Source organism: Mauremys mutica, chromosome 3 (genome assembly GCF_020497125.1).
Source record: "Mauremys mutica isolate MM-2020 ecotype Southern chromosome 3, ASM2049712v1, whole genome shotgun sequence".
Taxonomy (NCBI): domain Eukaryota; kingdom Metazoa; phylum Chordata; order Testudines; family Geoemydidae; genus Mauremys; species Mauremys mutica.
In genome coordinates, this window is record NC_059074.1 from 83,006,099 (window position 1) to 83,273,243 (window position 267,145).

Sequence of the window (267,145 nt, forward strand, 5' to 3'; positions counted from 1 at the left end):
GGGGTACATCAACTCATCTAGATATTTGCCTAGTTTTACAACAGGCTACATTAAAAAGCACTAGCGAAGTCAGTACAAATTAAAATTTCATACAGACGATGACTTGTTTATACTGCTCTATATACTATACACTGACATGTAAATACAATATTTATATTCCAATTGATTTATTTTATATTATGTGGTAAAAATGAAAAAGTCAGCAATTTTTCAGTAACAGTGGGCTGTGACACTTTCGTATTTTTATGTCTGGTTTTGTACGCAAGTAGTTTTTAAGTGAGGTGAAACTTAGGGGTATGCATGGTAACTCAGACTCCTGAAAGAGGCACAGTAGTCTGGAAAGGTGGAAAGCCACTGCTTTAAAGCCTCTTGCACCTCAGTAGGGCAGTTTCAAGTGAAAATATGGCTCTCAGAGTAAGCATGGGGGTGTATCTAACTTAGACCGCCTTACGCTTGTGAATTTGGTCACAGCACCTAGCCCCAAAAGCAAACAGTCTAAATACTAGAGATGACAAAATGGGAGGATGACCAAAGGTAGGAAGGGGACAGGCTGAGGAAGGGCAAGCGTTACACAGCAGTGCAATCATGTGGTCACTCAATTTAGGCATAGCCACCTTGGCGTGGTGTTTTTCAGTTTCACTGTTGTTGTTTGGTTGGCGTGGATGGGAGGGTGGATTTTTTTAAACCAGACTGTCCACACTGACCTCACTCGGGCTCAATTCGGTGAGATGCTGAGCATTTCCTGAAAGGTGAGAAGTGCCCTCAACTCCAAGTATCTCAGAGGATCAGGCCTTGAAATTCTTCCCCCTCCCTCCCCCAAAAAATACTCTCTGGCTTCACTGTTAAAAGCAGAGAACAGTGGCCCTTTTGAATTTAATAGCAAGTCCTGCATTTTCAGATATTGTTTTGGTTAAAATCATCAAGATATGGGGCTGTGTCTCCTGGAGAGACCTGGACTTTGGGCCTCTAGCCATGGAAAATCCACCTAAGGATGGGGTCCAGGGAGGTTGCAGTGGTCCAAGGCATCCGCAAGCTTGGCTGGTTGGCCTGGCACCAGCTAGCACAACTCCAAATGCAGTCAGGACCCCCAGGAGAGATGCTTATTCCACATCTCTCATGGGGAAGCTCCACTAGTGGGATTCCTATGGAAGTCCAATGGTAAATTAAAGCTGCCTTCCCCTGGCAGAGCACTGGAAAACAGCCCCTGCATCCGTGAGGGGAAACCAAGCTCATGAAGTTAACATAAGCAGAGCTGTACTTTGCTCATTGAGTGACGGCTTTGCTGATGATCTCTTACAGACCAGAAATACAAACAGTTGGTTTTACAGTGTGCAATAATTCCACTGCAGAGCAGCAGTCGATTTCTTATTGTGATGCTGGCAAACCAGGTGCCAGCTCATGCCAAGGGCCCCATGTCTCAACTGAACACTGACAAATACAGAGCTAGAATTAGTCTGGCTCACCTGTGTATTATAGAAATGTGCTCGGTCTTTAGTCTGTATTGAATGCTTGTATGTTGCTGCATGCATCAATCTCACTTAACATCTGTATCTCATATTGTAAGATGAGCGTTTGCATTATCGGTTGTGTGTGACTTGATTTCGCCATGTCTGGTCGCGGTAAGGGTGGTAAAAGCTTGGGCAAGGGAGGTGCGAAGCGCCATCGTAAAGTGCTTTGGGATAATATCCAAAGTATTACCAAGCCAGCTATTTGTGCTTGGGGAGTGCTGAAGGTGTTCTTGGAGAACGTGATCCGTGATGCTGTCACTTACAGTGAACATGCCAAGCGAAAGACTGTAATGGCTATGGATGTGGTTTATGCCCTGAAGCACCAAGGTCATACTCTCTATGGTTTTGGTGGCTAAATGGGTCACTAAAATCAACAGGATAAGCCTCTGTAACTGTGTAAATCACCAGACAGGCGACAAGCATGAACTAGCATGAAACAATAGGCTCCAACAGAAGGTGTTAGATCCTGCCAGACGAAAAAGGGCCTTCGACACCAGAGAAACTATTTTGGAACATGACAGGACAAAAGACTGTTGATTGCTCTCCCCACTCTCGTCCCCCAGGAAGAGGCAATGTGCCAGTATCTGCAACTTGGAGCAGAAGTGGGGAAAGACTAAAAAGCCCTAACAAGGAGGAACTATATATTTATACCACTTGGATTGGCAAGAATTACTAAACATAAGCAAAAGATCCCCAGTGCTTAGCCTGGGTTAGCCCTAAGGGACATATAGAACTTGCTTATTATAGAAGCTATCACCTTTTGAAAATTAAGACTAACTCATTTGTGTGTACATGTTTACGTGCTTTAACCTTGTAAATAACTCTCTTGTTTCTTTTTCCTAGTTAATAAAGCTTTAGAGAGTTTATTATAGGATTGGCTACACGGATTGTCTTTGGTGTAAGATATGGCATGCAACTGAGCTGGGTTAAGTGACTGGGCTTTTGGGACTGGGAGTAATCTGAATTTATCACAAAGGCAGGTTTACCTGGGTGGTGAGATGGATCAGGGTACCCAAGAGGATTGTCTGTGACTCCATGTTAAAGTTGTTATAGTGCCTGAGGAGTTTACAGCTGGTAACATCTGAATATAGAACTTGCAACCAATTTGGAGTTTGTGCCTGAGATAGGTACGCAAGATCTTACGCCACTGCAGGGTAGCTTGACATTCATGTGTAAGATGTGAAAAGTGAAAGGAAAGAACTTGTTCTTTGTTCATCCATCAGGTGATTAGGTACTTAACCTCATATAGAGAAAAACTCTAGGAGGTCTCTAACAAGACTTCAGCAGAACAAGACTTTGAGCTGCTACTTGCTGCTGATGACAATACAATAGTATTTAAACAAATGTACTTGACAACAGAAAACTGGTTAATTACCAAGCAGTGGTTTTGTAGTTAATTCTCCCTGTACATGTGCAGTATTTTGTCCATTATTAAAAGGGTTTTTATAAACCATTATTTAAAATTTAGGACCATCCCCTCTGAACCTCACCAAAGGCTCTTACGCAAAGTAAGCTGCCCCGGGGTAAGAGGGAAGGTGCTCTCATGGATTGGTAACTGATTGAAAGATAGGAAACAAAGGGTAGGTATAAACGGCCAGTTTTCAGAATGGAGAGAGGTGAATAGTGGTGTCCCCCGGGATCTGTTCTGGGACCAGTCCTATTCAACATGTTCATAAATGATCTGGAAAAAGGAGTAAATAGTGAGGCTGCAAAATTTGCAGATGATATAAAATTACTAAAGATAGTTAAAACCCAGGCAGACTGTGAAAAGCTACAGAAGGATCTCTCAAAACTGGGTGACTGGGCAACAAAATGGCAGATGAAGTTTAATGTTGATAAATGCAAAGTAATGCACATTGGAAAACATAATCCAAACTGCACATATAATAAGACTGGGACTTTTCAGCTTGGAAAAGAGACGGCTAAGGGGAGATGTGATTGAGGTCTATAAAATCATGACTGGTGTAGAGAAAGTACATAAGGAAGTGTTGATTATCCTTTCACATAAGACAAGAACTATGGGTCATCCAATGAAATTAATAGGCAGCAGGTTTAAAACAAATAAAAGGAAGTATTTCTTCCCTCAACACACAGTCAACCTGTGGAACTCCTTGCCAGAGGATGTTGTGAAGGCCAAGACCAGGAACAGGGTTCAAAAAAAAACTAGATAAATTAATGGAGGATAAGTCCATCAATGGCTATTAGCCAGGATATGCAGGAATGGTGTCCCTAGCCTCTGTTTGCCAGAAGCTGGGACTGAGTGACAGGGGAGGGATCACTTGATGATTACCTGTTTGTTCATTCCCTCTGGGGCACCTGGCACTGGCTATTGTCAGAAGACAGGATACTGGGGTAGACGGACCCTTGGTCTGACCCAGTAGAGCCATTCTTATGTTAACCATCTTCTTAGTTGGAACAAAAAATATTTGTTATAACAAAAAACGTCATCTCCAATTTTGACTCTTTGTAACTAACTGAAAAGTAATAGCTGTATATTATAGTGCCAGGCAACTGTGCTTTCACCCTGCTAGCACTACCCCAAAGCAGAATAAATATAAAAAATGGTTAACATTAAAAATATTAATATTAATATTTATAAAAATACTCTCTACATGTATGTCACCATATTACATTAAACCATATTTATTGCCATTACAATGGCACCATCCACACTAACCCTGAGAGAATATTTAAATATACTATATATGGCCATACACAGAATCATGACACAAGAGAAAGAACTATCCCAGGATTCCCAGCACCGCTTACACTGATCTGTGTTTCAGTAGGAGAAGGCTCTCCCCCAACAAAGATGTAAAATATTTGAAGGTTCTCAGCCTTTATCACGTGGGCCACATCTTGCTAAAGACACTGTCTCATGCACCATCTTCCCTCCCATTCCCAATCACCTAGAGCTCCTTCGTTTGCATTTTTTAATCACAAAATATCCCTGCGATAGCTACTTTTCCATGTGCACAGTTTTTTGTAACATTGGGAAAGTCTTTAATATATATCTGTAGCTTCTTTTAAAGCAATTTAGCAGGTGAAATCCTAGAATGTTAGCAGCATGCAATCAGTCAACTCTCTGCAGTCCACCAGCAAGTCCTCCAGGAACCACAATTTGAGAGTCCCTGAAACAGACCACAAATACAAAGAAGCAGTGCCCAAGACTTCAGAAGAAGGCAAACCCTGCGTGACCTCATAAAGCACCCAACCAATACTGCAATGCAGTACATGGTGCTATTTTCTCCCCGGCCTTGCAGGTGATCACTTTACAGCCTGAAGTATGTGATTTGTGTTCTATGAAGTGAGTGATCACCTGTATTTTAGCTGGCGTAGCTATAAACACTGCTAATGATCACACAATTTACGCAATTGTAAAACCCTTTCTAAAATCCAGACACAGAAATTGACTTAATCAGTTCAAGCAGCCAAGAATGCCATACACTGGCTCTGTGCTTCCTAAGGGAATATTTATTTGTGTGAGTTCTAAATTCACTGCCCTAACTAGACACTTTGGGCCATATCCTAAGTTACTGTAAATAGACACAGCTCTGTTGAAATCAATGGAGCTGCACCTATTTACAACAGCTAAGGATCTGGCCCTTTGGAAGGACCTTCTCTGTTGGCATTATGCTGTGTATTCTGTGATTGCCTAAGAGATCCGATTATTAATATGGTTCTGCAGCCAACTCTGTGAAAACAGTCCACAAGACAGAAAAATCCTAGGCTAACCTATACTAAACAGGGCCATATTTGACACAACCCCCTCCCCCACCCACACCAAAAAAAAAGAACTCAGGGCTTAACCATGGTTGTTGCTTTAATGCATTTGTACAATGATTTTTGGAAAGCTGAAGTGTGGTTGCAAACCACATGGACCACTTGTAGTCAGTTATCTTTTCTTCACAGTTTAAAAGTATAGTATTTTAACTTTTCCCATATCAGAGTGCATTGGGCCAGATCCTGATCTCACACTAGTTTTACACCAGTGTAACTCCATTGACTTCAGTTGAGTGATTCCTGATTTAGGTACCAGTGCCAGATCAAAATTAGGCCCATTCTCTCCAAAGTCAACTTAACTATTAGATTACTAAAATACTTGTATTTACTTCTAACAAGTAAATCAAGATGCGAATTAGAACAGCTTTACTAGGGATTTTTGCTTCACGTTGTCCTGATGAGGTCAGGTACCAATGTGGGCATACAAGCCAAGCCTGCCACTTCCTTTTATAAAGGCATATGGGATTAATGGAGATTTTTCATTGATGCAAGTGAATTTGGGCTGAATTGCCTGTACTGCTTCATCTATGAATAAAGAGAATGAGAGAATGTTCAATGGCTAGAAAACTTTGTTAGTGTGGCCAGTCTTTTCCTAGATATCACTCCCCCACCCCTTTTATGCACAGTATATTATATATCCTCACTCACTATAAACATACACTTATAGGATATACATATAGTATATACAATGATCATACTTATATGATCATCTAATATAGTCATCAATTGATTCAACTGAGCATGCACGGTAAAGAATGATTAATTTTAATACCTTATCATTGGCACCTGCTGGAAATTGTCTCAAATATGTATAACCTTGTGTTTTGTAGCTTATTACTTGATGGCTAACCAGAGCGAAAGTGTTCACTGAAAACAAGTGAAGTAAAAGAACGACCAAAGATATTGAGATATAGTCACTGGAACCCCTAAAATGAAAAAAGTCATCAACCACAGATTGAATCAGAGAGGTATCAACAAGAACTTTGTGCCAATTATACAAATGTAATAATAAATAAGATTAGATGTTGCATATTCCGTGGGCAGGGATAGTATTTATAGGTCAACCTTAAGCAGCATGTCCACTTACCATTTTTCCATTCAGGAACTTTTGTTTTTCCTCAACTGAAGAAAACACTTGGCTTGCATCAAAAGACTTTTGGTCAGATATTCTGGACATGCCCCAGGGGTGATTAACTAAATGTGAAAAAATCAAGTTTTATTTAAGTCATGATCATCTAATCTGATTTCCCACATAGAACAGATCATAGAATTTGACCTAGCAATTCCTGTTCACATTAATAACAGTTCACTTTAACATTTTTTCTAGAAGCATGATTACTGGTCAGCAAGGAATACAGGAAGTGATGGTCACTACCAGGCTCTGCTTGAGAGAATATTTAGTGGGAGGCAGCAGATAGCCAGCTTCCCTGCCCACCAAGAATGGAGAAAGCATGACCATAGTGAGGCGGCTGCTGATGGCCTTTTGTCCCATTAAGACTCACACACCTCCACTTCGTGCTACTCCCCTGTGCACTGCCACACAGCAGAGACACCCATTCTTCCCACATTAAACATCCCACCCCATAAGTATCCATCCCTCACATGCCTGTATCTCTGACATACTCCAGCATGAGCACTCCAACATGGCTCCTTCCACTGCAAGGCATACATCCTCCCTGTGAAAAACACATCCTGTTGTACTGTCTAACTATTTGGGCTTGAGCAGGCCTAAGATTGTAGAAGGAACTCCCACAGGAATTGAGGTCCATCCTGCTCCAAGTGCAATGTTCAGCTCTTTGAATTTGCCTCCTCTAACATAAACATCCCGCAATGTGCGTATAAATTCCAAAACAGATCAGTTCATTACACACCTTTCTCCCTCTGGAGAAAGGATGAGAACACAAACACATGACAGATATCAGTCACGTTGCTTAATGCACTACTGGAAGGCATACAGATACTATAGCAATAAGAACTGTATAAGAATCTATATAGAAAGGAATAAAATAACACTTTCACATCCCAATAGCTAATTCGTCCAATCCACTCCAGCCTCTGCTCCATGAGATATCCAGCCATCTCTTGCACTCCTCTCCCTCCAGGAGACACTTGGACTTCATTTTGCCACCAACGTTCCATAATGCACCTAGTCCAGTGCCAGAGTAAGGCCCTGTCCCCCAGGCTCAGATTTCAGCCACAAAATTTGAGGTACCCTAAAAACTGATAAGAAAACCAGCAAAAATAGAAAGCAGGAAAGTAGGAGGAAGAAGTTTCCCCTGCACAACAGCACAAGCATTTTAAAATAATTTAAGAAATTCTGCAACACAAGGCAGAATTTGGGTTTGTTTTTTTTTAAAAACATCTGGCAACTTACTGGGGCTCTTCAGGGCTCTAAGCTGGCCATTGCCTAAGAGAAGCCAAAGTTTCCTCAGTAACCCACCCATAGGAGAACTTCAAGAAGGCTGAAAATGGTCACATAGGCGTGTTGCTAGGCAACACCTTGACCTCCCTAGGTGGCAGCCATATTGGATGAGATAATTTATGCTGAGTGTTGGGAAGATTAAAATAGTTATTGTTCAGTGTGAGTTACAGAGCTAGTGTATTATGCTGAACGTACAAAGTATAATCCTCCAAAATGAATATCTGTCATCATGGGGCAGGGGCTTTCAAAACAAGGGAGCAGAAAGAAGCTTTAAAACTATAATAAGGCTCATGAAAAGCATTGTTGCCACTCTACAACTAAAGCAAAATATGACTAAAGGACACAAATTGAAGACTAAGAGGGACATCAAATTCAGCCAAGTACAGAACATGGGAAGTGAACTGAGCTACAGAAGTTCTGGAGTACAATGAGGAAAGATGTCAAAGAAAGCATGTGCCTCCAAGTTGCAGAAGCTGAAGTTATAACCTCTACCAATACAACAAACACCACTCTGCTGTGTCCTGGAGGATCTGTACTTTGGCCTGCCATGATTGCTGAAGATATAAATGAACAGTCTGCTCACAAAACTCCTTATTCAGTCCAGGGTGACACTTTTGCAATGGTCACCATTCAAATCTTTACCAGCCCTTGCAAGAGCCGTTTACTACACTTAGTAAGTGACTGTGTGGAATGTTGTTTCAGGGTTGCTGCATATTTTTCCTTTGGTCCAGACTTATATTGGGGTTTTCTTGTCATCATCCACTCACCTTTGGGAAATTCTTACAAAATGCTTTGAAAGAAGTGACTGATCAAATTCCTTTCCCAGGTAGTAAAATGAATGGGGATTGTTGGTGGAGTAACTTAAGGCTGAGGTGTAAATGGAAGGGGGGCTGGTGGGTGGAAGCAGCCACAACCTTCAGAGTGGACGTAGGAATCCTGGAGACCTTACTCTAATCCCTCTAGGTACCAGCTCCCCTTTATAAGCCACTTTCCCCGCATGCACAGATCTCAGTCCTCTGGGAGATGTGGGGTAGCCCTTTCCATCTGATACCCCCAAGGAAGTAGTGAATTGGGTGTGGCTTCCCATGGGCTAATCCACTGTTAAAGAAGTTCTGGGTTTCCCCCAATGCAGAAAATGGCTCAGTCTTTTTCCTCATCACCTCCATAAAAAGGAGAAGGGATAGGTTACGTGTGCCTGATCCTGCCTATCTGCCCCAGAAAGAGAAATGAGAGCCCAACTTTCTAGTCAAGTCCACCATACACAAACACAGCCATCCAGGAAGGCAGATTCTCATGGCCTAATCATGCCCTTCCTCAATGGAAAGGAAAAGTAGAAAAAGTACCTGTTGTACCCTGAACCTCTTTCCTCCATACTCCTCTCCGCAGCAATGGAACTTTTTTCACTCCAGGTGTTTAAGACTCATTTCAAGTTAATACCTAATAAGAATAAGGTCAAGGGGGCTGGAGGAGGGCATTTGGTTTTAACATGAGTTGCTCTTAGACACCAACAGAGGAAAGAATATTGCTGACAAATAACAGAGAGCCCTGTTATAGCTCAGCAGAGTTAGAAATCACTTTTATAAGAACTATGTTATGCTGAAGGCCAATACAAATCTTAACGAAAAGTTTAACCCCAATTTCATACTATAATAGCTACTTCTTTATATTCCCCAAGCAGGGACTACAATATATGATACATATACATATAGTTCATTATTACCCATTAATAACGCCCATTACTGCAGATCTTTTCTCACAACATAAGAATGGCCATACTGGGTCAGACCAAAGGTCCAGCTAGCCCAGTATCCTGTCTTCTGACAGTGGCCAATGCCAGGTGCCCCAGAGGGAATGAACAGAACAGATAATCATCAAGTGATCCATCCCCTGTCACCCATTCCCAGTCCTATTCATTTCAATGGGACTTGACCCAAAAGTTTACAAAATTGGCCCCTCCTACAACAGCTTTTTGTGCCAAATAATATACTATATAATAATTGCACAAGAGGAATAGATTCAAGCAGTGACATGAGCATCCACAAGAATGACAATTTTATCTGATACTCAACTTTTCTTCAAATTTCTTCTTGAGTTCCCCACCCCCTCCAAGAATTATGGGACGTGATCTGAAAATGTACAGAACTTACTTATCAAAAGAGTGGTTTGCTATTAAAATATCATTCAATGTATTAATAACTCTGACCATAGATGGGGAAAAGGAATGTCATATGTTACAGAAAATTGCTTGATTCAATAAGATTTCCAGATTCTTTAATTAGCAAGTCTTTCTTCTGTGATTGCTCACAATTTTAGTGTAAGTGTCCAAGGATGCACAATTCTGCCTGTATGAATAACTAGAATTTCGGCACATTCTTCTTGTGGTTTAAAAGAACTGTTACTCATTAGGTTACATTATTTTAGATCAAGAGATTACACACAAATTTTTTTAAATCTTAAATAAAGTATACAAGTTCTCTGCTAATAGAGCAATGTAATCAAATTGAATTTATACATTTTCACATATGCAGTTACAGCCATAAACTTGCTCTAGTGAGTGCAGCTGTTTTCTATAGTAGTGACACATCTGCCACAGGTAACTTCAGCACTATCATATATAGGAAGGAATGTAGACTATTTGTTGAATATTCCTACCTAGAGGGTTGTGAAGTAATCTCGCTGTGGTCAGTTTTGTTTATCTTCCTCCTAAATAAAATATCCAGTTAAAGAAGAAGGATGAAATATATTAGTGTTTTAAGGGTTAAAGATTTAAGTGCTTTAATCCATTCCCATCTCAGTCAAAAATTCACACTATTGTCTGCAATCTTGGACAAGAGTCTTTACCTCCTGTTGGTGCAGTCAAACCAACTCTGGAGGTAAACAGAGAAATCTCACCCAGGGACTTCTATGAGGATAACTATCCAATCCTGCTCTGGCTGAAATAATTGGAGTTTGGCCTTTACCTTCAAAGCCAGCAGAATCACATCCTAAATCTTTCTGAGCACTACCCTGAAATGTATAAGAGAAATAATAAAGAGTCCTCAGAGAAACAACAGAAGAGTTAAATTATTTAATTGATATCAGCTATTGGAATTTCAAGTGACCATGACTGAAAGCACTGAGAAGTGATAGTACTTTACGGTATATCAAGGGAGCTATCTCACCCGCCCGCAGCTAAGGTACAATGGCTTGTGCATATTTTTTAAAAGGGTTAAAACTTTTTCTGTTCTTGTTGCCTGAAATTTCTGTTTTACCTTCTCATGATCACAACACGATCAAGACACCGTCAGCCCCAAAAGGCTGGGTGCTGTGAACCTGGCGAAGATGAAAAAGTTGATTTTATTGTACCTGCCAAGCAGGGTTACATAAACTGTAAGAAACCCCATTCCAAAAATGTAAATGTCTGAGTATGCATGGTTTTGGATAGGCAAAACTAGGCAAAGGCCTTTGCCCATAGTGTCAATGTTTCCAATTTAAACAAACAATGTAAGTCTGCCTGAAATGCCTTGGGTTGCATTCTAAGGAACAAGCACAATCAGTAAAGTGAAAATCCTCCTTTAATGTGCTTAACTAGGCAGGCAGGAGTGCTTATGGCCTGCTCATAATAGACCAGTATAGTGCTGATGCCCTCTGCTATTGATGTCTGAGGGAGGAAGAGTTTTGAGCTATTTCACTTCATTTGTATCTGACATCTGCAGCTACCCCAACCTTTTATGTTCCAGTCTGTAACTCCTAGATCCTCTATCTACCTTGAACTACATTCTACCCTGGTTTGCACTCAGGTAACCCCACCGGGGTCAAATGTGGGTAGAACTGGGGCCCTATATGTTTAGGCTATTTAGGCACAACACGGGTGGTTGAAACGCCTACTGCATGGAATTAATAACTATGTGCGGTTGGAATGAAAGTCTTGCTCTAAATGACTTGATCGATCTATTTGTTGCTTTGAGTCTCTCCTACTACGTTCCCCATATGATTTAATTCACTTAACATTCCCATTTGGGTGTCTCTAAATAGTACAGTGTCATTTTTGGTTTATCGCTGCTGGATGCGTCTCCCTGTTATTGACATATCAAGCACAAAAATAGAGAGCAGAAAGCGATGACTATGATTTCAGTATGCAAAACTGGGGAATAATTATTGCTAGACGTGAAGGGAGAAAATACAATGGGGTGTGTGTGTGTGTGTGTGTGTGATGTCAGGCATGGAAACAGAATACCTCGATTAGGCTTTGGGACGATTTATTCAGCTATCACATTCTGAAGACAGTCTGCTGTCAACAAATGAAATATCAATAACGGTAAGAAAACCAGGGAAAGGTACATGAACGAGAAAACAGTGTGCTGCTCAGTAACATTGCATAGATTTTAAGGGTGCTCGGCGATTTCAGAATCTGGTCTTGGATCCTACCGCACATCAAACCTAAAATCAAAAGGATTTCTGAGCGGATTCCCATGCCTAAACACACACCGTCCTCCCAACTTTTCCGGCGGATTCTTATGCCCATTTGCCGCTGTGGCGTATCTGCTTTGACCTTGATCAATAGTTTTCAGACACAGAAGGAAGGGCTTTTAAGTCACAATTTGAATCAATATATAGTTGCAAACCAAGGCAGCAGAGTTTAAACCTAGCATTTCTTAGCTTCCTCCTTTCTTCTACACTAAATCTAGGTGCCTTTCTAGGTTCCTTATCCAGGGTTGGTGCGGGTTTGTGTGTCTTCCTCTCCCGCCTCCTTTAGTCTCCTTGCTAATCTGACTCGGTTTCACAATAATAAAGCTGTGGTCCCAAGTCAAATGCAAACTATTGACACTTTAACAAAAGTAGGTTTGATCATGCTGCAATCTGGGACTTTAGCTTGTGCTTTTCAGACTGCCCACTCAACCCCACATGTAAAATCGGGCTGTGATCCCCCGAACAGCAGGTTTAGTGACTCTTCTGCACGTGTGACAATGCCAGCAGTTCTCTGGTGCTGGTTCCTTTCTACCCGTTTCTCGTGGGTTTCCCTAGACGGATCTACACAGAAAGGCGTTATCACGTGTTTGGTGTAATATAGATACCCACCGGTGGTGTAATGACCTCGGGTTTGCATTCCTGCCACTAGAACCGGCAGAAATGAAGTAACCTGAATCACTTAAGGGGTTGATCATAAACAAAACTTCCTCCTTTCAAGCAAGGGATTTGCTCCAAAGCCCGGGGAATAAACACGCCATGACCAATTTGATACAGCCAGCGACCCCTCTCGTTCTGTCGTTAGGGAACTGTCGCAAATTTAATTGAATTTGCCGACTGCTGATACACAGCCAGATCTGTGGCGCCCAGGGCTAAGAACATCCCCCTACAAGCAAGTAAAACAATGTTAGGAGCCCTTTAAATTTCCCAGCGCCGATAGGGATGAAGGATAGCCCAGGAGAAGGAATTAACTAAACCTCCAAACAAAACCACACACCTGGCAGAGGTTAACAAGATCTTGCGCAACAAACAGCTGCGAAAGCCTCCGATTTTGATTTAAACCGGTATTAATCTCGTAACAGATCAGGAAAGGCCTGAGAAGGATTCCTGCAGCCAGCCCCGCCCTCGGCCTTGGTAGGTGCGGGATGGACAGGTTCTCTGGCTTTAAAAACAGCTGGGCCTCCACCCACGCCACCAACTCACTCCTCCTTCTCGGGCCTGGCTCTTGCACATACATAAGGCCCAGTGCATAGCTGGCAAAGGATCGTCCGCTTACCTGGTGTCAGAGCCAAGTTTTATCCCCAGGGACGGGCCTTCAATTGACACCTGTATATTCAGAAGGTGATCACACCTCTGTCATCAACGCAAGCCCCCCTCACCTGAACACACACTTCACACTCCAGCCACTGGGCGGGGGCAATAAGGGGATTTTGAGAAAAGCCCGATCTCACTTGTAAAAACCCGCTTGTATTACAGGAGAGGCACAATACGCACCAAAGGGAAAATCAGCTTGGCAAGCGCCTGCGTTTTCTATGGAAGCCGCTTGGGAGTTCATTAATATCATTAGCATTTAACCCACTCCCTGCCCAGCGCAAGGCTGACGTCACAGCCCTCGAGGAGTTGGGGGGGGGGAGGCAAGGAGAAGCTACGTGGGCGAGGGGCGTCCTATTCCCCTCCCTACTGCTGCCTGTCAGAGCTTCTCGGGGGATATTACAGGGGCTTCAGCCTGGAGCTCAAAGCACAAAGTCATCCAGTGTAATGAACTTCTGGAAACCTTTCCCTTTTTGTGCCATTCACTTTGAGAGAGCCAGAGACTGCCTCCTCTGACGCTTCTCCCCCCCACCCCTTATTATTTTCCAGGCTCTGATCTCTCCTAGCTGCACTGAGGCACTCAGCACAGAATCCAGCTCACACATCCTACCTTCTCCTTTCATTGCTGCTGGTATTATTTTTCTTCTGGGACAGTAATAGCGAGCCCCCGTCTAAACCGTTTGGGTTCTCCTCGGCTCCGGGAAGGATTTTCTTGCAGGACCAACAAACCGCAGCAAACTTGTCTCTGTCTCAAGAAACCTTCCCAAGAAGCTGCCAGAGCTGGGAAGAGACGCGAGGATGTGTCGATTCCCAACGGGCAAGGACTTCTGACTGCTTGGGAAACACCTGTCACTGAGAGAGAAAACCAAGAAAGGGGAGAATAGAGATCTTCCCAAAGCAGCAAGACTTTAGCCAGAGTTAGCGATTTCCAAAGGGATTCAAGCATGAGCAAGCCGGCAGGATCAACAAGTGGGTAATATGTGGTGCAGATTGCTAACTGCCTTTAGAAGAACTGGCCCAGCCTGGGTGTTTTGCAAAAGCATGTTCTATTTCCATCTGTAGCGGCAGTTAACACACAGTCAGGCCCCAGATGGGATTTGGGGAGATTGGGACAAGTTCTCGCAAAATGCTGGGTTTGTCATTTCCAACAGCTTGTTTTGATCGTGCAGCTCTCTCATGAAATCTTGCTCCACTTTTGAGGTCGAGCATGTCTGACATGCAGTTATACGTGCAGCGAGTTAGTTATATTCCATCTGGAGGTGAGCATTTGTGTGGAGGGCTGCGTGATTTTGTGGGTGGGGAGGGTGTTTGATTTTAAAACAGCATTAAAGAGCTGAAACGTGCTGCTTCTCTCGTGGGATTCGCTCAACCTTTTCCTGCAGGACAATATTTTTATTTTAAAAAGGGGGTTTAAAACTCAGATCATTAAATTACACCGAATCGCATAAGCAACTCTGTTGAAAGAGGATTTAAATGCAATACTTTGCACACCATTTCCAGTCATACCAAATAATCCTGCAAAGAGGAAAGCAGAAACAACTTAAAAGTCACATTTCCCTTAATCCTAAATCCGTGTACCTCATAACTGGGGAATGTAAAGTATGACTAACCGCTCTTGCGAAGAGCGGCTCAATCGCTCTAATCCCAACTGGCACTTTCGGAGTTTATAATATGGATAAAGTCAGTAACAAAAGAAAAAAATACGCAATCCAATTTAATGTGTGACAAGTGACTGACTGGACATGTATATGCCTTGCTATTTAATAGCACTGTGTAGAGCAGGATCATGGTGGTGTGGTGCAATTTAAACAGGAGTCTGAAAAGTGGGTGTACACGTGAGTTTGTGACAATAAGTACATAACTGCTACCTTCACACTCCTGCATGTACATCGAACTCACACATGATGCTTATCTTTGCCTCTAGCGTCTATTATTTTGCCCCCTAATTCTCCTTTGTCCCTTGGAGGTTTGAATCCATCCAGGGAGAAGCCGCTGGTTTTGCTAGCTGCCTGGCTATTCTTGTGCGGAGTTTTGCCGTTGTTGCTTCCATTAATACTGTCTTGAATTTAGGGGCTTCTTTTGGAAAAGCGAGCGGGTGAAGTTGATTTCTATGTACAGGGAGTTGCGTTAAGTATTTTCCTACGGATAAATTAAGGCTTTTTTTTCTCCCTAAGGAACTTGATTTGTTACTAACAAAAGCCGAGCCAAAAAAAATAATGAAGATGTAAGGACTTGATCTTGCATTTCTGGCGCACCCAAAACTCCCGCTGAAGTCCACATCCCTGGGGAACTGGGTAGCAAAGGATGAGGGAGCGAAAGCAGCAAATTAAATAGTTTCCTGGCATATTTGTTTAAAGATAAGGATAAAATAAAGCGGGGGGAGGGGTGCAGGAAAAAAGCCCCGTGTCCCTAAATATGTTTGAAGGGACAGAAAACATTTTGGGGGAGGGAAAACCCAACGCATCTAGAAGCTTAGTTCTGGACCGGCTGCCCCAGCGTTCTGTGCTTTTCACATTACTTTTCTCGTTTCTGACACCGTGAAATCAATAGCGCTTTGACTTCTGGCTCCGATATTCCCTGGAGCCCATTCAAATGAAGCTTATTACTTACGGGAGTTTTCCTCCCGCGAGAGCTGGCGGCACCGATTGCCGTTTGAAATAGATTTGTTCCCAGCTGCACCCCTCCCCACCAGCTCCTTTCCCAAAATCGGGCCAGATGTTCTGTTTCCTCTTTCCGTTTTGGGGAGCAGGGAAGCAAACGACATTTTAATTACAATCTAGGGCTATTTCTGTGGCCTTGATTCGCTTCGTGAAGCGCGGGACCATTGCATGGGGAACGGATGGCTTGTTCTATATACGCACACGATGGTGGTTGTTGGTAAAGAAGGAAACGGGGGAGGGGGGGGCATCCCATGGTTTCAGGAAACCAACCATAATATTGTAACTGATGTGGTTAAAGGTTTGACAGGCGTCCACGCGGCTCCTTGGCCCTTTTTTCCAGTTGGTCTAATTTATAAGATTTTATCCAAGGGACAAGTTAGAATGTAGAGAGCTCGGGAGAGATAGTGAGAGAGCTAAAGAGAAATCTGCAAACTGTCCCCGAAGGGATGGGTGTTGGCGCCGGCTGGAGCCACTAAAGGACTACGGTCTGCGGCGGAAGACCTGAGGCAGGCTCAGACCGTGGTGACAGAATAGCCCGGGGAGCTGCAGGCACGAGGTTTGTTTTGGGGTTTTTTGTTTTCTTTTCTTTTTTTTGCGGTGGCTTTTCTTCTTGGCCTGAGTTTGCAGTGTGGATCTTGCTCCACTCCCCCTCCAGTGAGTGTATAGTTATGTCAAACGTGATCTCTGCCTGGGTGGCAACAAGACCCCATCCCGCAGTCCCTCAAACCCAGACTAACTTCTTTCAACAGCCTCTGATGGTAATTACAGTAATCGAAGCTGCCATATATCTTTAAGCAATTATGACACACAAAAAGCTGCAAAGGACCCCCTGTCGAGCGATGTTAAAAAACGGTTTCCCAGATCAACAAAATTCAATTTTCTTAGCGCTGGACTTCTGAGACCAAGCTCTGCTTCGGCAAATGGGAGCTCTTTTAAACAGGGGGAATCAGTTATCTCATGACCCCGTGGCAGGTTAACATTTCTCTCTCGCTCGCTATTTTTTTTCTTTCTTTCATATTTGTTCTGCCTAAGAATTTTCTCATAACAACAGCCACGTCTACAATAGTCTGAGGGTCTCACACTCACTAAAGATGTTGCTTAGTCGGAGGAGAGTCAGAATAATTGCAAAAGTGATCAGATGAGACGGACACAGTTGGGATTGGGAGAAGAAGAAAGTTTAGTTAGGTCTTGAATGGAGGGTGGGAGATCGACGGATAGAATTATATTTTACATGAATTACTATACATCTGGCTGCAATTTGCATCACCACACGCCTCTTTTTATAATTTACAGCGGCAAATACTGAATCTAGCATTATTTTATTAGCTCTAGGTCTAGAGGAGTTAAAATATTATTTTATCTTCTCTAGATCTGGTGAAATAAAATACAAAATAGAAACCGCACCGTAGTAAAACTACCTTTCATAGTAAATAAAAGTCCCTCTCTAATGTTATACATATACTGCTACCGATAAGAATTATTTATTTTTCAAAAAAAGAGAATAACCGCACTCCTTAATTTCACTGGTTCACTGCCTTGCTGTGGTTGAAAACAAAGTTCGGGTTTATTTGGAGCGGGAAGCGACGATTTATCTGCAAGTTCCAGCCAGGGGGGAAGAAAGTCTGGGATTTGCATAGCTAAAATCAAACTCCAAAGTGCCTGTGAACTCTGCATTTAGTTTGGCGGTGACATTACATACAAGGAGATGGTACAGATGCATGTATAATTTCACTGTCTTTTCTTCAGTGTATGTGTGTGTGTGTGTGTGAGAGAGAGAGAGAGAGAGAAAGTGTAAAAGTCTATCAGTGGATGCTGAAGCTGAAGGCGATGGGGGGAGTCGAGTGCTCGCCCCTGTTGGCATTGTGTGATATCCGAATTCCCATGCTACTCTTTTTGACGGGTCACTGGTGACCCAATAGGCAGGTGGCAAGGAGGGCTTGTAATTACACAATTCCAGAAATCATTCCTTGTCCCCAAACCCTCCTCCTACCTGCAGATCCAGAGCCACAATTTACGTTACAGGCTTTAGGGGGAGAGGTGCGGGGGGGGGGGCTTTCCTAGCTGGACTTGTTATTAATTGCGTAAAAGTTTTCTATTCTTTAACCCCTCTATCCTCCCTCCTCAGCCCCCTCCCTTCCCCAGTCCCTAACCTAATCCCCATTCCTCTAGCCGTGTTGTATATAGCAGCTGTCGAGTTTCATTTAGGGGAGAAGCTGGCAGCTTGTGCTTATTGGAGGCAGTCAAACGAGTTTCAATGGGGAAAATCATTAAGTTAACACTTTATCTAATGTCTCTATTGTCTGCCAGGAGGCATTGTTTCAGAGCCTCCGGATAAACATGTCTGAAAGCATCCCGGGCTCCTAAATTCTCTAGGGAGCAGAAGAGACTTCTCTGAATCCAGCTCCCAACCCCCTCCCCCATCCCTCTTCCACCCCAAACCCCCCACCACTCTTAAGACACTCTTACTGAGCTAATTCAAAGCAAAGCAAATAGCTATAAACCAAATCGGCCAGGTTTTTCATACCCAGGTTTTGTGAGAGAGCTGCACCTTTAGCTTGAGTTACTTCGGGGTGGAGGGGAGGAAGGAGACTTTGAACGGATGCTAACAAAAAGAAAAGAAAAGAGCTGGTCGGGGTTTTGTGGTGCGTTCATTGAAATGGGGTTTAATAAGCTCTATAAATTTCATATGACTCAGTGCATTTGCAATTACAGTAAAAGTCGCTGAAAAGTAAACATAATTCAGACAGATAGATAGATTGATAGATAGATTAGATGATAGAAACAAACCAAGCATTTCAAATATGTTTGGCAGTACATAAACTGCACTTTCCCACAGTTAATGCAGAAAGTTTTGCTTACATTTTAGGGTAATGGGAAACACATCCAAGTTAATGGCGGGAACAAACCCAACTGGAAGCTATTTTTGCGAGTTGGTTTTCTCCACTTCCAACCCACAGAACGTAGCTTTCTCCCTGTTTGAAGAACACTACAGATCCAGCAAAAACTTTTCTCTCCTAGCAGGAAGGTTTTTGCTATTGCTGCTGCTGTAATGTTTCGTTGCAAAAATGGGTCTTGGCGATTATAGAAGATTCAAATAAATGTAGCGGTGCATGAATAATTCTCATTGTAGAAAACTGACACTTGCTCAAGGAAAAGAAGGTTGCCTATAAAATCACTTCATTATTTGCTTTTATCGCAGCTCTGGTGCTAATCCCTTCAGAGGTCAGATTGCTTAGTTCTCTCTCTCCCCCTCCCCCCTCCCCCTTTGCCTCCGCTTTTTCAGGTCGTATATTAGACATCCCTTGTAAAGTGTGTGGGGACCGCAGCTCCGGCAAGCACTATGGGGTTTACGCTTGCGATGGATGCTCAGGATTTTTCAAACGGAGCATCAGGAGGAACAGGACGTACGTCTGCAAATCTGGAAATCAGGTACTAGTGACAGCACCGGCTCATTCCCCTTCCACTTCCAAAGAGTTATTTATTGTACTGTGGCTCCAGACTTCCCCTCTGTCATGTCGAAATATGGATCAAAATCTAATATGCTTCCTGCCAACTGGATGCCATCCCAGGCCCAGCCTAATACATTCTGGAAATGGGGGGAAGGGGGGAAATACTAGATTTTGTCTGTAATAGATTTAAGCAGCTCGGGACGTTTGCTAAACCTTTTAAGGATATTTACATTTTAACAGAACGTTTAATGCAAGCTTCTTCCGGACACGTATTATAATGGAATAGGAGTCAGCTTCCTGGGGGGATTTAAACAGCAAATCAAAAATCAAATCTCATGCTTCAGGACATGCGGTGGTCAGGAAGAAATGCCTTCCCCATCCACTGCATTGTGGAGGAGTTTCGCCAGATATACTGGCCACCGAACGGTCTCTGAAGCTTTAGGTATTGGATTGAGGTAGGATAACGGATTTCATGGACCGAGAGTCTGATTCCATACGTCAGATATTTCCTCTCAAAGCAAGAGGAGTTCAAAATTAGAGTAAATTGTTATGTGTCAATTAACACAATGTATATTAGCATTAGGTTGGGCAGTTTTCCAGGGCCAATGCCCCAGTCTCCACGTGTTCAGATTACTCTCCCGTTGTGCGCATATGTGGAAGTGTCTAGGTACATAACTACTCCGTTCAGCAGCACAGAGACCAAATAGATTCAAACGATAAACCAATTTACTTTAACGACAGTGACATAAATTGGTGTGGCCTTCTCTTGCTACAGGTTCTGTTTGTCCTCAGACCCACTCTGCGTACTCCTACCGAGCTTATTGAAGCAGAAAAGAGGGCAGAGACTCGCAAATATTTTAAGACAATGTTCTGACATAACCTTTGCTATTAAAATATAACCAAGTCGGAGAACAATCAACCCCCCAGCTTTTGATTTCTGTCTCCCCTACCGCTAGCCCCCCTTCATTAAAATAAAAGCGCAGTTATGGAGAGGGAGGGGGGTGAATGGAGGAGCTGATGAGTTCAAGCCAAGCCAATACCATAGTTACAGGGCAGATTTCTTGAAAACAAAACTTCCCCTCCCCTCCGCCCGCCCATCTCACTAGAAAAGACGTTTGTACAAACTTTTTGAACAAGCTTCTCTCGCTAAAGTTTCTTTTCCAGGTCACTATGAAACTTAGGACAGTAAAAATCCCAGCTCCCACCAACTATCTAATAAATACCTATTATAATAAAAGAGACAAGGTCAGTGAAGTAATATCTTTTACTGGACCGACTTCTGCTAGTGAAAGAGACACGCTTTCAAGCTCCGCAGAGCTCTTCTTCAGAACAGTGCAGCTCCAAAGCTTGTCTTTTTCACCAACAGAAGTTGGCCCAATAAAAGATATGACCTCACCCACCTTGTGATCTCTAATTTCCTGAGACCAAAAGGCTACAGCAACGCTGCAAATATATGATAATAAAGGCAACTAGTAGATTCAAGTAGAGGGTTAATTGCCTGTGTGGTAAATAGAATAAGGAGTGGTTGAAAATAATCTGACGGCATTTACTATCATACTTGAAGGATTAGCGCTAGAAAAATGAATCCAGGTTTCCCCTTTCCGGAGTATTTGAACTGTTCACTCACTGCGGAAAATAATTTTCACTTTACACCGTGCTCCTTGTCTGCTGTGTGTGTTTACAAACACGATCCTGCAGTCCTGTCTCAGGCGAATTCCCACTGATTTCACTGTGAACTCTGCCCGAGGAAGGACAGCAGTGTGGATCAACATACAACTAGATAGTGCATCCACAAGGGGGCTGTGTAACTTGTGGCACCTCCATTCACCCTCACACATTTAAAGATCGGCTAATATGTAACCGTAAAAAGAGGAAAGGCTGTCAAGTCAAAAGGCGGATGGCAAAGAGAATATTGAAGTAAATTGGTCCGACAGCATCAGCTTTTTACTGCTACCCAATGGAACCGTGCAGGGAGAGTAAATCGATTTTTCCGAAGCAGCTACCAATCATCTTTACTCATATTGATATTGCCTTAGGTGTCCTCTGCTTCTGTTCAGTGGATAGTGTCGGAAGGTGTTTTAGGTGGGAAGCTTTTTTTGTTTGAGTGCACTTTGAAGAGCTAGAGAAGAGAGAATGTCTACCCGGGCCCGAACCTAAGTAACTGAAGTCTGCGGGTATTTCGCACCCTACTGCAGATAGAGCTGGAGACCCCCCATAAGAGTCCTGAATAAGTTTCGCTTTGCAGCCTGACTTCTGTGAAAGGCGAGTTTCCATTGACCGACGAGGAATGTAAATTCTACAGGGTCTCGGCAGGTGTGAACTGGTTTCCAGCTCACACCGCAAGTCAGAACTGCAGAGTTACAGCCAAGTTGTTTTAGAACAATTAACACAACGATTTATACCAGGCCCCCACCTCTCTGAGAAGGGGGTTTCCTTCATCGTCATGTCTCACAGAGCACCGGAGGCGTGAGGGTATGGCAGTATAATCACACATGGAGTCTGGAGTTAGTACCAAAGGATAAGGGGCAGACTGGAAAAATGACCATTAGCTTTTGCTTGCATAAGTCAAGTTATCTGAGGCTCCGGGGCTAAATGAATATAGCCAATGCTAGAGTATAAAGACACACACGCACACACGCACGCACAGTGCGTCTGGTTCAGGACCTTTTTTTAGAATTCTGAGATCTGTCACCAGCATTTACATTTATTTACAAAATCCACCCACCCCTATCTTGGCCCATCTTCTTGAGGTCTCCATGTCCGCTACCTCAGTAGCGGCTGAGGTTTGACTTTGTGGCTGAATATTTCTGGCTTACTGAGCCGAGGGCTGCACGCGACTTTCTGGGACTGTGCTGTCTCTAAGTCTATACTCCGCCTCTTCGGACAGGGGCTCCTGCGGAGCTCTGTTATTCCGGGGCGCAGCTGGAGCCTCTGGGGGTGGGGAGCTGTCTCAGGTGCTGAAACAGATTTGTCCGTAACCACCTGGCCACTCATTCGTTAGGGGCCAAATCCTGTTCGTCTTACTCACTCCAGTAGCCCCATTGGGCCAGATTCTAATCTTACTTACACAGGTGGAAATCCTTGGTAACTTCATTTGGAGTCACTGTAGAGTGACTCCGGTTTTCCCTTCTATGTGACTGAGACCAGATTCTGCTTTATTGATTTCACCCGGGCTGCCTCCAGGAACGAGGCCAAGAGGATTTGGTCCCTTACACCTCGTTACACCCTACATACACACCAGTATAACCCTCGATATAGTCTCCCCAGGAAGGAACCCCTCGGTGACTAGATCGGATTCCAAGAGCATGGACTCACACCCGCCAAACGAGCCCTTTCTTCCGTTTCTCACAGGGACGCTTCGGTACATGTATAGTCTCCCCTTCATTTGTCTGTTTCTGTAGAAGTAACTCCTTTCTGAAGCGAAGAGATCCTGCAAACCCAAACGATTCTACCTCCTAGCTAGCCCTGTCCTCTCCAGCTACAGACGGCGCTGACCAAGGGTCCAAGTCTGAGCTGCTTGCTCAGGCCAAATTCCTATTTGGCGTCGCTGGGAGTTTCGCCCGAGTAAGGACCGTGCACACAGGTGACCCAGGGAAGGTTAGGCAGTGTAAATACGCAGACCATATGGTGGCATCGGGTTAAAAGCAGAACTCCCCCACTGGTTTCGAGCTGCTGTTCCGCTTGGAAAATCGTTGGCACCATACAACCCTCCGTTCACAAATCCTTCCTAGGCGGACCACAAGCAGAAAGGGCAGAAGCCACGTGCTGGGGGGGAGGAGTACTCCCTAATGCTGTGATCACTCAGCTGCCCCTCCGTTCGCTTGTCAGTTTCCCACCCCATGCCTTGTGCAAGCCCATCTCTTAACGAAAGGAGTTTCTCTGTTTTAGGGAGGTTGCCCCGTGGATAAGACACACAGGAACCAATGCAGGGCGTGTCGACTGAAGAAATGCTTGGAAGTCAACATGAACAAAGACGGTATTTGCACATCCTTTTACCCTTCTCCTTTTGGCTGAGTAGTATGAACCATGCATCGCATGTATGAAAAAAACGCATCGTAATGCAAGCGCCTGGAACCCACGGCCCGTAGTATTTCCTCCCAGCTGCCCTCCACCTATCGGCAAAATTCTCCCTTCCCTTCCCTTCCCTTCCCTTCCACCGTGCCTGGCTCAGCTCAATGACCCCTTCCTGCCAACGAGCAATTAACGCCCAGCCCCAGCACCGACCCTTCCCGGCTGACCCAAAACAACACCGCCACTGCCTTTAGCCCTCCTGCCCCCACCCCGCCCATGCACCCAATTCGGAGCCGATTCCTTCCCATCGGAACGTCTGTTATTCAGCTATGTACAAACAGACCCAAAGCCAGTGCCGGGCAAATTGTTTGCGTTGATGACAAAAGCAACTAACACAGTGAAACAAGTGCAATGAAACCACCAATTAATGTATTTCAGCCAAATCCAGCCCTTGGCGTGGATCCATTCGAGTTAGCGGAACTTTGCCAGGGATGGATTTGACCCATAGTGTCCAGAGCCAACGTTTGGTAAGGAGCTGCCGGATTTTTGTGCAGGGAACAGAAACGTCATAGAAGTCCGAGTAATAATGACCCAGTTATTCCACACCCCTAAGCGTTGATCAGGTTAGACACAATCCAGTCCCTTGTTTTAATGTCTCAATCAGATAAAATAATAATAATTCATAATAATAAAGGCCGTTCTATAACAATTGAACGAAGTGTAGGCAGTGGGTGAAACCCTCAGCATATTGAAGGCGAGGGGAGTTTTGCCACTGCCATCAGTGGAGACAGGAATCCCTTGCTTTATTCAGAGAATGAAGAACCTTGCTGTTAAAATTAGCCCTTCACCTTAGCTTTTCTGAGATGCAACTATTAATAATAGAATTAAGAATTACTTAAACTCTCAATTTAAGTCGTCACTTGGAAGCCGCGCGGCCTCGCACAGGTCAGCAAACTGTGAGCTGTAAAATTTCCCTATACAATAAACAATATGATGAGCCATAAACCGTCTTTGTGGAGGAAATAGTAGCCCGAAACAATGACGAATTTTTCAATTGATAATTCACCAGCAGTCAGCCTGGCTTGGCATCCATTCAATATACTCGTGTGCAACCGTCTACTGTCTTCTAGTGCCCAATACATCTTTTAACACATTTCGGTCCGAAACAAGGAAAGTGAAATCCTGGCTCCCGGGAAGTCCCGGACAAAGCTTCGCTTAACCTCGATGGGATCAGGATTTCACACTTGTTTTATTAGCACGTGGCCGTACACTGAAGATGCCGAGATAGAGAGATTTCCTGATACACTTGCCACAGTTATTGGCATAAATCTTCTCAACTTGAATCCGATTCCGATCCTATGGAGACCAGCAACAGAGTTTAATCGGGCAAACACTCCAAGTGATTCATTAGGTTGAAACTCTTATCGAGTCTTGACCATTTCCCATTATAATTCTGAATTAAACTTGTTTAATTTTTGGTGTTTTTTGTTTGTTTTTGTTTTTTTCTATTGGACGGGTTCTAATGCCTGACAGAGTTAGTCTGGAAAGTATTGTGCTGTCACTGCTGACTAGGGTTGCCAAACCTCCAGGATGGCCCTGGAGTCTCCAGGAATTAAAGATTAATCTTTAATTAAATATTATGTTGTGTGATGAAACCTCCAGGAATACATCCAACCAAAATTGGCAAACCTATTGCTGATGGGACAGGCAAATATTTCCTTGCAGATTCACTAGAGCTATCCCATAAAACCCCAGACAACAAAATTTAGGCAAGGCTAATGCATGGCTGAGTCCAGATTACAAAACTCAACCTGTATTTCAGACACTTCCTGGGGAATAGCACAATCAAAGTTGTGGAATATCGTGACCTAATAAAACAGGACTTTAGCGTCCTACTGATTTGCTCCTCAACATAATATGACCCAGTAACTACTTACAACACTACCCCATAAAAATCCTAAACTAGACGTCGCAGGAAAAGAAAATCAGGGCTATAAAATGCCTATTGCCACAAAATGAATAATATTGTCATGCTGAAGAGATGGCTACTACGTCTATAAATGAAATCCAGACAAACTTTCAGATAACTATTTTCATTGGTTTTTGGGGAAAAAATCTGTAGGTTCATGCTGCATTTTAAGGCCAACCATCTAATATTAGGTACTGAAAGTAATGATATGGTATGCAATATCAGGCACTTCATTCTGCATGCACCATTAAATAACCGAGGGCAATCAAGTATAGTAAGTCAGTGAGGCCCTGTTCCAAAGTCCTTTGCAGTTAATGGGAGTCTTTCCATTGATTTCAATGGGCTTTGGGATCAGACCGCAACTGGGTAATGTATTCACTCAATGAGCCCTTTATTCCCAGCTGTGCAACATGAAAGAGGTCCAAGGACATCCACAATAAGGAAGCAAGTCGCGCTGTATTTCAGAGGACACAAGGAAGAGAATGGAACTACACCTCACTTTCCCTCAGCAGCTTTACCTGCTCCGGCCTTCTTTACTGCTGTCACGCAGCTGGAACCCCACAATCTAGAGCTGGCTGCTGTATCGACGACCCCGGAGCGGCAGACGTTGGTGGGCCTGGCACAACCAACTCCAAAGGTCAGAGCTGCCTTCTGTGTTCTAATCGGGGCACTGCGAGAGTGTTCAGAGATTATGGCCAAAATATTAGGACCTGAAATCCGGGGTTGGCAAGTCTTGTTTTAGAGCTGGGGTTGTTAAGTGTCTCCAGAGGGTGTGTTTGTGTGAGATCCAGTCATTTCTATAGTAGAATACAAATCCGGACCCGCTACTTTGAAGTGTAAATGCTCCTGTTGATTTTAAGGAGAATTTTGTTTGAATAAGAACTTTATGATTGGCCCCCTCAATACTTCAAAAACTATTTTGGTGGCGAGTAAAAGAATGATTGCCTATAAGTTAAAATCATTCCGCTATATGAAGATAAATACACACCAAACCACTTTAGACAGAAGCACACCCCATTTGAGAGCTGTTATAGTATATGTATACATATGCATTCCCTGGAAAGACCTACTTACAGTGGAACAGTTCATAGACACTGCCACCTGCAGACTACCCGCCAACCTACATGTTTCAGTCATGGACACAGTATTATTAAAATAACCCAAGATTGGAGAATCATTGACTTTCTGGACAATAAAAGGCCCAGCTCCGTAATGATTGAGCCCATAATGCACTGTAATGTACTGAGCAAATTATTGCAGCCTATCCAAATATCTAGTAATGTATCTTTTTATTTCTGGACTTTGACATTTAATAAGCAGCATAGGAAATTGCTGTCATAAACTTGGCGGATGAGGCTTATCTATGAGTTATTTAAATTGATAACTCAAATATTTTCATGCTCTCCTCTCCAAAATATTTATAAGCACATTTGTATTTAGAGTAACAAATTACAGAAAAATTGTTGTAAATCAACCTGGTCTATTGCTTGGTGAAACCCACTTGCTTGTAAAAATCATATTTCTATTTTTGTAAATGTAAATTCAAAAATATTAAACCAGAAATTATTTAGAAAGAAAATGCATTTTACTCTGTGCTTTCTGCAAACCACTTAAGCACATGTTTAAATCCAATTGAACTCAATGGGACTTAAGCATCTGACTAAGGCTAAGCATGTGCTTATGTGCTTTGAGGAATAGGAATAGACTGCTGAATCTGGGTGTGAATTAAGGGTAACAATATAAAATATTGATTCAAAATATATATATATATATCTGCTCTAGAAAGCAGAGAACACTGAATAAAGTAATGAGACAGGGACTGGGAATCAATCTACATTTTTAATAGGTTTCTTCTATTGTTAGAATTTATGTCTGCCATACTATGATCTTATGCTTATATGATCCCATTCATCCCCATGGATAGCAAAGCAAATAACCTGCTTTATAAAGGGCCCACAGAAGCCAACGGAAGTTTTGCTATTAATTTCAGTGGGTGCAGGCTGGGATTGCTTCAGTTATCTATATACAGGAATGACTAGTGAAGTGCAGGCATATCTGAGGTGAAGAATAAAGAGGGCAGGGGTTAGCAGCCAGCGGTCTCACTCCTGGTTTTTGGTTTTTGTTTATGTCCCTGAAAGCTCATGTTTCAGGGTTTCAGCCAGCCACCTGCAGAGGATTCTCCCTCTCCCTTGCCCCAATGTATACTGTTGTTTGTTTAGGTGGGTTAGTTTTGTAGTTTATTTTATTTTTTGTTTTTATCTCCTTCCTCTGAAGTATCAGAGATGCTTATGGCTGGAGATGGGACATTGACTGGGGTGGATCAGGACTCAGAGGTGGCAAAGAGCATTCTCTCTCTCAGGTTCTTGACTGACTAGTTCTTGCTCACATGCTCAGGGTCTAATGGGTCACCATATGCTGGGTTAGGAAGGAATTTTTATAAATTGAGAAGGTTAGACTGGCAGTGATCTTGGGAGGGGCAGGTTACCTTCCTCTGCAACATGTGCATGTAGGTCACTTGCCAGGATTATCTGGGAATATCTCACTTAATCATTTCCCCACCACTGCAGGGGCTTCAGGCACTGTTGCATCTCAGTCCCTCCTATTCTCTGCCCATGGCACATAATAGTCTAGTCTTCTGGAGGCTGTGATATTTTGGTCTCATGTTAGTTGCTGGGTTTAGTGCATGGGTGGTGGCCTGGGATAAACAAGAGGTCAGAAAAGATGATCTGGTGGTTCCTTCCGCCCTTAAACTCTACAGATATCTCAGTCACTTTTTATTATTATTCCTTGTTTTACTTTTTATATTAGTATCCTCATGAAGTCAATGGTACACCTATGTACCTCTATGAAGTGGCCACTGAATCTGTTTGTGAATCTGCCGCCAGGCTTCTCTTTATGAGCATCAAATGGGCCAAGAGCGTTCCAGCCTTTTCCACTCTGTCATTACAAGATCAGGTAAGACTTATACAATGAGTAATTGTCCTTAGCCTCACAACAATATTAAATATGGTCCACAAAATTCAGATCTAGATCAGATTTTTCACCCCCCAAAGGAATTGGCTCCTGTAGTTTTTGATCTGGCCCATCTCTAAAATAATATATTGTTTTAACAGCAATTTTCATCAGTCTGAAATGGATATTTTATAGTGAAACTCAGATAGGAAATAGATGTTGCTATAAGACAAATATTACAAGAGGCAGCATGTTGCAGAGCACCGGGCTGGAAGTCAGGAGACCAGGGATGAAATCCTGACCCCACTGAAGTCAATGGTAAAGCTCCCACTGACTTAAATGGGGCTAAAAATTCACCTCCAAGATCTATTCCTGGATCTTCCCTTGACATTCTGTCTGAACTTTTGCAAGTCATTTAATCTGTGTGCCTCAGTTTCTCCAATTGCAAACTGAGTATACTGGTATTTATTCTCCTTTGTGAAGTGCTTTGAACTCTCTGGATGAAAAGTGCACTCTCAGTAAACATTTTTACCATTTAATCCTACTAGTGTACACTGGCCAAATGGTTCTCTGTGTCACACTGACTTCAGTGAAGTTATTCCACATTTACACTGATCTGACTCAGAGCAAAATTCAGCCTACTCTTTTTTTCCCTGCTAATTAAAATCCTCCTTAATTTGTCTTGTTTTCCTCTGTGACAACTTGCCTTTGCCTCAAGTGATTTGTGAGTGAACCAAAGCAACTAAAGCAATTTCGTAATGACTTGATTTTTGATGAGGACTTGATCTATTTAATCTAATGCCTTCGTTCTGAAAAGTAATCAGACAATAATAAAAGGAAAAAACTACACAAAGCCCCAACCACAAAAATGTATCTAATATTTTGATATCAGTGCGTTTAATTTTGTAATACAATAACTAGAAAGAAAAAAAGTCATAACTTAAATATTACAACTAATTGTATTAGTCTGTGGTATGTTAGTGTAAGGACATAAACAAATGCATATTGTGAGCAGAAAAAGATTGAGGATGACAATAGAGTTTTCTACCTAAATACTTATCACATATAGCACAAAAAGACTTTTGCTTAGATAAACTGAAATGTCCCTTTTCTAGAGCTAGTCCCAGATTTTGAGAGCCCTTTTTTTGAGGATAGATATGTGGGGCTGCATTCACCTCCCTCTATGTATTGTCACCAGCAAATCAGGTATATATAGAGTGACCAGATAGCAAGTGTGAAAAATCGGGACAGGGGGTGGAGGGTAATAGGCAACTATATAAGATAAAGTCCCAAATATCAGGACTGTCCCTATAAAATCGGGACATCTGGTCATCCTAGGTATATACATTCAGGGCCACTGGATGAGTGGGATCTTAAAGAGGTGTTAGAGCTGGCATAAGCCAAAGGCTTAACAGTCAACAGGGAACAACTGACAGGAAGATAATGGGAGTGGGCCCAGTTCATCAGTTACTCCTGTGGATTGGGAAGCTGGATCAGGCTTATGAAGGAGCTGCAGAATCAGACCTAGAGTGTACTTTATTACACAGACATCATGGGAAATGGTTTTGCTTTGAAAACTACTTCCATTTCAAAAGAAAATCTCTGTCATAATGCCACAACCACCAAATTCAGCCATGGACTATTCACATCAACAGCAGTTGCATCCATCTAGGCCAGGGCTCAATTTGGTCTAATATGTAAAAATTCCCCAAGAGATCATCCTCCCAGGAAGAATGGGGTGAAGGGACTGGGAAGGAGGAAACATCTTTCAAGAGAGAGGCCCATCAATACAGTAGAAATGGCTAACGCATATTCCATATAATTGAATGTTTCCCATTAAACTCCTCACAGAAATCAGTTTATCCGGTCATCTTAAATGAGCCAGTGGCGTAGCTTACATTTGAAATGAAAGGCAAGTGTTAGTGAATTGTAACATCAATTGAATCTGTTTTAAATTTCTAACATCATCAACTTCACCATTCTTCCCTCCAGGTTGTAAAGATGGGTCTGAGTTGTAAAGTTTAGACCTGGATCCAAATTTCAGAGAGGTTCAGATATGGAACTATGGTTTGAACCTCTCTCCAGCATGATTCCTCAGCTTCCTCTCACATTCCGGAGAATCTCAAAGGAAATAACTCTTGTTTTAATAGCCTTATTCCATTGTTAGAGAATCAGACAGATGATCCTTACAATAGTACTACTGTTCAATTTAATTTGATTGTGGCATAGATAAAAATGTCTGCATTTCCTCTGCATGTCTTTTGACATCTAGCTGAAGAGTCTAAAATCTTTTCCTAGGATCTGCTTTTGTTTTGGGCACCTCTAGAAAAATTAAAACATTACAATTCTACGACTGTCACTTTTCTGTCTTGAAAAATGTGGAACCCCATCTGTTGACAAAACACAAGTAATCAATAGCAGGTTATCCTTATAGTGCCTGATTCTGAAACAGAAGTAGGTCCTTTAGAAAACCTGGGATTTTCTAATTCCTTTGAGGAATGAAGGCCATTTATAAACCCTCACTAAGGTCAGCATGAGCTATTCCAACTGGAGGCTTTAAAGACATATTAATAGGAATGAGGAGAGCGTTAGTGGTGTTGGAGGAGAAAGTTCCTTTAATTTTTAAAGTCTTCTGACTTTAACTGCATGTTGTTGATATAAATCTAGGAACTATTGTTCATTGCCGTCTGCATGAACAAGTCACAAAAAGTTTTACAAAAGCCAATTAATGCCTAAGAATCAGTTTATTTATACCACATAGACACCCGCACATCTAAATGAAATATCAGTTCTCTAAGGCACAAGGAATGGCTGGTTAGTAGTCTTCAGTGGAATGTAAGTTCTGTTTCTCTCACCAGAAACCTGAGATGGATATGGTACTTCAAATAATTTCATATCACTGGGCAGTTTCTGTTACTATAAAAGCCAACGCAATTAATTAAAACCCATATTATGCGCAGAGACACAATTACATTTCAGTCACAATTTCTTTATTAGAGTTGAATAAAAGCTCTGCAAAGTCTAAGTATATGGTACAGAAAGGTAACTGATGTCATGATGATCATAGTTCTGGAATGCAGTGGTGGTGTAGCCATGTTGGTCCCAGGATAATAAAGGGACAAAGTGGGTGAGGTGATATCTTTTACTGGACCTAAAAGGTATTACCTCATCCACAGTGCTTAATTTGTGCCAGGGCTGAGCCCTGGCACCTCTAGGCTTGGCAGGTCATAGCCCTGGCACCTCTAGGCTTGCTGCATCAGTTATGAATGTAAAAAAATTTGCTTGAGCCCTAGTATCTCTTTCAGTACAAATTAAGTACTGCTCACCCACCTTGTCTCTCTAGTAGCGCTGTAATGACTTGACTCTGGGAGAGCTCGCTCTGAATCTAATTAAAACAATACAGCTTAAAACACTGGGTATCAAAAATTAGAACTTAGATAAGAAATTTCCAATTGTTGGATGATTTCAGTGCAACTGAAATGCATCTCTTAAAATTCAGATGTGTAAGAACAACAAAATTCTATTGAAAGGATTCTATTTTATAAAGGGACATCACTATACTCAACAGTTCCAAAATGTATTCTTCCCTTGTTCCCAGTATACCCTACATTTCCAAAATCCATGTGGTGTTTTCTCAGCAAAATCTTTGACCAACACTATAAGTCTAAGTGTGTGTTATCCTGAGTCTTGAGAATGGGACCCCTTCTCTTTTCCTGCCAACTGCATAACACCAGTGAAACTTCTTTGCAACTGCTACTGAAATCTTAGGGTGACAGTAGCAGCGACAGGCCCTTGTGTGATGCCTCCCTTCTTTGTAGGGGTTTTGGGTAATGTATCATCATAATCATAGAAGCACCAGCCAATCCTTCCTGCTCTGCTCATAAAGTCACCTCCACCTTGTTGTGGACCACAAAGAGGCATCGAGTCCCAACTGTGTGTGCTCTCTGTGGTGTGCCCCTCAAACCATGCCATGGAACTGATGAGATTCAGCTGGCTATAGGGCCCCTCTGTGTCCATGCAAAGGAGGTGGGCTAAGCCAAAATGTCACATGTGCACTTAAATTATTCTTTGCTGCCTTTACCACTGTAAATCCTAAGGACCCTAATTTTCCTCTCATGCCTACCAGTGTATTTGTACTTAAATCAATGGGATTGCCTCAGTGAAAACAGAAAAGGGAATTGGGCACACAGTCCGCTACTCAGCCCTCACAAGGAAAAAAAAAAATCTACAAAAACAAATTAGGGTGGAAAGATTATGGAGAGCAAACAATAGCACTAGCTGCAATATCTGGATCCAAATCAGAGAGGCCCCAACCTCCACACGTGTTTGGCTGTGGAGTTGGGGTTCGTCCCTTGTTGAAGAGGGACAATCCAAGATGTTTGGACCCAGATTCGAACTTCCCCAAAGTTCAGTGACATTCTAGGGTTTGGATTTGGGACTTACTCTAAAGTAACCAGATTTTTGTGTCCAGCTCTCAAGGGCTCTTTTCAGCAAAAGTAGGAAAACAAATAAGATTTTAATATACCTTGATATTGTCTTTTAACCGACCATAGATTTGTTTAACCAACAGTGGATTAAATGTAAAGAAGAAGATGCCTGTCATTGTGTAGTAGTGCTTTGAATGGACACTATCCAATGGTGCCAGTTCAGGCCATCACCTAGTAATCCACTCATTTCACAAACCACATGTTTTCAGGGTAAAAAAGTCTAATAGTACAGAAATCATTAAAAGAACTATCTGGCATCCATTCTGCTCTCAATACACATGTCTATTGCCACTAAGGAGGAGAAGAGAGCACTTATTGAGCAAGCCTGCTTTTGAAAAATATGAATAGATATTTATGAAGAGTGTAAGCTCTTTGGGGCAGGGTCTGACTCTCTCCCTCTTTATGTTTGCACAGCATCTAGTACAATGGGCCATGAGTGTGAGTAGAGACTCTAGGTTCTCCAGTAATACAAATAATTAATAGTAGTAATATTTCTTCCAGGGATATTCTTATCCATATACACGTCATCAAAAAGATAAAGGAAGAGCTAAAATATGCAGAGGGGGAAAATACAAAGGCGGACCTTTAAAGCAGTTTTTAAAATAACAGAAATTTACATATTGAAAATGTTTATAATCTATAAATTATACACCATGTTATATTGTACATCTATTGTATGGCAGCTGATGCTTTTGGAAGATGCTTGGAGAGAACTGTTTGTTCTAGGAATAGCACAATGGGCCATTCCAGTTGATGCTAACACTCTACTGGCTGTATCTGGTAAGAATTGCACAATTTAATGACTTTGTTATAGAAATTACCATAAAAATACATTACTGAAAAAAGAACAACATGTAAAGAATAACAAATTCCCACTGAACAATAGAGCATACCTGTCATTTATAAATCTATATTTAAATGCAAATAATGTTGTTTTGTTGTATTCATGACTGCTTGCATTGTCATTTAAATGCAAATTACTGTGTTTGTTATCATCCAAGAGAAGATTTTATATTAACTTTCATACAATATAGTCAGTTTACATGGAATCGGATATCTAAGAGTGACAATTGAATAGATATTGATAGAGGATTTTGTCAGAAATCGATATACATTAATGCAAATGCCTTAATAAAGAGTATTTTTTCATATGTTTCTATTCTAGGCATGAATGGTGACAATACAGATTCTCAGAAGCTGAATAAAATTATTTCAGAAATACAGGCTTTACAGGAGGTTGTGGCTAGATTTAGACAACTTCGGCTAGATGCTACTGAATTTGCCTGTCTCAAATGCATTGTCACTTTTAAAGCTGGTAAGCAGAAATAATCTCTTGTTTTTCGATAACCAGCGAAATGGCTAGTTAGCCAATTCAAAGTCTACACTGTCATTTTAAAACAGATGTGATAACATCAGCTAATTGGTTTTCTGCTGTTGAATTCTGATAGGCAGTGTTACACTTTAAATATTAAAAATTCAATGTTTAAAAATGCATTTTTATTTTTACATTAAATCAAATATTTTGACCTTCTTAAGAGTCCACCTGACTAGTTACTGATCTGCTTTCCAGTACCTACACACAGTGGTTCTGAACTGAGAAGTTTTCGAAATGCTGCCGCCATTGCAGCTCTTCAAGATGAAGCTCAGCTCACTCTGAACAGTTACATCCACACCAGGTGATCAATATTTTCTTAGAATACTTTTTTCAAACACTCTGGGTGAAATCCTGACCTCAACGAAGTCAATGGCAAAATGTCCATTGAGTTCAGTGGAGCCAGGATTTCATACCATCTTCACTGTGACTGTATGCCTATAGTAGAACTTGGGTTATCCAAATGGAATGGGGAACATGGAATGTATTCAAATCAGTGGGAAAATGAAAAAGAGGGAGTTTTTCCATGGTATGTGATACCTAAAACGGAACATAATACATTCAGAAAACTAGAGATTTTGCATGTCTTCTACTGTATTTAATAGCAACAAACATCACATACAGTGCTTTAAATTTTAGAATCTCAAAATCTTTTATTGTATTATTCCCATTTTTCAGATAAGGAAATGGAGGCAGTGACTTGTCCAAGACTGTAGTGAGAGTCATGGCAGAGCTGGAAATAGAAAAACCCAGATCTTGTGACTCCTAGCTCAGTGCCATCTTAACCAGAATGATGAGAATAATAGTTTATATGGAAAACCTCATTTCAATCTTGTTCAGTATAAAACATATGAGATACAGAAACCTTTTATACCAACTATAAAAGCTGTAGTCGCCACCTTGTGAAACTAACAAGGGTAAAACCGGGAATGTGTGAAATGTACTATGCAGAAAACCACTGTTATTCTCACTATATGAGCAGTTGTCTTAATGTGACCACACTTTAGAGCACCATGCTTTGAATACTTTTTAAAACTCTCCTCCAGCCCTGAACCAAAAGGGCTAGGAGGACTACTGCCAAAGCAACTCACTAGGCAATTGGGTGGGGAAGAAAGGAGACAGAGAGGAAGGGTGTGCTTTGCATCTCATTCAATAGTGAATCCTCCAGTCATTTCAGGAGCTATGGGTGATGAGCTCTGAAAGGCATGTTGTCCAGTCCTTAGCTAGAAATAAATTGGCTGTAATGCAAGGCCTGGAGCAGCGGGAACTTGAGTAGAGGCACAAGGGTGGGGGAGACGGGGGAATCCTCAGGATTCCATCATGGACATGGAGGTGCACCCAAAAGAAAAAAGGTCTAACCTCCAGTCTGTGCATCTCCATTTACCCATTCTTTTGTCACCTACCCTCATCTGTCCTTTCCAAAATGTCAGCTTGAAATATTAATTGAACTTTTTAGCCGGAGTGTGTCTAGTGTCATAGATCAGATGTACTTCCCTCAATATCACCAAACTGCCTCTTCTTAAATGAGTATTCTGAAAAGGGACAACACTTAGACTCACTGCTGTCAACCTGGGCCTCCTCCCACTTTTGTAACCTTGAATTTTAAATGTTGTCAATTAATGTTAAATCACTAAAGCTAAGAATATAATAAACCAAACTTAGTTTTCAGGTTCATGCCTCAAGGTCACTTACAGACAATTTAATTTTAGTAGAGGACCCTAGATGACACTTTGAACTATAGAACCAAACTTTTTTAAAGAGAAAAATGATTAGTTAAGCAAACAGGCATACAATTACTATTTACACAGTACTACAATTATACTCGCATTCAAAGATGGAATGGTGTATCAATAGACGATCAGTCCACTGACAACCAGATAAAGTACAGCCTTATAATCTTATAACCTAATAGTACCCTTTTGGTGTTAGCTGGAGCTCCATCCAATTTAAAAGGCTATTACTTATATAACCCATGATAATACTAATTAACATTAAACCTATCCATTACCATAGTCACATTTCCTCCACCTCTACATTGGCTCTTCACATTACACATTTAAATTAACATTTGCACCAATGTTCTTTCCATGCTATCAGTGTTCATAGCATTTTAGTAAAACATTCCTAATTCTCAAAAGTGCTAATTAAAAACCATTCCAAAACCAGTTCTAACCAAAACATAGCACAATATAACCCTAGGTCATGTCCTTGCTAACTTCAATTTTCCCATCTTACTGTCTCTAACTTTTACTCACAATAACAAACTCAATTTCCCATACTCCTCTATACTTAGCCTAATTAAAGCCAAAGCCTAATTTCTATTTATTTCTTGACCTAACCCATTTTATAGGCTACAACTTCCACCAACAACTTTTCTCCTCTGGCACAATGGAACTCTGTACAATAAGGGTGAAGTCTGTCTGTGTGGGAGACAGGGCTTTCTCATGGGCCAACCCAAGACCGTCCTACGAACTTTCCCAAAAACTAAAGACCATCACAAATCTCATCACCTTCCGCTCCATGCGCTAGGCACATTTCTTTGACTTTGCCTTCTCTAATAAACACATAGCAACATGTCTGTGTGTGTATGTTATGTATCATTTAAAAATAAAATCCAAAACAAAATACTCCATTGCACACACTTCTCCCCAGTGAGAAGATGAGAGAACACACACATACCATGACCGACATTAGTCATATTGCTTAACACACAAATACTATGGTGATGAGCATGGTATAAGAACCTATATAGAATAAAATAAAATCTCCAGTAGAGGATGTAATTCAGTGATCTGAGAGTTACATGTGTGAATCCAGATGACAATGTACTCCTAGGGAAACACCCCCGCATCAGCACCAAGTACTGCTATAACTAGCCTTGAAAGGATTAGGTTTTTAATCAATAAATATCGGTAAATATCCATTTCACTGTACACACACAAACCGATGAAAAAATATTTCCATTGATAATAACCAACATTTACACATAGGCAAAGTAAGAACAACGCTGCTTGAGAACTTATCAAAATTTGACTTAGGGATGTTTACTTTGTATGTTGACCCCAGCTCCCAGAATTTCGTGCAACTGTGAAAATTTAAGTATATAAAAATAAAAAATGCTTACAAATAAACATTAATATAGTCAATTGAAATTGTAGGGGAAAAATGAATTCTGCCAATCCTAGCTATAACCTATACTGAAGTTCCACCACCAACTGCATTTATTTTGCAAATCTAAGGACATATTTAAAAAATTGCCTACTCTTAAAAACAACATTCACTGGCAGAAATCTTTGATGTCCTTTGTTTAGACTATAGATAGAATCCTTCACTGCAGATGTGAGCAAACAAAAATACCAGCCAGTTCTGTCCAGTACATACTAAAAAACGAAAAAGCAGCAGCTGTGTGGCATGCTCTTCCCACCCCCATTGAAGCCCCTTCACATGAATAGTGTGCCATTGGAGCTCAATGGGAGATAGGGTTACATGGCCAGCTAGTGGGAGAAGAAGCCAGGAAGCAGCTGCTTTACATGGCATGATCCTCTTTCCAAACTTAGCTTTCCCACTGGTAAACACTCTGGAAGTCCTCTAACTTACACCAGTTTTACACCAGCGTAACTATTTACATCAGTGATTTACACTGGTGTGAAAGGAGAATACGGCCTTGTAAGAACCAACAAATGGGTTGTGAGAACAGGCATGAACTGGGGATCTACAGTCTCATGGTTCCAGAGTGATCCATGTTTCTGAGGTAAACAGAAGGCACAGAGCAGTGGAACAATATAGAGAGGCTGCCTGTCAGCACAGATGCCAAAGCAATATGTACTACAGACTAGATAGATAGTACTTTTCCACTGGTATTTGTGCAGGAGTGGAATGCTGAGTTCTGCACCACAAGGGTAAAAAGCAGTGAATGACTATACACTGTAAATAAATCTTGCAGTCTAAATAAAGGCAGCAATTAGGAACAGCATAATTCCCCCCCACAAGTTTTAGGCATATCAAAGTCTATGCTACTTTTCTGCAAAGGTGGACATGCAAAAAATATTGTTGGCCGTGTTTGATGGAGCTAGGACCCATCATATGAGGATATTTATTTTCTTTTGTCTATGCAATAGCCTTGGAATGTCTTAGAAGTTCCATTGTACGTTGATGTATTTTCATAAGAGTGTTGGAAATTTTGTAGGTGAAAGCCTAGCCCCATTGAAGTCAATGAGAAAACTCCATTGTCTTCAGAGTCAGGATTTCATCTGTATTTTTATTATGTGACATCATGTGAAGAAAGAGGCCTGATTTTGCTTTCATTCTAGTTTTACCCCAGTGCAAGTCCTTTGATTTCAATGAGGTGACTCCTGATTTACATTAGTGAAAGTGATAGAAGATCAGAGAATCGGGCTCTAAATGTTTCTGATAGTGCGCCTGATTCTCCTTTTACTTACAGCAGTGCAAAATCCAGAGTAACGCCTCCAAAGTCAGCAAAGTTACATTGGTGAAAAGTCAGCACCAGCAAGATCAGAAGCAGGCCCATATTGTTTTCATCTTTAAAAGTTGGGAAGAATTCTGTGGCTAACTAAGATGGAAAATAGCCTTTTATAGATGTATATTTTCAGGGGGAATGAAATGTTGCTTCTCACTCAGAATTTTGTATTCAAAATGTCAATTATTAAAAGTGACACTGCACTCAAACATCTGCAGCATACTGGGTATATTGAATTTCCAATCAAATAAACCCAGTTTATTTAACATGGGCCAAATTCTTCTGAGTTACACCCAATTCAAGGTTATTGTTTGAGGCATAAGTCAGGGCAGAGTTTGGCCTTCTATAAGTTATTCATCTGAGAAATCAAACAAAATGGCCAAACAACAAATGTGGAAACAGTAGCCCAAAGCCTGCTTACCTCACTCATGTCAGCATTCCCATTAAAGTCAACATATCTACTTTTATGAGAAGGCAAGTAGGATTTCACCCAGCCAGAATCAAACCCTATAATTTGCTTAATTTTGGTTTTGTTGCTCATTAAGGTAAGTGATTTTGCTGTTTGGAGAAACATATGACACCTCAGTAACATTCTTTGTCGTTTTGTATTCTAGGTACCCCACACAACCCTGCCGTTTTGGAAAACTCTTATTGCTTTTGCCAGCTTTACGTTCAATTAGTCCATCTACAATAGAAGAAGTGTTTTTCAAAAAAACTATTGGGAATGTGCCAATTACAAGACTGCTTTCAGATATGTACAAATCCAGTGATATATAAACCACCTTAAAAATAAACAAAATCAGGACGGACAGTTTGATAAGAACTTATCTATGGAGAATAAGCCTCAACTAACAAAATCTACAGGAAGCATAAGCCTGGGAATGTTTAACTTTTAAATTCATTGAGAAATTTAAAAAGTCCCATTAGATATGATTTTGCTGCCTTGAACAGAGTGATTTAGAGCATGGAGAGAGTGTTTTGCTCTACAGAAAAAGTTAATTGGATGGAATTTGGCTGCTTCTCTTTCTACAGGGTGGTGGCAATTCATTTGTCAGTCATAGTTAAGAAAGACTGTGCAATTCTATCATTTAGCTGGCAGATCTGAGATAAAAAGAAAGTACTTTAGTTCTTTCATTTGGAACATTGGGTAACCAAACATTGCATCTGTTATAATGCGTCATGAGGTGGCCTTCAGATCTGTTTTTAAAAGTAGCTTATATGGTGAATATGTTCATAATATTATAGACATCTAAAACCAGGTTACCAAAACATTGCTTCTGTTGTAATACATCATAAAGTGGCCTTCAGAACTGATTTTAAAAGTAGCTTATGCTGGCAGTTACATTTTGGATTCAACAGGCCAGGCCTTCCTGTAAAATGAACTGGTAAACTTTGATGCAAATCATCAGAATTTCAGTTTGGTTAACATCTCAAAGACAGAAGAGCTTTACACAAATAAAAAAAAGGAAAAATGAATACAAGTCAAGTAAGAAAGACTAAAACAGCAAAACCAAATAAAATGTAGATGATTGATTCAGTGAGCTGATCGCTGTCCCATTGGCATAGTGCTGAAACCAAAGGCAATGGTGGCCAAACTCTTTGTCAATGAGATGTGCAGAAAGGTGAAATAACTTACAGAAAAGACAATGGAAATAACTTAATTATGAAGAAATAAAGATGGTCAATTGATACAATGCTAATAGTCTCCAAGACTCTCCAATGCCTTTTTAGAAAACTTCGGGTTCTAATTAAAGCTTTGATCTCTCACACACACACACACATTATAAGCTGCTTATTTGATATAAGACTATACTTATTAAAAATGTAGAAAAAACATAAAAAGATAGCTGCTGTACTTTTCAAATTTTGATTTGTTATTAGGAACTAGCACTGAGAAAAATCAGCACTTGAACTATCATAGAATGAGTAAAACTTTTCTTGTACAAAGTGGATTAACTGATTTGTGAAGTTAAAAAGTTGTACTCATTGTATTTACAAAGAATAAAAATATATTGAATTTAGATTATCCTTACTTTGTTTCTTTCACTTCTCTCCCTCGGGTCCTGGATTAGTTTCCTCCAAGTAAAACTGTACACTGCTTGCCAGAGAACATAAACATTCTTCAAATATATATATCTGCCTACTGCAAGGTTTCTTTAACCTTTCTCTGAAACAGCTGGCATAGACCTCTTCTGGAGACAGCATACTGGACTCAATGGACCATGGGTCTAAGCTAGCTGGACAATTCTTATGTTCCTATGCTAAAGTGATTGTTAGTAACTAACCAGACAGCTAACAAGGCACTGTTGATGGGATGGAGGGGACCACCACTTCTCTCCCCCCCCCCCCGATTAAAATGACTTTCCTTTTAGGTGTGCAATTATATCAACAATCCAAAGATCGGAGAATGTAACTCCCAGAGGGCAAGAAAGAAACTGGCCGTGGGAACAGAAAAGGTAGAAATGAAGGAAAGGCACTGTGGCCATATGATGATCAGTGAATGAAGAGAATATACATTAGAAATGTAATAGAGGTTTACATAAATTAATGTCAAGGAATAAAGACCATGGGTGAAATCCTGGCAAAAACACCCTTAGACTGAACATCTGGGAAACAGATAAAATCCTAGCCCCACTGAAGTCAAAGTTTTTTGCATGGCAGCCTATCCAAGGCAGCCAAATCGAAATATACAAGACTAATCCCTCTTCTGTTTGGGGACGTTGAAGCTCTCTCTCTCTCTCTCTATAGTATTAGTTTTCTAGTCATTAGGGAGACACAGAGAAGCCAGCGTTCTTGATAGGATAAAAGAATCCAACATTTTGGAATTGCACTATGAATTTACAAAAAAAAATTTAAACATTAAGGTTTCTCTCATCAATAAACTAAACCATAAAAATAGGAAATAAGTTAATGATTAAAAGGTGGCAAAGTCAAGCACTCCCAAATTTGGAAATGCCAGAATTAACGTTGCCCAGTGAATTACCCAATGTCACATAGGAACTCAGGAGCAGAGGCAAGGATAGAATCCAAATTTCTAGGGTGGCATGTAAGTGCTTTAACTTTGAGACCACCCTTTTTCCTCCCTGCAGTCCCATCTCATTCACTACAAATGAGTCAATTTCTACAACAAACTAGACAATCTTATGTACACAATACAAAAATCTTGATTCATCACCAGAGCAGATTGATCCCATGCACTGACTGAACCAGTGTTCCTTTGTAAAGGAAATACTGGATCATTTAATTAGACTATCATAATGAATACAAAGGTTGTAGGGGGAGGGAGGAGAATTAAGGTTGCATGAGCAACATTCATTCTGGCATGTCCTAACTTGAGCATGCTTGACTTTGCAACCTTTAAATCCTTGACTTCAAATTTCCTAATTTATGGTATAGTTTTATTGATCAGACCAACCATAAACTAATGTTAAAATGAAGTTTTGAAAAAACTATAAGGAAATTTACAAAGTCTTCTATGCACTATTTAAATAAAGTGCCTACACATTGGTTTACTGAGTTAGGTTTCATAGTATTGGAGAAAAAAATAGGTAAGTTTTACTGCAACTTCTAAATGATATTTTTAAAATAATTGTGCAATAGAAAACTGAATAGGGAGTCATGCACAAGTACTTTTTTTTTTTAAAAAGTATTTAGAAAATTGTGCTCCTAATTTGTAAGAAGCATGAAAAGGAGCTGCAGTTCTATACCTTACTGTTCATTAACGCTTTTAGAGGAAAGCGGTAAACAATTTCCCTTTGAAAGGAAAAACAGTAACTTACCAGAGTCCAAACCCAAAGGAGCACAGCAGAAGCTTACCCAAACCCAGTCTGCTTTCGTTACAATTTCTCCTGAGATCCTTCTTTGTGAAAATGTTATGGTCATCTGAGGAAAATCAGTTGAGATTCTCCCCAAGTATTGTGCATATTTTAAGATAGCCATGGTCTCACACCTGATAATTATGTTTATATCTGCATTGCAATATTCAGAAAAGGTGTTTAGATGACAGAATGTCAGTTTCAATGCCACATTACCATATGTTTGCTCTTTAACTCAGCAACTCACCAGGTTTGGCATGCACAAATATTTAAGGGACAAATTCCATTCTCACATAAATCAGTGCAATACTATTGACAATGCAATTGTAAAGGAGAGCAGAATTTGGTCCTTGCTTATTTTTGTACATAAAACCTGGTTAACTGCAGAGTTCTGGGGCACATAAAGAAAGTGTCTTTCCTCCCACTCAAGGAGTTTTGTTCTTTCCCATCCCCAAATCAGTCAGAGCTTCCCTCTCCTCTGTTGTGGCCCTGATGCTTCTCTTGGGGACCAGGAGGCCCTTTGGCCAGGAGACACTCCATGGGAGGGCAGTGGGATCTTCACACACTGGCTGGGAGAAGTGGCAGCGGCCCCATAAGGAAGTGACTGCCTTGGGAATGATGCGGCTTCAGGCAGAGTAGATGGGAAGGTGAAGTGGTATGAGAGGTTGCAGGGGCCACAGCCAATTAAACTCAGCTCTTAGGGCAGTGTTCCTCTAAACGACTCCTCAACTTGCAGGGCAGGTAGTTGTTGCAGAGGTGCTGCCTCCAGTCACCTCTATAAGGCAATATGGGGGAGCGATAGCTCAGTGGTTTGAGCATTGGCCTGCTAAACCCAGGGTTGTGAGTTCAATCCTTGAGACCACTTAGGGATCTGGGGCAAAAATGGGTCCTGCTAGTGAAGGCAGGGGGCTGGACTTGATGACCTTTCAAGGTCACTTCCAGTTCTAGGAGATTGGTATATCTCCAGTTATTACCTAGGTTTAGCCAAAACTCAACATCAGTCACCTTCCTTATTACTCCCTGCACCCTCTCAGGCAGTAGACAAAGGGGTTCAGCTACCATACTCTTAGGCAGAGTAAAGGGGTTTTCCTCCACCCCACAAGAGCTTATGTGCCAGGAGATGGGGAGACAAGGGCTGACTTTTCCCCAGGCTATATTTGGGATTATATAGCAGAGGGAAACCCCATCCTTCTGAGCATGAAGCATGGCCAGGCCCCTCATATATAGATAGGCTTTAAATTACAGTAGGCATGGGATGGATAAAGGCCCTTCTGAATAGACCACCATCCCCCATCCTTTGGATTGGAGAGCAGTGGCCTTGGCAGATCCCAGATATGAGAGTGCAGAGAGTTAAAGCACCAGGGGGCTGGGATAGGAAGGGTAGAGATTCAATTAGCTTTTCAAGAAGATCATACAGGTCACTTTGCCTCTGCTCTTATTTCAGCTCAAGCCTCCAGCCCTTTCTTCTGGACTCAGACAAGCCAAATGCATCAATTCCATCCCAGTTTCCTTCCACATGTAAGGCAGCCAGATCCCCAATAAAATAAGAGAATAAAGACAGAGCAGAGCCTCTATATTCTAACAGGCTGGCCCCCTAAACCTCTGGGAGATAGCTGCAAAGCTTCAGGAAGATCTTTGTGCAGCAAGGAGAACGAGAGCTTTCAGCAGCTCCCTAAAGATCCCTTAGGTGGGCACAAGAATGTGTTGAGGGGCTTTTAGACATTATCCATGAACAGTCCTCTTGGGCTGAGCAACACATACTCACCTTAAAAACTGTTAAAGTGTAACACTGACATCTTAACATGCATCTTTAAGACAGATTAAGAGTAATCATTTTTACTACACTGAATAGGAGTTGAACTAAACTCCTTTGGGATCTCAACTGACCATACCTGAAAACAAGGTTTGACAGCTGCTAATAATATGTATCCAATATTAAAGACTACTAGAATAGAATCCAGTGATCTACATGTACAATCAACAACTTATAAGCAAGTAGGCAATTGATTTGAGTGACATTCTATGGATTCAGCCTCTGAAGCTTCACAAAGTCTTGTGCAATGTTGTAGAAGGGCCCCCAGCATCTTGGAAGGATGGGGAAGGGAATGAGAGACTAATGCAATTCACTCCAATAGGGGTCTCCATAATGTAGTAATGTAATAGCTACTCAAACTGCCCAACTTGTACAATGCTCTATAGACAGATGACTCTGCAGCTAAAAGAATATCCAGGAGCTTCAGAGGGGAGCATAAGGAACAGCAACCATGCAGATTTAAAAAAAAATTTTTTTTTTAAATTAAAGCCACCACACAAACCCATTCTGTGTTCTTAGAACACTGTGGTATGTTTGACTGCAGGTGTTAGAATTTGGATTGATACTGAATGTTTTCAACCAGTGTTGCAATTTGCTTGTATGTACACAAATTGGATCTTTATACTAAAAAACCCAACCAACTATGTACAGTTGTTTCAGTATTCTCATTCCCTTGAGACTGTCCAGAGAATTACTTGAAACTCAAGGCTGTTCTTGGATTTAGTCTTCAGCAAACCAAGATTAATAATTCATTTACATTAAAACAGAAGTTGTGTAACACTAAAAAAGAATGAGAACCACCAATGCCGTTCTGTCAAATGACTCACTAATAGGCAATTCTTAGTATATAAAATTCTGATTTATTCTTAGATTGTAGAAACCAGCCCCTACTCTAGCCCAAGTTGCCAAGACAGGCAAGATATTTCAGTATTTTTTAGCTTGTCAAAGATTTGCAGGGTTTACAAACCCAAGCTGATACATAGAAATAGATTTAACGGCATGTAAGCTGGTGTATCTGCAGTTATCCAGGTATACAGTTCTGTTAGTAATGTAAAAGGAACCTGTTTCAAACAAACTAAGGGAACTATTTTCTGGACAAGTCAGTTTTCAGTACAAGGAGTAAGCATGCTAGTTGTAGCCAACTATGAACTGGCTTCCATCTTCAGTTTGATCACAACTCAGCCTCCTTTTCAAGGAAAGTTCAGTGATAGTGAAAACCTTGTAGGAACATTACTCCCTCCCATCATCTTGTAAGCCGTAGGTGCAATGCAGTTAGCCCAGCTAGAGCCAGTGACCAACTCTGCGACTCAAGTTAACTGTTTTCTAGATGTGACCTTTTACTCACTTTTATACAGCTGAAGCATTCTGAGCCACAACCTTGTTACAGGTGCACTACTGTAACACAAGAACTTGTAACCTATTACTGGCTAACAGGATGGTATACCACCAGAAGTGGAGAGACTATCACATTTATACTGTATTAGAGCTGAGCTAACTTGCTCAGGAGATGAATGAATGAATGTATGTGAGGGAAGACAATATTTTTCTCCCTCCCCTACTCAATGTCAGCATCAGAGCAAGAGACTCACTGGAAGTGCATTTTCACTTTTATTTCAAAACAACTTTTGACAAATGATTTTAGTATATAAATTTGATTTTTCTTTTTACAGAATATAAAGATAATTCCCTCATTTTTCAGTATAAAGTGTTTTACAAGCTTGAAGACAATTGCAGAAGTGTCTATCTTACACATGGGGATATTTGAAACAGAGTGCCTCAGGTCTCTACACAAAAGTTAAACAGATAATATAGCAGTTATTTTAACAAGAAAAAAAGTCAAGTGATTTAATCAAATGCAAGTGAACATGTGACACTGGGACAGTGCTAGTTCAAGTAAGGCCAACTCAGTAAAATGTGTTAGGGTCATTCCAGATATCAGTAGTGTGGATGGACTCTAAATAGCTTTAATGCTAGAATAATCATAAGAGATTCATGGAGTGATTTAGCTAAAGCAAGTTAGTTCTTTACTGCCATAAAATTAATGCAAAGACTGAGCGGCGTACTCACGTTAGTATAGTGGAGGCTTATTGTGCCAGTATCTGCAGCATGCTTAACTATAAACTCTTAAACCAAGTGTATTAATCACTAACATTTATTTTGAGGTGGGTATTTAGAGCATTCAGGCATGTCTTATTTTGGATGGTGTGTAGCTTTTGTCTATTACTTCATCTTGTAAAAACATGTGAAGACAGCGTTCATTCTGTGCTAGAGGGTGGCCAGCAACTCTAGGAAGAAAAGAAAAAATTAGTTCCAGAAAAATAGTGAAATAAAAGCTTAATATGTTTCGCTAAAACCCCCTTCAGGTTCTTAACGTGAAGACACTTAAATCCCCAACCCCAGATAAGAAATGCATACACATAAAATGCAACACATTATGTAAGAATGAGACTTCAAGTGTTTCCTCAATTTCCCATCCTGACCCCTGGGAGATTTGTGTTTATACCATATATTGGAGGCACATGACAGGATGTTCTCCAGTGAGCCAGGTGTCTTAAACATTGAGGGACAGCAGTTAGATTACAGCAAGGCATGTTCATGGGTTCTTTTATTAATTATCTCCACATGACAGTGGCTGCACAGACCAGTTAATCTGGTCTAAAACATAAGGCCAAATCCGAAGTTTGTAACAAGGACTGATTCACTGGGTCAGGCAAGTCCTCAGACATACTCCAAATCAAAAAACCTTCCTACATCAGGGCAGGATGAAGTAAGTTCAGCAGCGCATGTAGGTATTCTTCTAGTCCAGTAAGGATCAGAGTCCCTGATATAGCAACCATCACCAGTGTTAAGTCTACACTGCAACAAAACACCCATGGCTGATCTGTGCCAGCTGACTTGGGCTTGGGCTGAGGGGCTATAAAATTGCAGAGTAGACATTTGGGCTCAGGCTCCAGCCTGAGTCCCTGGGAGGGGAGAGGGTTGTAGGCCCTTCTCTAGCCTACACCTGAATGATTATATTGCAATTCATTAGCCCCACAGCCCAACTCCTCTGAGCCCAAGTCAGGGGACATGGGCCAGCTGTAGGTGTTTTATTGCAGGGTAGACACATCCTAAGATTTCAGCACTCTGTCGTGGTAGCAGAGATGGATTCTTAGATGCCTTCCATAGTAGTGTCCTCCATCCCAATCATTCAGGTCAGGGAACATGTTACTCCCAGCCTGTGCAACTAGGCTGCCATTACTGAGCAGCATTGACTCCAGACCAAGATTGGTAGTTCTATTGTACTGAAAACTGGAGAGTCATCTTGTGGTCACAACGTGCATGCAGGGATCAGAAGGCTCAGATTCTCCTTTTCTCTTGGAAAGGAATGAGTCCCCAGAATGACCATCTTTAACTTTTCTTTGAATTGATAGAAATTCCCAAAATCCAGGATAAGACAGATGACCTATGGCATGACAAGGCTTGGCAGTTTTTAATATTTCAATGTTTTAAATATGTTATCTATTTACATTTTCACAGTAACAAAATTATGGTTTTAAGCATCATTGATAAAGTTTTCACTGTGGGAAATTATGGGGAGGATCAGATTTAATGATAATAGAGGTTATGAAGCTTTAACTTTTTTAATCTAACTGTTAAAACAAATTGTCAACACCACATGTCCAAATATACAAAGTAAATATTCTTATATCAAAGTAATAAGTCAGGCAGCATTTCTTACTTTGCTTATCTGTGAATTTTGATTATTATAGATGGATTTTTTTTGATCATTTGAGAGATATTATGGAGGACTTAGTCTCTCACTTCCTGCAAAACGGCCTGTACTTGTTTTTGGACATGTTGTTCTAGAATAAAATTTCCATTCAGATCCAGAAGAAGCTCTGACTAAGAGACAGACACTTGCCACCCCATGCAGCTAGGACGTACTTCTGATAACCAGCACTTTCCACTGCATGCAAGAAACTTAATGTCATGGGAGGTCAATGGCCTCAAGAGAGACCTTCCACAACTCTTTGCTCTGTAAAGATTCTCCACCAGAGCAATCCTTCCACATTTTGAAGTGACCTTTGGCTATGTAGGTCAGCTAATCTACCAGCAAAAGCTGTTATCTTTGCAGCTTCAGTTTGGCCACCGACTTTACCAGACAAGTCCTGGCATCAAGCCTTACATTTCTGGTGCACGGAATTTGACAATAGCAGTCTTAGTCACCCTGCTCTTATATGGAGGATGAGAAAGTCTTTCCACCAAGTGGGACAAGGAAGAGTTAAAGGTGTGACAGACATCTCAACACCAAATCATCCAGAAGATGCAGCAACCTGGACCAGGCACTTTCTTCTTTCCCTTGAATTTTTGTGTAGATACTAAATCAGTACAGGCTGCATTATCAATATTGATGTCTGCACTGTGCACACTGGTGAAACAAGAGACAGCTAATCCAACTGCAAGTACAGTATTGAGGCCCATAAACTTGCTGGAAAAATTAAATTAATCTTGAATAGTTAAATATAGTTTGAAATTGTAGAACAAGATAAAAATCAGATTTTTAATGCAGGTATTGATGCCTCTTGAGTACAGTTGGAACTGACAGGCCACATTTGAAAGTTAGGTAATAGGTAATAATTGGAGATATACCAATCTCCTAGAACTGGAAGGGACCTCAAAAGGTCATCGAGTCCAGCCCCCTGCCTTCACTAGCAGGACCAATTTTTGCCCCAGATCCCTAAGTAGCCTCCTCAAGGATTGAACTCACAACCCTGGGTTTAGCAGGCCAATGCTCAAACCACTGAGCTATCCCTCCCCCCATAACAGTTCCTAGCCTGAGCTGTTTAAATTCTGAAGTGGTATTCTAATCTATATAGACACAGGGGAGAAACCACATTTTGCCTCCGTGCAAACCAAGCCATTTAACCAATCTGCCATAAAGTGTCAGACATTTGTGCTAATCCCAAGCATTGAAAGTTTCATGCAGTTTAGGTCTCAATGACATTAAATGCCAATGTAATTGTTTATTGTCCTTTATAAATGCTCATCTTTCAGAATGATCACTTCTAGGATTACTTTTTTTATTTTAGTCATCACTGGTTCTGAAAACAGATGAGGTACACTATTAATTTTACAGGTCAGAGTGCTGTGGGGCTTTTGTACTCTTTTTTGAGAACACTGTGCCTGTGAAACTTTGTTTCACAGTAAATGGTATTAGAAAGCTTAGACTTACTTTAAATAGTTGTGTTTGGGTCAATACACGGACAGAAAAAAGGTAAGTTGTGCCAGGAAGCAGAGTTGGCCCAAGACTTTAGGTTATTTTAGCTTTTAGACAACTGATTCAAACTAGTAGTTTCAAATTGATATTTAGTTTAAGTAATATACCAGATTGTTGATTGCAGACATGAGGTATCAGCTCATGTCCTAGGGCACATTTCTTTTTTTGTGTTAAAATGTGGTCTTTTGAAGATGTAAAAAGACTACTTGATTGAGACGAAGTGTCTGGAAGTCCATTGCAAGCTTAAATGTTTGTCTGACGGAACGTACCTTTTTCCAAGAAGAATCATACAAGTAGAACTTCTCTGAATGCTGTAATTTGCATAAATTAACTAAGCAAAAATATATATAGAACTCTGGTCAACACACATCTGAATGGTTGAATGAGTAAGAGCTGAATATCTGACAAAATATCCATTTTTGAATATCATAACATTTTACGTTTACAAACTTGTGGTTTGAGCTTGTTTATTGTTCTAAAACATGGTGTTGCCACCTTTTAACACTAAAAGATGAAAACGAGCTAATAAAACTCAGATGTTCATAAGATGAGAAATAAACCTCAAACTTACTTGTTTATAAACTGCTCAAGACCTTGCTTCCTTTCTTCTATAAATGAATCATCAAATATTCCATCATCTCCTCTAAAAGGAAGCTGACGGAAGAGAGCTTTTCCAGGTAAGGGTGGTACTACAACCTGAAAGAATTTTTCAAAAAAAGGTAACCATAACCCCAGCATGCACATAGATTAACACACACACACCAATCCCCCGCCCCCACCCTCACCCCCTCAATAAGCAACACTACATTTAGGCTGTGAAAAAGGAATATGTTTGCCTACATTGAAGCAATGAAGAAAGTTAGCCCATATAGAAAAAGCAATTCTATACTTGAGTGTCACACAGTAAGATTACTACATTTAAATTTGGAGTTAAAACCTGAAGCCCCTTTACAGCTTTTATATGGTCTTCAGCACCCCAGTAGATAATATCAAGCTTAATATGTTGTGATAATTAAGCTTTCCCAAGTAGATTTGTATATTTACTTTTTGGCATTCGACTCACCTTGCTTTCTCTTTCGAGTTCACTTCTCAGCCATTCAAAGTCACTGTATCTTCTTCTGACTGTAGACTCTTTCAATTTAAAAATGGGAAGGTTTGTCTGAAATACAAGACAGATCACTGTAAGTGACTACACTTTCAAAGTGATCAACAACTGATCTAGTTGAGGGGAGTGAATGACAAAAATAGGTAGAAGTTTCTTGCTAAGTTCTGAGTCATGACATCCCCAGTACCCTTCCTTAAAAACAAGGAGGAAAGGAGTCAATGTTTTCACTCATCATTGCTCTGAAGTTAAACAAAAAAGTTAATACTGATGTGCGAAGTCAAAACATTCAAGTTAGAAAATGCCAGTATTAAGGTTGTGAATTTGGATGCATTGATACAGTCTATTACATGATCACATACTTTCCCTCACCTGCCACCTCTCAAGACACAAAAAAAGTCTCATTTTGTGCACAGGACAGACTGTGCTCTGGGAAAGAATCACAGTTGTGTTGTTTGTATGACCCCTGCCTCAGAAAGTTGGAAGGTGTGTAGTGAATGAGACAGGGGATTGCAGGAGCAGAATCTCATGGCTACAGCAGCTGAATACCACTGTGGTGAACAGTATTCTATCTGTGCCTCTGCAAAAGAGCTGTAATGCAATACTAGGCAAGTTACTTCAACCAAAAGCCTCACAGGTGGGTTTGGGTTTTGGGGTGTTCAAATAGATACTGTGGACCATGAGACAATAACTTTCTATTCTGCACATGTTGGATGGTGTATGGTAAATAGGACTGGGGCCACACAGTGAATGACGATTAAAATATTAAATAGCTACCCATTCAGTGGGCACAGTCAATCCTGTGCACTGAATGAGGCAACGGTCCTGTGGAAAAAATAATGTGACCAATTAGAGACTATCATAATACATACAAATTAAGATTGCAGAGGGAACCTTACATTTCAGGACATGCTAGACGTAAGTGCTTAACTTGGCAACATCAGTAGCATTCCTTAAAAAAAGGAACAGAAGAGTCTCCCTGCTCTCTGTTCTAGTGTCTGGCAACACAATGGCTCTCAACAGCCAGATGCAGCAATTACAGGGAAAGTCCTGCTCAGCTGCTCTGTGGGGATAAAGCATTTGCAGACCAGTCACATGTGGGAGCAGTGGGAGGGGGGGAGAAAAATAAGCATGTTCAGTGAAGACTGAATCTTCAGAGAATTTAGCCACCAGCTTTTAAACAAGCCTGCAAGCACTCATTGGCTGATTTTTTAGAGAGTTATACTTTCAGTGAATTAGACTTTACAGCAGGGGTTCTCAGACTTTTGTACTGGTGACCCCTTTCACACAGCAAGCCTGAGTGCAACCCCCCTTATAAATATATAAAAACATGTTTAATATAATACCTTTATAAATGCTGGCAGTAAAGCGGGGTTTTGGGTGGTGGCTGACAGCTCATAACCCCCCATGTAATAACTTTGTGGCCCCCTGAGGGGTCCTGGCCCCCAGTTTGAGAACCTCTGCTTTACAATGATGTGAAGAAGGTATCTGACTCCAGGGTGATGCCCCTGCCAAATCTGAAGTCCTTCCAGAGCATGGAGGCACTACAGCCTCCCAATAAAAAACTACTGAGATTTTTTGACATGGGCGTTTCCACTCATTCTGTCCCCCAACCTAGTTATTTAACATGGCTGGATGGAAAAAAACCCACCACACACACAGGATGTTTCAGCCTGGTATAGCTTATAAGCAATTGACAAGGTCTTGTGATACTTGTTAGACAATCTTGACTACAAGCAAAACTACAAACTCTTCCTGTAATAGGCTACATAATTATTTACGAGTTAGTATTAAAGACTGGTTTTTGGCAGCAAATATCACTTAGGTCCCACAAACTGCCTAGAGACAGAGAGAGAAGGGGAACGACCATAAATAACCTGTGATCGTTAAGGTCAGTGAAATATGAAAGACCTAGCAATGGGTCCCCATCAGTTCACATTCAGCAATATTTAATGTTGACCCTCAGTGTCACTGGAAGTGCTCACTTCCTAGGTCAAGAACTCCCATATGTCATTAAACTAAGTGAGCTCTAAGGACGGGTTCTCTGATTAGGCCTTCTCAGGAGTATGCCACAGCTACAGAACTGACTCATGAAACACTGGAATCCCCACAGATCTTTCAAAACTCAGACCCAATGCAAGATGTATTTGTTCATCAGGATTCCCACAACAGCTCTTAAGCAGAAGGGATAAGGAAGAGGTTTTCCTGTGTGCAGTTATTTTTAACCAGGAGGTGGTACTTGATTCTAAGGTTGGCAATTGGACACTTTTCCCTCTGGTACACCCCACCAAAAAACAAACAAACAAACAAAAAAGAGTCTTCACCCCACTTATAACCTTTCCCTTAGAACTTTCCATAGTTGGATCATTGTAGAGATGTTAGTCCTTGACATTCCTTCAGAGGCAGTATCCATTTTACAGATGAGGAAACAAGACACAGGTGTCTGACACTGTCTCATAGCATGTAAGTGTCAGAAAAAGGATTAGACCTCAGGAAGAGAATTCTTGACTCCCACTACCATATTAAGGCCACTTGACAGAGTGGCCATGGAGGAAAAGTTTGACAGTCACATCATGTACAAGACTAATCAGACAAACTTGCACTGAGCAACTTGCTCACAACTGACAAAGGGAAATATTACCTGGCAATGCTGGAGATCTACCAAGTCAGAGTAATTTATTAACCTACTTTCATAGTTTGAGATTCTGTATGTTTTTATGCCGAGAACTTACAAACAAGAACAGAGCCAACATTTAGATACACATGTTAAATTAAAGCTCTTTCCACTTCACTGAATCCTACTGGTGTCTTATTGTCTATAATAATCCTGGCTCACCACATTGCTGAGAACAGCAGTGCCTAGATACTAAGGTTACATACACAATAGTAACAACAAGGAGTCCAGTGGCACCTTCAAGACTAACATTTGGGCATAAGCTTTCATGATGTTTCATGATCTGAAATAGTGAGTGACATGAGTAGAGGGGCAAATGGGGAAAAAACCCTCACTTCTTCAGATGCATGGAGTGAAAAGTAACAGATGCAGGAAATACATAATGGCACATGGAGAAGGGAGTACCTCACAAGTGGAGTACCAGTGTTGACAGGGCCAATTCAATTAGGATGCCTGCATCTAACTTTCACTCCATGCATCTGAAGAAGTGAGGTTTTTTTACCCATGAAAGCTTATGCCCAAATAAATCTGTTAGTCTCTAAGGTGCCACCAGACTCCTTGTTGTTTTTGTGGATACCGGCCAACATGGCTACCTCCGATACTTGATACACAATAGTAGATACTGGACAGCTACACACTTGAGATTTTGGTCTCCCTTTTGCTATTTCACATACACCCACCATCCTGGATAAGTCACTCTGATGAATGGGTTTAGCCAACCAAAGCTAGGCTCCTACACTCAACCCGATGGCAGTCTCTTTGCCTAACATGATAACTTTTCACTACAGCATTCAATCAATTCCAAAATTTCAGGGAATGTTCTAAGTATCAGTGGGCAGAATTCTGGTGAAAAGCTAGCAAATTGGAATACCCTGATTTTACTGGTGGGTCCAGAATACTTATTTGGTGCTGAAGACAGAAGAATCTCTGGCATTCCCTGCTCCTGCCTACACTTAGCTTAATATGCTATTCTCTCATTGGGTATACAGTTCAGCCTACATAAGCAATACACCATTTTCCATTTCAGAGTGGCAGAGAGGTTTGTACCAAGAGTTCAGAATTGCACTGGGGAAGCTGTCGCAGCACACAAGTCCCTGCCCCAAGGGCTTTATGATCCATTGCAGATCCAGTCAGCAGGTCAGACCTATAGAGCACACCACGTGATGTGTGCAGGAACCTCAGAAGCTCCAGTAGGGAGGAATATGAAGGAGGAACTGAGATGTGACATATGGGAAGAGGGAGAGACACTGTTCCACACAGAAGGCAGGGGCATGAAAGGCAGCATAAAGGTGTTCGGTGAAAGAATATGAAGGCATAGTGGGAAGGGAAGCTTGGGCTGAACAAAGTGCGGGGGACCAGGAAGAACTGGGTAGGGCCTTACAGGTGAGAAGTCAGCCCTAGATGCAGAAAGCAAGGGGAGGGCTGTGCAGAGATCTGAAATAGTGAGTGACATGAGTAGAGGGGCAAATGGGGAAGACAATTTTTAACAGTGACACTTTGGCTGGGCAAGGGGCAGCAAAGGGAGATGGAGCAAGGCTGGAGAGGCAACAGTTACAAGAATCACAGGGAGAGATGACCAAGGCAAGGGACCAGGGTTTAGTGGTGATGGAAAATAGGATTCAATGGCAGTCTGGAGGTGGGGGAGTAAAAGGCAACATGGAGGTTGCAAGCCTGGGTGGTGGGAAGCTCAGGGGGCAGAGGAAACAGGAGGGGGATCAAGGCAGCAGGAACTGACTAATGAATCTTACTTTTTTGTCTTTTTGGTCAGGAGAGTGAAAAGGTGAATTCTCTCAGGGCTTGGCTACACTTACAAATTTGCAGCGCTGCAGCAGGGTGTGAAAACACACCCTCTCCAGCGCTGCAAATTGCGGCGCTGCAAAGCGCCAGTGTGGTCAAAGCCCCAGCGCTGGGAGCGCGGCTCCCAGCGCTGTCCGTTATTCCCCACAGGGAGGTGGAGTACGGACAGCGCTGGGAGAGCTTTCTCCCAGCGCTGGCGCTTTGACTACACTTAGCGCTTCAAAGTGCTGCCGCGGCAGCGCTTTGAAATGTAAGTGTAGCCAAAGCCTCAGGCTCTGATATCCTCAGGTGGATAGTGCCATAGTTGAGAGGAAGGCAGGGCATTCCACCTGAGATACCAAAACATTTAGTTCAAGGCAAGCTAAGGTGTGAATCTTTGCCTCATTAGCCTGCTGCACTCTAACTGTCCATGTGCACCCTGCTAACACACATTAACAGTTTGTTAATGACCTTTGATCTAGTCTGACTCCTTTTCAAGCACATGAGCTTTGGCCTGATGGCTTTTTATGCAACAAATCTGATTAATTCCAGAGTTTCACAGTGTTCTAGGCATCAATGGGGAAAGCCCTATGGGGGTGGGGGGCTGGGGGGGAAAAAGGGGGAGAACAGAAAAGTCAGATTTCCACTGCTAGTGGTGGGGGAAGGGGAAGGAGAATTTAAAAATCAGGCCCATGGAGTGCTTATTCTGTGCTGCAGGTAGAAGATTCTCTCTGGCAATCCCTTCTGCTGCCTACACAGACAGCACCTTAATAATTTGCTCCAATTGTATGGATAGTTCACACTACACAAGCAACTAAGTGTGTGATCCTCAGGTGTACTACACAGGAAGAGCTGAGACTCCTTAGCCTGTCATACACTGTTGTGAGCAACCTTAAAATTACAGATGAGTGGTGGGCTGATGAAACATTTTGGTTTTGAGACGTGTGTTGACAGTTACTGACTATATAAACTAGTAAGCTGTGGTCAAATTTTGGGCCCAACTCAGACAGCTTCCATTTAAGAGAGGAAGTGGGCAGTTAAGCTTGATGGCTACCCAAGAGATATTGAGGTTGAATGAAGAGTTCAACCACTCAGGACAAGTTTAATTGCCTATAATTGCACTACCTCTTATGAAACTGCTTCTATATAGAAGAGAAATAGGCTATTTAGTGGTCACTGCACACACAGATGTAACTGCCAGTCAATAAGTGCTTGTATTATGCCTAATGTAGTAAAGCAATTCTGTTTAGTATTAAGCTGAAGTGTTTGAACTTCTAGACTGCTACTTACAGCCTTGTACCTTCTACAGATGCTTGTGTGAACACTGCATGTTTCATACACTAAATCTGAGCTCACTGGACCTTTGAAAGCACTTAAGTTCTCTTTCCCAGGTAACCACAACATTGTTCATTGTACGAATGACTAAGAGCAAAAATGCAGCTAACAAGACTCTTATTATACTAAAAGTCAGGCTTATATTTAAAGATGCTGGCTTTCTGTATAGAACAGTATTCTTATCCCCAGCAGGGAATAAATTAGGTCCCCCAGAGTGCAGGATGAGGATTCCCAGAAATAAAGCACTGGATTATTTCTCTCTGATTTCACCTATTGGCTTTTTAACTGAGTTCAACCTTCCGCATTAAAATATTAAGTCTTTGTAAGTGTCTAAAGATAGAAAGGCCTTTACAATATTGAGTGTTTTCTGCAGGTGAGATTTCACATTTTAGATTCCCTCCTCTCAAGTTACTTAACAAAAGGGATTAGCTGCTCTTTTATTCAATGCTAAAATCAAGCCTATGAAAAGAGTTCCCTAAGATTTTTCATACTTCTGGGTACGGAAGTCTATAAAGTTAATCTCTAAACAACATATCAGGCTTACAGGTACAATGTTGGGGTAAAAGGGCCAGTTCAGCTCATTTTACCTTCCACATTTTCCCTTTTGAACTTTTGACACAACTGTGATTAAATCTGACTCATTAGTTTAACTATTTCAACACTTGGTTTGTTTCCTGTGCCTCTCAACTTCCATCCATTCCTCCAATTTTGAAATAACCTGTGGCTAATTGATGCAGTTTCAGTGTTTGTGAAAGTGTCTACTGGTACTGGTTAAATCTACTACACAAAGCCCAGAGAAACATAATGGGTTAGACATCCAGCAAGTATTTCATAACTAAAAGTTATTGATGAGGATAAGTCATGTGGACTGGACAGACAGTGTACTACTCAGAGGTGCACCTTTTACTATACTTCAATCCATAACCTGAAGGAAGCTATGAAAAGGGACTAGCAATGTATTAACCCCCTTTTTTCATGTAACATTCCTTCTGAAGGAAGTAGAATCACAGCAGCAGCTACAGCTATTTTAAATAGTGCTGATACAGCAGTATTCATTTCCCAGAAGTACACCTGTTTGATGCATCTGAATGGATCTCCTTTCAAGCAAGTCTGCAGACTGAAAGCACTGTTTTGCATTCCTGTTTCTCACCCACCCAGCTCTCACTTTATGGCCTCTCTGTTAACCTGGCTTGTATTCCCAGTGGAAGTGGGCTATACATGCCTCTTTACAGGAGCTGCATAGAAGGGCTCTTGAGCGACCCCAAAGTCCCGAGATGCAAAAGGTATTTTACCCCTTCCAATAAGATGCATCCCTTTCAACCTCTGCTGAAGAAACAAGAAGAGCAGGCATCAGATGATCTAGCCAGGCAGCTGCCTATTGTACCAAGAGCTTCATGCTACAGTTATACAGAAGATGTAATTTCCAACAGGCGAGGACTGGGATCCCAATTCCTCATGGAGAGGGATCCTGCTAAAACAGTGCAAGGAGGCATAATCTATGGCACCAGGTAACAATGCTAGCAAGGAAAAGATTCAAGCCAAGCCTACCAGAATCTCTGGCTAATATGAGCCGCAGCAGGGTTAACCTTTCATTCACTTACTCATTGTAACAGCCACAGGCCATCATGACCCATGAGATTAGGCAGAATTGCCATGGATTCCAGTAGCTATTGTTACAATTAACTGTTTCTGATGTACAGCACAAGTTTGCATAGTCCTGTAAGAAAAATTCACTAGATTTGATGAAGGCTGGTGAGCCAACCTATCAAATTAAGCAATAACCTCAGTCTAATAAAAGATGAAAACAGAAAGAACAGCTTTTTTGCATCAGTCTAAGATGGCACAGTAAGTGTGGCTGGCTATGGCTCATGTTAAAAAAGTGGGACCACAAAAGAGCTGAAGTACTTAGATCCCTGAAGTCTTTTTTTTAAACTATTTTATTCCCCCCCCCCCCAATCTATAATCAAAAGGGTCAACTAAATACTTATTGGGGTCCCTTTACTGCTTACAAACTGCTATCCAACGCATAGTCACCAGACTGCCCCCTCTTGAGCTTTCACCAGGCTGCTACAAGGGTGACCCACCTCACCACCCCCCATCTGTTTTATACCTCCAGAGTCTGAACAAGGTTCATGCACTATGTGACACTCTACCCAAGGGGAACAACCTGCACCCCCATGTTCATCCTTATATGATTGTGTGGTATCCAATGCAAAGTTTGTCATATATTAGGTGTCTTCGGAAGGCTCATGATGCACTGAGCATTGTTACCAGTAATGTTATATGTTGTCATTTCATGTATTTAGTTTGAGGCTGAAAATGTGTTCTCATGGCTTAAAACAAGCCCAGACAAAACTCTCCATGAGTAGAGGGGCAGTTCACACCTCATCTGGGCATATATGGAACAAACCCAGCCCAGCCTCACAGGAACCAAAGACACTGGCCTAGGCAGCAAGAAAGGATCTGTTGGAGTTACTCCCCTTCCTTTGGACAGTTTGGGGCTACCATAAGGTAATACTCACTTGACTCTGAAGGGCGGGGGGGGGGGGGGGAGAAAGAGGGCACAAAGCCAAGAGGGAAGAATGAACATTATGAAAGGGAGAGACGTTTGCCATGCTCTCTCTTCCACCTCCATCTACAAACACCACCACCAAGAGGCCGAAGCACTGATCAAAAGGAGAGAGCCTGGCTGAAGGGCAACCAGCCAACCTGTGGTGAAAAGCATCTAAGTTTGTAAGGGCACTGAAAGTGTTAAGATCAGCTCGGAATGCATTTTGCTTTTATTTCATTTGATCAAATCAGACTACTTGTGCTTTGATTTATAATCCCTTAAAAAAACCCTATCTTTTGTAGTTAATAAATTCGTTGGTTTAGTCTACCTGAAGCAATGTGTTTGGTTTGAAGCATGTCAGAGACTCCCCTTGGGAGAACAAGCCTGGTACATATCAATTTATTTGTTAAATTGATGAACTCATAAGCTTGCAGCATCCAGTGTGCATAACTGGACAATGCAAGATGGAGATTCCTAGGGCTGTGTCTGGGACTGGAGATATTGGCTAGTGTCATTCGGTTGCACAATCCAAGCAGTGGCTGGCCAAAAGTGCTCACTCACGTGCTGGGAGCAGCTTACATGCTAGAGGCTGTACAAGAACAGCCCAGGAGCAGGGGTTCTCACAGCAGAGCAGGGTAAGGCTGGCTCCCAGAGTCAAAGATTGGCATGACCTAGCAGATCACTGGCCCAGATAACACCATGGGAATGTCACACACTGCCCTTTGCTTAAGGTCCCTAAGGACATGCTCAGGAGACAGACTCCCCATCTAGGACTCTGTCTTGAGAGTTTAGACCTCAAGGTCTAGTTGCTCAGCCCCCAGAATCAGTACTGACCCCCAGACTCCTGCATAGCTTAAACATACCATCTCCCAGAACCCATCCACATGGGCATTCAGGGTCTATGGTTAACTTCAGGGAATGCGAGAGATGTCAGACTTAGTACAGGATTCTAGACCATCCTTGCTCTTAAGCATGAGAAAAATATATGAAGGGGGTATTTTTGTATAACTCAGTTTATTCACCACTCTGAAAAATTCTTTGGACTGCAGTCAGAGCCCTCTATGGACTCTACAGGGTCCTGCTACAGCGCATGGCTTTTCTTCTTAGTTATGGAACCCCTCTCTCTGCCAGCATACTTTGACCTTGGTTGATCCTGCAGCTAAACCAAGCTTCTACTGCTACAAAAGCATTCCTGCCTCTGCCCTAAGCTTCCTTTGTGGCTTTGAGAGTCTCAAAAGGACTCAGCTGTTACTGGTGGGACTTTAGTCATGCTTCTGGTAATTTTCCATTCTCCAAACCCCCGCCCTTTACAGGCAAACTGGAGGAAATGGCTTCTCCCAGCTGTACCCAGCCTCCTTAGTATAACTATTAACCCAGAGTAGTCATTAAGGGTAACTCCTCTCCACTGTATCTAGTCTGGGAGAGACACGGTTACAGGCTTGTAAGCAATGGTGGATACACATAGGTATACAGATGTTCATTATACAGCAATTTTCATAAGGAAAAAAATCACAATATAAACCAGAATTCATAAATTCTACAGATTCCCCAAAGCATCACAGTTCTCTAAAAGAAACTAAAGTTGGCATTGTGGAATACTAGAAGTGCAATCAGATGCTTCTGAGATGACAATATAGACGCAAAGTGCCAGCCCCACAAATTCAGTTTGGAATCAGAGTCCAAATGCATTCTTTCTGGATCACTCAACAAATATTCTGCAATCTGGACTTCGAGTCAGGGACGGAGTGACTAACCACAATCCAGCTCACTCTTTTAGAGCAATGTTAGCTCTGCAAGACTAACAAGAACTAAAGGTGTGTCAATAACCAGACAACACAGAGAAAAACAAAGGCATCTTTGGACTCCAAGTTACTTCAGAAAGGAATTGCATCAAGGAGTTATTCTGCTAAAGATTGTAACCCTCATGATTCCAAAGGAGTCCAGTTTATTTTGGATGGGTCCATCTACTTTGACAAAGACACCATCAGATGATCATTGTAGTGTACACAGGATATGACTGTTCAAACCAATGCTTTGTTTCCCCCCCTTCATTAGAAGAGCAGTAACGGTAAGAATTTATATTTCAATTCATGGAACAAGTTCCTTTAAAGAAACTATCACCAATAGTGTTTCAATTTGCATCCAAGTGAATCTGCAGCACTTTTGGCCTCTGGAGATCTTTCATAACCAGCTCCTTTGTAGTCCATACTCCCTCCTCTAGCCCATGTAGCTCCAAGGGCAGAGTCTGACCTCAGGGCACAAGGACTCCCCACTCTCTTGGTAGGAGCTGGAAGCGAAGACAGCTATATGATGGGGCAAAAATGTAGAGGCACCTTTGAAACTGAGGCAAAAAAGTTCCTGAAATTACCTGAGTATTTTCCTATTTGTGATCAAATTGGTATGAACATCCAATCTCACAGTCCTGCTGAACTCTAGCTCCCCCCTACCCTCTATATCCTTCACTCCTATTGATTCACCCCTCCCACCTTTGTCTTCCACTAATGTACAAAGGACCAAAAACAAGTTAGATACCTGAATTAACCAAACTGCATTCCTTCCCAAACCCTTCATCTACCTTGTATTTGGGAGTAAACTCTTCAGTCAAGGACTGTGGTATGCATCCAAAACACTGGATGCCCAGTCCCGATTGGAGCATTTGGAATATAAATAAATATTCCTTCTGCAGTTCTCTGAAGTAATAAGCCACTTACACACAATGGAAGGGCTATACAATTCAAAGCCAAGCCTAAAAAGGCATAATATGCAGTAAGTCATACCTGCTGTATTTTGTTTCAACTTAAGTATGAAGAGTGTTTACATTTTTGTTGCAAGAAGTTTTAGGGTGAGCCAGTAAATTATATTTGTACCACAAACAAAATCTGATGTTTGATATGGTTGAGCCAATACACCAGAACTTCAAGGGGAATAAATTCATTATAACCAAGAGTAGCTACCAGCTACCATCATTTAGTTTCACTCACTCAACAAGGGGTTTAATTTGTCAGATTTGCCATTGTTAGCACTTCAGTGGTCTCTCCCATTCCAATCCATTGTGCGTCAGCTATAACTCCCCTCTCCTGTTGCACTGTTCTGCTCCATTGTGCTGGCTAACAGTCAAATGGAATTTGCTAAAATCCTATCCTCTAATATATTAGATTAATTCTGCTAAGAAACATTTCCCTAGCAGCATATGGGAAGCAGGAAGAGTACAGCTATGAACCTGATTATGTTTGCTTAAGCCAATGACAGGTTTGTGTACTTGGAACAATCACTTTCTACTCTCAAAGAGGCTACACAGTGGCATGTGCACTAATCAGTGACTTATGGGCCAAATCCTACAGAGTTCCAAGTACCTCCAACTCCAAGTTCAATGAGAGTTCCAGGCCTCCTGCACATCTCAGCATTGGTTCTTGGTTATGAGAAGACAATGCCAGAAGCCTGATTTTTCAAGATGCAATTAGCTTGGTTGTAAAAAGTCACCTGGGGTAACAGGTATGCCCAGCCTAGGATTTAAGCACTTTTTAAAAAGAGCAGCACTTATGTTATGCAAATGAACAGCTGAATACTAATTTAGAAAGGCTGATCATTGAACTGAAATTTGGCCAACTATTGCCCTTGAATATGGTCTAATCTCCTTCAGGCTTAGTTTTTTTTCTAACCACGATTATACATACGGTAAATCAGGTAGGAGTTGAATTTAGAGGTTTAAAAATTTTGCCTGTAAACAGAAATTTACATTATGGAAGTAAAAGTAATCAAGCTTTAGATGCTTTTTAGAAAGTGTTTAAAGTAAGTACTCAATTGGTCTAAAGAAGCCCTTCCACAGCAGCCACCCTTGTTCCTACTACAAGTATGCATTTTGAAAACATTCGTGCAAAAGACATCAAGACAATCTGTATACTGTTTTGGTTACTTCAGAGAGGAAGGAACGCTGAAGTTGACATTCCATCTGTAAGTCATTCTGCATGCTCTGGCAGCTCACCCCCACAATTGGGCATGACTTAGATATTGAAGGAAATGTGAAATTCCTGTTTTTAGTCAAAAATAAAAATTATCTGCAAGTAGAACTCAAACATTGCAGTACTTGTCCCCCACCATACACTCTCCTCTTAACAGCCAGGAGCACTGAGCCGCCTTGTTGCCATAGCACCTCTTTGGATATGGTCTTTTGAAGTAAGCTATGGTAGGTCTTCATAAAAATGGATTTAGTTCACTTTTGCTGGCATACGCTTACATGCAATTAACTTTCAAAAAAGTTTTGAGAGTTTTATGGAAAAACTACAATTGAATCAACACTTTGAATTCAGACCTGTTAAAAAAACAAAACCACATTTTCTTCAGCAACAAAAAGCCTCCCATCATCCCCCAATAAAAGGTGCATCATCCCAGGGGAGCTCTGACACACTGTAAAGCAGTAACATTCAAGCCTGGAGTCATGATCCTCCACTACCTTCTGCCAGCCAACTTCTGGAGAATTGAGGGCTTTAACATATAGCCCATTCATTGTTATGGCAAACATCTAGTGAATATAGTGACATTACCAGAGTTCTGAAGTAGGAAGGCAAAAGCTATTAAGTTATTAAATCAAATTCAGAAGCTACAGTAAAAGGCCTCCCTGGAAAAATCAAGAGTAGATGGATTGTTACTCAAAAGCCAGGAGTTTTTCCACTGGCCAAGATGTTTAGACCTGCCCTTACACTTGAGTTACCTTACACAATATACTCCCCAGAAAAGAAAGTCTGTGTATTGGAATCCAAATGCAAATTAGATACAAGTCCAGTAAGGCCATGCAAGACTATTTAATACTTTTTGGAACACACTCTCTTGCTCTGAATATACACTTGTGTCACACAATCCTCTTTTCTTCCCCTTGTTGCCACTTAATGGGATATAAAGAGAAGAGAAGCGATAAGTCAGAAAACTTTTTTACAGTGCTGTAGTCTTACAAAGACATTCCTATATTGAAAGCATTTTGCTTTAAGTTCAAATATGGAGTTCAACTTTATAAGAATATTGTCTGTGGATACACCCACTAATGTTACTATTGAATTTCATACTTCAAGCTATGGCACACTAGACTAAGGCGTTGGTTTTCCCCGAGCCTGCTTGTCAGGATAAGTTTTCAACTTGCCATTGATGAGTTAAGCTACTTACTATCAATTTCTGCAGAATTGAGACTCCCTCAAGATAAGCTTCTAGTCCACCTGGTTGCAGAGTAAGCCTTACAAATGCACTGTTGTCTTTAAGACTGTAGATTATTTCAGTGCTCGTGGTGCTGCTCAGAGCTTTAAACACCAACAGAACACTGACTTCGGGCTAGTCTACACTGGCAACACTACATTGCTGCTGCGGCAGTGCTTTAACGTGCTCTCCAAGCACTCTAAAAAAGGTCCAACCCCACAAGGGGTGTGCTTCCCAGCACTGGTGCACTATACTGTCTATACTGACGTTTTACAGCGCTGCAACTTTCTTGCAACTTTCTTTCGGGGTATGAAAAAAAAAAACACACCTTAGATCAGAACTTTGTTGAGAGCCTATTCTGCTAAGAATTGTCAGTTTCAGTCTGCTGCTCCTAAATAAAGTTATCAGCAATAGCAGAGCCAGGCACTGACATTCATAGAGGTCAAAAAGGAGGCTCACTGAAGTAGAGTCGAGTAGAACTCTAGGGTGGCTGGTGCCAAGAGGAGGCAAACTGTTCTCATAAGTGATTTCATTTTATCCAATACCTTCTCCCCAGAAGCTGAGAGATGGAGACGGAAGCCCACCTAGAAGGTGGAAGGGATAGTCCTGTTAGAGGTCCTAGCACTTCCCTTTGACCGATGAGCATTCTGTGCAAACCTATAGCAAGTGGGTTTAGCTTCTGGAAGTTTTTCTCCAGCCCTGGATGAGTATCAAAAGTGTATAAGCTACATCGCTTCTATAGCATAGTTCAACATGATGCATCAAACCAAGAAGTCATTCTCCATATCCCGCACCCACGGACTGCAGTCTCCTCTCACAAGCTGCCTCTATTCCACATACTCAAGTTAGTGTTGCTAACTCTTGCTAAGACTTGAGTATCTAAAATAGGAACTAGATAGGTATAATATATAGTTTGTCCTCTGCTTACATCAGCTCCTCAAGTTTTAAAACAGCAAGCTTTTATAGCAACTACTTGTATATAGTTTGGTATGTTTTGGGAGCACCATTGTGTGCAGTGCTCCCAAAACACTCTAAAAATAGAGTGCTACTCTATTTTTCTGGTGTGAGTCAGTCAAACATCTGAGGGCAGAATTCAGTCCATTAACCTCTACATTTGATCTTATTGCCTCATTCTAAGTTTGTTTTGCCTCTAAAATACAAGATTGTCACCAATGCACGATTACACAAGGCAAATATAAATTGAGATAGTAAGAGCTTTCAGGAGACCCAAAGACTGAAAGGACACCATCATCACTTATGTCACAAGGGAGCAGCAGTTTTGCATCTCCAGCAGTCTAAATCAAGACAGGTTTTATGCTCAATGATCAAACAAAATATGATTTCACACAGCTGTCCATTGCTGTTAAATATAAAGCTGGAGTACTTGGTTGCAGATTATGAACTACTACAATGTTTTATACCAGTCAGACAGGCCAGAAATTTTCATATGCCTTTACTGCATTCAAGATGAGCCTACAAACATAGGAATCTGAGTGTATGAAACGTTCAGCTAACTGGAGTTAGGGAAACTATATTAGTGTACAAAAGTTACTTGGTATTGATAAATTTAGAATTTTTTTTTAAAAACTAAGCGATTCCCTTCACATCCATGTAATTATTAGAAAAACATCTTAGCCTGCCAACTGACTGACTTGAACATAAATTGATCACTCTAGAGTAAAGTGATAATCAGTTTGTTATTTCATAACTATCGTGGGATTTTACCTATTTTTGTATCAGCTATGGAATGAATTCTTTGGCACTGATTTGGTATCTTTTCCAGTAGGTTGTTCACTTAGGGCTTAAGTGCTGGGTACAGCTGGAGACCCAAAAAATGAAGTTAGTTGTTTACAGTTCCTTAATTCTGGAGCCAGTTTTTCCATTATCTTTGTCACCAACATAGTTTAGAGCAGTCTTGGGTGTCCAACGTAACCTGGAATGTGTAGTTACAAGGTAGAGCCCCATCTCTGTGTCCTCTCTGATGTAGAGATGAAAGTACCAGTTATGCCATTTGAATATTCTCCCATGCTAGGCTAATCCTCCATTGTGCAGTTAGGATTGCATTACAGGTACTTTGTATCTAAACTGTTGTGTGACGAACTCCCAAAGATTGATATCCAGGAGTTGTAATCATTGCAAGTCTTTCAAATGGCCAGACAGAGGCACAAAGTTACTTCTTGAACGTATAGGGCTTTCTGATGCTACAATGGTCACTTAGTTCAGAGAAAGTGCTTCCTTTACAATTAAGTTTTATTTCCCTTAAAATAAAGCAGTTGACAATATCAAGTCAAGTTTTCACAAGGCTGAGTAGGGGTGCAGATTTGTCCTGGTATAAAAAAAACCCACACAAACACACACGAAAATCATGGAGCAGTCTTAGTAAATTTAGTAACACTTATGGGTTTTTGATAAAAATGACAAATGAGACACGGGGACTGGGAGGGAGCAGAAAGGGGAAGGAGATGGAGAGTGAGCCTGCCCCTATACTCACCCCTGGGGGCAGCTCTTGTGTCTCCAATCCCATGAGGCTGGGCCTGGCTCACTATTCTGGGAATTGTGACCTGGCACAAGTGGTTGCAGCACCACTCACTCAAAGTAGGCCTGGCTGGGGGATGGCCAGGCTGAATTTGTGTGAACAGTGCTGTGAACCCACGTGCCAGGTGACAATGCCCAGAGTGGTGCGCCAGCTTCAGCCCCATGGGATGGGAGCTGTCCCTGCAAGGTGAGTGTGTTAAAATCACAGACAAAGACAAGACATGGACAAACAGGAAAATCATGGTATCCATGACATTTCCCTCCCAGCATCATGACACTGCTGCATTCTAGCTAGGACATCTGATATTACAAGGCTTCCTTATTTTCTATTTGATGTTGAGTTGAGTTTCGGGAAAGATAAATATGACAGTATGACGTTCAGGCTGACAAGAATGTTTTTGGCAAGCCATCTAAAACGAGGAGGTATATGAAATATTCTGGTATCACATGCCTACTCGCCCCAGCAAATGTAACTGATTAATTTTACTAAGTTCTAATCAGTATGAGACAGAACATTAGGAGTAGAAAACTGTATTTTACATACAAAGTAGAAGTATTTATATGAACACAAAACACCATTAAGACCTGCATTATCTGTGTAAACCAAATCGAAGTGTTCAGAATCAATATAATGATGGAGCAGATAGCAGGAGCATTGAAGAAATACAATTCAACTAAAGGTTTAGAGTTCCTGGATTTTATAGGATTCTGAATGTGGAGATACCACCACCGCAATATCCTGTTTTGTAATGCAGGTAATAATTTAGATATATTTTCCTAATGAAGACTTCATACTCAAATTATTCAGAAATGAACGGATGGACATATTGTCTGCTTCCCATTGTCCTGAAACAAGTTACTATTTCATAAATCTTTCCCTTGCAGAAGTTGAAATTCTAATTATTTCTCCTAAGCTAGTATCCTGTAATATATTTTCAATTCTGCACTTGCCTTTCAACAGTATGTTTCTAGCAAGTCTAGGAGAGAGTTGTGAATGCAGTTTTATTGTAAGTAAAGTAGTAAAACAATCAACTAAATAAAAATCTATAGAAGACAGGAAATAAAAGGAAGTCACATACAATTTAAAAAAAGCATCAAATTTGTTCCTCCTCTGCTAATCAGTGTTTTTTAAAAGCCTAAAAAGGGTAAAACACAACACCACCACAACGGATTGTGTTATGTTTCTGCTTTCTCTTGTCCCCTCTCCCCTCCAACACACACTAAAAGGAGGAACTGAACTAGAATTAAAGCCAACATTCTTATAGCATGCAACTTTTCTTGTACAACAGGAAGCATAGCTGAGTTCTTTATTTCTCTAAGACACACAATATCTTCCAAAGAATGTCCAGCCTTTATACAACACTACATGTTCACCACTTAGTTATGAAAGAATGCAGTAACATTACAATACTATATTTCATACTGCAGAGCCCCACAAATATTGTTCAAGCTGTTGGCAGATCACATATACCAACATATTTAACCTCCTGGCATAAAATCTACAATGTAAACTCTTCTTGCCTAAGTCATTTGCAAAAACTGAAGTACTGGAAGCTGAATCATTGTCTCAATAAGTTTAGACCATGGTCAATTTCCATTAGGTTTACTTTTCTAAAAAAAGCCTGTACATTTTTTTTGAAGCATAGATTATTATCCACCTTAAGTGCTTAAGTCAACTGACAATGAGACCTATACCCTTTCAAATATTTTACCCAAAATCAAGTGGTACTGTTCAACAGGAGTCTCAACACACACAGCTTATGAAGAAACATCCTGAGCCATTGGTTAAGCATTCACAAATTCAAAGCTAAAGTGCTCACCTAGCTGTATACATCGTATCAGCACACCCATTAAAGAATTGTGCTTCAAGTATAGTCACAATTATTATTTTCCTGTCTGGATTTCAGAGGGGAAAAAAAGATTGAAGTGCCGCAAGAATAGAACAAATATGAAATTCTACCACTTATTCGCCTCCAATGTCATGGTCAGAGCAATTGAAATGTTAAAAGCGGAAAGCTGATAGAGAGTAAGACTACTATAGAGTTCTGTCTAGTCACAAAAAAGCATGAATGAGAACTTACAAATAAAACTGTTAGTTGAGGAATTGTTTCTGGGAACACTTCTTTTTTAATTTGTAGATGCTGGAGGAATTTATTCTATGCTTTAAGAAACACAAAGGTAATACTGGCAAGTGGGGTTATTAATGCATAGTGGCTTTTAAGTATCAGAAGTTTAAGCTTGCTAGAAATAACTTGATCCTTCCAACTGAAATTCAGCCACCAACTTTTTAGCTAGTTAAGTGAGAAGCATTTTAAAACAAGAGGTGGACAGGCTGTGAACTCAAAACTTGATTCTACACAAGTAGTCATATCAAACACTGCCAATCAAAGCTTCCAAGCTCTCAGATAAAGTGTAGTTTAGGAGTAATTCTAACCTTGGATTCCAAGCTCTAAGAGTGGCCTACTGTAGATAAGCTGTAAATTCATAAAAAAACTACTGTATCAGGTCTCCTCTGCTGACTGGCAGCAAGCTCTCTTGTATGTGTATGGAGAATTAAGCCAGCAGTTTCTGCATAATTAAAGCTTTCATTTAAAGTTTCTAGTCATTGTTTGTGAAGATAGGTTTCAGAATGGTGGCAGTGTTAGTCTTGCAAGGTTGACAATGTTATCTTCTTGTGTCTAGAGACTGGTAGCTCCAGTACCATCATTGCTGCTTACCCAAACAGCAGCTGAGTAAAATTGAGAGAAATAGTTTCATTTCTACCAATTATAACCCTGTGGGTAGTAGTGAAGCCATCAAGAACAGCTTCAAGCAGCAACCTTGAGTTCTTCACAAGAGAGGATCTCTCCCCCACCCCTGGGAGGGGAGGGAGGAGACTGGGGAGGAGTACAGTAGCACAGGTTTATTCCTCTACCTCCCCAACAGTAGACAAGAGGCTATAGAGGGGAGGGACTAGACAAGGCTCCTTTTACCATCCAGCATCTAGAAGAGGTAGAGCTCCACATGACACATACTAGCCATTTACTACTCAAAAACAGTTATAGAGCAACTAAGCCCCAAAACAGTCTTGCGACAACACTCCAGTAAAAATCCTAGCATTCTCCCTTTCCCTCTCCACCAAACCTGGCAGAAGGCTGGGTTTAGGAGAACACTGCCCCTTGCTGGTGGGACCCATTCCAACCCACCCACCCTTTCCCCCACTTCCTGTAAATAATTTTAAGCAGCCAGCTAGTACTTTCTCTCCCCAGCCCTTTTCTTCTTTTTTAAGTCTTGAACTATATCAATATTGTAGGCAAAATCCACCTCCCATCAACTTCACTAGTGCCACGATTTTACAGGTGTCTATGTTAGTTAATCCAAGTAGTCAAGTGAGACCAATGTTTTAAGATAATAGTTCTGAATCAAAGGGAGTGAGGAGGGTATTCCATAAAAGAGTAAGTATCATGAGATACATCCAAACTCATAGGCATTTCAGAATTTAGGTTCTAGTACACTCTAAATTGGATTTTAAAGGTAACAAACATGCAGAATACACACTAGGTAACTGAAGTGTCAAATTCTACTTCTCCCCACCCTGTTTTGTACACACCATTCATCATTAAAGATGAACTTAAATTGCAATTCAAGTTAAAGATTCAATATTTTGCTCATATGTCAAGGTGGGCACCATTTTCAGTTAGCATATTTCTAACGGGGGTTTGTTAAGTAGTAATTCAGAAGATTAGGAAGTTTACTTCAGCCCATTATTTTGATAGTACAAGTATAGACACTTTTAGACATTTGGTTTGGTTTGATATTAGCATTATGTTGCTACTGTGCAATTCAACTGCCCCATTTACTAGAGCAACAACAAAAAAAATTTAATTAGCACCCACATACATTAACACTTTACAAGACACTACATTTTTTATTTGTAAATTGTCTCTTCGTTGTCTTAGTCAAGAGCAAAAAGACAGTTGCAGTTTTATTTACAGCATTTTATTTCCATCAATAAGACTGTATCCAGCTCAGACTCCTCTTCCCCCTCCAAAAAAAAAAAAGTTAGCTCCTTTGCTCTGCATAAGGATGGGATCCATTACCACACAGCTCTCATACACTTCTCAGGAATAGCTTATAATCTAAAAGAAGTTCCCATGCTTTTTTCTATTAGCTTAGCCCCATTACACCAATAAAATACATTCAGCATTACTATCATCCCTGGCAAACACACACCTACCAGACATATGTATGCATATGTTAGCCAGGAAGATTACTGAAGGCCTGAGCTCCAGTAGCCTGACAAACTATTGACACCCAGACATATAGGACAAGCTGCTTTTTTTAAAAGTTATAATTTTAGGTTATGCATATCTTCCTTAAAGTGAACCTGACCCATCTCACTTAGAGACAAGGTGGGTGAAGTAATACTGTTTACTGGACTAACTTCTGTTAATGAGAAATATAAGCATTGAAGCTACACAGAGCTGAAGAAGAGCTCTAGGTAAGCTCAAAAGCTTGTCTCCCTCACCAACAGAAATTGGTCCAATAAAATAATTTTTTCACATCTTAGCTCATCTTAGCTCCCCCACCAGGTCTCTTGCATATCCCGGGACCACCACAGCTACACCACCACTACAAACTTGTCACTAGCACAAATGAGACCCCTGCTAGCTGGTGTGCCCTGCAGAGGTGAGTTGGATAACCTAAACCATACAAAGGCCATCATCAAGCTTTCCCCTAGTTCCATAGGGCAGACTGGCTCACACTGGATCTAAGCCCCACTGTGGTCTCTCAGTGCCACTCCCACAAAAGGTGGAGTGGGAGGGGAGGAAGATTCCAGTTTCCCCCTTATGACATGTTTATACTATGAGCTAGGTGGAGGTTTAACACAGGAGTTCTCAAACTGGGGGTCAGGACCCCTCAGGGGGTCAACAAGGTTATTACACGGGGGGATCACAAGCTGTCAACCTCCACCCCAAATTTCCCTTTGCCTCCAGCATTTATAATGGTGTTAAATATGTAAAAAAATGTTTTTAATTTATATGGGGGGGTCTCACTCAGACTGAGGCTTGCTGTGTGAAAAGGGTCACCGGTAGACAAGTTTGAGAGCCACTGGTTTAACACCTGGGGCGAACACAGTGTAACAGCAGCGGGTTGGTGCACCCACCTAGGCAGCATCACCTCAGCTGCCCACGCAGGGCTCGTAGCCGGGCCCCGGGCCCGCCTGCCAGACCGGCCCCTCCCAGCCGCAAGATGGTGAATGAGACGCGGCGCCACCGCGGGGGATCCGCAGCCCCAGCAGGGCGCGGGGGTGGAGTCCGACTTCAGCCCCGCCGCAGTGTCACGGTCACAGCCCCGAGGGGATGGGGACAAAGTCCAGCCGGGAGTGGGAGGGGGCAGAGCAGACGTTACCCCACGCACACGGCGGGGGAGGGGAGACGCAACCCTGGGGGTCACTGGGCAGCCGCACAGGACCCCCCCCCCCAGGAGACCGACCGCCCCCCCTCACCTTGACCCTGATCTCGTAGGTGGTGAAGCGGCCCCGGCCGACCCCCACGGTCTGCGGGTTGCTCACGTCGATCTCGAGGAAGTTGCTGGGCGGCCCGTAGGCGTCGTTCAGGTTCTGCGGTTTGCTCATGAGCCGCCTGGTGTCCGCGATGGTTTCGGCCATTTCTCTACCCGCCCGCGCCGGGTCCCCGCCCCCCCCTCACAGACAGCAGGGACGTAGCGAGCCAACCCCACTCCCCTCTCGCCCTCTTATTCTCCAGCAAACAGCTGACTCCCCAGCTACGCGCAGCGACCCGGCCGCCGCCCGGCACGAGCGGATGCGCCCACCGCCCGCGCAGGGAATCCCGGGACTTGTAGTCCTTTCGCTGCCGCCGAACTCGCTCAGAGCAAGCACGGAAAGAGATGAGAAAACTACAACTCCCATGCTGCACCGGGAAAGGGCGCAACAGGCAGGACTCTGACAAAAATTATCTTCATAGGCCCGTCCGCAGAGGGAAATGAAAAGCAACGAGGGCAGGGGGAGCAGGGCCGGATCAGTAATGGGGCCCAATAATAGTTATGGGGAAACTGCCAGGAACTTCACTAGCCCTAGGACTGAGTTCATAGTCTCTGCATTTGTGGGGAAGGGGGAGTTGCAGCCCCCTCAGTCACTTCTCCTTTTTCCTTTATAGGTAGGGTTGCAGGTGTCCGGTTTTGGACTGGAATGCTGGGTCGAAAAGGGACCCGGATGGCTCTGGTGCCGCTGACCAGGGCACTAGAAGTCCAGTTGGCTGCAGCAGCCGGCTCTATGCGGCTCCCGGAAGCAGCCAGCATGCCCCGCCAGCTCTTAGGTGCAGGGGCCCAACATAAGAACCGCCATACTGGGTCAGACCAAAGGTCCATCTGTCCCTGTAGCCTGTTTTCCAACAGTGGCCACATCCCCCAGAGGGAATGAACAAAACAGGTAATCATCAAAAGCAGCAAAGAGTCCTGTGGCACCTTATAGACTAACAGACTATGGATGCATCCGACGAAGTGGGTATTCACCCACGAAAGCTCATGCTCCAAAATGTCTGTTAGTCTATAAGGTGCCACTCTTAGTCTGGATTTATAAAAGCAGCAAACACAGCTACCCTTCTGATAGGTAATCATCAAGTGATTCATCCCCTGCCACTCAGTCCCAGCTTCCTGCAAACAGAGGCTAGGTACACCATCCCTGCCCATCCTGGCTAATAGCCATTGATGGACCTATCCTCCATGAATTTATCTAGTTCTTTTTTGAACCCTGTTATAGTCTTGGCCTTCACAACAGACTCTGGCAAGTAGTTCCGCAGGTTGACTGTGCGTTGTGTGAAGAAAAAGTTCCTTTTAAAGCTGCTGCCTATTAATTTCATTTGGTGACCCCTAGTTCTTGGGTTATGAGAAGAAGTAAATAACACTTCCTTATTTACTTTCTCCACACCAGTCATGATTTTATAGACCTCTATCATATCCCCCCTTAGTCATCTCTTTTCGAAGCTGAAAAGTCCCAGTTTTATTAATCTCTCCTCATACGGAAGCTGTTCCATACCCCTAATATTTGTTGTTGCCCTTTTCTGAACCTTTTCCAATTCCAATATATCTTTTTTGAGATGGGATGACCACATCTGCATACAGTATTCAAGATGTGGGTGTACCATGGATTTATATAGAGGTAATATGATATTTTCTGCCTTATTTTCTATCCCTTTCTTAATGATTCCCAACATTCTGTTCGCTTTTTTGACTGCCACTGCACATTGAGTGGATGTTTTCATCCACAGTGACTCCAAGATCTCTTTCTTGATGGGTAACAGCGAATTTAGATCCCATCATTTTATATGTATAGTTGGGATTATGTTTTCCAATATGCATTACCTGGCATTTATCATCATTGAATTTCATCTGCCATTGTATTGGCCAGTCACCCAGTTTTGAGAGATCGTTTTGTAGCTCTTTGCTATCTTGAGTAGTTTTGTATAATTTGCAAATTTTGCCACCTCACTGTTTACCCCTTTTTCCAGATCATTTATGAATATGTTGAATAGGACTGGTCCCAGAACAGACCCCAGGGGCCACCACTATTTACCTCTCTCCAGTCTGAAAACTGACCATTTATGCCTACCCTTTGTTTCCTATCCATGCGAGGACCTTCCCTCTTATCCCATGACAGCTTACTTTGCTAAAGAACCTTTGGTGAGGAACCTTGTCAAAGGCTTTCTGAAAATCTAAGTACACTATATCCACTGGATGCCCCTTGTCCACATTCTTGTTGACGCCCTCAAAGAATTTGAGCAGATTGGTGAGGCATGATTTCCCTTTACAAAAGCCATGTTGACTCTTTCTCAACAAATTATGTTAACCTGTGCGTCTGACAATTTTGTTTTCACTATAGTTTCAACCAATTTGCCCAGTACTGAAGTCAGGCTTACCGGCCTGTAATTGCCAGGATCATCTCTGGAGCCCTTTTAAAAAATTGGCGTCATATTAGCTATCCTCCAGTTATTTGGAACAGAAGCTGATTTAAATGATAGGTTACAGACTACAATTAGTAGTTCTGCAATTTCACATTTGAGTACCTTCAGACCTCTTGGGTGAATACCATCTGGTCCTGGTGACTTATTACTATTTAGTTTATCAATTTGTTCCAAAACCACCTCAATCTGGGACAGTTCCTCAGATTTGTCACCTAAAAAGAAGGACTCAGGTTTGGGAATCTCCCTCACATCCTCAGCTGTGAAGACTGATGGAAATAATTCATTTAGTTTCTCTGCAATGACCTTATCGTCCTTGAGTGCTCCTTTAGCATCTTAATCTTCTAGTGGCCCCACTTGTTTAGCAGACTTCTTGCTTCCGATGTACTTAAAACATTTTTTGCTATTACTTTTTGAGTCTTTGGCTAGCTGTTCTTCAAATTCTTTTTTGGCCTTCCTAATTATATTTTGACACTTCATTTGTCAGAGGTTATGCTGCTTTCTAGTTTCCTCAGTAGGATTTAACTTCCACTTTTTAAAGAATGAGTTTTTGCCTCTCACTGCTTCTTTTACTTTGTTGTTTAGCCAGGGTGGCACTTCTTTGGTTCTCTTACTATGTTTTTTTAATTTGGGGTATACATTTACGTTGAGCCTCTACTATGGTGCCTTTAAAAAGTTTCCATGCAGCTTTCAGGGATTTCACTTTTGGCGCTGTACCTTTTAATTTCTGTTTAACTAACTTCCTCATTTTTGTGTAGTTCCCCTTTCTGAAATTAAATGCTAAGTGTTGGGATGCTGTGGTGTTTTTCCCACCTTAGGGATGCTAAATTTACCTCTCGGTAAAGCTATATTCACCTCTTGGACCAGATCCTGTGCTCCACTTAGGACTAAATCAAGAATTGCCTCTCTTCTTGTTGGTTCCAGGACTAGCTGCTCCAAGAAGCAGTCATTTAAGATGTCAAGAAATTTTATCTCTGCATCCTGTCCTGAGGTGACATAGGGGACTCCATGTGCTGCCCCTGCCTGTGGCACAGGCACCGTCCCGAGCACCAGCTCTGCAGCTTCCATTGGCCAGGCCACCATGTCCCCCCTGCAGCAGAAGTGGGGGGCCTAAAACTGGACATAATACTCCAGATGTGGCCTCAACAGTACCAAATAAAGGGGAATAATCACTTCCCTTGATCTGCTGGCAATGCTCCTACTAATGCAGCCCAAAATGCCGTTAGCCTTCTTGGCAACAAGGGCACACTGTTGACTCATATCCAGCTTTTTGTCCCCTGTAATCCCCAGGTCCTTTTCTGCAGAACTGCCACTTAGCCACTTGGTCTCCAGCCTCTAGCAGTGCATGAGATTCTTCTGTCCTAAGTGCAGGACTCTGCATTCTCCTTGTTGAACCTCATCAGATTTATTTTGTCCCAATACTCCAGTTTGTCTAGGTCACTCTGGACCCTATCCCTACCTTCCAGCATATCTACCTCTCCCCCGACCTTAGTGTCATCTGTGAACTTGCTAAGGGTGCAATCCATCCCATCATCCAGATCGTTAATGAAGATGTTGAACAAAACTGACCCCAGGACCAACCCCTGGGGCACTCCCCTTGATACCAGCTGCCAACTAGACATCGAACCATTGATCACTACCCATTGAACCTGACGATCTAGCCAGGTTTCTATCCATTTTATAGTCCATTCATTCCAATCCACACTAACTTGCTAACAAGAATATTGTGGGAGACTGTATCAGAAGTTTTGCTAAAGTCAAGGTATATCACATCCACCACTTTTCCCATATCCACAGAGCCAGTTATCTCATCATAGAAGGCAATCAGGTTGGTCAGGCATGACTTGTCCTTGATGAATTCATGCTGACTGTTCCTGATCACCTTCCTTTCCTCCTTGAGGACCTGCTCCATAATTTTTCCAGGGACTGAGGTGAGGCTGACTGGTCTGTAGTTCCCTGGATTCTCCTTCTTCCCTTTTTTAAAGATCTGGTTTCTCTCTCCATTCAATAAAAAAAAGTGGCATCTAATATTTTTGTGTATGATAAATCAGGAAAATAAACTGTCCCCTCTTACAATTGAATTCTGACAACAGATAAGAATTCAACAGCTTTCTTCTTTACACTTTGTCTTTGGACTGACACTCAAGTTTTCTTTTTTTCCTGCTTCTTCTGACACAGGTCTGTGGAGACAATTGGGAGGGAGTGAATGCTTCAGTACCAGTGTGTCAGTGCTTAGGGTAAGTGAGTGGTAAAAGTGATTTGCTAGGATTTCTAGTCTATAATTTTTCAGTGGATTGAATTTATCCACAAGGATGTTTTTGAATTTGATTAGGTCCATGAGCTTCTGGGGATGAACTATTTATGGTTTCTGCTTCTTGTCTGGAAACTAGAAGGGTTCTCATATCAGCTTGGAGAAAGTAATGGTCATTCCAGGAATAGAGAAATGTTTGTGTTCACAGTCTCCACATCTGGTCCACAATTCAGGTCTAGGGTATGATCAGCTGTGTTTGTAGGTACACCAGTTATCTGGGAGAAAAGAAGACTTTAGCGTGGAATCATGGAACCCTGATTTGCTACATTATTACTTACTTTACACAGAAACTAAGTTGCCTTGGCATACCTACAAGAGGAAACTTATACCATAATATCCCTAATATTATGTATTAATATATTATTAATCCCCTGAATGTGTTTTTACAGTAGTACTCTTTAAAAAAAAGTGTGTGGGGGGGTGAGAGAGACAATAATCCAGTCACATTTAATAAGAAAGGAAACCAAACTTCTTCATTAGCCACTCAGGATTCTCCAGCATTCTGACAGCTGCCCAAGATGACACATTTGGCTGAGGATTCTTCACAATCATGGAGAATGCTGACTCAGAGGAAGAAAAAAAAAAAGCATACTACACTGAATCGATTGCACAGAGTGTTGTGGAAAAATAAATTCCCAATCCCTGCACTAGACAGCTAATGCTCTGAGGCTTAAGGTTTGAATGCCCTTATCCTGTCCTCATCTTTCAAAGAAAAAGAAAGAAAAAATATGAACTAACAGACACAGGGACTATAAAATTAGAAAAAAAAAACAAAAAAACCCCACACCATTGTATTTACTCAGCCTCATCCATTCCCACAGAGATAATTCCCAAATCTACCTCTCTGTCCCTTACTTCTCTCACTTGATCCATTCTCATATCTCCACCTGTCTTTCAGACATCTCCTCCAGGATGTGATCTAGGTGCTACTTTCACCTTCTGACTCTTTGCTATGTAAATTACACCAAATTAGACTCTCTTGCACATTGATAAATTGGATTTAAGGAGGTCTAATTTGACTAGTCTATATATGTAACCCTTCTGTCAGGTGGAGCCAGCAGCAACTAGGACCGGGTTCAATATCTAGCAATTCCTTTTCAACAATAGAACATAGAACCAGCTCGAGCCCCCACCCAGTAACCTGGGAAAATTAAAACATCACCCCTGGGTGTCTCTGAGAGGCAATATTTCCCCACTTGCAAGCAGAGTCTGAGTGTAGAAAAAACAACAACAACAACAACCCCACAACTTTTAATGAAAGGAGAGAAGTCACCTGACATTAATTAGGGAAAATGCTGCAAGCAAGCTTCATAAACAAAACTGTGAGCAGGATACCCACCCCTGAGTGCATGGGGCAGAGTCTTCTGCCTCATATTCTTGAGTTCTATAATTAAAAGTTCTTTTACTGTGCATCTCTCTGCTCCCTTACCATACTCCACTCACTGTGGTTGTCCTTGTTAGTGAGAACTCTGGGTTCAAAAGTGCATGTGTGTGAGTTCACCTCCCACTAGCGGAAGAAAGCACCTGGCTTGCTTCACTATCTGAGCACTTGCTCTGGCTGGCTGCCCCTCCAGCCAGAGTTCCTCACCACCTGGCCACCCCACTGGCTGCTGTTTCTCACTGCCTGGCTGCCCTTCTAGCTGACTGCTTGCCACTTTTGCCGGCTGCCTGCAGTCACCTTTTGCTGCCACCTGTCTCTCTGCTGTGACCTCTGTAGGTCAGTCTTAATGATTTTTAGCTCTCAGCAGGCTAGGCAGAAACACAGCCCCACCACAAATGATTTCAGCTCTTATTGAGTACTTAAAATAACAAAAGGCTCCTAATGAAGCCTATTGAGCTCTATCTTTGAGCAGTGGGGAGGAATAGACCAGGGACCCTTAGGGAGAGTCCATACCTCCTGGCTGGGACACCTGTCCCCAACCCTTTACTTTCACAGGAGGCTGGCATTTGAGTCTCTGGCTCAGTGAGTTCCTTTCAGCTCAGAACAGTTCTGTTCCCCTTTACTCATACAGTGAAGATAACATTGCTAACAATATTTCACTACCCCTGCATTCAGTACTAAAGTGAGTTGTAACTCAATACCAGCCAAAGCTGATGACTTGGAGCTACACAGCTCCTGTCTGCTAGATACATATGCAGAGTAGGTGTGTTCATGTAAATAGTTTGCTTCTGAAGTCGCTCCCCCTCCCCAATTAACTGTCAGGGGAGAGTTCATTCAGACCCTGCTTACATCTAAAAGCATGACCATGAAGTGCTTCCTGTGCACACATAAAACTTCTTCCAACTATCCAGAGTCATTCATATCACTACTGTTAGGCTCTGGCTTTGACTAAAGCTAAGCACCATTACATCCTTCACCTTTGCAGTGCCATTGTGGACAGGACATCAAAGTGTTAAAGCTGCAGTGGTTTACTTGTTCCTCTCAGGAAATACCACGAAGTTCCTGCTCACTGTTCAGGGACAGTTCTGACAAGTACCGTCCAAGCCAAGTGAAATGGAAGATGTAAACAAAACAGCCTAAATAGTGAAAAAAGTCAACTAGACTTGTAAAATTCTTACTAATCTGTGTTGCTTATGATACTTAGATTAATAATAATAATATTTGATTTATTTCTGTAATATATTTGGCTAAAATCAGCCCAGATTTACCCCAGATTCTGATGACATAAACATAGGCACAGGACCCCAGCAACAGGATGTCCTCTGGAGGAAGCTGCAGTAGTGAAAAGCAACTATAAATTCTCTTCTACCAACAGGCATACAGCACAGCCCAAAATGTGGCCAGATCAGCTTCCATTGGTGAGTTTGCCACAGAGCCTCAAGCACAAATATGACGCTCTCCTCTTGCAGAAACCCAGAAGTGGACACGTGGAGATTGTGCTGCCACACCACACTCAAACCAGTCCCCTTCGGGGGTCAGTGGATCAGGCTGGCACAAAGAGGTATAATTAATACCTCCACGGGCAAGCAAGAGTGAATCTGTCCCATAATTTTAAACCTGGGAGTGGCCCCTTAATTTTGCCCACTTAGAATCCTATTCTTTGAAATTGAACAGAGAGAGGGACAAGCAGTATGGCTGAGGTATACCAAAATACTGCAGGTAAGAATATACCTGTACTGTTACCCCAAAATTTAGATCTCAGGCACTCCAATGATGGTTTGCCTAAGACTACGCAATTTGCTTTATCCAAAAGAGGTAATAAATAGTGGTCCGCCCTAGAGGAATTGCCAGGGGGGTTGTCTCTGGCCCACAGAGGGCTTCACAGAGCAAGCTAATCTTGCTAACCCTTGGAAGGATACGGATACAGCCTTCTGCTCAAGGATGGACACACAAGCAGTAATTCTTAGAAAACAAAGTATTTATTTAGAAGAAATAAGTGGTTACAAGTGTATCTAGTAAAGCAAGAAAGAATACATAACACATAGTAAAACACAATAGAATTACATTTTAAACTCATATAATAAAGCAGTGCAAACAAAAAACAAACCGAGAATATACTGGATACACAGACCATATAGCAGTTACACTGTAATAGGCATATAGAGACCCTTTATACACAAAAGCCTTAGAGTTAATATAGTGTAGTATGCATGACCTTTCCTAGCACATACAAGAGACTGTTACAATGTTATAGATTTAATTAAATCATTTGCTTAACACTGATATCCTGTGAGCCGTGATCAGCCAGTTGCAGGATAGGTGGGGTAGAGCTCACTTAAATACAGGCATTCAGCTTTATTAATAGGCACACCCAGACATCCTCTAACAGGAGATGATAAAGTCAGACTTACACTCTTTCTTCTCAATTCCCTCTGACTCATCTCAGGGGTCCTTCTGTTCTGTCCGTTGGGTGGGGTTAGCACCAGAAATGATGGCTGGTAGTGTCTCCACAGATTTGAGGTAGCTGCTTGTCTTGAAGGAGCTGACGCTGTAGCAGTGGCGTAGCCAGGTTCTAAGTGTAGGGGGAGCAAACATAAAAAAAGATGCCCCCCCTTGGCTCCTCCACTGGCCATGCCCCCCATGGCTCTTCCTCTGGTCTCGCCCCCCCTCCTGACCCGACTCCGCCCCCTCCTTCCCCCAGTGGATCCCTCCCCAAATCCCCGCCTCCAGCCCCGCCCCCTCACTGCCCCATTGGATCCCAAGCTGGGTCTGGGGAGGAGACGCCCCTGTGCAGCAGCCTGGGCACACGGGCCATGGCCAGCTGGGGACGGCAGCGCTGCAGTGCAGCGCAGAGGCTGCTCCAGCCCTGCAGCCCATGGGGCAGCGCGGTGGGTCTGGGGGCAGCACAGAGTGGGCAGGGCCTGGGTGGGTAGCACGGCCCGGGGGCATGGGCCGCCCACCGGAGACACACGGCAGAGAGGGACTGCAGGGGCGAGACTTGTCCCAGGCAGGGCAGCTGGCGGATAGGGGTGAGGAACCAGTCAGGGTCCCCCGAACTGATAAACTTCCCCAGCGCTGCCGGGGAGCCCCGCGCCTGTCCTGCTCAGCTGCACTCCAGTGGCTCCTTGCTGGTGGGGTGGCGGCCACCCGGCCGGGAAGGAGCCGCTGGAGCACAGCCGAGCAGGAGAGGTGCAGGGCTCCCTGCCGACGGCAGGATGCGCCACATGTGCCCGGGGTGGGCCAGGAGGCTCCATGAGGAGGGCAGCACACGCAGCCAGGGCGCTGTGTATGATCCTGTGGCATGGCCAGGGCCTGCTAATGGTGGCTGCGGTGATGTTGGGGCCGCACTGAGTGTGGGGCGCGATGGCCAAGGAGCCGGCCCACTCACTCCTCCAGCTGCGCCTGCCGCCCCCCCCCCCATGGCTCCTCCAGCCGTGCTGCCACCCGCGCTGGCCCGGCAGGTGCCGCTTTTAGAAAATGTGCTGAGGGGAAGTGGCTGCTTCCCCTGCACCCCACTAGCTACGCTACTGCGCTGTAGTGGCAATTAAAGCTGCTGCTGCTGCTGCCGCCGCCACCATCTCCCGCAGACTGTCTGCCTTAAAGGCTTCCGTAGCTACTATATTCTAAAGCTGCTGCCCTCTAGGAGGTTCTGCTGCTTCTGCAGGTAGCTGCTTTCCAGAATCTTCTTAAGATGATATTGCACTTGTCTCAGCTGCTGCTGCTGTTCTTGCTGCTTCTTGTGGCTTTTGCTCTTCACAGACCCCCACAACAAAATCTGCTGGCTGTCAGCCTTATACACTGGTTGCGGTCTCAAGGTTAGCTTATCTCAGCCAATCAGCTTCCAGATATTAGCATAGTTCTAGATCCTTCCTATTACATCATTCCCATTTTTAGATAGTAAAGCTCCCTCCATCCTCCGCCCCCATGCCATGTTGGGTAGAGCTCCTCCCTCTAACCTATTTTAAGATAGCCAAGCTCCTCCCTGTGAGTTGCTGGAACTTTCCATACCCTAACCCTGTATCTTTTATATAGGATTATTGTGTCCAGCATTTTGGATTTCTAATTTTAAACTATCACTAATTACTATTTATCTAAAGTCTTAATCTTAAACTTAACTGCTGTTTTATGCAAGTCAAAGTGTCCTGATATTGTCACCACCTTAATTATATTAATGGGGAGAAGTGAGTTTTACAGTGTTTTTAAACCCCGTCCAAGATTTTTCTGCAAGCCTCTATTAAGGTGCTGCAAGGTATCTCAGAATTCAAAGCAAAGTCTCTCATTACAGTACCCATTACATGGTCTTAGCCAAGAGAATCCCCATGACCGTGAATGGCAAAATACTCTTACCTGAATGGAAAAATACTGTTTGGAAGGCATGCACTGGTGTAATTGCAGCACCTCAGGGTCACAATACAATATATTGATGTTTCACAATGTGAAGATGTCCTAGATTATGGTTCACAACAGAACAGTAAAGTACATGCCTTTAAGTTGACAATTTCAGAACAAATCAAAATGTGCCTTTTTTACATGCAGTCTTGGATAACAAGGTTAAACAGAGGATCTATTAAGAAAAGCAGTGACAATTTAAATAAATCACATGTTTTTGCTGAAGATTATGCTGTGATTTGGTCCAATTATTCTTGACATTTCACCCATTCATATTGTGATCTGAGTTAATAATGGAAGGAAAAAAAGCTTGTCTCCTTGTTTATCCTTTGTTCTCAAGGAGAGAAGCAGTTTATAAAGATAAGTTATTTGTTATTTAAATTACTTTTACTGAAGTTGTTTATCTCCTTGTTTGAGTTTCTAAAAATATTGCTACAATTGTAATGCTTCTTTGAGATGTCTGTTCAATTCACTGTGATTTGTACTGAAATTCATTGCTAAATGGGCACAGGTGTTGATATATATACCATGCTAGAATGAGTCAAATCCAATCACTGCTCAGTAAAGGCAGGGTAGAAAGGAAATACACTAAAATCAACTCTTTAAAGATGTGATAAAAATGGCATTTTAGATCACTACTAAACTAGGTATATATAGCACAGAAAATGTGATTTGAGCAACCACACGATTTAAAAATAGTATGTTAGAAAGTACACTTTAATCATTGTTAGTATTTTCAATATCATAATAATTATTTAAAAATTAGTAATTGCATTAAGGACATATTTTGCTTTCTAGCAAAAATGCAAACTAAGGCACTAAAGTACAGTTTGTAAACAGTCTTATAAGAAGAAATTATTTATCAGTGCACAATGAAAATGACTTCTCTTTTCTATGAAATGCAGAAAATTACCTCAGAAGTAATTTATGGGAAATTGATGTCACAAACCTATATATCAATAAAAACAGTCTGATATCTCTGTGGTAATCAAAAGTATTTCCTACATGTTTCTAGGATGAGAAGACTGTGAAATTATCTCAGCTTTTTTCCCCGCACATGAAGTACTCCGAGGGCAACACTCTTGAAGCCCGAATCTGCTTGTTGGGTGTGTTTCTGCTATGCTGGAAGGACAATCAGCAGAGCCTACAGAGGGCACTGTAGACACTCTCCACACTTCAACACAGAGAAAAGAGGGAAAGTCAGTTTTGCAATGAACCCACTGCACGTTGGGCCTCAGGTGGTATGGGACCAGGATTCATCACCGAATTGGGTCCGCAGGTTGAATCATTAGCTTCCCCAGCCTGGGCCAGGTACTGACGGGGAGTGTGCCGTGAATGCTGATCCATGCCCCCCAACAAAGGAGGACAAGCAAGGAGCTAACAGTGAGCTATGCAAATAACCTAGAAGCACACATTCTGGTTGATGCTTCCTTCCTTCATTCCCACTGTCCTTTTATATCACATCATTTTATCTAGTTCTCTTGACTGTTGGAATCCAAATAGTTGGCTACCCTCAGCTGGGAGTCCCACTCCTGTACTGCTTTCTTTGTGACAAACTCCATCTCCTAGGAAGCATGGGGATGGAATCAGATAAATCACACCAAGAATGGTTGTTCCTGAGGCCAAACAAGACTCTTGCTCTAGAGTTCAGAGCTCTTGGAAAATTTAACATAGACTAAGAAGGACAGACCAGAGAAATATAATAAGCAGATTCTTGGAAGGGTGTAGAAATTGACAATGAGTGCAAGGATGGTTCAGTGGTTAAGGCTTTCACTGGGCAGACCTAGGTTCAATTCCCTGCTCTGCTACAAACTTTCTGTCTGACCTTGAGCAAATCACTTATTGTCTCTGTACCCCAGTTCCCTGTCTATAAAATGGGGATAATAGCATTCTCCCTACCTCACAGAGTGTTGTGAGAATAAATACATTAAAGATTGTGACACACTCAGATACTATGATAAGGAGGCCATCTAAGATGGAAAGACAACACTTCTCTTTCCTCTTGCAGGACTTCACTCTAGAGCCTCCTTATTGGCTCTCAGATTCACTGCAGCAGATTCAGAAGTTACATGTATGATAGTGTAAGTTAGACTTCTTCATAGACCCTTAGACCTAAATTTCTATAGATGCAGTAAGACTATCTTAAACCTACTTACACCTCAGCAAATTAGTGTAAGTAAATGTAAGGAAGTCTAAGCTGCTATTAATATTGTCCGTAGTTGGGTGACAAAGATGTAAGTTACCTCAACTTAGACTTTCTCTAGATTTACTTAGACTCACCTCTGAACTTGACCCACCTTCTCTTTGCCTTTATAACATATTTAGGGGAATTTCTTTGACTGCTAAGCTTTTCTGGCTGGATGATATTACATTCCTCTTGCATTGGTAGAGGGCATGGAAGGAGAAGTGCATCTTCTCAGTGGCGCCTAAGTTGATTGAACCACCACAAGAAGTTTTACCCATTGGGGGCTACTATTGCAAATGCTGTTCCTTCATTTGCAAAGGCTCCTTATGCGGATCCATCAACTACAGCTCAGGTTTGATGAGCTGTATCCAGGGGATATTGTCAAGGGGCGAGTGTCTCCAACATGCCCCCTTGTAGTATCCCACTTTATCTCACTCACCACTCCCTTGGGTTCTTTCAATAATTACACTGCTCTACAGCCAAAAAGCTTCTGAAATTAATGTAGTCAAACTTTACTAATTCTGGGTCACTGAGAACAAAAATGATGCTTAAAATTTTTGATTGGCTCTAGTTTTCAAGTTATGCTATTGGGTCAGTATATACAACCCTTGACTTGGGAATAGCGGAGGATAAGTGAGTTATAAAGGGAAGGGATCTCAATTTAAACCAGAAATGACTAAAATACATCTTTGACTGGATCTATGAATAAATCTATGACTGGGTTTGGACAGTACTTGCATTTTAGGCAAAACAATGAATGATGCAATCTGAAGCTGGTATTGCGTCATACATGATATGAATTGCATCATGTTATTCCTAGAAGTCATGGATGATGCAATCATAACGAAGCTTACATTACTCTGCTGAACAAATTGCCCTATATCAGCTCTAGAAATCATACAGTGTTGTGCTCTCTTATTTGTCAGTGTTTGATTTTGCAAAGGGACACATTTCTGTTTAGCCAAAGTGAGCAGAGATGCCTCGTACTTGTGTGAACAGTGCAGATAACTTCTGCTATGTTTGTGGTGAAGTGACTTTTGCATCACAAAAGCGCAGTTTAACCACTATGGTTAAGAAAGCCTATCACCTTTATTTTGGCTGCAAAATTGGAGATCAGGACAAAAGGTGGGCCCCACACATATGCTGCAACACTTGTGCAACAAATCTTCGCTAGAGGTTGAACAGGAAAAGGAAATCTATGCCTTTTGCAGTGCCAATGATTTGGAGAAAGCCAACAGATCATACCAGCAATTGTTACTTCTGCATGGTGCCTCCAGTTGGGAAAGGTGTGTCAAAGAAGAAAAAGTGGACTGTGCATTATCCAAACATTCCATCAGCTATACGTCCAGTACCCCACGGAGAAGGACTGCCGGTTCCTGATGCACCAGAATCATTCTCACTTGAGTCAGACGAGGAAGAGGAAGAGGATGAAACTTCTGGTCCTGAACCATCAATGTCACAGGACCCACATTTTCTCCCATCCTTCTCCTCTGAACCACACCTCATAACACAAGGTGAACTGAATGACCTTGTCAGGGATTTGGAACTACCCAAGAGTAAGGCAGAGCTGTTGGGCTCCAGACTACAGCAGTGGAATCTCCTGGCAGGTGATGTTAGGGTTTCCATGTTCCGTGATCGTTAAAAGGATCCTGTCCCATTCTTCTTCATGGAAGGTGATCTTGTAGCCTGCAACAACATTGATGGTGTGATGACAGCCCTCAACATCGTTCATGATCCAGATGAGTGGAGACTGTTCATTGATTCATCGAAGACGAGTATTAAAGCTGCTTTACTGCATAATGGCAATGTTGTGCCATCAATTCCAGTTGGTCATGCAGTCCATATGAAGGAAACCTATGACAACATGAAACAACTTTTGAGGTGCATAAACTATGACCAACATCAGTGGCAGCTTTGTGGCGATTTGAAGGTTGTTGCTCTCTTGCTTGGTCTACAGACTGGATACACAAAGTACTGCTGTTTTCTCTGCGAATGGGATAGTCGTGCAAGAGATTCCCACTACATCAAGAAAGATTGGCCACTCTGACAGTCATTGGCGCCTGGGAGGAAAAGTGTTCAGCATCCACCACTTGTTGAATCAAGGAAGATTTTGTTACCACCCTTACACATCAAGCTGGGTCTGATGAAGAACTTTGTCAAGGCCATTGACAAAACACAAGCAGCTTTCAAGTACCTCCGTGGAAAATTTCCAAGGTTAAGTGAAGCTAAGATAAAGGAAGGTGTCTTTGTTGGTCCTCAGATTCGTGAACTTCTTCGAGATGATGCATTTGACCATGCACTGCGTGGCAAGGAAAAGACGGCATGGAAAGCCTTCCAGTTAGTGGCAATAAATTTTCTCGGAAACAACAAGGCAGACAACTACAGGTTGTTGGTGGAAAACCTCCTCAAGGCATACAAAAGCCTTGGTTGCAACATGTCACTAAAGATACATTTTTTGCACTCTCATCTAGATTTTTTTCCACCGAACTGCGGAGCAGTGAGCGACGAGCACGGCGAGCGATTTCACCAGGACAATGGAGAAACGCTATCAGGGCAAATGGAGCCCATCAATGCTTGCAGACTATTGCTGGACAGTGACAAGAGATGCTCCATTTAATGAATACAAGAGACAAGCCAAGAAGCGCCGAGTAGTCACTGAATAGGACTAAACTATGTACATAATAGTTTTTTGCCTTTTGTTTCATAATAAATTTTAGTTATATAACCCTTTTGCTGATTTTTAAAGTGTTACATAAACAGGACAGGTGAAATATTATCATGTAAAGCAACCATAAACAAATGAAAAGACCTAGGTTTACAATTTACGATTAAAACTCTACTATTTACACAATATACATAGACATAAAATGTAAAAACGTACATAACTTAGAAACAGTAGCCAATCAGTTGTTTTAATTGTCATATTTGAATTCAGCACATCAAAATACATAATAAATAGCACATTTTATCTCTGAAGCAGACGACTTCTCAAAAATTGTAGACCAGTGGGGACTTGAGTTGGTTCAAAAACCTGAACCCCCTTTGTGGGGTTTGATTTATTAATTTTTTCTACAAAGATTGGCTTACTTTGCTAGTTGTCCCAGTACTCCTCCTGGAGCTGCGTTATAATTTAACCAACTTCTTCCTCAGCTAGCCCTTTTCCTCAGTTAATCCTCAGGTTTCTCCTGCTGGTATCTGTCCTACTATGAAGCAGAGGGCAGCATTTATGCTGTTCCCTTCTCCCTGCTCAGTTGATTGAGGGAGAGAGGAATCAGTCTCCTGGCCCCAGGCTTTTAAAGATACAGTGTCAAGATTTTCTCCCAAGCACCACTTATTCCCAGGACCACTTTATCAATAACCCCAAGGTCCTTAAATATATAGGACATTTCAAACCGTAAAGGGCCAAGCCACACAATGGGGTGAGCTGACCATTAGGCACCACTATCCTTAAGAGGGCAGACCAACCTGTCAGAGTTATATTAAAGGCAGGCATGTGCTCTGATACTTGGACCATGGCCTTCATGCTAGTATAAATGGTAGTAAGGAAAAGCAGCAGGTGAGGTGCCATGTTGCTCATGTTTTTATGATGGTTATGTCTCATTGGTCTACACAGTTAAGTCGATGCAAGGCAGCTTACATCGACATAGCTGTGTATGCATCTACATTGAAATTTTGCTCCTGCCGACATAGCTGCCCCATTACACTGACTTAACACCGCCTCCCCGAGCAGTACAGAGTCAAGGTTAATGTAGTTAGGTTGACACGCTGCATTACTTATATTGAATGCTAGTGGCCTCTGGGAGATGTTCCACAATACACCACCCTGACCACTCTGGTCATCATTGTGAACTCCGCTGCCCAGCTACCAGCTGGCATGGAACCACCTTTCCCCTATAAAGCCCCATGAATTTTTGAAATTCCATTTTCTGGTTGTGGTTGCCCATCTTGGAGTGCTCATCTAGCAACTGCTTAGCTGATCATGCCGGCTATACACTGCAGATACACTACTGCCTGGAGTATACAGGAGGTGCTGGATCTTCTGGGTCTGTGGGAGGCTGTGCAGACACAGCTCAGTTCCAGCCACATAAACATCGACATCTACAAGAAGGTTGCTTGGGGCATGGAGGAAAAGATCTACAAGAGGGACCAGGCAGCAGTTCTGCATGAAAGCCAAAGGAGCTGCTGCAGGTGTACCGCAGGCAAGGGAGGCTAACAATCATTCTGGTATGGAACTGCAGACCTGCCACTTTTACAAAGAGCTGCATGCCATCCTCAGACAAGACCCCACTACCACCACCAAGAACCGTGAGGATACTTTGAAGGAGCCTGAGTCGGAGCCAGGGCCGCCCAGAGGATTCAGGGGATCTGGGGGCCCCCCCGCCGCCAAATTGCCAGTGAAGACCCAGCACTTCGGTGGCGGGTCCCAGGCCCTGAAAAACTCTCGTGGGGGCCCCTGCGGGGCCTGGGACCTGGGGCAAATTGCCCCACTTCCCCTCCCCCTCTGACCGGCCCTGGTCGGAGCCCCCCCCAACACTTCTGTGAACAGCGAGGAGGAGGAAGAGGAGGAGGAATATGAGGAACAGGCAATCGGGGGTCCAGTTGCACGATGACCCAGGACATGTTTTTTACTCTAGCACAGTCCAGATAGTCTCTACAGTCCAGCATGGTCAAGCCTGATGCAGGGGAAGGAACCTCTGGTAAGTATGCTGTTTGCTTTAAAATTACAGGGAAGGAATCCCCAAACAGCAGGACACATCTCTTGATTTATTCTTTTTTTTTTTACTTATGCTAGAAGTAGTGAAACAAACAACAGAGGTAGAGTTGCTATCTGCTTCTCACCCACGTCTAAAGTTAGGCAGAGGTGGCCCTGTGGAACAATTGGTTTATGTGCACTGGGATGTCCTGGGAATCCTCCGTAAAGATCTCAATGAAACTTTCCTGCTGGTAGTCTGCAATCCTCTGCTGTAGGTTTCTGGGGAGGGCTGCCTTATTTTTTCTACCATGGTAGGATGCTTTTTCACACTGCTCAGAGATTACTTCAGCAAGAACCATTCCAGCACACAGGCTAGCAGCATATGATCCCAGGCAGCAGACAGATGCCTGCAGGAGCTGTTCAGAGGCACTGACTCTGTCAGTGGTCCAGGGCTGAGGTCTAATCTCTTGAGTAGACAGCACCAGCGACCCTTCAACCAACAAAAGACACATTCAACTGCTACTCTGCATCTGCTGAACCTGTAGTTGAAGCACTTGGTGCTGTCGAGGTGGCTGCTGTATGGCTTCATGAGCCATGGGAGCAAGGGGTAGGCTGGGTCTCCCAGCATCACATTGGTATTTCAACACTGCCAATGGTAATCCACCAGTTGGGAAAGAAAGTTCCTGTTTGCAGCTTTCTGAACAGTCCTGTGTTCTTAAAGTTACATGCGTCATACACCTTCCCTGACCAGCCCACACTGATATCAGTAAAGCATTAAATAATAATAGGAGATATACCAATCTCCTAGAACTGGAAGGGACCTTGAAAGGTTATGGAGTCCAGCCCCCTGCCTTTACTAGCAGGACCAATTTTTGCCCCAGATCCCTAAGTGACCCCCTCAAGGATTAAACTCACAACCCTGGGTTTAGCAGGCCAATGCTCAAACCACTGAGCTATTCCTCCTCTCCATTCCCAGTGATCCCACAAAGCTTCCACTACCATAGAAAAGTAGCCCTTTTTTGTTGCTGTACTCAGAGGCAAGGTGGTCTGGTGTCAAAACCGGGATTTGCATGCCATCTATTGCTCCACTGCAGTTTGGGAACCCTATTGCTGCAAAGCCATCCATTATGTCCTGCACATGGCCCAGAGTCACAGTCCTTCATAGCAGAAGGTGATTAATGGCCCTGCACATTTGCATCACAATAACCCCCACAGAGGATTTCCCAACTTCAGATTGCATTGCAAGCTTCCACAGAGCAATTGCCACTTGCTTCTCCACTGTCAGTGTGGATCTCATTTTGGTATGGCTGTGCAGGAAGGCTGGGGTGAGCTCTGCACACAGATCCAGGAATATGGCCTTGTGCATCTGAAAGTTCTGCATCTGCTGCTCATCATCCCAAACTTGCATCACAATGTGATCCCATCAATTAGTGCTTGTTTCTTAGGCCCAGAACTGGTGCTCCATCATCTGAAGTTACTCCATGAACACCGCCAACAACCTTGGATAGTTTCTTTCTATGTCCGACAGCAATCAAGCCTCCAAGGAATCATCATGTTCCCCGTGCCTCCTCTTGTCACTCTGCAAATACTGCAGGATCAGCCAGCCCATGCTCGTAATGCTTATTACAGTAGTGCAGAGCTGTGCAAGATCCATACTTCTGTCGCAGATAGTGGACAGCAAGGAGGGATGCGTAGGTTTGTTTGGGTGATTTTGAAAAGAGGAGTGAAACATTATGGGATGGAGAACACTGCATTATATAAAATTGAACCCATGCTCCCAGTCATCACTGTGCAACTCATTTCAGTCCCATGAGGCATTGCAAAACCTTCCCAAAACACCCCACGCTACATGGTGGCAAGTTGCACAGTTGGATAGCTACCCACAGTACACTGCTCTCGGCATTATACAAGCGCTCCTAGTGAGGACATGCACTGCTGACACAAGGACTCTAGTGTGGAGACACACAAGCGATGTAATATCTGCAGCAGCTTAACACCAAGATAACTGAAGTCAACATAATTCTACAGTGTAGACATGGTCACCTGGGCTGGGGATACTGTATCAGCTGATCCCCACAGTTTCCAATTTACCTGGGCAGTACAGCAGACATGGCCCTGCTCGCTAGCTCCTCTCCACTCCCTAGCCCACCCAGCACTTGCTCCCCTCACCCCCCATGCTTTTCTGGCAGCCCTGTTGCCAGGTATCCAGTTTTAGACTCAAAAGTCCAGTAGAAAACAGGACCTGAGTGTCCAGTTAGCAGTGCTGACTAGAAACTACAAGTCCGGTTCAGGGCCGGCTCAAGGCACCAGCCCAGCAAGCAGGTGCTTGGGGCGGCCACTACCCGCTGTCGAATTGCCGCCGAAGACTGAAGCAGCAGCAGTAGAGCTCCCACAGATTGTGATCGCAGCTTTTTTTTTTTTTTTGCTGCTTGGGACAGCAAAAACCCTGCAGCTGGCCCTGGTCTGGTTATAGGAGTAACTACATTAGCCTCTGCTCCTCCCACTCCCAACACCCACTCCAGAGGGCTGGAAGAGAACCAGCCCTGCTGCTGCAGAAGGAGGGGCAGCTCAGTGCAGAGCGAGATAAAGAGAATGGGCTAAAACCAGGTAGATATCTGCTCTATGTGGATGGGGAAGGGGTGTGCTGTTTACCCCCTCCCGAGAGCTGCTGTGCTTGCAGTTTATGCCTGGCCCCTCCCTTGCTCCAGGGACTAACCTTAGCTCCCGCCCCAATGTGCTTTTGACCCTGCCCCCTTTTACAATCATTCCTCAGAGGGACTCACAAAAAGTTAATCTGGTCCTGGTAGTAGGCGCCTATATAAGAAAAAGACCCCAAAATCAGGACTGTCTCTATAAAATCGGGACATCTGGTCACCCTAGCCTCAGTCACCGTGAGCTGAACCAGTGCCAGCCTCTTAGGGATAACCAAGCAAATGCAGGGGCGGGGGTCTGCCGATAACTCCCAATGATGCGATTCACCTTGGGCCCAGCCACCCACCCCGCTCCTCCTGCAGCCCAGAACAAACTACATTTCCCAGCACTCCCCGTCGCTTGCCGGGCGGAGGTGGCGCGTTGCATGTTGGGGCTTGTAGTCCCTGCTCGACGCGGCTCTGCCCCAAACGGAGGGAGAGCGGGCGGGGCAAAGCTCGGGCTCTGCCGCGCGCCCAGGGGGCGGTGTCACGCACGGCGGCAGCGGCCCGGCCTCTGAGCGAAGTTATTTTGAAGGGCGGGGCGAGGACGGAGCTGCCGGAAAGATGGCGGCGCCCGTGTCGCCCTTGGTTACCGCAGCCAGACACGCCGCCCGCCTGCTGCCGGCTCGGGCCGCGGCCCCGCGGAGAGGTCAGTGCCCGCCGCAGAGGGGGCGGGGAGCCCCGACTGGGCGCAGGCGGCGCCGCCTCGCCGCTGGGGGACCCCGGCCAGCGCCGGCTCTGCCCGTATCGCTCCGCGGGGGTCCCCAGGCACTGGGCAGCCCCACACGGCCCTTCCCCGCCGGGGGTTGAGGGAGAAGCCCTGCGGTGTGTCCCCGCTGCTCGCTCCCCTGGCTCTGGCTGGGGGCGCTCCCTTCCCTGCGGCCGGGAGTAAAGCGAGCGGCGCTGCCCTCTGCCCACCCCGCCGCTGCTGGGACGGAAGCGGGGTCGGGGGCTTCTCCCTTGTCTGAGCAGCAGATTCGCATAAGTTTCACGGAGCTACCCCCAGGCCGCAGCAGAGTGGCGAGGAGGCTCCGCTCACTCCTTGGTGCAAGAAGGAAAGAGAGAGCCAGGAGCAAAGGACAGTGTCTCCTTCCCCCAGCAGTGGAAAGAATGAGTCTGTGTAACTGACACTTGGTGGGCAGCTGTAGCCAGTGATTTCCCTACACTCCCCCTGAATTTTCCCAACACCCCCCCCCCCCAGTTTTGTGAGCTAGTTACATACCAATTTAGTGACTGTTTGGAAATCTGAATTTAAACTGAAACATTAATACACACGTTAAAAGCTTATACAGTGTATGATAAAATATGTGTATCTGAAAAAGTATAATAGATTTGAAAAGTATGAACATAGACTAGCTTCCTTGCTTCCTTATACAGCTGTTTTTTATGATGTCAGTGCATTCATTTCGGTGATGTTGGCCAACCTAATAATTTCCAATGATGATTTGTAAGCAAAGTCTAAATGAGGCTATGGCTACACTTAGCACTGCACAGCGCTGCCGCGGCAGCTCTTTGAAGCGCGAGTGTGGTCGGAGCGCCAGCGCTGGGAGAGAGTTCTGTTTTGTTGCCCAGTCACCCAGTTTTGTGAGATCCCTTTGTAGCTCTTTGCAGTCTGCCTGGGACTTAACTATCTTGAATAGTTTTGTATCATCTGCAAATTTTGCCAGCTCACTGTTTACCCATTTTTCCAGATGAATATGTTGAATAGGACTAGTCCCAGTACTGACCCCTCAAGGATACCACTATTTATCTCTCTCCATTCTGAAAACTGATAATTTATTCCTACCCTTTGTTTCCCATCTTTTAACCAGTTACTGATCCATGAGAGGATCTTCCCTCTTACCCCATGATGGCTTACTTTTCAAAAGTCAATTTAAATTAAATACATTTTTTTTAAATTATATATATATTTTTAGAAATCTAGACCTGTTATGTGTTTTGGTGTAACTTGCATTTTTCTTATGTTAAATTTGCATTATCCTAACAAAACATTTACTTTATTCACTTTCTTCACATCAGTCAAGATTTTATAGACCTTTAGCATATCCCCCCTTAGTCATCTCTTTTCTAAGCTGAAAATCCCAGTCATTTTAATTTCTTCTCCTGTTTCATACCCCTAATCATTTTAGTTGCCCATCTCTGTACCTTTTGCATTTCCAGTATGTCTTTTTTGGGATGAGGTAACCAGATCTGCACACAGGATTCAAGGTGTACATGTGCCATGGATTTATATAGAGTCAATATGATATTTTCTGTCTTATTATCTATCCCTTTCTTAAAAAAGCAAAGGTTTCAGAGTAGCAGCCGTGTTAGTCTGTATTGCAAAAAGAACATAAGCTTTCGTGGGCTACATCCGATGAAGTGGACTGTAGCCCATGAAAGCTTATGCTCAGATAAATTTGTTAGTCTCTAAGGTGCCACAAGTGCTCCTGTTCTTTTTAAAAAAGCAAACAGAATGTTGGGAATCACTGACTGCTGCTGCATACTGAGTGGATGTTTTCAGAGAACTATCCACAATGACTGCAAGAACTTTCTTGAGTGTTAACAGCTAATTCAGACTCCTTCATTTTGTATGTATAGTTGATATTGTTTTCCAGTGTACATTACTTTGCATTTATCAACATTAAATTTCATCTGCCATTTTTGTTGCCCAGTCACCCAGTTTCATGAGATCCCTTTGTAATTCTTCGCAGTCTGCCTGGGACTTAACTATCTTGAATAGTTTTGTATCATCTGCAGATTTTGCCACCTCACTGCTTACCCATTTTTCCAGATCATTTAAGAATATGTTGAACAGCACTGGTCCCAGTACCGACCCCTCAGGGATACCACTATTTATCTCTCTCCATTCTGAAAACTGATAATTTATTCCTATCCTTTGTTTCCCATCTTTTAACCAGTTACTGATCCATGAGAGGACTTTCCTCTTACCCCGTGATGGCTTACTTTTCAAAAGTCAATTTAAATTAAATACTTTTTTTTAAATGTATATTTTTTTAGAAATCTAGACCTGTTATGTGTTTTGTTGTAACTTGCATTATTCTTATGTTAAATTTGCATAATCCTAACAAAACATTTACTTTATTCATATCTTTTATATATATCATTGGTCCTGACACCCCCCCTGTAAATTCGAACACCCCCCCTAATTTCAATTCCTGGGGAAACCACTGGCTGTAGCCCTGCTCACAAGGAACAAACCACTTTCTCACTCAGTGTCCCATTATGGCTTCGTGTACCTGCCCTCATCTCCTTGCCAGGGGAAGTTTTCTGGCATGTAAGTGAGGACATTTCCAAGCCCCAGACGTATAAGGAGATGAGGTCCCTGTTCCTAAACTCATATGTTCAGCATAAACACCAGTTGCTCCCTCTCAATTGATTGAAATACACCTGTGTCCAAACACAAATGCGTCAGTTGATTATCAGGGCAGCCGCAATCATTGAGTTACCCCTGTAATTTGTAGAGGTAAAATCCTGATTGCATCTCAATCAACTGAGTGCTAGTATGGTTGCCTCCCACTGACACAATCAATAGCTATCAGAGTTAACAGTACACTGTCTTTGACAGCTGTCAACCTGACAGCTCCCTTGGCTGGCAAACATCCTTAGTTCACCGGCTGAGTCTCCTCTCTGCTCCTTGCCCTGCCATCTTTAACACCCCTCTCCAGAAATGGCTTAGCCATGGGCCTCCCTTGTCTTGATCCCCCTACTATACCTTTGCAAGTCTGGATCCAGTTATGGATCATTAAGTGAGGCTGCATTCTCTGCCTCCTGTTGTTTTGTACCTTCCCCTCTCCCCCCATGCCAGTAAAGCCTCCCAGGTGTTCACTCATAGTTTGCCAGCAGCAAGTTCAGGTCTAACAAACTGTGGGTAGGTTGTCAAAGTGAGACTATTGACCAGTGAGCCACAGATTGATCACCAGCTGGGGCTGCCGCAGGAGATGAGGAACTGCCCTCTTCATCACGCTCTGTTAAGTTTGTAGAAAAGAAGCAGGTAACTGTAAATAGCGGAGTAATAAATAAGAATAAGGATAGGTCAGTTTTACAGAGTAATCTGGATTGTTTGGTAAACTGGGCTCATATGAACAGCATATGTAGGTATACAGTCAAATGTAACATCATATATGTAGGAACAAAGAAGATAGATCACATTTATGGGATAGAGGATTGTATTCCGGAAGGCTTTGATTCTGAAAAGGACTTAGAAATCATGGTAGGCAAACTCAGTGAACGTGACTTCCCACAGTATTATGCTTTGGTTAAGGGGGGCAACATGATCCTTGGATGTATAAGCAGGGGAAGATTGAGTAGAAGGGAGGTAGTATTACTTTTTCAAACAGCATTAGTGAGAGAATTCCTGGACTATTGTGTCCGTGCTGGTGAAAAATTGGGAAGCGTTCAGAAAAAAGCTATAAGAATGATTTGAGATCTGGAAAACATGATTTACAGTGAGAATCGTAAGAAGTTCAACCCCGTTTAGCGTAACCAAGAGAAACTTAAGAAATGATTTGATCGTGATTTGTGAATATCTTCATGGGGAGAAGTCTTCTTATAGTAGATACTTAAAGAAGTTGATTGCTGTGAATATGCAAATGAGCTGCCGTGTGTGCAGTGTGACTTGTTCAATACGTTGCTTCCGGCAAACATGACTCTGTGTATTGCCATAAAGAAAATAGAGCAGGCAGACCAGCTAAGTAATGATCAATGCACTGTGGGAAAGTAGACTCTTTGCACAACTGGTGTTATTACACCAGCAATTTCTGTCCACATTGCACAAGTGAAGACTGGCATAGTGGAAGACCATACAACGGTTAACCTTGCTGAAAGGATGTCTAATGCAAACAGTTTGATCAGCTTTGCATCATTATGAGCATTTTTTGTGCAGATATGTAATGGACAAAGTGGTGCTTTGTATGCCAAATTTCTATAGTCTCCACAGTTGTTCTTCAAGCCTCTGTTTGTTCCTACAATCCATCCCATTTTAGCATTTTTTTTTCTTTTTTCCTGCGTCTGTGCTTTGACTTTTAATGTTTCTGCAACAGGGCCTGGGGGAAGCAGCAGTCAAGTGTAACTGACTATTCCTGTTAATTTCATTTTACTTCTTTTGTTTAGCCACAGGGGAAATATGTACCAGAAGCAGAGGTTTAATTCTCTTTCTTCCCCTCCTTTTTATTTGTATCTTTTTCCTATAGCAGCAGAGGATATCAGGTCTGAATCTCCTTTCAGAATGAAACAGAGGAAGATGATGTTGGGTTATGCTTTTTTATACCTACCAGTTTTAGCATGAGTGGAAAGCATTATGAGCAAGGCCCTATGTATTCTAACTTCTCTGCATGCTGTAGGCATCCCATCCTGTCTCTCTTGCATCCACTCTCCTCCCCTTCCTTACTCTTTGCATTAACCTCCCACTTTCCTCTGGCTCTTCCCTGTCACAATACAAGCAAGCTTTAGTATTTCCCATCTTTAAAAAAAAATAATAAAATCCGCACCATTACCCCTGCTTGCCTCTTTGACTACTGCCCTCTTCTCCCTTTCTCTCTTCTCCCTTTCTTCTCTGAGTTCACTGAATGCACTATTTACAATCATTGTCTGGAGTTGCTCTCCTCCAATTTTATCTGAGACTGTTCTCCAATCCTGGTTCTGTCCTTTTCAGTGCTCTTGCCAAAGTCCCTAATGACCTCTTCCTAGCCAAAGCTCAGAACCCAGCACTCCATCATAATTGTCTTGATTTGTCAGCCATGTTAACACAGTCAGTCATGCTTTTCTTGGATTCTTTCGTCCTTTGGCTTCTGTGACTGTCCTTTCCCGCTTCTCCTCCTGCCTCTGAAATCACTCCTTCAGTGTGTCCTTCAGAGGATCCTCCCCCCGTCCCACAACTTTGTCTGAGATTCCACAGGGCTTTGTTCTTGGTTCCTTTCTCTTCATTCTTTACACCTTATTTCTGGGTAATCTTAGCCACAAACACAAATTCACCTACCATCTTTATGCAGATAACTCACAGACCTATCTCTCTACTCTGGACCTCTCTCCATCTGTTCAACTAAAATCTCAGCCTGTCTCTCTGACATCTCCTCGTGGATATAGAACCATCGAATTGTAGGACTGGAAGGGACCTTGAGAGGTCCTCTATCCCAGTCCCCTTCACTCACTGCAGGACTAAGTATTATCTAGACCAGGGGTCCCCAACCTTTTCAGGACCAGGGACCGGTCATGCCTGCGGACGGTTCGCTGGTCGCGCGGCTCAGCTGGACCGCCCGCAGGCATGCCTGCGGCAGCTCAACCGGAGCCGGTGGACCACCCGCAGGCGTGCCTGCGGGCGGTCCAGCTGAGCCGCGCGACCAGCGAACCGTCCGCAGTCATGCCTGCGGGAGGTCCACCGGAGCCCCGGGAGCAGCAGACCTCCCGCAGGCATGACTGCGGAGGGAGCGCTCGTCCCGCGGCTCGGGTAGACCTCCCGCAGGCACGCCTGCGGGAGGTCCACTGGGTCGGTTCACGGCCCGGTTTGTAAGAGGCCGCGGACCGGTACCGGGCCGCGGACCGGGGGTTGGGGACCCCTGATCTAGACAATTCCTGACAAGGGGTCTAACCTTCTCTTAAAAATCTCCAATGATGGAGATTCCACAACCTCCCTAGGCAAATTATATCAGTGCTTAACCACCATGACAGTTAGGAAGTTTTTTCCTAATGTCCAACCTAAACCTCCCTTGCTGCCATTTAAGCCCATTGTTTCTTGTCCTATCCTCTGTATCTAGCATCAGCTCAAGATCAGCATGACTAAAACAAGCTTTTAAATTTTCCCTACACCCAATATCCTCCCTGCTACCTCCTTTCTCAATTACAGCGGACTACACTACCTTCCTGCCTGTCACTGAGGCCCATAACCTGGGTGTCACCTTTGACTTTGATTTCTTTCTAGGTTCTCACATCCAGGCTGCGTCTAAATCTTGCAGTCTTTCTGCATAACAACTCTAAGGGCATGTCTAACTACAAAATTGTGTTGACCTAAGTACGTCGGCATATAGCTGCTGCAATAATTAAATTGATTTTGCATGTCGACACTACGCTCCTTGTGTTGACCGTGTGCGTCCTCACTAGCAGCGCTTGCATAGATGGGTAGCTATTTCACTGTGGAACTCACCACTATCTAGTGCAGGGTGTTTTGGTATGGTTTTGCAGTGCCTCTTGGGGCCAAATGAGTCATCCAGGGATGCCTGGGAACATGATTTCAACATCCTATAATGCAGTGTTCTCCATTCCATAATTTCATCTGTATCCCATAATGTTTTCTACCTTTTTTCAAATATCACTGCAAACCTGGACGTCCCTCCTTGCTGTGCGCCATCTGTGTCAGAAACATGGATCCTGCACACCTCTGCACTATTATGCTGAGTGTTGTGAGCATGGGGCACCTGATCCTGCAGAGCTACAAGAGGAGCCGCAGGGAACATGACAATTCCTTGGAGGCTAGATTGCTAAGGGACATAGAAAAAACTATTCAAAGTTGTTGGCAGCATTCACAGAGCAGCTGCAGATGGTGGAGCACTGGTTCTGGGCTGAAGAAACAAGCACTCACTGGATCGCATCATAATGCAGCTTTGGGATAACAAGCAGTGTGTGCCGAACTTTTGGATGCGCAAGGCCACATTCCTGGATCTGTGTGCAGAGCTTGTCCCAGCCTTCTCACATAGCCACACCAAAATGAGATCTGCCCTGATAGTGGAGAAGCGAGTGAGTGGTGATTGCTCTATGGAAACCTGCAATACTCAATTGCTACAGATCACTTTGGAGTAGGGAAATCCACCGTGGGGGTTATTGTGATGCAAGTGTGCAGGGCCATTAATCGCCTCCTGCTATGAAGGACTGTGACTCTGGGCAATGTGCAGGATGAAGTGGATGCTTTTACAGCAGTGGGGTTCCCAAACTGCAGTGGGGCAATAGATAGCATGCATTTTCCCATTTTGGCATCAGACCACCTTACCGCAGGGTACATCAAGAGGAAGGGCTGATTCTTTGTTATTGCAAGCACTGGTGGATCACCATGGATGCTTTACCGACATCGGTGTGGGCTGGTCAGGGAAGGTGCATGACGCATGTATCTTTAAGAACACAGGACTGTTCAGAAAGCTGCAAGCAGGGACTTTCTTTCCAGACTGGTGGATTACCAATGGGAATGTTGAAATGCCAGTAGTGATTCTGGGAGACCCAGCCTACCCCTTACTCCCCTGGCTCATGAAGCCACACACCAGCCACTTTGACAGCACCAAGGAGTGCTTCAACTACAGACTCAGAAGATGCAAATGACAGTTAAATGTGCGTTGGGTTATTTGAAAGCTCGCTGGTGCGGTCTACTCTTGAGATTAGATCTCAGTGGAAAAAAATGTCCCAATGCTTATAGTTGCCCGCTGTGTCCTGCATAATATATGTGAAGCAAAGGAGGGAAAGTTTCTGCTGGGGTTTAGGGTGCAGGTGGAATGGCCGTCTGGTGATTTTGAGCAGCTGGATACCAGGGCTATAACAGGAGCTCAACGGGGAGCTATTTGATTCAGGGAGGCTTTGAAAGACCATTTAATTAGTGAGTCATAGTTATGTGTGTTGTTGTGTGCTCTACCTGGCATTGTTCTTTTGCACCCTGGTATGAACATTGTAACGAGTGCTGTGAGTGTAGTAATATAACATTCCAAATGCACCTATTACTATTATCTGTGAATGATATCAGACCCAGCCAGCATATGTTGTGAACTAATGAAGATGAACTAAGTTTCCATAAATAGACCCTTATTCCATCCCCATACAGACACATTTATAAATGAATACAAATTAATAAAGGGACTTCTGAAGGGGAAAGAACAGTCATAGCTAAAACACTCATCCAGGCTCTCATCTCAATTACTGGAACATCCTTTTCTCTGGCCTGGATAAATGCAGTCTTGCCTTGCCATTCAGAATGCTGTTGCAAAGATCATTCTCCTAGCTCATCTTTGAGCATGTCATCCCTCTCTTTGTATCCCTCTTCTGGTTCCCCCTTCTCTGTTACATCAAACATAAGCTATTTGGCTTCTCTTAGGCCCTTCACAGACTATCCCCAGCCTACCTATTGCCCCTCATTCACTGTCGCTCACTATTGAGATGTCAGCTCCTACCTCCAGTCAGCCCATGATGCCAGCCTCCATTGTCCACTCATTACATTTTCAAATTCATTCTTTGTCCTGTCCTGCCCTTCATGCTAGGGAGGCGCGCGCTCTCCATAAACAGCTGCAAAACTAATTCCTCCTTAAAACTCTTTTGTCAAGGCTAATTCCCCACTTTGGCACATTAAGTGCAGAAGGTGGGGGCCCGCAAGGATTCTAAAAGTTAATGCTGGCCACTCCAGGCTTGTATTAAATTCCCAAGGTTACAGCTTTTCTCTGACCTTGGATAGGTAGATGCTGCCACCACCCAAGTGCAGAACCCCTTTGAGAACCCAGGAAGGTGCACTTGGGAATTCCTTCCTGTGGGGTACCCTCAAGCCCTTTCACACACACCCCAGGAAAGTTAATCAGTTGTTGCCACCAGCTAATTAAACAACATGTGCATAAACCTCTTAAGACACAAAAGTCCAATTCTGTTCTTAAAAAGGATAATTTTATTAATAATAATAATAATAAAAAGTACATCTTGGAACTCAGGCTATTGCTAGATTTTAAAAGAGCAAATACAAGGATTAAGCACCAAGAATAGCTTTCTTGAGGTCCAGTTTAAAGGTTACAAGCAAAACAAAAGCACCTGGGATTAGCACAGAGGAATCCACAAGCATAACGAAATAAAAGGGATAAACGTAATTGTGTCTTCCTAGGCATTTCCTGATCTACTTACATATCTGGGTTTTTAAATGAGTAGTTTCTGGGTATGATACTGATGATTTTTTCATATGTGGCCCAAGCTCTTACAGCATAGCTCTGCCCTGTCTGCCTCTCCCTGGGAGAACAACAACAACAGACAGACAAAAGGGGCATCTTGTTTAAATTTTAATAGGTTCTAGCCTTCCCATTGGCTCTTTTGGCCAGGTGTGCAGTCACTTCCTTTTACCTATGCATAGCAGTGAGACTTTTTAACCCTTTACATGTAGAGCAATTAGAGAACAGCTACTAAAAGAGATTTTATAGCTACTGGCTTGCTGGTATCCATAAAAGGGCGCTACCCCCTCCCTTCATTTATCACAATTCTCCTTTTACTGATGCTTACAAAAAATAGAAAATGGTTAAGCCACTGGTGTACTTAGATCACTGCCTAGCATGCTGATCAATATTGTCTCAGGGTTTCCTTGTACATCCCCATCTGTTTGTATATATCTGCTGTCTCTTATCTTACATTTAGATTGTAAGTGTTTGGGGACAGGTTTTTGTTCTGTTTGTACAGTACCTTACCTAGTGCGGTCCTGGTCCATGATTAGGGTTCCTAGGTGCTATAGTAGTCTTGGATGATGACTCAGCAGATGCTCATTTTAAGAACAGATTTGACAAAACGCAAAGAAGGTACCAATGTGAGATTTCTAAAGATAGCTACAGCATTCCACCCAAGGTTTAAGAATCTAAAGTGACTTCCAAAATCTGAGAGGGATGAGATGTGGAGCATGCTTTCAGAAGTCTTAAAAGAACAACACTCTGATACAGAAACTACAGAACCAAAACCACCAAAAAAGAAAATCAACCTTCTGCTGGTGGCATCTGACTCAAATAATGAAAATGAACATGCGTTGGTCCACACTGCTTTGGATTGTTATCGAGCAGAACCCGTCATCAGCATGGATGCATGTTCTCTGGAATGGTGGTTGAAGCATGAAGGGACATATGAATCTTTAGCACATCTGGCATATAAATATCTTGCAATGCTGGCTACAACAGTGCCACAAGAACACCTGTTCTCACTTTCAGGTGACGTTGTCAACAAGAAGTGGGCAGCATTATCTCCTACAAATGTAAATAAACTTGTTTTTCTGAGCGATTGGCTGAACAGGAAATGAACAAGAAATAGGACTGGGTGGACTTGTAGGCACTAAAGTTTTACATTGTTTTATTTTTGAATGCAGTTATTTTTTGTACATAATTCTACATTTTTAAGTTCAACTTTCATGATAAAGAGATTCCACTACATTACTCATATTAGGTGAATTGAAAAATACTATTTTGTTTTTTACAGTGGATATATTTGTAATAGAAAAAAAATAAAGTGAGCAGCACTGTACACTTTGTAGTAATTGAAATCAATATATTTGAAAATGTAGAAAACACCCAAAAATATTTAAATACACGGTATTCTCTTATTGTTTAACTGCAATTAATCACAACTAATTTTTAAAATTGCTTTACAGCTCTAATCAAAACTGATTGATCATTTCGGTGCTGCTGCAAGTTTCTGAATAGCAGCAGGAAAAACTGACAAGGGTCTATTTAATTTAATGAGTGGAGGTACTAGGAAAACAAAATCCCGTGGACCCAATTATATGATCTCATCCATCTCACATGAAAGTGGTTACGAACTGAGTCCCAGAGTCTGGAAGAGATACTAGAGGTTCTGGTCATCAACCGATACATGAGGGGACTACCGCCAGCCCTTCATGCCTGGGTAAGCCGGAATGAACCCTCAACCAATGACGAGGTTGTCACATTGGTAGAGAGGTGAAGGATGGCAAGGGAACTGACCCGACCACTTAAGGAAGAGGCACCCTGGTTAAACTAGCAGCACCAAGCCCTAGAGCTCGGGTAACTGGGCCCCTTGGAGGGCCTAGGTAGACAAAGAGAGAGTCCGAAGACCCATCAGAGGCCACAAAGAGTGGGAGCACTGAGGAGGAAGAGGATAGTGTCATTAGAATTCCCAAACCAAGAGACCGGGGAATGCCCATACAGATGTTACGCCTGCGGGGAGTCGGGACACATAGCTGCACAATGTCCCAATGCCGAGGAGCCTATGCAGTGTAACCTGGGGAACTGGGCAGACATATGTTCCCTAATTCACCTGGTGGTGGTTGCACTAACCCTCCATATGTACACCAGACCAGTAAAACTAAATGGGGCAGAAACCACGGCACTGGTTGATTTGGGGAGTGCTATCATGCTTATTTCAGGGAAGCTTGTGAAGCGTAGTCAGCTGCTGCAGGCAAAGCACACAGGGGTGACATGCGTCCATGGGACAGTTAGTTATTACCCCACCATCCCAGTAAAAATTGAAATCCAGAGGAACACTACTGAGGTAGCAGCAAGTGTAGTCCCTAACCTCTCATACCTGGTGCTCATAGGGAGGGACTTTCCAGGGCTTGGAGACTTACTCCCGGTAGGGGGATTAGAGAAAGGGAGAAACCTTGAAGTTAGTGAGACATCCACAATAGACTGTCAACCCCCAATCTTCTCTGAAATATCCCCAGATTTGTTCTCCACTCCCAGGTAGGGTAGAAAGACGAAAAGGAAAAAAAGGGCAGCTAAGGCCTTTGGAACCCAAATACTGACCCAAAGCCAGAGGGTAGCTCTTGTGGTTAGGTTGTCCTGAGCAGCTGAAAAGGAGGCCACCCAGGAGGGAGAAGCACCCGAGTCTGACCTCCACCCTAATGCCTCTGAACCAGGAGAGGTGACAGAGACTGGCCCCCTAGATCTTGGGCAGATTAGCCCTGGGAGAGAAAATATTGGACGGGACCAGGCTGAAGACCCAAGGTACATTAGGAAAGAGATGACCGAAATAGATCGGGTCCCCGTGGACCAGGACCCTACTTCAAATGAAGAAGGATCTTTTATACCGGGTTGCACCAGTACAGGGGCAGAAGGTACAGCAGATCCTAGTACCTCAAAAACACCAGAATGCTGTATTAAGTCTTGCCTACGACGGTTCTTCTGGCCCAGAGTACATGAAGAAGTGCGGAGGTACTGTGCGTCCTGCCCAGAGTGTCAGCTGCACAGTCCCCGTCCCCGCTTGAGGGGACCTTTAGTATCCCTTCCCATCATAGAGGTCCCCTTCGAGCGAATAGCCATGGACCTAGTGGGACCTCTGGAGAAGACGGCTCGGGGCCACCAATATATACTGGTTGTTTTGGACTATGCTACGCATTACCCAGAAGCCGTCCCACTGCGGAACACAGCCTCTGAAACAATAGCCAAAGAGCTGGTGAGGCAAGCAATCCTCCAGAAAGCACAGAACCCACCAAGGCAGAGGAGGAACTTCATCAAAAAAGATTAGATGCAGCAGAAGTTGCTCTTAGGTTCCTCGCTTGCCAGGAAAATTTTTGTACTTGTAAATGGATTTTTCAAGCCCTACATTTATGTATTCTTGTTTGCTTCAGGTTTTTTTATTCTCTGTTAGTAAGAGGTTTCTTTCACTTTATTTCATTATCAATATCTTCTGGCATGTTGATCAGTAATATTTGAGTAGTAGACAGCCAGCAGGGCAGCAAAATTGGCTGCATGCACTAAAATGAGATTAAATTTGAATACATATATTTTAGGAACAGAAATAAAAATACTGATACAAACTGGAGGCAGCTCTCTAGAAAGCAGAAAATTTAAGAAGAGAGTGTGACACTGTGTATAACAAAACAAACAAGCTTGGAATACAGCACTCTTGTGAAAAAAGCCAATTCTGTTTTTGTATAAATACACAGATTTTATGTAAAATTTAGGGGAATATGATATGGGTTTGCACTCAGCTGTGACCATATCAGAAATATTACATGTAATCCTCACAGTTTAAGAAGGATACTTTTGAGTGTGGAGGGAAATAGAGAAAACACACACAGAACTGTGATATATAATACAAGCATTAGAGGGTGAGACAGGAAGAGAAATGGACAGAGCCCAATTTCTACACTCTGGAAAATAAAAGCTTGCAGGGAAGTGATATATACCATAAATGAAGAAAGCATTGTTGACATTGCCTCAAAATGATAGAATAAGAAGTAGTAAGAAGCATAAGAATAAGGAAGGAAGAATATTCTGGTGTACATTTGCTATATGTTGCTCATAATAATGAAGAATCCCCTTCTCTGAATCTGTTCAAGAACAGATTTATTTTAAAAGTAGAGAAGCAGTGTTAATGATATGTGGCTCAGTCCTGCAAAATGCAGAGTATTATACTGGATGAGTGAGAAGTCTATTCTGGCCCTGTGTATCAACTTATTGTAGTAGGGTAGATGATGCAGTGGAATGACATAGTTTGGCTCCTGACCTCTCTCCAAATCTGTTTCTAGTGGGATTACATCTTTTCTTGTAGATACTGGAAGCAGTCCCAACACCAGACATGTCACCCAAGTTTTGGGGCTTAGCCATGCCTCTTCTGTCACCCACCAGATCTTGTCTGTCTGGTGGTGAAGATGCAGCAGTGCTCCTCTTTCATAAACCTCAGCTTTGAATGTTTATTTTGGGACAACCGTGAGCGGTTTCTCCCACAGAACCCGCTATCAGCACTTACACATGCTCTCTCTCTCCCATGTCTGTAAATGAGGAAGCCTTTTCCTTTCCATCCCAAGAGACTGCCAGGGGATTTATTACTTTCCACTTCTGCTGCTGTTTGGTAAGACAGAACAGGTGAAGTCCAAGGCACAAAGATGCCCCATCTTTAAGGAGAGCCTGTTGTGGTCTACTAAGGGAGAGCTCTACTACAGATGCCTTCAGCCCTGTGTTCAGGAACTGTACGGCATCAGATTACTTTCCCTTCCATAAATTTAGGTTTCATGCTGCTACTTGTTCTATAATCTTGGGGTATCTGTGGGTTTGATGGGGGCATTGGCTTCCCTTTGAATCAAAACTCCCATAGCACCAACTCCCCCCACATAGTGTAGAGGGAAGACCGCTCTGAAGAAACTTCACAGGATCCAAACTCACAGGTCCAATCTAGCCTCCAGTGATGGTGATTTCTAGTGGACCATCCAGACTGATCTGAGGATTGCCCTAATATAGAGGCCTGTCTAGTTGTCAGTGTTTTGTTGGGGTGGAGCTGGTCAAAATTTTTCTGTCAGAAAATGTTTCAGCAAAATCAAAACTTGCCACAGAAATATGTTGTTCAACAAAATTTTGGTTTGAAAAAAGTATTTTGATAAGGTCAAAACATTTGGTTTCAACATTTCTATCTTATTGGATCATAGCATTTTGATTTTTAGTTTAAAAATAAAATTTTAAAAAGTCAATCAGAATGAAATGTTTCAATTTAATTGAATTATTTTTAAAAAATTATTCATTTTGTGGGAAGTTTTGAAATGTTTTGGTTTTGTTCCAATTTGGAACAAAGCCAGATTTCTGAATGATAGAATTTCCTGCGGAATGGAAATTGCAAGTTTTGACTAGCTCTAATTATTTTTTTTTAATTTTGTGTATTCAAATATTGTGTACATATAAATGTTTAACCCTTCCCCCAAGTACTAAGCAACTTCTAGTTTTGAACTAGATTTTAAAAAGCTTTAGAGAAATACAAAGAGATAGCATATAATATATTGGTGCATATTTAGCTAATCTATACTGTTCTGTTACTGCTTATTTAAAGTAGCAGATAGCCCTTTTAAAACAAAATAATTTGTGTATATTGTTTAAGAATATAATAAGACAACTTTCAGAACCTTTCTATTAAGAGTCAATTATTTCTTATTTTACAGCACACACAATTCAGGCAGCTGAGAACATAGCCCCTAATACTCTAGCAGATGCTAACTCTAGGGCCTTGTTGGTTTGCAGTGGACCTTTAGAACACTATGACTTTCTGATCAAAGCAGAAGAGCTGCGGAATGATGAACAACAACGAAGAGTCGTACAATGCTTACAGAAGTTACACGAGAGCCTTAAAGGCTACAGTATCAGTCCGAACAATCTTCTGTCAAAGGTGAGGCTTATGGTGATAAGAGAAAACCACTTTAAATGTTTGTCCTCAAACTTATATTTTGTTATATAAATGTTCTGTCTACATGGGTATGTTTAAAGAGATACTGTCAAGTTTAAAAAAATCTTTCTTTGTTACTAACTTTTGGCCCTAGTTCTGCAGTCAGACTCTTGTTCCTGCATGGAGCGCCGTTCTTTGCTTTCAGTTTATAAGAGGCTGTCCATAAATTATGTAACACATTAGGGGTGGGTGAGTGCTTAATTTTGCATGTTTGCAGTGTTACAAGGGGAGGAAAGTGGGTCATGAAAATAACCAAAACGTGTTATGTAGTTTATGGACGGCCCCTAGAAAGCCAACCACATAATAATAATAATCAAGTTATTAAAATTAAAAGAATTATAAAACTAAATCAGATGTCACATTTTTTTTGGTCACATATGCTGTCTGCTTTTGAATTTCACTGAGCTTTGGCAAAAATGCCTAGTCAGTTTCTGGTCCACGTGCACAGGCAGAATGCTGGAGTGCTTGAGTTGTATACACTGTAGGCAAACGTTTGTCATAACAAACTTTGTAATTAATATTTTTCAATTAATGCTAAGATTCTAATTAATTTTAAGCTTTGTAAAAATTTTTTTTTAACAAAACTTAAATATTGGACCTACATCATTACTATTTACCAGATCATGGTTTCACTTTCTCCAGCTTGTGGACTAACCCATCACTTTCCAGGGCTTTTCTTTGAAAAATGCCAATTCTGGGATTTCTTAAAAATATAAAATAAAATAATTAAAAAATGGAAGACTGTTTCCAAAATGAGGGACACTACCTGAAAACGTACCTCTATTTTGAAACTTCTATTGCAATTCTAGGTATGTGGATGTGTACTTAGGTACCTAGATTTCCATAATTCCTTTTTAATTCTGCTTCTGAGTCCAAAAGCACACACTTGAAAATCAGTATTTGGGCTACCAGCAGAGGAAGGGATCCCCCCATCTAAAATTACCCACAAAGGGTATCTCCTATATTCCATATCCAGAGGGCATGTGCTGTGGTACTTAGATCTTGTTTTCACATAGATGCAGTGGAATGAATTAATACACTTCCTTTTCTAGTATAGGTCAGGGAAAATCCTTTGTAGACATACTCCACGATGCCAAAGATCTATATCTGGAGGCCAGTTGATGTAGGAATAAACTGGGATTTCTTTTGCCTTCTCCATGAGGATGGTATGAAGGAGTTTTTAATTTAATGATCTATATGCATTTTTAATAAATGTTGGAAATTGCTTGGTGCTCTGTTGAACAAAATGAGATGTTCCATGGTATATATTAAATAGGTACAGTAATAAAAGGGCAACAAAATTTATTCTAGAATAATAATTTATACACCTGTGCCCATGTGAACTTTTAAAAGTTTAATTTAACTTTTTTACTGGATGAGTTTGGCCTCCTATCTCACCTTGATTGATCGGTCCTTCAGCCCTCATATAGATTGTGCCAATCACAACATACCTTCCATTCTTCTTTTATCCTGGCCTTTCTTCTCCATGTGTGGCCATGCCTTTTTATGATAAAATCTTCCCATCTCTTTGGAGGTCAGCCAAGTGGTTGTTTCAGTTCCCGTGGATGCCACTTGGCGACAGCTGCAGTCCATCGACTGACAGTGAGCCTAGCTATATGCCCGGCTCATCACATTTTACTGTACCTACTTTCAACAACGATGTCCTGCACTCCACTCTGCTGTCTGATCACTTCATTGGGGACTCAGTTGCAGATTTAAATCCCCAAAATTCTTCTTTCCATTGCCCTCTTCGTGACAGCCAGTTGTTGTTCCACTACCTTTATCAGCACCCATGATTTGCTACTGTACAATATTGCTGGCATTACAGTTGAGTTGAAGAGGTTGGCTTGTGTTGCCAGGTTGATTTTTTCTTGGAGGACATCCTTGATAGAATTGAATGCATGCCAAACAGCTTGCTTTCTTTGTGAGAGTTCGCCTTCCTGATGGTGGTGCATGTTAATTTCTTGGCCCAGATAAATGTATGCTTAACTTCTTCAATTTGTTCTCCCTTAACTATTATTTCGGCTTTTGGCAAGTCATCAGGTTGTATAAATTTCATTTTAGAGCAGTTCATTTTTAGTCCAACTTGGCTGCTTTTTGTGTCAAGTTCTCACAGCATTTTCTGTAGTTTGATAGTGTTTTTGGCAATCAGCATGATGTTGTCCGCGAATCTGAAGTGGTTTAACTGCTCTTCGTTGACGCGAATTCCACCCTTCCAGTTCATCCACCTCGTTACCATTTTGAGGCAGGCTGTGAAAAGTTTCGGCAAAACCGTGTCTCCTTGCTTCATACCTTTTTTGATTGGGGTGTGAAGGGGAGTGTCAAACAGAGTTATATCCATAGTGCAGTCAGAGTTTGCTTCCTTTAATAGTTTGATGTAGTTTGTGTCGATGCTCTGCTCTGCAAGAACTTTCAGCACTGCACTGATCTCTACGCTGTTGAATGCTTTTTCATAGTCGACAAAGGCAATGCATAAAGGGAATTTATATTGCCTTGAGTGCTCCAATAGCTGGTTTATAGTGAAAATATGGTCCATAGTGCTGAAATTCCTTCAAAAACCTGCCTGCTCTCTTAACTGCTGCTCGTCCAGACTTTGTGAGAGTCAGTTTGTTATTAGTTTGGTGAACAACTTATAAACATGTGAAAGCAGGCATATTGGACAATAGTTCTTTAGGTCTTCATGATCACCCTTCTTATACAACAAAATGGTGTTGAACTCTTTCCAGCTAAGCATTTCCAAGTAACAGATAAACCTCTTAGCAAGAATTTCCCAGAGGTCTTGGTCTCCAGTTCTTATTACTTCAGTCGTCAGTCCAGCTTTTCCTGGAGTCTTTCCTTCCTTCATTTGATAAACTGCATGTCAGACTTTGATGAGGACTGGCAGTATGTGGTCATTGGTCTGTTGAAGTGTTGGTAGTGGGACATTTATTTGAGACGTGAACAGTTTGGTGCAGAAATCTTTACAGACTGTTTCCATCCCTGTTCTGTCAATTACTGCTTTTCCATCCTTGTTCTTCAGCACCATTATTGTCAACCTGTACAGTGTCAATTCCCGTTTGAATTTTTTGAAGCTTCTGCAATCTTTTAGAGGCTTTCATTTTGGTACTTCTTAAAGTCCTGCTTTAGTTGTCTTCTTATCAGCTTGCAGAGGAGGGAGTACTCGAGTTTGTTGCCATTGTTTCTCTTCATATTCCTCTGTTTCTCTAGCAAGTTCCTCATTTCCTCCGAGATTCTTACCTTCGCATTTTTCGGTCTTTCTTTCTTGGCTAATTTCACGCATTGCCTCAGTTTATCAGTGAAGTTTTTATAGTGCTCATCACAGCAGGTCCGGCACAATCCGTTAGGGTACTTAGGCGGTCGCCTAGGGTGCTAACATTTGGGGGGCAGCGCCTGCGGTGGCTGGATGTTCAGCCACCGCGGTCGTCGTCGGTATTTCGGGGGCAGGACCTTCCACCGCCTCTGCCGGGGGCGCCATTTCGGGGGCGGGACCTTCCGCCGCCTAGGGCACAAAAAAGGCTGCCAGTGCTCCTGCATCACAGTTATCTATGAGACTCCAGTCTTCCTTGGAAATGTTCGCTTTCAGGATTGCCTCGTAGAATATTTTCGGCCACTGTCTCTGATTTGCCATCAGTAGCGCTTTCTTGTTCACCTTTTTGTTGAAGTTGAGCCTCGCTCTAAGCAAGCGATGATCAGTGCCAGTGTTGAATGATTGCACTACTGTGATGTGTGCAATCGATCAGAATATAGTCAATCTTGTTCTTGTTCTTCGCATTGGGCGTGATCCACCTCCTCCTGTCCTTCTTAAACCAATGTTAGCAATGAATATTTCTTTCGTCTCCACCATAGTTGCCAATCGCTCTCCTTGTGAAGTCTGTTTGCCAATGCCATACCTTCCAATGAACTTTTTACCTTCTTTCCCTCTTCTGACCTTGGCATTGATGTCTCCCTTCACAATCGTATATGTGGTTTTTTGAGCGAGGGTTTCCTCAAGCTCCTGATAGAATTTTTCCACATCATCTTCACTTGTGCTTGTGGGAACATAGATCTGGATAATCTTGAGGGTGCTGTTCTTGTACAGTTGGAGGTGTAGCACTTTGATGTGTGATGACTTGAACTTGCAGGAGATGATTTTTGAAGACCATTCCTTGTTGACGACAAAACCAATTCCTCCAACGGTTCTCGCACATTCTCCTTTTCCTAACATGATGGTGCTTCCATCTCTCCACTTGGCTTCCATCTTCTTTCTTCGTCCTGTTTCGCAGAGACCAAGGATGTCGCAGGCTGGCATTGCCTTCTCCTCCATTAAATGGTTGATCAAGTCATCCCTCATCAGTGTCCTACAGTTGTAGATACACACTGAGAGGGCAATCCTTTTTCTGGACCCTGAGATTCTTAGCAGCCTCTTGTTGATCAAACTCCACGCCGCTGTTGTAGAACAGATCAAGGGATGCGCAAGGAACTGGGGCCTGTTTATTTGTGTTGTTTTAGCCATTTCTTCAGCCACCCGCTGGCTATGCTGTCAGTAGCATGTTTGCCTCGTCAATTTAGCTAGCACCCAACTTCAAGAAGGAGGACAACTGTTCCCTCCCTGGGTTGGCAGTCTGACATCTTAATAGCATGGTAGAACCTACTAGAGAATTCACTCCGCTATCATCGCTGTCAGATGTTTTTTTTTCCTTCTCTTCATAAGCACTTTTTGCATGTAAAGTCAGAGATGATTGATGCACTTGACCTTTGCTGTAAGGTCATATTTATGGTATGTCTACACTGCAATTAAAAGCCTGTGGCTTGTGGGGCTCAGGCTAAGGGGCTGTTTAATTGTGGTGTAAACGTTTGGGCTCAGGCTGGAGCCCAGGTTCTAGGACCCGGTGAGGGTCCCAGAGATCAGGCTGCAGCCCACGCCAGAATGAAACAGCCCCTTAGGTCAAGCCTGAGTCAGCTGGCACAGGCTAGCCGTAGGTGTCTAATTGGAGTGTAGGTGTACCCTTAGAAGGCTTAAGGTAGTATTTTGACTTACAACAATAAGCCTACTTACAGTGATTTTGATTTAATAATAATCATGGAATTGGTTGCAATTTTAAGGAGTTAATCCTGTAAAAATAACATCTTTAGCTGCTGGCCCACAAGAGCTTTGTAGCCCTAGTGTGTTCCACTGCTGGGTAGGCTAATCCTGTTAGTTGGGGGAATATAGCCATGAAATATCTGATTATGCATTCTCTACCACCAGCACACAGTGTCTGAGTCCTTACAGTCCAGTTGTCATGTATGGGACATGTTTTCCTGAGTGTATCTGGGGAGGAGAGCTAACACAATATACACTGAACATGTTCTGAGAGTATCATAGGCATCCTGATGTAGCCAGTAAGCAGAGGAAAACTACTTCCTATTGGACCACAGCTGAAATTTCAGATTCTCTGTCTTCTTCCCTTCTTGATATTGGCTTGCTAACTTTTTTTATTGATTAGAATGAAGAGGCAAATGGCTCAGCCTTACAACCTCAAAAGCAGACAGTCAACTGATAAACAACAGTGAAGGGATCATGCATGAACTGAAGATGTATCAAGTATCTTTTAATAAAATAAAAACCCTGGCCATGTGTGAGTGCCTACACATTCACCTTCCTTCACCTAAATTTTCAAGTTATTTTTAAATTAAAGCAAACAAAATCACAGGCTTTTGTGAGGATGATCTTTGGAGTCAGTTTTCCTCAGTGTTTTCCAAACACACACCATTTCTAGTGGCATTAGACAGTTTGTCATTTCTAGAGCTGACATAATGCCCATTTGCAGAATGGTTGCATCTGTGAAGTTTAAAGGAGCAAAGATCTGGTAAACCAGAGGAGGTCAGCTCATTTCCAAGAGCTCTTTATCTTCCAGTTAGTTCCTCAACATTTGGCCAGAGAACTATATATAAAAAAAGTCAGAACTGTCCAGAAGGGCAGACAGTTATCTTCGTTCCTCTTGCGAATGCTTCCAGGCTATCTTCTGCTGTGGTCCTTTGGGAAAAAAAGTTGAATCTTAACAGTATAACCGGAGGTTAGGAAGGTTAGGACTCTGATATCCATTGGGCAGTTGTTCCAAGGTTTTTGAACCTCTTGTCTTGTTGAAAGAGCTTTACCTCGGTTTCCTGGAGTTTATACCTAATTATGTTAATTAGACTGTACTTAATGATTGCAGCTGTTAAGGTATATGTCTTTTAAGGGCTTCAGTACAAGAATCTTTAAGTGGGTCTGGTAGTGAATGGGGGAGCAGATGTGTGTTGCTGAGAACAGAAGTGATATGCTGTATTTGGCTCATTCTGCTTAGTAGACTACACAGTTATAGCTTCTTTTTGAGCGTTTTATGAAGCTTCTGGTTGAGCTACGGTAGTCTAGCCTTGAGGTGACAGGTGCACGAAGTACTGTGGTAGAGCTGTTGTATGAGAGGAATGATTGCAGTTGTCATTTAGTTGGAAATGGTGCCTGTGACAGCATCTGGTAATTTATTACTCAGTGACAATGCTAATTCCAGTAGGACCCCATGGCTACACATTTTCTTAATCTGATCAGATGCCCCTGATGCAGAGTGAGACCATGGTGTTCACTGTTTCTTTAAAATACTTTTACTGAGCCACTTGTTCCAATTTCAGGCTTCTGTCTCCTTCATCCATTTCGGTATCTGGGAGGGAATGCCATCTGCACTGGATGAAAAAAGGTAAATAGAGCTGTGTGTCACTGGCATATCATTTGAGTTGCAACTTGTTTCATCTCAAAATGTTTCTCTAAGGTGGAATGGAAATATTGAAAAGACTCGGTGTGTAGAGCCCCACAGAGCTCAAACTCTTGGTCAGGAGCAGTAGCTGCCTATCCTAACTCCTTATGATCTACTGGAAAATAATGAGTATAATGAGCTTAGTATGATTCTGTTGACTCTTGCCAGCACATGTACCTTGGCAGCAATATCTCATGATCCATGGCAGAGTAGATCACATAGTACCACTTTTTCTTCAGCGGTGGCAGAGGTGAAACAGTTATCCATCAGTGCAAATGGTGCTGTTTCTGTTACATGACCTGGGCTTAAGCCAGGTTGAGTGGGGTTTGAATACCGAAAGGGGTACTTTTCAATGGAGCTGCAAGCACTGGTAGATCACAGGGGACGTTTCACCAACATCAACGTGGGATGGCCATGAAAGGTACATGACGCTCGCGTCTTCAGGAACTCTGGTCTGTTTCAAAAGCTGCAGGAAGGGACTTTCTTCCCAGACCAGAAAATAACCGTTGGGGATGTTGAAATGCCTATAGTTATCCTTGGGGACCCAGCCTACCCCTTAATGCCATGGCTTATGAAGCCATACACAGGCAGCCTGGACAGTAGTTAGGAGCTGTTCAACTATAGGCTGAGAAAATGCAGAATGGTGGTAGAATGTGCATTTGGACGTTTAAAAGTGCGCTGGCGCAGTTTACTGACTCGGGTAGATCTCAGGGAAAGCAATATTCCCATTGTTATTACTGCTTGCTATGTGCGCCACAATATCTGTGAGAGTAAGGGGGAGACGTTTATGGTAGGGTGGGAGGTTGAGGCAAATCGCCTGGCCACTGATTACACGCAGCCAGACACCGGGGCAGTTAGAAGAGCACAGCAGGACACGTTGTGCATCAGAGAAGCTTTGAAAACCAGTTTCATGACTGGCCAGGCTACAGTGTGAAAGTTCTGTTTGTTTCTCCTTGATGACCCCCCCCCCTTGGTTCACTCTACTTCCCTGTAAGCTAAACACCCTCCTCTCCCCCCTTCGATCACCGCTTGCAGAGGCAATAAAGTCATTGTTACTTCACATTCATTCATTCTTTATTAATTCATCACACAAATAGGGGGATAACTGCCAAGGTAGCCTGGGAGCGGTGGGGGCGGAGGCGGAGGGAAGCGCCGGATGGGGTGGGGGAGGAGGGAAGGACAAGGCCACACCGCACTTTAAAACTTAAAGACTTATTGAAGGCCCGCCTTCTGTTGCTTGGGCAATCCTCTGGGGTGGAGTGGCTGGGTGGCCGGAGGCCCCCCCCCACCGCGTTCTTGGGCATCTGGGGGAGGAGGCTATGGAACTTGGGGAGGAGGGCGGTTGGTTACACAGGGGCTGTAGCGGTGGTCTGTGCTCCTGCTGCCTTTCCTGCAGCTCAACCATACGCTGGAGCATATCAGTTTGATGCTCCAGCAGTCGGAGCATTGACTCTTGCCTTCTGTCAGCAAGCTGACACCACCTATCCTCTTCAGCCTGCCACCTCGCCTCGTGTTCCTGTTGTGCTTTCCTGCACTCTGACATTGTCTGCCTCCACGCATTCTAGTGTGCTCTGTCAGTGTGGGAGGACAGCAGTAGCTCTGAGAACATCTCATCTCAAGTGCGTTTTTTTCGCCTTCTAATCTTTGCTAGCCTCTGCGAAGGAGAAACATTTGCAGCTGGTGGGGGAAAAGGGAGATTGGTAGTGAAAAAGACACATTTTAGAGAACAATAGGATCCCTCTTTCCCGTTAAACCTTGCTGTTCACATTACACAGCACGTGCTTTCGTTACAAGGTTGCATTTTGCCTCTTATATTGAGGGCCTGTCAGTGTGGTGCGAGAGATCACTCACGCAGTGCCAGGCAATGGAATTCGGCTTGCAGACAGCCATGGTAAGCCACAGTCTTTTGGCTTCTTTAACCTTCATAACATGTGGGAATGGTTTCAAACAGCAGCGCCCTCATTTCCCATACCAAGCGGCCGTTGGGTTGGCCATTTAAAATGGGTTTGCAATTTAAAAGGAGGGACTGCGGTTTGCGGGTTAAAGTGCAGCACAAACCCAAATACCCCCCCACATACACACACGCAATTCTCTGGGATGATCACTTCACCCCTCCCCTCACCGCATGGCTAACAGGGAACATTTCTGTTCAGCCACAGCCAAACAGCCAAGCAGTAATGAGCACCTCTGAATGTCCCCTTAATAAAAACACCCTATTTCAACCAGGTGACCACGAATGATATCACTTTCCTGAGGATAACACCGAGAAATAAGGGACGGATGTTGTCTGAATGCCAGCAAACACCGGGACCATATGGTGCAATGCTTTGTTATGCCACGATTCAAGACTATGTGCTACTGGCCTGGCGTGGTAAAGTGTCCTACCGTGGCGGACAGAATAAGGCAGCTCTCCCCAGAAACCTTTTGCAAAGGCTTTGGAAGTACATCCAGGAGAGCTTTATGGAGAGGTCCCTGGAGGATTTCTGCTCCATCCCCAGACACGTTAACAGACTTTTCCCGTAGCTGTACTGGCCGCGAATGCCAGGGCAGATTAATCATTAAACACGCTTACTTTTAAACCATGTGTAATATTTACAAAGGTACACTCATCAGAGGTCCCTTGTCCGCCCTGAGGGTCCGGGAGCCCACCTTGGGTGGGTTCAGGGGGTACTGGCCCCAGGTCAGGGTGAAAAACGTTTCTTGGCTGTTGGGGAAACTGGTTTCTCCGCTTCCTTGCTGTGAACTATCTTCAATCTCTTCGTCATCATCTTCCTCGTCCCCAAAACCCGCTTCCGTGTTACGTGATTCTCCATTGACGGAGTCAAAGCACAGGGTTGGGGTAGTGGTGGCTGCACCCCCTAGCATGGTATGCAGCTCAGCGTAGAAGCGGCATGTCTGTGGCTCTGCCCTGGACCTTCCGTTTGCCTCTCTGGTTTTGTGGTAGGCTTGCCTTAGCTCCTTAGTTTTCACGTGGCACTGCTGTGCGTCCCTGTTATGGCCTCTGTCCTTCATGCCCTTTGAGACTTTTTCTAATGTTTTGGCATTTCGTTTACTGCAACGGAGTTCAGCTAGCATGGATTCATATCCCCATATGGCGAGCAGATTCCGTACCTCCCGTTCGGTCCATGCTGGAGCTCTTTTGTGATCCTGGGACTCCATCATGATTGCCTGTGCTGATGAGCTCTGCGTGGTTACCTGTGCTGTCCACGCTGGGCAAACAGGAAATGAAATTCAAAAGTTCATGGGCCTTTTCCTGTCTACCTGGCCAGTGCATCTGAGTTGAGAGTGCTGTCCAGAGCGATCACAATGGAGCACTCTGGGATAGCTCCTGGAGGCCAATACTGTCAAATTGTGTCCACGCTACCCCAAATTCGACCCGGCAAGGCCGATTTCAGCGCTATTCCCCTCGTCGGAGGTGGAGTTGGTTGGATGTTCTGTCGTGGTCATTCAGTCTGGGTTTATTATATAGTTTGAGTTAGAACAACTTGTCTGATTGGGATTGTTAGTGTATCATAACTTTGAAAAAACTCATGATTGGGTGGAGCCAACTCTTGTGCCAGTAATTAACAAGTACAGGCGAGTCTCATCTTACGTGGGGGGTACCATTCCGCGGTTAGTGCATAAAGCAAAAACCGCATATAGTCAAAATTACATTGAGTTGAATGGCAGGCGGAATCGCCCGCACTACAAGTACAATATTAAAATTGTTATTTTTCTCTTTTTTGTTTTTGTTTTTGCCGACTGCGTAAAGCAGAAAACACGCATGTTAAATGCGTGTAAGATGCGACAGACCTGTATGATCTTGTCTTCAAAGGTTCATCTTCACAAGGAACAAAGGTGTGTTCTTACCATCCATTAGCTAACATGCAGTAACTAACATGAGGTAAAATCCTAGTGAAGAAAAGATCATTTGTAGTGTTGACATGTTTACAGATCAAGGTAAACCTAGGCAAGGGTATTCAGTTACTTTTATGCTAAAATCCGGACTTCTTTTTGTTTTGTTTATTGAGATACTTAAATTAGGATTGATTATGGAATTAAACTGAACAGATTGGTGTATTTTAGATTACAGAGATGCTTTTTGCAAATTAGCTAAAGTATTTTTATATACAAAAGGATTTTTATTTAGCAAGAGTTGGAGGGTGCTAATATGTAGTTCAGCTTTTTAGTTCTTAAGGATGTTCTTAGAAACCTGAAGTGCTCTACTTTTATCAAGAAATGCCTTCTGTTAAGAGCGATATAATACCAGGTCTTTTAAAAGAAGTAATAATATGCAGCAGTCCAGCTGGAATCATTGTCTTTGATTCTGTCATTTTTGAGATAATGTATCTGGGGAATGGTGGTGAAGAGGATGAGGAGAGAAGCAGGCACAAATAGTTGATAGTACAATCCCATTTAGTCTGAGCAACATCACTTTATTTCATGGTCTGACTTCTTCCCTCACTTCTAGCAGCAGAAATCTGGAGTAACTCTTGAAATCATGGACTTAGTCCAGGTTTAACACCATTAGAAATCGGGGAATAATCTGGCCCCATTTCTGCAGTGCAGATAACTTACGAGCTGCTTGGAGATATGAACCGTACTAAACACAATATATTTAATTTAATGGTTGCCTGTGGTCCAAATAGCTTTATTCACTAAAATATGACAAACATAAGATGTTGAGTACAAACCTTATTATTATCTATGATTGAAATAACATTTTGGCTGGGAAACTTGCATTAACTTTGTTTGTGAGCAATTCCTAAAAAAAGAGCAATTTTGAAAATATGTAAAGCCATTTTCATTATTAAAATATAGATATAAATTTGCTGGTCCTTAATATGCTTGTTTTGGATTAGTTCAAAATGAACATGAGTTAAAAGGAAAAACTATTAAGTCTATTGATGCAAATAGAATAAATTCCTATTTTTCAAAATTATTAGCCTCAAATTTTAAACAATGACTTTAATTTTATGAAGGAATGGCCTTGTGTATGTTCAATTCAGAGGATCTGAAAATATCTGAGGCTCAAGGCCACAAGAGTTTGTATAAGTGTTTCAGATCTCCAGGTTTTCAGAATAAACACCAACTGGGGTGTTTTAAGGGTTGTTGAGCTACTATATTAATGACTCAAAATAAGCTCAACGCCAAGTGAGGTCATGTTTTGAAATAGGGTATGAACAATAGTAAATGTGATTCAGGACCTTGAAAATATCTTCATATATAGCTGCAACCAAAAGGAGTTCTGAAAAGAGGGAGAGAAAGAGACAGATCTGCTTTTAAATAAGGAATATTCTCTAATATGTTTTAACTTGATACTGCCTATATTGATCTAATCTGCTAATATAGAGAATTGCATCTGAAATTTTGGATATTTACACTAATAATTTCATATTGGCAAATACATTATGATCCCTATATATTTAAAATTGGCAGTTAGGTATTTCTAAGGCACCTATCAAGTACTGTAGTATCCAAGACAGAAAAAATTGTCAGACCCTTTCAAAAATACTCAAGAAAGAATGGAGAGTTCTCAGACTGAAATGAAAGATTCTGACCATATTAGCACTTGGGAAAGAATAGTGATTAATCAGAGACATTTAAAAAAGGAATAGAAAAAAATCCAGTCTGAATCGGCGTAGAACACACTGTGAGAGGCACAAATTACTTTTTAAAAAGGATCTCAGTAGTAGAGAACAAAATTAACTTAATTTGGTATGGGAACATAGTTTGAAATTCTACCTCTCCTGTGGAAAAAATAACATTTTAAAGAATATAAAACAATTTTCAAAACTTTTTTAAAGCAACTTAAGAAAGGAAAAGAAAAATATGTATCCCACACTATGTGCCTGTTCCAGTGATTCTATACATTATATGGTATCGTAAGTATAATGTATTTTATGAATATTGCAGAGGAGTAAAAATTAGCAATGTATCACAGGGCTGGATGTCACAGGCAGGGCCGCCCAGAGAATTCCGGGGGCCTGGGGTCTTCGGCAGCGGGGGGGCCCCTTCCGTTCCGGGACCTGCCGCCGAAGTGTCCCGAAGACCCGCGGCGGGGCCCCCTGCCGCCGAATTACCGCCAAAGCAGGACCCGCCGCCGAAGTGCAGCCCGGTCTTCGGCGGTAATTCGGCGGCGGGAGGTCCCACCGCGGGTCTTCGGGGCACTTCGGCGGCGGGTCCCAGAACGGAAGGGCCCCCCGCCGCCAAATTACCGCCGAAGACTGAGCTGAACTTCGGCGGCGGGTCCTGCTTCAGCGGTAATTCGCCGGCGGGGCGGTCCTTCCGCCCCGGAGCGGAAGGACCCCCCCGCAGGCGAAGACCAGGAGCGAAGAAGCTCCTGCACCCGGCCCCGCAAGAGTTTTCCGGGCCCCCTGGAGCGAGTGAAGGACCCCGCTCCAGGGGCCCCGAAAAACTCTCGTGGGGGCCCCTGCTGGGCCCGGGGCCTGGGGCAAATTGCCCCTCTTGCCCCCCCCTCTGGGCGGCCCTGGTCACAGGGTCTAAGAAGGAAATAGTTAAGACTGTAGGGTAATGTACTGACTGCATCTCTTGGGAAGGCTATTGGGAGCATATTGGTATAGTCTATTCAATTTTTGACCATTCCTTCTGCAAGTCAGCTTTTGTGGTATGCCTTAATCTCTTTGCTTTGAAGGTGTTAAGTGTTAGTTTTATAATTAGCTTTAAATGATGCCACTGCAAAAATAAAGCTGTCCAAGAATCGATCTTGTCTGAGGGAGAGGTGGACTTAAGTATCTTTACTAGAAATCTGAGTGCAGTCACTGTTTTACCTTGTTGTCCCCCCCTACTCTATGACTCAAAGCCCCATGAAGTGGTTAATATCCATAAAAGAGGACCAGAAGGACTCTACAGATCCATTCTAAGTCAGTCCATATTCATCAGGAGATCTGGCTGCTGAGCAGTGTAAAAAAAAATCCTGCTATTTGAACTGCCTTTTTGGTAAATGTATGGAGTGTACATGTAAAATCTTTGTAAAATTGAAGAATGGAATAAGCTAACTACAATTCTATACTGCTCTCCACAGTGTTTCTCTTTCGTTTGCATCCCTTGGTCTGGATACTACTTTTTGGCTTACATCTGCTCACTCTATCAAAATTCAAGTTTCTTTTTTACTTTCTGTCCTTTCTCCTTTGAATTCAGACACTCTGCTGGCTTGCTGCAGCACTGCACTATGATTCCAGTTTACTCTACTTCCACCTGACAGTTTATGGCCATGTCTACATTACAGTACAAAGTTTGGTCAACATAAATTATGTTGCTGAATAGCTGCCAACTGTAGTATGTCCCTCATACATGTGCACACTTGGGTGCTTGCCTAAGCGGTGTGAGTCCTCACTGTGAATGGTTGCATTGACAAAAATGCAGTGCAAAACAGGTAGGTATCCTAGTGTGCGCAGAGCCATCATCCACCTTAATTCCTGGGATGCCTACAGTTCACCCAGGGATTTCTGGGAGTAGGGATTGAGTTTCTATCATTTCTCCATCCCATAATGCCTAGTGTGACAGATATGACAATATCTTGCAATATCTTGAGCAAATCTTAAGTTAAACCTTATTGAATTGCATTTAATAACTTGGGGTCAATTGTATTAAAAATGCAATGTTAATGTACTGTTGTGGGATTGTATGGAATTTCCTTTAGCAGGAAGATAGGATTAATGCAATCTCTGGGAGATGTGTAGAATTCCAAAGGACTTTTTGGGACAACATGTGTGAAATGGATTTCCCAGGAATTACTTGGGGCGGGGGGAATGCAAATAACCCACATTGAATCCTTCCCTTTGAAGCTACACCCTGAGGAAGGAAACTGATTATCTATTGATTACCTGCTCCTGAAATCTCCAGTTCAAAGAGCTCCAAACTGTACAACAGAGGGACTAAATTTTCATGATGTCCTAGTTTTGAGCTAGAGCTGTTATGAACTAATGACCACAAATGAGACCCCTTTTTGAACAACTGCGCTGCCAGAGATAGTTGGGGTGATCGCTAGTAAGCTTATTACCGTGCATGTAAGTTACTTTATTGTTGTTAATATTTTGTCTGTAGCGCTTTTACCTTAATAATAAAATAAGCTTTCATAGGGAGTGGTGTGGGGTAACTTACAAATGTTGGCAGTTACACCGTGTGTCAACACTGAAGGGAAGAAGCAAAGCAGGCTTGCTTAGGCCAATGCCAATGCTTAGGTCTTATGCTGGGCATAACACAATGAAAGCAGGGAACTGTTCAGCCTGGAAATGGCCCAGTCGGGAGGGAGAGAGACTTGGGTTTCCACCCAAGAAAGGCAACAGCTGAGGAGACAGAAGCCTGAGCGTGGTTGCCCTTGCTGGACTACTAGGGAAATACAGATGTCAGAGTGTAGCTAGGGAGGCCGCTCCCCCACTGAGTACAATTGGCACCTTGTCAATTTCCTGGCGCCTTTGTTCTCACCCAGGGCAGCGATTTAAAAAAAAAAAAAAAGATGCCATCTGCTGCTGCGCTTTTATTTTACTCACCCGGCGGTGCTCTGGGTCTTCAGCGGCATTTCGGCAGCGGGACCTTCGAAGGCATCCAGAGCGAGTGAAGGGCTTGCTACCAAAGACCCGAGCACCGCCGGGTGAGTAAAAGTGCCGCAGCAGGTGGCACCTTTTTATTGTTCCCCCTGTTCCCTCCACCTGGCTACGCCACTGACAGATGCAGTTGCTCTGAACTGTGATACCTATTCCATCCCATAGTACTGGAACAGTTTTTTAAATCTCCCACAGTCCTGCATGCCATTTTAGGTTTCTCTTATCTCTCTGGCAGAAGCATGGACTCTACACAGCTCAGCGGAATTCTCATGAGAGCTTCTAGTACAAGATGCATGATTCTCCTGTGTTTGCAGAGCGTGAATGAATACTGCTACAACTGGGCGTGTAATGAGGAAGTTGCGGAGATGTTTGGGCTCAATAACTCCACGCTGATTGGACACAGTGGGGGGGGGAAATGCCTGGTTGCTTACAGAGCAGCTCCTCACGGTGTATCACCACTTTGTCACCTAAGAAACAAGCACTGACTAGTGGGATTTCATCATATCACAGGTGTGGGATGGTGAGTGATGGCTTCAGAACTTTTGGGTGCATATGTGCTGAGCTTGCCCCAGCTATCTTGTGCTAGGATGCCAAAATGAGAGCTTCACTGACAGTAGAGAAGTGCGTGGCGAACACACTCTGGAAACTTGCAACACCAAATTGCCACTGGTCGGTGGACAAACATTTTGGGGTTGGAAAATTGACAGTGGGGCTATCATTACACAAGTGTGCAAGGCCATTAATCTTCTCCTGCTACAAAGGCTTGTGACTATTGGCAACATGCATGAAATATTGGATGGTTTTGCAGCAATGGGTTTCCCAAACTGCAGTAGGGCAATACACAGCACACATATCCCTATTCTGGCACCAGCCCATGTCACCACTGAGTATATTAACAGAAAGGGTTACTTTTCGATGGTTATGCAAGGACAGGTGGATCAGCAGGACGCTTCACTGATATTGGGGAAGGTGCATGATGCTTGCATCTTTAAGAACATGAGACTATTCAAAAAGTTGCAAACAGGGACATTCATCCCCAACTAGTGCATTCAAATTGGGGATGTTGAAATGCCAAGAGTGATTCTGGGTGCCCCTGCCTTCCCCTGGTTCATGAAGCCACACACTGGCCACCTCTACAGCACCAAGGAAAGATTCAGTGACTGGCTCAGCAGGAATGACAGTTGAATGTGTTTTTGGTAGATTGAGGAGTCGTTGGAGATGTTTGCCAACTACATTGGATTTCAGTGAGCCATTGTTATCGCTGCGTGTTGTTTATTGCACAATATCTGTGAAGTGAAGGGAGAAAAGTTATCCTGTGGTGGTGGAGTGAGGTGGATTGGCTGTCTGCTGAATTTGAACAGCCAGACACATGAACCATTAGAAGAGCTCAGCACAGAGCTGCATTGCTGAAGGAGGCTTAAAGGACTATTGTAGCAGGGAGGCACAGTAGCATTGTCTGATGAACATTTTATGAAACAGAGTTCAGGAATGGGTTACTATCTCTCCCATTTTGGAATCTGTAATGCCTAGTGTAAACTACTTAAAATGGAGAGGGTGGTATAGATTGTGTGTCACTATGAATTCAGTGTACATTATTTAATATGAAGGGTTGTTGCCTCCAGCTGTAATATCTGTCATGCTTTGTTTAAACTTATGACTATGGGTTGTTTATTGCCTATAATAATAGATATTCAGAGTTTTAAAAAATTGAACTCCATGGTTTGCAAACCAACAGCCTACAAAAGTAATGTGGAAAAAACTCAGTAAAAACAATCTAGCAAAAGTGTAACAGGGTGAACCATACTTTAAAACCCCCAGTCCAATATGAAATGCAACAAGTATTGTCTGATCCTGTGGTTTCCACAGGTCTGTGTATGTGTAACTGTGGTTCTCCTTGTTTTCCCCCAGTGTGGCGTGGTAGGGGTATGGGTGCACATCCTGATGCCATCTGTTGTGTTGTGGGGTGTAGGGACCACTGACCAAGTAGTTCTCCAGGGACTGGAAAGTCTGTGGACTCGTTATTCTGTGAGCATGTAAGTCAACGGTGCTCTACAACTTTTGCGTTTGTTACCTGAGCAGACCCATTATATCCTGGTGCATTTCCTGATGTGCCTCTCAGTTCTTTTCCCTCTCCTACAGCAACTGATCTCACCATTCTCATACCTTCTCTGTGATCATGGCCCTACAAACCCTATTTTCATGGGCCGAGGCCATAGAGGATTGGAGGAGCTTGCCAAACATATTCTCCTGAATCCTCTTCTTTCTCCTCCAGATTGGAGTCAGATGTTCAGCAGGCGTGGAGGCGGGACCTCTCAAAGCCACCATGCGGGAGGCTGATGATTACAACAAACAGACACACCGTTAGATTTGCAGTCACAATAGAAAAGGGAAAGATAAGTCTCAAAACTCCCTTGCATTATTCCCATAAATATTTTTAACAAATGCTAATGGTCACTTTTGCTTTGTGGAGGCTGGGTTCAGAACCACTCTGAAGCTTAAACCATTGTGAGCATGGGCTAGCCTTCTGGGGAGAAAAGGGTGGGCTTCTGTTGCACATAAGCTTTAAAAGCTAAGTGCCTGTGGGTATGGGAGAAAAGCAGTGATGATTGGCAATATTTTCACAGGCAGAGGTCACTTTTGTTGATAACTTTTTCCTCAGGTTGATAAAGGCACAGTGAACCAGCTGCTACTGTCGTCCTGAAGCTGTCCAGGCACATATGCTGCTAGCCTATTTATTGTAGTGATGCCAGCTGAGTTCATCACAGAGTACCATGGGAAAGCCTCCTATGATGGGGAAAGAAACAAGGCTGCCATCCCTAGCAATGTTCAGGAGAGGGTCACAGAGTATCTCCATTAAAGTTTCATTGAGAACTCTCAACAGGACAAAAGGGACATCCCTATTCAGATGTAGTACTCTGCATGGCCTCTCAGCCTAACCCAACAAGCCAAAGTATTGAAAAGCAGATGTGGATTCTACCTGTTTTCTTCTCCCTACCTCCACCTGAGCACAGGACACTGATGTGGTGTGGATTGTGTGACCTGAGTGCCATACTATTTTTTAGAATGTATTCTCTAACACTATATTTTCTAACATTTCATCAATAACCAGTCAAAAGTAAATGCCTTTGTTCTCTAAAATTCAGGATGGAATGGGTGCCATTTTTAAAAATGGTGAAGAAGGGCAGTGGGAGGCAGGAAGAAGGTGAGAAATCAGCTTTTGGGCAACAACAAGGGGAAAAATTAATACAAGGAATAATTCCTGTACAAATATACCCTTTTTATCACTGGGCTTCTGTGTGTTTGTGTGGTGGGCCTGGCTTGACTCCGCAGGAGTTTCAAAGAGCTGGCTTGTGGCGTGGTTTGAGTCCTCTGTCATGTCCTATGAAGTGTCCGCAGTCATACACGGAGTGTTGCTGGGTTCCCCAACAAGTAGTGCATGCAGTTTGTTGTAAAAGCGGCAGATCTACAGGGTAGCACCACATTTCTTGTTGCCCACCCTCACCTTCTGGTGTCCCTGGTGAAGTTCCTTCACTTTCACACAGCACTGCTACTGATTCCCATTGTATCCCTTTGCCTGCCACTGCCATGCAATCTGCCCATTAGATGTACGTTTTCTACAGCTGGTCCATAGCTGTGCTTGTATAGCCTCTTCTCCTGCACAGGCCCAGGAGAGCCAATATTTCTTTTCTGCTCCAGGGTGGAGAGTGTGTAGTTCCCCTCTGTATGCATGGACCTGGCCTGGTTGTTTCAGCAGTTGGATGCTGTGATGCTTTGGGGTTCATTCAGGCCAATAATGTGTTCAGTCAACATATGTATTGCATCTTTGGGTGCCTTAAATGTTATGCTGCTGTGGTTCACAGCCTGAAAACCAGCCACTGTGTCATGATTTTGGAGGCCCGACTCATGGTGTTTGAATGTTAGGCTTGGCAGTGCTGGAAATCTGTTAATCAAGTTATTCTTTTAATTTGGAGAAGATTCAATTTTTTTTTTAAATCGACACTCTTAGCCCTAGTAAACCATATGCTAGAATTTAAAAGCATTTAAATGTATAACTGGGTTCAAAAATAGTTAGATAAGTGATATCAATGGCTATTAGCCAAGATGATCAGAGATGTAACCCTATGCTCTGTGTGCCCCTAAGCCTTCAACTGCCAGAAGCTGGGACTGGAAGATAGGATGTATCATTCAAAATTGCCTTGTTCTGTTCATTCTCTCTGATGTGTCTGGCACTGGCCACTCTCAGAGACCAGATACTGGGCTAGATGGACCATTGGTCTGATCCAGTGTGGCCATTCTTACATTCTTATAATTTTTGACTGGTTTTAAAATGAGCTATCCTAAAGGTGACTACAGTGTCTTCTTTCCTGGAAACATCAAATAAAAGAGAACCTCATTTCACTTGGATTTGAAAAGATCCCCTAAACCATTAGAATTCCTCCAAGTATGTAGGCCCCTTTCCTGGGACTAAATATATCTTCAGAAGCTCTCACTGAACATCCATTCAGACCACTTCAGTAACAGAATTGATGTAATAGAGGGATACATCGTTCACTAGTCATAAATTTTTGTGAAGACAAATTCTGCTTTCATCCCCAAAAGTCAGTCTTGGAATTTCCGAGAGTCCAAGCAATTATGCTTCCTTCCTTTGACCCAAAACAGTTTTTTTCCTCAGACTTTCCAGAGATGATAACTCCTGGAGTGAGAATCAAACAGAGGTAACTGCCCAAAAGGTTGAAATTTAAGGAAGTTACAAGCAACTGAGACAGATCATTTAGAATTGAAACATTTGTGCAACAACACCCTCACTTTTGCGTTGACCTATTTGCATTTCCTGATTTTTATTTGTGTGTTTGTGAGAGAGAGTTTTTTAAAAAAAAAGATGTGGAACCTGAGTTTTTTTTAAAATGCAGACTTTTTCTATTCACTAATAAATATTACGTCTTTTGCCTTGTAAAAAATGAAGAATGACCAGGAGTGTGGTCATTAATCCTAAATTTACTCTAAAGAAATCCCTTTATTTTCAAAAAGAAATTTGTAGATCTATATTTTCATACAAATATCCTTTTTGTTGTTGTTGTTCCTTAGCTGTACAGTTCTGAGATTCAACAACTATATTGAGAGAAAGCCCTTTAAAAAATATGCACAAATGTACACAGGAAAAAGTCATCAATTATCTTTCTATATGTTTAAAGCCCAAGCAAACAGTTGCAGCCAGTTCTATTACAGGTTTGGTTGATAAAGGTAATAGTGTTGATGTAATATACTTAGACTTTCATAAGGCATTTTACTTGGTACTTGATTAAAAAACCATAAAGATAAAATTCATAGGGCACATGCTAAATGGATTTAAAAACTGGCTAAATGATAGGTCTCAAAATGTAATTGTAAAGGGGGAATCATCATCAAATGAGTTTTCTATTGGGGTACGGCAGGGATTGGTTGTTGGCCCTACGTCTATTTAACATTTTTACTAATGACCTGGAAGAAAACATCGCTGGAAAAGTTTGCAGGGGGAGTGGTAAATAATGAAGAGAACACGTCATTGATACAGAGCGATCTGGATTGCTTGGTAAACTGGGCGCAAGCTAACAGTATGTTTTAATATGAATAAATGTAATTGTATAAATCTTGGAACAAAGAAAGTGGACCATACTGTCACAACGGGGGACTCTATCCTGAGAAGCTGTGACTCCGAAAAAGATTTTGGGGTCATGGTGGATAATCAGCTGAATGTGAGTTCCTATACAATGCGGTAGACAAAAAGGCTAACACAATCCTTGGATTTATAAACAGGAGTAGAGAGGTTATTTTAGCTATGTATTGGGCACTGGTGCAACTGCTGCTGGAATACTGTGTCCAGTTCTGGTGTTCACAATTCAAGGAGATATTGGTAAATTCAAGAGAATTCAGAGAAGACCCAGGAAAATGATTAAAGGATTGAAAAACATGTCCTGTGATGATACTCAAGGAACTCTATTTATTTAACGTAACAAAGAGAAGGTTAAGGGGTCCCTTAATTATTGTCTGTATCTACACGGGGAACAAACAATCTATCAGAGAAAAGTATAACATGATCCAATGGCTGGAAGATGAAGCTAGATAAACTCAGACTAGATAAATAAGGCATAATTTTTTAATAGTAGGAGTAATTAACCACCGGAACAACTTACCAAGGGTGGTGGTGAATTCTCCATCACTGATAATTTTTAAATCAAGATTGGATGTGTTTCTAAAAGATGTGCTCTAGGAATTACTTTGGGGAAGTTCTATGGCCTGTGTTATCCAAGAGGTCAAACTAGATCAGAGGTGGGCAAACTACAGTGCACAAGCCACATCCAACCCGCAGGACCCTCCTGCCCGAGCTCTTGGCCCGGGAGGCTAACCCCCGGCCCCTTCCCTGCTGTCCCCTCTCCCCCGCAGCCTCAGCTCACTGCGCCGCTGGCGCAATGCTCTGGGCGGCAGGGCTGCGAGCTCTTGTCGGGCCATGGCTCTGCAGCTGCGCTGCCTGACCTGGTGCTCTGTGCTGCACAATGGCGTGGCTGGTTCCATCCGGGTGGCACGGCTGCCTGTCCTGGTGCTCTGGGCAGCACAGCTGTAGCGCCACCAGCCACCGGTGCTCCAGGAAGTGCAGTAAAGGGGCAGGAAGCAGGGGGGATTGGATAGAGGGCAGGGGAGTTCAGGGTGATGGTCAAGGGGTGGGGGTGTGGATAGGGGTCAGGGCGATCAGTGAACAGGGGGGTTGAATGGGGGCAGGGGTTCTGGGGGGACAGTCAGGAAGGAGGGGGGGTTGGATGGGGCAGCAGGGGGCAGTCGGGGGTAGGAGTTCTGGGGGCGGTTGGGGAGAAGGGGTTGTTGGATGGGGCAGGGGCCCCGGGGGGGGGCAGGGGCCCCGGGGGGGGCCCGGGGGGGGCAGGGGCTGTCAGAGAACAGGGGGGTTGATGGAGCAGGAGTCCCGGGGGGCCGTCAGGAGGCGAGAAGCAGGGTGGGTTGGATGAGGGGGGCGGGCCATGCCTGGCTGTTTGAGAAGGCACAGCCTCCCCTAACCAGCCCTCCATACAATTTTGGAAACCTGATGTGGCCCTCAAGCCAAAAAGTTTGCCCGTCCCTGGACTAGATAATTACAGGAGTCCCTTCTGGCCTTGGAATCTATTAATCTATTAGCAGAACTGTTCAGAACATCTGAAACCTTGTTGCAACTACAGATTAAATTAATAAAATTTGGGGGCATTCTATTAATATAGCTCTCTAAATTAAATCTATAAGTGGTTCCATTATAGTTAGACTTGCATATTTGTTGAAGATATTGGTACTAAAAGGGCATGTTATTCTGAAACATGCATCTTGCTGTTTTTGGTCATGTATTATGTTTTTGTATGCCCATTAATGAATGTTTTTGCTACAGAAGCTACTGTTTCTTTAATGTAGCACTGTGTTTTGAAATGTGCTCCAGATTCAAGTTGTTTAGCAATTACACAACTCCAAATGAGACCACAGGGTTGTAATTTTAATTTTCCTCTGTTCTTGCTTAGCTTTTATTGCTTTGTGAAATTGCAGCATTTAAAATAACCAAACAAGTACCCTTGCGAAATATTGTAGTGGATGTCAGTCCAGCCTCATAAGCTGATCAGACTTCTGTTCAGGTCTCTACTTTAGAAACTGATTTCTGTTTGGAATTATGTATGCATTTGTAAATGTTTCTGCTTAGTTACTTGAAAAACTCAAGTGAATTGTGAATCTTAAGATAAATGCAAACTGCTTAGCAAAATCATCTGCATGGAAATGTTTCCAAGTAGGAATGCCTTTATTGAGCGTAACTTAGAAAACAAACCTTCAAATACAACACAGTATGTCTCAAGTAACAGCCACTCAGGCTGAAAACACTTCAGCAACATTCATTCAAGATAAATGCAACTTACTAAATAAACTGTGAGTTAGTAAAATACATGTTTTGAAGTGAAACACTTTTAGACATAAAAAGACAGACCTATCCCTATTGTAACTCCATTGTCTCGAATGAAGCTCTAGGTAGAGAGAGGATGGAGATTAAGACTATCCTTCATGCAACCCTCCCTCCTTTTTTTAAAGCCAAGAAATTTCACATCCTAAACATTGCTGATAATCTACAGTATATATTTGCAAATATTGTGATACTGGTTTATATAACTAAATCTATTTTCCCAAGTTCTTGTTGGGCTATGTGGTCAAAGGGTTTAGTGGGTGATGAGAGAGTCTGTTTTGATGGTGGATTGGGAGAAGTTTAATCGTGGAGTTTAGAAGTGTGATGTTAAATAGGGTAAGCATGGCTAGAGATATGGTTGTTTTAAATAGTTCTAAATAAAATTGTACATATTTTTCCCTTTTTTTCCCTTTGCGCAACCCATATATTGTTGTAATATTAGATTGGTTACAAACTTTTGAGTTAGTAATTTATCAAGGTGGTTCTCAAGTGATTGCACATGTCCATTTCACTGTAGATGTTTGTGCACAGCTCTGTGCAGATGTGAGAGTTTTTACCCTTAGTGGTACCCATTGGGGCAGCCTGAGGCCCTCTGCCCTCTCTCACACATTGCACAGGCATAAAGAGCTGAGATGCCACTGATGCCCTCTTCTCCTAAGGTGTTTGAGGCTGCAAGAGAGTTGTTAAACCTCATAGTGCCACTGTCACCATCAGTTAAAGAGACTCATTCAGCACTGGTGCCCAAGGTACCACCTTGAACGCCTTCACCTCTGCTCTTGCATACCAATTGGGCTGGTACCATCTAGGGCAGGGGTGGGTAAACTACAGTCCGTGGGCTGGATCCAGCCTGCCAGCTGTTTTAAATCAGCCCTCAAGCTCCCACTGGGGAGTGGGGTCTGGGGCTTGCCCCACTCCAATGCTCCAGCTGGGGCATAGGGTTGGGGGCCACTCCACGCAGCTCCCGGAAGCAGCAGCATGGCCCCGCTCCAGCTGGGGAGCATGGTTGGGGGCTGCTGCACGCGGCCCCCAGAAGCAGCAGCATGGCCCCCCTTCAGCTCCTATGCATAGGTGCAACTGGGAGCTCTGCACGCTGCCCCCACCCCAAGCGCCACCCCTGCAGCTCCCATTGGCTGGGAACCACATCCAATGGGAGCTGCAGGGGTGGTGCATGCAGACGGGGCAGCATGCAGAGCCACCTGGCTGTGCCTCCACATAGGAGCTGGAGAAGGAACATGCCACTGCTTCCGGGAGCTGCTTGAGGTAAGCGTCACCCGGAGCCTGCACCGCTGATCCTCCCCCAGTGCCCTAACCCCCTGCCCCAGCCCTGATCCCCCTCCCACTCTCCAAACCCCTTGATCCCAGCCTGGAGCACTCTCCTACACCCCAAACCCCTCATCCCCAGCCCCACCCCAGAGCCTGTACCCTCAGCCAGAGCCTGCACCTCTTCCCACACCCCAACCCCCTGCCCCAGCCCTGATCCCCCTCCTGCCCTCTGAACCCCTCAGTCCAGCCCAGAGCATCCTCCTACACCCCAAACTCCTCATCCTCAGACCCACCCCAGAGCCCGCATCTCCAGCTGGAGTCCTCCCCTCTCCTCCATACCCCACTCCCCACCCCAGCCTGGACCCCCTTCCCACACCTCATTTCTGGCCCCACCCCAGGGCCCACACCCCCAACCAGAGCCCTCACCCCCTCCTGCACCCCAACCCCAATTTTTGAGGATTCATGGCCCGCCATTCAATTTCTATTCCCAGATGTGGCCCTTGGGCCAAAAGATTTGCCCACCTCTGATATAGGGGAAAGCCACAAATGATCTCCTTGGCTCCCCTTTCTTCAGAGTCAGCCCTCTTCATTGGTACTGATGGGTATGGCACCAACGTACTAACAAGAAGCTTCTTCTTCATCAAACTCCTAGCCGGTCCCATCTGAGGGGATATGTCACCTGCCTGCCCTGGTTTCAGTCTCAGTTCCAGCTGGGCCCTTTGGGCTATGCATAATTGGGCTATGCTGCGCCAGTGGCCCTTTTGGAACCATTGGGCTTCCTCTCTCAATCAAGAGTATCCCCATGGCCACCTCAGCTGGCTCTATCTTCTGGGCATCAGGAGCATTTACACCTCAAACACCACAGTGTTGTTACCAAGCCCCGCACCAGGCAGTCAGGATCTCTCTCATGAACAGCTGCAAGAGGAGCAGGAACTGGATCAGCCTCTGGTACCATTGGCAGCCTTGTCCTCATCCCCTGATGAGCCAATTGTGGTAGAGCCTATTTCTTCATCTCCTGATGATTTGAAGACTCATCAGGAGTTGCTGAGGAGGATGGCTGTGACCCAGAGGACATCCAGGAAAAATCCCACAAACTGGTGGACATTCTGACATCTGCAGCTCTGGCTAGAATAGCGTCATATAGATATATCTAGTAGAGCTATCTTAGATCCTACCTAAGTGCTCTGGCAGACTCAGCTTCCCTGCCTCCAACTGCAAAAAGAGTGGAGAGATGGTATTATGTCCCCTTCTAGGGGTTCACACACCTATATAACCATCCTTCTCCAGGCTCCCTTGTAGTCGCAGCCGCCGGTGTAAAAGAAAGATGGGGCACCAGACATCAATGCCAAAAAATAAAGAGGACAAGAAGGTGAATTACAGCTTTGTCCTGCAAACCAGCAAGCTTTGTTGAGGCACTATGATTTCATCCTGTGGTATACAGTTTGAATTTCAAAGATAAACTTCCAGATGAGGTGAAACAAGAGTTCCAGCCTCTCATAGAGGAGGGGAAGTTGGTTACCAGAATAACTTTGCAGGCAGGTCTCAATGCAGCAAATTCTGCAGTGCACTGCCTGACCTCTGCTACCACAATGAAGCGCTCATCCTGGTTACACTGTTATGGCCTCCTTCCAGAGGTGCAACAGATAGTCCAGGACTTACCTTTTGAAGCGCCATTGTGCTTCACAGAAAAGATGGATGAGACTATGCAAAGTTTACACCCCAACAAAGAAGTGGAAGGGGTTTCATCCTCCTCAGTCCCAGTATTTTCAGGGATTTGTCCCTTGACCCCAAGACCTACCAAGTGCAGAGGTTACAAATGATGCCCACCACTGCCTCTGCTTTCACAGCCACCAGTTCATTGAGGCAGGCAGCATCTTCCAAGAGCTCATTTTTATGGGTGGATTTAGAGTAGTCCACAACTTACAAGAGTACCACTGTTATATCCTTGGGGCAGCCGGTGTAGGAAGCAATCACTTGAGGCCAGAGAGCAGACAGCTAACCAAAACCTCCATTTTATTTACAGATACAGAGAGCTTACTCAGCCGGTTGAAACCGGCTGAGCTATCCCTTAATAGTCTAACTCAGTTGCCATAGTAACAAAACCCATGACAACCAAATACACAACATATTCCTCCCCCCCTAATAAGAACATCCCCTAAATAAAACACACACTAAACTAGAGAAGGAGGGTAGACTGCCTCCATTCCCGGCTAAACCCTGGGGATTATTTTGCCCCATAACCGTGGGTTCGCCCTAACTAAAGATCCAGCTGATGAGGAGGCCTTCTGTCTCTAGGTGGATTACGGCGAACTTCTGGTGTTGTTGCACCCGAAAGTACTAGGGGCTCAGGGTCCGCAGCACGAATAGGTGAGGAGGTGGTATCAGCTCGTGCTGGGCAAAGGGGTATCTCAGCTGCCGGCAGTAGTGGAGGAGAACAGTCAGGAACAGGTGACTCATGATTCGGTGTCTCACCAGGAGGGGTGAAGTCAGACCCCTCAACTGCAGATGGGTCCTGAAGACTGGCATGACCTGGCAACAGCTGATCTACATGTCGCCGCCAGGTAAGATTCTCTGCAGTCCGGACTGTATAGGAAACAGGTCCTGTTTGAGTGATGACTGTGGCCGGGACCCATTTAGCTCTGGAAGTATAATTCCGAGCCAAAACTGGCTGTCCTGGGCTAAAGGTTCGGTCTTTTGCTCTAGGTGCCCGTCTGATGACTTGATATCGCTGCTGATGTTGCACAGTTTGTCTGGGTTCAGAAGGTTTCAGCAGATCAAAGCAAGTGCGCAGCTGTCGTCCCATCATTAGAAAGGCTGGGGAAGCCTGGGTCGTAGCATGAGGTGTGTTTCTATAGGAAAGTAAGAAGGTATCCAGATGCTTTTGAATGGAGTGTTGTCCCTTTGCTGATTTCAAAGCGTTTTTCATTGTCTGCACAAATCTTTCAGCTAATCCGTTGGTGGACGGATGATATGGTGCTGACGTGATGTGGTGTATCCCATTTGCCTTCATAAAATTTTGAAACTCCTGAGAGACGAACTGCGGTCCGTTGTTGCTCACAAGTTGTTCTGGCAGACCAAAACGACTAAAGAGTCCTCGTAGTTTTTGGATAGTACTCTCTGCAGTAGTGGACTGCATTATAGAGACTTCTGGCCATTTAGAATGGGCATCTACTGCCACCAAGAACATGTTTCCTTCAAGGGGGCCAGCAAAGTCAACGTGAATACGTTGCCACGGGTTTTCAGGCCAGTCCCATGGGTGTAGGGGTGCCCACTGGGGTGCATTTCTTACACCCTGACATGACATACAAGCTTTTGCCTTCTCTTCAATAGCACCGTCCAATCTAGGCCACCAAAAATAGCTTCGTGCAATTTCCTTCATGCGCACTATTCCACAGTGACCGGAATGTAGCTGTTCTAACATCTGTGATCTTAGGGGTGGTGGAATAATGACACGCCTCCCCCACAACAAACAACCAGATTGGACCGATAACTCCGTCCGCCTGGACATGTAGGGAACAAGGTCGGGTGAGACCGGAGAGGTTTGTCGAGATTTTCCATGCATCACCAGGTCCATAACTTGGGATAATACTGGGTCAACGCGGGTTGCCTTCTTTATCTGAGTAGCAGTGATGGGTGTATTCTCTACCTGTTCAAAGTAGAAGATTTCCTTTTGGGCACTATCTTGATGTTTGACCGGTAAAGGCAACCTTGAGAGGCCATCTGCATTGCCGTGCAGAGTGGATTTCCGATATTTGATTTCATATGTGTGTGCAGAAAGTATCAATGCCCAACGTTGCATATGACTAGCAGCTAATGGGGGAATGCCTGTGTAGGGTCCAAAAATAGATGTCAGAGGTCGATGGTCTGTAAGAAGAGTAAACTTTCGCCCAAACAGGTACTGATGAAACTTCCTAATTCCAAAAACAATTCCTAATGCCTCACGTTCGATTTGGGCGTAGTTAGTTTCTGCTTTGCTTAGAGTGCGTGAAGCAAAAGCAATAGGTCTTTCTTCTCCCGAAGGCATAATGTGTGACACGACCGCTCCCACTCCATAAGGGGAAGCATCGCAGGCCAATTGCAGGGGTAAGGATGGATCAAAGTGCGTTAGAACTTCAGAATTTAACAATGCATCCTTAGCTTTGTTAAATGCAACATCACAGGCTTCAGTCCACTTCCAGGCCTTGTTCTGCCCAAGGAGCTCATGAAGTGGTTTTAGCAGTGTGGCTAACTGTGAGATGAACTTTCCATAATAGTTCAGTAGTCCTAGAAATGAGCGCAGCTGGCTTACATTTCGAGGTGGGGGAGCCTCCACAATAGCTTTAACTTTTGCAGGGGCCTTATAAAGACCTGCAGAATCGATGATGTGTCCCAAATATTCAACAGAGGGCTTGAAGAATTCACACTTGTCTTTGCGAACTCGTAGGCCATACTCTTCCAGTCTTTGTAGGGTAGCCTCTAAATTCTTTAAGTGATCCTCTTCATTTCTTCCAGTGACCAGGATATCATCCAGATAGCACTGAACTCCTGACAAGCCACACAAGATCTGGTCCATAGCCCTCTGGAACAGGGCGGGAGCCGATGTGATTCCGAAGGGTAGGCGACAGTATCGATAAAGCCCCTTATGAGTCACAATAGTCAACAGCTCTTGGGACTTTTCATCGACGTGCATCTGTAAATATGCTTGACTCAGATCAATCTTACTGAACTTTTGTCCCCCAGCCAGGCCTGCGAAGAGGTCATCGATGCGGGGAAGCGGGTATTGCTCTGCACACAACACTGGGTTGACAGTGACTTTAAAATCACCGCAAATCCGGAGAGAGCCATCTTTCTTCACTATTGGAACGATAGGAGTGGCCCATGAGCTATGGGTAACTGGTATTAGGACTCCATTGGTGACCAGGCGCTCCAGGTCTGCTTCAACTTTTGGCCTGATGGCATATGGCACAGTTCGGGCTTTCAGATATTTTGGTGGACTGCCAGGTTTAATGTTCAATGTCACAGTGATTCCCTTCATACTTCCCAAATCATCTCCAAAAACAGCAGCATGTTTCCTTAGTATAGGGGTTAGACTGGTTTCTTCTTTAGTCATCCGGTGCACTTCTGCCCAGTTCAGCTGAATCTTCCCAAGCCAAGACCTACCCATTAAGGCTGGGTAGTTACCTCTCACCACAAACAGTGGCAATTTAGCCGCCTGTCCATTGAGCTCCAACTTAACATCAATAGTGCCCAACATGGGCACAGCTTCACCTGTATACGTCTTCAGAACAGTTTTTGTTGCCTTAAGCGGAAGATGCTGTAGCTTTTCCTTATACACAGTCTCAGGAACCAGCGAGACAGCTGCACCGGTGTCTAGTTCCATGCGTATAGGTTTGCCCTCCAATAAGGGGGTTACCCAGTATTCATGTGAGCCCGCTGCCAAAGACAAAACATGCAGAGGCACTTCCTCTTGTGAGGAGGTGTCACCTTGATCATCCTGGGTCTGCTCTAGGGTATGCAAGGTTCCTCTTTTTGTCGGCCAGACCACAGGCCTCTCTTTCTTTTGTTTACAGGCATACTCAATGTGTCCCTTTTTGCCACAGTGTCGACACACCAGGTCCTTACACCAGCATTCTGATGCCTGGTGACCCAGCTTACCACAGCGGTAACATTCTTGACTCTGCACCGTTTTGTGGGTCAGTTCTTGTGACACTTTTTGCACCCTAGGGGATGCACCGATGTATTGTGCCTCCCTTGTAGCCAGTTCCATGGAGACAGCAATATCAACAGCCTTCTGTAATGTAAGCTGAGCCTCTGTCAGTAGGCGCTTCCGTATAGCTTCACTGCAGAGGCCACACACTAACCTGTCACGCAGGGCATCATTTAACATCTCTTTAAATTCACAGTGTTCTGCTAGCTTTTTTAAAATGGCTACAAATTGTACAACTGTTTCATCTTCCTTTTGGTCTCTTTTGTGGAACCTATATCTTTCAGCAATTACCAGTGGTTTTGGGGAGAAATGAGACCCCAGGATTTCCACAATGTCACTGTAAGATTTAGTCTCAGGCTTAACAGGGTGTAGTAAGCTGCGTAGCAGAGAGTAGGTTTTAGCCCCTACAACAGTTAAGAATATTGGCACCTTTTTCGCTTCTGTAATGTCATTTGCAATACCAAAAAGCTCAAAATGCTCAGTATACACATGCCACTGCTCTGTATTCTCATCAAAAGGCTCCAGGGGCCTGGTCAGAGTAGCCATGATTTTTAGTTTCACTTTCACAGTCAGTGCAAACAAGCAGCTTTTTTTCTTTGTTTGGTCTTTACCTTGACTTCTACTTCCTTCTGTTACTGGAACAGCACCAGGATCCCATCCTCATCGCCAGTGTTATATCCTTGGGGCAGCCGGTGTAGGAAGCAATCACTTGAGGCCAGAGAACAGACAGCTAACCAAAACCTCCATTTTATTTACAGATACAGAGAGCTCACTCAGCTGGTTGAAACCGGCTGAGCTATCCCTTAATAGTCTAACTCAGTTGCCATAGTAACAAAACCCATGACAACCAAATACACAACAACCACCTTTTCCTTTTCCAGCTTTTTCAAACTGCCTGTCCCACTTCTGTTGTTGTGCTTTGGCCCATGTCCCAACAGATCGGTGAGTTCTAAGCGTGGTGGAAGTGAGATATACATTCCATTTTATTTCTACCTCTAACACCCCTCCCCATCTCTCTTCAGGAACTCCTCCCAAGAGACAGTATTACTGCAAGAGATATAATCACTTCACCTTGTAAAAGCTATAGAGGAGGTTCATCCTTTGTTCAGGGGAGAGGCTTTTTATTCCTAAAACTTCTTGATCCCAAAGGTAAAAGGGGGTCTCACGCCTATTTTAGATCTAAGGCAGCTAAACAAGTTCCTAAAAATAACTGAAATTCTGGATGGTCAGTCTAGTTTCTATTATTTCTTCTCTGGAGCCAGAGGACTGGTACACTGCCTTTGACCTAAAGGATGCCTAATTTCACATGGCAATTCATCAGAGCCACAGAAAAATTCTGAGGTTCTTTGTCAGCTGATGCCTTTATCAGTTCATAGTCCCCCCCCTTTGGTCTCTTGGCTGCTCCAAAGTGTCTGATGGTAGCACCATTCCTCCAGAAGTTAAGGGTCTAAATATTCCCTACCCTGAACAACGAGTTGATAAGAAGTCAATCTAGGGCGCAGGTGGTGCCCAGCATTCACATAATCTGATCCACCTTTGATGCGCAAGGCCTGCTGATCAACACAGATAAGTCAGTCCTGTTGTCAGTACAGAAAATAGAATTTATTGGAATGATCCTGGACTCAACAACAGCCAGGGCCTTACCACCACAGGCAAGGTTTCACACAATGCAAAGCCTCATTCTGCACTAAAAGGCTTCTGCTCTCACCATGGTGAGAAACTACCTAAGGCTGCTGGGGCATATGGCAGCGTGCACTTATGTGATTCAGTATGCCAGACTGCATCTCGGACTCCTTCAGGGCTGGATGGCCAAGGTGTATACTCTTCAAGAAGGCATCTCATAGATATGTTAGTGCATGTACCAAGTCACATGTTGTCCTTCCTGGATTGGTGAATAGAACCGACCAATATCTGCAAGTGAGTTCCTTTCACCCCACTTCAACAATCTCTTACGTTAGTCATGGATGTCTTGGACCTGGGGTGCTGGGCTCACTTTGGACCCCTTCCAACGCAGTGTCTCTGGTCTCCACAGAATCTCGGTCTATACATAAATATGAGGGAATTGCTGGCTATCTGTTTAGCTTGCATGGCGTTACTTTCTCACATCCAAGTAGGAAGCACCATATTGTTGCTGACTGATGATATGACTGCCATGTTTTATGTAAACAAGCAGGAAGGAACCCGGTCCTCACTATTCTATCAAGACGCAATCTGGCTCTGGGACTTGTGTATCAGTAACTACTGAAAGTAGCCCATGTCCCAGGGACTCAGAATATAATGGCAGATCGATTGAGCAGGTTGATCACCACAAGTGGTCCCTTTACCCAGAAATAGCAAGGTCAATTTTTTAGCTCTGGGGGGCAGGACACAACCCAGGTTTGTTGACAGATGCTTTTCTACTGCTGTGGTCAGAAGGTCTGCAGTACACTTTTCTCCCCTATCCCTCTTTTGCCCAGAGTTGTCTGCCAGGTCATGCAGAACAAGGCCCATCTTATACCGTTTGCCCCAGCATGGCCCCATCAGTACTGGTTTTCACAGCTCTTGGACCTCTCAATCAGTCCCCCACTGTTACTCACACTTCATGCACACCTATTTTCAGAGAATCACAGCCGCCTCCTCCATCCCAACTTTCAGGCTCTTCACATGATAGCCTGGAGACTTCATGCTTAACATTGGCAAAGGAGTCCAGCTCTGGAAAGGTGCAGAAGGTAGTGCTGACTAGTAGAAAACCATCAATGAGTCAACTTACCTTGAGAAATAAAATAAGTTTTCCTCCTGGGCGAGGCTAAAAGGGGTCTCCCCTAGTCCAGCACATTCTGAATAAAAGCAAGAATATCTTTTGTGTTTGAATCATCAAGGATTGGCAGTTAGCTCGATCAAGGTACACCTAGCAGCTATATTGGCATTTCCCACTCCTGTGGATAATCGCTCCCTTTTTTCCAACCTGATACGAAACCGCTAAGCAATCTAGAGGTGATGCTTAATTTGGACGACTGGTCTTCCAGTCCCTGTTCAAATAGACTCCGAATCCACTTCCAGATGGGACTGCCTATGAGTCACCTACAATGGATTGGACATGTGCAATCACTTGAGGAAGAAGAAACAGTTACTAACTTTTGCTTAACTCTTTTTCGAGATCTGTGTCACATGTCCATTCCACAACCTACTCTCTTTCCCCTCTCTATTGGAGTTGTTCCAGTAGGAAGGAACTGCAGGGGAGGGAGGGCAGTGGCAGCTCAGCCCTTTATGCCTGCATGGTGTGTGCAAACAGCAGAGGGTGCTTTGGCTGCTGTGACAGTTACCACTAAAGTTAAAAACTCTCCAACAATTATGCATTGGAGCACACAAATACCTACAGTGGAATGGATGTGTGCAACACAACTTGAACAGTAGTTATGGAAAGGTTAGTAACTGTTTTATTTATAATATTTTTTATGGTAGCCCTACTTAATTAATTAAATCCAGCCACCTGATTTCATTCCCTCAGCAATAGGCTTGCATTAACTACACACTGTGTTTATGTAAAATGATCCTTCTCTTTTTTTGCAGCTCTTTGCAAAAAGCAAACCTCCGAAAGGTCTTTACATCTATGGAGATGTTGGTAAGTTTCAGTAAAGATTTCATTGGAAGTTTTGTCTAAATGAGAGATTCACAGAGTTTAAGAGGGAGCAGGGTCCAGTGCACCTGTGACTGATTGCCTGCTGCCCAGCTGGGTTTAAAGGAAGGAATCTAGGCCTTACAAAGGGGAAGATAGCAGCAAGGGAAGGACTGCTACCCATGAATCGCTCTCAGCCCAGAAAGGCAGGGGAAAGGTACTAGAAGGGTTCCTGAAGAAAGTTGCTAGGGTAGCTGTTGAAAGCCCAGAAACATAACCCCCAAGAAAGGATGGCTTTGCCACCCCCTGAACCTGAGGGAAGAGAAAAAATCTCAGGGAGTCTTTATTTTGAGTCTGGAAAAAAGAGACTTTATTTCAAGTTTATTTGGACTTAATAAAGTAGAACCCCAGGATGGCTATTTTGTCTTATACCTTTTGGTCTGTGTGGAATTCTAAAGGGATGCTGAGAGTAGGGGAAACTGAGGCAGGGCCACACTCAGCCAGCAGAGGATGCTACAGGACAGGCATGCCCTTCTACAGAGGGCTTACTCAAGTTCTGATGTATCCTTTTATGTCAAAGGTTTTTTATTTTATTGTGTATAACAAGTTACTTATTTTAATGAACTTTTCAGACTTGTTTCTTTTAGAATATGAAATGGTATTAAGTATAGAGCCAATTGCTCTCAGATTTCTATTTGTATAATGTATTTCTGTTTGTGACATGTTATTTCCTAAATTACCCATATTGTTAAATATTGGTTAAGTAAGAGGGGGGGAGGCAGAGAAATGAAGATTTGATTCTAGTCATGTCAATATACCATGAAAATGTCTTGATTCAGAATAAGAAAATATTTGGAATATTTCAGATGGAGTCAATAGGGCCACTTGTTGGCTCAAAATGTCATACTTTATTTTTTCAGAATTTGTCCTTTATTAAGTGAAATACAACTTTCCTTCTAGCTCTTTTAACATAAAATATAATCTCTCTTCCCAAACAAGCAAGCCTTTTACTGTTCAGCAGAAAAGCGTAGTTTCATTAGTTCAAAGCTAATGAACAATCATTACTGTAATCAGTACATACTGTTTTTAAATTAACTACCTGTTGTGTCTATTTGTTTTTTATTTGAAGGCACAGGAAAGACAATGGTGATGGACATGTTTTATTCTTATATAGAAGTAGAGAGGAAAAAGAGAGTCCATTTTCATGGTTTCATGCTAGATGTACACAAAAGTAAGTGCAAATATTCTGACATTTACATGAGTCGCATTGAGTGTATAATCTATAAAGCAACCCTGGTTTATTCTTCCAAGCATATGAACCAATTTAACTTTCTTTTACAGAAGTAATCAAAAATACATTTATTAAAGCATTGTTAGAATCTTCTGTTATTCCAGTATAGCTATTAATAACTATAGGAATATCCACTCAAAAGATAATGTAGTGTGCGGTGTATGTGAAATGAGATGTATATTCAGGATTAATTTACCCCTTAACTAAACACCCATAATTTATCAATTAACTTACACTCCATTTGGAAGAAAATAGATGCTAATAGTGAATTTTACATTGAATGACATAAATAATGTGATGGTGTCCCAAAAATATAGTTTGTGTAAAATCAGCAGTTAAATTATTTGATACTCATTTGGCATACTGTGTTCAGTTGAGGTACAACGATTCAAGAAAGACAGCAAACAAAATTAAGTTTGGAAAATAAGATTTATGAGGAAGGGTTAGTTTAGGAGTTGGGACATCTTCCATCACCAGGAAACATAACTTTACACATATGAAAAGGAATGTTAGGAGAGGACAGGAATCAGTTATTCTCAATGCGGTTTAGGGACACCCAAAGCATAGGGTTGTGTCCCTGACCATCTTGGCTAATAGTCATTGATGGACCTATCTGCCACTAATGTATCTAATTCTTCTTCTTCTTCTTCGAGTGATTGCTTATGTCCATTCCATTGTAGGTGTGTGTGCTTGCCACGTGCACCAGTGACGGAAGTTTTTTCCTCAGTGGTATCCACAGGGGACCAGCTCTGGAGTCTTCTGGACTGGTGCAGGTATGCTCCAGTAAAAGGGGCACTGCTGGCCTCCTTCGTCCCTCAGTTCCTTCTTACTGCCAATGACAGTGCTGGAACACTCCCCTTGCTCTAGCAAGTGGTTTCTCTTTCACTGGTTCTTTGAACTTTTATTGTGTAAACAGTTGTAGGTAGTTATCAGTTCCTAATAGTGTTTGTGTACTTAGTTATTCATAGTGCCCCCAGGGACAGGGCATGCCCCACTCCCCAGGGTTTCAAGCCCAGCAATCCACATCTTAGAGCTTCTCTACACTGGCACTTTACAGCACTGCAACTTTCTCGTTCAGGGGTGTAAAAAACACCCCCTTGAGCGCTGCAAGTTTCAGCACTGTTAAGTGCCAGTGTAGTCAGTGCACAAGCGTTGGGAGCTATTTCCCTCATGGAGGTGGTTTTTTTATAGTGTTGGGAGAGCTCTCTCCCAGCGCTGGTGCCGCGACTACACAAGCCATGTTAAAGTGCTGCCATGGCAGCACTTTAACGTTGCTGGTGAAGACATGCCCTTAGTTGTTTGAAGTGTGTGGGTGAGTCCCACATTTGTGAAAAGTGCCCTGTCAGCAAGGGATTCAAGGCCTGGACCAGAAAGGAGAGACATCAGACATAGATGTCACCAAGGCCAACCGCCTGCGACGGGCTCATTCAGGCTCAAGCCATGCCCGTCCCCAAACCAGGCAATCATTTTGAGGGGACACTCAAGGACGACCTCCCAGCCTGCAACCAGGATCTGTCTCACACTTTATTTTCCCACCGTTTGTTACCTTTCCTCCCCGCTTGGACTGCTATAACTATGGACTGCTGGGTCCTCAATACAGTGGCAGCAGGGTATACCCTCCAATTTTGTTCTATCCCCCCTTCCCACCCTCTCTTCTCTGTCCCTCTTCAAGGACCCTTCTCACAAGCAATTGCTCACCCAGGAGGAGCAAGCCCTCCTGTGGCTGGGGGCCTGGAGGAAGTTCCCACAGGATGAAGAGGGAAAGATTTTTACTCATGGTATTTTCTCATTCCAAAGACCAAAGGGGACCTATGCCCCATCCTGGACTTGCAAGACCTCAACAAATATCTCAAGAACCTGAAGTTCTGCATGGTCTCTCTGGCCTCCAAAATCCCCTCACTGGATCCTGGAGAGTGGTATACCGCCCTCAACCTAAAAGATGCTTTCTTTCGCATCTCAATATTTCCTGGACATAAGAGATTTCTACGGTTTGTTGTCAGTCAGACACATTACCAGTTCACAGCGCTCCTGTTCAGCCTAACAATAACGTCAAGAGTTATAAAGTGCATGGCGGTAGTCGCAGCTTACCTCAGGCTTCGGGGGTCCAAATCTATCCCTATCTGGATGATTGGCTCATTAAGGGCCCCTCTGAAGGGCAGGCACAGAGCAGTATCGAGGTGCTATGAGCCACTTGTCATGCCCTGGGCCTGTTGACAAATGAACAAAAGTCAACATTGGTCCCTGTTCAGAGGATAGCATTCATCAGAGCAGTCCTCGACCCTACCCAAGCCAGAGCATTCTTACCACAAGCCAGGTTCAGAGCAATGTCAGATCTGATTGCCTAAGTCACTGCACACCTGCTCACCACATCTCGAGTCTGCCTCAGACTCCTAGGGTACATGGCTGCGTGCATCTACATAGTCTGGCACGCAAGACTGCAGCTGAGGCCCCTTTAAATGTGGTTGTTGTCAGTTTATTCCCCAGCCAGACATTGCTTGGATAGGCTCCTCACAACACCGCCTCAGGTACTCACCTCCCTCTAATGGTGGTGCAATCCAAATCCAGCAATGGAAGGGGTTCGGTTTGTAGCTCCACAGCCCACAGTGTGCTGGTGTCGGATGCGTCCGACCTCAGCTGGGGAGCGCACTTCGGTTCCCTCAAAACTCAAGGACTATGGTTGCGGGAGGAGCTGTCACTTCACGTAAACATCAGAGAACTCAGGGCCATTCGCCTGGCATGCAAGGTGTTTCTTCCCCATCTATCTGGTCATGTGGTGCAGGTACTGACAGACAACACGGCCTCCATGTTGTACATCAACAGACAAGGGGGAGCCTGGTTGTTTTTACCAAAAGATTTGAATTCAATTATATTAAACCAATGATGTGCTCTAAAATGATGCCTTTAATTTTAAACCTTTTTTATTAACTATTTAAACTGGTAACCAAGGTTGTAGCCTACCCTAAAGGAATTGCCAGGGAAAGCTGCAGCTAGCTTGCTTTCCCTTGAAAGGACAGGGATACAGCCCTCCGATCAAGAATAGACAGGCAAGCAGTAAATCTTTGAAAACTAAATAATATTTATTTAGAAATGAGTGATTACAGTAAAAGGATAGAGATGGGTATAAGTAGGAACAAATACGAAAAAGGTTACAGTTGCAGTTTCATCAATCAAGGTGCACTTGGCAGCCATATCAGCCTTTCTTCTGCACATATTCTCAGTATTCTCACATAAGATGACGGTCAAGTTCCTCAAGGGCCTCTAGAGGTATCTGGTTCCCCAATGGGATTTCAATCTAATCCTTTCCAGGCTCACCCATCCTCCTTTCAAGCCTCTAGCCTCTTAGAGTCATAGAATCATAGACTTTAAGGTCAGAAAGGACCAATATGATCGTCTAGTCTGACCTCCTGCACAATGCAAGCCACAGACTCTCACCCACCCACTCTTGCAACAAACGCCTAACCTATGTCTGAGCCATTGAAGTCCTCAAATCATGGTTTAAAGGCTTCAGGGTACAGTGAATCCTCTAGCAAGTGACCCATGCCCCACGCTGCAGAGGAAGGCAAAAAAAACCCAGGGCCTCTGCCAATCTGCCCTGAAGGAAAATTCCTTCCTGACCCCAAATATGGCGATCAGCTAAACGCTGAGCATGTGGGCAAGACTCACCAGCCAGACACCCAGGAAAGAATTCTTTGTAGTAACTCAGATCCCACCCCATCTAACATCCCATCACAGGCCATTGGGCATATTTACCACTAATAGTCAAAGATGAATTAATTGCCAAAATTAGGCTATCCCATCATACCATCCCCTCCATAAACTTAACAAGCTTAGTCTTGAAGCCAGATATGTCTTATGCACCTACTGCTCCCCTTGGAAGGCTGTTCCAGAACTTCACTCCTCTGATGGTCAGTTTATATCCATTTGTTCTTGTGTCCACATTGGTACTGAGCTTAAATAATTCCTCTCCCTCCCTGGTATTTATCCATCTGATATATTTATAGAGAGCAATCATATCTCCCCTCAGCCTTCTTTTGGTCAGGTTAAACAAGCCAAGCTCTTTGAGTCTCTTTTCATAAAACAGGTTTTCCATTCCTCAGATCATCCTAGTAGCTCTTCTCTATACCTGTTCCAGTTTGAATTCACCCTTCTTAAACATGGGAGACCAGAACTGTACACAGTATTCCAGATGAGGTCTCACCAGTGTCTTGTATAACGGTACTAACACCACCTTATCTCTTGCTGTCTCTTGCACCTGTCATGGAAGGTCGCATTCTTTGTAGCCATTACTTCGGCAAGGCAAGTCTCTGAGATTAAAGCCTTCACTTCGGAGCCCCTGTATATGGTGTTCTACAAGGACAAGGTTCAGCTGCAGCCCCATCCAGCCTTCCGGCCGAGGATGGTGTTGCACTTCTATGTCAACCAGGATATCTTCCTCCCAGTGTTCTATCCAAAGGCGCACACAACCAACAAGGAGAGATGCCTGCAGACTCTAGATGTCAGGCATGCCCTCGCTTTCATCTTGGAGTGCACCAAGCCCTTTCGCAGATCGACTCAGCACTTTACTGCAATTGCTGACAGGATGAAGGGCCTTCCGGTGTCCTCTCAGAGGATTTCAAACTTCATCCACACTTGTTACGAGTTGGCGCAGGCTGTCCCTCCACTGATAGTGAAGGTTCACTCTACTACGGCTCAGGCATCTTTGGCTGCCTTCCTGGTGCATGTCCCTATCCAGGACATCTGTAGGGTTGTGATGTGGTCTTCGGTACACACGTTCACCACGCATTACGCCATTACCCAGCAGGCCAGAGATGCCGCTAGATTTGGCAGAGCTGTGTTGTAATCGACACATCCATGAACTCCTGCCTTCCTCCAGAGGTATTGCTTGGGAGTCACCTAAAATGGAATGGACATGAGCAAACACTTGAATAAGAAAAAATGGTTACTAACCTTTTGTAACTTGTTCTTCAAGATGTGTTGCTCATGTCCATTCCATGACCCACCCTCCTTCCCCTCTGTCGGAGTTCTGGCAAGAAAGAACTGAGGGAGGGAGAGAGGGCCAGCAGCGCTCCTTTTACTGGTGCATACGCATGCTACTCCAGAGGGCACCAGAGCCAGTCCCCTATGGATACCGCTAAGGAAAAATCTTCTGGCACCAGTGCATGTGGTGAGCACACCCACCTATAATGGAATGGACATGAGCAATGCATCTCAAAGAACAATAATTACAAAAGGTTAGTAATGGTTTTTTTTAACCCAGTTATGTTTCTTTAGTCTCCTCTTTTCCAATTAGAGTTTCCCTAAACTATTTCTCAAAACTTAACATTTTCAGATATAAAATATTAAGCTCTGACATCTTTGGGACCCTATGCTACACCTACTCCAAGACAGCAATAACTTTCTGAGATACATGACCAATTTTTCACGTAGTGGAGATCTACATTCTGGAAATTTAATAAATTCATTCTGCAATGACAACAGGCCTACCAACAGCAATTCCGGGCCCCAGGGCCATCCTCTAGGAGGGTGTGGGGCCTGGGGCAGAAGTGACAAATACGTCACTTCAGGGACTGCCCGTCACTTCCGGGACTGATGCACTGGCCAGTCACACAAAGCACGGGGCCCAGAGCAGTCATGTGTGCCTAGGAGCTGTGCAGCCTGCCCATGTGATTTAAAAGGGCCCGGGCCCCTGGGCAATTGCCCTGTTTGCCCCCCCGTCGGCAGGCCTGAGTGACAATATCTCTTGTTATCTGTGTGTTCCTTTACATCTACTTTTAATACAGCTAACCTCCCATCACAGGGCCTTTCTTTTCCAAATATTCACTTTATCTTAAATACATACATAGAGCGCAATCTCTAAAACCTTATAGTACACTTTTTTTTTACTGTAATACTTGTTTTCTACAATCGTTGCCATCTTAGTCAGTTTCCCCTTTTTTAAAACCACAGGGATTGGTTTCTCTGAGTTGATTTTTCCCCTACTATTTCTGAGCTTCAATACAGGTTGTAAACATGCTTTAGGGAAATGGAACATGCAGTGTTTTGCAGTTGACTTCTAAATGTTTTAAGGGTTCTGATTATTACAGCATAGACTAGAAGAGAGTAGGTACAACTCAAAGAAATGCAACTGAATCAAGGTAATAAATTTAAAGCAAGACAAAATGATAGAGTACCAATTACAATATCAAAGTTTTTTGAAACGATGATAGGATAAACACACCATTTAAAAAAAGTATATAACAGCAGGCATCTGTGGGGGGCTACAGGGCAATACTTTACTTTATTTGTAAACAAGAAAGCACAGGTTACTGAATCTATGAGGCTTTAGCAATTTGCTTTAAAAGATTGAAAAATTACCCAGTGTGCCTTTTTAAATCATAATGCATGTGGTTTTTGTATTTCTGTATCTAAACTACATATGTGTATATTATTGCTTTATACTTTCCACAGAGTTAAATGCAGCATTTCCACTGTTTATTTTTCTACTTTATTCACTTCAGGAATACATCGTCTTAAACAGAGCTTGCCTAAAAGGAAACCAGGACTAATGGCCAAGTCATATGATCCAATAGCCCCTATAGCTGAGGAAATAAGTGAGGGGGCCTGTCTCTTGTGTTTTGATGAATTTCAAGTAAGTAATTAATTAGAGAGAGTTTCCTGGCTTCAATAAAACATATAAAGTATTGTTTGATCTTCTACCTTAAATATAATGCCCTTTGTTGTTAGTATAGGATTCAAGTTACTAGCCCATGGTGAACTGTAGAAGATAAACGTTCAGAAATAGAAATTGTTTCCAAGACTGTGAAGAAAATATGTTTCAAAGAGGTGGAAATTGGCTGCTTCAGTCTACTTTGAGTCACTTTCAGTTATCTCCTCTAATCAACATCATTAAAGCTCATTGTAGAGGACAAATAGAATTTGATGACATTCTTATGAGCACTTTGGGGCAGAGACTTTCTTTTTATGATGAGTTTGTACAGTGTCTAGCACAGTGGTACACCGGTCCATGTTTGGTATCCCCATCACAGCATTCCTGCAATTGAAATAACAAAATAATAATTTGACTCATTGAGATCAAGGACATGGGAACAATATATCAAATTAAACCTAAATTCTGTGGCAGTGTCCTGAAGACTTTGTGCACTGGGCTATCAATCTGTGGTAATGTCAGATACATTTTAAAATGTAAATTTTTATTGAATTAAATAAGAAAATGAATAATACATTGATAAAATATTCTGTTTAACTTACCTTGATTAATTCAGTTTATTCTGTACTACCCCTGAATTCTTAATTTTCATTGTGCCTTACAAATTTATGTTGAAAACACACCAACTGCATTATAGAAATTGTCCACAGGGAAGCTGGAGGTTGTGGTAGCTTGAGATGATTGGGGCTTGTTGGCGTCTGAGAAGTTGTAGGAGACAGACTGGGATAAAGATGTTTGCTGGGTATTACTGCTAAAATGATCAGCAATTAAGTAGCTATCCATGTTGACACTTAAATTGTCATTGTTAAGTTTTTAAAGTTAATATCCTGTTGAGATGAATGGAGAAGCTTACACCTTTCAGCTATCGTTTCAGGCAGTCTGCCGACCTGAGAAGTTGTAGTGATGTAGGGCTGGAAGGGACCTCAAGAGGTCATCAAATCCAACCCCCCATGCTGAGGCAGGACCAAGTAGACCGAGATCATGCCTGACAGGTGTTTCTCCAGCATGTTCTTAAAAACCTCCAGTGATGGGGGTTCCACAACCTCCCTTGGAAGCCTATTCCAGAGCATAACTACAGTTAGAAAAAATTTTCTGAATATCTAACCTAAATCTCCCTTCCTGCAGATTAATCCCATTGCTTCTTGTCCTACCTTCAGTGGATGCTGAGAACAATTGTGTATTTCCATCAGTTTATACTCAGTTCACATTGGAATGCTTTTTTACAACCCTGAATGCTATAAAGTTAATTTAAAAAAATTAAATCTTCTGTTCTAGAGTATAATTCTGCTCCAACAATGAATTCTTTAGTAAACTGAATGGCTGCAGAATGCACAAGGACATTGCTGTGGTACAGTGTCATTCATGGGAATGTTTGTAATAATAAAGAAAATTCTATTTAAGAAAATTTCTTGCATATCTTTGGATAGGTAAAAGCCAGTGCTGGTCTCTTTTTAGAGTAGCACTTGTTTTTTGTACTAGTGACTGAGGATGAAATGCACATTATTGAATTATGCAAATTAATGAGTAAGTAAACAACTGCGATAAAGGAGTCTATATCACAGAATATCTTTTGTTCGATATTTTGTCAAATATTGTTTTAATTATATTACTTAGTATGCTAGTTATATACTGTAGTTGAATTTTTACAAATAACTGGATATTATGATATGTCTCTGAGACATGGAGTGAGACTACTGTGTTGTGTTTTGTTTTGTTTTGGCTTTTGTGTCAAAACTTGTTGTCTGGCTATACCGAAAGAAGGACAGGAGACACCTGATATGGTGTTAATCAGGTCACAACTTTATTATTAGATGTCTGGGACTATTCAGCAGATAAAAATGTACAATGCAGGTAATTCCATGTTCATTCAATATCTACCTGAGGGGCTTCCACCAGCCCCTCTCTTTTTCCATCCTGGTCCTGGAGCCAACCCTTTGCTGGGACCTTACAATCCCCCCCTGGAACGAGGGTTAAGGTTGACTATAAGTAAGGGGGTTGGCTCCCTGCTGTACCAGTCATAGGAGCCCCCCCCATTCTGCTCCTTTTTAAGCAGTGGTGACATGGGGGGGCATGTGAGGTCATGTGGACCCCCAGATTTGCTGCTTGGCTTGTACTTAGCATGTTCAGTAGCACTGCTGAAGCCGGCTGCCCTCATTCTGGCTCCCTCCCACCTCCCCCCCATGGGCAGCCACAGGTCGTCTCTGTTTTTAAGTCCTTTACCAAGCTATTTATTTGGTCACTCTGTCCCTTCCCTGTGGAGCCCTGCACTGGACATCTGCCCCATCTTTGTATAATGAGTTGTGACATCATAGCCTAACTCCCTTCCCTACTCACAATAACAAACCCCTTCCTGAACTCACTGTGCGGAAGGTGAAAACACTCCCACTCCACCTACTCCAATCTGGTGGTGAGGGAAAAATTCCTTCCCAGCCCCCCTAGAAAGAAGCAGCTAGCTCGAAGCCCCCAGCAGGTCGTGACCAAACCTGGTGTTTTGCTCCCTCAAGGGGAGGCAGGGTGGGTGCTGCTCCACCTGGTCCAGGGAAAAGGGTCTTCTCTCACCAGATTTACGCCTTTTGAACTTCCCAACCCTTCTGGTCCCTGGGAATGAGTCAGGGTCAACACACTGACCCACTCCATCTTTTGCAGCAACTTCTGAGCTTTGCTCCTCCTCCTGGCCTTAAAGAGCTATTTCCTCTTCCCCAGCAAGTCGGACAATAGCCTCTCCCCCCCACACACACACTTAAAGATGTGGTGTGGTCAATTTTGCAAATGTATGAACTGACGAGGTGGCAGGCCTTTGTGTGTTTGTTGTGGTGGTGTTTTAAAAAAAATATTCAAGTATAATAATAAGGCAAATTGGGTAGAATACTGTTTCCCTAATCTGATCGAACTTTCTCAGAAGACTCAAATAATGGCTTTGTTGCTTACACAGTAGTATAAAATCCTTCAGCTTCTGCAAGCCTGAGATATTCAGCCTTTGGTTTGGGATTTTGTTTTGCTTCTAACTTTGGTTGCTCATTTATGAGTGGAGGTGGCAACCCGAGCAGTGCTTAAGGACAACAAGGTGAAGTCAAGAAAAAGTTTTAGCTTTAGCTATGAATGGCCTGGCTTTTGTAAAGTTTTAAGGAAGATACCTCATGTCACAATCATTTTGTGTGTGTAGGTATTGTAAATACAAAGACTTTGGGGGAGGTGGAGATGTGCGTGTGTGTGACGATGCGGTTCTGGCGGGACCCAACTGAGAGTGCCAATTCAGGACCAATTGCTAAAACAGGGCAGTCACAGCCCTAGGCTGGGTTTTTTCCACCTCTAAGGCAAACCAAACCAGCCAGACAAAAGGACTTCGGTTTCACCCTACTGGCTAACCACAAGTCACACAAGCAATTTCCTTAGACACTCCAGTCTCCCAGTATCACCACCAGTCCCACTCATCCTGGGAATGACTGGTTATGAAAACCAATCATGTTGCCAGATGGGAGAAGAGTTAATTTGTCTTATTCATTATACGTTATTCCCAATCTCCTCCTTCCACCTAGAAAACACTGCAAGTGCATTTCTACACTCCTTGTTAGGCACAAGGACTTCACCACCACATTATGCTTCCTCATGTCCCTGCCTGCAGGTATATGGGATCTTGGGGAGCAATTACCACACAGGTGGAGTGCCAATTAATTTCTTTATTAAAGGAAAAAGGAAGTGGTGGGAATTTAACAATGAAATACGATGGGATGGGGTGTATAGGGTGTTTACAATACACAATGATGGGGGGGGTTCTTCTTATTGAACAGTGTAGGGAGTTCTAACAGTGGGGTACAGTAAGTGGGGTTCAGCACAATGGGATACAGTACAGTCAATAAGCAACTCAACTTTATATAGGAACAACTTTAGATACAGTGTAGAATGCAAAATGTACCCAAAAGAAATGCAAAGTAAAATGGTAGCTTCAATGCAATACAAAGTATATCAGAAAAGTGGAGGCAACCAATGGGGTGTTATAACCACAAGTAAAATGTGAATCACAGTGCAATGATACAATATGGGTGATAAGTGAAATTATGCAATGTAACAGTATAAAAGAAAATTAATGACTTAATTTGTGAGGCTGTGATAGCAGATAATCTGCAAGAGTGTACCTAAAGGCTGGGTCGAGAAACAGGAGTGGGGAGGGGAGTGAATGATCAGTGGCAACTGATGAGAGGAGAGTGCAGCTGCAAGCAGCGAGAGACTCTGAAGCCCTGCGGGGCGAAGCCCAGAGCAGTCTTCAGGAGCCTGCGGGCCAGACGTACGGGAGACAAGAGCAGCTGGAGCGCACTTAAGGGGAGTCTGGGAGCAGCAAGAGGGGAGGGCGCTGAACATGCAAGCGATGGGAAGGCACGTGGAGAATGGGGGAGATGGCTGAGGGAAGAAACAGGTTGCAGCAGCGGAGAGCACTTCAGGGAAGCTGCGGAGCAGCGGGGTAAAGACAAACGGAACAGTGTGAGGTGATCTTCGGTAGGGGAGGGGCAGCGGAGAAGCGGGAACACGAACACAGGGGATACAGGGAGAGGCAGCAGAGAAGTGTAAAGAAGGGCTAGAGGGAGGTTAAAGCAACAAGCGGACACCCCTCAAAAAAAGGAAAGAAGCAGCAAAGGGTTTGGGAAGTTACACAGGGGGAGAAGCAGCAAGGGGTTTGGGAAGTTCGGAGGGTGATGCAGACGCAGGGGAAAAAAGCAGCAAAGAGTTACAACAGGGAGACACGGAGAAGTACACAGAGGGGGAGATTGGAGCGGGGGAAAAACAGACACGGGAAAGTTCAGGGAGAGATCGGGACAGCGGGAAGACGAATTCAAACAGCAAAAAACCTTATCTATCGTCTAACTTAATTAAACTTATATAAAATGACAAGCAGCTTATACAAAGTAACAAAATAGGTACAGAATACAACCAGGCAATGGCTTTTTAAAATCTATCTTAACCAACGACTAGGCAAAACAACAAATATCACAATCCTAAGCAAAACTATAACAAGCAACTATACGGAGCAACAAAACAGCAAACTATAGCAAATCAGGTGAAATTTACAAGCGCTACAATCTTAGCAAACTATGACTTATTAGACTAAAAAGCAAAACCTATGGTGCACCTTATGCTATGGGGAAGTTACAGAGGGCAGAGTGGTATGTGCCCAGGATACAGCTCCCAAGGCAGCCCCCAAGGAAGCCAAGGGATGGTGGCTGCAGCAGTGGATATGGCTGAAAACAGTGAGCCCCAAAGCAAAGCCCACTGGAGCAGAGCTTAGGGGCGGCACAAACTTATTTTTAGCGGCAAAGCGCCGCAGAGTTTAAGAGAGGTTTTAAGACACAGACCAAGGTTTAGCTTGAGTCTGTGTGCTGGGGAAACAGAGCCAGCAGCTAAAATAATAAAATAAAAGTATAGAAAGTTTCATAGAGGGATTCTTACCAGTCCCCAAGGCAGCAGCAACATCAGAAGAAGCAAGGAGGGCTCGGTACGGTTTTGATAATCAGGAGGTCTCTCAGGCAGCAATTCATTCTTCGTGGGGGGGGGGGTTAAAAAACAGGGGTACGCTCAAAAATAAAACAAGAGCGGAGAAAGGACCCCCCAGAACCCCTGGCTGATCAGACCAGGCAGCAATGCAGGAACCTTTCTGATGTTTGTTTCAAAATGCCTGTTTTTTAAAGACAGTAATCCTGATAGGCTCCCTCTGTCACAGGGGAGGAGACACAGGGAAAAACTGCAGGTGAGCACAGAGACATGCCTGGGCAGAGTCCTGGACAATAGGTGTGAGTTCACACCTTAGGACTCAAAAGCACATGAGGCCTATGACTCATGCCCAGGATCTCAAAAACACATTAGGTCTTGCAGCTCTGGACATTGCCTACCCTACACAAAGCCCAGGTTTAACAAGGTGATAACAGGACCAACCCTTTGAACAGGGCAGTGGTCCCACTTAGCACGCAGCACAAGTGGCCATCCCTTTGAGAAGGGCAATGGCCCTGGTAAACAACTTAACAGCCAGGGAGGGGCGGCCACAGAAGGAGAACAAAAACAAAATGGAGTAAGGGGACAGCTGTAAGAAACAAAATGGAATAGGGAGATAGCTGTAACAGACACCTCACAGTTTGCTTTAGTTTTTGTACTGCATGCTTGGTTGCTTTCCCCTGTGTTCCTTTTGTAAAAGAAACCACTTGTACCAAGCTTACTCATGTTTTTCCTCTTTTATGTTTTTTGACTCTTGGCTTTGAATGAAGTACTATTTCTGATTCTTAACCTAATTGTTTGCTGGTAATTTTATATTTGCTTCATCCAGTGAGTATGAACAGTATCGGAAAACAGAGCTCTGCAGAAACTGATACATAATCCAACTACATGCCATGTTGTATTTATACTACTAATCAATGTGAAGTTTTTGAGTAAACATGATATGCCAGAGATGTACATTTTAAACACTTGATAAAGGAACCTCTTTGCTAATTCCAGTATAGGATATGTTGATATAAATAACTCTTTTCCGGTATGGGTACCCACTGCTTGGTTACTCCAACACTAAGGAGTTTTCTGTTTTTCTTCCACATTTCAAAGGTAGGCTCAGATCCTTCTGGAATTTTTTTTCAAGTTGATTAATACAAGAACAAGGGGCCACCAAATGAAATTAATAGGTAGCAGGTTTAAAACAAACACAAGAAAGTATTTTTTCACACAACGCACTGTCAACCTCTGGAACTCCGTGCCAGAGGGTGTTGTGAAGGCCAATACTATAATGGGGTTCAAAGGGGAGCTAGATAGATTCATGGAAGATAGGTCCATCAATGTCTATTAGCCACAATGGGCAGGAATGGTGTTCCTAGCCTCTGTTTGCCAGAAGCTTGGATTGGGTGACAGGGCATGGATAACTTGATGATAACCTGTCTGTTCATTCCCTTTGGGGCACCTGTCATTGGCCACTGTCAGAGGACAGGATACTGGGCTTGATGGACCTTTGGTCTGACCCAATATAGCCGTTCTTATGATTGCCTCATCACCCTGTTGTCCAGGTAGAAGTACTACAGTCATTTTCTGAATAAAATAACGCTTTCCTTTTTCTATCTCCAAGGTGCGGATGGGAGGGAAATATAACACATTTAGTATTCCCAGGACATTGAATACTTATGTCAATTTTAGAAATTTGTTTATTAATTTGGTACTACTCCTGAATTCAGAGATTTCAAAATGATCAACCAGACAGTAGATTGCTGCTCATTTGTAGCAAGTCATATAATGTGTAAGCCATGTGCTACTGTATAGGCTTGAATTACTGACAGTGAGTCCCAATTTTCAGAAATTTGCTAAGGCCTCGCATTCTGAATATGTCATCTTCCTGCCTAAATAGTCACAAAGTGATGTGATGTCTGGGAGAGCTGTTCAGATGGGGTGAACAAACTCTTAAAGAAAGACACACATTATCCTTCATTTCCCTAGTTGGTTTCCCCAGCAGAGATTCTAATTGGCAGTCTTCACACAAGACTTGATTTACTCAAATTTAAGCAAACACTAGATTTACAAATACAACTGGAAGAAAAACAAAAGAGGCAGAACAAATATTAACTGTGACATACAGACAAAATTGCTGTCCACAATGACAGCTGAAAAATCCTTTTACTTGAGAACAGACAATGACAGTGGAAGCAAGTCGTTACTCCTACTGCAAAATCATGATCGTGCATTGTGGAAATGGACAGAAGTACCAGAGAAGTTGTTGAGATTTACTTGAAATATTGAAGGTTTCCTTTAGATACCTTTTACATATAGGAGAAAAGATGAAGCTGTTGTTCTTTGTAGTATAGAGGAGACAGCAGAAAACAATGAAGATGCCCACTTTTCAAAGACCACCAAATGCAGAATTGTTAAAGACAACAGCATTGCTGAAGTTGCTGAGTTCCATTTAACACCTGGCTGAAGCCACATCATAGTCACCCTGAAGTAACTCATATTAAAGCCTGTAGGAGTGTGGGTGAGAAACAGCCACAGACAAATACACAATTAAAATAACGTATTGACTAAGTAACTTAGAAAAGTATTTCAGAATCTATTGACTTATTCTACTTATTATTTCTTAAAGTTCTTACTGAAAGAATTCAGATATCTTAAAGTAGAGATGTAATAGGTATCATGTTGCAAGTACTGTATGGGTGCCACTATACGAATGCCTATGTTAAGCCTCTGAGCATGCCTTATGAACTAGATGTTTCCGAAAGCTTGATCAGTCTTAATATGAGCTGCTTGTGCACAGATTAATAAATAGTATTCTTTCTTCCCAATCTTTTGTCATTAGTGCTTATGATAAATAAAACAACCCATCTTTTTTACATCCACATAAATAGTATACTTCTTTAATAGATGGCCCTAACTATAAAATCCTGAGATTCATGCCATTTGTAATTACAATTTTGGTGCTTTTCAGTATCCTAATGGGTGGTTTATAAAATCTGGATTTTATTTTATTTTGTTGAGTGCTGAAATAACTCTATATAAAAATAATTAGGCTTCTAATTTTGTAATACCTGTGGTAGGTAGCAATGGTAATGAAAATAGAATCCCTATTTTTTGGTAAGCAGAATGATCATGCAGAGATAGTATTTAAATACTATTCAGTATCACTTGGGTTTAAAAAAGAACTACAGTTTAGACAGTTTTTACAAGCCAGCAAAGCTATTAAAAGCCTCTAATAAAAAACTAGGCTCTTATTTTTGTGCTAATACTAATTACTGATAATACATGCTTATGTTTGTCATTCATTATATGGAGCAGTACCAATCAGTGGATGACTGAGTCTCAAGCACTTACACATGTAAATTAACTATTCGATTTTTTTTTCTTTTTTACTTAAGTGAGTCATAATGGAAAGCAGCACTAGGTCATAAAAATCTTTTCTCTTAAATGCTAATGAAATTTCTCCATTCTCTCCATTAGCAGACTCCCCTTATTGGTAATTTGTAGCCTTCTCTTTTGTTCCTGGTTGTAATGAATGCTGGGTACAGAAAAAACCTGAGCTATGAGAACGCTTCAGTTATTGTCTTCTGCTTGCTTACACTGTAAAATTATCTTTCCCTTCCAAAGCTGTACAAGATCAAAAGAAAATAAATTGGCACCCCAGTACACAAAATGACTCTTGCTTTATTAATTATATAGCTTTCAAAAGTTAATTTATTCTGGTAATGCAAAAACACGAAAATTCTGTAACATCAAATAATAACTCAGTAACAGGCCTTTATTCATTGCTTTCTTTTACTTCATTGTAAACATTTGCACTGGAGTGTACATAAATGTTATAATTCTCTTCAATCCTCCATTTTGTACTCTGCTCCTGGAAAAGTGTATTCTGCCACAGAAGTGTGTAATTAAAAAAACCCACAAAGTTTGTAGTAAAATAATGTATATCATTTTAAAAATCCAATTCCTGAGATTTTTTTCTGACACAATAAAAAAGTCCAAATTCTTTTTAGATTTGAAATTATGTTCTGATTTCTTATCAGAAATAACACTGGCATTCAAGCAGTTGAAAAAAATTAGTTTCTGCACACTCAAACAGAAACTTAAACAGTGATCTTAACTTTCAAATTAAATAATGTAAGCACAACTTTCCTTTACATGTCTTGAGTTTTGAAGACAACTTTGGAAGTTTCTGATGTTTTAATAATTCAGAAGAGCCTTCAGGAAAACATCAGTACCTGACATGTAAGCAGCTACACTCAACAGGTTGTGTGTTCCTCAGCCAATACATGCATACCTTGATAGAAGTATAACTGTCCTGAACACACCAGAGGGTTGCTGGATGATACATGCACTCCATGGAGTGTGTTACTGAACATATTGTTGAGGAAGAAAAGAAAATATAATAAAAAACCGTTAAATATTAGTCCTCCCACAAGAACTAGGTGAATGGTTGCTGAAGGATGGATCACAGGGAAGGAGAAAACTGCTTCTATTAAAGCTTTCCCTCATTGTCTCCAAACTAGCTGTCAGGAGCAGAGTCTAAGGCTATGTCTACACTATGGACCTTACAGTGGCACAGCTGTACCGCTGCAGCTGCGCCGCTGTAAGGTCTCCTGTGTAGCTGTTCTATGCTGGCAGGAGAGCGCTCTCTTGCCAGTATAGTTAAACCACCCCCAGCGAATGGCAGTAGCTATGTCAGCATGAGAGCATCTCCCACCGACATAGCCCAGTCCACACTGGCACTTTTGTCAGTGAAACTTATGTTGGTCATGGTGTGGTGTTTTTTCACACCCCTGACCAACAAAAGTTTTGCTGACAAAAATGCTAGTGTAGACAAAGCCTGAATCTTTCCTCCTTTCCCCCTTTTTGCCTTGGTTCACCACAAATTGGTGGATTAGGTGGAGGCCGCAGTGTCTTCAACTACTTAACTCTCAAACCCCCAAAAGTTTAAGGCCAGATATACACACAAAACTTTTGCCAGTATAGTAATGTTAGTTAAGGGTGTGGGGTTTTTTTGTATGATGTTTTATACCAGCAAAAACCCTATTGTAGGCACAGTTATATTGGTAAAGAAGTGCTTTTATTTGGGGAACGGCATGAGCTATATCAGCAAAAGCACTCTTGCCGGTATAAGGTACGTCTACACTAGGAGGCTATACTGGCAAACATTTTCTAATGTAGACTAAGGCCTGGTCTGCACTAGGAATTTAAAAATCAACACCTCTGAGAGATGTGGCTATATTGACCTAAGCCCTGGTATAGATAGCACTAGGTCAATGGGAGAATTCTCCTGTCAACCTAGCTATCGCCTCTCAGGGAGGTGGATTACCTATGCCAGCAGGAGAAACCCTCCTGTCAATGTAGGTAGCGTCTTCACTGAAGCGCTACACCAGCACCACCGCAGCAGTACAGCTCTGCATTTTATGTGAAGACATGTCTCTAGCTACTGCCTCTCAGGGAGGTGGATTACTTGTGCCAACAGGAGCATTTTTAGTGTAGACATACCCTAGGACTAAGGCTCCAATCCTTTAATTGATAACACATAGCTGGACTGTTTGGCCTGTGAAAAGCATGGCTTTATGTGGGTATAGCAATCCACCCGCGTGTTATCTATTGCAGGATTGGAGCCTGCAGCTCCAGACCTACAATCCAGATAGGCAGAGACCCCCTTGTGGGATCAGGGCCTAAATTAAGACAAAGCATAACAAGTTGATGTAATGAACAATAGGAGGGAAAGTGCGAGGGAAACATAGATAACAGTAGTTAAGATGGTTTAGTTATTGGGTACACTGATTTTTTTTATTAGCCTGTGAGATTCTGTAACCCCTATAGTATACTGTCATATCTAATTTTTCTTCTGTTCAGAAAAGTTTATTACATTTTTCTCCATTCTGACACATAATATTACATATGCTGCAAGTCCATACTATCAGTTTCTAGATACCATACAGTTAGGTAAAACTAGCCTTAGTAAATAGTTTGTCTAAGAATTTTCACTTTGCTGCTTGTTGTTAATTTTTTTCAGTATTAACTGTAGCGCCCAATTTTTTTCATGTTTTTTAAGTGAATGTTTTGTCTGAAGGTTAGAAGAGGCTGACTATGCTGGAAGTGACTGCAGTGCCTTTTGATTATTCATGGACAGTAATAGAAGGCACTTAAAAAGAACAATGAAATTGCTTATTTTTGTGATGGGCCATCTGTTGAATTGTTTTGTACAACAATCACACAATAGTATCTATGTCATATCATTCTATTTTCTACAGCAGCTGATTATGTATAGTTGGCTACTTGTCCTTATTTCTGAAGTCCCATGACCATTTAAAGTCACCTCTACCAACCTTTACTAGAAAGGTAATAGAAATGTAAAACAGCTGGTGTGTATTTTCTTTCTTTATCTTCTGTTTTTCATGTTGGTTCTAATTAATTAGGCCTCTTTGAAATGTGTAGGTCTGTTTTCTGTGTCTCCCACCTGTAGTTTTATAATAGAAGTTAACATGGAATCATTTAGCAATTGGTAAAGAAATGATGGGGTTCTGTAATAAAGAGCAGGCAAGTTTTAAAAGATTGCCATGCGTTCCCTGCTTATTAATTATCTCCTTTATTTCCCCCTCCCCCACAAGCAATAATTAGAATCTTTCTCCAGAATTTTACTAACAAGCCAGTTTTTTTCTGACTATGAAACCATTTGCAGATCTATTATGGCAGAAGTTGAAAGCAAGAAAAACAATTGTGTTGTCTTTCACAGGTCACTGACATTGCTGATGCCATGATTCTGAAACAGCTTTTTGAAAATCTGTTCCAAAACGGGGTTGTCGTTGTGGCAACATCCAATAGGCCACCTGAAGGTAAAATCAAACATGCTACCAGTATGATACAAGTACAGTGAAATTAACACATTTCTTATAAAAGCCACTTTACATTTATTCAAATTTAGTGGTGATAAAATCTCTAGTTTTAAAAATCTGTGGTATTCTTTCCATGCCATGCAGACCCCTCCTAGTTTTCTCTTATATATGGAAGAAAGGGTCCATCCTGGGTCCTACCCTCTCTTCTCTCCCCCCACCAAATAATTTTTTCTCTACTTCTACAGTTTCTTTAAGTGATGTTTCTAACCCTTCCTATCTCTACAATGGAGAGAAAAGCTGATAAACTGCCTCAGGATTGGGTGGGCTCAAGGACACAGGCAGAGCCTGGCCAGCAGAAGGGAGAGGGAATGAGTAACTGTTTCTTCCCTCCCCATTCTTAGGTTATGGGCTTGTCTTCACTACTGTGCTACATCAGTGCTGCTGCAGCTACATCGATGGGAGAGCATCTCCCGCTGACATAGTGTGGTGTAGACATCACTTTAAATCAGTGTAACTTACGTCGCTCACAGAGGTGACTTTCCCACACCCCTGAGTAAGTGACATAAGTTACATCGATTTAATCAGTGGTATAGACAAGCCCTATGTCTACGCTATGAGCTCAGGCTGTGATTTCCCCTTCTTGTGAACACATACTCACACTAGCTCTCATTGTGCTAGCACATGTATAAATAAGAAAGCTGCGGTAGCACGGGTAGCCACCCGCAGCGGAAGCATGGCTGAGCTGTGCCAAATACAAACCTGCCTGAAACTGGTGTGTAAATACTTGATATGGCTCAGCCACGCCTCCGGTGCCACTACCGTGGCTACACTTGTGCTAGCTTGATGCTAAGAGCCACCAAGAGCCTCTGTCCCCAACTGCTTTGACATCACACACAAGAACTTGCGATATATTGGTTTAGAGAACTCTTTAAAAAATTCTTCACAATAATATTTAATAAATAAAAGGAAGGCTTGATATAAACATTTCATGGAGCTCTTAACTATACAAGGCTTTAGCCAAAGAGGGTCAATAAACTAATCTTATAATTTTTTGGTAGCCAAATAACACTTCTAAGAGACAATTAATGCAATGGTATTAATTAGCATAATATTTGGGTTTTTTTTATTTATATGAAGTTTCATCCAAGAGCGAAAGGCTTTCAAGTTGCACTAATTTTCTTTTTTAGAAGAGAATCACTTAAGCTTTAAAATACAGATTTTTTTTCTCCATTTTAATAGTCATAGAGAGGGGGAAATGTTTTGTCTTTCAACCTTCAATTATTATTGTACTTTTATCCTTCTTTGAGCAATTGTAATTAAGTCAAGATATAATTAACACAACTAAGTGAAAGAGAAAAAGGCAAATTGGATGGGTGCATAGTGTGGTTGGAAGCCATCTCTAAAAAGGATAGCTTCAAACACCCCAAAGTTCTGCTTGTAGATCATGAGTTTGGGCTTGGGCCTACCTGTTCACTTCAAAATGTTAGTCTGTGAACAATTGGCTAGATTCTGGTGCTCGCCCCGATAGTGTATGTTGCTCCCGTGGTGTATAGGGACCATAAAGGGACTGCAATAGCCCGAGGGAGAATTCACCTAGCCAGAGGCAACATGTAACTCTGGATAGTGGGGGGCACAGTTGAAAGGTTCTGTGGGGTCATGTGACTGCCCCACATATTGCCTCTGCCTCCGTCCCCTGAAACTTGATATGTATGTAGACAACATACACTGGCAACTACCTCTTCCTCCTCCTGCTCTCTGTCCCTCTGGCTGCTCAGCCCCTTGCAGAGCTTGCAGGCATCCCTCCCTGCCTGAGTTATCCTCAATCAATTTAGCAATTGTTCAAAACAAGACCAACAAAAGTGGCAACACTGTTGGAATGCGCGGTCCCCCATGTGCCATTAGGATGGATGGTGCCAGGGTGGGATGGTGCTTGGGGCAATTAACAAGAATTTGGAGACTTACCAATCACTTTTTGTTGGAGGGGTAAATATGACACCCCCAAATCACCTTCTCTTTGAGAGGCACATTGAATGCTGCTGCAGCTCCTCTTCCCAATCTCAAAGATGCCCCCAACTCACCTCAGCAGGCAGTCTGCAAAGAGGCAGTGAGAAGCACTGGGACTCCAGCAGCAGGGAAGGAGAAGCAGCACCATGTCGTATGTGTGTGAGGGAAGCTCAGTCAGCCACCCAGCAGCTTCCTCACCCCCCCGTGCTGCTGGGCAGCCTGGCGAGAGGCGTCCTGAGAAATCGGAGTGGGAGAGGGAGCATGTGACCCTGTGTCCCCACCACATGGCACCTCTGCCCCTAGTGCAGGAGCTGCATAGGGCTGGCCCAAAGGGGATGTCAGGGGGAACGTCCATAGCATTGTGGTGCCATGGGTTAGGGCAGCCACCCCACCCTCCTCCGTCTGTGCGCACACAATGTATTCCAGCATCTAAAGATGAGTGTCTGAAATGAAATTCTCCCCAGTAAAGGGCACACTACATTTGTTCTTAGTAAGGTATCCAAAAGGGGTGCCAGGTGTCTGGTTTTCAACCAGAACACCCAGTCAAAAAGAGGCCTGGCCGCTGCGGTCAGCACACCTGACCGGGCCGCAAAAAGTCCGGTTGGTCAAAGTGGCAGGCTCCATGCCCAGCTCCACGCAGCTTCCGGGAAGCAGCTGGCATGTCCCTCCAGCTCCTAGGTGGAGGGGCAGTCAGGGGGGCTCCATGTGCTATCCCCACCCACAAGTGCCACCCCAAGTGCTGGCTTTGTAGCTCCCGTTGGCCAGGAGCCATGGCTAATGGGAGCTGTGGGAGCGGCACTTATAGGCAGGGGCAGCCTTCTGCCTAGGAGCCAGAGGGACGTGCCGGCCGCTTCCTGGGAGCTGTGCGGACTTCCTCCATCTCTGGGAAATACCAGGGCTGCCTGAGGTCATGCCTACCTGGAGCCTGCACCCTGAACCCGCTCCTGCACCTCTGCCCCAGCCTTGAGCCCCCTCCCACACTCTGAACCCCTCAGCCCCAGCCCGGAGCCCTCTCGCACAGCCCTGGCCCCACCCCAGAGCCTGCAGCCGGAGCCCTCAACCCCTCCCACACTCTGTCCCAGCCCAGAGCTCCCACCCACACTCTGAACCCCTCATCCCCGGCCCAACCCCAGATCCCCAGCCAGAGCGCTCACCCCTTCCCACATACCAACCCTCTCCCCCAGCCTGGAGCCCCCTCCTACACTCCAAACCCCTCAGCCCCACCCCCAAGCCCAGAGCTCCCCCCTGCATCCTAAACCCCTCATCCCCGGCCCCACCCCAGAGCTCGCACCCCCAGCTGGAGCTCTCACCCCCTCCCACACCCCAACTCCCTGCCCCAGCCCTGTGAAAATGAGCAAGGGTTGGGGGAGAGCGAGCGACGGGGTGGGGGGGAACGTGAACAGGGGCGGGGCCTCAGGGAAGGGGCAGGGCAAGGGTGTTCGGTTTTCTGCAGTTAGAAAGTTGGCAACCCTAGTATCCAAACTCAGGATTGACTTAAGGATTTTTTCCCCTCTCTTTCTGGATACAAAGAGGCAAGATAGCAGTCTGGTTAGAGAAAACACTGGCCAAGACACTAGTGCCACACTTAGTAATGTTACGTTTACTGCTTTCTACTGGAACATGAGTGAAATGTCAAGGTGTGATTTCTGGAATCCCAGCTTCACTCCTCTGCCAAAATCCACTTACCACATTTTCCTTGTCTTCTCCAAAAGGAAAAATAATGCAATAAAAATAAGGCCTCTACAGCTGTTCTTAATTCATAGATGAGTTAATTTAAATAACTTCATTATTTGTATTACAGCATGTTTTTAAAATATTTCCAGGCAAAAAAAATCATTTTTAATGATCACTGTTTCTACCTGTAAACTTGCATTCATTTAAATGTATTGCTTATTTAAAAAATTGTTTTTGCCATAAATGTTAGAGAACTGTGTGAAAAGTGGTACATGACTGTGTACAACTTTGTTAGTAATTAGGTTTCAGAATCTGATTCACTAGTATCCAGATTTGCTATAAGCATCGTCTTACTATTCTGGTTCCTGTGAATCACTTTGTCAGTACTCTCTTGATTTGTCAGCCATAGTGCATCCTCCCTCCACCATTGTGTTCATACTGCACCTAGTACAATGAGACCCAGTCTAATTATGGCTTTCAGGCATTATTGCACTTGAAATATTTTATATAGGTATGGCAGAATTCAATTTTTGTGTTGTTGTTTTTTTAATCATTTCAACTGATAATATTCGTGTTTATGTTTAAGCATTTTTTCAAATTTTATTAAATTAAATTTTCACAGTTGCAGGAAATTATGGGATAGTTTGACAATGGAGAGGGGGATCAGACAGTAATTATTTCATGACAGTAGTAATGTTAAGGCTTTATAACCATTAAAACACAAATTGTCGATGTTGCATGTAAAAATATACAATGTAAATATCCTTAAATGAAACCCTAATACGTTCTCAAGCAGCATTTTTCTTACTTTGCCGATCTATACATTTAAATGTTTATAGATTTAATTTTTTGTTGGTTTGCCTGTGTGTATGGTGAAATCAACATATACCAACATTTAGTGATAAAAATCTAATCCTTATATAATAATAATCTGATATGGTCTGTGTCAGAAGCAGGGGAATTTAGGTGGGCAGTTGTAACAGAATGTCTACCTTCTTCTGTTGACCTGCCCTGTAATAAAGTGTTACGACCTTGCAGTCAGATGGAGACTTGTATTAATGAAGTGAAGTAGCACATCATAACTATGGTATGATGATGAAGCTGTAATGGAACTATTCATCCTGTCCCTACAGTTACATAGTTTCCAGAAAAGAGAACTTTTAACTATAGATATAAAATTCTGTTTTACCAGTTATATTTATTAATGTATATTTTCTTTCATAAATGTCAAATATGCATTTAATTATAAAATATTTTAATAAATTAAACCTTTTTTTAAAGGTTATGTATTTATTTGTAATATTTTATTGTTTTCCTACAAATCAAATTGTATTTTCTTGCCTTGAAAAAAATGGTATATCTGATGGGAATTATTAGAAGACCAAGGGAGTAACCTTAATCAACCGAATAAAGACATTACCAACTCTGGCAATTGACATTATTTCTTCGTAGTTCAAATCTTTTTACAAAAAAAAAAAAAATCCTTCGGATTAAGCCTTTGCATATTTTGGCCTTATATTTGCACTGATTGATACATAACATTTCCAATTCTTTTATGAGCTTATTTTAATACAAAGGTTTTGTATCTCTTCTGCTAAAATCACTTAGCTCTCATTAGAGATTTAAATCTAATTTCACTGAATCTCTTTTGAGATTTTCTTGGGCTGTTCTGCCTTTTTTTCCCCCCCTATTAAGAATGTAATGAATTTCATGCAGCAAAAGAATAGAAATCAATTTCAATTCCCTTTCATTCCTTTATCTCTCTAACAGCATAGAGCTTTATTTGCTAGATTAAAAGACAAGCTGGCATTATTATTAAGGGGCAAAGCTAAGTAGCAAAACTAGTACCAGTTTTCTCTTTCAGACCTCTATAAAAATGGGCTTCAGAGAGCTAACTTTGTACCATTCATCGCTGTGCTGAAGGTAAGGAAAGTCACTTGTTGAATGCTTTCTTTCTTCGCCTGTCATATTGATGATCAAGGGTTTGTACAGGATTGCTTCAATCTTACTTTCAGAAAAAATGTTTAATTATTATGGGATTGAAGCAAATTGTAATAGAGGGGGGAACAACTTTTCATCTATAACATTAATATCTGGATTTAACGGAAAAGCTGAACATGTAACAGGGCAAAATGTTAACTTCTATAAGTAACACAGTAGAAAATATTTGTTTGGACAGAATTTTATTACAGCTGTGTATGTGCAAGTTGAGATTGTAATATTTCTGTAATTATTATACAAATGTTGCTGCAATATTTTTTTGACTTTTTAGATTTATCATGCTAGCATACTTTTCCCAAGCCAGTGGCATTTTCTTTAAAGATGTTATCTTAAAATGTAATCACTCCATCAATGTAGGCTTTGCAACTGAAAAACTACACTAAGTAAAGGAATAGTTACTCCTATATTTTCAATTATACAATAAGTAATTTTTTGAAGTTATCACATTGTCTACTTTTGCTTTTTATTTAATCTCTCATTTCTGCTCCCATACACATGCTTCTTTCTTGCCTTGTCTCTCCCTTTCCTCCCCTCTCCCCCACCTCACATGCTTTCCTTGTCACTTAATCCAGCTGCTCAGGGGAGAAGGGGAACCTACTACCAATCTGCTTCATTCTTTCCTCCCTGCTTGTGGACATTTTTATTTTGCTTGTGGCTAACATATGGCTGGATTCAACACCTTATTGCCAAGCTTTCTTTTACTGTGATGTCCGTGGACACCTAGATTAGCACTATAAGAATTAGCACCATGGGATTATTCAGCTCTCTGCAGGCAACCAGCAATTGTTCCATACAGCACAGTTTGGGAACCATTCTGCTACACCACCACTTTAATTGCTGGGTCTCATTGTTTCTCACTCAGAAAAAGAATTGTTTCTCTGGAATTTGACTGTCCCTCACTTTTTCAAAATTCAAGTCCATCTTACATGTAAATACATTTTCTTCTATGTAAGTGGCTTTCTGAGTGGGGATGGCCAAGACTCCAGTACTACATGGCAAGGGGAATTTAAATTCTGTAGGAAGCTCCCTGACGTCTGCATACTCTGGTGTGACAAACTGGAAATTCTGCAACAGCTTCATTTAAATTCAAAATGGAGGTTTTCATTGGGGTAAATATGAATAATGCAGTCAGTTGAGTAACCACTGGGGTTGGTTTGTTTTGATAATAAATAAAATGAATGTATGCAGTATCGACACTTTCAGGTTTTGGTATGGCACAGATTTTTTAATTCACAAAAGGTAATTGTATTGTAGAAGTTAAGGGAAAGGAAGTTGGAGGTTTTGGTATCTACAGATCAGTGAGAAACAGTTTGGGATTGTGGGATAAATATATTAATTGGATATTTCTGCTAAAGTGATCAGCAGTGAAATAGTTAACAGTGCCTGGGATTTTTCAATGAGGCCTAAGGGAGTTAGACACTCAATTCCCGTTGAAGTTTCATGGTAATAGGACCCATAATTGCTTTAGGCCTCTTTGAAAATCCCATTCAGTGTTGACATTTAAACTTATCAGGCTTCAAAATTAACATCTCATTGAGATGAATGTGGCAGTTCACATGTCTCTGAATTACTGTTTCATGCTGTCAGGAAGGCAATGTTGAAAGGTTTTCTTCATAACCATAAAAGTTATAAACTTAATTAAAAATTAAAGTATAGGCCACATCTACACTACAGCTGCTGCAGCAGCATAGCTACAGTGCTGCAACTTATGCCACTATAGCACCATAGTGTAGAGCAGTGGTCTCAAACTAGGGCCTCCACTTGTTCTGGGAAAGCCTCTGGCGGGCCAGGCCAGTTTGCTTACCTGCCGCGTCCGCAGGTTCGGCTGATCGCGGCTCCCACTGGCCGCGGTTCGCCGCTCCAGGCCAATAGGGGCTGCAGGAAGGGTGGCCAGCATGTCCCTCAGCACGCGCTGCTTCCTGCAGCCCCCATTGGCCTGGAGCAGCGAACCGTGGCCAGTGGGAGCCGCGATCGGCTGTACCTGCGGACACGGCAGGTAAACAAACTGGCCCGGCCCGCCAGGGGCTTGCCCGGAACAAGCGGCAGCCCTAGTTTGAGAACCACTGGTGTAGAGGCTTCTTACATCTACAGAAGGGGTTTTCCATCAGTGTAGTTAATCCACCTCTCTGAGAGGTGGTAGCTAGGTTGACGGAAGAATTCTTCTGTCAACCTAGCCACACCTATACTGGGGGTTAGGTTGACCTAACTACAGTGCTCAGGGTGTGAAATTTTTTACAGCCCTGAGCAATAGATCTAGGTCAATCTAATTTTTAAGTGTAAACCAGGCCTGAGGTTCTCAAACACAATTCTGCAGCCAGGGGCATATTCTGCAGCAAATTCTTTGCTCCTAGAACATGCTGGGCCCTAATTCTTAGGAGTAATTGTAACTTACTTAATTTCCTGAGCTGCAACACTGTGTTCAGCTTGCATCACTGGAACCTTCCCTTTATCTTGCCATTAATCAGTCTTTTCTTCTTGGCCTTCTTCATTCCTTACTGAGAGTATGTGTGTGTGTATATATTGCTGTAATTGCTGGGTTTATGGAATCTTTATCTTGCATACTTATTTGAGGTTTATCGTCTTTCTTTTTGCTAGCAAAAAAAGTAATGACGTCATGCTTTTAAACCAGATTGCTACCTTGACTGTTAAAGGTATTTCAAGATTTTAGGCAGGACCTTACATATGGAATATTAAGAGATACCTTCTTGCTCCTGAGCTTAGTTATTGGGGTAATCTTTGTGTTTTCATTATTCTGTGTTCTTTATATGTTTCATGTTACTTTGTTTTTAAATACTTCTGTAATTAAATTCATCTTTAACATTAGTTTAGTAAATGTTACTGTACTTGTAAATAATTTGGATCCCCCTTAAAACTTTCAAAGCAAATCATAGGAGGCAGGCAACACGATTCTGTCCTCAATAACAAACACTGAACAACGGTGACAATGTATATAAAATAAAGAATGACCTTCAAAACTCATATTTTTAATACGGCATTTGTGGGAGCATGGCAGTCGTTTTTTTAAATTGAATAAATTTAAAAATGAGACATAAAAAATTGTCTTAAGTGGTGGAATACAGTTCAGAAGATGTGGACATAAACTAATTTTTTGGCCGCCATAGGCATTTACCATAATTTATTCCTCCCAAAAGCATGACTCTTGTATGTGAACTATATCATTGCATTCACGTACCTTGTCTCATTATAACCACCATTTCCTGTTCATGTTCACAATTATGCTATTTGAGCTTTTAAAAAACGTACACACACTCAAATTAAACTGAAGGTCTTCCTTGAAATTTTCCATGACAATCTAACTTGAGAAGAAAATATTAAATTGGTTGCTTATGAATGGTCTTCATCCTGACGCCATCTTCAACTGAGTCCACAGACCATGAGTTAGTTCATCCTCAGCCCCTCCCTAAGGTTTGGCTTTATGGACAATTAAAAACCAATAAAACATTAATCATCTGCCCTAACTGCATATAGGATTTCTCTCTGGGGTCTCTTCTGTTCTCAGTTCCCTTTACACACATAGATTGTCTCCCAGTTTCATATATCCTGCTTGGAGCTAATTGGACGCACCTGCCGCCATAACTCAGCAGTAATTACTCTGAATCATAATGTAGGTTTTAGCACCCGAATCCAGAGTGACTCAGCAGAAGAGGCTTTAATTTCCTATACCAGGTCTTAGGGAGTGCTCTTTAGTGGGAGGAAAAGTACCATGGCATATTTCTGAAAAGAGCTGCTTCTCTCCAAACAATGTCAATTTCAAGCTGCCTGCTTTAAACCTCAATATGTTCAAGAGGGACCTGAGACTGGTGGGACGGAGAAAGCACTTGGAATAATTGGAAGGAACTAGCTTCTCACCCTTTGAGAGTATCTGTCACCGTGTTGTCAATGTGGTGCACAATTTAGGAGTTGTAATGCATTAGACACTGCTGCTCCTAGACACACTGATAGTAGTAGTGGCCAGAGACCTCTTTCCCCATCTTTTGCTCATCAGCAAATTACCCTTTATTTTCAGATACAGACTTAACCCACATTCATCCTTTCTTTCATTGTCTCCAAGTTGTATTATTGCAAGGCCTATGTTTTTTCATTCCTGAATCAGTTTTTGTGGGGTGAGCAAGAAGGAATATCAGTTCAACACTAGTGATGCAGATTGGTTGGGCCCCAAAGTCGGGGGACACGGGAGGCAGATGTGGGTCAGGGGAAAACATTTTTTTAAAGTAATTCACAAGATTTATACCTTTGGCATTTTGTTTATATGCTTGTCTATCTTGCCTTTTTATATTGTAAACTCATCAGGGCATGGATTGCATCTTCCATTTGTTTGTACAGCACTTAGCACAATAGGGCCCTAATCCCGCTTAGGGTCTTTGGGAGCTATTGCAATAAAAATAATAAATAATATCTGGGCTTGATTGCAAAGACCATATATAAGCTCCAGTTTGTTCAATTTATGGGATCCTACTTCCCAAGTGGGATTCACCAATGAGATCACACTGGCAGTTCTTCATGGAGTACACTTGGCTCCCTATCCAATTCTAGATCCATTCTGAAGTCCGGGTTCAATTCTTTAAAGCTGTCAGTAGGTTAAGGCTTAGCTATTTCAGAGAATACAGAGTGAATGGCAACTATCAGCTGTACCTGCGTTGTACAAGGATGCCGTGGCTGAAACTCTGCAGGGTAGAGTATTCATTATAGAAGGGCTTGGTTTTCAACCACTGGACATCAGGTTGAAACCAAATCTTGATGCTTTTAGAGTTTAATGTAAAACCAGATTCTCTGAGCAAACCAAAAGATTGCTTCAGAAAAACTCAGCAACAAGAAACGAGAGTCTTACTTTAAAATGTGATGTAAACAAGGAAGGAGTGGGGAGTATCATCTGTTGGGACAGAATTCCTTGTCTGAATTATGTGTCTGGCCTGTGGTGGTTAGAAATGAAAGCATTAGAAATATAAGTCAGCATTGCTTAAATTGAAGTATCTCTTTTCATGACAGATTTTTACACAGTCCTAAAATGAAACAAATATAAAGTTGGGGAGGGGACATTTTTGCCCAGTGTTGCCTCCTCCATGATCCTGCCCCTCTTGTAGGTGTATGGATTTCAGAGAAAAAAAATGTTGCTAAATATTCATATAGATTTGTAATCTTCCACCAATCAGGTTGTTTCTTCAGTCCATACCATTTTTAAAATATAATATACCACTAGGGTGACCAGATGACAAACATGAAATATCGGGACGCGGGCGGGGGGGGGGGTGGAGCAAAAAAAAAAAAAAAGCCAGAGCGCCCTGTCTCCACCCAACTCTCAGCTCTGACCCCCAATACACTCCCAGCTCCCCCATCCCCTCGCTCCTGGGCCCCGAGCTGTGCAGCCGAGCCACGCTCCGGACCCCTCTTGCAGCTCCCGGCCCAGCCGCTCCCGGGCTTCATTGCACCAGCCCCACAGCAGAGGCTGCTCCACTCTGCCCCGCCTGGGACACTCGCCCCGGGCAGCCCCACTCCGGCTGCAGGGAACTCGGGGACCCCCCCCCCCGGGCAGGGGGCGAACCAGGCAGCCGGGCCCGGCCCCTCCTGGCAGGAGCGTGTCTGCCCCACACGTGTCTCTGCCCCCTGCCTGCTCCGTGCTGCCCTGCAGGCTGCAGGGCTGGAGCAGCCTCCGTGCTGCACTCCCAGCCCCGGCCATGGCCCGTGTGCAAACCTGGGAGGGAGGAGGAATGCTGCGTGCTTGGGGAAGAGGCGGGGCCAGGGCGGGGAGTTGGGGAGGGATCCAATGGGGCAGTGAGGGGCAGGGTTGGGGCGGGTCCAGGGCAGGGATTTGGGGAGGGGTCCAATGGGGGAAGAAGGGGGATGGTCGGGGAAGTGGGGGGTGAAAGCCCCTCCGGGCTCCGTCTATGCACCGGAGCGGAGGGCAAAATTGCTTGTTTGTCCCGTGTCCCGACCGAACATCAGTCGGGACGCGGGACAAACAAGCAAATATCGGGACAGTCCCGATAAAATCGGGACGTCTGGTCACCCTATATACCACAGATGTGAAATATTTTGGTGAAAATCCCATAATTCCATAATTGCATACATGCTTTTCTGAGGTGCTGTTAGTTTTGGGGCCTTTCAAAGTAAGCAGGTATGGGGCAAAGTTTTTTCGCATTCACAAAAATTTCTCAACAGCACAGCTTACTTGGTTCTCACAAACAAGTGCTCAGCTTCAGTTTGCCAAATGCTTTGAGAATGCAAGTACTCCACAAATTGTTAAGGAGCCTAAGTACCCAATGATTTATTCTGAAAAATTTCCAGACATTTTTACAGAGATAATTTACATGTAGAGTTGTAACCAATACTTTAAAAACTTGATGACATAAGATCTAAAGTGAGTTCTTGTTTTATTAACGGGAGGGGTGAAGTGAGTCTTTAATACATGGTTTGGCAGTAGTTCACCAACTTTTTTCATTCTGCAGGCCACTTAATAAAAGAGAGATCCTCTCATGGACTATTGCCCTTTCCAACAACCTAATCCCCCACTGTTTGGTTCAACATTGAATTCTTTGGACCAGCAGGAAGGGTTCCTCAGACCATTGGTGTTCTACGAACCGTACTTTGATGTGCAAAAATACTATCAATAAATAGTGATTCTCAAACATCCAAAGATTTCTTATAAAATGCTATGTAAATTACAATCGCATAGTGCAATTCATCATATAGCTAAAATATTTTCTCTGTCAAGTTTATTACTACACACAATAAAGCTACCATTAATACTAAAAATAAGCAATTCTGAAGCATTGGTATGTCATTGACAGGTACAGTTTTAAAATAATATCTTGAACTTTGGCTGAGCATATCTTTTAAACTGAAATAAACAAAGTATAAACCAGAAATCCATAATTGGTGGGATTTATGAGAGATTAAACCACTATAAATTTTCTTTCAATTAAATCATTTTTTTTTTCATTTCCTTGTTTGGGGTCAAAATAAATCAATATTTCATTTTTTTAATTTTTTTAAAAATAATTCAATGCTAACCACAATAACCTGCTTTCACAATGACTGGAGCGGTACTGTTCAGTATCACTTTTTGCATCATTGGTTGGTGGTGATATAGTGATACTTAGGTTGCTTCAGTTATTCTATACGGTTTTCTTATTAAAATGTACATCTGTTCTTACAAAACCATCTTCAGAGCAATTTTAAAATATTTATCAGCTTATTGTATTTTTTTCATTTTGGATCAGAGAAATGTAGGTGTTTAAAACTTGACCAATTTAGAACTCTTAGAGAGATCTGTAGGCTTTAAATTTCATATAAAGGAATTGGTAGATATAACATTTCTTTTATTGTGTGCTGTGCTTTGTCCAACCACCTGTGATAGGAACACACACATTTGTTGATTGGCTGATCTGCCAATTTGTTTTTAAAAAAAGTCATTTAGCTGATTAAATTGATTTGTCAGTTTGTTCCATTCTAATGCTGTGATAGCCCAGGAGCTTTCAGTATATTGAATAGTTAAAACCTGCTTTTGAGGTCAGTGTCAGCCACTCTGACCTCTGCTGAACTGTCACCTGAGTCAGAATTGGTGGGATTAATCCTTTGATATTGTGATGGCTTGGTTTATCAATTGACTTCTTCATTACTGAAGATGTTAGGCCTTTTGTTTCCCTTCTTATTATGTAACCAAGCAAACTCTTAAGTAGAAGGCACTTTTTTTGCAAGCTGTGGAAGTGTTTATTTTATTTTTGTGAGGTATATCTAGTAATCAAATGGATAAAAATAACTTCTTCATCTACAATGCAGTTATGAATTACTGTGCTTAATATCATCATTGTTTGAGGACAGTTTTTGTTTATGACACAGATTAGTTTTCAAAGAACAGTTTAACAAGTAAAACACATTGCATCTAGATTACTGTGTGCCTGATTAAAGGTTTACAGTTTTGTTCTAAATACTTTCAATAAGTGTATGTGTGCATGTGAGAGAGATGTGATATATATATCTATCTATCTATAGATAGATAGATATATATAGAGAGAGAGAGAAATATTTACAGGCAAGGACTGATTAATTGTATTTATGTACTTCAAAGACTTTTTAGGGATTATAATCTTGTGATCTATTCATTGTGTTGTAGATACTATTAACTACATAATATTACAAGCCTTTTTTCAAGTCATATCTGACATTCTACCCCTCCCCTGGCAGTTTGTTCAAATACAGACTCCTCGGTTTTATCACCCAAGGGTAAATATAATTGCTACTGTAGCTGAGTCTTGTGTTCTTTTTCTTTTTTCCCCTTAAATCATAGTGGTTTTCCTCAGTTCTGTTTCAGCGAATGAATTCTTTGATTAAAATGGGCAAATCAAAGTATATTACATATATGTTATAGTTAGTTCTTGATGTAACAGGATAAATTAGTTTAATTACACGTGGCAGTTTTCTTTGCTTGTGATGTAATGTGAAATAAGGTCCTCCCTCTCCCCAAAAAAGCCCAAGCCAATTAATAAAGCTTTTAAGCTCTTTGTCACAGGCCACCGTGGAGGTCTGCAGAGAAGAACTTTAATCCAATAAACATTTCATTTAGATCATGAAAAGAAAGCTTGAGGAGAAGCTCCTACAAGAGAGGGTGTTACCAGTGATTCTAACCATGAAGAGATGTGAGGAATTTGCCAAATTAACCAAGAGACCTTCATATTTAACACATAAACGTGTCAAAACTAATAATAGAATAATTTAATTTGAGTTGAACCTTATATTGTGAAAATTGTAAAAAGCCACAACTGTTTTCTTCAAAGACTTCACTGTTGAGCTGGATGGACAGGGCAAGGGGAGGTTGTGAGAAACCCAGATAGCAAATAACACTGGCCGAAGTTGGTGGGGAAAAAAAGGAATAGATAATTAGGTGTAATTAGTGTGTATGAATTGTTGTCTCCCTGCCCTTGGCTTGAATAAATTTAGAAGAAAAAACCCTAGTGGTGAAAATGCTTTGATGTTAGAAGAGTCATTGTGGTTTGGCAGCATAAAGGCAGTGTTTTATACTTCTTACATAATGGTTGTGATACAGAAAGAGTGAATGGACTCTGCACCCCCCAGTCTGCTTTACAGCAAAGACTTTTGGATTCTCTTGAAACAAAATGCATCAGAAGTTTTCAGTTGTGGGTAATGAGGTAGTGGACCTCATCAGAGCTAAGCGTAAGCCATCTTTAGCCTTTGTTTAGATCTTAATCGCATTTTTTTTATTGTGGGAAATCTAGTTTCTTAAATCAACACTCCTTTTTTCCCCTCCGTTCTAGCAGTTCTTGCAACAGCAAAGGCTAATACTACGGAAAGAAATAAAATCAGCATTTAAAAAAAAAATCATAACATGGTGAGCCAACTTTATCCTTGGTGTAACTCTATTAAAGTATACAGAATTATACCAGGGATAAATTTGTAAATTATTACACTTCTAATCCAGTATGAGATATTGCCAGAGTTCTGTTTTTCAGCAAACCACTGCTTATTATTTAAAGACTGTTAAGAACCATTAGTAATAACAATAGTCGGGGTGGCGTATGTATGCACATACACCAAATATATATAGGTTTAAAGCAACATGTAAGATTTATGATGTATACTTGGAGACAAGGTGACCTTCAAAAGAGTGAGGTGAAATAGAGCTGTTTAATTTAGTGTTGTTTCTGTCGCGCACAGCTTGTTCTTTATCTTTCTTCCCCCGCTTTCAAAAGGCTGGAAAAAGTAAGATATTTTGTGCCCAGCCACATATCCCATTCTGCCCCCCAACAAATAAAAAACATTTTCTTTAGTTTCAAGATCTGAAATATTGTACATCCTAGTGAACTTTAGAATCTTTTATGTTACACCCATTACCCATTGTTTGAAATTGAATTATTTACTGGATACTGTATTTATAGACAGGGTTTAAACTAAGTTGTAGCAAGATTCTAAAATGAATTGTGTATTCTCCTGCAGTAGCTAGAAGTGTTTATTTTTAATCACTAAAATTGTAGGGCCAGATCCTAAACTGATATAAATCTGTGTAATTCCATAGACTTAATTCTGCATCTCAATGATTTTCCTGTTTAAACCACTCGGATTAAAGCTGAAAATGTTTCTATCACAAATGTAAGAAGACCCATATTACAAATTCTCTTTGTCAACACTTAACTGCCTAGATTTTTGCTGTCTGTTTAGAATAACAATTTAAAAATATCATAAATAAGAATTGAATTTGTCATACATGATCAGTCTTAACTATAACAACTAAATCTAATTGTTTTTGTATTATTTAAAATGCAAAATCTGACCACAGTAACATTTTGAAAATTGTCTACAACATTTATTTTTTCTAGTGTTTTTTTAAAGTTGTATTAGGAATGATGCTTCTAGCACTGTAGTAATCTGCAATGTTTTATCATTCCACAGTTATTGAAAAATAATAGGAAAAAACCTGTGAAGAAAGTAGCATTTCATTTAACCCTTTTGAAGCATTGTGCCATTATACAGAACAAGTAGTCTTTGTACTTGAAGTTGATTTGAGCTGTGAAAGGCAACACCTGAATATCTCACAAGACTAAATAATTATGGCTGATTGTGTTTTTCAGGTATAGGTCACAGGAAATTCACTTAGGGTAGAATATATACAAAGCTAAGAAATATGCAGATTTTCTGTTGTAGGATTGTGTAAAAATTATTTACAGTTAATACTTGCATAAAGGTTAGAAAGGTTGATGAAGTGATATTTAGTTTTGCTTTACTATTCACTGCATGTCAGAATGTAATTATGACTGATTCATGAAACTGTCTTAGAAACGAACCATCTTTATTAAAATGCTGATCAAGATAAGAGCTGACAGTAATAAAGAATAGAACATTTTAGTCTTGTTGCTTTTGAATGATTGCTAATTACCCCAGAGGTCATGTATAGTGCTTGGGAGGATTCATTGACATTATTTCTTTTAAGTCTACTGTTTCAACAACATCTGAACATGAAGACGAAAACTGAGTGCATATCAAACAAGACTTTGACCAAGTTTTTTATGCCACTAAATACCTGACGATTCCTCTTTCCTGCTTTTGCTGTTGTAAATTTAAGTTCTTAGGAGTCTAGACAGCAGAGTATTAAGAGTGCTGCTAATGTGGTATATTCATTTAACAGGGCTAACCTTAAGCATAAGCAAAGCAAGCAACCGTTGCTTCTCAGGGTCCTGCATCCCATACATATTGTGTAACTCATGGCCTGGTTATAGCTCCTTCTTCAGAAGCTGTCCAGGAAAGAAACCAACATACTGCCAGCATACCTTTTTTCTCTCTCTCTCTCTCTCTCTCTCAACAGGACAAGGGATGGAGTTAGCTTATGGTCCAGTTTTCCCCACCTAACTTCAAGCAGCTGGAGGGGAGGGGGTCTTATAAATCATGAATCCTGCTTTACTAACTTTAAATCCTGAAATAAGATGGTGATTGGCATTAGCTGAAAATTTCAAGACCATCCATTGTAACTAGTCTAATGTTAATCATATATGATGGCTCAGAAAACAAATGTGTTCATTAAACATACTATCTGCCTACTTAAGAAAGAATTATTGTTTTACTATAGTTATGAACCATTTGGAATGATTTCCATTAACAGTGGTGTTTCCAAAAACAGTGGTGTTTTTCAGAAGGAAAAGTGTCTGTTAGCCTTCTCCTGATATCCCAGTTAAGAATTTTAAAACCCCTAAATAAAACTCTTGTTTCTAATTAGACACTGTCTATGGGTCAATTAATGAAAATACTAAGGAAACCAGAAAAGATAACAGACATTGTCCAAGAAAAGTAAAGCTACCGTATTCTGTAATAGTGCTGGAAGAAACCCACAATATGTTTATGCATTCCATCATAAGGGAGAGTGTTTTTTATCCCTTGGTGGGGGTGGGTGGGGAGGAGAATGATTACTAATGAAAAATCTTATTGTTGCATAATTTGATAGGAGGAAGGATTTTCAGTCCTCATGAATAGCCAGGGAAGTCTAAATCAGTTGTGCAGTCTTGTTATTGTTGGATACTTGTTTGGATGTCATGTAATGTAAAGGAGTTAGCTGGAGAGGATGTACTTGAAAAGGGAAGCTTGAAGTCTAAAACAGTAGTTGTTGATCCTTTCATTCAGAAAGTTCTGTTGGAGTTGCACTTCTCAGGCTCAGCCTTGCCCTTGGTTATAAATAGTAGGTGTTCATATAGATTTCTTTTTAAAATTCATTAGTGGTGTATGTATGTTTAAGTGTAATAGCCGATTATATAGCATTATGAATCTGAGAATAGGAGTAAGATCTTAATCTTAGCTCACTTCAGTAGTATGAAGCAGTTCTTGCCATCAGATGTATTTGTCAAAGCAGATTTCTGCAAAGTTAGTTGACAGAAGCAACTGATTGTATGGAATATTGTCCTCTAATGGTGCTGTAAAAGAGAGTGCACTCTATCCATACAAGTATCAGAGGGGTAGCCGTGTTAGTCTGGTTCTGTAGAAGCAGCAAAGAATCCTGTGGCACCTTATAGACTAACAGATGTTTTTGCAGCTTTCGTGGGTGAACTTGCATCCGAAGAAGTGGGTATTCACCCACGAAAGCTCATGCTGCAAAAACATCTGTTAGTCTATAAGGTGCCACAGGATTCTTTGCTGCTTCTATCCATACAACTGCATCCTAGTGGAATAGTAGCTTGTAGTGGTACAGAAAAAGTGATTGCCATGAAACAAAATACCATGGCTTCATATTAGTTGACTTGACATTTAGACTATAACTCTGGTTATTTTACACAATAGGAGGAACAGTACCAGGCTCTTTAAAACATTTCTTTTTTTTTATTTCCAATATCTTATGATTCCCCATTCCTAGTATACTCACAATTTAGGACATATTGCAGTAGTTCAGAACAGTGATGGTAACTTATACTCTTTAGCCCTTGTGCTGCAAACACATATACATGTGCTTCACTTTATACATGTAAATAGTCCAGTTGAAGCTTAAAATTAAGCATGTGCATAAATTTTGCAGGATTGAGACCTTAGGGTATGTACTTTGCCATCCTTGCTGGTTAATAGTAATAATAAAAAATATATATCTCCGATATAGGGCTTTCCATCAGTAGATCTCAAAACGCTTTACAAAGGTGATGTCATTATTTCTGTAATCTCTTGTTTAAAACCACCCTTACAGTTTTATTTTTTTGCATAGGTTCATCAAAGTGTGTTTTTCTATAAAGCTAATAGTTGTGTGCACATGTGCATATGTATATATCGTCTCAATATTTAAAAATCCCTTTATCTGTCACATATTTCACTACATGTAGGTAAAAATAAAAACAAAAAAGCAGAGCTTTGGAGCTGTGCTCCGGCTACGCTCCAGCTCCAGACAGAAACCTGCAGCTGAACTGTTCTGTGCTCCAGCTCCGGGCTCCACTCCAAAGCCCTGCAAAAAAGCATCTTCAGCTCTGGCAATCTCATATTGCCATACACACACATTATTTAATAAAATATTAAATCACAGATTACAGTTCACTAAATATTCTATACAAAATATTTCATCTACATCTACACAATTAATTCTCCACAATTTATACAAGATAGCAATGTAATTTCTTCTTTATCTATACTTCACAGGTGCTTTTATTTGAGTTTTTAGAAAATAAAATAGCCACCTGTATTGGATGGTTTAGACACAACAAATCCTGCATCTTGGCAGGGGATTAAACTAGATTACCTTTGTGGTCCCTTCTAACCCGCTGATTCTATGATTCTAACAAGAATTATGTAGAACAGATAGATTGTGCACCACAAGATCCTGAATACACAGTCAATTTATATATGTACGCATTTTTGCTCTTAAAAAGTTAAGAAGTGGCCTTGAGAGAGAATGTTGATTGGATTACTGTAGTAACTGGAGATAGGATTGGTCTACAGCAGTGGTTCTCAAACTAGGGCCGCCACTTGTTCAGGGAAAGCCCCTGGCAGGCCGGGCCAGTTTGTTTACCTGCCACGTCCACAGGTTCGGTCAATCGCAGCTCCCAGTGGCCGCGGTTCACCACTCCAGGCCAATGGGGGAAGCAGGGGCCAGTACATCCCTTGGCCCACGCCGCTTCCTGCAGCTCCCATTGGCCTGGAGCGGTGAACCGCGGCCACTGGGAGCTGTGACCGGCCGAACCTGCAGACGTGGCAACTAAACAAACCGGCCCAGTCTGCCAGGGTCTTTCCCTGAACAAGTGGCGGCCCTAATTTGAGAACCACTGGTCTACAAGACATTAATAGCTGATGTGTTTCAATATTTAAACAACTTGATGCTATGTAATTTAAGAAACACTGTAGCATTCAAAAATTTTCATAGACAACATATAATGCAGCATATCCATTCATGTTGGGTTGGGGGTTTTTGTGCTTAAGTATGTAGTTGAGGTTTTCATTAATCATTCTTTAGTTCATTTAAAATGTCACAGTGACTAGATATCTGTAATCCATAGCTGGAAACATATTCTTATGTTCGTGTTTTAACATGTAACTGCATGTCTGCCAAACAATAGATTATCTTCCTCATAAACAATGTACTAATCTAATAATTTCTGTCTTGCGTTGTTTTAAAAGTGACATTTTAAAACTCATTTTCTACCCTACAGGCATATGTATGCTATACAATAACTTGCCCATATGAATCTGTTTTGATAATAAGTGCAACATACAACACTTTCGTGAACATGGTCAGAGTTAAAAGTTGCTACGCTTTGTTTTTTAAATTGTGAATATTTATTGAAGTTACTCTTAAATTTTGAAAGAGAACCTAAACTCAGGAGTTCCTTATTTTTAATGGTTGTGTTTTTATGAATGGAGTCCAGGAACCTTAACAACACATTAATGCCATTATTTGTTTGGCTTTCCCTCTGTTTTGGAAAAAAATGATTTTGTTAATTTTACTTGAAATGTGCATAATATTTTTTTAAAATGTTAACACTTTATTGTGAGGTGTTTTAGTGTAAGTGGCTGATGTAAAACTGTCAGTATGTGTATGGTGCTGCTATACTGGTAAAAGAGACGAGATCTGAAACCAGTTGTGTGTAGATCAGTAATGGGAGAGTTTGTGAAACCAGCTGTGTATATATAGTCCATGTATTCCATGTGCAGCCAGCTACAGTTGTATAGTCTTGGCATTTTAATAAGGAGAGAGTTGATGTAAAACCAGTTCTGTGGACAAAGCCCATATGTAATGGTAAAGGGAGAGTGAACCTGAATCCTGCTGCACATGTGTAGACTAGATATTACAGTAAGGAGAGAGTTGACCTGAAACCTGGTGCACATGTATATTTTGGCATTGTGGTAATATAGGATAGCTGATATAAAACCAGCATTTAAATAATTCCTTTATTGTGTATGAAGTCTCTTGCAGTTTATCCTACTTGATATTGTAGACATTAAGATGTATAAGTATGGATAGTTGAGTTGTTTAAGTTTTAACAATTCTAAAGTAGAATAAATGTTAAAATCTAGAGAAAATTTTTAAAAAAGTAACTTTTAAATGCTTCTAGATTTTGGCTTGTTCAATGGAATGTACTTAATAATAAGACTATAGCAGTAGGGATACAATACCGACCACCTGACCAGGATGGTGATAGTGACTATGAAATACTCAGGGAGATTAGAGAGGCTATAAACATAAAAAACTCAATAATAATGGGGGATTTCAACTATCCCCATATTGACTATGTACATATCACCTCAGGATGGGATGCAGAGATAAAATTTCTTGACACCTTAAATGACTGCTTCTTGGAGCAGCTAGTCCTAGAACCCACAAGAGGCAATTCTTGATTTAGTCCTTAGTGGAGCACAGAATCTCGTTCAAGCGGTGAATATAGCTGAACTGCTTGGTAATAGTGACCATAATATAATTAAATTTAACATCCCTGTGGCGGGGAAAACACCACAGCAGCCCAACACTGTAGCATTTAATTTCAGAAAGGGAGACCACACAAAAATGAGGACGTTAGTTAAACAGAAATTAAAAAGTACAGCGACAAAAGTGAAATCCCTGCCAGCTGCACGGAAACTTTTTAAAGACACCATAATAGAAGCTCAAGTTAAATGTATACCCCAAATTAAAAAACATAATAAGAGAACTAAAAAAGTGCCACCCTGGCTAAACAACAAAGTAAAAGAAGCAGTGAGAGACAAAAAGGCATCCTTTAAAAAGTGGAAGTTAAATCCTAGTGAGGAAACTAGAAAGGAGCATAAACCCTGGCAAATGAAGTTTAAAAATATAATTAGGAAGGCCAAAAAAGAATTTGAAGAACAGCTAGCCAAAGACTCAAAAAGTAATAGAAAAAAATGTTTTCAGCACATCAGAAGCAGGAAACCTATTAAACAACTAGTGGGGCCACTGGAAGATCGAGATGCTAAAGGAGCACTCAAGGACAATAAGGCCATTGCAGATAAACTAAATGAATTCTTTGCATAGGTCTTCATGACTGAGGATGTGAGGGAGATTCCGAGCCATTCTTTTTAGGTAACAAATCTCAGGAACTGTCCCAGATTGAGGTGACATTAGAGGAGTATTGGAACAAATTGGTAAACTAAATAGTAATAAGTCACCAGGACTAGATGATATTCACCCAAGAGTTCTGAAAGAACTCAAATGTGAAATTGCAGAACTACTAACTAGTTTGTAACCTATCATTTAAATCAGCTTCTGTACCAAATTACTGGAGGATAGCTAATGTGACACCAATTTTTAAAAGGGACTCCAGAGGAGACCCTGGCAATTGCAGGCCAGTAAGCCTGATTTCAGTAACAGGCAAACTGGTTGATACTATAATGAAGAAAAAAATTGTCAGACACATAGATGAACAAAATTTGTTGGGGAAGAGTCAACATGGTTATTGTAAAGGGAAATCTTGCCTCACCAATCTATCAGAATTCTTTGAGGGGTCAACAGGCATGTGGACAAGGGGGATCCAGTGGATACAGTAACTCCTCACTTAAAGTCTTCCCGGTTAACGTTGTTTCGTTGTTACATTGCTGATCAGTTGGGGAACATGCTCGTTTAAAGTTGTGCAATGCTCCCTTCTAACATCATTTGACAGCTGCCTGCTTTGTCCACTGCTTGCAGGAAGAGCATCCCATTGCAGGTAGCTGGTGGGGGCTTGTAACCAGGGGGAACCGGCAGCCCCGCATCAGCTGCCCCTATCAGATCCCCACTCCCCTAAGTTCCCTGTGCTGCAGCTGCCCAGCAGGCTATCAGTTTCAGGCTATCAATTGCCAGGAGTTCAGCTGTCCCTCCCCTCCCTGCCATGTGCTGTTCCTGCCCTCTGCCTTGGAGCAGCTCCCAGAGATTCCTGCTTGCTGTGCAGGGGAGCAAGAGGGGGGCTAATGTCAGGGTGTCCCCCTCACCCCTGCTCCTAGACCCCACTTACCCCTTCTCCATATAGAGCAGGGAGGGGACACAGACGGAGAGAGACATAGAGAGCTTGGGGCAGCAGCTGCTATCTCAACTTCCTGATCCACTTAAAAAGACAGTGCACTTAAGAATGGGTCAGCCTACTTAAAGGGGCAATGTGCATCTCTCTCTCTTCCCCGCACACAAGGTGTGTGTCTTTCTCTGTCTGCTATGCTGTCTCCCCACCCTCGTGTTTGTGCTGCCTTGTGTGAGAGGCTACATTAACAACAATGTGTTAACCCTTGAGGGCTCAGCCGAGTGCTAGTTCATCATTTAGCAGTAAGTCATTTCCTGGGAAACATCCCTCCCTCTTCCATCCTCTAACTTCACCACCTCAACCAAGCTTCACAATCATCATAACTGTGAACAGTATTAAATTGTTTGTTTAAAACGTATACTGAGTGTATATTTCTATAATATATAGTTTTTTGTCTGGTGAAAAAAATTTCCCTGGAACCTAACTCTCCCCCCCATTTACATTAATTCTTATGGGGAAATTGGATTCACTTAACATTGTTTCGCTTAAAGTTGCATTTTTCAGGAACATAACTACAGCGTTAAGCAAGGAGTTACTGTATAGTGTACTTAGATTTTCAGAAAGCCTTTGACAAGATCCCTCACCAAAGGTTCTTAAGCAAAGTAAGCTATCATGGGATAAGAGGGAAGATACTCTTATGGATTGGTAACTGGTTAAAACAGGGGTTCTCAAACTGGGGGTCATGAGGTTATTGCATGGGGGGTCACAGGCTGTCAGCCTCCACCCTAAACTCTGCTTGCCTCCAGCATTTATAATTGTGTTAAATATATTTTAAAATGTGTTTAATTTACCAGGGGGGTCACACTCAGAGGTTTGCGGTGTGAAAGGGGCCGCCAATAAAAAAGTATGAGACCCACTGGGTTAAAAGATAGGAAACAAAGGGTAGAAATAAATGGTCAGTTTTCAGAATGGAGAGAGGTAAATAGTGGTGTCCCCCAGGGATTTGTAATGGGACCAGTCCTATTCAACATATTCATAAATGATCTGGAAAAAGAGGTAAACAGTGAGTTGGCAAAATTTGCAGATGATAGAAAACTACTCAAGATAGTTAAGTTCCAAGCAGACTGCGAAGAGCTACAAACGGATCTCACAACACTGAGTGACTGGGCAGCAAAATGGCAGATGAAATTCAGTGTTGATAAATGCAAAGTAATGCACATTGGAAGACATAATCCCAACTATACATATAAAATGATGGAGTCTAAATTAGGTTTTATCACTCAAGAAAGAGATCTTGGAGTCATTGTGGATAGTTCTCTGAAAACATCCACTCAATGTTCAGTGGCAGTCAAAAAAGCGAACAGAATGTTGAGAATCATTAAGAAAGGGATAGAAAATAAGACAGAAAATATATTGCCTCTGTATAAATCCATGCTGCGCCCACATCTTGAATATTGCATGCAGATGTGGTTGCCTCATCTCAAAAAAGATGTATTGAAATTGGAAAAGTTTCAGAAAAGGGCAACAAAAATGATTAGGGGTATGGAATGGCTTCCATATGAGGAGTGATTAATAAGACTGAGATTTTTCAGCTTGGAAAAGAGACAACTAAGAGGGGACATGATAAAGGTCTATAAAATCATGACTGGTGTGGAGAAAGTAAATAAGGAAGTGTTATTTACTCCTTCTCATAACACAAGAACTAGGAGTCACCAAATGAATTTAATAGGTTTAAAATGAACAAAAGGAAGTATTTTTTCACACAATGCACAGTCAACCTGTGGAACTCCTTGCCAGAGTCTGTTGTGAAGGCCAAGACTATAACAGGGATCAAAAAAGAACTAGATAAATTCATGGAGGATAGGTCCATCAATGGCTATTAGCCAGGATGGGCAGGGATGGTGTCTCTAGCCTCTGTTTGCCAGAAGCTGGGAATGGGCAACAGGGGATGGATCACTTGATGATTACCTGTTCTGTTCATTCCCTCTGGGGCACCTGGCATTGGCCATCGTCAGAAGACAAGATACTGGGCTGGATAAACCTTTGATCTGACCCACTATGGCCATTCTTATGTTCTTAATATTTGTGCAAAATTTAATCTGGATCCCTTCAATAAGTAGATAAAGCAGGGATAAGTCCCTAGTTTGACTAGTTTTCTGCATGGTCTTACTATGACTAAATCTTGCCATGCCCTCCCCCTCACCATCAACAGAGGGTCTGTTGATCAGACCAGTAGGACTGAGGCACAGTGCCTGAAGACAAGTGGGGATGCAAGAACTGGTCACTTATTCTCGGGTCCTGCACCTCCCATTAGCCAGGCTTTGGGGACTGGGTGTGCTGATTGGCCCTTATCCTCTCCTCCAACCTTCCCAGCATATTTAAACTCTGCCTGGGGTTTTGAAGAGCCTCTAGTCCCATTTAGTTGCCCCTGTCTTCCTTTTAGTTGTTGTGTAAGAGTTGTGTTTTTCAGGATTTGGCTGGCCTGTTTTAGGATCAAGAAGTAGGTTTTCCCATTGGATCAGACTGTCCGAGATCTGGTGGAGATTTTCGCCTATCTCACATTGTTGTGGAGGCATGATTGGGTTGAATGGAATAGATTTTGAATGTTTAATATTAGGAATAGTAAAACTGTTTAGCTTGTTGCAACTTGTGGTTGGTGTCCAGTGTGGATAAAAGCTAAAAAAAAACCTAACTCCCAGAAGCAAATTAAACTAAGGATTTCACTGGTGGACCTATAGGAGAAGAGAAGACCACTGAAGTCTTCATGGATTGAGGTCCCTCCTTGATATCCCCCTCCCACCCCCCATGTGGATGGAGGGCGAGAGGATTGAGAAGTGATCTGAGTCTTAGGAGCCCTGTAACCATGCACTGGACTAGTTAAATGTCTGATACATGAGAACAGAGGTGGACGTGTAGCACCTCTCCCCAGTGTTAATTTAATAAAGTTGCAGCCTGCTGCTTAAATCCATCCCTGTGTCTGTAGTTCGTTTGCCTGCGTATCCTGATCAATCTGGCCTTTCCTGTCTATCTACTCAGTCAAAAGTCTTGTTCTCATGAGTCCTCATTTTATGTTGTGATGCTACCACTTCTTTCTTTCTGATCTTGACTAAGGCAACCTCATTCTCCTCAAATGTAGTCAAATGTGTCTGTTAAAATAAATTTTCTGGCTTGTTACTTTGACCACATCATCTCAGCTGCTATCTGATTTAGTAACTTCTCATAATTTTGACTCTTGGCTTTACTACCCATCAATCAGCTGCTCAAACACCTCCATGCTTTCTCTCATGGTGACCCTTGTACATGGGGAAAAATCCCTAATAAAATCCATACAACTACTATTACATCATCATCCTTCAAGTCCAAGCTTAAGACTCTCCTCTGCTGTGGAGCTTACAGAACCTTACCTGCTGACAATGGCTAGGCAGACAATGAACTACAATTGCCCCTCTGTTCTTCTTTCTTTTCCTTGCTGCTTTACTCCCTACTGCACCCCCATATAAATAAAAGCAGCAATACATGTAACTAACGATGCTGGGCCAGTTCTTCAGACTCATTTGTTTTTATATTCTGTACCCATCCTCTACTCTTTGTATCTTTAGAGGATACATCATCCAGGACAGAATTTTCTCTTCTGTTTGTATAGTACCCAGTACAATTGAGCCCCAATCCCAAATAGGGTCTTTGGGTACAAGCATAATATAAATATTTACTACTAATAATATACCTGTTTTGGTTTCATATATGTTACTGTGACTTAGGGGAATTGTACTTGGGAGACTGCCAGGTTAATACATAAACTTCATTTGACCTTCATTTGAGCTTCTTACAAATCTTTGTCTCTCTATTTACCAGGCGCTTGTGCTATATATTAGTATCATGACAACATTTAAAAACTGTCTTGTACCAAACATGAATGCAGTAGCTAATAAATAATACAAGTGTTTAAAGGAAGGAATATTCATTTTATAAGATTTATTTAACAAAACATTTTACAAATGTGAAGCAAGAGGAAGACTAAGGACAGGGTAGGCCCATTACTCAATGAGGCAGGGAAAGACAATAACAGAAAACACAGCTGTGGCCAAAATGTTAAGCCTTTTTTGTTTATTTTCACCAAAAATGTTAGCAGTGATTGGAGTTTAATATAGTGAACATAAATGTAAATGGGGTAGGATCTGAAGCTAAAATAAAGAAAGAACAAGTTAAGAATTACTTAGACAAGTTAGATGTCTTTAAGTTGGCAGGGCCTGATGAAATACATCCTAGAATACTTAAGGAGCTGGTTGAAAAGATCTTTGAGCCAATAGTGATTATCACTGAGAACTTGTGGAGGACTGGACTGATCCCAGGTGACTGGAAAAGGGCAAATATAGTACCTATTTATGAAAGGGAGAATAAGGATAACACAGGGAATTATAGATCTGTCGGCTTAACTTTGGCATCCGGAAAGAGAATGGAGCAATTAATCAATCAGTTTGTAAGCACCTAGAAGAAAATAATGTGATAAGCAATAGTTAACATAGATTTGTCAAGAACAAATCGTGAAACCAACCTAATAGTGTTCTTTGACAGGATAATAAGCCTGGTGGATAGGAGGGAAGAAGTAGATGTGATATATCTCGACTTAGTATAAAAAACCTTACTATCTGACATGACCTTCTCAGAATCAAACTGGGGAAATATAGCCTTGACGAGCCTACTATAAGGAGAGTTCACAACTGGTGGGAAAAGTGTACTCTGAGAGTAGTTATCAGTGGTTCACAGTCAAGCTTGAAGGGCATATCAAATGGGGTCCCGGAGGAATCTGTCCTGTGTACATTTCTATTCAGTGTCTTCATAAATGATTTGGATAATGGCGTAGGGAGTACATTTATGAAGTTTACAGACAATACAAAGCTGGGCGGATTTGCCAGGGCTTTGGAGGACATGATTAGAATTCAAAATTCTGGACAAACTGGAGAAATGGTCTGAAATAAATAGGATGAAATTCTATAAGGACAAATACAAAGTACTCCACTTAGGAAGGAATAATCAATTGCTCGAATACAAAATGGGAGATGACTGCATGAGAAGGAGTACTGCAGAAAAGGATTTGGGGATTATAGTGGACTACAAACTAAATGAGTCAAAAATGTAATGCTGTTGCAAAAAAAGCAAACATCATTCTGGGATGTATTTGCAGGAGTGTTGTAAGCAAGACATGAGAAGTAATTCTTCCATTCTACTCAGCACTTATAAGGTCCTAACTGGAGTACTGTGTCCAGTTCTGGGCACACCACTTCAGGAAAGATGTGGACAACCTGGAGAAGATCCGGGGAAAGCAACAAAAAATATTAAAAGTCTAGAAAATATGACCTATGAGGAAAGATTTGGGGAGGGAGGGATTGGATTGTTTTGCATGGAGAAGAGCAGACTGAGAGGGACATAAAAGTCTGTTATAAAGAGGAAGATGACAAATTGTTCTCCTTAACCACTGAGGACAGGATAAGAAGTAATGGGCTTAAATTATAGCAAGGGAGATTGAGGTTAGACATTAGGAAAAACTTCCTAACTGTAAGGGTAGTTAAGCATTGGAACAGATTACCTAGAGAGGTTGTGGAATCTCCATCATAGAACAGGTTAGACAAACACCTGTCAAACAAGGTCTAGACTATAATTAGTCCTTGCTCATTGCAGGGGACTGGACTCCATGACTTACCAAGGTCCCTTCCAGTCCTACATTTCTGTGATGACTTATACATCATTGTGCATTTAATAACTTTTAACAGTAGCATTAGAGCTATTCAAAGTGTAAAATCCACCCCATTGGCAGTTGTAAGTTTTATGGCCTCTTCTTTAGTGCTGTCTACCCCCACTTGAGCTTTGAGGCTTCACATTTTTTCCTTCCAGAATCAGAAGCTTTTACTCCCACTTATATGGTAATGAGTACATGATAACTCTCTATTTTTAACTTACTAATTGCATTTTCAGACTATAATTGTATTTGTCCTTTGTATACATAAATACATACACCAGTTCAAAATAAATTGTAAGGCTGATTAATGTTATGCATTTGAATTGAATGGAGTAAGAAGTCACAGTCCCTAAATACCTTCATTGCACAGAGAAATTGCTGGAAACCCTAGGTAGCAGCACAAGGCCTGAGTAGGCTAACTCTAGGTTTGACCCTAAGTTTTTATTTAGGGACAAAGAAAAGAGAAGTCCTAGCACAAGCAGATGAAATCTGAAAGTTTAAAGCTCCATTTTAAAAATGTAAACCAATAGTCAGGATTGTGGCTTTAACAATTAAGGACTAACAATCTGAGGACTCCAGTTAAAGTTCTTTTGCTGCTGATTAGGATTTCTTGGTAGTGATTAGTGAGTATGAGAATGCAATCACATTTGTAGGGTTTAATCAGTCCGAAGATGGAGAAGTTAGTTATCCAAAGAGAGAGAAATTAAAACCTATAGTTCATATTAGTCTTTTTTTAAATGCTAATAAAATATTAAGTTTAAAAGGCTGGGAAGTCTGTGACAATGCATCAAAAAACATGTAGAGCAGGGGTCGGCAACCTTTCAGAAGTGTGCTGAATCTTCATTTGTTCACTCTAATTTAAGGTTTCGCATGCCAGTAGTACATTTTAATATTTTAGAAGGTCTCTTTCTATAAGTCTATAATATATAACTAAACTATTGTTGTATGTAAAGTAAATAAGGTTTTTAAAATGTTTAAGAAGCTTCATTTAACATTAAATTAAAATGCAGAGCCCCCCGGACCAGGGGCCAGGACCCGGGCAGTGTGAGTGCCACTGAAAATCAGCTCGCGTGCCGCCTTCGGCACACGTGCCATAGGTTGCCTACCCCTGATGTAGAGTTTGTAAAATTTTACTATCATTTTTCCCAGTTCCCAAAATTATAAATAAAGCTTTACAGGCATCTATAAGGGGGAGAAAAGGACATTTTTCTAGACCGGCCACAATACATTTATATACATTTTATAATGTTCACTATTTGTACTTGTGAACAGTACACATCTTTTCATTTTCATACAATCACATACTTATAGCCCTTCCATAATTTTTACCTTTTTTATATATGTCAATCTTCTTTTATAAATCTCAAATGTTGAAAACCCTCAATTCTGAATTTATACAATATTTATAGTGCATATTTTCATTCTTTTTATAATACATACCAGTTACATTTCCTAATACTTAACACTTACAGCATTTCCCCCTAACAGAGCTCTTTGCAAACATTAACTATAACCTCACAACACTCCTGTCAGGTAGGTAAGTTAATGTTATTCCTAATTTACAAATATGGAAACAAAATTTGGGATTTGTTAAACTTCTCCAACAGTGGCCGTGTCTACATTAGAGAAACTTAGAATGAAAATTTCTTTAGTCTCCTTTGCATATCTTGGAGGAGGGGAGGAAATAGCTCTCTCCTCCCATTCCCCCACCCCCCATCAGCGCATGGCATTCCACCACCATTGGAATTTGTCTTGCTTTGAGGTAAGCTAACCACCTTGTGGTCCCCCACTATACTATCTCCACCAGTACAGTGCTAGAGTGGATGGGAAGCACTGGTATAATAGCCCAGTTGTGTGAGCAGTCTTACTGCTACCAACACACAGTGCATCAGTCACTTCTTTAAGTGTTCTGTCTCATCTGTATTCTGCACTCTACTGCACAGGGGGCAAGTTTGTGCAAAAATACAGAATACACCAGAGTTCATTTGTGTGCTACTTTTGCCAGCATCAGTTTCTTCCATATTTACTATCCAATGATCCACTCCTTTTTTATTATTTATTATTTGTATTATTAACTTGTTTGGTGGTAGCACCTAGATGCCCCACTGTGCTAGGTAGGTACTATACACACACACACAAGGAAAAAATGGTTTCTGCCCTAAAGATCTTACAATCTAATTAACAGCAATCCTGTTTCAGAGAAAGCTTTCCTATGAGCATGTTGCCAGCTAGATTATAAACTCTTCAGTGCAAGGGCCATCTTTTTATTATTTGTATACAATGCCTAGCAAAATGGGCCTTGGGGCCTCTTTGAGCTACCTCAGTTTTAAAAAGAAGAGGATAAGTCAGTGGCAGACATGCAAACACTGGGGACCACAGAGAAAGATAAGGCGATTTTGTTGCAGCTGAACTCTTTTGGGAACACGATCATTTACGACCAGCTATTGAAGCACCTTGCTGAGTATAGCATCACTCTGGCAAGCCGTGACAGCACGAGACTGACTTTAAGGTCCAATTCAATTAATTTTGGGACAATAATAAGCATGCCTGGGCCAGGGATACAAAGAGCACTATGAAACAGGACTATGATTGAATATTCTAGTTACTCTGCTTTGAAGATGAAAAAACCAGGACTGTTAGAAAGGCAGAGTAGATTTAAGCAGGACAACAAAGAACTTATGATGAACTATCAGCAAAGAATCCTGTGGCACCTTATAGACTAACAGACGTTTTGCAGCATGAGCTTTCGTGGGTGAATACCCACTTCTTCGGATGCAAGCAGTGCTAGTCTGCTTGCATCCGAAGAAGTGGGTATTCACCCACGAAAGCTCATGCTGCAAAACGTCTGTTAGTCTATAAGGTGCCACAGGATTCTTTGCTGCTTCTACAGAACCAGACTGATACGGCTACCCCTCTGATACATGATGAACTATATCTGCCATGACAGGGAAACAAGGTGTGAGCACCAGCCATTCCAAAGAGAAGTATTTAATAAATACCAAAAGGCTTCTAAAGAGGAAGACATTATGTCTGTTCCAGTAACTGATCCCTAGACCTGTGTTTGGACCAATTGCTCAGTATAATACAATGCTCCATATCGGGCTGCTCCTGTGCTCCAATCCCCCTAAATCCATTCTGTGGTTCTCCACCCCTGCACACAAGCAAGACAAAGAAAATGGAAACCTACAAGATGTATATTTCCTGTCCCTGAGATGTACATATTCTGTTGCCCTTCTGGCTAAAGTTACCCTGGTTCAATATTGCAGCTAGTCTGCATGTTTGTGTTTCTAATACAGATATTTTTCAGAATAGATTTTGTGAGATCCTATACCAATCATTTTATATTTAATATCAATATAGCAATTCACTTCTCCAACTTTTTCACTTCTAAAAAAGATTTCTAACCTATGAACAAAAGGAGGCGATGCAGACATACAGCAAAAGAGTTAACCAACCACAAATAGAGCACAACAAAGGTACTTCGTAGCTGTTATTGATAATATTTATATTCACAATTCTCAGCTCCATAAACTCCTTCACTATACAGATTAAATCATTGGGATGATTAAAACAAACTCATGTCTTCTTCACAATGGTAAACTCCCCATCAGCCAAACAAGCTATGAATTATAGTAGCAACAAATGCTAACATACTTCTGCCAACCTCAGTAGTGTTGCCCCTTTTTGACCCGTGCAGTATTCAAATTTTGGGGCCCTGTGGGTGCTCCAGATGGGAATAGAAGTAGGTGATAGGTATTTTTATAATGCAGGGTTTTTTTATTTACAAAGAATGTACAAAGTCCTGTGTCTCTGAATGCAGAAGGAATCTAATAGCAGGAAGCAGCTTCTTTTATTCAAGAGCATTCTTTTCAGCCTGCACCCCTGACACAAAAAACGCTTCCAAAGTCAGCCATCGTGTTTTCAGCCCCTCCTTCAGGCTGTCTTTTAGTTTTCTGAGTGTTCTCTCCCCACCTCTGCCACCCACCTGCACATATCTTATCATAATACCCAGCCAAACCTAGTGCTAGTTTCTGGACAGACTCTGTTAGGCTTTGTTTTAGATGTGGGCCCTTATCTGCCTTCAATGAGGAATTCATTCACACATCAGTTTGAAGGAGGTTTAAATGCAACCTATAAGGTTTCACCCTGCTCATAACAGTAGTCTCCATAATCGGTCCCCATTCCTCACCAGCAAAGTGAAAGTATGCAGAGCATCTTCCTAGCGAATAGAACCACTGGTAGTTGAACTAGTGAGATACACCATTGTAAGTACCTACAGTGCAGTGTTACCAAACTAGCTGTGGTGTTTCAGGTGCTCTTTGCCCCTTAGCCAGACTGCAACTATTTTGTACCATTGCAGTTGCGCTACCCTCTGGGTACCTATCCCACAACTCCCTGAAGTTGTGGAGGATTTTGAAAAGCCTCCTAAAAGGCCAAAGTGATTGTGGGAAATGAGGTCAAACTCCCATAATCTCCTGCAAAATTCCAAGAAACCCACATAATTTCCAGAGAAAAGAAACCAGTGAAAAGCATTATCAGAGACCCAAAGCTGATCTAGATGACCTAAGAGCACTGATAACTCTTGCCAAAATTTGTTTCTCTGGCTGACAAAGAAAATTACATTTTGTTTGATCCATTTCTGTTAAACTAGAAAGCTCTAGTGAGTGAAATGCTGAGGAGGGCTTCCTGACAAAGAAAAGCAGAATACACCAGCTTTGCTGTTAAATTCTGGGGCTCTGCTACTTTGCCTTGCCTACTAGTAGATACAGATGATGCTAAGGGGAAGTTCAAACATCCCTCACTTGCTTGTTCATGCTGCTGCCTGTCTCTGAAGCATATTTTTTCCAATTACAATGTTACTCTTTTTTATTTTTGTGGCCGTTTAATCTGTTAGGTTTGTTGCTGTTTTGGTTTTGAGGGGTGGGGTTGTTTTTTGTTTTCCTTCCCAGGCATTTTTAATAATTCTCTTTCCTAGGATTTTGTGCTTTTAAGGTGGCCTTTTCACTTTTTTCCTTTACTCTAATGCCTTCTAAAAGGAGGAAGAAGACTAAATCAAAATATACAGCTGATCCGTTTAGATCAGGGGTAGGCAAGTCCTGACCACTGGTCTGGGGGACTCTGCATTTTAATTTAATTTTAAATGAAGCTTCTTAAACATTTTTAAAACCTTATTTACTTTATATACAACAATAGTTTAGTTATATATTATAGACTTCTAGAAAGAGACCTTCTAACAACATTAAAATGTATTACCGGCATGCAAAACCTTAAATTAGAGTGAATAAACGAAGACTCGGCACACCACTTCTGAAAGGTTGCCGACCCCTGGTTTAGATCTACAGAATCTTCAGCAATGTCCAAGGAAAAATTTAAGTGATATCAAGACTCCCTATCATCACATTCCCCTCCTGTGAACTTTTTTTTTTAATCAGTAACTCCTAGGAAAGCAGCACAAAAAGAGACCATGTTCCTAGATTAATAGTGAAGGTAGTTCTAAGGTTTCCTTAACCTATTCTTTCTGCAATCTAGTCATTATAGACTAGGTTTGACACTTGTGAATTGTATTAGTTAACTGCTTAAAGTAAAATAATTTTGATCAATGGTCAGACCTAGTTGAACAGTCATAGACAAACTTTGATGAAAAGATTCTCAAAAACAAAGTATGAAATCTTTAACCAGTGTGTTAAAGATAATCTATTAATACAGAGGAAAGCTGAGATCCACAACAATTCCATGGAGTTTGGTACTGTATGGATTCGTGGAATTCAGAGTGATCTTAATAGTGTTCAGCTGCCTGAAAAAAAATTCTGTTTTATTGTTTCAGTTATCTTGTTGATTCAGGTTTATCTATCCAGATGTTTCCCTTAAAGACCTTTCTTCTCTTGAGGCTCCTGTTGTTGTGGTTGCAGGTTGTACAGTGCCCAAATGTGTTTTAGGCACTTAGCAAAAAAACTCAAAAAACCCAATCCCCTCATCCCCAGAGACCTGGTCCCTGCCAAAGGGTGAAATGCTGACCTCACTGAAGTTAATGGGGTGGGGGTGCGGGGGTGCTATTGAATTCTATGGGGCCAGGATTTCACCAAAAGAATATACAACCTGGTACTGTTGGTTCTATGCTTTCTGCTTGAATAGTTATTATGACAATAGATTCAGTGAGCGATCATGAATACATTATGGTTCAAGTATGGAAATGGAAAGGTTATAATAGTTTATTAAAAATAAAAATCTATGTTCCTTATTATGAGTTACATCAGTTGGGCATGAAGAAAATAATTGGTCTAGGGAGAGCATTTTAATCTTTGTGTTCTGTGCTTCAGTCTTTTTCCCAACAAAACTTAAATTAGTTGATGATTTTAAAAACTGTATTTCTTTTACAGTCAAGTTAAAGAATTTTTATAATCTTGGTTGCACTAAAAAAATATAAAGATTGCTACAAATTAGAAGTAGTTGTAGGGTACGTCTTTGTTTCCAGAGTATGATTGACTGTGTTGTGTTTGTATGGTTTTAGTATTTTAGGTTTATTTTTATAACCTGCATTCCCTAATGCCAGAACTGAGGAAAGTAATCATGCTATCTTTTGTTTCTGTAGAAATACTGCAGCACAATCCGACTTGATTCTGGAATAGATTATAGGAAACGGGTTCTTCCTGCAGCAGGGAAACTTTACTACCTGTAAGTTGATCTATTGTGGGATTTTTGCTGCCCCCACCCCTTTTTTTTCCTTAATAGCCAATAACTTCTTACTCAGTGGGAGAGGGAAAATGTATAATACAATTAGCAGAGTGTGACTTTTTTTTTCTTTCTTTGCCTTCTGATCCATTTTGTACTGCGGACTGCCTTCCATTATGCCATAATGTTAACTTCATTAGACTACATTTTCAGTATCCACACTAGCTTCATTTACAATGTGCAACTGAATCAAAACTAATTAGATTTTTAGGGAGGTGTGGTGTTTGGAGAACTGAAGTGACAGATGGTTAGAAAGTAATGAATATCCTCTTGTAGGAGAGTGTACAATTCACTTATAATAGAAGAACATCCGTATTGTATTAAAGTAATTAAGTATTTATAGAAATCTTCTGACAAGGATTCATTTAATGTTGGGTGTTCCTATTTGTGGGTATAAAAAAAGTCTTATTTTGACAGATGATCTGTTTATATTTACCATGATGAATTTACTTTAGCATTTACTCTGTATTTGAACATGATAAAAATATTTAAATGATACACAATACAGCCATAAGTACAAGTGGATGCATCTGCCTGACAGAAACATCTTCTCTTTGAGTTAAAATGTTGGAACACCTTTGCATCATAGACTTTTGTCTTTGCCAACTTGCTTTTAAGGCAAGTCTATCATTAGGTCAATGGCAACCAGAGTGGTACAGACAAATTTATTTGTAATATCTTCTTGCCTGTGGTGTAATTACAATGTAGCAGCAAAGTATGTTTCCAGTAACAAAGGTTTATGAGAACCTTCAGGGGCTTCAGCCTGGGAGACAGACCTCTTGAAATTAAATATCCCTGTACCACATAATAAAATTAAAGAGTTACAGTTGTTTCTCTAGATATAGAAAGAACTAGTTAGTAAGTTATAAAAGACGGTTACTCACCGTAGTAACTGTTGTTCTTCGAGATGTGTTGCTCCTATCAATTCCATGTAGGTGTGCGCGCCGTGCGTGCACGGCTCTTCGGAACATTTTTACCCTAGCCCCCTGGAGTGGCGCCACTATGGCGCTGGATATATACCCCAGCCGGCCCGTCCGCTCCTCAGTTCCTTCTTGCCGGCTACTCCGACAGTGGGGAAGGAGGGCAGGTCTGGAATGGATAGGAGTAACACATCTCAAAGAACAACAGTTACTACGGTGAGTAACCGTCTTTTCTTCTTCGAGTGATTGCTCCTATGCATTCCATGTAGGTGAGTCCCAAGCCTTACCTAGGCGGTGGGGTCGGAGTGAGACGTGGCAGAGTGTAAGACTGCTGAGCCGAAGGCTGCATTGTCTCTAGATTGTTGCACCAACGCGTAGTAGGAAGCGAAGGTGTGTACAGAAGACCAGGTGGCCGCTCTACAGATGTCCTGGATGGAAACATGGGCCAGGAAAGCGGCCAACGAGGCTTGCGCTCTCGTTGAGTGAGCAGTGAGGCGGCATGGTGGCACGCGAGCAAGCTCGTAGCATGTCCAGATACATGCCGTCACCCAGGAGGAAATCCGCTGCGAGGAGACCGGCTCGCCTTTCATGCGATCAGCAACCACGACAAATAGCTGTGGCGAACGCCGGAAGGGCTTCGTCCGCTCGATATAAAAAGCGAGGGCCCTGCGGACGTCGAGGGTGTGAAGCTGTTGCTCATGAGGTGAGGCGTGCGGCTTCGGGAAGAAGACCGGAAGGAAGATCTCCTGATTGAGGTGAAAGGCCGACACCACCTTAGGGAGGAAGGCCGGGTGTGGTCGAAGCTGCACCTTGTCTCCGTGGAAGACGGTGTATGGTGGACTAACCGTTAGGGCACGGAGCTCAGAAACTCGTCTTGCTGACATAATCGCAACGAGGAAGGCCGTCTTCCAGGAGAGATAGAGTAGAGAGCATGTGGCCAGGGGCTCGAAGGGCGGTCCCATAAGCTTGGCCAGAACGAGGTTTAACTCCCAGGTCGGGGTAGGACGCCGCATCGGCGGGTACAAGCGGTCCAGGCCTTTAAGGAAGCGGGAAACCATCTGGTTGGAGAAGATGGACCGACCTCCCATGGATGGACGAAAGGCGGACACGGCTGCCAGGTGCACTTTCAAGGAGGAGACCGCAAGTCCTTGTTCTTTAAGGTACCAGAGGTAGTCCAGGATTTTAGGGATAGGGACTAGGAAGGGATTAAGGCCGCGCTGATCGCACCAGAGCGCGAAACGCTTCCATTTCACGAGGTAGGTGGAGCGAGTGGAAGGCTTCCTGCTTTCAAATAGGACTTGCTGTACTGCCGCCGAACAGTCCCTCTCTGCATGGGTCAACTATGCAGGTACCAAGCTGTAAGATGGCGGGTGGCGGAGTCTGCCGAAGTCCTGCGTGATGAGGTCCGGCCATAACGGAAGGGGAATGGGATCCCGAACGGAGAGCTTGAGCAGCAGGGTGTACCATTGCTGCCTCGGCCAGGCCGGAGCGACAAGTATTAGGTGGGCCCTGTCCCTCCGAAGCTTGAGTAGCACCCGGTGTATGAGCGGGAATGGAGGGAAGGCGTAGAGGAGGTGATCCGTCCAGGAGCAGAGGAATGCGTCCGACAGGGAGCCTGGAGAGCGACCCTGGTACAAACAAAACAGGTGGCACTTCCTGTTCTCCTTGGAAGCAAACAGGTCTATTTGGGGAAACCCCCACCTCCGGAAAATTGTGTGCACCACATCTGGACGAAGAGACCACTCGTGGGAGAGGAACGACCTGCTGAGATGGTCGGCCAGCGTGTTCTGCACTCCTGGAAGAAAGGACGCTTCCAGGCGAATCGAGTGGGTCACGCAGAAGACCCACAGGAGCATCGCTTCCTTGCAGAGCAGGGAGGAGTGGGCTCCGCCCTGCTTGTTCACATAGAACATCGCCGTCGTGTTGTCCGTGAACACCGCCACACAGCGGCCTTGCAGACGGGCGCGGAAGGCGAGACATGCCAAGCGGATCGCTCGCAGCTCCCGGACGTTGATGTGGAGGGAGAGCTCTTGGGGCGCCCAGAGACCCTGGGTGTGAAGGTCGCCCAGGTGAGCCCCCCATCCCAACGCCGAGGCATCCGTGGTCAGGGTGACGGATGGGTGAGGAGGGCGGAATGGGACTCCTGCACACACGACCTCTGGGTCCAGCCACCAACTGAGCGAATCGAGGGTTGGTTTCGTGACCGTGACCACCATGTCTATGGGGTCACGATGCGGGCGGTACACCGACGCTAGCCAAGATTGAAATGGGCGAAGGCGCAGCCTGGCGTGCGTGGTCACGAATGTGCAGGACGCCATGTGGCCCAGGAGGCGTAGGCAGGACCGAACCATTGTCGTGGGAAAGGTGTGTAGGTCCCGGATGATGGAGACCATTGTCTGGTGCCGAGGTCGAGGGAGGCAGGCCCTGGCCAAACTGGAGTCGAGGACTGCTCCGATGAACTCCACTCGTTGTGATGGAGTTAAAGTGGACTTCTCGGCATTGATGAGAAGGTCCAGGAACCGAAATAGGGATAGTATTTCTGTCAGTTGATCCATTACCAGCTGTCGGGATGTCCCGCGAACCAGCCAGTCGTCGAGATACGGGTAGACGTGTATGCGACGACGGCGGAGGGCTGCGGCAACCACTGCCATGCACTTGGTAAAGACCCTTGGCGCGGTGGACAGACCGAAGGGTAGCACCGCAAACTGGTAGTGCGCGCTGTTGACCACGAAGCGCAGGTACCGTCGATGGGGAGGGTAAATCGCGATATGGAAGTACGCGTCCTTCATATCGAGGGCGGCAAACCAGTCTCCCGGATCCAGGGAGGGAATGATGGTCCCCAGGGTGACCATGCGAAACTTGAGCTTGAGCAGGTACCTGTTGAGCTCCCGGAGGTCTAGTATAGGTCGGAGATCTCCTTTCGCCTTGGGGATGAGAAAATATCGGGAATAAAATCCCCTGCCCCGCATGTCGTGCGGCACCTCCTCTATGGCACCCAAGCTCAACAGAATCTCGACCTCTTGTAGGAGGAATTGCTCGTGAGAGGGGTCCCTGAAGAGGGACGGGGAAGGTGGGTGGGAAGGAGGGGGCGAAACAAACTGAAGGTGGTAACCATACTGGATAGTATGAAGTACCCAGTTGTCCGATGTTATTTGGGACCACGCTGGGAGGAAGTGGGAAAGGCGGTTGCAAAATAATGGGGTAGGATCCGGGAAAGAGTCTGATGGGCCGTTCTCGGGCGTCCCATCAAAAGGCCTGTTTGGGCCCTTGAGGGGCCTTGGAAGGTGCCTGGGCCTGGTTGCGCCTGTTGCCCGATGGTCTACGGCGGTTCAGGTTACCACGCCGACTATTATACGGCCGTGACCTGGCCTGAGTAAAGGGCCGGTAGGGCTGCTGCCGGAATGACCTCCCCTGGGTAGCCGGCGTGTGCATACCCAAGGTGCGAATGGCGATTCGACCATCTTTGAGGGTCTGAATCCTGGAGTCCGTTTTCTCCAAGAAGAGACCCTGAGTGTCGAACGGGAGGTCTTGTAGGGTGTACTGCACCTCAGGCGGCAAGGTGGAGGACTGCAGCCAGGAGATGCGCCTCATGGTCACACCTGAGGCCAGGGTTCTGGCTCCTGAGTCCGCCGAGTCCAGAGTGGCCTGGATGGAGGACCCGGGAGGCTTTTCTGCCTTCTTCCAGGAGGGCCGAGAACTCCTGACGTGAGGCTGTTGGGATCAGCTCCGAAAATTTCGCCAGGGACACCAAGATGTCAAAGGTGTAATGAGCGAGAAGAGCCATCTGGTTGGCAATCTGGAGCTGGAGGCCACCCGCCGAATAGACCTTCCGGCCCAACAGGTCCATGCGCCGTGCGTCTTTGGATTTTGGCGCCGGAGCGGGCTGTCCATGCCTCTCCCGGTCATTTACGGACTGTACCACGAGGGAGTCCGGAGTCGGATGCGTATAGAGGTACTCGTATCCGGTGGGCGGGACTGAGTACTTGCGCTCCACGCCACGCGCGGTGGGAGGGACGGACGCCGGTGACTGCCAGATGGTAGTGGCATTCCGCTGTATGGTGCGGATGAAGGGCAGGGCCACCCGCAGCGGGGCCTCAGCTCCAATCACGTTGGTCACTGGGTCGTCATCCTCTGGGACCTCCGCCACGGGGAGGTCGATAGCCTTCGCCACCCGGCGAAGAAGGTCTTGGTGGGCCCGCAAGTCAATAGGAGGGGGGTCTGCCGTAGAAGCCCCCGCCACCGCCTCATCCGGCGAGGATGATGAGGACAGACCCTGGACCACCGCTTCTGGAGGTGGTTCTTCCAGGGGGTGTGAAGCCACCTCGGACCCCGGATGCTCTGCGGGACTAGGTGGCGACAGGGCCTCACCCGGTGGTGATGGGGGAGGTCTGCTCACCGTGGCTTCCGGCACCCTATGTTCGGCGCCTGCGTGCCTCGGGGGGAAGGGGAGCCCTTGAGGCTCGTGGTAGGCCCAGGGGACCCAAAAACCCCACTGCTGCGGTCCGTGGTCCTGGCCTTGGGGGTCGGCCCAGAGATCTCTCCCGCTGCCCGTCTGAGAGGCGACTGAGGGCTGACGAGAAGGCCAAGGCGGGGCAGAGGCGCTAACAGATTGAACCGTGGATGCCGGCAGTATGTCCCTGGACGGTGCCGAGGATCGGTGCCGGTCGTCGTGGTGCCGGGATGGAGAGCGGGACCATCGGCTGCCTCGGTGCCGGGAGCTCGACCGCGATCTCGACCGACGGTGTCGGGAGAGGCTTCGGGAGTCGCGGTGCCGGGAACGGTACCGGGATCCGGACCTCCCTCGGTACCGACGGTCGGGTGACCGGGACCAGGAGCATCTCCGGGAGTGCGACCGGTACCGCGATGTTGAGCGGTACCAGGACTGCGACCGGTGCCGAGACGGGGAGCGGTACCACGATGGTGAACGGTGCCGGGACCTGGATCGACGTGGCGGTGACAGTCTGCGGGACCGGCACCGTCGTCTATCTCGTCCGTCAAGGGGAGGCGGCCGCATCATCGCCGGCTTGCCCGCTGACTGAACGGCCCGCACCGGCAGTGCCGGGGGCCGGAGCCTCGGTGCCTCTGTGAGCTCGATGAGCTCTCTCGCCGTCGAGAAGGTCTCGGGCGTGGACGGGAGATGTAGCTCGACCGCGGTTGGCACCGGGGAGCAGGGCGGTACCGGACTCAACGGTTCTTGCGGCGCTGGAGTCGACGGTACCGTGCACGGTTTGTGCACCGCCGCAGCCGGTACCGGAGGTGCCGGTGGTGGCTGGGCAAGCGGTCCCAGAGCATGCGGCTTAGAGGCCGTCTGCGCCGTCTTCCGTTTCCTCGCTGGAGAGAGGGAACGGTGCCGGGACGCCGGTGCCGGTTGCGGAGCTCGAGCAGTGTCGGTACCGGAGCGGCTCGGGGCCGCAGGTGCGCTGCGCGCCGATGACGACTTCAGTGCCGCTGGGGTCGGCGCGGGAGGTTGAAGTGTCGCCTCCATAAGGAGCTGCTTTAGGCGAGAGTCCCGCTCCTTTCTAGTTCGCGGCTTAAACGCCGTGCAGATGGGTCACTTATCTGGCCGATGGGTCTCCCTGAGGCAGCGCAGGCAGGAGGCGTGCGGGTCCCCGACCGGCATGTGCCGCTGGCAAGCCGCACAGGGCTTAAACCCCGGTGCCTTGGGCATGAGCCCGCACCGGTTGTGGAAGAAGAGGGGCAAACCCCCCTAATTCCCTTACTATACTATATCTAACTAAACTATTCAACTAATCTAACAACTTAACTAACGTAACCAACTATGTACACGTAGGAAACAGAGAAACGCTAGGGCTGTGGAGGTAAAGGAGCACTCCACTGTTCCAACTGGCCGTCACGGGCGGTAAGAAGGAACTGAGGAGCGGACGGGCCGGCTGGGGTATATATCCAGCGCCATAGCGGCGCCACTCCAGGGGGCGCCCAGTCGGCCCGCCGGAGTTGCTAGGGTAAAAATGTTCCGAAGAGCCGTGCACGCGGGGTGCGCACACCTACATGGAATGCATAGGAGCAATCACTCGAAGAAGAACAGTGAAATTACTCTTGAGTATGCATCTTATTAAAAAAACATTGTAGTGGAAGAGAATTTAAATACTAGTACGTTTTTCCTTTTTTCTAAATACATGGAGTTGGACTGCTTTTCCTTATTACTGGAATTATTAAATCAAAATTGTACTTATTTAAGCCTTAATCCTTCAAAGATTTAGGCACCTTTTAATTTTATCCCTGTGAGTAGTCTCACTGACTTCATTGTGCGTGTGTAAATCTTTGCAGGATCTGGGCCTTATACTTAATGAACAAACATTTGATGAATCCGTAATGGTGCTGTACTGTACCCTATTGGAGCCCAGAAGTCAAAATCCAGCTTTTATTCAAAGGCTGTGACTGTGGATCTGGCATACTTAGCCTTGGTGGGAAGGAGTTTGGAAGCAAGTTGCCAAATACCACCTGGAGAAAGTGAAATCATGCTCCAGGCAACTGTCCAGTTCCAGTTCTTTTACTCAGGGCTTTTCTATATTCATTTAGAAATACAGACTGTAAACAGTCATAATCACCCAGCAGAGTTTCATTCTAACCCTTGTCCCCAGGTCTTCACAGCTTCTCCCCACCCCCTCCCCATATGATCCTTGCTTCCTGCACCTATTTCCCTCTGAAGTCTTTTGTCCAAGAGGCACGCAGGGCCCTGACCCTGGATCTGTCTTGTTTGCTTCCGCACCTAAGAGGCAGAAAGGTTTATGTGGTTTGCTGTAAGCCAAATGATTAAGACCAAGCATGTGACCTGCAATTACAGCTCCCAGTTTAAAGGACCATAACTAGGACATACACATCTGCCCCAAAGCTTAATGCCCCATACATAGTGCTTCATGATACTAGTTTCAAAACTTATGACCAGTGAAGTGATAGTGATGGAGACTGAAGGTAGTCCCATCCAGCTTTCTGTCACTAAAATAATGCTGGTTGCCTCCTAAGCGCACAAGATAGTGCAGTGGTTTTAAAACTGTGGGTTGCGACCCAATACTGGGTCACAGAATGTAAGGCACTGGGTGGCTCTGGTCAGCACCATCAACCAGGCCATTAGAAGTCCCGTCGACGGTGCTGCCCGGCTAAGGCAGACTAGTCCCTACCTGTTCAGACACCGCGCTGCGCCCCGGAAGCAGTCAGCAGCAGGTCCGGCTCCTAGGCGGGGGTGGGCCACTGGACTCCGTGCGCTGCCCCTGCCCTGAGCACTGGCTTCACACTCCCATTGGCCAGGAAATGGCCAATAGGAGCTGGGGGGCAGTGCCTGCAGGCAAGAGCTGCACGGAACTGCTAGCACACCTCTGCCTAGGAGCTGGACCTGCTGCTGGCTGGTTCTGGGGCAAAACATGGTCCACGGTGCTAGGATAGGCAGGAAGCCTGCCTCTGCACCACTGACCAGGAGCTGCCCGAGATAAGCCTGTGCCCCAATCCTCTGCCCCAGCCCTGAGCCCCTCCAAACCCAGAGCCCTTTCCTGCACCTCAGACTCCTCTGCCCCAGCCCAGATCCTGCACCCAGAGCCCTGACCCCATCCCGCACCCCAATCCCCTGCCCCAGTCCAGAGCCCCCTCTCATATCCTGAACCCCTCATTCCTGGCCCCACCCTGCAGCCCTCACCCCTGCACTCCAACCCACTGCCCCGGCCCTGAGCCCCTCCTACACCCCAAGCCCCTCATCCCCAGCTCCGTTGGGTCGCAGGCTTCAACAATTTTCTTCAGCTGGGTCTCCAGAAAAAAAAATTGAAAACCACTGAGATAGTGTAATGTAGCAAAAAAAGAATAGTAGAATCCTTGCAACTCCAACAGAGGGATGATACATTTTGCCTCCCTTTCCCACCATCTCCATAGGATACACCTTTCCATTTCATGCACGAGGACCTTCAGTCTGTGTAGAGCCAGCATCGACATTTTTGGTCAGATCTCTGAAATATTTTGCTGCCAACTCTCCCATGCTCCTCCTTCTGCCCACCACCCGCCCCCCCCCCCATTGACTGATTCTTGTCCACCATGCTCGCACCCTGCTGTCTATTAATAAGTATGATTAGCACAACTTTAATTTTCATAAATAAACAGGGTATATGTGTGTCCTGAAAAATGGAAATGTCTTGTGCTTAGAATGGAGGTCAGATTTTTGTGGGGGGAGCAGGAGGAAACATGGTAGTAATCTTCCAAGCTCTTCCTACAAAATAAGTACCACTCATTTGAAATACCAGAATAAGACACCACCCTCAGTAGTAGTATTATCCTACTGAATACTAGAAGCTTCCTTTTTTTTTAATGAGGGGAGTGGCTGTGTCTTCTAATTATTAATGGGGAGCAGCTGTGTCTTCTAATGGTACAGATGTTTGGAGTTGAGGGACCTTCTTTTGCAAGAAGAGGGATACTATAAAGAAAGATCAGGTTTACCATTCTGTAATTTACAAAACGTGCAGAGCTGCAATTCCTTTTCAAGGTTTCATATAGAAAAATGTGACTTAAGTGCTACCTGAAAACGTTTTAAAAGTTAAATAGTGACTAGCATACCACTGAAAGCTTCATGCATCACATAGATGATGCATATTGGTTTAATAATTTTATATCAACCATAGAAACAATTTAGTATTAAAATATTTATTACAATTTAGGGCTGTTGATTAATCACAGTTAACTCACACAATTAACTCAAAAAAAGTAATCGCGATTAAAAAAATTAATCACGATTAATCGCAGTTTTAATCGCACTGTTAAACAATAGAATACCAATTGAAATTTATTAAGTATTTTGGATATTTTTCTACATTTTCATATAGTATTCTTTGTTGTAATTGAAATCAAAGTGTATATTATTTTTATTACAAATATTTGCACTGTAAACATTATAAACTAAAGAAATATTATTTTTCAGCTCACCTCATACAAGTACTGTAGTGCAATCTCTTTATCATGAAAGTGCAACGTACAAATGTAGATTTCTTTTTGTTACATAACTGCATTCAAAAACAAAACAATGTAAAACTTCAGAGCCTACAAGTCCACTCAGTCACTACTTCTTGATCAGCCAATCGCTAAGACAAACAAGTTTGTTTACATTTACAGGAGATAACGCTGCCCGCTTCTTTTTTACAATGTCACCAAAAAGTGAGAACAAGCATTTGCATGGCACTTCTGTAGCTGGCATTGGATGGTATTTACATGCCAGATATGCTAAACATTCATATAGCCCTTCATGCTTCGGCCACCATTCCAGAGGACATGCTTCCATGCTGATGAAGCTCATTAAAAAAAAACGCATTAATTAAATTTATGACTGAACTCCTTGGGGGAGAATTGTATATCCCCTACTCTGTTTTACCTGCTTTCTGCCATATATTTCATGTTATAGCAGTCTCGGGTGATGACCCAGCACATGTTCATTTTAAGAACACTGTAACTGCAGAACTGACAAAATGTAAAGAAGGTACCAATGTGAGATTTCTAAAGATAGCTACAGCACTCTACCCCAGGTTTAAGAATCTGAAGTGCCATCCAAAATTTGAGAGGGACGAGGTGTGGAGCATGCTTTCAGAAGTCTTAAAAAAACAAAACTCCAATGCGGAAACTACAGAACCCAAACTACCAAAAAAGAAAATCAACCTTCTGCTGGTGGCATCTGACTCAGATAATGAAAATGAACATATGTGGGTCCGCACTGCATTGAATTGTTATCAAGCAGAACCCATCATCAGCATGGACGCATGTCCTCTGGAATGGTGGTTGAAGCATCAAGGGATATATGAACCTTTAGCGCATCTGGCATATAAATATCTTGGGACGCTGGCTACAACAGTACCATGAGAACACCTGTTCTCACTTTCAGGTGACATTATAAACCAGAAGTGGGCAGCATTATATCCTTCAAATGTAAACAAATTTATTTGTGTGATTGGCTGAACAAGAAGTAGGACTGAGTGGACTTGCAGGCTCTAAAATTTTACATTGTTTAATATTTGAACGCAGGGTTTTTTTAACATAATTCTACATTTTTAAGTTCAACTTTCATGATACAGAGATTGCACTAGAGTACTTGTATTAGGTGAATTGAAAAATACGATTTCTTTCTTTTTTTTTACAGAGCAAATACTTGTAATCAAAAATAAATATAAAGTGAGCACTGTACAGTTTGTATTCTGTGTTGTAATTGAAATCAATATATTTGAAAATGTAGAAAACATCCAAAAATATTTAAATAAATGGTATTCTATTATTGTTTAACAGTGCGATTAATCACACGATTAATCACAAGTATTTTTTAATCATGCGACTAATTGTGATTAATTTTTTTAATCACTTGACATCCCTACTACAATTACATTTCTATTGGTTCAAGCAGGGTTTACCCATGACCAACTACTGCAATGTTAAATGCAGCTAGTCCCTGTCTACAGTGGCTGCAAAACTGTGTTTAACATGAAACATGACTCCTCTAGGTGTGCTCTGACACGATTCCATTTTCTAGTAAAGGCAATCATTAGGACACCTACATAATATGCATATAGTGTTATCACTTAGAATTATTTTATAAAACACAATCCTCCTCTTCCTTCATAATCTACATAGTCTATTATTTTAAATATGTAAAGAAATGTGGCTAAAACTGTTTTCCACTCCTCTTCAAACAGACTCTGCATATAATAATCAAAGTTATGAGAGTGATGATCGAAGTAAACTTGCTTGGTCTCACTCTCAGCTTCCAAAACAAATCTTCTTAGGAATAGTATGGAATTTTAGGAATGAAATATCCACCTAAAAAAACTGTAGTCATGCACTTCCTGCTCATTGTAGCCCTCAAGTCAAATATTTGTCATAATTTTTAATATTCTTAACCCTTTCCTGGTTTGTTTCTGATTGAACTGCTTCCTTCCTAATGTAATTTCATTGCAATAATGTGCCACAGAAATAATACTATTAATGAGGGATTCTAATATGAATTAAAGAAACTTATATTGTTACGCCAAAACAACTTTCCATTTAGAAGATTTGGTTTTTAAAAGCGTTACTCTTTGAAATGGCACTTGCAGAAGGTGTCACTGAAAAATATAACATTCCTAGCACTTCAGACTGACTTTATACTTCATGATGCAGTTTTGTTTCCCCCCAGCCACCCACCTCTGCCCCAGAAATGCTGGACAACTTTGTGTTGTAAACCTACAAGATTATTTGTAGTTAAATTTCCTCTTGGAAATTAACTCAGTTGATTTTAATTAGTTTCAATGTTAATTGTAGTTAAAGTGTTTATGGCATAGTAAACGAGAGAATAATAGTATGACATGATAGATCATCATTTGTCAATTAAGAAAGGCCTACAACTATGCTACCAATGAAACTTCATTGCGTCTTATACCTTCTTAAAGGTGGACTTCCACACCGATAGTAAATTCACTGACACATCAATGTGTATGAATTTGGATGAAGTATTGTATACTTAAGTTTTGCTTGATGATATACAATAGTTTTTTGTTACTGTTACCAGTTTTCATATTCTGTTTTTCAAGGAGAAGTGTCAATAATATGCTCAGTCAAGTGAGGAAAAAAGGCCACAGAAACTATGACACATAAATTTTGACTCTGTAAACCATATAGTGTCTTCTAATTAGAATAGAAAATATTCTGTTATTGTACAGATTTCTTAATACTCATGGTGGCCACCAGATAATCAAAAAGTTTATTTGTGTGCTCCACAAGGAAATTTTGTGTGAGGTTTTGCTGTTTATAGCTGATCTTTCCCAAATAATGGAAGAAATCTGATACATTTATTGATGTGTATATTGATCAGATTGGTATTTCAAAGCTGATACTTTAACTCGAAAATGTTTGATGAGCACAGTCAGTTTGACTTGATTTTTAAAAAAAAGTCATTTCAATATTTAATTTCAGAATGTCTCAGAGATTTCAAAAGATACATCTTCAGATGCTTGACTGCTTTGCCTAGCCTTGTCTATTTGCTCTTATTTTGCATGCAGGATAGAGCCAGAAGCCTTTCTTTCTCATTGTGTACACATAGTGTTAATGGATTTGCTTTGCCAGTATTGCCTCATTACTGGAAACAGCTCAAAACACAGAAGTCTTTCAGTGTATGCAAATAAGGTAGAATCATCTACCTGAGAGTTAATATTCTCTGCTTTTAAGTGTATTCTAAATCTAATGTTTGTATTTAGAGCATAACATCCTGTTCTCTGTTTTTTATGGGCAAAAAGCTAAGCAGGCTCAGGCAGCTGTTTGATGTTGGCTTCAAGTGTTATTAATTTCATATTCTATTATTCTTTTCACTGTAGCACAAGTGAAGCTGATGTGGAGGCTGTCATGGATAAGTTGTTTGATGAGCTGGCTCAGAAACAAAATGATTGTACGTAAGTTAATTTCTCTTGAAAGAGAATACATTTAGAACACAATGCCCAATCTCCACTGACCAATTAATAAGTTCCATTGCTGTATATGGGTTGATGCCACACTCAAGTGGCAGTCATTGTATCAGCATTTTGTCTAATTTATGTGTTGAATCATGTGCTATTATTCATCAAGCTATGCATTTCCTATCTGTAAGAGATGAATTTTATAGTAATTATCCAGACAAGATTGAGTCTTTGTTCATGTTCCCATAGTAACTAGACCAAGGATTCTAAAAGTGCAAGGCAGAGAGCTGAAGCTGAATAAAGCTTGTGGAACCATTGCAGACTTCACATTTGAAGAGCTATGTGACAGAGTGAGTACCCAGTCAAATCTAGATCAGTTTAACACTGAGTCTTTTCACAGTTGTTGGGTGTTTTTTTTTAAAGTTGGTATTTTCCCAACCCCAGGTAGCCTAAAGATGGTTTTTAAAACTTACAAAAAAAGATGTGAATTCAAAAGAAAAAAAGGGTGAACTCCTATGAAGAGCAGTAAATGTTTCCTTATGGATAATGGTGCAATAATAATCTCTTGAAGGCAATCTAGAATATAATTAAAAATCTAAATAGAATTATGTAGCTGGGATAATTAGTTTTATTGCTTGAATATTAAAACTCAAAACACGTCCACGTGTAAACAAAATTATAATGTTGTTTTTAAAATTTTGGGTAAACTTGATGCTCATTCAAGTGAGGGTTTGATGGCACTGCAAAGCATAAGACAGGTGCTGTGCAAGCTTCTCCACACAACTATCGTTGCACATCTCTGTCATTGCCTGCTATTCAGTTCTGCGCCTCTTCTGAGCAAAGATTGCCAGTGATGATGAGTAGTGCCAAGTTTTCTGCTAGTTATGTGATGTAGTCCTAAGTTAAATATGTTCCATGAAGCCCTTGTTCAGACATGACCTAACACAGGTTTGACGATAAGTCTCCAGAGGTAAAAGTCTAGTGCAGTGATAATTTGTCAGCTGGCCTCTAAAATTATAACATTAGCCAGTTACATAACTGTGGTAGCACTGCCTATTATTAGTGATACCAAACACTTATTTTTATAAGACCCTGTTTTCAGGTGTTTATAACTATGGCAAACTTTAACCATTTGGGTTGAAATTTCCCATGTTGGGTGTTTGCTTCAAGCTGAACTAGAACATTTCAGACAAAATGGTTCAGTCATTTCTGAGAACGAGGCCAGGGAAAAATGGATTATTTTGCCCATATTAAAAATGGAGACCTTTTCTGTTAAATGCTGTTGTGCCCCCAGGCTGTGGAGCAGGAACTTGACATTTGGCAGAGGGGTTGTGTTTATGTCAGGGATGTACTTTTTGCTAACCCGGTGAAAATCCACCTGAATTTGACCAAGTTATAAGCCTTTGAAAAATCACAGTTCACACATGCTCAGTAGAGACTTGCTAAAGCTTAACAACTAAAATCTCTGAACTTCCTTACTGAGCATGCTCCATCCCCTCATAGTGCTGACTAGACTGTATGTGAGCCATCTTCACAGAGCAACTGAGCACACTCCTGCCCAGAGAGGCCCAGGGGCTCAGAAGGACATTCCCTGTAAGGGTTGCTCCCAGCTGCTCCAAGCCTAAGTGGGACCAGGCATTGGAAGTGAGAGCAGGGAACCTGTCTCTCCTGTGCTCTCGATCGCTCCCCTGCTGGCAGCCGGGTGAAGGAAGCCATCTGATTTGAATACACGGGGAAAAAGCCAGACCAGTGTGGGAGGGAAGGGCGTAGATTGGGACAAGGAGTCTGGGCTTGGAGAAGAGGAGAGAAACTGACTGGGAGTTGGAATTGGGAAGGCTGGAACTGGCTGGACAAGAAGGCTCAGACCCAGGAGAAGGGAGGCTGGGACTAGGAGCCAGTGAAGGAAATGAGAGGAGGAGAGACTGGGAGCAGTTGGCTGAGGTGCAGAACACAAAGAGTGGACAAGGAACTGGGGGAGGAGCAACAAGAAGACTGGGCTTGGCTGAGCAAGGAGACTGGAACTAGGAACTAGTTCCAGGAATTGGGCAGTGGGGGAGGAGAGACAGATTTGGCAAGGAGCTGGGGTGTGATGGAAAAACTGGGACTGGTTAGACAAGGAGATTGGGACAAGGAGCAAGATGGATCAGATGAGGAATGGGATGGAGGTGGGAACTGGTTGGGTAAGGAGACTGGGACTGGGGAGAGGGAGGGACTTGGAGTTGGGGAGAGAAATTGGGACTCAGTGAGCACGAAGGAGGAGATTTGAATGGCTGGGCAAGGAATTGCAGAATACAAAACTGGATATCCCAAAAGCATCCTTGCTCAGAGATGGAATCTGTTTCCCTTCCCCAATCACCATATGACAACCTGGGTCTTAATGAGCCTGCTTCTAAACTATTTTTAAGTCCTAGATGGGGCTGACTGGGAAAAGAAATTTAAAGGGGCTGTGGCTCTTTCTGGGTGACTGCTCCATACAGGAACTGAACCAGCAAGAACAAAGGGACTAAGTATCCCAAAACCAAACCCTCTCACATAAAAAAAAAAAAGGCTAAAGGAGAAGCTGGGGAGCAGGAAGGGTGGCAACTCATGAACTCTTCTAATAGTATCAGTAGGAGAGGTCCCCCAAGGCAGTGATGATAGTTGTTAGAGAACCATCGTTACAAATAAAAATGGGTGATGTGTTATGTAACTGTCTGCTTTTGGGCTAGAGGAGGTGCAGAAGAATTTCTGGAACTCTTGTGCTTTACTCAAAAGACTTTCACTCACTGGCCTGATGCTTTCAGCACTCCCAACCAAGGGAGAAATAACGCCTGGCCTAGACTTACATAACTCCTTACTGACGCTGTGCAGTCTTTCCCAGTGTGAAACATTTTGGGGGCTGAAGGAAAAAGAGAAGTTGTGCAACAAATTGACCTTCAGCCTAAAAAGATTGGCCTGCCCAGAGCCAGCATTCATGGTCTTCTGGGATTTCTACATTCCAGAAGTTGTAGATAGATGTGACACGTTCTCAGGGACTAAGAGTCACCTTGTTACCTCCCTGCCTCTGGTGAGAGGAAGATTTGCGTGTGCTTAACTGGATGTCAGCTCCCTGACCCCACCAGCCCATTAACCACCCAAACAATCTCCTCAGGGTCCTGCCAGCCCTTACTTTGTCTTGCAGGTTAGCAACAGGCACACCCCATCCCCTGGCCCCCTCTGAAAGCACTCCCTTTTAGTATCCAGCCCCTGTCACTCGATACCCACAGGAATTACCAGGTTTCTTGTCCCCAAGAGAACAATATACATATAACTTGACTGGTACAATGCCGGATCAAGTCCTTTATAACATCACAGCACTGAGATATAGTTATAATGAAAACAATCACAAGGTTATTATCAAAGGCTAAGATTTAAGAGATAGTGAACAAGGATAATGGAAAGAGAAATGGTTACATATAAAGCAAAAGTAAAACATGCTTCTTCAAAACTAAACTTAGCTTAGCAGACTAACCTTTTGTTTAAATAAGTTTATTGCACCCTTAAGCCTTTTTCAGTGCATTGAACCAAATCTTTATTGAGATCCTGTTTTCATGAGTGTAAACACACTGTCCATTTACTTCCTCAGTGCAAGATAACAAAATGTCCTTGCTTCTCCTTACATTACCCAGAACTCATTGTTTTTTCTCCAGAGTCAGGATGAGTCCTGTGGTTCCTTTCTTGGTGTGCTGGCTCCAAGTTGTTTTCACATACTGGTGTTGACTCCACATGCAGAACAGACTTCCATCGTGGTGGTTTACGATGCTTAATCTACATGTGAATCTAGGCAACAGGTGAATGTACATCCCTTTGTCTGACAAAACCTGTTTGTCAACCATGCCCGGGACACAGACTCTGAAACATATTTTCAGTACATATACACAGCTCCTTAAATAGCCTTACAATCATCTTGCAATGATTGAGGATCTACATGACTTACAGTTGTAATAGACACTTCACATGGCCTATTTATTACACACCTCACATGACCTAAATACTATGGAAGCAGTGTGTTAGGTGTAGTCAGTTTGTCAAGCTGATAGGAGTTGCTGTTATAGAACACTGAACCCTTTGCCAGCTGGTACCAATGGGTCCTTGTGTCACAATATACTGTGCTGGACCCAACCCTGTTTCTTCTCTAATTTTGTAGTATGAAGTAATTATATTTTTTTAAAATCAAATTGCCCTCTTGATATTTTTATATAACCAAACTTCCTTATCTTTCTTCTGTGTCAGGATGACACAGCTTACTCAAATATATGAAAAGTAACATGTCATCATACTACTGTTTAATTATTCAGGTTGTTTGTGTTATGACACAAATTATTGGATGAAACATAGTAATAAGATTTGCAAATCCTGCCAGCTCTGGTTTGATCCATCTCAGCAAACCAAAAGCATTAGGTTTCAGAGACTGTGATTCACTCCTATCTGACAAAACCAGAATCAAAATGTGAAGCCAGGCAACTTTACCTTAAATCCACTGGTTTCAATCCCAGAAGGATCTCTTATGATCATCTAGTCTGGCCTCCTGAATTACACAACCCATAAACTTCACTCAGAACTCCTGAATCTAGTCCAACAATTTGTGGTTGAAGTAGAGTGACTGTGTAGCTCAAAAGCTTGTCTCTTGGTCCAATAAAAGATGTTACCTCATCCACTTTTTCTTTTTAGAAAGTCAGCCAATTCTGATTTAAAAACGCCAAGTGATGGAGAATTTTATTCCATCCTTTGGAAATCTGTGCCAGTGGTGGTTTATCCTGTTAAAATTTTGTGCCTTGTTTCTAATTTGAACTTTGCTGACTTCAGCTCCAGCCACTGGCTTTTGTTACACATCCATCTGCTAGATTAAAGAGTCCTCTAGTGTGCTGATGCCTAAAGACTGATCAAGCCACCTCTTGACCTTCTCTTCAATAAGCTAGTTAGATTGATCTCCTTTAGTCTCTTATTGTAAGGCAAGTTCTCCGGACCTCAGATCTTGACAATTTTCAACGTGTTTTTTACATACCTCCAGAAAGACACAAACTTTTCCTTTTTGTGTGAAATAAAAAACTTTTTCTCTTTTGAGATGAGAATCTGAGCAACATACCGAACAGCTTTCTTACTCCTAGAGCAATGAAATAGGGATGACATGAAAATACTTCTAATAAGAAATACATTTCAGTAAAATAATATCTTTGAACTCTGTTGTTTATTAGAGAGCCATGGTAGCAAACTCCATATACTTTGTTTGTTTGGTTTTTTTACATACACTTTCCTGAAGAACAAAACACAAAAATAATGCCTTTCTGTTCAGTTTCCTGAGAGAGGATAATATTCTGAGGAGGTATGTGATTAATTGCACAAAGTGCTTCAGACATAGGAATTAAAAAGAGAAGCCTTTGAGTTTTCTGTGGAAAGTTTGATGGTTGATTTTTGAATTAACCAGGGCTCCACTGAGCTTTTTGTGGTTCCCTGTGTACTGTGGGACCTCCATTATTAGGGGCTGAGTTGGGAAAGAGCAGGATGAGTTATGCAGCCTAGAAACCATAGGGTAATGGATAGGAAAACCCTGAGTTCATGCCAAAGGTACTGGCCTCCTGCCCATCTCCCTAAGATCCATGTGGATCTCAGGGGGGCCTAAAAATTCTGGTGTGGAACCTCTATTTTGTTTCTCCAACGTTCAAACTTCTGTCTTCCCATAGAGTGATTTAGGGGAAATGCCACCAGGTCTCTCCTCTAGGGTGTTTCTTCTGTGATTTTTTTTACAGTGGATGGACAAAAGCAGGCCTAGTGGTAGACATTTGTTTAATAAAAGCAAAAGTGAACTTAGGAAATTTTCCATATAAAAATGATCTTACAGTCATAAGTCCCTGTATAGTAATTTAAAACAACAGTAACAAGAAAAGTTATACATTTAAAATTCAGAGGATTGAGAGTTAATTTTTACAATAAATATGTGAAAAATCAATTAATGAGGCTGTAGTTTAAAAAAAAAAACCTGAACAGCTGATACTGACAATGCTCAGGGAAAGTTCCAATTCCGACTTTAATTTTGCCTTTTGTTCTCACTTCTCCTCCTCTTAACAATAAGTGAAACTGCTCAGAGAATCCACTTCACCCCATTGCCATTATGAATTACAATGGAGCAGGTGGGGTTGGGGTCTGGGAAGTGGAGCTTACGGGTAAGGAACTGGGAAGAGGAGGTGGCGGAAGACTGGGATGAGCATTACTTTTGGCATTTCCTAATTTTTGAGTGCTTGATATTGCAACCTTAATAATCTTCTTTTGACCAAGTTATTTTCATATGTAATTTCCTATGTTTTTTTAAAAAGCAAACTAAAAACACAGAAGTTCCATTATGTGGAACCATATTGACCCCCACCTCGGTCATCAGTGGGTTGGGACCTTTAGATCCGCAGCACAAACCTCTACCACTTGACCTAATGGCTGTTGTCCTCCCTGTGCCACTAGAGAGGTAAGAGAGACATTCTGCCATTCAGTTTTACAGCTGTTTGCTAGACTGCAGGAGCATGCTGAGACTCAGGAATCCCGGGCTCCTCTCCTCTGATCACCTCTGTCCCTATTACCACTTCTGCACCAGTACTTGCCCTTGTTTCTCGCATCACGACTCTCTCAGCTCCCCCATTACACTGCTCCTCACCCTTCACATTCAAGTTAGGCTGCTTTCTCCTCCGGCCTGCGCACCAGGACCATGAGCACTAAGAACGTGCAGGTGAATAGGAGTGGCAAACGGAAGTTTTTGAGGGAGGATCTGTAGATCCTGTGCTTGGAGGAAAATGGACGTAGTGGGTTGTGTGTGTGGTCTGTTTGTCTTAGTAAGGACCATGAGGCTGGGGTTTGGATCCCCTGAATTGGCCAGAGAGATCTGTTTGGTTTGGCCCTGTGAGGACTGTGTGGCTGGAATTATGGGTCTTCGAATCCAACTCAGTATTCAAAGTCTGTGTGGTTAATCCCTCCCTGTCAGTGAGGGGATGGAGATAAGCAGCGAAACAAAAGGTCAGTTGCTAGGCGAACAGAGGAGTTTCAGAAAGAGTTCACAGGACAGAATGTGGTTCCTTCTGTTTAGGTATGGCTCTACACCAGGTAGTGGATATGGACAGTGAGGAAACACCTGTTGTTACTTGCCTTGGATGTGCTCTTTTCCTTTTGCTGGTAGACAGAAGAAATTTCTGGTGTATGAAGTGCAAATTGATAGCCATACTGGAGGAGAAGATGTGTTTGGAGTGAGAAAGTGAAGACTTATTAGACAACCAGATCTAGAAATCATTACCATAGACACCACAAGGAGAAGGCTCAGTGATAAGGGAGCCGAAGAGAGCAGAAACCAAACCGGACTGGCAATTTATGACCAAGAGGGAAAAGAGAACTAGGAGGCAATCATCCCAACTGGAAGCATTGAATCATTGTGAAATCTCAGGGAGTCAACTACCGAGGAACAGAATAGAAAGTTACAGGGGACATATGTACTGTATGAAACAAACTACCGAGAATCAGAGGGGTAGCCGTGTTAGTCTGGTTCTGTAGAAGCAGCAAAGAATCCTGTGGCACCTTATAGACTAACAGATGTTTTTGCAGCATGAGCTTTCGTGGGTGAATACCCACTTCTTCGGATGCAAGACTTGCATCCGAAGAAGTGGGTATTCACCCACGAAAGCTCATGCAGCAAAAACATCTGTTAGTCTATAAGGTGCCACAGGATTCTTTGCTGAAACTACCGAGAGAGGTTCTTCAGCCATCCTAAGAAGGCAAGTGATCATTGCCAGCAACACCATATGAACAAGAATGACCAGAAAATTCAGCTAGGGACACTAGGACAGCAGGACAATACACTGTCTTCCTAGAGCAAAAATACAAGATTAACTGAAGGATGAGACAGGATTATGAAGTTGTCTGGCAAGTGTTCACTGGTGGTGATGCACATTGGGACAAATTACATGAAATCATAGAAGTGTAGGACTGGAAGGGAACTCAGTAGGTCATCTAGTCCAGTCCCCTGCTCTCAAGGCAGGATAAGTAATAACTAGACCCAGGGGCGGCTCTAGCCATTTCGCCGCCCCAAGCATGGCGGCACGCCGCGGGGGGTGCTCTGATGGTCGCCGGTCCTGCGGCTCCGGTGGACCTCCTGCAGACATGCCTGCGGATGCTCCACCAAAGCCGCGGGACCAGCAGACCCTCCGCAGGCACGCCTGCGGGAGGTCCACCGGAGCCACCTGCCGCCCTCCCGGCGACCGGCAGAGCGCCTCCCGCAGCATGCCGCCCCAGCGCGCGCTTGGCGTGCTGGGTCCTGGAGCCGCCCCTGACTAGACCATCCCTGGCAGGTGTTTGTCTAACATGTTCTTACAAACCTCGGATAATGGAGATTTCACAACCTCCCTAGGCAATTTGTTCCAGTGCTTAATGACCATGGCAGTTAAGAAGTTTTTCCTAATGTTCAACCTAAAGCTCCCTTGCTGCAATTTAAGCCCATTGCTTCTTGTCCTATCCTCAGAGATTAAGGAGAACAATTTTTCACCATCCTCCCTGTAACAACCTTTTATGTACTTGAAAACTCATGTCACTCCCCAGTCTTCTCTTCTCCACACTAAGGCCTGGTCTACACTAGGGTAGGGGGTCGAACTAAGGTACGCGACTTCAGCTACGCGAATAGCGTAGCTGAAGTCGAACTACCTTAGTTCGAAGTACTCACCCGTCCAGACGCCGCGGGATCAAAGTCCACAGCTCCCCCGTCGACTCCGCAGTGGAGTTCCGGAGTCGACGGGAGCGCGTTCGGAGTTCGAACTATCGCGTCTAGATTAGACGCGATAGTTCGAACTCCGAGAAGTCGAACGCTACGCGTCGACCCGGCAGGTAAGTATAGACCTGCCCTAAGCAAACCCAAGTTTTTTCAATCTTCCCTCATAGGTCAAGTTTTCTAGACCTTTAATCATTTTTGTTGCTCTCCTCTGGACTTTCTCCAATTTGTCCACATACACCTCTACCTCGATATAAGGCTGTCCTCGGGAGCCAACAAATCTTACCACATTATAGGTAAAACCTTGTTATATTGAACTTGCTTTGATCCACCAGAGTGCGCAGCCCTGCCCCCTCCCCTCCCCGGAGCACTGCTTTATTGCGTTATATCCAAATTTGTGTTATATCGGGTCGTGTTATATTGAGGTGTATATAACACGACCCGATATATACACCTCTTTTCAGGAAATATACCAAGAGGTGTATTTCCTGAAATGTGGTGCCCAAAACTGGATGTAATACTCCAGTTGCGGCCTAATCAGCGTCGAGTAGAGCGGAAGAATTATTTCTTGTGTCTTGCTTACAACGCTCCTGCTGATACATCCCAGAATGCTGTTTGCTTTTTTTGCAACAGTGTTTCACTGTTGACTCATATTTAGCTTGGCTGTGTGGAACTACACAGATTATAGAAGCCTTCAAGGACCTTGGAATAGAGCTGAACAAGCTGAAAGTCCAAATGAGCTTCTCAGAGATCCTTCCTTCTGCTGAGAGAAGGCAGAAAACAGAAAATATTGGGGGGTGAACCGTTGGCTATGTGACTGGAGTGAAGCTGAAAGTTTGGGTTTTGTGGAACATCAGGCCACATTCTTGCTGGAGAAGGGGCTGAACAAAGAAGACAACTTGCATCACACGGTAACTATTTTGAGCCTTAGTATGATGGAATCATAGATTCCAAGACCAGAAGGGATCACTGTGATCATTTTGCTCTGAGCTCCTGTATAACACCAGGCCATGGAACTTTTCCAAAATAATTCCTGGATCATATCTTTTAGAAAAAGATTAATTAATGACTGGCCTGAGTATTGGTGGTTGCCTAGGGACCAAAGATTCTGACTTAATATATTCAATATGGGCAAACAGCGGACAGTCCCAACTAATCGTATGTATGCCTGGTGCTTAAAGAATGAAATGGTGCAATAAAGAATGAGTATAATTAATGCCAGTCAGCATGGTATCATGGAAACTAGATCTTGTCAAACAAACGTGATTTCATTTTTCGATGAGATTATAAATGTGGTTGATAAAGGTAACGGTGGATGTAATTGATTTTTGTAAGGCGGTTTGACTTAGTACTGCATGACATTCTGAATAAAAAATTTGCACTGTATACTATCAGTAAAGCACATGCTAAGTGGGTTAAGAACTGTCTAAATGACATATCTCAAAAGTAGTTGTCAATGAGGAATCAAAATCAAATGCGGGTGTTTTCAGTGAGATTCCACAGGGATTGGTACCAGGCCTGATGCTATTCAACGTTTTCATCAATGATCTGGAAGTAAATATAAAATCAATCATGATAAAATGTGCAGGTGACACAAAGATTGGCAGAGTGGAAAATAATGAAGACAGGACAGTCAGAAAGGGTATATCTAAACTGTGATGAACCATCCACAGCACAGTCGTGGCTGGCCCAGGTCACCTGAATCAGGCTTGCCAGGCTTGAGCTGTGGAGCTATAAAATTGCAGTCTCGATGTTAGAGCTCAGGCTGGGGCTTGGGCTCGGGGGCCCTCCTCCCTTGCAGGGTCCCTGAGCCTGAGCTCCAGTCCAAGCTCTAACGACTACACTGCGGTTTTATAGCCCTGCAGTCCGAGGCTGGCGAGACTGAGTTAGCTGACCTGGGCCAGCTGCGGGTCTTTTACTGCAATGTAGACATATCCATAGAGTGATCTGTGTCACTGCATTCCTCTTTCCTAGAAATACAACTTTGCATTTGACTATATTCAAATACATTCAAATAAACTGTTTTAATACATCCAAATGCAAAGTTATACATCTAAGAACGAGGAATGCAGAACATATCTGTAGACTGGGTGACTGTATGCTGGAAAGCAGTGACTCTGAAAAGGATCTGGGGGTCATAGTGGACAAGCAACTCAACAAGAGAGCCCAGTGTCATCTGTGGCAAAAGGGACTAATGTGATCCTGGGCTGCATCAACCAGGAAGCAGTACGTAGGAATAGGGAAGTTATTTTATCTCTGCATATGGCACTGGAGAGACAGACGTGGGAATACTGCATCCAGTTCTGGTGTCCAGCTGCCCCTGGACTCTCAGCTCCGCAGTGCCAGAAGACCAGCTGTCCCCTCAGGCTCTTGGCTACCTGCTGCCGGGAGTCCAGCTGCCCCCCCAGGCTCTCAGCTTCCTGCCAAAGCCAAGCTCCCAGCTGCGAGCTCCTTACGTCGACCTAACTCTGTAGTGTAGACCAAGCCTAAAACTTAGGTCAACATAGCCACGGTGCTCAGGAGAGTGACAAATCCACATTCCAGAGCTGTAGTTATGCCAGCCTAACCCCTGTGTCAGTGCAGCTTGGTCCATGGAAGAATGCTTCTGTCAACCCAGCTATTGTCATTCAAGGAGGCAGAGTCCCTACAGCAATGGGAAAAAACCTTCCATCACTGTAGGCTGCATATTCACTATGGGGTTATGCCAGCATAACATAGCCCTGTGGATATGCCGCTAGAGTCCCCTTAGTGTAGACATGGCCAGAGAGTCTCCCTACTCTCTGTTCTGATGCCTCTCACCACAGCAGTGCTCTGCAGTCAGGAGAAGCAAATGCAAGAAAAGTCTTGTTCCGTTCCTGCAGTCCTGGGTGGAGCATGCTCAATCACTCTGACAGAGTGTGCACAGTCCAGTAACACACGCAAGCTGTGTGGGGATGGAAGTATGCTCAGTGTATATGGCTCTGCTGAGCATGTATGAACTGTTATTTTCAGAGACGTTATCATTCTATCAGATTTGGTCAGATTTTCACAGGAACAGCGCAAGACATACGACATGTCGTCACTGTTCCAAAGCATGGCAGCACTAGAACTTCTCAGTGAAACAGTTATAAACATTTAACATGGGCAGAACAATATTTTTTTTTCTTAGCTTCATTCTCAAACAGCAGAATAGTTTTAGGCTGAAACTTTCCAAAAAAATTCAACCTGAGACAGCCATACGGTATGGAAAATTTCAGGCCAAACTTTGCTTATAGTATACTTATAAGCAACTGAAAACATGGTTTTATAGCAGAAAGTAGCTACCATTGCCACTGATAATTTTCTATCTAATCTATCTCTGATGTTGTCTTACCTAAAATAAAATAGTGTGGGGTAGACATCTTTGCATCTATAGCACCTTCCCCCTGAGGTCCTCAAAGCATTATACAGAATATTAATCAATTAAGTCTTTTTCTCATTTATCCTTGGTTTATCATGTCCAACAACATAACATAATTTAGGACAGGAAAAATAAGTGAGAGTAGCAGAGAGTATCAGTTGTCCTTGGAAATTCTTATTGATTGCACTGTAATGTTGCTGCTCAGAAGATATCAGGTGGAGTTTTCCCATACAAGAATATGCCAGCTGATATGGTCTGATACGTGATCATCTCCTTGGCACAAAAGCACAGCACTGAACTTAACACATTACAGATTTTTCTCAAACCTACTAGAGCCCTTGCATGTTCCAGAGTGCCAGAACTCTTTGATGGGTTTATGCTGGAGAGGATGTGTGAGAGGACAAACTCTCTTGCATAAGTTGTAGAAACAAGTTATTATTTACCGCCTGAGCACAAAGTCAGACTTGTTCTCCATGGCAATATGTCATAAATTTGGGTCTTAGGTAAACTCAGGGACAATTCAATCTGTAATGATACAAGTACTGAAATAGGTAGAATTCTCAGTTATGATCAACTAACATAGGATCATGAAAGCAGAAAGATAAGACAAACATATACAATTAATTATTTGGTTTATTGGTTCATGTGACAGCGTTCAAGAACATAATTTATAACAAAGCAGGATGAAAGAGGTTTAACCTATTTGGATGCTTTAAAAAAATCATGATGTGTAGCAACCTTTCTGTACTTCAGACCCACCAAAGATTCATGCTGGTAGTTCAGAACCGGCCATGACTTGCACATAATCTTCTGCCATTTGGAACTGATACCATAATTTCATTTTTCTTTGTTCCAAGACATTTCTCAGTGTCCTCTGATGTTACAGAATATAGCTGTCTGTTTTTATAAAACATCTATTCTTCAACATCCTCTTCTGTTCCAGGCTCTGGATAAACAAACAGACTTAATTAGTTTGAGGTACCTGAGAGAGGTGGTGAGCATGAGTTCTAATGGTGACATTGACCCCCTTACATGCTCCTTGCCCTTGGATAGGTCACTTAATCTCTCTCTCTCTCTCTCTCTCTCAGTCACTACACCTCTATGTGAAGAATAAACTTAGCTACATGACAAGAGTGTTACAAAGTTTAGTTATGTCAGGTACTATATACCAGTGGTTCTCAAACTTGGGCCGCCGCTTGTTCAGGGAAAGCCCCTGGCGGGCCAGGCCAGTTTGTTTACCTGCCGCATCTGCAGGTTTGGCCAATCACAGCTTCCACTGGCCGTGGTTCTCCACGCCAGGCCTCTGGGGGCTGCAGGAAGCGGCGCAGTCCTAGGGGAGTGCTGGCCGTGGCTTCCCGCCACCCCCATTGGCCTGGAGTAGCGAACCACAGCCAGTGGGAGCCACGATTGGCCAAACCTGCAGACATGGCAGGTAAACAAACCAGCCCGGCCCACCAGGGGCTTTCCCTGAACAAGCAGTGGCCCAAATTTGAGAACCGCTGCTATATACCTCACAAAGTGCTATATTATACACAAAACGTTTGCAAAGTGCTATAGATCACATAGCTAGTATGTAAAGAGAAAGGTTGCAATTAAAATGGAGTCTAAGGAACAGGATCCTGTCAATTAAATAGCACCTATAATTATCACTAATTACCAGATTTTAGAAGACTTTCAGCTGGATTAGACCAGATGCCTTGAAATTAACAAAACATTAATAAACAACATCTTTACTTCCTTACACATTTGGTCAGTCAAAGAGCTATGATAATGTAAATATATAGAGAGGTCAAATAAACATTTCTCCCTCATTTATTTTAAAAGCACAGATACTAATTAAATGTAAAATTCTCAAATTTGCCAACTGAAAATTGTGAAGGTGCAAATAAAATATCTCCTGAGACTGAAGACACATGAAGTTTTTCATGACTGTGTGGAAAGTCTCTCTTTGCATCTGCTTTTTCTTCCATTCTATTTTAGTTACATTTGACCTTGCTTTAAAATTGATAACTGCAACAACTGTGACTCTTCAGTCTTAGTCTAGTATAAATTCAATAGATAGAAGTATACATTCTAGATATAGGAAAGTTCTCCTTATTCTTAAGGATTAGAACATATTCTAGCTGCTCTCAATATTGCCTGATGCACCTTTTAAAGATGCTCTCACCTATGCATAGTAAATGCTGCCCTCTGCTGGCACTATTAACTTATATAATGTATCCAAAGCACATCTCAGGGTACGTCTACACTACGGGACTATTCCGAATTTGCATAAACCGGTTTTGTAAAACAGATTTTATAAAATCGAGTGCGCGCGGCCACACTAAACACATTAAATCGGTGGTGTGCGTCCATGGTCCGAGGCTAGCGTCGATTTCTGAAGCGTTGCACTGTGGGTAGCTATCCCGTAGCTATCCCATAGTTCCCGCAGCCTCCCCCGCCCCTTGGCATTTCCGGGTTGAGATCCCAGTGCCTGATGGGGCAAAAATCATTGTCGCGGGTGGTTCTGGGTAAATGTCGTCAGTCACTCCTTCCTCTGGGAAAGCAACGGCAGACAAGCATTTCGCGCCTTTTTTCCCTGGATTGCCCTGGCAGATGCCATAGCATGGCAATCATGGAGCCTGTTTTGCCTTTTGTGTCTGTCACCGTATGTGTACTAGATGCCGCTGACAGAGGCGATTCAGCAGCGCTACACAGCAGCATGCTTTTGCTTTTGCATGACAGCAGAGATGGTTATCAGCCATACTGCACCATCTACCAATCCATAAATTGGTAATAAGATGATCATGGCTACCAGTCCTTTTGCACTGTTCCATTTGCTGCTGTCATAAGTGCCCCTGGCTGCTCTTAGCCAGGGGCGCAAAAGCCAAAATTGGGAATGACTCCCTGAGTCAATCCCTCCTTTTTGGTATCTAAAAATAGAATCAGTCCTGCCTAGAATATGGGCAAGTGTACTAGAGAACCACTGTATCAGAGAACCAGAGAGCACAGCTGCTCTGTGTCAGATCCTGCAGAAATTATGAGCTGTATGCTATTCACAGGGGGTGCTCCTGCAACAACCCCTCCTGTTCATTTCATTCTTCCCCCAGCCTTCATGGGCTACCGTAGCATTGTCCCCCCACTTGTGTGATGAAGTAATAAAGAATGCAGGAATAAGACACAGTGACTTGTTAGTGAAGGCAGCCTCCAGCTGCTATGATAGTCCAGACAGGACAGTAAGGAGTGCATCCCTCTGCTAGTTCAGGGGCACTTGAATCTTTTCTTTACACATGAAGGGTGGGGGCTGATGGAGCTCAGCCCCCTGTTGCTATGACGATGATGGATATCAGCCATACTGCACCATCTACCAGGAAAAATTAGGACCAGGCGACCTTGATCGACCTGTCCCAAGCAAGTTGGTATGGTTACCAGTCCTTTTGCACTGCCCCATGTGCCAATAGGCTGATGATGAGGACGGGTAGCAGTCCTATTGTACCATCAGCCACCCATGGCGGGGTGGGAGGAAGGATGTTGTTGTTGAGTGCTGCACCATCCCGTCTATCTGCAGCATTCAGTAAAGATAGGGTGACATGTAAAAGAGTCAAGACAGGATTGTTTTCCCTTTCACTTCTGGGGGTGAGGGGGGTGCGTAAATTGCCTAGCTATGCCCTGACCCACCGCGGACACTGTTTTTGACCCTAGAAGCATTTGGAGCTCAGCCAAGAATGCAAATGCTTTTCGGAGACTGCAGGAACTGTGGGATAGCTTGAGTCCTCCAGTCCATGAGCGTCCATTTGATTCTTTGGCTTTCCGTTACGCTTGCCACGCAGCAGTGCGCTGAGTCCCTGCTATGGCGTCTGTCTGGAGATATTTAAAAAATGATTTTGAATTTCGTCTTCTGTAACGGAGCGCTGATGGAACAGTTTTGCCTGCCCTTACAGCGATCACGTCCGCATCGTCCATGCTGGAGCTCTTTCTTTATTTTGATTTTTAACTGCATCACCACCCGTGGTGATCGGAGCTCCACGCTGGGCAAACAGGAAATATTCAAAAGTTCGCGGGGCTTTTCCTGTCTACCTGGCCACTGCATCCGAGTTCAGATTGCTGTCCAGAGCGGTCAGTGGTGCACTGTGGGATACCGCCCGGAGGCCAATACCGTCGATCAGCGGCCACACTAACCCTAATCCGATATGGTAATACCGATACTAGCGCTACTCCTCTCGTTAGGGAGGAGTACAGAAACCGGTTTAAAGAGCCATTAAAATCGATATAAGGTGCCTCCTAGTGTGGACGGTTGTGGCGTTAAATCGGTTTTACGCTCCTAAAACCGGTTTAAACGCGTAGTGTAGACCAGGCTTCAGCCTTGGTTTACATTATAGTTATGTCGGCGTAAGGCAGTTTATGTCGACCTAAGACCTTGTCTACACTACAAAGTGTCAACACTCCACCCCTGAGCAAAAGTTTCCCCCTTAGCTTCACAAAGATTATGCAACATACAACATGCGGCTTAGACCATGGGAATATTAGTCTCATTGAGGATAAACACCAAAGCGCCTTTAATCTGCCAAAGGCACATTCTACTGTCATCCAGCACCTACTCAGCCTGTTGTTGAACTGCTTCCTACTGCTGTCCAGGTTTCCCATATAAGGTTTCATGAGCCACGTCTGTAAGGGGTACACTGGGTCTCCCAAAATCTCTATGGGTTTTTCAATATCCCCCACTGTAATCTTCTGGTCTGGAAAGAAAGTTCCCGCTTGTAGCTTTCTATACAGGCCAGTGTTCCTGAAGATGTGTGCATCATGCACCTTCCTGGACTACCCCACATTGATGTCAGTGAAACACCCACAGTGATCCACAAGCACCTGCAACACCATGGAGAATATACCTTCTGATTGATGTACTCCGTCACAAGGTGGGCTGATGTCAAAATTGGAATGTGTGTGCCATCTATCGCCCCTCGACAGTTAGGGAAACCCATTTCTGCAAAGCCGTCCACTATTTCAAGCACGTTTTCTAGAGTTACGGTCCTTCATAGCAGGATGCAATTAATTGCCCTGCACACTTGCATTAACGCAGCCCCAACGCTTGACTTCCTGACTCCAAATTGATTTGTGAGCAATTGGTAGCAGTCTGGAGTCACCAGCTTCCACACAGCAATTGCCACACACTTCTCCACCAATAGGGCAGCTCTCATGTGATTAACTGCACTGCCATCCGTGACATCTTCATGACAGTTATCAGTGCATAGGAGAGCTGTGCAAGAGCCATCCCTTTTCACAAAGATGCCGGGATGCACAACAAACAAGGGCTGTTGAAATATGGCATGAAAAAAAGCTGGAAGCCCATGGAATGCTTGGACAGAAAGCAATGCATCATGGGACATTGAGCCCAGTCCCAAGATGTGCCGTGATCCGCTCTGCCTTCTCACAAGACCTAGCAGCAGAAGGCGTCGAGCTGGACTGTGGGATAGGTACTCACAGTGCACTGCTCACACTGTCGATGCTAGTGCCCCAAGTGTGGACGTGCTCTTCTGACAGAGAGAGGGAGTGTGAACATGCCATACCGATTTTATTGTTATTGAGCTTCGACATAACTTTTGTCAACAAAACTCTGTAGTGTAGACAAGGCCTAACTCTGTCAGTGTACACATTACAGCCTTGCTCCCGCTGATGTAAGTGCCCTACTACGCCAACATAATAACTCAAGCCCTATGCCTCTCGTGGAGGTGATGTCGGTGTAGTTAGGGTACTGCGTTACTTACATCTGCTGTTGGCTGTTTCTTTTGTCCATTTCATGCCTCCATGCTAGAGCCATGAAATAGACAAGAAAGTCCTCCCTGTTCTCAGCTGGGCTGTTGCCATTGCCCAGGCTCCCCACTCTGAGCTGGTCTGCCCCCATGCTTCCGATTCTCCACTCCCAGCCAGTCTGCTGCCCAAGCTCCTCACTCAGAGCCAGGCTGCTCCCGGGGTCCCAGCTCCCTGTTCCAGGCCGGGAGCCCAGGTACAGACTGGGGTCCTGGCTCCATACTCCCCAGTGGGAGCCTGGCTACACCAAAGCTCCTGGCTCCCCACTGGGAGCCCAGACGACTGCCTCACTCCCAGAGGGAAGTGGGGAGGCAAGATTCTGTGTGGCTGCCCCGCTCCCGATGGGGAGCAGGGAACTGAGAGCAGGGGAGGGGGTAGCCGGGCTCCCAGTGAGGAACAGGGAATGGAGAGCGGGGCGGAAGGGTGAAGCAGCTGGTGGGGAGCAGGGATCCAGGAGCCCATGGGGCAGCCGGGCTCCTGGCAGGGAGCTGTGAGTAGAACTAAGAGACCCCGGGCTCTCAGCTCCCTTCACTGCTCCTCTTAGCTTGATGTTAGTGCTCCTGGTCAGGACACACAACACCGACCAAAGAAGGGGAGTGTGGACATGAACCACCACAGTAATTACTGCCATGGCTGTAAGTCAACCTAATATAGTTCGACTTAAGTTTTCAGTGTAGACATGCCCCTACCCTATTTTTACATTGATAATCTAACTTTATGCTCTGATGTGCTATATATATATATATACTGCATTTTCATTATTATCCTAAGTAGTTAAACAGCTCCTTCCATCCAAGAATCTCAAATGTTCATTAGCTTGTCCTATCAACATCAGAGTAAAGTATTTTTATAATACCCATTTTGTTGATGGACAAACTGAAGAACAAAGATTAAGTGATTTGACCAACATAACTTATACTGGCGGAGAACCAAGGATTCCTACCAATCCTGGCCTCTCACCACTAGATCACATACTATTCTATAGCAAAGTAAAAAAAAAAGAAAAAAAAAGTGATCCATATCTTTTAAAGTGTTTCCACCGTGTTTTTAGTTTGAAAGTTGTTTTGCCTCCTTGTAACCTGCAAACTGTAATTTACATTATATTTATTGTTTGTGGCGCAGCAGTGCTCAAAGGCTCCAGTCAGGATTGGGGCCCCACTGTGCTAGGGGCTGTGCATATTTATAGGAAGACCCAGTCTCTAGCTTTAATAGATTATACTTTAATATGAAAGCAGATGCAACAAGCAAATGTTAAAATAGAGAGACCCTACTCACTCATTCTGTACCCAGAAACAACTCTCAATTTCTCTGGGTTCAGTTTCAAATTGGCCACCTTCAGCTTATCACAGACCATTTGTGAATGTTTTTAGAGCACACCTGGATATCATGTAAGTATAGCACACAGGCTGAGAGGAGATGCCATGTAATACCCTCTCCATTAGCCTCTCAAATATACTTGATGCACTGCACAAGCCAAAAGCCATCACTATAAACTCCCATAAGCCTTGACCTGCTATGAAAAGCAGTTTTTTCCTTAGCTTTTGGATTCAATTCCACTTGCCAATACCCACTTTGAAGATCCATTATGGAAAACCAAATTGAACCTGCTAGGATATCATCTATTTGTGCTAATGAATAAGAATCCTTTAAAGTGACTTCATTTCATTTTCTGTAGTCAACACAAAATCTGGAGCTGCTATCCTTTTTCCTAACCAACACAAGGGCCCAAGGACTGGTTGCAAGTTGATTATTTATGCCTTCCCCATACATTTCCGCAATGGCCTATAATGCCTTGTCCCTTTGCTACTGTTAAACAGGAAGGGGGTGGCTTTAATGGGTTGGTTTCCTCCCAGTACGAACCATGTGCTGGATCAGTACAGTACAACCTATTTCTTTGCTGGATTCAGAGAACAGCTGAATCCTAACCAGAAAGTCTTTTAGACTCCCTGTTGTTCCTCATTTAAGTGTATAACACTGCACTGGAACAGGTCCAATAGAAACTCTCGAGAGCTCACCTTCACCCTTTTCTCCCTTGTACTTTTACTTTGTACCAGCATTTACCAGATCTACTGGTTCACACTTTGCAACCAAGGTTCCCTTTTTCAGTTTGCTGTTTCACTTGTCAAACATTAAGTAAACAAACGGGTCAGTTCTTGTTTCAGATCCACAAGAGCTTTAGCAGCTCAGATTCTGGCTAGAGACTCTTCCCCCCCTTCCTGCTCCCCAAGTCTCAAAACAGGGTTCAGCTACTCCCCATCCTTGCCCTCTCTGGAAAACTACCACAGCATGTAGCTGTTATAATGGTTTCTGCTCCTGGAAGCACAACTCCTCTTTCACTGCAAACCAATTGCCTACAAACCACGTGTATAACCTGGGCCATATCTTTAAACCACCATACCAGATCAGATCATTGGTCTGTCTAGTGCAGGATCATGTCTCTGGAAGCAGCCAATATCAGAGGTTTCAGTGGAAGGTGCAAGAAACCCCACTGTGGACCTTTTAAAGAGCAGTCAGCCCATATAGCCCATGTCAGTAGGTCAGTACGAAAATTTCTTAGAGTAAATCTTCAGAATGTAACTACAGGTAAAATGTAATCGCTGTCTTTTACCTTTAAATTCACAAAGCTGTCCGGTACACTTAAGCTGTCAACCATGCCTTGAGTTTTCAATTTTGTATACCATACTCCTCACCATGGTATCAGAGTGTTTAGCTATCTATGTACTTCATCTTCAACCTCAGACATGTAACTGAATCACAGGTCATGCCCCAAGTTCAATTATTTCTCTCTTGAATCATAATTGTAAGGGTATTGTCTTGATTCTGTGTATCATCAGCCTAACTGCTTACAGAAGAATGATTTCCCTGGAATCTGTAGAAATGGCTTTATAGATTTATGTTGTTCAATATGTAAATTCACAAGCATCTAGGTTTTGAACAGTTTTTGACTTTTAGTAAATGTATTTATTCTAAATTTGTATTGTTGTGTACATGATTTTTAGCACTCAGTATTCTTAATTATCAACCGCTAGTCTTACGTATTTCATTAAGACTGGACCTGTAATCTATTTCAGCATCAATCAATATAATATGTTCCCTTTGTTTAGAAAAGGACATTTCATCCTAACTTATGTAAGGCATCTTTCATCTACAAAAAACAAGTTTTCTATAGGACATACTGTGTTGTCATTGCTGAGCGGGATGTTTTATACTCTTGTTAAATGAAGAGCTAGCTATCCATGTATCACTACCAGGAATATATAATGGAAATAGAAGAGTAACCCTGAGAACAGTACAGTCTACAGAGAACACTAAATAATAAACCTCCTACTTGAACACACATGATGATAGCAGAACATGCATTAACTAGACAGAGAAACAAAAAAGTATAAAGTTAACAGCTCAGTCAGGCAAACTGAAGTGGACTAGCCTCTTGGTCAGGAGGTAGCCTGTGTTAGTGCTAATGCATTTTGCATTAGTGTGTTGTTGATAAAATCTTGAGGCCTGGCATCAGAGTTAATTACAGAAATCTACATGATTCTACCTCACCTCCATGTTTTACACAGGAGCAATGAGATCCACAGCAAATAAGATCCTTATCTGTGAAAGTTTATTACAGAAGGTCTGCTTAGCATATGAGATGGCTGACTGCTAACTGAAAATGACAAATGTTTCCTGAAGACTCCTGATCGTTTTAAAGTTCTTTGAGTCTTGATCAGCATTTTACAAAAACAAAAGGTATTCAGACAATACCAAAGAATGCACAACCAATCAAAAAGTAGATTTTAATTGTTCCCATTTGGAAAATTATTCAGATACATCCAAGAGTGTTGAACTTTTTAATTGCTTAGGTAGGGGGATGAGGAATATCATCATTACCTTGTGAAGGATTGGTATGAAGTAATCCTGTTTGAAACTTAAAAGATGGAGTAATATACTCAAAGATGTTACTAACTAAAGTGCCATTCAGTACTCAATAAATCAGTCAACTTCTGTTATTCATGGAACAGGCTATGTCAATTCAGAATACTAATTATGGCTTGAAAAGTCCATTATATTAAGGCTTATGAAATAAAATAAAATACAACCTGTCAGACTTATAACGTTTAGAAAGCCACCATTTCTCTATCAGTTGCCACCAATCTTTGAGTCTTGCAGGTGTAGATTAATGGTAGTCGGAACCTAATCAGTGTTGAGTGATTAGGAGCCTTTCAGAATGTGCAAAACTTCAAAAGAGATGTATTGCAGAAGGGCTCAGTATAATGCCAGCAGGGTCTCAGGTTTAACTAGACTGAAGTTGAATGACAGGTTTCAGAGTAGTAGCCATGTTAGTCTGTATCCGCAAAAACAACAGGAGTATTTGTGGCACCTTAGAGACTAACAAATTTATTTGAGCATAAGCTTTTGTGGGCTACAGTTCATGTTCTCTGTATGTGTATATATATATCTCCTCACTATACGTTCCATTCTATGCATCTGATGAAGTGGGCTGTAGCCCACGAAAGCTTATGCTCAAATAAATTTGTTAGTCTCTGAGGTGCCACAAGTACACCTGTTTTTTTTAACTTGAATGTATTTTTGCTTTATAAAAATAATACCCAGTTCTTTTACAAAACTTTCCATAGATCCATAGATCTTTCCATAGATCCATAGATCTCAAATTTTGAAAGGCATTTAGGTGCCTAAAGATACAGGTAGACATTACTGGGATTTGAATATGCACTTTTGGAAATCCCACTAACCACCTACCTGCATCTTTAGGCACCTAAATACCTTTTAAAATCTGGCCCAAAGTGCATTACAGAGTTAACAGGTGGGAACCTGAGGCACAGAGAGGTGAAGTGATTTTCCCCAGGTCACGTAGCAGGCCAGTGGCAGAGCCAGGAATAGAACCCAGGTCTCCTTCTATTAGGCAACGCTGCCTCCTTAGTAGCAAGTAGTACTTGGGTTTCTGTAATATTTACTAGTTTATACTTGTACGGGATCATTCATATTTTGAAAGAAGAAAAGAAGTTGTTTTTGCGAGACCTAGTCTTCCATCATGAATCATGACAGAAGGAAGTGTAATTGTCTGTGATAATGCATGGGCTCCATTGCCAGTGATATGCTGGCCACATTCAGATTTATATTTCTTCAACAGGTATGTCCAACACTATCACAGTGCCTGCCAGAGAGCAGCAGCTGGATGAGGACCAGCTGGCAATATGGAAGGGGAAGAAGCTTTTGAGGTGCTCTGAAGGGTTGGAGCCATGTTTTCTTGTGTTTGTACAATGACTAACACAATGGGTCCCCAGTCCTGACTGGAGCCTCTGAATATTACTACAGTAGAAAAGCCAGAACCTCTAGTGCAATGCAACTGCTTTTTGCTGCAGTGCAGGTGTAATCTGGCCATAAAGCTTGTTTACCTGGCCCAGAGATCCTTCAGTGGGTTGGCACCAATGTGGGGGTGCTTACGCCATGCACCCTCTATGCTGCCCATGTAGCAGGGACATGAGAATGGGGAAGGGGGTATCATCAGGATGCCCTATGTCACATTAACCCACAGCTGCATTTTTGGCCTCTTCTGATATTACCTAATTTAAATTCAAACTGTTTAAACACAGCAGAGAGGGAGCTGCCTACCCAGAACAGCAGTACATTGGGGAGTGCAAAGATGAGCTTTAAAGTACCATAAAAGCATTTATAAATTGGGTAATTATTCTTATGCCTGGTTTACAGATGGGGAAAGTAAGGCCCAAAGTCATTAAGTGATTCATCCAAGATAATAAAACAAGCCACTGTTGGAACTAGGATTAAAATCCATTTTGCTTGTTTGCTAGGTCCATGCCCTTCTACACAAATTTGGAAAAGAAAAGGTCATAGAGTTCTTATGTGGAGAGAACTATCGCTCTTAGAAATCCTGTCCAGGTCTGTCTTTCATATGACACTAATGTGATTAGTTTTTCCTGTTGCCAAGTGATATTACTGTCTACATCTCAGTTATAGCTAGGCAGGCATGCAGCTTGGGAGTGATGTCAAAGCTCATTCCAGTCAGGATAGAACAGATATGGATGCCAGGTCTCCCTGTTCAGGAGATTTGTATAGCAGTTCCCATGGTGTTCTCTGCACATATTTACCAAGCATTATTGCATCCTGCTTTATCTGATCCAGATGATGCAGCTGTTCTTTGTCCACATTCCAGCTGAGAGATACATCACTCATGGAAGGGGGAGGTGAAATGAAGTGAAAAATAAACTGTGCTTAATTTTTGAGTGAATATCTAATATATAACACACTAAAAACAGCTAAAATACATATATACATTATTACTTTTCCATGATGTAGGTAATTGTTGTAGTTGCCATAGGAATGTTGCATGATTATGAATGGGAGGGGAAGGGATTCATTGCAACCCTTGAGATATTAGAGAAGTTTTAGGAACATCCATGCCCTCCTCTGCTCTGAAGGAGCTGGAAACTGGTTGCCTCAGTTTCACTATTTCTTGAGAAGATTTTTCTGGAATGTCTTTCAGAACTTCACCCTCCCTTGTTTGTATATCTTATATAGAAAACCTCTTCTCTACAAGATTGTAATTCTTGTGGCTCTCTTCCATTTGACTGATGCTTTGGATGTAGGGAGAGAGACTTGAAACCAAGGTCCTGGTCACTTCTAGTAATTAAAGATCTCCTACAATTTCTTGCAAGAGGAGAGGTGTGTGCCCTGAGGCCCGGGTGAAATTCCAGTTGGGTAATTTCATTTGGCCTACAAAAAACTTCTCCGGTAGTGTCAGTTGGATAACATTTTTTTACTTCCTGTTCTAAGATGTTGTTTAGAGTTGCTGCTATGCACTGTCACCATATTTAATTGTAGAGGTAGATGCATTTCATTAACGGATGAAGGGATTTCTGTGTTTATAGAGAAAAATCCTGCATGTTCCATTCAAGGCACTGAACGACCTCTATGAGTAAAGCAAATAGGATTTGGCCCATAAGTTGTAAATCAGTGTGCGAGACTTTTTCTTCTAAGCACAGTTACATATGAATAGTTCAATATAAAATATTCCCTGCAGTAAAATAGGGATTAACTGTATTGGGGACATCATTGGCTACTGCAGGAAAAATTTACAACTGTGAACTTAGGTCTTGAGACACAAGATAGATGAGGTAATTATCGTTTATTGGATCACCTTGTGTGGGTGGAAGGGACAATCCAATCCAGAAGGTGGTCCAATGAAAGATATTACCTCACTCACCTTGTGTCTCTCATATCCTGGGACCAACGTGGCTACAAAAACACTACAAACAGATTAGGTCTTGATGTATAAATAATGCAGAAAGTCATTTTAAACAAATGTGCTTGTGTGTTCTTGCATATGATATTTATCTCAGTGTGTATCTTCAGTTAATAATTACAGATCTTTAAATGAACATTTAAATTTTTCATTAAAGCTTTTAATTCAGTATTAATGGTAGATCAAGTTTTGAACTGTATGTAATATCTTGACATCTCTTTTAAATATAGTTTTGCCAGAAATTTTGCTATAACTAAAGGTGTTTGTCTGCTTCCCCTGACTTTCAGAATCTGGAAAGTTAGACAATTGCTCTTAGTTGTGTCAAATGCAATTCTAATTAAAATTTAGTATCTAAACTATGGATTTGTGTTTTGACTGCAGATTTTGCTACTGAAAAGCATCAATAATGGATATTCCTAATAGCAGTCCAAATTATTCATAATTTGTGTTGACTTTGTAGCTAGACAATATGTTCAGTCTATTCCTCTGCAGATTTTGGCTTACAGCTATTACTGTGTTTAAGATTGTCATAGGGGTCATAATGTGTTGTCAAGAAACAGATGAGAAGTTTTCAAATGAGCCAAATTCTAAACAATCGAGCACTATTAGGTTGAGACATCCGCAACAGGAATGGGCAATCAGAAATGGAAGATGCTGAAACCGAAACTTCTCTGAGACAAACGATATAAGGAGGAAAATAAGAAATATTTTAGAGTAATTTTCATCCACCATGCTGTAATTGTAGTATTTTGAAATGTAGGGTTAATGCATCATTCTCTCTGTAGTGGGTGTTCCAATGATCGCTTTTTTTTTTTTTAATTTCAGCCAATTGGAGCTAGTGACTATTTGGAAATATCTAAGAATTTTGACACAGTCTTTGTTCGTAACATACCACTACTTACCATAGCAAAAAGGACCCAAGCTCGCCGCTTCATTACTCTTATTGATACGTTTTATGATCATAAGGTGAGAACTAAGTGTTTCAGTTATGCATGTATTATAATGTTATTTGGCCATTTTATAAATTAATCCTGTCTTCCATCAGGTAACAAGTAAGACCATCTTATTTTAGATAACATTGTCAGCTATAGTAGAATCTCACATTTAGTTCAGTCACATGCATAGTTGGCACACACAAAAATTGCAGTTGCGCTGCATTTTTTTGCAAAGACTTAACAACAGAGGTAATATATTACTGAGACAACTAATTCTACAAAATTTGCTATGACCATGTCCAGTCAAGACTCACTGGGTGTCTTTACAATAATTCAAATACACAATAAATGTTGCAACATTCATTTTAAAAAATCAAGTCAAATAGACTGCTATCACCTGTTATCACTTGTAGTGCACAATTGTTTGCTCACCCATCCAGGACAGAGCTCCGTGGGGGCTGACCCCAGAGCCCACACAGAACCCCAATGAAACTATTGGGGCTCCATGCTGGTGGAGGGGTCTGCTCACAGGCAGCTCAGTGCAGGATCAGAGGTTTATTTTTCCACAAGATTCAGTAATTGGCCAGGGGCCTCCCAGGCATTAGCGTGAACTAGCAAGGTCCTGCTATATTTTAATTTCTTCCTTTACCCTTAGTAAGAGTGGCTTGGGTATTGAGAGAGGAAAGAGGTCACTTACATTTTTCATATTTAAATAGAAAGTAATGGCCATGTCCAGAAAATTGTCTATGACTATTTAATAATGTTAAATATTATTCTTTGAAGACCTACTCCTATAAGACTCTCACTCTTGGGTTTGTGCTCCTTGGCACAATGCCACAAAACTGCCAGCTTAATTCCAGGATTGAGAATCCTATGCGATGTCTTCAAAAAAGCAGAATTTCAGGGAATTAGTTTTCCTTTATTTTCATTTTTCCAAAACATAACTTACTTTGGCTTTTTTCCATATCTGAAATGTACATATTTTTCCTTATTAAAGGTACCTTCTCTTTAGAGTAAAATCTGGCCATTTCTAGACATTTGTAATCTATCAAGTGTTTTTTTTTTAAAGTGAAAAATTATTAACGATTTGAAAATTGTGAGCTTAGCATAATACGACCATGTTTTAAAACAAACATCATTTCAGAATGCTTTCCTATAAAGTCCTCAATTCAGGAAAGCAAATAAGCACTTGTTTTAAGTCCCACGGATTTCAATGGGACTTAAGCATGTGCTTAAATTTAGGTATCTCCTTATTTGTCCTTCCTGAATAGGGATGTTTTACTGAATCAGGATATAAACAATTAAATGGGTGGTGTCATTCTAGTAACTAAAGAATGTGCCACTGAGTATTCTGGAGCTAAACTCATGCTAGATTTTAATTTGGAAGGGACCATTGGCATGTTAGCACAGCCAGTCAGGACTAATAATGAAGAGAATATTAAAATGTTAATATATTTGTTAAAATGTGATATTAATTTTAGAAGAAACATTGATTGTAGATTTTAAATCAGGTTGCAGAACTACTAATGGAATAGTAATGATAAATGCACCACTTACCTTGAATTTACAAAGGTTTCAATCATGGGGGAAGCAAAATCAGCACTATTAAAACAACAAAAAAGGCATTTCATATTTAAGCTGATCATTTTAAAAGAGTATTGAAAATATTAAGTTCCATCCTGTGTGTGATTATATATGCACACACTTAAATATGTATGCAATCAGGAAATATCAGTTGAGATATCAGTCTTTTACAAGATGATCATAAAGGCCCTGATTCACCAAGAAACTTAAGTACCTGCCTAACTTTAAGCACGTGAGTAGTCTTACTGAAGTCAGTTGAACTACTCTTGTGATTAAAGCAGGAACCTGCTTAAATACCATGCTGAACTGGGACTAAATACAGTGTCTTAGAAAATATGTATTCATGTACAGCATATGAATAAAAAGTCTGCACACTGTTATTCAGAAAAAGACCTGGTTAATTAAAGTTAATATTATTTATTTACTGGCCTCTCACAAGAGACTACATAATAAATCCACATAGCTGCAGTACTAGTGGGTGAAACTTCAGAAATATACTTGGAAAAACAAAATGAAGTACTTTTAAGCTTTTTCCATAAAGCTGTATGTAAAACACAAGCAATGATGCCAATACACATTTCCCCCTATTTCAGGTACGTATTATTTGTTCGGCATTGGCACGTCTCCAAAGCTTGTTTCTGCTAGAACATCATGACAGTGGCCTGGAGGAAAGCAGAATACTGATGGATGATTTGGGGTTGAGCCAGGTGAGTGATACCAACATCATCTCCTTTTGTTACAAAAGAGCATAATTGGCTTTGGTCTGAAATCATGGCACCATTGCAGGAGAAAGAATGAAGTAAACATTTAACAGATGGCTTGCTGCTGTGTAGTAGAATCCATGCAGCACAGTTGTTACTTTTATCATTACATATTTTACTGTATCTGTATGGTCAAGGAATAGATCAATAGATATGGATCCATTTTGCATAAATCTATGAATCATTTTATATCTTAATAGTCTATGTATTTACTCAACAATTTATGAAAATACTGACCCAAGCTTCACTCTGATGTAATTTCAGTGAGTTCAGTGGAGTTGCACCAGGCATCAGTTTAGCTCACAATGTTTAACAAGTGGAAATGACCAATAAATTGTCAGTTGTATCGCTTTGTAGAGATGCAGGGCTACCTTACAAATCTGTCCACTGGATACTGGTCTGAGTGGCTCCTAATAAGTTTGTTTGGTACAAGGGAATCTACCTAGTTGTTTTATTAATATTGCTAATAGCTTTTAAAATAATTTTTACTAGATCGCTCCATATAGGGCATTTTTCTGCGATTTTTGCATTTTTTGGATGACTCAAATGAATGAAGCTTTTGGCCACGTGCATTACTGTGTACACAATGCAAGCAATACTGGCCCCCAAAAGTATTGCCTGTCTCCTGATTTGCTTGAATTCATCCAAGGTTTGGGATTACTTAACATTTGTTATAATTTATTATTTAATTTTAAGGAAAGAATAAAACCGTATTTTACCAGTGATGGGTAATCAGCCATTAAACTGTAACAACTGTATGTTAAAACAATCAAGAAAATGTAGCTCTGTATTGAGTCAGTCAACAAAAAAGTAGAAGTAGGCGCCAACATCATCATTTTCCTTTTAGCCCACATATATTGCTTTGTCATATTTCAACAGAGAATTGAGTGGCTAAAACAGGGATTTTCTTTAACATTACTTTGAGGGGGGTTACATTTTATTTCCCTTTTGGTACCCTATACTGTCCACTGTCTTGTGTTGTTTAGCTCTCTAAAGCATTCAGAGGTATAGTTTGGATGGGATGCTGATCAAAATAGATCTGTGCCTCACAGTTCTGTGTTGTTTTTTATATATCAATCTAGGATTCGGCTGGAGGACTTTCCATGTTTACAGGAGAGGAGGAAATCTTTGCATTTCAACGAACTATCTCACGACTTACAGAAATGCAGACTGAACAGTATTGGAAAGATGGGGACAGAAGCAAGAAATAGTTGTAGCTCAAAGATGAACAAAACCTCTCAGGACACACAAAAAAGTATATAAAGAAAAAAGATTCTAATAGAATTGGAAGCATTTTTAATATAAATGAATGGATTATTATTGCACTTATCCTCTGGACTATAACTTTCCTTCTGCAATGTTTACATTTAAAATGTAAGAGCTTAGTAAGTTGTGGTTTTGGTTTTGTTAGGTTTCTTTGACACCCCCAGCTTGTGGATCTGTTATTATGCCTTTTATATTTCAGGTTTTTTTCTCTAGTACAGCATGACTTCAGTATTCAACATGGTTAACTGGATCCAGCAGCGGCTCCAGGCACCAGCACTCCAAGCGCGTGCCTGGGGCAGCAAGTCGCGGGGGGTGCCCATCCGGTCCCTGTGAGGGCGGCAGTCCGGCAGCCTTCGGTGGCTTGCCTGCGGGAGGTCCGCCGGTCCCGCGGATTCAGCGGCAATTCGGCGGTGGGTACACCAAAGCCATGGGACCAGTGGACCTCCCGCAAGCAAGCCGCCGAAGGCAGCCTGCCTGCTGTGCTTGGGGCGGCAAAAAAGCTAGAGCCCCCCGGACTGGGTCAAGATCCTTCTTAGGCTGCAGCACAAGTCAACCATATAGGCAGGGGTCACAGTAAATTGGGGATGCACATCTTAGTTGTTTATGCAGTATTTTTGTCATATTTATGACAGCTTGCACAAAAGAAAGATCAAAGCCACACAAATCAAATTTACTTGTATTTTATACTCTGCTCCCTCTAGAGTCAGTCTGTAAGATTCTAGAACTTCTGTGTCCTATCTTTTTATTTTCCTAACTCTTACTTGGAGCCGTCTGCTGAACTTCAAATTTCTTCTCTTCTACTGAAAGGATACACATCACTATCTGATAGTTTCCTGAGGTACATATACTTGATCATAAGCTGGCTTATTTATAAACCGACCCCCCCACCCCAAGATGGATAAGTAAAAAGGAAAAATGTTTATAACCCGTTCATAAGCCGACCCTGTAATTCACGGGGTCAGCAAACTTTGGCTCCCGGGCCATCAAGATAAGCCCCTGGCGTCCGAGATGGTTTGTTTACCTCGACCAGCCACAGGCACGGAGGTAAACCTAAGTAAACAAAGTGTCCCAGCATGCCAGCTGCTTACCCTGACGGGCCGGGACAGCAACTGGTGGGGAAATTTTTTGAGGGAGAGAAGCTGGGAATCAGGGGAGTAACCCCTGTGACCACCCCCCACATGACCCCCCCCAGCCCAGGACCCCCACATTCTCCCCTTCCCATCCCTTTCCACCTTATCTGGGGAGGGCCAGGGGAGGATGTCTCTGGGCAGCGCAGCCTGCATGTTCCAGCGAGCTGGGCTGGGTGGCACAGCTACAGCGTGCTCCGGCGGTGCAGCCACAGCCTGCTCTGGGGGGCGGGGCCGAGCAGCACGGCTGCAGCCTGCCAGCCCCGGAGCTGCAACTGCTTCGGAAGCTGGGGGGAGAGCAGCGTGGCCAGAAGCGGAGAGACTCTGGCCCTGCCTCTTCCCTTCTGGCTCTGCTGGCTGTGCTGCCTCTCCTTGCTCCCTCTGTTGTGGGGAGGGGCTGTGTCCCACCTCCCCCTCTCTATACCCGTTCATAAGCCAACCCCCTTCTCTGGTGCTTCCCTTTTTTTTACTAAAAAAAAAATATTTGGCTTATGAACGAGTATATACAGTATTGTCTGCTGTCATTCTAATGAATGCTGCTCCATCTTACAGCCTGAAAGCCAAGGGCCTGATCCTGGGGACGGGATGAGCCTGAGCAGGAGGTGAGGGTGCTTGTCACCTTAGAGGGGCGAGGTCCAAGTAAAGAAGGGTGATAAAAAAAGAAACTATGCAAGGGTGAGAGTAAAATGTAATAGAAAAGGGGAAACTAATACTTTTTGAAGACCTTTCATCAAAGCACAAGAAAGAAGAGTCCATCTCTACTGCCAGCTGGGTGTTCCTGCCAGAAGGGGAGGGAGAGGGGATGTCCCCTCATTTGTGTGATGAAGTAATAAAGAATGTAGGAATAAGAAACACTGACTTTTTAGCGAGATAAAATGAGGGGGAGGCAGCCTCCAGCTGCTATGATAGTCCAGGCAGGACATTAAAGGGTGGGGGGGGAGAGGAGCGCAGCCTCCCGCTGCTATGATAATCCAGAGAGTACAGAATCTTTTCTTTAGACTGAAAGGGGCGGGGGAGGCTGATGGAGCTCAGCCTCCAGCTGCTATGATGAGGACGGTTACCAAGCATTTTGTACCATCTGCCGGGAATGACCAGGAGTCATTCCCATTTTTACCCAGGCGCCCCCGGCCGACCTCACCAAGGCCAGCCAGGAGCACTCACGGGATGATGAGTACGGTTTTCCACCATTTTGCACCGTCTGCCATCAGGAAAGGAAGGGGAGAGGATGCTGCTGTTCAGCGCCGCAGCACCGCGTCTACCAGCAGCATGCAGTATACATACGGTGACATTGAAAAAAGTGAGAAACTATTTTTTCCCCCTTTTCTTTCACAGGGAGGGAGGGGGGGTAAATTGACGAGATATACCCTGAACCATCACGGACAATGTTTTTGACTCTTCAGGCATTGGGAGCTCAGCCAAGAATGCAAATGCTTTTCGGAGACTGTGGGGACTGTGGGATAGCTTGAGTCCTCAGTCCCCCCTCCCTCCATGAGCGTCCATTTGATTCTTTGGCTTTCCATTACGCTTGTCACACAGCACTGTGCTGAGTCCCTGCTGTGGCCTCTGTCTATCATAGCCTGGAGATTTTTTCAAATGCTTTGTCATTTCGTCTTCTGTAACGGCGCTCTGATAGAACAGATTTGTCTCCCCATACAGCGATCAGATCCAGTATCTCCCGTACGGTCCATGCTGGAGCTCTTTTTGGATTTGGGACTGCATCGCCACCCGTGCTGATCAGAGCTCCACGCTGGGCAAACAGGAAATGAAATTCAAAAGTTCGCGGGGCTTTTCCTGTCAACCTGGCCAGTGCATCTGAGTTCAGATTGCTTTCCAGAGTGGTCACAATGGTGCACTGTGGGATACCGCCTGGAGGCCAATACCATCGAATTGCGGCCACACTAACCCTAATCCGACATGGCAATACCGATTTCAGCGCTACTCCCCTCATCGGGGAGGAGTACAGAAATTGATTTAAAGAGCCCTTTATATCGATATAAAGGTCTTCGTTGTGTGGACGGGTGCAGGGTTAATTCGGTTTAACGCTGCTAAATTCGGTTTAAACGCGTAGTGTAGACCAGGCCTAACACTGGCACTGGCCAGAGAGTGTTACTTGAGAATGATTAAATTATTCCACGTGTCCCCCACCCTCCAATAACAGAACATATTAGCGCCACAGTGCATCCAACCCATGACTTTCCTATGGCACTTGAACTCCAGTCCCTGTGGTGCACTGTGACTAGATTACAGGTCCAGCCAATCAATGCTGATTTCCTTTTTTTATTTCTACATTTAAATATTTTACTTGCAAAAGATAGGAAAATGCCAGCCATGTAATGACAAGCAGCAAAATACCTGTAGTTACATTGTGCACACTCTTCAGTGGCCTTAAAACTGCGTGCATATTCTGTATATTTCTGACAGTCACTAAATGAAATACAAGTGATGGTTTTTTCCCCATGCAGTCCAGACATGAGATAGATGTGCACATTAAGCAAACAATGACTAGTAAGTAAAAACATTGCTATGAAGTTATTTTAAGATGTCTTCTAGGAATTATCTGATAGCTCTTGTATTTTTGTTAACATAATAGGCTTAAGTAAAATCTTTACAATGGAGTTTGATATATACAGTTTTTTCCTATATTCCATTATAAATCTATAATAATCCTAGTGAAATAGCTATCAGATAATTTAATTGTTTCAAGCACTTAATTGAAACGAGTATTTCTAATGCCCCAAACATTAAAGTAGAACTTTCTTCAATTAGGTTCCAAATAAGCATAGAAACTTTAGTTATACATGTGTAATCACTTCATTTAGGTCCATCAATGGCTATGTAGCTCCATCAGTGGCTATTAGCAAAGATGGGCAGGGATGGTGTCCCTCGCCTCTGTTTGCCAGAAGCTGGGAATGGACAACAGGGAATGGATCCCGTGATGATTACCTGTTCTGTTCATTCCCACTGGGGCACCTGGCACTGGCCATTGTTGGAAGAAAGGATACTGGGCTAGATGGACCTTTGGTCTGACCCAGTATAGCTGTTCTTATGGTCTTATCCTTTATGTGCACCAGAACTTTTAAGCTTTTTTTTCCTCCTCTTTCTGTACTAATAGTAGTTTTCATTTCTAGTTTCATGCAAATAAAGGGATCAGTTAGGTATTTTTGGTATAAAGAGCTGGTCTTCTAAAGCTCTGTGCAGAGAATGAAGAAGGCATTTTAAAAAATTCCTTTGTATAAAAAGGAGAATCGCTTGTTAAAGCCAGAAGTGGCTTTTTGAATGCGTTTGACCATAATGAAAAGCAACAATTGATTGGGTGTGCTCATCACCGGCAAATGTCATTTTCGGCAACTAACTATATAAAACAGCCACCTTTTCAAAAGAGATAAGAATAGTGGCCAAGCATCTACTGAGAAGGCAGGATGATCTTGTGAGCAAGACATAGAACTGAGAGGCTGGAGATGTGCACAATGTAACTGGAGATGTGGGAGTTTTTTTCCTGGATTTGCCACAGAATGACCTGTCTGTAGCTCACTTTTCCCCATCTATGAAATGGGGATAATATTACTTCCAGTTTACTAGCACTCAAAAAGCTGTTATCAGACTTCATTTATTAATGTTTTGGGGACAGATGTAATAAAAAATGCATTAGAAATTACTATAAATAGTGCAAAATTAAGACAGCCTCTTAAAGTAAATCTTAGGTCTTTTTAAATTTAAACAAGGAAGAAGGTTAAAGAATAAATGCCATCAATTAAATTCTAGGTAGCTGCTGAGCTGTGCCAACCACATCCCTCATTGTAGCAGTGCCTTTCCTCTGCACAATTTATATATATGTAAAAAGAAACTTCTTAGTTTTGTGATCAATTCCAACCAATTCTTTTACAGTTACTTTAACTCTTTACCTTCGCTGGATGTGACCTGTTGTCAGCTACAGCATCGGCACTAATGTCATTTTACTGTATGTTGAGAGTTTTATAAATTCTAATTTCAGTCTAATGTATAAAGGGTTAAACAATTTGGGCACATGACTTATGAGGAGAGGCTGAGGGAACTGGGATTGTTTAGTCTGCAGAAGAGAAGAATGAGGGGGGATTTGATAGCTGCTTTCAACTACCTGAAAGGGGGTTCCAAAGAGGATGGATCTAGACTGTTCTCAGTGGTATGTGATGACAGAACAAGGAGTAATGGTCTCAAGTTGCAGTGGGGGAGGTTTAGGTTGGATATTAGGAAAAACTTTTTCACTCGGAGAGTGGTGAAGCACTGGAATGGGTTACCTAGGGAGGTGGTGGAATCTCCTTCCTTAGAGGTTTTTAAGGTCAGGCTTGACAAAGCCCTGGCTGGGATGATTTAGTTGGGAATTGGTCCTGCTTTGAGCAGGGGGTTGGACTAGATGACCTCCTGAGGTCCCTTCCAACCCTGAGATTCTATGATTCTATGAATTTTAAATCCTTCAATTACATGAAAACAATGTATGCTGTAGTAACGAAGTCTGAACCCAATAGCACAGTCCAGATTTGTAGAAGTGTTTTAATTGATGTGCTACGTGTATGACTGTCATGGTCCCCACTGTACCAGATATGGACTGTTCACAGAGCTTACTTATAGACACCAAATGTGTTCATCATAAGATCCTTTAATGCTCTACCAAGTATAATACAGTTTAACACAGGAGTTCTCAAACTAGGGATCAGGACTCCTCAAGGGGTCGCAAGGCTCTTACATGGGGGGTCGTGAGCTGTCAACGTCCACCCCACACCCTGCTTTGCCTCCAGCATTGATAATGGTCTTAAATATATTTTAAAGCATTTTTAATTGATGAAAGCAGCAAAGAGTCTTGTGGCACCTTATAGACTAACAGACATTTTGGAGCATGAGCTTTTGTGGGTGAATACCCACTTCGTCGGATGCATCCGACGAAGTGGGTATTCACCCACGAAAGCTCATGCTCCAAAATGTCTGTTAGTCTATAAGGTGCCACAAGACTCTTTGCTGCTTTTACAGATCCAGACTAACACGGCTACCCCTCTGATACTTTAATTGATGAGGTGGTCACACTCAGAGGCTTGCTATATGAAAGGGATCACCAGTAAAAAAGTTTGGTTTAACGTTCCATTACATCTCCCCCTTTAAGTTCTCCATAACTACCATTTACAATATCTAAACTCTCCTGCTATCTTTGAAGGTCAGTATGTTAAGTGTCTTTGAATCTTACAAGTTTTCTAATTATGCAACCCAAATGCATAATAACTTGGTCATCTGGCTGTCCATTACTTGCAATGACTGGCTGTGGCTGGTTTGGAATCCCTATGTCATCTTCTTGTTCTGCATCTGCTATTTGTAGAGTTTTTCCTCTGTTGATTGTTTTTTCTGAGGAACAAACTGTAGATATTGATGTTTTCTGTCAAACTCTCCACTGTTGGTCTTGATCATATCTGATCTGGGCACTGAATTATTTTTTTTCCCAACAGCAGGAGTTGTCCATCCTTTTTCTCCATCCAGTTTAACATGAACACAGTCACCAGGTTCTAGACCTAGCAATTCTCTAAGTGAATGACGTCTGTTGTAAAAAAAAAAAAAGGGTTCATAAACTCTTTTAGCCTGCTACTCTCTTCATGTCTGGCCTCTTTGGAAATGGGATCTTTTCTAAAGTTGGAACAGTAGTTCTGAGTTGTCTTCCCATTTAGGATTTGTGCTGAACTATATCCAGTAGCGGCTGTTGGTGTTGATCTGTAATTCAGAAAAGGAATGGATCTTCCTGCTGCAGGATTTTATGGGTTGTCTGTACAGCTCTGTCAGCCTCTCCAATCTCTCTCATGGGCAATGTGGGTTGCTAGTAATATGGTCAAAATCATATTTTGTTCAAAATGACTTAAATTTTGCTACAGTGAACTGTAGTCCATTGTCTATCACTGGTTATTCTAGAATACCGAAGTGAGAAAAAGTGCACTTCAGTTTCTCGATAACACTGGGACATGTTATGTCTTTCAAGTACATTATTTCTATATATCTGAAAAAAAAACCAGTCCACTATGACCATGCAAATGCAATGATGTCCTCTGAATTTGCATACATACATCTGCAGCTCGTCTCTTCCAAGGTCTGTCTGGTAGAAGTGTTTGTATACTGTAGTATTCAGCATTATGATTTGTACTGGATCTCCTATCAAAAGTCCAGTATCATCAAATTCTCCGCCAAAGTTCTTCCACCTTTCTTACGAGGTCCATCATGGCTGCCATGCTGCAGCTGAGAAGTTTGTTGGTCAATTGATATTGACATGGTCTTTGACATGGGGACTCTGAATGCAAAGCTTTTGTCTTTTTAAGTTGTTTCTGTGGTGAACTGGCCCATGCAGTTCAAAATTCCTCCAGGACTAGGCAGAGCTGTGTCAGGTGACTTCAGCTCTGGGAGAAGTTAAAAGTGATTGTAAGTGCCTTCTGAGAAGACTGTGACATCAGTTCCTGAGTCCATTTTAAAGTCAATAGTCTGCTATGAATATTCAATTTCACTCTCCAGGCAGGTTCTGTGTTGTCACAAGTGATAGATCCCAGAAACAATGGCTTTTAATTGTCTGTCATATCAGTCTTCCCTGACCACTTCGATGCAGCAAACAGCTGCATGCATTTATTAAACCATATGCCTCTGGCTGGACATGCATCCTCTTGGGATATGACTTTTTCCCACACCTTATGTATGTAGAATTTGGAATTCTGGAATTTGTCCCTCATAGCTGGGTGTTCTCTCTCCTTGTCTATGGGTTTTATGATAATGACTTTTAAACACTCGTGTCTGTTTACAGTTTCTAAGCTATTTTCAGGTTTTTCAAGTTGTTCCTGACATTTTTCAGTTTGCTTTATTCAGACTGCTTTGCTCTTTTTATAGCTGTGGCTCGGATTAAATCTCTTCAATTGTACCTGTTGTGAAAGGTTAACCCAATAAACAGCCTGTCTGATATTTTCATATTTTGCATTCTCAAAAACCAGAGTTTTCAGCCAATGTATGCAGAGATCTTATAAAACATTCAATATTTTCCCTGGGTTCCTGAACTTTCTGGTGAAAACATGGTCTTTCATAAACCACATTTCTCTGGGGTATAAAGTATACATCAAACATAGGCAGAACCCTTTCATAGTCATCTTTGTGACTATCTTCTGTAAAGTCAAAGGATTAAAGATATACTCTGCTTGCTTCCCCATACCTGTATATTCTTTAATTTATGCTATATCAGTTTCCATGCAGAGCTTGGTAGCAATGCAAAAAACTTGCTTCTAGTCCATGCTGAAGATTTGTCAAAGCTGAAGTTCTCTGGGGCATTGAAGAGTGGCACATTGATAAGATCCTGCAATCTTTGTTGTTTTGGTCCTTCTGTTTCTGTTCTTAATCCCATTCTTACCACCATGTCATGTTCCTCTGTACTAGATATGGACTGGTCACAGAGCTTGCTTATACACACTGGATGTGTTCATCATAAGATCCTTTATGACTCTGTCAGGTATGGCTGAGGTTTGTTTAAATAAGGTATTTAAAATGGGCTTAAACTCTGAAGCATGAAGTTTAATATCTCCTCCAAAATGAACATTAACCTTAACTATTCTAACTCTAGAAATTATTCACATAAATGTCTAGTTCTTTTGTAAAGCTTGCTAATTTTTTTTGCTTCAGTGGCATCCTGTACCAATGATTTCCATTATGTGATTGTGTGAAAAAGTATTTCCTTGCATCATTTTGAATTAGCCACCTTTGCATTTCATTCAACGTCCCCTGGTTCTTGTGTTTATGGGACAGGGTGAACAGAAGTTTCCAATTTACCTTCTCTGTGCCATTCAGTATTTTATATACTTGTTTCCTCTTAACTGTCTCCTTTCTAAAATAAATAATCCCAGTCTTTTCAATCTCTCTTCCTATGAGAGCTTTCCCTTGCCCTTGATCATTCTTACTGCCCTTCTTTGAACCCTCTCTAATTATGCAATATCCTTGTTTGAGACAGGGTGAACATAAGCAGTACCCCACACTGTATCCCAGATGAGGCCATACCATTGTATAATCAATGTCATATTTTCTGTATTGTTCCTAATTTTATTCCTTTTACATCTTGTTTGTGTTTATTGTTTGTTTTGCTTTTTTATTGTAGCTGCCCGCGATGATGACCAGGTTCAGTTTTTGAGCTGATACTATTAATGTGGAACCCTGTGAGCTGAAAGAGTAGTTTTACATGTTTCCCACTAAATGTGCATTTTGTAGTATTTGTCAACACTGAACTTAATTTGCAATCATGTTGCCTTATACTCAGCCACGATAGAAGAGAAAATCCCTGTTGCTGACTTCTTCCTACCGAGGGGGGAGGAAGGCTACTTGGGTTAAAGTATTCTCTGCCAACAGATACTAGGCTCCCCTTATCTTCTGTCATTTTCTGGGGTGAGGGTAGCTCACCATCCTGTTAGCCCCGTGTTCACCCCATGTCTTTAATGAATGGCTGGCAAGACCTTTCCCAGGCTCTATAAGGCAGCCAGCAATGTAGGCAGGTCTCAGTAACACAAATCTATCAGAGAAGCATCTTCAAAGACAAGGTGCTTTGTCCACCTCACTATGAGCTGGCAGAGGACCAGGAAAGGTGTGCCTTCAAATGCCACTTTCCTTTGCCCTGGCTTAGAGAGACACCCCAGAGTATTCCACATTAATAAGGAACCGGTAGGGATTCATTTTCATTACGAAAGGTTTGCAGAGCTCTACAGCATAAATCTCTCAGGAATATAACTGTGCAGAGAACTTTTTTTCTCTGGAATGTACCCTCATTCTTCTGGAAATGCACCACTTCCCTTAACAGTTGGAATGAAATAGCATGATAAAGCTGGAACATCCATGCTGCCTTTGAGATGGAATATTTTTCCTACCTTTTGGTTAGGAAAATGGACGCATTCCCATTTCCTCCTGCTGCTAAAAAGCATTCATAGCAGCAATCCACTGTGTAAGAGAACAGGAAAGGGACACCAGATAGAGCATGCAAGCGATTTATTTCCTTTCCTTTCCAGCTTTCTGCATTCTCCACATATTTGCAAGACTACTTGTGTTTTAAAAATGAATCTAATTCTCTTTGAGTGCCATCACAATACAGAAATGTTTCTTTCTGACCTATCACTCTGCATTCATGCTAGTAAAATTTTGGCTGAGTTTCTAATATTTTACCATCCAGTTTTTTGTCAGGGTGACGGGTTTGGTTGGCTCTGATACTTCACTTGCTAGCTGAAATTGTTCATTTAAATCATCATAAAATCAATTCCTTTCCAAGGAGTGTCCTGTATTCCAAAATTCCATTCCCACTTCTAACACAGAGATTCCAAATTCTTCTTTGAATGCAATCAGGGTCTCCACCTGTCCAAAGCAAGTTCACAAACAGCTGTCCGGAATGCCCCCTGTTCAGCTTCCAATCAGCAAGCTCATCCATAAAAGCATAGGAAAGAATAATTAGGAGATCAAGTGAAAACAGTTATCTGTTTATCAGTTCCCTCAACAATGATAACATTGCTCTGTCATGTTGTTCAACTTCAAAAAGATTATTCCACACAGTTGAGCTCCATGATTTATACGATACACGTTTATTCTATGTGAACTGTAGCGCAAAAAACTCATTAGGGTTACTGTGCATAACAGAACTACAGAGTCTCATCATTTCTCCAACTGTTTGCTATTAAGACACTAAAAGGGTGAAGAGATATGGTTTGACTGTGATTTGAAATAAGATGGTCAGATACACGAAGGATTTGCAGATGGCAGGAGCTGTAGAGGAAGCAGCACTGTAACAGTAATAGCTAGGAAATGTAAGGAACAATGTTCCTCGCCATGAAGTTGGGTCACCTTTCTATCCGGATAGAGTTGCAGTGCATGTAGCTTGTGGAGTACTCCATCTCCTTGGTGACAGCAACTCTGCTGGGTACAAGCCCTATCCCACCTTCCCCCACCCTTTTTGTTGGTCGGTTTCAAAAGACACCATGTTCTGGTATCTAAAAGCAAGAGAAGGAAGCAGAAACAAAGTGGCAGAAGGTTATATAAAACAGGAATAATTATAGCTTCCTTACTTCAGGCTTAACTTATATTTGTAACACTGAATTCCCAAAGCCTCCATGGGTTACTTTAGCCTTTCAGAAACTAGATGTCTATGTACGGAGGGTGCCTAGCACAACAGGGCCTTTGTCTTAATTGGGGCCCTTAGGGACCACTAAAAATAAAGCAAATAACTATGTATATATTGTTTTAAGCTGAAGCTAGCCAAGCTGGGAAAAGCAAAGGATTACCTCTGCCTCAGGAAAAAAGTCTTAAATGTGTCCTCCATTGTATTTTTAAGAATTCATAGAATCATAGAATCTCAGGGTTGGAAGGGACCTCAGGAGGTCATCTAGTCCAACCCCCTGCTCAAAGCAGGACCAAACCCAACTAAATCATCCCAGCCAGGGCTCTGTCAAGCCTGACCTTAAAAACCTCTAAGGAAGGAGATTCCACCACCTCCCTAGGTAACCCATTCCAGTTCTTCACCACCCTACTAGTGAAAAAGTTTTTCCTAATGTCCAACCTAAACCTCCCCCTCTGCAACTTGAGACCATTACTCCTTGTTTTGTCATCTTCTACCACTGAGAACAGTCTAGATCCATCCTCTTTGGAACCCCCTTTCAGGTAGTTGAAAGCAGCTATCAAATCCCCCCTCATTCTTCTCTTCTGCAGGCTAAACAATCTCAGTTCCCTCAGCCTCTCCTCATAAGTCATGTGCTCCAGCCCCCTAATCATTTTTGTTGCCCTCCGCTGGACTCTCTCCAATTTATCCACATCCTTCTTGTAGTGTGGGGCCCAAAACTGGACACAGTACTCCAAATGAGGCCTCACCAGTGCTGAATAGAGGGGAATGATCACATCCCTCGATCTGCTGGCAATGCCCCTACTTATACAGCCCAAAATGCCGTTAGCCTTCTTAGTAACAAGGGCACACTGTTGACTCATATCCAGCTTCTCGTCCACTGTAACCCCTAGGTCCTTTTCTGCAGAACTGCTTCCTAGTCATTCGGTCCCTAGTCTGTAACAGTGAATGGGATTCTTCCATCCTAAGTGCAGGACTCTGCACTTGTCCTTGTTGAACCTCATCATATTTCTTTTGGCCCAATCCTCTAATTTGTCTAGGTCCTTCTGTATCCTATCCCTACCCCTCCAGCGTATCAACCACTCCTCCCAGTTTAGTGTCAACTGCAAACTTGCTAACAAAACCGGCCCCAGCACTGACCCTTGGGGCACTCCACTTGATACCGGCTGCCAACTAGACATGGAACCATTGATCACTACCCGTTGAGCCCGACCATCTAGGCAGTTTTCTATCCACCTTACCGTCCATTCATCCAGCCCATACTTCTTTAACTTGCTGGCAAGAATACTGTGGGAGACTGTATCAAAAGCTTTGCTAAAGTCCAGAAATAGCATATCCACTGCTTTCCCCTCATCCACAGAGCCGGTTATCTCATCATAGAAGGCAATTAGGTTAGGCATGACTTGCCCTGGGTGAATCCATGCTGACTGTTCCTGATCACTTTCCCCTCCTTTAAGTGGTTCAGAATTGATTCCTTGAGGACCTGTTCCATGATTTTTCCAGGGACTGAGGTGAGACTGACTGGCCTGTAGTTCCCTGGATTGCTAAAGCCAAAAAAAAAAAACTTCACAGTCAGCACAGAGTTAATTCTGTTTATAATTTATAATGATGTTGAGATAGTGTATGCTATGAATAGATTGAAATGTCTTTCATTTGCTAGCTCCACTTAGAATGAGGATTGGGTTTTGGTTGTTTTCTTTCATTTTCTCCACCAGCTATGTTCTGACCATTACTGGCTCTCAAATCTTTTTGATCTGGCTGATGTGTTGAGTACGTTCAGTGTTTCCCTGTAGAGATAAGATTTTAAACATTCTGCAAATGGCTGACAAAGTTGTTGTATTTGGGAGAAACTTGAGGTTAAATGCTTCGATACTCTGGTGGCAATCACTATAGAATATCCTAGCAAAGAGAGATTTTCCAGCATTGTAAAGTTGGACTGAATGTGAAGCCCATTTAATGAGACAGCTGCCAGTTGTGCCTGTTTGCCAAGTAAATTGTTGGAAAATGCTGATTGAACTGTCCACTGAATGCACAACACAAATGAAATTTCAGTCACAGACTCCTGGCCAGTTTTGGTTTCATGCATCCAAAGAGTACACGGACACAGGCAATGAACCATTAAAAGTGTTCCTCCTCTTTGCATTAATATATATCTTAGGAAAGCTGCCTTTTGCAATGTTTGAGATCAAGAGAAAGCATAAAAACAGTGCGCAAATTAACAGCATCAATAGATACTTAGATATCTAGTTACCATTTATTCAATGCTCCAAGTACTCTGGTCTGCAAAAAGAAAATTGCATTTGGCAAATGTTTTGAATACGAATAAGTATAATCAACTTGTTGCACATTGTTAATCTGAGTAAAGATAACTGTCTTTCAGTGTAAGAAAAAATCCACACAAACATGTCCTGGATGTCCTGAAGAGGTTCATACTTTAACAGAAAAGCTTTAAGACAGTATATAATATTTCTCCACAAAAGAGTGACACATTCCTTTTAGTGGTGGTTAATATTAAATGTAAGTGCAATCATACAAAAAATTCATGTTTTACCTACATTTCCTAAATAAATAGTGATTTTTAATATAAGAGCATAAGAACGGCAATACTGGGTCAGACCAATGGTCCATCTAGCCCCAATATCTTGTCTGACAGTGGCCAGTGCCAGATGCTTCAGAGGGAAGGAACAGAAATGGGCTACTTTGAGTGATCCATCCCCTTTCATCGAGTCCCAGCTTCTGGCAGTTAGAGGCTTAGGGATACCTGGTGCATGGGGTTGCATCTCTGACCATCTGGGCTAATAGCCATTGATGAATCTATCCTACATTAACTTATCAAGTTCTTTTTTGAACCCAGTTGTATTTTTGACCTTCACCACCTCCCTTGACAACGAGTTCCACAGGTTCACTGTATCTTGTGTGAAGAAGTACTTTTGTTTATTTTCAACCTGCTACCTCTGCTTTTTGTGTCACATGAATGGGTAAACAACACTTCCCTATTCACTTTCTCCACACCATTGTGGATTTTATAGATCTCTATCATATCTCACCTTAGCAGGGCCGGCTCCAGACCCCAGCATGCCAAGCGCGCGCTTGGGGCGGCGTCCCAGCGGGAGGGCGGCAGGCGGCTCCGGCGGACCTCCCGCAGAGGTGCCTGCGGAGGGGCCGCTGGTCCCGCGGCTCCGGTGGAGCATCCGCAGGCATGCCTGCGGGAGGTCCACCGGAGCCGCAGGGCCAGCGGACCCTCCACAGGCACCTCTGCGGGAGGTCCACCGGAGCCGCGGGACCGGTGACCGCTAGAGCGCCTCCCGCAGCATGCCGCTGTGCTTGGGGCGGCGGAAATCCTAGAGCCGCCCCTGCCCCTTAGGTGTCTCTTTTCTAAGATGAACAAACCCAGTCTTTTTAATCTTTCCTCATATGGAAGCTGTTCTGTACCCCTAACCATTTTGTTGCCCTTCTTTGCACCTTTTCCAATTCTGATAATTTTTTTTGAGATGGGGTGACCAGATCTGCATGCAGTATTCAAAATGTGGGCATACCATGGATTTATATAGTGGCATTATAATATTTTCTATTTTATTATCTATCCCTTTCCCAATGTTTCCTAATATTGTTAGCTTTTTTGACTGCCACTGAACATTGAGCAGATGTTTTCTGAGAACTATCCATCATAACTAGTGAATTATTGATAAAACAATAATAAAACAGGAAGCTGTGTACGAGTACTGAACCAACAATACAGAAACTGATATTTTCTAAGCAAGCTCAAGTGTCATGTTAGAAAACGTGATTGTCCTTTATGTTTATTGCATAATATAATTAGGTATCAAAATGAAATGTCTCCAGTTCCCTTCTGCTCTGTATAAGGGTACTAGTGTTCCTTGGTGCCATCTGCTCCCCATTGCCTTTCATTCTCAACCTCTCCCTACCATCTAGGGTCAAAACCTACCTTGTCGCTCCTAGTGATTATTCCTGTTAGATTAAAGGAAAATAAATCAAATAGAAACTCTGGTATGACATCTGCTATTCAAGCGCATCTAGAGTGGAAGCAAGCTTTCATTTCATAGGAATACTGCACATGTTCTATGTTGGACTTCTTTAGATCTTTCAGTAGCCATTTTTACAGCAACATTTTTTCTTATTTCAGGATGTCTTCTCTTGGGGCGGGAGGAAGGGGAGTTCCATTTCTGTGAGTTCAAAACACTGCTTATCCCAAGGCCTTCCATGGTCACTGCTGTTCTTACACTTTGGGATGTTTTATATTTATTAATTCTCACCACCAATGGGCACCACCAAAGTCTACCGCTCAGCACTCTAATGCTGCCTTATTCTGTTGCCAGCTGGAGCTGTAAAACTTGACTGAAGGATAAGCATGACTAGAATGTGTTGCAAGGGTTTTCCTCCATTCTGCTATGAAACCAAACCAGCTGCTTTTTGCCTTATGATGCGTAAAGGGCTCAGTCAGCACTCTGTCTGTACAGTTCCCTTTATACAGCCACTTTTGAAATCTGCACTAAAGCACACGCTCTGCTGATTGTCTTCTGGTCTTGCAGTGATTACTAAGAATTGTACTGTAAGTTAGTAATTTTGTGTTACAGTAACAGCTAGAGACCCCAGTCAGGATTGAGACTCCTTTGTACTAGGCATGGTCAAACACTTCTGTGGTTCCAACAGTTGGATGTAACGGCACTGTAATATTCCCTCAAGATTACACTGCAAACTGTCTAAGTGAAGAGGAAGGGTGAGCTAGTGGTAAGGGGGCAAAACCTGGGACGTGGGAGACCTGGGTTCAATTCTCTGCTGTGCCTCAGCCTTCCCATGTGACCTTGGGCAACTCACCCGGTGCCTCAGTTCCCCATGCACAAAATGGGGAGAACAGCACTCCCCTACCTCCCTTGCGTGTTTGAGGATAAGTATGTTATCGACTGTAGGGGACTCACATCCTATAGTACCAAGGCCAGATAGTGACCTGAGCCTCATAGAAGTAACACTGAAATTATGGCTGTAACCCCATAACCAAAGAAATCTAGGCTTGGAGTTGAAATTATTTTCTTAATATGCCCTGCCCTGCCCACAGGTGTTTGACTTTAGTCATATATTTAATGCATGTAAATTAAATGAAATACAGAAAAATTCTCGGTGGAGGTATGCAAGACACTAAATTGCACTACATTCATCCTCTGAATCAGTGAAGTTACAAGTGAATTGACTGTGCTTACGACACTGTCACTGTATACGCAGGCTCTTTCACATGCATTGCTGACTTGATTTACTAACGGCTAATACAGAGCTGTTATAGCATATTATATGTGTATACTCAGAGACCTTTTAATGGGTTTTGGTGTCCTCATGGACAGTAATTGCTTCCATAGGCTTGAGTTACAGTTTCGTTAAGGGACTCTGTCGATTCTTGACTTCTTAGGACATTGGTTATTGACACAGCAAAGTGATTTGAGTGCAACATGCCAGCCCATACTTGGGGACATCTTAGTCAGGTCAGCCTGACCCTAATAATTAATAGCCTTGCATGATGCACTGTAGGTGCTTTATAAGGCACAAGGTTAAATACCTTCTGTGCCTAGGACATCTTCATTATACCAGTGTGTGTTATAATCATTTCCTTTAAGCCACAGTGTAATTGATTGGTCCTGTTTTAAAATATTTTCTTCAGTCTGTATAATTCTTTGGAGTTCTACTGTGGTTCTTTTCAGTTACACGTTCCTATTTCCAGGGCTGGCTCCAGGGTTCTGTCACCCCAAGCGGCAAAGGAAAAAAAAAAAAGCCTATCGGCAGCACTTCGGCGGCAGCTCAATCGTGCTGCTCCATTCTTCGGCAGCACTTCAGTGGCGGGTCCTTCACTCCCTCTCTTCCTCTTCAGCAGCACGCCAGTGGCAGCTCAAAGAGCAATAGGATGGCTCTGCTGCTCCTCCCCTACATGGCAAAGCAGGGACTCTGCTGCAGGCCTGGGGAGGGAGATGAAGAATTTCAGAAGCTGCAGGAGGAGAAGTGAGATTGGGAGGTGCTGAATTGATAAGACGACTTGAGGGGACCAAATTGATGCAAGAGTATAATAAGAAAAGCCAAAGAGGAGTTTGAAGAACAGCTAGCCAAAATCTTCAAAGGTAACAACAAAATGTTTTTTAAGTACATCAGAAGCAGGAAGCCTGCTAAACAACCAGTGGGGCCCCTGGATGATTGAGATACAAAAGGGGCGCTTAAAGATGATATAGTCATTGCGGAGAAACTAAATGGATTCTTTGCTTCAGTCATCACGGCTGAGAAGGTTAGGGAGAATCCCAAACCTGAGCTGGCTTTTGTAGGTGACAAATCTGAGGAACTGTCACAGATTAAAGTGTCACTAGAGGAGGTTTTGGAATTAATTGATAAACTCAACATTAACAAGTCACCGGGACCAGATGGCATTCACCCAAGAGTTCTGAAAGAACTCAAATGTGAAGTTGCGAAACTATTAACTAAGATTTGTAACCTGTCCTTTAAATCGGCTTCGGTACCCAATGACTGGAAGTTAGCTAATGTAACGCCAATATTTAAAAAGGGCTCTAGAGGTGATCCCGGAAATTACAGACCGGTAAGTGTAACGTCAGTACCGGGCAAATTAGTCAAAACAATAGTTAAGAATAAAATTGTCAGACACATAGAAAAACATAAACTGTTGAGCAATAGTCTACATGGTTTCTGTAAAGGGAAATCGTGTCTTACTAATCTATTAGAGTTCTTTGAAGGGGTCAACAAACATGTGGACAAGGGGGATCCAGTGGACATAGTATATTTAGATTTCCAGAAATCCTTTGACAAGGTCCCTCAAAGGCTGTTACGTAAATTAAGCTGTCATGGGATAAAAGGGAAGGTCCTTTCATGGATTGAGAACTGGTTCAAAGACAGGGAACAAAGGGTAGGAATTAATGGTAAATTCTCAGAATGGAGAGGGGTAACTAGTGGTGTTCCCCAAGGGTCAGTCCTAGGACCAATCCTATTCAATTTATTCATAAATGATCTGGAGAAAGGGGTAAACAGTGAGGTGGCAAAGTTTGCAGATGATACTAAACTGCTCAAGATAGTTAAGACCAAAGCAGACTATGAAGAACTTCAAAAAGATCTCACAAAACTAAGTGATTGGGCAACAAAATGGCAAATGAAATTTAATGTGGATAAATGTAAAGTAATCCACATTGGAAAAAATAACCCCAACTATACATACAATATGATGAGGGCTAATTTAGCTACAACGAGTCAGGAAAAAGATCTTGCAGTCATCGTGGACAGTTCTCTGAAGATTTCCACGCAGTGTGCAGAGGCGGTCAAAAAAGCAAACATGATGTTAGGAATCATTAAAAAGGGGATAGAGAATAAGACTGAGAATATATTATTGCCCTTTTATAAATCCATGGTACGTTCACATCTCGAATACTGTGTACAGATGTGGTCTTCTCACCTCAAAAAAAGATATACTGGCACTAGAAAAGGTTCAGAAAAGGGAAACTAAAATGATTAGGGGTTTGGAGAGGGTCCCATATGAGGAAAGATTAAAGAGGCTAGGACTCTTCAGCTTGGAAAAGAGGAGACTAAGGGGGGATATGATAGAGGTATATAAAATCATGAGTGACGTGGAGAAAGTGGATAAGGAAAAGTTATTTACTTATTCCCATAATACAAGAACTAGGGGTCACCAAATGAAATTAATAGGCAGCAGGTTTAAAACAAATAAAAGGAAGTTCTTCTTCACGCAGTGCACAGTCAACTTGTGGAACTCCTTGCCTGAGGAGGTTGTGAAGGCTAGGACTATAACAGCGGTTAAAAGAGAACTGGATAAATTCATGGTGGTTAAGTCCATAAATGGCTATTAGCCAGGATGGGTAAGGAATGGTATCCCTAGCCTCTGTTTGTCAGAGGATGGAGATGGATGGCAGGAGAGAGATCACTTGATCATTGCCTGTTAGGTTCACTCCCTCTGGGACACCTGGCATTGGCCACTGTCGGTAGACAGATACTGGGCTAGATGGACCTTTGGTCTGACCCGGTACGGCCGTTCTTATGGGAGGGAGGAACTGATTTGAGGATTAGGGGTAGAATTAATTACCGGGCAAGGAAATGGGCAGATTGTGGGGGTGACAAGTCCTCCCCTTTGTTCAGACCACTTTAAGCACTAAAATTACTGACTCACAATCATACAGGAATTCTCTAACCACATAGTGTGCAAATTCCTGCTCACTCATTTTCTCCTGCCTTTAGAATCGCTCTCCCTACGGCCACAACTATGCTGACCGCCTCAACTTTTATCTTGCCCAGCTGACAAGAAAAATGTCAGCTTTTCCTACCGTTAAAAGTAAACACTTTAAACCTGACTCTCTCTTATTTACTAAAAAAAGGGTGCAGTTTTATATCTAGCAATAGCCTCATGGTGCTTCGACCTCAACATTTACTTAGTCTACAGCTATTAGGTAAAATTTTCAAAAGCAGCTAAATGACTTGAGTCATTTTCAAAAGTGACTTAGGCTGCTAAGTCGTATTGACTTTCAATGAGATTTACATTCCTTAGGGCCTAAGTGACTTATGAAAATAGGACTCTGGCTCTTAAGTCTCTTAGTTGCATTTTAAAAGGTTATGGGTAAAATTTTCAACAGGAAGCTCATTTAACGTAACATGTCTAGGTCTGTGTATGTGTGTGATATGGGGTTAAAGTAAGGAAGAGGGGAGTGGAGCCTCACTTCCCCCTTCTCAGCTAAAAGCAGAAGAGAGCTCTCCCCTCCCCCTTCTTCCTGGCATTGGTTATTCACTGCTCCCCTCCCCCGATGCAGTGAGATCACCTCTCCTGGTTCAAGCTGTTTGAACCACACTGTGCAAATATTGGACCATATAAAGTACGTGTGGAAATATTTACATGTGCTATTGTACCTGATTTAACAAACATGCATATTTTGCTTGGGCTATAACATTCCACAACTTATTAAAGAAAGAGGTTTGAAGCATGGTACGGGGAATCAGAAGGTGAGGGTCTTATTTGTGGCTCCCTCACATTGAATCAGTGTGTGACCCTCAACAAATTACTTCAGCATCATGCCAAGACTGTGCTTTCACAGAGGGATGTATAAGGGTAATTAATTAAAATCCATAGTAAACCTGATAGTTTCAGATGAAAGATGCTACAGAAATTCAAAGTAATAGAAGCTGGATAGCAGTAGGGGCTTCTGTACGTAAACTTTGCTATTAGTTTTATTTTTCACAACTTTCACCTAAGGAAAATTGACTTCTGAAAAAAATAAATGCATATTAGTTGGAGTGTTTTCTTTACTTTTTTGACCTTTCCACTGACATGTCAGCTCAGGAAAGGTATTCTATACTGTATTTAAACATTTAAATAGTATCATTCAATAATCCAGTTAAAATGTAGGATTAAACATTTCAAGATAAAATAGTGCATGTGCTATGCTATCATATAAAACTGAAAGCCATGACTAGGTAATTAGTCCCTCGTGGTTGTAAGCAATATTTTTACTTTGGGTATATATGTTATGTTTTTCAAATGTCATCATCTAGCTCCACCAAGTGTTGAGATCCATCTTTCTGCAGTGGGGGAGAGGAGAAGATACTTTTTTTTCTAACCCCATTACATACCAACTGGCCCATAATAGTATACTTTTTAAACCTCTAAATATTTTAATATACTCAATATACATAAGTCAAATGCATCATCCAGTGTGCTTCCTTAACACTTCAGAGAGAAATGTACTCTCTGCAACTGGGTCTTATCCTCTCGTCTTCCACAGACATTCTGTAGGAATATGCACCTGAAAAAACAGGCCCATTCCTGCTGCACTAATGGCAGGAAAATAGTGAGCTAGGATGCTGGTTTCTGGTTGTGTTTGGACTTTGAGGGAGCCATGTTTTTAGAAGTAAGGATAAGTAAGACTTCTGTAAGAACTTGTCATATACAAAGTTTACATCACTGGGCTTTGCTGCTTCTTCCCCTTCAAACTTTGGGGCCTGATTCACTTCCACATCCACCCACAGAGATGCTTGGGGGTATTCCCTTTGTGCCCATAGAGACTTCAATGCAATTCACAGCATCCCGCAGAGACTGCCTGAACTTCCCTTCAGTCATTTTCAATGCACTTTATCCACCATCCAAGGGAGCATGTCATTTTAAACTTAACAAACACCTTTAAAAATCACTTCTTTCTGAAAATCTTCTATCTGCTATTGTTACAAGTAACACCTAACATTTCCTATGGCTAGTAGAGAAAAGAGAACAAAACATTTCTCTCTTCCCGTTTCCCCCACCCCCTGTTTTTTTGTGCACTTGGTGGCACTTTGTATATAATCAGAACTGTCCCAAAGTTCAATTGTATGGAGCAGGAGTTTGGTACTGACTCATCTCTATATGCATGTGACATTTTGGAAAGCTTGGGGTACCCATGAGGGAGGCCATGCTACTCACAATTGATGACTATGGGAACTGCAGGTGCTGACCGTCAGGACCAAGGCAACTGAGACTAGGCACCCAAAAGTTGAAGAGCCACCACTTGTGAAAGTTTTGTCCCAGGTATTTGCTTTTTTTCCCCCCAAACCTTTTTTTAAATGTATTTCCCCCATTTCCAACATTTTGATATTATTTAAATGTGTCATTTTTAAATGAAGAGGAAGAGACTGACTACATTTTGCCAATAACAATAAAATGTTTATCTTAAAGAATGGAGAAGAAATGTTGTTGAATATGTTGACCGATTGCAAAAGGAACCATGGTTAAATCCAAAACACAATTGTATTTTAATGAATTTTAGGAGTACAAAAATAAAATCACCTTTTTATTTCAATCTCTAGATTGTTATTTACAGGTATTTGATAACTGATTAAAAAACTCTAGCCTATAGAGGTTCTTATACAGCCCTCCTCACGGTAACTTTCCAGTAGTGCATTAAGCAACGTGACTACCATATCTCGTATGTGTAGTTTGAGCTCTCACTCTCATTGTTTCTGCATGGGAAGAACTGTATGCAGTGGAGAGTATTGTTTTGGCAGTGTTTGATTGGTTTTTAAAAGTACACATTGCTCTGTGTTTGTTAGAGAAGGCAGGTAAAAGAAGTACGCCTTCCACTCGGGGTGCAGGGTGGTGAGGTTTGTGCTGGTTCTTAGTTCCTGTGGGAGTTACCTTCCACCATATATAGAGTGACCAGATAGCAACTGTGAAAAAACAGGACAGGAGGTGGGGAAGAGGCGCCTATATAAGAAAAAGTCCCCAAAAATGGGACTGTCCCTATAAAAACGGGACATCTGGTCACCCTAACCATATAGGACAACATTTTCAAAAGCAGCCGCCTATTTTGGGTACTCCAGTTAGTGTCTTTCCTGACTTTTACCAGATGAGGCCTGATTTTCAGAAGTGCTACACACCCATAATTCTAAGTATAGTCAGTGAGAGTTACAGGTGCTCTGAAAAATTATCTGTTTAGCCTTTAATTACACATTTACCACTTATGGAAGGGCTGTGTATATTGTGATGGTGCCGGTGGCCTCTTCCTTCTCTTATTTTCAAATAAGTTTTTTCCAAAAGTAATTTAAAAGAATCAGTAAGAAACTTATGAAAAAGGAGGATTATATTACATTTCATGCTGTCAACTTTTAATTGGAATTTGCCTGCAAGTATGATTAAGACCACAAGATGGCATAATCAGATCACTGAATATAGGATATTAATATTTCTGATTTTAAACAGCTGGGAAGGAAGTGACTTCCTTCACTAGCCTGCAAACTTAATGTAAGATATTTCTTCTTATTCCTAAGAAGTGAGAAAAACCATGCTGGGACCTTCCCTCTACTTCAGACTACAAATAAAGGAAAACAAGTGTATTGCATAATCATATTCCATACTTTCCTGCATATACAAATTCTGTCTAGTGAGCACTACTGATGTGGTGACTGTAGCAGTATTATTGCAACACTGGAATGTGTTTGTAAACAGACAGTATCTAGGGATGTGTGATATTGGCAGAGTATACAGGTGAAGTAAATGGATATATTCCCATTGTTCCAAAAATAGACACTGCAACATGGACATCAGCATTGTTTCTTGTTGCTGAGTATGGATATATGAAACAAGAGGTGAAAGCAAATGGCGAACTATATTTTAAATCCTGAATTTTAGCATCTATAACACTTTGCAAAGTAATTATCATACGCATCCTTCTTCCAAGGTAGATAAATAGTATTAGGTTTCTCATCTGTAAAATGGGATAGTAGAGTGGTTAGATAGCTTGACCAAAGGAGGGCATCACTGTCAGAGCCAGGATTGGAATACAGCAGTCCTTGCTCCCAGACCTGTGCTTAAATCCACTAGACCATGCTGACTCTCATAACCGTGACCTCTCTCTCCTTCTGACTTGGATGTCAGCACAGGAGATGACCCAGCTACAGAACGTGCAGCGCAGTGTCATCAGCTGCAACAAGCTGACACTGCTGCAAGTTGGTGTGAGCTTCTCTTGAAAATTGAGTTATCTTTGGCCATGGGTTTAACAGACTCCCAAATCCAATCCAAGCCTGTGGTCTTTAGGAATAAGGTCAGTGACAAACTTTCAACCATAGTGATTAGTTTATATTTTCAATGTTATCTTTGCCAGGAAAAAGATTACAAATTTATTTTAAAAACTGAGATTTGCCATGACTGCATTATACTCAGTCCCAGAATTCCAGGGATCTACAGCTCTAGGCGAGGAGGGAAGAGATGAACAGTTATGAACAGATTGGGCCTATATGTATGAATTATTTGAATAGAGCCAATGGTGTGCTAGGCACTTTACAGTCAGATATTAAAACAAGGGTTGAGCTTTCCAAAGCCAACTTGGGTATTTAACTACACAGCCCCAATGTCATTAATGGGAGTGGAGTGGCTAAATCCCTTAGTCAGCTTTGAAAACTTCAACAAAGGTCCTTATCCTATTCTGGGTACAATCTAAATAAGGCCGATCCAGGTAGGAAGTGTTTCAGGTGATCACAAAGGAACCACTCAACTTGCTGAAAGGATAACGCAAAGTCCAGGGAAAAGTTAATACTAGGAGATACATGTAGGAAAGGGAGAGTGAAAGCAGGCATGTGAGGGAAGTCTACATAGAAGTCCTTACAGAGAAACGAAAATAGCTGAAATATGTAGATAAGTGAACAGGGAAACATGACTTTGGGTATACTTTGTGTAAACAAAATTACACCAACAATATACTTGACTTATATACTCAATATCTGATTCTAATGGAAATGACCCTGCAAGGACCTGAGTATTGGCAAATTGCTCAGGCCAAAGGGGGAAACAAAAACAAATAATTAGTACACACACACACAGAGGAAAAAAAAAGCTTTTAGACCTAACTTACAAGAAAACAAAACCAGGTGAAAATACTGTATTCTCAAACTGGTCCCTTTTGCCCCTCTGGTAACTTGCACACAAGGAAAAGTACCTTTGGGAGTTTTTCAAACCATAACAATTCTATAAAGATTCTCCACAATTCAGAAATAAACACACACAAAACATATTTAAGGGCCATATAGTGAAAGGAATGTTGCTGGAAATCCTCACTGCTAGGAAGAATCTACTCTAAAACCAAGGAAAACAAAAACAAAAAAAAACCAAAAAAACAAAAAAAGGGGAGGGTAGAAGCTGCAATATTTTGGCAGGCAAGAAAGATGATCAGTCAAGCTAAATCGAAGGGGAAATAAAGAAAAAACAACCCAAAATGTGAAGCCATAACCCTCTTTGTAGGAAAACAAGGATTCCAACCCTGTGAAAGAGCCTGAGAATGAACATCAGACAATACTAAATTCTATTAAAATAGAAAAGAGGCACATTAACATAACAAATCAATGAATTTTGAGAGAACTGATTTCCGCAGATAATTAGCTGCCCAGATTGGAAATGCCAAGGAACACAAATCAGCTCACCGAAGGATTCAGAGAACTGCTACAAACTTGTATGGACACCAAAAAAACAGAAGACAAACTGGCTGTCCCAGACAACAGGTTTCAGTTTAACGATGTCTGTTTGCTGGACTCTGGTATCATGGAGGTATTTCTGCAAGAACTGATTACTAGTGCTACTGTTCCGAGACCTGGAGGGCTTTCCACATCACTCAAAATAGAAAGGGACCTCACAGTGCTGGCCCAAGAACTGGATCTAAGCCAGATGGGCCGAGCTATAATTTTTCAGTGATAAATCAATTCCTCATGATACATTATTATAAGAGTGACTGAAACCTGTGACCACCATGCAGGGAAAAAAACAGTATTGAGGAACCAACCACTTATTTTACCTCAGCTTTAACACTGAGGTATGAGAGAGAGAGAGAGAGAGAGAGATCAGCCAAGAGGAAACGGAAGGAATGAAACAGTATGCTAAATTCCAGCTTAGACAGCAGGGGGAAAGAGGGATATTTTAACACCCAGAGGAAATCATTACCCACCTGGAAACTAGAGATGGGCTCAACCTACAAGGCTGAGTTCCAAATTAAAGATTTCCCACTGCTTGGGCAGATTTCAGATTCATGGTTTTGGTTTGATTCAAAATCTAGAAATAGGGACCCAGTCATAAAGCTACAGATCTGAATGTCCCCTAAAGACTAGAAAATTCAAGTCTGGTTTGGATCACTCTACTGAAGACTCATGCAAGCTAACATATAAGAATGGCAGTAACCCTATGCAGGACTTTGCCAGGAGTGTAATAAATCCATTTCTTTCCATCTATTCGCAAGTCCTTCACCCAGGGTGATCTGTTCTGTTTCCCCAGTTTGGAGGCTTATGCTCCCT

General features: G+C 42.6%; 4 protein-coding genes and 1 long non-coding RNA gene across 8 annotated transcripts; 3 read left to right on the forward strand and 2 right to left on the reverse strand.

The window, feature by feature from the left end:
- Positions 1-1,606: 1,606 nt before the first annotated feature.
- Positions 1,607-1,864, forward strand: LOC123366651 (histone H4-like). Its single transcript, XM_045010298.1, has one exon. The coding sequence runs from the start codon at positions 1,607-1,609 to the stop codon at positions 1,862-1,864; it is 258 nt and encodes an 85-aa protein (XP_044866233.1).
- A 3,821-nt stretch (positions 1,865-5,685) lies between these two features.
- Positions 5,686-10,416, reverse strand: LOC123367402. The gene is made up of 5 exons (XR_006578445.1): positions 10,366-10,416; positions 9,783-9,839; positions 6,379-6,485; positions 6,064-6,217; positions 5,686-5,816 (listed from the first exon to the last, which is right to left on the reverse strand). It is a non-coding gene; the product is annotated as an uncharacterized LOC123367402 (long non-coding RNA).
- Positions 10,417-13,340: 2,924 nt separating this feature from the next.
- On the forward strand, positions 13,341-40,766 carry NR2E1 (nuclear receptor subfamily 2 group E member 1). Of its 3 annotated transcripts, none has more exons than XM_045011641.1 (10): positions 13,341-13,500; positions 14,020-14,439; positions 19,414-19,559; positions 23,468-23,555; positions 25,961-26,196; positions 28,368-28,514; positions 33,682-33,778; positions 34,164-34,313; positions 34,569-34,674; positions 39,462-40,766. In XM_045011641.1, exons 2-10 carry the CDS (start codon positions 14,415-14,417, stop codon positions 39,622-39,624), a joined length of 1,158 nt encoding a protein of 385 aa, XP_044867576.1. In that variant the 5' UTR covers positions 13,341-13,500; positions 14,020-14,414; the 3' UTR covers positions 39,625-40,766. The 3 variants fall into 3 exon arrangements, with proteins under 3 accessions (XP_044867576.1, XP_044867575.1, XP_044867577.1); XM_045011640.1 differs by lacking the exon at positions 13,341-13,500 and adding an exon at positions 13,763-13,914; XM_045011642.1 differs by lacking the exons at positions 13,341-13,500; positions 39,462-40,766 and adding exons at positions 13,763-13,914; positions 35,049-35,091.
- Positions 40,767-46,070: 5,304 nt separating this feature from the next.
- SNX3 (sorting nexin 3) lies at positions 46,071-72,615 on the reverse strand. The gene is made up of 4 exons (XM_045011840.1): positions 72,378-72,615; positions 50,799-50,894; positions 50,307-50,431; positions 46,071-46,760 (listed from the first exon to the last, which is right to left on the reverse strand). The coding sequence occupies exons 1-4, from the start codon at positions 72,537-72,539 to the stop codon at positions 46,655-46,657; spliced, it is 489 nt and encodes a 162-aa protein (XP_044867775.1). The 5' UTR covers positions 72,540-72,615; the 3' UTR covers positions 46,071-46,654.
- Positions 72,616-92,917: 20,302 nt separating this feature from the next.
- AFG1L (AFG1 like ATPase) lies at positions 92,918-241,361 on the forward strand. 2 transcript variants are annotated; one of them, XM_045008579.1, is made up of 13 exons: positions 92,918-93,145; positions 108,101-108,324; positions 142,132-142,183; positions 143,307-143,408; positions 149,966-150,096; positions 162,389-162,488; positions 168,031-168,089; positions 197,914-197,996; positions 211,294-211,364; positions 211,621-211,721; positions 237,376-237,516; positions 239,663-239,776; positions 240,913-241,361. In XM_045008579.1, the coding sequence occupies exons 1-13, from the start codon at positions 93,061-93,063 to the stop codon at positions 241,039-241,041; spliced, it is 1,392 nt and encodes a 463-aa protein (XP_044864514.1). In that variant the 5' UTR covers positions 92,918-93,060; the 3' UTR covers positions 241,042-241,361. The 2 variants fall into 2 exon arrangements, with proteins under 2 accessions (XP_044864514.1, XP_044864516.1); XM_045008581.1 differs by lacking the exons at positions 162,389-162,488; positions 168,031-168,089 and having other exon boundaries at positions 92,919-93,145; positions 240,913-241,360.
- Positions 241,362-267,145: the final 25,784 nt, after the last annotated feature.

Excerpts from the sequence above, each read along its gene's own strand:
- LOC123366651 (XM_045010298.1), top strand. The coding sequence starts at position 1,607 with ATGTCTGGTCGCGGTAAGGGTGGTAAAAGCTTGGGCAAGGGAGGTGCG.
- NR2E1 (XM_045011641.1), top strand. The coding sequence starts at position 14,415 with ATGAGCAAGCCGGCAGGATCAACAA. Across the intron at positions 26,197-28,367 it reads TGGCACAACCAACTCCAAAG|TATCCTCATGAAGTCAATGG; the intron begins GTCAGAGCTGCC and ends TTTTTATATTAG. Across the intron at positions 33,779-34,163 it reads CACTCTACTGGCTGTATCTG|GCATGAATGGTGACAATACA; the intron begins GTAAGAATTGCA and ends TTTCTATTCTAG.
- SNX3 (XM_045011840.1), bottom strand. The coding sequence starts at position 72,539 with ATGGCCGAAACCATCGCGGACACCAGGCGGCTCATGAGCAAACCGCAG. Across the intron at positions 50,895-72,377 it reads CCTACGAGATCAGGGTCAAG|ACAAACCTTCCCATTTTTAA; the intron begins GTGAGGGGGGGC and ends CTTGTATTTCAG. Across the intron at positions 46,761-50,306 it reads CTTGAGCAGTTTATAAACAA|AGTTGCTGGCCACCCTCTAG; the intron begins GTAAGTTTGAGG and ends TTTTCTTCCTAG.
- AFG1L (XM_045008579.1), top strand. The coding sequence starts at position 93,061 with ATGGCGGCGCCCGTGTCGCCCTTGGTTACCGCAGCCAGACACGCCGCC. Across the intron at positions 197,997-211,293 it reads GCAGGGAAACTTTACTACCT|CACAAGTGAAGCTGATGTGG; the intron begins GTAAGTTGATCT and ends TTTTCACTGTAG. Across the intron at positions 237,517-239,662 it reads ATACGTTTTATGATCATAAG|GTACGTATTATTTGTTCGGC; the intron begins GTGAGAACTAAG and ends CCCCTATTTCAG.